General features: G+C 37.4%; 2 protein-coding genes and 1 pseudogene across 4 annotated transcripts; all 3 read right to left on the bottom strand.

Annotated features, from left to right (window-relative positions):
* Nucleotides 1-24,944: 24,944 nt before the first annotated feature.
* Nucleotides 24,945-42,097, bottom strand: ADAMDEC1 (ADAM like decysin 1). The gene is made up of 10 exons (XM_053578546.1): nt 41,946-42,097; nt 36,818-36,936; nt 35,595-35,657; nt 34,391-34,462; nt 33,908-34,077; nt 33,462-33,543; nt 32,630-32,760; nt 31,350-31,527; nt 27,332-27,414; nt 24,945-25,630 (listed from the first exon to the last, which is right to left on the bottom strand). The coding sequence occupies exons 1-10, from the start codon at nt 41,992-41,994 to the stop codon at nt 25,624-25,626; spliced, it is 954 nt and encodes a 317-aa protein (XP_053434521.1). The 5' UTR covers nt 41,995-42,097; the 3' UTR covers nt 24,945-25,623.
* On the bottom strand, nt 31,114-31,283 carry LOC128576620 (uncharacterized; annotated as a pseudogene).
* A 12,456-nt stretch (nt 42,098-54,553) lies between the features above and the next one.
* Nucleotides 54,554-210,811, bottom strand: ADAM28 (ADAM metallopeptidase domain 28). Of its 3 annotated transcripts, XM_053578786.1 has the most exons (24): nt 210,659-210,811; nt 131,831-131,980; nt 107,673-107,764; nt 102,454-102,530; nt 100,639-100,717; nt 98,899-98,975; nt 96,779-96,971; nt 92,917-92,988; nt 91,913-91,984; nt 89,936-90,105; nt 86,801-86,885; nt 83,190-83,320; nt 81,998-82,175; nt 80,329-80,418; nt 76,848-77,043; nt 73,308-73,410; nt 71,138-71,297; nt 68,435-68,515; nt 68,055-68,133; nt 60,299-60,407; nt 59,268-59,346; nt 58,013-58,078; nt 57,076-57,138; nt 54,554-55,386 (listed from the first exon to the last, which is right to left on the bottom strand). In XM_053578786.1, the coding sequence occupies exons 4-24, from the start codon at nt 102,498-102,500 to the stop codon at nt 55,366-55,368; spliced, it is 2,151 nt and encodes a 716-aa protein (XP_053434761.1). In that variant the 5' UTR covers nt 102,501-102,530; nt 107,673-107,764; nt 131,831-131,980; nt 210,659-210,811; the 3' UTR covers nt 54,554-55,365. The 3 variants fall into 3 exon arrangements, with proteins under 3 accessions (XP_053434761.1, XP_053434760.1, XP_053434762.1); XM_053578785.1 differs by lacking the exons at nt 131,831-131,980; nt 210,659-210,811 and adding an exon at nt 112,557-112,670; XM_053578787.1 differs by lacking the exons at nt 131,831-131,980; nt 210,659-210,811 and adding an exon at nt 103,036-103,132 and having other exon boundaries at nt 107,673-107,699.
* Between the last annotated feature and the right edge of the window lie 34,583 nt (nt 210,812-245,394).

Here is a 245,394-nt window from a genome sequence, read left to right as displayed (position 1 = left end):
TTTGTTCTTTTTCACAATCAAGCTATAGTCAATCAATCTTTCAAACTTGAACGTCATCCCTCAATTCTAAACTCTTATCAGTTCATGGGTATGCCATAGTGAAAAATGAAGATTTTATAAATAGTCTATAATTTATTCTTACTCTTGGGACATAGCTTTCTGTATTGAAATTAATGAGCTCACTAAAGTATACAAAGTTTTGTTGTTTTTTTTTTTAAACCAATGAACCCTAAAATAGATTTCCATATCAAAGGAATTCTGTGGAGTCCAAATGTCAAACAAAAGCAGATTTTAAACAAGATTACACAAGTATGAGCATGTTCTGTTCCCTTCTTATTTCTCCACTGCAAATTAGTGAAGCAACCTTCCATAGAAAGTGTTCTAACTGAGTTCAGTCTTGGTTTCCATGAAGACTTTTGAGATTGTAGATTTTATTCATCTCTGATCACCATTTGTCTCGGGACTTTGCAGCTGTGCACTGAACTTGCCTTCACTCTTCTTTGGCTTTTCCTCACAACCCAGACACCTGCTCAGGCTTGCCCTCCTAAATGTCCTTCTTTCTCTTCTTTTCTCAGTCAAAGCACATTTTTTTTTTTTTTTTGGCCGGGGCTGGGTTTGAACCTGCCACCTCCAGCATATGGGACTGGCGCCCTACCCCTTCAGCCACAGGCGCCACCCAGTTTCTCTTCTTTTCTCATCCCCACTCCTTCTCCTAGCTAACAACTTGGAGAGCAATTGCTTGGTCCTTCTCATGAACTTGGAAGAGTGAACTCACAAGGACAGAGGTCCAGGAAGAATACAGACAATAGAGTGCGTTGAGTCACAAATGGCAAGCTGGCAAGCTGCCCACTATGGGGACCCCAAAATGCTCACCCTTGTGACACCTTTCTAGAGGGAAATAGGAAGAAAAGCTGTAGCACATTCAAGCGAACAAAGACAATGAGAGGAATGGAGAAAAAAGATTTTATTTGAACTATAATAGTAATGATAAAAGCTTCATATCATTTCACAGAAATACTGAAATTAAAATTACCATTTTCTACCTGCCTTTAAAGTAAATACCAGTATAAAGTACTCCAAGGCCACATTAATCAAGGATAACTTGTAATTCTCTTTGTAAATTCAGAACCTAATTTCAGCCCATTATGCTTTATGTATGCTGAAAGGAACATCAGCTTCTGACCAGGAGCTCCATGTTCTCCTGCGACTAACTCAGCTGACACAGGCAAGTCACCTGTGTCTCTGGGCTCCAGTACCTTAGTTACAAATTGAGATTGTCATAATGTGGGACCTCTAAAATTGTTTTAACTTCATAAAAACTGTATTTCCACGATTTTACTCCCCCCCTTGTCTTAAACCTTTTTTATTGTAAATAGAAATTTTAATTTGTCAGAATAATGCAAATTTGGGGGCTTATTATCACTCTCCAATCACACATTTATCAGCTAATATGCATAGTAAATGTCATGAAATAAATACAACGAGAGCATAAGAAATTGACTCACTCTACCACCTAAATGGATGAAGTTATTCCTAGAGAGTAGCAGACCCACAGCAAATAGAATGAATAATAATTTTACCTCTTGAGTCTGATAATCACATTATTTAGTGGGTAGCATTGAACAAATTACTTAATATGCCTGGAATTTTGGTTTCCTCATTGTCAACTGGGACTAGCAGTGCATTCGAGACAGAATTACTATGTACATGAAATCAGATAATTAAGGAATGGTGTGTAACACATACGGTAATTCCGGTTTTTTAAAGAGTTGACTTATTTCTCATCTTTAGTGTCACTGCTTCATAACGGATTCAAGCAATATGCTAAATTTGATAAGGTCAAAATTGGCTTAAATAACAGAGACTTAAATCCAACTGGTGACAAGATATTAAAGGTAGTTAATTGGATTTTCCCTTGCTGGATAAATTGGCCCAAGGTGATAGCATTCCTGATTCTGTTCTTTTTTTTTTTTTTTTTTTGTAGAGACAGAGTTTCACTTTATGGCCCTCGGTAGAGTGCCGTGGCCTCACACAGCTCACAGCAACCTCCAACTCCTGGGCTTATGCGATTCTCCTGCCTCAGCCTCCCGAGTAGCTGGGACTACAGGCGCCCGCCACAACGCCCGGCTATTTTTTTTGTTGCAGTTTGGCTGGGGCTGGGTTTGAACCCGCCACCCTCGGTATATGGGGCCTGCGCCCTGCTCACTGAGCCACAGGCACCACCCTGTTCTTTTTTTTTTTTTATTGTTGGGGATTCATTGAGGGTACAATAAGCCAGGTTACATTGATTGCATTTGTTAGGTAAAGTCCCTCTTGCAATCATGTCTTGCCCCCAGAAAGTGTGGCACGCACCAAGGCCCCACCCCTCTCCCTCCTTCCCTCAATTAATGGCAATTAAGGTCATGAGGGGAGGGGAGGAAAAGCTGATTCTGTTCTTAAGTCCCACATTCCTACGTATTCCTACAGAGCCAGGTCAGAGGGTCTTCTCACTCTTCAACTCTCTAACATCTCCTCCCTCATCTCCAATAACTAATGACCTTGTTTCCTATTTACTGAAAAGAATAGAGACAATCAGAAAAGAACTTCTACAAACCCCTCCCCCCTGCACACACACATCTGCCCACCCCTCTGTGCTCTACCCTCTTCTTTACAGGTATAAGGATGAACCAGCCATGTTCTATAGGCTAGACTCAGCTCCATCTCCTCTGTGAAAATACAACATGGTGGCAAGCATTTAGCTCCTTCTTACATCTTTCCTTTCCCCCTCATCCTGGAGAATTTCCTTGGGAATCCAGGCAAGCTCTGATTTCCTTCCTCTGTAAACAAATTAAAGCAACACTCTCAATCTCAACAGTAACCTCAACATTTTCCTATTCCCTTTCTAACAAAGTCCCCTTGAAAAGTTATCTGTAAACATTGTCCCTAGTTCTTCTCTTCATTCTCCCTCTAAATCACCCCATCATGTTTCTGCGTCCACTTACTTTACTGAAACTGCTCACTGATGAGCCCCCTATTGTAAATCCAGTGGTTGGTTCTCAGCTGTCCTGATTTCACTTGACCTCTTGGTCATGCTCCATCTGTTATGGATCAAGGCTTCTTTCAAAACACTTTTTTTACTTGATTTTCAGTCTGGATTTTTCTTTCTCATTAGCTGCTCATTTTAATTTTCCTTCACTAATTACTTCTCATGTTCCAAACATTTCAACAGCACAAGGGGCTCACAGCTCACTCTTTTCACTTATTCTTGTTTCTGTCTATAATGACCCTTTAGAGGAATCTCAACAAATTACACATCTTAAACTCTTTACCTGTGCTGCTGATTGTCAAATTTATGTAACCCCGAAATGTTTCCTTGACTTCAGTTGTTCATTTGTCATCTCCACTTTGATGTCTACTAGGCATTGCAGTTTTAATATAGACAAAAACCAAACTCCTAGTCTCAAAATTGTTCCTCCAAATGTCTTCATCTCAGATAAAGGTCAATGATGTCAACCTTTCATTGTCTTGTGCTGTCTTCAAAATTCTATTGTCTGATCCTTCAGAACAGAGTCAGAATCTAACCGTTGCTTATCTCCTCCATGGCTACCAATCTGAGCCAATCCACAGTCATCTTTTGCTTGTATTTCTGCAACAACCTCTTTATCAGAGGCTTCACTGCTTCTATTCTTGCTCCTGTCCCCGAATTCTATTTTCTAAAAGGAGCCAGTTAGCCTCTTAAAATGGATTCAATGCCATGTTGTTCCTCTGTTTGAAATTCTCTAATGGTTTCTTATCTCTAACAAATGATCTCCAAGTCTCTACTTTCTCTGGGTTCCTGCTGCTCTGGGACCTCAGCACCCCTGTCTTCTCCTCCACTCTCTTCAGCTACTCTGCTCTTCTTTCTGCGCCCTGAAGACATATGCCAGCAAGCTGTCACCTCAGAGCCCCATCCTCATGGCTCTCACTATCTTCTCTTTTACTTTTCTTCACATGTCACCTTTTCAGCAAGACCTTCCCATTTTTAGAACGACCAAGCACTTCCACTCTCATTCACATCCCCCTTCATACATGTACATGTAAACACTCATCTCCTCCACACTGGGTTTTAATCCTAGCACTTTTTAGCAGCTGGCCAATGAAGACTTTTCTGTATGTACAGTAGAACCTCCATAATTGACCATCTCCTTACATTGACCACTATTGTAAGTTGACATAATTTTCATAGACCCACGTGTACCACGTGTACTAAGGCATAGTTCCTTATGTTGCCATCTGTGTAAGGCAACTGGTTTATTACAGTCCTTTGGGTGCTCAACTTATAAAAGTTCTGCTGTTTTCATCTGTCTCCCTCGACTAGAATGTAATAGAGAGTTTTGTCTGTTGTTCATGCTCCAGCCCATATCCAGAATATTCCCTCTTGCATAGTAGCCCCTCAGTTGTATATTAGCCATTTATTTAAGGGTATTGTCATTATAGCTTACATTTTCCTTTCAAAAAACTGAGTATTATCAATGAGTGAATGAGGCTCTTAATTCTTTTGCCTTTCTGAAGATTTCCTAGTATGATGAATGGCTAAATCTAAGGAGATATAAGTTACCCTAGCTGACTACTATTGGCAAAATATTTTAAAATCAACTAAAGAAGAGGAAGGACTTTACTTTCAGCCCACTGATGATTTGGTTGGTTGGCCTCCTCAGCTCTTGGTGTCCCCGCTCCTTTTATCAACATGTCCTGTCTCTCCTTTCATCTTCCTACAGTTTTAGCTGAAATATCTTTTCCAAGGTTGACTGAATGGAACCCAGAGAGCATTTGTTAGTCTTTGTGGCTTAATCTTCATCTTCATTTCATGCTACCTTTCTCCTGCAATTTGGCAAGATGATAAATTGTTCTCCAGATGCGGGGTTGCCTACCTCATGTCCACCTTTCTCAAATGCACACATGTGGTAACACATTTTTCATGACCCCTCTGTTAAACCTCCTTGACTCCTTACACTCTGGATCCCCCTGCCTCGCAGTCCACATCTTGATGTGTGTGCACCTGTCAGTGAGTTTTGAATCTTTGTTTTGCTTGTTATTGTAGATTAGCTGTAGTGAGGTCTGAAATATTTATTAAGTTATTTAGTTTAGATTGTAATAAAGTGATATTTCAGGAAGTGCATGCCTCTGGCTACTGTTGCTTCCAAACATTTTCAATGCCTGAAAGTATTAGTTACAGTTTCATTTTATTTTTCTAAAATACATGCAAGCTACTTGAAGACAGAAACCATGGCTAACATCCATGTATCCCCCACAGGGTCTGGACATACCACACCATGCACACTGTTAGGACTCAATAAATATTAGTTTAAGAAGCTGATGAATTTGTCATAACCTTATCATTACACTCAGCTTATAGAATAGATGATAAATAATATAGACCGACTGTGACGGAAAAAAAATTACCACTACAACCTTCATTTTCCTAAAAACAAGTATTACCCTGTGCCTTTGTATAATTAGCCCCTGCCTGATGAAAAGCCCCAGAGTTCCTTGTGATCAAGAGCTATTCATGAACCATCAAATACTGGGAGCTGAGGTCCTATTAATATTTCTAAGAACTTGAATAGCCATCATTTTTTTTGACAGTACACGTGAACATGATAGCATCTCTACAGTTTGCCCATGCAAACTCTGCAGATTGCTTTCACCCACGGTGGAACCTTCCAGCACGGCTTGATGTCGGTGTGCCTGCACCAGCAGCACCCCATTAATCACGGACCTCAAACCTGGGCCAGAAAGTCCCCACTGCTAAAGTTGTCTCCTGGCAAGAGAAAATGAAGGAGGATATTTTGGCATCTAGAGATGCTTGAGCCAGGTTTGTAATTAACCCCTCTAAACTAACGATAAAATAAAACTGATACCCTGAAAATTCACTGTTAGGCACTTGCTCATTCCATTTTAACAATATTGGTTATTAATTGTTACTGTTTATACATTTTACTAATAAAACAAATTGAGGCTCAAGAGAGAAATTCACTTCAAATTCTCTCGAGAGAAATTCAACCAGCACTTGGTGGAACTTCGTGTGAGCCCCAGTCTCTTTGACAATTCATTTATGGGTTTCCGCCATTCCATTCTACTTCTCACTTCTGAGTATCGCAGGGAAATCTTTTCTCAGGGATCATCTCCACCCTTCCCCCTGCCCCCCCACCCCCAATATATATGTTTTTCATCTCTCGGCACCACCCAATATTTGAAATTCAGAGATGGGCTTCTTTCCAACTTCTTAGTTCTAACCACAAATCATGCAATAATAAAAAGCCTTTCCCTCCCTTGTGTTCTGTTGCTGGTGGGGTCCTGCTCTTTGCTCATGACAATGGTTTTCTCAGATGAAAATTCAAGAATTTGACATTTTTCTTTAATCAATATTTCTTCCTATAAGAAGCACACTCATTTATCCCTTATTTTCAAGGAGAAAACTATTTTCTCTCACCCTTTCCCTCTGAAGTCAGGAAGCATACTTTTGTTTACTTGGTTCCCTTGTTTCTTTTGGTCTATTTTGTCTGTTGTGATAGTTTAAGACCCTCCAGCATTAGCTTCCACCATATCCCTGGCTAGACTTTCTCAGTTGCCTTACCAGAGTAATATACATGGTGCATACTTATAGCAATTGTCATACTTTTTTTAAGCAGGAAAAAAATACTAGCTATTAATGAGATGATAAGATTTTCCCACAGATAATCTCTAGTAGAATATTGCCGTGAATTAAAAGGAAATTGCGTAAAAATAAATGAGTTGAAGTCAACTCACATCTAAAGCTCTGCAAGGTTCCTAGAACTAGGTGCTCAATGGAGATGTGTTTAGCAATGGAACAGGTTTCATGGGTTTGTGGGAAAGGGAAGGCAGCGCCATGAGATGGGCCACCCAGGAGGGGTGGAGAGGGAGTGTGAAGAAGCCAATTTGCCAGAGTAGGAAATAATACTTTATCATGAAGGCAATGACTACTAAAGATTTTAAAAACAAAAATTAGTTTTCTAGACTTGTTTTTTGAATGACATCCAGAGAGATGGATTGGTATAGAGAAAGTAGAAAATAATTATATCAGGTCACAACCAGGAAGAGTAATTTGATCTTAATTTAGTTATTTCACGTACTGATTAAGTTTTATTTTTATCTTTTAGGCTCAGGGATTTGATTTCTGGGGCTTTCCCTTGCTAAAGAAAGGCTACCTCTTTGTATTTAATATAAGATATTGAATGTAATGATTTCTAATCCATTTTGGTATATTTTCCTCCATGATTTGGAATATTATTATTTGATTTTCTATAAAATTAAGCAATAAAATGCCATATATTATATATTAAGCCAGGGGAAAGGATACTGTGGTCTATCAGCCACAAACGGTTTTATAAATAAAGTTTTATTGGAACATAGGCACATCTCCTTTTCTGTGGTTACTTTCATGATACAATGGCAGAGTTGTTTCAACAGAAACCATATGGCCTGCGAGGCCTAAAATATTCTCATACTATTCGGCCTTTTACAGAAAATGAATTTCAGCCTTTGCCTTAAGCAATATTGTTTCTATGTCAGTATTATTTTTTTCTTTGGTAAGTTTTTTAAGTTCTGGATAATTTGTTGAACCACTCAAGAGATAAACATTCAATAGCATTTAGGCTGACAAGATCTTGGGTCAGCTTTTGCTAATGCATTTTAGGCCAGAAAAGTATTGTCATAATGCAAGTGAGTCATCTGACACTGGATCCCCAATGGAAATAATTAGATTTGCTTTTCAATCCTTACTAACGTCATACATGAAACTGGAATAATAATAGTTCACCAAAATCATAGGATTTTATGAAGATTAAGTGGCGCTGTGCATGTACAATATGCTTGGAAGATAAAAGAGCTCAATACTTGCTCCTTTCATAACTCCTATTGAATTTTTTTTTTTTTTTTTGCAGTTTTTTTTTGGCTGGGGCAGGGTTTGAACCCGCCACCTCTGGTATATGGGACTGGCACCCTACTCCTTGAGCCACAGGTGCCACCCAACTCCTATTGAATTTTAAATCATAGCCAATTGCTTGATTTTTTTTTAAATGTAAATTTTCTTATTTAATCAAAAAACAGAAAATGTGAATAAGGTTATTCTGAATAAGGTCATTTCTCACAACTATTTGCCATCATTGACTGATAATAATTAACACTTGTTATTGGTCTTTTTTTCAAAATACTACATTCCCTCTCTAATTTTCTACATATTCCAATATAAACTGAAGCCATCAAACAAAAGGCATTCTTTTCTCTAAACTCTCAGGATGTGAAGAGAGAATAAAATGATCTGATCTTTAAGTGAGCACAGGCCATGTCCAGCAGAATCAGCTCCCATGGAAGGTCCAATATAAAACTTTAGGAGAGGTTCTGCCAACTCTTTGAGAGACACATTCTCAAATTCTGACTCAATTTTCAACTCATTCCTTCAAAGTCCTCTGGATTCTGTCCCTTGCATATATATTTCTGGCCTTCCTCTAATGAAATCAAATACTACCATCTTACCACTTCCATGCTAAGACTGCAAAACATCTCAAATACCAGGAGGAAATCAGAGATTTTGTTTCTAATTTTGTTTGTTTATTTATTTATTTATTTTTGAGACAGAGTCACTCTGCCACCCTGGGTAGACTGCCATGGCCTCATACCTCACAGTAACCTCAAACTTTCAGGCTCAACCAATCCTCTTGCCTCAGCCTCTGCAGGGGTTGGGACTATAAGTGTGTCCACTAGGCCTGGCTAGTTTTTCTATTAGTAGTAGAGATGAGTCTCAAGTTTGCTCAGGCTGGTCTTGAATTCCTGAGCTCAGACAAATCCACCTGCCTCCACCTCCCAAAGTGTTAGAATTACAGGCGTGAGGCACCATGCCTGGCTTTGTTTTTAACTTTGGAGGAGAAAGATAATGACACAAATCATGACATTCAGGAGCTAAGAAGAGGCTACAAATTATCGATCCTCATAAAATACAGACGCTAAGAATGCCATGATTAAAATGAAAATGTGAGCTCAGATATTAAAAAATAGCAGCAAATGTTGTAGGAAACATCTCTGGTTCTTATTCCTGATATTAAACACTTATATAATGGAAGTGTAGATTTCCTACTGAAGACTGAATGGCAAGGGCTGGGTTACGTCCCAAAATCTCAAACACTTTTGCTAGTGAAAGATAATAATGCTGTTATCTGAGCACATAACCAGGCAATCTCTAAAGCCGACAGAGGACTTGCAAAGCAGGGAACAGCAAGTGAGCAGCCAGATTCAAATAAAAACATGATACAAGCTCAATATTTTGAGAGAATCATCAGACAGAGGAGATGCCGTCTCTGCAGTGAAGTAGTCAAAAGTCCACACAGCCAAAGCAGAAATTAGTCAATGGATTTTATGAATAAAGTCTTTATGTAGGGCTGATGTTTACTGCTGCTTTTTGTGCACCAGAAACTGTTCCCAGTGCTTTCCCTGGATCAGAATTTAATTCTCACGTCTGCATTTATAGAAAGGGACACTTGTTATCCCCATTTTGCAGATGAAAGTGAGATGTTTACATAACCTAAGACACTTGCATAACTCTGTCAAAGTTGTCAGCCATGTGCCAGTATTTGTAGCTAAAATCAGTTTCAAGAGCACATACTTGGAATCACGATATATATTAAATAATGGGAGGTAAACAGGGGAAATTTAGAATTTATTTTATGTAGTTAGTCTAGTTGAGACAGGGTCTTGCTATGCTGCCTGGGCTAGGATGCAATGGTGTCATCATAGTTCACAGCAACCTTGAATTCCTGGGCATAAGTGATCTTCCTGCCACAACCTCCTGAGAAGCTGGGACTACCATGTGCACACCGCCACACCCAGCTAATTTTGAATTTTTGTTGTTGAGACAGGTCTAACTATTGTCCAGGCTGGTCTTGAACTCCTGACTCGAAGAGATCTCCTTCCTCAGCCTCACCAAATGCCAGGATTACAGGAGTGAGCCACCATGCCCAGCTGGGAAGGCCTGGAATTTAGTCTTTCTGACACTTCCCAAAAAGTTATTTTGCATTATCTTCTTAAAATATAAGCCACATCAATTTATTTGTTTAAAACCTTCTCATGGCTTTTTGTCAACCTGAAAACAAAATCCTAATGTCTTACGCTGACTTACAAGGCCCTGTTCATGTGTTCACTCCCCCAGCTTCAGTGTCTACAGATAATCACATCTGCTTGATCATTGCTCTATTTCGGCATATTGTTTTACATACGGTAGTCACTATATTTGTTGAATAGGTAAAAATCAAAGATGGCCAGATAGAACAAGGAAACCAGGTCAGACACGATATGCTGTCTGGATCTTGCTCTGGAGAGGTAAATGTGTTTTGACTGTGAGCCAAAAGTATGATCTTAGAAGTTTCTGCAAATCCCAACTCCAAGATGGGAATATAAACTCACTGTATACTCACTGTATCATGGAAAGCATAATTAAGAGAAGGAGGAATCGTTTTCCTGAGGATATATTTCTGTGTAACATTTATTGTTTTTAGGAGTTTTCTGCATTCTATTTTACAAGAGGTTCTAAGAAGACCTGAGATAGAAATTTGGAGAAAAGAGATAAACAGAAGCTTTCTTAAATAGCCACAGTGACAGAGCCCTGCACAGGCTCACACAGAAACACAAACACATAAATAAAAGAGCAAAGAAAAGAGAAAACAAAAAAGAAAAGATAGAACAATTTGCTTTGTCCATTGTGTAATCTAATGCTATATCTTTCTTATTAGAAAAAAGCCCACCTTGCCTCTTAGAATATCTAACCTCACAATAAAGCCACTAGAAATTCTTTATCTGGACACGGAGACACCTCTCTTTGCTCAAAGTGTGCCCAGGATCATTTCCATATATGTGATGCTCAGGCATGTAATCCTCAAAAGGTGCATATAGAGAAACTTGATCAGGGTGTGCTGGGTTACCCTCTTCTGGGTCTGGGAGATAACAGTGCTATGCAAAGTCAGCAAAGCCTTGATATAACATCTGAGATTGGACAAAGAGAAAAACAATTCCTGTTACAGATAATTGCCAATATTACCTTTCATTTGTTGAGTGCTTACCGTGTCTTGCACATGCTGCTGATGAACCTCTATTGCACCTCTCAAAGGTGACAAAATGTAACTGTGTTTTATCCAGGGCTTTACCCAGGGATTGCACACCTGTTCTCAAGTCAGGATTGCACATCATGTCTTCACCTGTAAAGTGAGGGCAGGGCTAATTTCATAGATAAAAATAAACTGATTTTATTTCCTAATTTCATACATGTTGTAAGGATTTCCAAGTTTATCTCCTACAAAGCCAAAGTTTTTCAGGCTATCACTGTCTTTTGAAGGTAAATAACTTTATTTTTAAATATCAAGTATTTATTTCCTACTAAGACTTATGATTCAAAACATTTTTAAATCTCATTTGGGTAATAGGAAAATAGAGAGGTAACTGGAAATATATCTTTCTGAAGAAACATGAACTTCATCAGTATTCGAAATCAATATGTCCTAAATATGCCTTTCTCTAAAATTAGCTCTAATCCATTAAGGTTGTCAGATATTGAAGCCACCTTTTAGCTCTAAAATGCTCTTTTCCTAATAATGAAATCTGACTTCAACCACATGCCTTGGAAAAAAAGCACTTTATCTGCTTTTACAGAGTAAAATTACTGAAAGAACATTTTAAGTCAACCTAATGAGTTTTAACTCCTAATGGACAATAAAATATTTTGGTTTCCCAATTCTCTAAAGCTTATTCTAATTTCCCAAATGGAATTAAGACAAAAATGAAAACATCAAAACCAATATAGTCAAATTTTTTTAGAGTAAAAATAATGGATATGTTTTGTTCACTATTTTGTTTTCTGTGCCTATAAACGCACAGGCCTATATGTGGATGCATTTTACACTAAAGAGAGAGTTAATTGACTAGCTGACCTCTGGGGTTTCGTGGAACAAAGAATTTCAGAGAGTTTATCTAGTGCTGCTTTAGCCTAATTTTCTTGTTAATGTAAGTTTTATAATCTTACCATTATATTTCTTCAAACTACAGAAAAAATATTTTTGTGTTTCTGTAGATTTGGTGATTTCTCAATAAAATTTATAGAAATTTTATCCCCTTGTCTAAAAGCAAGTCTTAAGAAGTTAATTTATGATAGTAGAGGTAGTGTAAGAACACCAGAGCTATTTACCTAATTTTGAGGGTCTGAGTTTACATTTCAAGGGAATATGAGACTCAGCACTTTGGAGATGCATCTATGTCATCAAAGCTGGAGACTCTCGGCCTTTGGAGTAATTTATTTATATTACAAAAGATTAGAGTAAAAATCTAAGATCTTTCCCGCCTTGTCACTAAGGAGCAAAAAGGTTTTTTGGTCTTTTTTTGAAAAGGGAGCAACTGTGAAACTTTAGAAAAATTCAAACACTTAAAGCAGCTATACAAATGGGAGTAACTGGGGGAAACACACACACATGCACAGACACACCCAAAGAAGATACAATCTCAGAAAAGACCCAAGACGACATGTAGTCTTTACATGAGGCTAATTAGAAAATAGAAAAGGTCTTCCCCTGTATAGATCCACTTTCAAAGACTAGGAGAGAGAGCTGTTTCTTCAAATGCCCAATTTCTGACAAAATACCATAAGACATATAAAAATCAGGTAAGCATGGTTCATGCAAAGGAACAAAATAAATACCTAAAAACAAACCCTAAAGAAACACTAACTTCGGACTTACTAGACAACACTTTAAAAAACAGTCTTAAATAAGCTCAAAGACCTATTATAAAAGAAAACATCACAGAAAGCTAGAGCAGGTAAGGAAAATTATGTATAAACAAAATAAAAACATACATAAAGAGACAGAAATTAATTTAAAAGGAACCAAGTAGAAATTCTGGAGCTAAAATATACGCTAAATGAATTTTAAAATTTAACAGAAGGGATCAAAAGCAGATTTCAACAGTGAGAAAAAATAATCAACAGACTTGAAGACAGGTCCTTTAAAATGAGCAAGTCTGAAGGGAAATGAAGAAAAAGGGGTGAAAAAAATGAACAGTGCCTAAGGGCCTAGGAGACATCATCAAACATCAATATACACATTACGGGAATTACAGAAGAAGAAGAAAGAGGGAGAAAGAGGGAGAGAGTGAAGGTGAAGAAAAATTAGCTGAAAATTTCTCAAATTTGATGAAAGGCATGAATATACAAATGTAAGAGTCTAAGTGAACTTTAAGTAGCACAAAGCCAAAGGGACCATATTGAGACATACAATAATCAATCTGCTGAAAGACAAAGGGAGAACCTTGAAAGCAGTGAGAGGAAAGCACTTGTTACATTCAAGGCACTGCCCAGCAAACCCCTAAGAGGATTCCTCAGTGGAAACCTTATAGTCAAGAAGGCAAAGGGATAGTGTTATCAAAGCATTGAAAGAGAAAAAACTCACAATCGAGAATTGTACACGTGGCAAGACCATTCTACAAAAATGAGCACCACGAAACTAAATGGAAACAATAAAATTCTGGAAGAAAATACCGGAGAAAATCTGGGGAAAAAAAAAAAAGAAACATAAAAGAAAAGACATTTTGTACTTCATCAAGATTAAAAATCTCTTGGAAAGACAACATTAAGAAAATGAAAGGAAAAACAACAGCCTGGGAGAAAATATTTATAATGTGTATTCTGACAAAAAACTTGTGTCCAGAATACATAAAGAACTGCAATCATTCAATAATAACTCATTCAAAATGTACAAATGATTTGAACACATATGTGCCATGTAAACACATAAAAATATACTCAATAACATTAGTCCTTAAGCAAATTCAAGTTCAAGTCACAATGAGATAATACCACATACACAACAGTGGCTAAAATTTTAAAAAGAGTGGTGATACTAATTGTTGGTAAAGATGAAGAGCAACTCTACTTCTTACATACGAAAGGGATGGAAAGTAATACTCCAGAAAGCATTTTTGTCAGCTTACTAAATATATGCTGCTGTATGGCTTAGCAATTTTGCTCTTGCTATTTCCCCTGAGAAATGAAAATATGTCCACTTAAAGACTTGCACCCCAATTTTCATTACAGTCATGTTCACAATAGTCACAATCTAGAAACTACCTACGTACCCAGAAATAGGTAAATGCATTAAAGAAATCACAGTATGGGCATACAATAGATACGAAGTGATTTTTTAAAATAATGCTAACTCACACCATTAAATAGATGTGGCAGTTTTAATATATGTTCACAAATCCTTTGTCAAATTCTCTGTTGGGCCTCCAGCTGAATCTAGGCTGAGCACAGGTATACACCTGCAGGCAACCTACCACTGCCAAAGTCATGCTACATAACCTTCATAGGTGAGAAAAGGTCACACAGCTTCTGCCTGGTTCTCTGCCTGGATCCACTTGCTTTTGGATCCCTGACCTGCCAGGTAAAACTGGTCTTAGTATTACCACATACAGGGTTCAGTCCATAGATACAAATGAATTCTCTACCAATAAATACCACCTATCCTCAGGCACATGACTAAAGTCACCCCCATTGCCCTGGACCCCAACATTCACTCATGCATCTTTCCATATTTCCCGCTCAGGCCCTAGACATCACAGAGCTTTCCCTACCATGGCCTGGTGAAGTCTTGACCTACACAATTAGTGAGCATATGAAATCGTTTGTTTGTTGCCACTGAGTTTTGAGGGGATTAGTTCTGCAATAGCAGAAACCGAAATAATAGATGAATCTCTTCAACCTTGTGCTGAGCGAAAGATGCTGGACTAGTGGGTGTGGTGGCACATACCTGTAATCATAGCACTCAGGGAAGCTAAGATGAAAGGATCCCTTGAACTCAGGAGTTTAAGACCAGCCTCAACAAGGGCGAGACCCTGTCTTTACTAAAAATACAAAACTAGTGAGGCATTGTAGTGAGAGCCTGTAGTCCCAGCTACCTGGGAGGCTGAGGCAAGAGGATCACTTGAGCCCAAGAGTTTGAGGTTGCTGTGAGCTACGACACCATCCCACTGTACCCAGGGTGACAGAATGAGATTCTGTCTTTAAAAAAAGAAGCTAGACACAAAATACATACATAGACAATACCCTTTACTTAAAACTGGAAAAAGCAAAAATTTATAGCCCTAGAAAGCAGATCAGTGATCACCTGGGACCCAGGGTGGGGCTGACTGTGAATGGGCATAAGAAAATGGGTAAAGGAAATGTTTTATATTTTTGTTGTTGGAGTGGTGACATGTGTTAAAATTCGTTGAACCATGCCCTGAAAATAAGTGCATATTATCGGGTGGATACCTACAAATGTCCATCTACTTCAAGGTCACTAAATGGGTCATTACTACCTTCTCAGGATAAAGGCAGAGAGGGGAAGGCAGAGAGATAGGCCTCGGGCTGTTTACAAATCTTTAACGCAAAACACTTAATACTAGACATTCAGTAGTCAGGGAAAAAACTGGTATTTGTTCATCTTCCCCTAGAATTTTCATGTCCTGGCAATATTTCTTTCTTTTCCATAGAAAAGGCCTGCTTTTGACCAAAGGGTAAGTTCTGTGTTTCTGACAGCAGGTGTCACAATTGCCTAAAAAAAGGGAAGCTGCAGGGGAAAGGCCCTAATACCTCCAATTACAGCTTTAAAATAGCACCATTAGCACGTGAGCATTGCCATGGTAATGAACGCATTTCCTCTGCTCATACATAGTATGCTGGGAAGCTAAGCATCAATTTAATCATAGTTCTTGGGTGGGGGAGAGGAACATTACTTACTTTATATACAAAGTGTGTTGCATGTCTATGTGTGTGTGTGTTTAACATGTACACATATATGTTAAAATTTGAAAACTACATAAAAGCTACTGGAACTAATATGTGAGTTTAGCAAGGTCACAGGATCAATAAGTAAATCAATGGAACCCAATTGAGAGGCTGAAATGGATTCTCATATACTCTTATTATATATATATATACTCATTTTTTTTTTTGTTTTAACAAATACATCAAGGTGATTCAATGAAAGCAGAACACTTTCTTTTTTCAATAAACAGTGCTAGAACAAATGACTATATATATGGAAAAAAATGTACATTGGAAATCACCTAACATTGTATGTGAAAATTAACTTGAAACCTATCATATAACTATATGTAAAATTTAAAACAAAACATAAGAGAAAATATTAGAAACCAAGAGGGAAAAAAGATATGCTAGTACAGAGCAAGTAAAAATCATAAAAATATGATACATTGTTTTTTTCAAAATAACAAACTCTTAACCCTGGAAAGACACCATGAAGGAAGTGAAAAGGTGAGCCCCAGCCTGGGAGAAATACTGTAATTGTATAGATATTTGAAATATTTGTAATCCATATATAAGACAAAGGACTGGTGTCTAAAATACTGGTAGTCAAAAATGAAAATACATGCCCAGGGGTGAGTGCAGAGACTGTCAATACGTAAGGATTGAGGCCAAGTTCCAGTCCCAAGTGGAACGTTCAACAAAAACAAAGGAACATGTCATTTCACATCTTGTGGCTTGAGGCTGAGGTTAAGGAGAAGGGAGCTTTCTCTTTGAGGAAAAGGGAAAATGAAAAGCTGAATTAACCCTAAGACAGGAGATACTGTGGTCAAGCTAATTTTAATTCCCAGGGAGAATAGATGATGGCCCTGCCCAGCAAGACACTGTCTAATCACCAGATTCAAGGGGTTCAGTTGGCCCCAAACTCATGAAAGCCTATCATATGGAAATCCCAGCGCCAGGGCTGAGCAGGCTCCCTTCCTCTGGCTGAGCTGGAGTTACCTGTAGGCCTGCTAATCTGGGAAGGAGGTCTGGTTGTGTTCAATGCCTGTGAGACGTGTCACTCTGGAGCAAGTGATCTGCACACCAAGATAACACATTTCAGAGCATTCACGTTCCTGCTTCCTCCCTCCTCCTTCTGAGACTCTTCTTAACTGGCCAAATCTGAAATGGTAAGGAAGAATATTCTGGCAAACCCTGTCCAATTTAGTCTCAAATCAAAAGTGGAACGCTCTTCCATTCGGATGGAAGTCCAATTATCTATTCATTCACCAGTTCACCAGAGGGCACTTGCTTCTACTGAACGGAAAGCTGAGACTTGGCCAGGGATGCAGCTTTCAGACCAAGATCAGTTTTCATTAAGGTGACTCAAAGGAAATGCAGACTGGGCCGGTGGTAGAGGCACCTGGCAGGATGTTTGTGAAGCTGGTTTCTTCTCTCTGCCACAGTCGCACAGCTCCACCAACGCGCTCCGAGGCTTGCGGTAAAGTCATTCTCTGAGGGTTGCGCTTCTCCCCAAGGATAACTCAGGATGGAGACCTGGACGCTCCTGCTGTGAACGTTATGTCCACACGAGGGCGCACGAAGTCCTGAACTGTGTCCACAAAGGCCAGGCTGGGAGTCCTGTCCATGCACCTAATCTCAAGTCCTCGGCTCTGCCCACAGCAGCGCACTGGTCACAGCCCCTCTGATGCAAGAGAAAACTAGAGGGCATGCAAAGGTAGAGGAAGCCACATGTCAACCAAGGCCCCCATCTCAGCCAGAGCAGCGTGGAGAAGGCCTCCCCTTCCCCTGTGCACAGAGGCCGGCTGGGCTGAGCACAGGCACTCCATCCTCCCAGGCTCTAGCTAACTGGCTCCTGGTCAGAAGCTCACAGGGGAGAGAGCCTGACAGGGAGGTGAGTAGCTTTCCAGTGAACATGCGGGGACCGCCTTGCAGGTGGTGCACAGGTAGGGCTTTTAGGAATCGTAAGGGATCAGAAATTGAGGAAAAAGTCGAGATGGGAGGCAAAGAGGGGAATCGCCTAGTGGCAATGGGGAGCTGGCAGGGCATCTAAAGATTCTCTAGTCCTTTGGGATGAAGAGTTGGTCTCAAGGGCACATAGCTCCCCTCTAAAAGATGACTCCATATTGCGTTTCGTAATAGTATTTATTTCTTATTGTTATTAAATATACAATAAAATACTATTTTTTGAAAGGCCGTTTATTTGGCTTTGCTTTTCATTCTCATAATTTAAAATATGTGTGTGTGAGCGGGAGGGCGGGGAGTGAGCCCTGTCCACGTTCCACCTGCCAGCCAGGGGCTCTCTCCTCAATGGCTAGTTTTCATGTCACTGCTCAGCCCCAAATTTTCAAGCCTTGATTCTCCCTCTCAGCTGCTTCCCATCTGGCCTTGCCAACCTCATTACCTGCCCCCTTCTTTGACTTCTCACTGCCGTCTTTTCTTATATGTCCTTACTGTATACACGTGAGACAACAGCTTGTGGGTTTATTGTTGTTTTTCGGTTTCTTTTTTAAGAGGAGCGAGGGGACGGTCTGATTATCTCTCCTCTCGCCTGTCACCCAATGTTGATAAAGAGACCAACATCCAGGCTAAGTGATTTGAGAATGAAAATTCTGCCAGCGTAGGTTTGTTACTAGGCAGGGGAAGGTTCTCGAATGCGTAAAGTGCAAAAAGACATCGTAAGCAGCTCTGTCGTCCCATTCCTTCATGGTGCATTGGCTTATTCACGCTTCCGTTATCTTAATGCATAGCTGGTCCCAAGCTATGGGCAAGGTGTTAAACTGTGTGCTAGGTGGTAAAGTGCCAGGCCCGTGGCCACCCCAGGACTCTTTAAGCAAACCCTCCTTCTAAAGAAAACTCCCATACTATGTAGCCTTAAAAAAAGATGAAGCCTTTACCTCTTTGATGTTTACATGGAGGGACCTGGAACATATTCTCCTGAGTAAAGTATCTCAAGAATGGAAGAAAAAGTTTCCAATGTGCTCAGTACTTCTATGAAACCGACTTATATTTACTCACACTTATGAAAGATAGAACACAACTATAGCCCAGGACGAAGGAGAGAAATGGAGTGGGAAGGGAGGGGAGGGGGAAGCTTTGATAGAAGGAGGGTAAAAGGCAGGACCATATCTATGGAGCATATTGCAAGGGTACAAGTCAAATCTGTCAAGTATAGAACATAAATGTCTTAACACAATAATCAAGTAAATGAAGCGAAAGCTATGTTGATTGATGTATAAAAAAATCAACACATTGTACCTCACATATGCATAAATGTGATCTATGTGCATATGACTTAATAAAAAAAATAAAAACAAACAAACAAAAAGAAAACTTTCAGAAGAAAGTTCAACTGAGGGTGACCTTCTAGCACAAGATTCCAGAATGCCTACAGACTGCCCTCCTTAAAACACAGCATTTGTTCCATACTTGTAGCCTGTTATTTATTTTGCTGTATTAATAGCAGACCTTATCAAATCCTCTTCAGCATTCCTATTCATAAGTTTGTCTCCTTTGGTTTTAACTTTTTAAGTCTTGACCCTGGACAATTATTTTCTAAACCAGTGATTTTTCAACCTGCGTTCTTAGGCGTGCTGTGAAAAATATTAAATCTCATTATTTATTTTCAAAAGAAGGTCAAAGCAAAGTATATCCTTTTTTTTCTTTTACTCTTTTTTTGATCAACATAGTTAAGTGTTCCATGGGAGCCTAACTATAGGTTCAAGTGTGCCATAAGATAAAGAAGGTTGAAAAACACTGGTCTAGACCATATTTTCCATGCTAATCCTCTTCTTTTCAAACTTGTTCTGTATTTTTTATTGATACATTATAGGTGTAAATGTTTGGCAAGTACATGTGATATTTTGATACATGTGTACAATTTGTAGTGATCAAATCAGGGTAATTGAGTTATTCAGTGCTCAAACATTTATCTTCCCTCACCTTCTTTTCAAACTCCATCTCGTTAAAAGCTTAAAACATTTTCATTTTCCCCTTGCATTGCCATCATTCAATTATTCACTTCCTTTTCCAAAAAGTATGCTGTACAACTTTCCTCCTCAAAGTCCTTTCTTTGTTCTAACTTATTTTCCTTCTCTACCAGGCAGTGCCACTCTCAGCAGCAAGGTCTCCAGAAGTTTTCCACAGGAAAGTTTTCCGTCACCATCCACAGCAAATCATTTTGATCAGTCAAATCTTTCCAGTGATGCCACCTCCCTTGCCTGGGCCCCACATAGACAATCATGTTTCTCTTAGAGGCGAGTAAACTCCATTCTGACTATATCAACCATCCTCGCTCATTCCAACATTTCTGGGCAGCTTGATCTCCAGAATTCCCTTTGGGTGTGTCACGATCATTCCATGTTCAAATGGAGATTTCCGAGGGAAGTGCACACGTGCATGTTCAGGAACCCACACACGCACACACATGTACCACACACACATGCGCACACACACAGCGGACATATTTCTTGGTTTCTGTGATTTCTAAGACTTGGTTATATCAGTCTTTTCTTCTACTCTCATTGTTCAAGGCATATACTCTTTAGTTTGTTTCTAGAGCAAGACAGCAACCACATTTTTAAAATAATGGGTTTTAGGGGAGAAAGGAAGGGGGATGGGGGTCACATGTATGCCACTCCTCTTGAGGGTGAGTCCCTCTAAATATAAGAGAGACTTTATGTAACAAATGCAATCAGTGTAACCTAATTCTTTGTACTCTCAATGAATCCCAAACAATAAAAAAAAAATCATCAGAGAAATGCAAATCAAAACCACCCTGACATATTACCTAACACCAGTGAGAATGGCCCACATCACAAAGTCTCAAAGCTGCAGATGCTGACATGGATGTGGACAGAAGGGAACACTTTTACACTGCTGTTGGGACTGCAAATACAACCTTTTTGGAAGGACGTATGGAGAATCCTCAAAGAACTCAAACTAGGTCTCCCATTTGATTCTGCAATCCCATTACTGGGCATCTACCCAGAAGAATAAAAATCCTTTTATCATAAGGACATTTGAACTAGACTGTTTATCACAGTGCAATTTACAACCTCCAAAATGTGGAAATAGCCTAAATGCCCACCAACCCAGGGATGGATTCACAAGCTGTGGTATATGTATACCGTGGAATGCTATTCAGCCACTAAAAAAAGATGAGAGACTTTACGTCTTTTGTATTAACCTGGATGGAGGTAGAACACATTCTTAGTAAAGCATCACAAGAATAGAGAGGCAAGAATCCAATGTACTCTATTCTAATATGAAGGCAGCAGATGAGCTCATATAAGGGCTGGGTAGGGGAATGAGCAAGTGGGGAGAGGGGATGAGGGTCAGGGATGGGGGTCACAGTGTATGGCACACCTCTTGGGGGCAGGACAGAATTATAAGAGTGACTCTGTCTAACAAATGCAAACAATGTAACCTAATTCTTTGTACCCTCCATGAATCCCAAACAATAAAAAGAAAGAACATAATTAAAAAATAATAACGGTATGGCATTAAGACCAATTAGGATCTACTTTTTCTCTTCATCAATTGTTCATGATAGGAAAGCTTCCAGAGAAGCCTAAGGAACCAACTTAACTCTAAGCATAAAGCTTACGGATGCCTTTCAGCACTGCAGAGACTTTGGAGGGTTGTCTGAGTAGCACGCCTCTACTGTTCATTCTAAACTTCTTTCCTACTCGAGGGAATATAGTGATCAGAAGAAACATTAGCAGTAACCAGCTTTTCTTCCCTCATTTCTAGAAAAATTAGTTGAAAGTCTTTCCAGTTGCTCGGTATATCTTGCCCTTTTCCTACCTATTTCCCTGTTCATCTCTTCATGAATGAAAAACTATAATGAATCGCCATCCTCTGCACAGAAATATTTTATGTGCTGTTATTTTATCTTTTCTAATTTATATGAAACACTAAAAAGATGATTTATGCAATTTCATATGCAAATTTACAAGGCTAAATAGTTTTCACTTTAACAGTGAATTCCTAGTATAGGGCAATTGGGTCCAGGGGCAATCAGTGTCTACAACGTGAATCTCTGAGCGCCAACTTAGGGTTTGTACATTAAGCCCACGTGCAGTTTTCAACATCATCCTATGTTCTCTTAGGATTTGGGATACCTTGTAAGTATCAATAAATGAAAAGTGCTATCTGAATGCTTTAACATGTAGTGTTCATTCATTTTAAGAGATAACCCCATCAGAATGCAGAATAAAATGACGGAATTCCTGGGCTTCAGACTCTGGACTCGACTTTGAGTTCTATGTTTGCTGTTTTCAGTAGAATATTAGATTAATCACTTAACAATCTTTGTGGCACATTCTCCCGCAAGAGGATAAAAATAATAACATCTGCCATGCATGTCTCTTACCAATTTCATTAAGAAGCAAACTAGATTTAAAAATGTGAAAATACTTTGAGGAATGTACTCATTGAACAGATTTATGATGGTGTTTTGTTTCTGCTTCAGTTGGAAACAGAATTATGCCTCTGAAAAGTAATTGCTAGATGTTAAAAACACTTCACATTTAATTGTTAATCTGTATTCACATTGCTAAATAGCAAATGCAAACCACCCAGATGTTTGGTCTAATCACACAGCAACCATCTGGAGGTTCACAAAAATAGTATTTAATTCTTTATCATAGCAATGGCTTATTTTTTTCTGAGTAATTCCCTAACTTCTGGCAAATTCTATAGGAAATATTTTATTTAAATTGGTTATTTGGGGGGATGTTAATTACAAACAGCCTTTAAAAATCACCTAAATCTTTAAGTCAGTGTTCTGAAAAGTGAATCTTTTCAAGATAAAGAATCATTTACAAAATTAAAATTTATAAAATTTCCTAAATAATTAGGAAAGAACCTGGGACTCAGACACACAGTTATGATAGACTTAAATAATCAGACAGCATAGCTCAATAAAGTATAGTATACTAGTTAGGGGGTAATATGTTTTGACTATTTCCTTTTCTTTAAATCAAATTTTATTCAATTGTAAATTTTTACAAGTTGGGTTTCAGCAATAGCTGTGTTTAATGACCAGTTCACAATATTCCTTAGCATTTAACAACTGGTACTCACGAGTCCTGCTAGCTGTTTTTACCATGCCACTGGCTTTAATACTTGCAACTTAAGCAGTTTTAGGATAAGATCCTTCTACCAGAGAGGAAGGTTGGGCAAAAGGATGCCTTAAGAAACCTTTACTTTAAGGATGATTTAGTGCCTTTTGCAGCAATTTGGAAGGAACTAAAGACTATTATCATAAGTGAAGTATCTCAAGATACAAAAACAAACACCACATGTGCTCTCTAATAAACTGGAACTAACCAATGTGCACACAAGAACACAGAGAAACGTGAAAGTCATTGTAGACGGAGTAGGGGACAGGGAAGAGAAGGGGACAGGCAAAAACCCATCGATGGGGACAATGAACCAATGACGGACACACGTATATCCCCGAATCAAGCCATGTATAAAAAAAACCCGTACCCTCTCAATATTTTGATATAAAAAATATTTTTGTCCTTGTCTTTGGCCCCCTTTTTAAAGGGGTCGTTTGATTTTTTTTCTTGTTGATTTGCTTAAGTTTTTTGTAGATTCTGGTTATGAGCCCTTTACAGATATATAGCATGCAAATATTTTCTCTCATTCTGTGGATTGTCTATCTACTCTATTGATCTTATCAGGTCCTGTTTGCTTATTTTTGTTGTTGCTGTGAGTGCTTTTAAACAGAAACTTTTCAAATGAAGATGCCAAACAAATACACGAAAACATGGTCAACATGTTAGGGAAATGCAAATCAAAACCACAATGAGGTATCTCCTAACTCCAGTGAGAATGGCATCTATGAATAAAATCCTCAAACAAGTTTGCGCTAATGCAAAGAGAAAGGAACACCTACACGCTGCTGGGGAGACTGCAGACTAGCGCAACTTTATAGAAAGTCGTATGGGGATACCTGATAGACTAAAACTAGACCTACCATTTGATGCCACAATTCCCCTACTAGACATTTACTCACAGGACAAAAGGTCATTTTATCATAAAGACACTTGCACTTACATTTTTATAGCAGCACAGTTCACAATTGCAAAGAAGTGGAAACAACCCAAATGCCCATCGAAACATGAATGTGGCATATGCCTACCACAGAGGACTACTACTCAGCCATGAAAAAGGTCATCTAGCATCTTGTATAACAACCTGGATGGAACTGGAGTCTGTTCTAAGTGAAGTATTACAACAATGGAAAAGCAAACATCATATGTATTCAATACTAAATTGGAAGTAGTTGATCAACATTTATGGTACTTACGGAAGTTAAACTCAAATGTACCATCAACATTTATGGTACTTACGGAATTGAGTAAGTGGTGGGGGAGTGGTTCTTTCATGCCTAATGGGTACAATGCACACTTTCTGCCTGAAGGAGACACTTACAACTTTGATCTGAAATGTACAAAAGCAAATTATATAACCAAAACGTGTGTATCCCTGTAACATTCTGGAAAAAAACGTGTGTATCCCTGTAACATTCTTTTTTTAAAGAACAATAACAAAAAAAGAAACTTTTTTTTTTTTAATTTCCTTGGAAGAATGGACTGGAAGTTTGTATCAGACGAATGAGCAGTAGAGATTCTGGCAAGACATGCCCTGGCCAGCAGCTTCACCTGGAAGACTGTCAGGGTCAGCTCATCAGAGACAGGGAGGCCATGAACGGGAGACACCATTGCTAACCAGCAGGGCTTCCCAGGAGACAGACCACTGTCGAAGAATATTTCTAAGGGTCTTCTCTCCCAGCACAGGCATATATGGACGTTTGAGTAATTTCACTTCTTTTGAATAACTGTTAAAACATATTTAGATAGGGCAGTGCCTGTGGCTCAATGAGTAGGGCACCGGCCCCATATACCGGAGGTGGTGGGTTCAAACCCGGCCCTGGCCAAAAAAAAAAAACTGCAAAAAAAACAAACAACAAAAAAACATAATAAGATAAAGAAACTTCAGGAAGAAGGCTGGTCTTTCTAATTACAAGAGGTTCCAACACTTAACATGAACTTATGACGCAGCTTGAAAATATTCATTCTTTGAAAATGATCACACAAAAATCCCTCAAGAAGTTGTGTTTTTATTGGTGTGACGGTTCATCAGATCCACAGATGAATGAAAGCCTGCCTTTCTGGCTCAATGAAAACATGAGCAATGTAGGTTTCTCAAGATAAACCGTTACACGTGATAAGGGAAGAGATGAGTATAGTATAGAATTACACATTTGAAAATGAAAAATGTTCATGTTTAATTATTCTTGACACAATATAGCAAAGTTCCACACTTCTAAGAGCAAAGCAAAGTGAACGGGGAGGAGGAAGGTGAGACCTGAGGCCTGAACTCTCTGTCCTTTCTGCTGCCAAGTTTTTACCCACCATGTGCTCGCATTTTTTTCTTAGGTTATATCAGAAAAATGAAAGAGGGCCTGAAGTACAAGTCACTTGAATTTTACAATTCTTGACTGACTCTAATTTAGCAGAGAATTCTGAGGAGTTCTGGGTCAAAAGTTAATATCTTTTGTTCTTCAAAGAGCAGAACTAAGCCACAGCTCTCTGATCTTGAAAAATACATGAAAGATTAGGCTTCACACAAGCAACTTCTCTAAGGATGTCTATTTACCTTTTGCCTACACTGGTAAAGATATAGCAAGTATAAAAACAAGTAAAAATACACAAGATTCCTGGCATGATTAAGGTCTTGGTTCTTGTCCCGGTAAGGTAGCGTCTCAATGAAGTAGACTTTCTGGTTCACTTTCTGGTTAAAAGAAGAAAAAAAATGTTTAGAAGCCGTAATTAAACATTTTAGAGTATTAGGCAATAATGATAATGAAAATTCATTGGAATTAAATAATACTAATAATCTTATGAAGAGACAATATAATTCGCTGCATTTTTTATAAGTGAGAAAACTAATTAAGGAAATTCAAGTACCACAGCTACTTTTTGGCAGAAAAGACTAGAATTTTAGTTCCCTGAATCTGTGTCCAATTTTCTCTCTGTGGTTCTGTGTTAGATTTTATTTTGAACAGCAGGAGGCATGTCCCCCTATCATTCTAATCCATTAAAGAACTGAATGGATGTTTTTTCTTTTGAGATACTATGCTTCTGGCTGGGTACCCCTTCCAGAATTCCTACAGGGTGGATTCATATCATTATTCAGGCAGGCTGATCAGTGGTGCTTGGTAAATAGCCAAGTGATAGTCTTTGACCGTGGAGGTTCTTTTCTGAGAAACTAATAGTGGATGGTGTTTGAGTCAATTCTTTTCTTTTTCCTTCCCCACTCCCCCCCCCTCCCCGAGGCAGAATATCATTCTATTGCCCAGGTAGCCTTGGAGTCATAGCTCACAGCAACCTCAAACCTTGGGCTCAAGTGATCCTCTTGCCTCAGTCTCTCAAGTAGCTGAACTACAAGCCCCTGTCACAATGTCTGGCTAGTTTTTCTATTTTTAATACAAACGGAGGTCTTGCTCTTGCTCAAGCTGGTCTTGAACTCCTGAGCTCAGGCAATAACCACCTATGCCTCCCAGAGTGCTAGGAGTACATGCGTGAGCCCCCGTGCCCGGCCCAATTATTTTCTTTATGCTAACTCTGCAGTGTCATTCTAGAAAAGATTCAGAAGGAGCGGGGAAGTGGGTGCGGTAAAAACTCCTTCCAGATAAGGCATCCTGAGTCCTTCCCTTCATTTTCCATTTGTTGTTGTTGCCATTTTTATATTCAGAAACTATTTTTTACTGGAACAAATACCATATTCTATGCAATTGGGTTTTCTAGCCCAACTCATAAAGGATTGCATAAGACACAAAATAATAGTTGAATTATGACTCATTGAGACAACTTAAAAGGAATAAACTTGCCAAAATTTTATAGCATTTTTAAATGTTATTGATTTTCTGATTACCTTGCAAATTACAACTACTGGCTCTTAACCAAGCATAGAATGTATTTACCAACTGAGGCTATTTTAAAATACATTTTTCATTCTAGTTTGTACTCATCAATAGTAATGGGAATATTTATAGTGTCTCTACGGTGTCAATTCCAGAAAGGATTCTGAAAAGGTAGGGAGAGGGAGGCCACAGACTAACTCCTTCCAGATCACATACCCTGAGCCTTTCCCCTCATTTTTTTTTTTTGTGTGTGTTGTCGTTGTTACCATTTTTATATTCATCCTAGTTTGTATTAAACTCTAATAACAGGCATCTATACAAGTTTTAGCACAAATTTCAGCAGCCCTAATCTCTTGGGTGTCAAAGTATCCGCTTTTTTCATGAGTAAATGTTCATACACTCTTGTTATATTCACAATGGTTGCTTTGTTTTCCTCCCCCAAAATGAGTTATTTATTAAACATTAATTATGTTTCAGTGTATTACAGAACTCAATGGTGCATCTTCTCAAATCTGAAACAAAATTGAGCAAATGCTCTGGGTAAAAAAAACAAAAACCAAAGGGCGTACGTGATGTTGTTGGGAGTGTTTCCACAGCCTGCTTCCGACTTCAGTCTACAGGTGGCGGCTTCACAGCAAACACTGGTGCAATCCTTAAAAGAACACACATGCGTGGGAAAGTGGGTTCAGTATTTTCTCCCCATACACAAGGTGCATAGAATTCGAGTACAAGGAAACACTGAAATTTCATATCTTAAACTTAATTATTCTGCTATACAAATTTCGGTGGAAAAGACCAAAGATATCTCATGGTAGGAAAGAAAGATTCTGAGCGACGGAAAGTATCCTTTAAAAGACCAGACATTATCTAAGAATGACTCCACATAAATTTTGATCTAGATGGTATTACTTTAAAACTTCAGGGAAGGGCGGTGCCTGTGGCTCAAAGGAGTAGGGCACTGGCCCCATATGTCAGAGGTGGCGGGTTCAAACCCAGCCCTGGCCAAAATCTGCAAAAAAAAAAAAAAAAAACTTCAGGGAAGAAATTTCTAGACTATTCGAACTGTTTGAAAGTAGAGAAAAAACTTTGTTTTTAAATCTCCAGTTTATTTCACCAAGCCTGCATCAATCTCATAGTGGGACTGGTATTGAATACACATAACTCTTATTTATGAACATAAATGTAAAACTTCAATAAAATATTAATAAAACCACATATTAGTAGTATGATAATTCTCCATTATAACTATGTGGGTTTTTTTTTTTTTCACCCACCATGCAAGCTGGCTTGAAGGAGGAGAATAAAGTAATATAATACATCATATTAAGAGACTAGGGGGAGAAAGTGTATTATTGTGATAAATAGCAAAAAGTATTTGATAAAAATTCAGGAGCCATTATTGAATTATTTAAGCACACATAAGTAACCCAGGAACAGAATAATATATCATCATGAGAAAGAAAAATCCATTTTGCAAATGGCAACAATATCTCCAGTAAAATAAAGGATAAAGCAAGAATTATTTATATTCTATAATTTAATGGAAGTTTTAAAAATACCACAAGACATAGAAAAGAATGAAAAAAACTAAAAAGTATAAATCATGTTTTCATTCTTGTCTATATACAATTCTGTACCAGAAAAAAATGAGGATTTTGAAAATACTGGATGAATCACTAAGATAGCTACTTAAGATAAAATATCATCAAAAATAATCCTAATGTACATATATTAGAACTTAAAACTTAAAAAACATTATACATACTCACAGCAGAAAGAAAAATAGGAAAGCACTTTAGAATAAATAAACTTTTGAAATATACAAAAACTGCATGAAGAACTATAAATACAAATTTTCTAAGAAACTTTAAGGCAACTTGTTTTTGAAGATAACACTGAATATTGGGAGAGAATCAGTGGCCATCATAGTGAAAATGTGAATTTAGTGCATTTCAAACAAATGTCAATTATATTTAGGGGCAAATTGATTTTTAAAATCATGAGGAAAGGGCCAAGGAAGGGGAAGGGAGGGGGGAGGTTAGGGTGGAGGGAGGGTAATGGGTGGGGCCACATCTGCGGTGCATCTTAGAATGGGTACAGGCGAAACTTACTAAAGGCAGAATACAAATGTCTACATACAATAACTAAGAAAATGCCATGAAGGCTACGTTGAACAGTTTGATGAGAATACTTCAGATTGTATATGAAACCAGCACATTGTACCCCTTGATTGCACTAATGTACACAGCTACGATTTAACAATTAAAAAAATAAAACGTATAAAGAACTATTAAAAAAATAAAAAATAAAATCCATGGTAGAATAAACACTGACAAATTGCTGGGTAAATTCTGCAAAAACAACAGTAACAGAGTAATGAAGAGATTTGCCATTAAAATCCACTGTGAAGTTTTTTTTGTTTGTTTTTTTTAGAGAGAGAGAGTTTCACTTTGTTGCCCTCAGTAGAGTGCTGTCACATCACAGCTCACAGCAACCTCAAACTCTTGGGCTTTGGTAATTCTCTTGCCTCAGCCTCCCAAGTAGCTGGGGCTACAGGAGCCTGCCAAAACACCTGGCTATTTTTTTGTTTCGGTTTGGCCAGGACCAGGTTTGAACCTGCCACGCTTGGAATATGGGGCAGGTGCCCTACCCACTGAGCCACAGGTGTCATCCCACTGCAATGTTTTAATCATTAAAATAGTGCGATGCTTAGGAGAAACATCTAGACAGAATGATTATGTTAAAAATCTACAAAAAAGACCTAAATGTATCCATATGAATAATAAACTGGCATATCGGAACTATGGGACATTGGATTAGTCAACAAAGGGTGTCATATAAAGTATATATCTCACTTTAGGGCTAAAAAAGGTTATTTAAAAATTCAATTGTTCATAAGCCAGAACTTTCTACTTTTATTTAATCACATAAGAAAATCAACAAGCTATGGAAATAATATAGGAATTGATTGATACACTTCAAGAATATTAGATCTTAAGTACTACACAGATAGTTCTCCTTTTTCTCCCTCCTTCCTCTCCCTAGGTTATGCCCCTTACCTGCTGAAATCAGAAGTACTTAGGGTTATAATTATCTTCAGCTGTCTTCCACCCAAGACCCATATGGGAATATAAGTAAGAATGAGACAAACTTAAGTCTGATTTATTATAAAACATTAAACCATCTGTATAATTCCAGCTCTCATTATAATTAACAGATCATTTGCAATGGTCTTCACAAATGATTAATGTACACTAGCTAGTCCTCTAATATAACTGAATCACTTAAAATTTCTCAATAAATACTCTGACGCATAAATTAGAGGCCTTCTCCACTGCCACTGAGCCATCTCAAATAACGGATACATGTTGTGTTGCAATCCAGAACGTCGATGATTAGCTTTATAGCCTTTAAACTAGTTATTAACCTTTCTGAGCCTCACTGCTTCTTCTCTAAACTGGGACAACGATAATACCTATTTTGTATACTTTTGGGGAGTAATAAAAGAGACGGTGTACACAAAGCAAGTTTTAGCTCACCTGACGCAGCTAAGTCTCTTCAAATACTAACCCATGGAAATATTAAGCAATAATAATAATAATGATGCAAAGAAAGTAACATTCACATTGTCCAATGAGAGTATGTCTATTATAGAATGCTTTGACTCTGAGATTCAGTATGGAGTCATCAGTTAACTTCTTATTATTGTAAGTATCAAAAAGTATGTTTGCATTATTATTATGGCTTAATATTTCAATGTAGCAATCGCCTGATTCCTTTTCTGAATGTATTTATGTTCATTTGTTCTTTAAGAGATTTTTGTTTCTAGTCCTTATCTTAAACACTGTTATTGTTATTCAATTTCAAGCCTTTTTAATTTTGTAAAGGCAAAAAAACGGAAACCTAATAAACACATATATATGTAAAAATTAAAAAACCAACAAACAGACATCAACTCATATTTTGCTTTAAAATTAAAAGAAGATTGCAAAGCCAGGTGTCTTTAGAAACTTAACGTGGTATTGCCAATGAACATTTTGCCAGAATATTCCTTAGAGTTCTCAAGATGTATTGGAGTCAGATTTTATGAAGATTCACAGAACCCCAGAGCAGCTATATCTCAGATGCTCCATGTCAATGGCCCATTTTCTATAGGTTTATGTAAATTTTCTTTATTTCTCCTCCTCCTCCTTTAATTTCTGCCTGGTTGACATACTAAAGGATAAAAAGGGGCCAATTCTTCCTGAAGAGAGAACTTACTTCTAGCTCTCTAATTGTGACTGCTCAACAAATGATCCACTGTGACATATACATAGTATGACAGATGACAGCTAATGATCTACATTCAACGTCAGATGATCACTTCATCATCACATCTTGGCTTCTCAAAGGCCTTTAATACATGACTAAAATCAGTAGTAAAAACCCAGATGCAAATACACTTTTTACTATGATGTGGAGTTCATCTTTAGAAAGAATTTCTAAAAGAACTACAGAAATGATTTCTGAAAGTACAGTCTGGAGAAAGAACATTAAAAAATAAAAAAGGATCCAGCATAATTCTCAAAACAACAAATATATTCATACCTTAGGAGAGCCACAATCGCAGTCTTCTCCGACTTCCAGAAGTTGGTTCCCACACACCGGTGTGGTCATTATGTTTTTAGGAACAGGTGCTTGCAACAGGCACTTGGGTTTCTGAGATAAAACGTATTCTTGAAAATGTGAGCGGCTGGACGTACTGAAGTCTTTTGGGAATTTTGAACTGTAACAAGAAGAAAATTCAGAAATAACATGAAACACAATGTGGTGGCTTCTATGTGATAAGCAAGAGAGCCTGACTTATCCGAGCATCTGACCTAGTTCACTGTCAACTGCAAATTTAGTAACTGGTTAGGAATGCACAGTATCAAATGTGGTGGGAAGTAGAGTATGCATCTTAATGGGATGATTTTATTCCCCTGGAGTCCAATCATAGAGCTGGAAAAATTTAAGTTTCCATGCGGATTCAGTAGTGTGGTAAATGATAACAGCGATGGCCATCACCACTTGGTATCATCTGTTCATCTTACACTGAGGAACGAGGGGTGAGAGATACAGTAACCAACCAGGGAAGGGAGATAAGTGAGACTTATAGGTTCTATGGACATATTTCTCCTTGGGTTCATGAGCACCTGAAGAACAAGTTTTGTTTTCTTCATTATTCTATCCCAAAACTCTGCAAGATGCCTGGTGTTAACAGAAAATTACTAAATATGTAAATCTGGGTGGCGCCCGTAGCTCAGTGGGTAGGGTACTGGCCACATAACATGGGGGCTGGTGAGTTCGAATCCAGCCAGGGCCAGCTAAATGACAATGACAACTGCAACAAAAAAAAAATATCCAGGTGGTGTGGCAGGTGCCTGTAGTCCCAGCTACTTGGGAGGCTGAGGTATCAGAATCGCTTAAGCCCAAGAGTTTTTGAGGTTGCTGTGAGCTATGACGCCACAGCACTCTACCGAGGGTGACAGAGTGAGACTCTGTATTTAAGAAACTAAATACATAAAAATAAACAAATAAATATGTAAAACTAGATTAATGGGTTGATTGGGAAAAAAAGAAGATGCTGTCATCATCTCAATTAGATTATATTTCTGGAAACCATGACATGATTTTAAGTCAAAAATATATTAAGGTAAAATAATAGGGTCTCCGTGCTGTAAGTTCTATGTTGATAAATTTGGAAATTATACCAACTATACAAAATATATAAAAAACTGAGTACCTAAAGAACTGAGATATATAACCTGCCCAGCCAACTTATTTAGATTGCACCTGAATTCTTCAAGATTTGGGAAATGTTTTCCTCTAGGGGGACAAGATCTCACGTCAGATATTGATTCATCACACAACTGCCAGAGGGACATTTGGTATCATATCGAACATCAGGCATTCCAAGGGCGTGACCCAGCTCATGTGACATCACTCCCACGAGAGCCACATTATTCTTGTTTTTAGCCTGGGGGGGGAAAAAAAGTGGAAACCCATTATTTTTTATTGTATTCATTTACCTCTTAATTACTGTTAGTGTGCAGTACTTAAAAATTGCTTGAGAAATGAAGATGGTGAATCATTAAACTTTTTTCCCTGTCATTATTTATTGAAAAAGGTTGAAAGAACATTTGCAATGGTTGCGTCCAACACATTCAATAAATACTGGTGCTCGATAAATACTTGTCCAACTATTGGATACAAAGTCCTCAGTAAACCATGGTTAAACTAATTACATTCTTTAAAGGAAGCACTAACAGCTACTATAGCAGAGGTCTCCAAATCCTACTGTTATAATGATGGTGTTATTAGTAGTGCTTGCATCTACTTGAAACTTATTCATATTTCTCTGGACACAGATACTGCAGGTGACTAATTTAGAGGTATCTCAGGCCACAGAAGGTATCTGGATACCCTTTCTGTTTCAATATTTCTACTCTTATTCCCTAACATCTACTAAAGAATGAAGCCTTCCGGCAAGGCCAGGATAAGGGGCTATTCTGTTTCATAACCCAAGGAATCTTCAGGGCAATAATCTAGCTGGGGTTTCATTACTACTTTGATTCATTGATTCCACAAATGTTCATTGTGCAAACTCAGTACAAGGAACCATGCTGCTCTTCACAGAGGATAGAGAACTATAGGGAACTGTAGGATAAAGGTACGAACATCAATGACAGCCACTGAAGATGGAGAGCACAGGGAATTTGAAGCCACCATCCCTGTCCGACGATGGCTGAAGCCCATCCCACTGCAAGAAAGTTAAAGATGCAATGTTACAATCTGAGTCTTTGAAACCGTTAGCCTTTGTTCATTATGTTACAGATTTCCCCTGCTGCCTTAAACTTCGCACTTTATATATTCACTAGGTCCTGGGAAAATCTCTTCTATTCCATAGCATTAACATGACCACAGATGGTTACCTCACATTCAGGAGCCCATTCTATTAATCTGATACAGGCGACTCTCTAATAATCTCACAGGTGAATTGCTAATAGTAGGACTTCAAGCACTTTGAAGATATGATTGAGCAGAGTCTCTGCTGAGGAGCCCTGGGGTAACCACCCACATGGCACACTTGCGCCTGGCCCTGGGAAGCTGAGCATGCGCCTCACCTGAGAAGCTGGGCATGGTCATGGGTCTTCTTTCTCGCCAGGTTAGAAAGATGCCATCTCAGGAAGTGGTTAAAGGTGGGGCCTATGTCGGGTTCCACCTTTATCTTATTAACATCGGACCAGATTTCCATTCCTACCAAGGCCACATGAATGTCTATGGTGTTATAAATCTGTAGAAAGATCATTTTTCTCCATGAAAATATTCAGGATTCCTTTAGTACTTGAGAGTTGTTGCTAACCACAAGTGATGGCTAAAGTTATGGAGCACAAGTGATGAGTTTCTATTTTGCCAATAAAAATCCTATAAGTTGCCTTTGCTACAAAACATGTGATTTCACCTTGATGTTGATCACTGTTCTGTTAAAATTTCCCAGAATTGCTGTCCTTAAATTACAGTGACCCTCTTGACCCCGTGTTGGTGAGATCATAAGAGCAGCTCCAGACTTCTACATAGAAACAAGGTTTGCAAGACAGATGGCTCACCACATTGAGTTTGTTCATCACATCAAACACAAAGCTTCTCATCTGAGTTAGATTCCCCTTATGGTTCTTATACTGCAAAATACAAAATGCAAAGCATAATTAAATAGCAAGTGAAAGGGAGAAAGCTGATGGGGTAGGGGAATTCACATTTTAAGAAAAATTACACATTTTAATATAACTAACATCTGTCTATTCCAGGACTAAATTATGTATCACTCTGTATTTCAACAAACACTATTTCCAACATCAGAGTTTTGCGGTAAGAGACAAGTTAAGCATTCATATAAATGTTAGTGTTCTTTTTTATTTTTTATTAAGTCATTTGTACATAGATCATGAATACATTTATGCCACTATGGGATTCAATGTGTTGATTATTTGTACAAATTGGAGTGCTTACGTCCTACTAATCAACATAGCCTTCACCTCATTTACCCAATTACAGTGTTAAGACATTTGTGTTCTACACCTGATAGATCCAACTTGTACTTGCAATGTGCTCCATAAATTCCTTAAGTTGAATAAATCAGGTTCATAACTTGAATGTTTTGAAACCAATTTGATATTATTAAGGTTTGATTACAAAGCAATATTTGCTAGGTCAAAACAAAGATTCTAGCTTTTTTTCTCTATAGGTGGAAATAGAATTTGTGAGTTACATGTAGTTTTGGCCAACCTAATATTTATATAATGGTTATAGTAAATGTATACTTTAAATGTGAAAATAATATTTAAATAACCATTTACTATACTTAATAACATTTAAGTATAGTAACTGGTATAGTATAGTAACCATTTACTATACTTAATAAGTATAGTAACCATTTACTATACTTAATAAGTATAGTAACCATTTACTATACTTAATAAGTAAAGTAACCATTTACTATACTTAATAACATTTAAGTATAGTAAATGTATACTTTAAATGTGAAAATAATATTTTAATATTTAAAAAAATATTTTAATAATATTTTAAGTATATATATTAAGTATCTTGCCTCGTTGGACTATTTTGGTGGCAGATAGACATTAAGGTAATTGGAGAGAAGAAACTATTTCTGGCAAGGGAGAAAGATTAGCCAAGACAACCAGGACGTGAGACAGCATTGTTAGCCAGGTTAGTTTTGTGTTTGCTTTTGCTTGATAAGTAAATTTAAAAGGGAACGAACCTGGCCACAGGGCACACATATTTCATACTCACAAAGTCATTATCCAGCACCAGAAAGAGACTGATGTATTTCTGTGCCTGAAGAAACTCTTCTTGCTTTACAAAGAATAAAAGATCATTATAAAAGATCATCTTTATTCTAAAAGATTAAAAAAAAAGTACAAAGATCATTGTAAAAGATCATCTTTATTCTAACGGATTAAAACAAAAAAACTTACACCGATTTTTTTCTTCCACAGAGAGAAGTTAAAGTGAAGAATAAATACATTGTAAACTTTACACACAAAAAAACGATCTATGAACCAAGTGTATGGTGCCCCACAATCATACTAATGTACACAGCTATGGTTTAATAAAAATAAATAAATAAAAAAAGAGAAAAAAAAATCGTTGCTGAGCACACCAGCATACCTTGTATAGATGCTGAGATACAGAGAGAAAGGTGTGTGGTATATTCCAGAAGAACGTGAGTAGGAGAAAAGCAGTCGTCTGATGTTTTTAAATAATGTAAAAAAAACCCCTAAACTTTGCATTAAGAAAGACTTCCAAAAAGTGAAATCACATGGTAATACTACTTACAAATTAAACGGACTCTAATGTGTGAGATAGTGACTTACCATTTGCCTTGAATGCACTAAATACTGTACTGGGTGCCAACATGGACCACCAAAGAGATCAGGCTTTGTTTTGTTTTTTACTTTAAAACCAAACCAAATACACTAAAGAAAATCAACCAACAACCTATGAAAAATTAAATAAAGTACATGCAGGAAGTATCTATAACAATGTAACAAAGAGTTAATATTCTTAATTTTAAAAAATCTTATGAACTACTGAGATAAAATTAAATTCTCTATTATAGAAAAAAATGTCTGAAGAAAAGGCAATTCACTGGAAAAAAGGGACTTGGAGATGCAGGGAAGACGGAAGCTGCCTGAGGCTAAGCAAGAACCACAGCTCCTAAAAATGGCTTCCCTTTCCGCCACCTCCTCCTCCCCCAAATTTGAAGAAATTTCAAGGCTGCTAGCATTATCCTTTCTTATCAAATGAGGCAGATCATTCCCTGTTGCTGAGTGTAATACCATTCTGAGAAATCCTGTGTTTTCTCTTGGACAAACGGGCTCTGTATATGAGGTGGGCTTCGAGGTGACACTATTATTAATAGATGTTTACTGCAATACTGCTTTTATTGTGAAAAAGCTCTTTGTTCTCTTTAGATGATTGTAAAATCTACCAACGTCATTCACATTACCTACCTCTTTGCCATGGTTCTCTGTCTGATTTTTCTCTGCCTCTCTTTTGTGTAAAATGTGTAGTTTTTTAGGATGAACTACTTCATGGAACTTGAATTCAGGTGTTTGATTTGGGGATATTGCTGGAGAAAGAGACATAATTTTAATATGAAATATTATAAGGGTTTTGTTTTTGTTTTCACCACGTGCTCTTTTATTTTAACTATTAGAGGCACCTAATGTGACAAGGCTTTCCAGCCTCCCCTGCCACTCAGTCCCTTTCTGCTCCCTGGCACACATGGGTAATTAGAAGGTTTTTGTGCTGTATTTTCTTTTCATTGGTTGGGTTGTAGAAAGGGCTTGGTTGACTCAGTTTTCATCTAGAGAGTAGATATTACAAAGAACAATTCTCCTACTTCAGATTTGATGCCAAAGAATTTTTTATTTTATTTTATTTTATTGCATCTCCCTTCCCAATTCTGGAAAAACAAGAAGATTATAAAGCAATTTTTGGGACGATCCCTCAGTGCATGTGACTGGACCAAGATGTCCAGAAAGGGTAGGTTTTGGATTAAGAACAGTGTTGTGCGAGCTTCCAATTCTGCCTGTAGTCCTTCTCCCTTTAAAGTCCTCTTCAAAATAGTGGATTTTATTTCTCAATGCCTTCAGAGAATTCTGCTCTTTCTTTTTGCAAGCATTCTCCTCTGTGGTACATCTCCTGACTATCCACTCTCCAAATCAAAATTTTCATATGCAGACAACACCGCAATCTAAGAGAAGTCTCTACAGCTGTTATCCTATTCCTTGGTCTGGCAAAATACTAAGGTGCTCTTTTTCTAGTTAACATTTTTTTTTCTGAAGACTTTAGATTTCATGAGAATTCAGTTTTTTGGTTTTTGTCCTCTGGAAGAATTTTAAAGCATCAAATAAGCAAGTAGAAGCCTTGTTTATAGACAGAATGCCCTTTGCTTACAAAGAGACTCAAAAGATGTGATCTTATTTCCTGGCAGAAGGACCATGCAGAAATCACTCTGCCTTCGTATTAGTTTATTATCCATAGTATATATTAGTATAAAACTTGAAAAAGATAATCTATATATAATCATTAGTGCTACTGAGAAGATAGCACCGTGTCTTCCATACTTTTTTCTTTTAATTGTTCGATCATTCATATAAAGCCAGTCTTATTTCTGAATGCTCACATTTTTACACATAAGTATCTGTGCTTAGAGAGAGGTTCCCACTCAGTATTAAGCATGATCTTGGGGACTCCGAGTGATTCTACACCTGGCAGATGGCAGATGGGAGCAGCCTGAAGGGAAATAGTCAAGCAAGAATCCTTCCTCGTCAGCTTCCAAAGTTCACTATAACACTGCCCAAAGGATTAATTACATACTAACGCAAGAAATCTAGAAATGCATTAGTAAATGCTCGTATATCAAAAGATAATATGAATCTATTGGTAGAAAGAATCATGGGTTTGAAGTTAGAGAAAATTTTAATAATATCTAGTCCCAACTTTATCATTAATAATTGTGCAATTGGGCGGCACCCGTGGCTCAAAGGAGTAGGGCTCCGGCCCCATATGTCGGAGGTGGTGGGTTCAAACATGGCCTGGCCAAAAACTGCAAAAAATAAATAAATAAATAAAATAAAATAATTGTGCAATTTTGGGAACACCCTTAAATGATCTGTTTTCGTACTTCATTATTTGCTCTAATTACCCTATTTGGCTTTGGAGACATGTCATAAGGGTAGATTACAATTTAATTTAGTCAAAGGGCTTTGCAATATTTATAAAGCAACAGATAAAAATAAAATATGTGGATTTGATTTTTGGTCAAGAAATTAGTTCAGTGATGCCATTTGGGGCTGTGTGTTTTAGAAATACAGTAGGATTCCTATGTGCTTAATTTTGATATGAGGACATATTGATTAATGACCTAATACACGGTGGGGGGTGGGGGAAGGGTAGAGCAGAGAGAGAGAGGGAGGGAGGAGAGTGGGAGAAAGGAAGAGCTGAGAGAGGTAAGGGGGGAGGGGGGTAGGAGAAGGGAAGAGCAGAAGAGGGAAGGAGGGAGGGGGTGGGAGAAGGGAAGAGCAGAAGAGGGAAGGAGGGAGGGGGGTGGGAGAAGGGAAGAGCAGAGAGAGGGAAGGAGGGAGGGGGTGAGAGAAGGGAAGAGCAGAGAGAGGGAAGGAGGGAGGGGGTGGGAGAAGGGAAGAGCAGAAGAGGGAGGGAGGGAGGGGGGTGGGAGAAGGGAAGAGCAGAAGAGGGAAGGAGGGAGGCGGGTGGGAGAAGGGAAGAGCAGAAGAGGGAAGGAGGGAGGGGGTGGGAGAAGGGAAGAGCAGAAGAGGGAAGGAGGGAGGGGGGTGGGAGAAGGGAAGAACAGAGAGAGGGAAGGAGGGAGGGGGTGAGAGAAGGGAAGAGCAGAGAGAGGGAAGGAGGGAGGGGGTGGGAGAAGGGAAGAGCAGAAGAGGGAAGGAGGGAGGGGGTGGGAGAAGGGAAGAGCAGAAGAGGGAGGGAGGGAGGGGGGTGGGAGAAGGGAAGAGCAGAAGAGGGAAGGAGGGAGGGGGGTGGGAGAAGGGAAGAGCAGAAGAGGGAAGGAGGGAGGGGGTGGGAGAAAGGAAGAGCAGAAGAGGGAAGGAGGGAGGCCGGTGGGAGAAGGGAAGAGCAGAAGAGGGAGGGAGGGAGGGGGGTGGGAGAAGGGAAGAGCAGAGAGAGGGAGGGAGGGAGGGGGGTGGGAGAAGGGAAGAGCAGAGAGAGGGAAGGAGGGAGGGGGGTGGGAGAAGGGAAGAGCAGAGAGAGGGAAGGAGGGAGGGGGGTGGGAGAAGGGAAGAGCAGAGAGAGGGAAGGAGGGAGGGGGGTGGGAGAAGGGAAGAGCAGAGAGAGGGAAGGAGGGAGGTGGTGGGAGAAGGGAAGAGCAGAGAGAGGGAAGGAGGGAGGTGGGTGGGAGAAGGGAAGAGCAGAAGAGTGAAGGAGGGAGGGGGGTGGGAGAAGGGAAGAGCAGAAGAGGGAAGGAGGGAGGGGGGTGGGAGAAGGGAAGAGCAGAGAGAGGGAAGGAGGGAGGCGGGTGGGAGAAGGGAAGAGCAGAAGAGGGAAGGAGGGAAGGAGGGAGGGGGTGGGAGAAGGGAAGAGCAGAAGAGGGAGGGAGGGAGGGGGGTGGGAAAAGGGAAGAGCAGAAGAGGGAAGGAGGGAGGCGGGTGGCAGAAGGGAAGAGCAGAAGAGAGAAGGAGGGAGGGGGTGGGAGAAAGGAAGAGCAGAAGAGGGAAGGAGGGAGGCTGGTGGGAGAAGGGAAGAGCAGAAGAGGGAAGGAGGGAGGGGGTAGGAGAAGGGAAGAGCAGAAGAGGGAAGGAGGGAGGGGGTGGGAGAAGGGAAGAGCAGAAGAGGGAGGGAGGGAGGGGGGTGGGAGAAAGGAAGAGCAGAAGAGGGAAGGAGGGAGGCCGGTGGGAGAAGGGAAGAGCAGAAGAGGGAAGGAGGGAGGGGGTGGGAGAAGGGAAGAGCAGAAGAGGGAAGGAGGGAGGGGGTGGGAGAAGGGAAGAGCAGAAGAGGGAAGGAGGGAGGGGGTGGGAGAAGGGAAGAGCAGAAGAGGGAGGGAGGGAGGGGGGTGGGAGAAGGGAAGAGCAGAAGAGGGAGGGAGGGAGGCGGGTGGGAGAAGGGAAGAGCAGAGAGAGGGAAGGAGGGAGGGGGTGGGGTCTTGGATGTGTGACACACCTTTTGGAGACAAGACACAGTTGTAAGAGGGACTTTACCTAACAAATGCAATCAGTGTAACCTGGTTTCTTGCACCCTCAATGAATCCCCAACAATAAATAAATAACTAACTAAAAAGAAATACAGTTGGATTCATTAAATGAGAGATATAGTAGGATCATTAAATGAGAGATATTCTTTCAGAGACAAGCTTACTAATTATGCAAATTAGTATAGTCTTGATTAGGAGCACTGAATGTATGTGAATCGAATACATGAATCTGGGTATGTAATTAATGCATACAGTTCATTGAGCTGTATGTGTGTATGGAATAATAGCTTAATAATGATTCCTCTGGGTACAGTATTGAGGCTAGACAATGTGAAAAATATTTGAGGAATACAAAGGCTAAAGCCAGCAGGATGCATGTACACTTTGCACAGTGCCATTAAGCAGTTGAGACTTCAGATGCCTTTTCTCTATCTACTTTGCCTGCTTCGGTATGGAGTTTACCACACATGTGTTTATATGTGGAAATGTGCAAGTTCGCACCTCGACTTTTAACATGCTTATCACATGACCACTAGTAAAATAACCAATGATGGCATCCAATGACTTAATTTATTAGTGATATAATAAGGGTAAAAAACTGGTCGTCAAATTGGTTCATTTATTGGTAATCAGCCTCAAACAGAAAATAGTTATTTTCCCAAATAATAGTAGAAAACCAGTTATCAGATTGGTTCATCTATTGGTAATCAATGTAAAAGAGCAAGAGTTATTTTTCCAGAACCAGTCATTTTGATACTGTCATTTTACTTTCGAGAATCTTTCTCAAGAATATATCCTAAAATGCAGATTTTTAAAAATAGCTTTGATTCGGGGTCGCACCTGTGGCTCAGTGAGTAGGGTGCTGGCCCCATATACCAAGGGTGGTGGGTTGGAATCCGGCCCCAGCCAAACTGCAACAACAACGAAAAAATAGCTTTGCTCATGAAAATGTTAAGAAAACTTTATTTACTAGTAAAAAGATGTAATGCATAAAGCAGTAAGTAACTTCAGGTTCATGTATTTTGGAAAATATTGTGCAAACATAAAATTTGTTATTTTCAAAATATACAGTAATTTGAAAAAAGGGATAAGTGTTATCTAGTGATTTAAAACATCTTCACCCCAAAAGAACAATGTATATAGATAAATAGAGTTTGTTTTAAGAGAGCAGTGTAGAAAACAGACCAAAATGCAAGCAGCAGTGATCTTTGGGTCATAAAATCATATGTCATTTCTTTTTTAAAACATCATCAAGTAGGGCGGCGCCTGTGGCTCAAGGAGTAGGGCGCCGGTCCCATATGCCAGAGGTGGCGGGTTCAAACCTAGCCCCGGCCAAAAAAAAAAAAAAAGTGTAAAACATCATCAAGTAATTTTATTTTTATATAAAGTGACAATATATTAGTGCTTACCTTGGGTTTGAATGATGAGCCAGAATATGGAAAGCAGGACCCAAGACATGCTGGCTACTGCAGGGAGCTGGAAAGCCACACAGCCTGAAGATGTGGTCTGCTCAGCTGTCCAGTTTTATCTTCCCCCACTTCCCTACAAGTTGAAAAAGAACATGTAAACTGCAACATGCCTGTGAGATTGGGGAATGTTTCTTAATAGGGCCGGGAAATTGTAAAAAACATGCAGCGTCAAGATCATGAGAACGTTCCTCAGTTATAAGAGGTATTTACATCTGTGGTTACAGCTCACTGGGGACTCGCATCTGGACAGCGGATTGTCCGTGGCGTTTGTCTGGCAGTGGGAACGTATGAAGTGAGACGGAGGCGCATGCGGGCATGTTTACACAGGCACAAAACCCAGTCATTACCGTGGTTGTCAGTATCACTGTACAAATTGACCCACAAATCCTGAACCTATATGAGTAGTCTGTGGATACTTGGAGAAACTGGCAGAGAACACAGAATCTAAAAAATAAGCACCAGGCAAAATCCTATAAAGCAGGATATTGTAAGCCTCTGTGACTCTCAGATGCTTCTTGCGTAAAAATGGAATAATATCAATAATATAATAAGCTTGGTATACCAAGCTTATAAAACTCATCTGAGCTTACGTATATGCAAAAAAAAAAAAACTGTGAAGAAACATGCAGATCTAATTTATCTTCACAGTGTTAGCCTCAACCCAACTATAATTAGTATGAAGTATTTTCAAGGTATAGTATGGGTTCTATTTCAGAAAAATAACAGTATTTCGCTATCAAAATCATACATTTTTATAATTAAAAAATATCAAAAACCATACAGAGGGAAAAAGGTCACTCGCTGGCCTACCATCATGAAATCATTTCCATCAACATTTTGACAATTTATTTTCATCTCTCTTTCATGCATTAATAAGAGAATAAAAGAAAATTAATTATAGCAAAGGGTTTGAGAAATAATTTTTTTGCGTAACATGACACGCGTGTTCATGATATTAAAAATGAAGGCATTATTTGAATGACTTGAGAATATGGCTTTGTGTGCACAGGTAACATGTGGCTATGTAGAGTTATTTGACTGAATTTCTAGTTATTTCTTTAGAATGCATTTCTAGAATGGTATTATTTAGTTCAAAAGAGTAAAATGACTTGAGATTGTTGGTATACATTTTCCCAATACTTTTCAGAGAGTTAGCGACAAATTAAATTTCTATTTATAGAGTGTTCCCAAACTAGAAACCTATGCCCTCCAACTTACTGGACTGACTTTTCATGGTTCTATGCAGGAGTTTCCTGTCATCTGATTGGAAGTTTTAAAGTCACCTCATCTGTCTATTTTTCTTCTACCTTCCTTTGAATTAATAGCATTTTCTCTATAATTTGAATTTCTTTTACTGGTCCAGAAGACAAGCATCCTTTTAATATCCTCTACCAGTTACCATTACAGTTTTAACATAGTGTCAATTAATATTTCTACAGTCAAATAATAAATGATCTGGGAATGGCCTCTTAACACTGTTCCCCCCTTTGCCAACTCACAGGTTATGTTCAAGTGTCCTAATTCTACCATGATTGTGGGGACTCAAATAATGAGTTACTCATTATTTTTTAGGTGTGCTTAACACAGATGATAATGTTTAAATCACTCATGTTTATCACCTTCTTTGCTTGTAGGTTCTTTAAACAACAGTACTTTTTAAACATTTTAACTTTCTTCTTCATGAGACATATGTACAGATAAGTTTTCTTGGAGTAAGCAGTTTTGAGTTTTTTAATTTTTCTGAGATTGTATTTTTTTCATCCTATGTTTTAACGATATGTTAGCTGGAAGGACACTTTTAGGATAACAATTACTGTCTCTCAGCACTTCAGAAATAATATTTATTTTCCTGTCTTTTGGTAACTCTCCGGCTTGTTGACAGGTTTGCTTTCCATCTAGTTAATGGACGTTAATTTATGTTTATTAATTATGCACCTACTATTGCTAGCTCAGTTAAATATTGATATCATATTAAATTTGAGGTTCTATTAAATTACTACTGTATTTCTAGGCATCCCAAGGTAAGTCTGATGCTATCCTTGCTATTGGGATATTCCTGCAAGAATGTTCAGTCATGGAGAGAAATCCACAAATACCATCTATACACGTGGAAACCATGATTGATTTGTTCATTGTGCTGAGATATATTTTAGGAGGGGTTTATCTCCTGGTGGGTGGAGATAGTCAGATCATATTAACTGGAAGAGGAATAAGGGAGTTGGGTATTATAAGCAAAGCCATGAGTATGTAGAAAATTGCAATGTTTTTTGAACTACCATATGTTTCCAAAGACAGGATCATAACATAAAAAAGTAATAGGCATGGGGGAAAAAGCTTATAATATATGCAGAGACCAAGTCATGGGAGGAAAAATGCAATGACATTTAACAATAAAAAGATACATAGTTGAGAAATAGTTAGCTCATAAAACTGTCAGACTTGCAGATTGAATTGGATGTAGCTATGGAGGGAGACAAGGAATCTGGAATGAGTTCTAGGCTTCAACTAGAGCAGCTATGTATATAAATCTTCTAGAAGACATCTTCCAATTGGATGGGTTGATGGTGATCACCGTTTGTGATCTTTAAAGACAAGACGTACATCTTCTGGTGGACCTTTCACACCACCTGGAAAATAACAGAGGTTTTCAAACATTGAATATATACACCATTTAAAAATTGAGCTCTCTGCCTGGGATAAGGATGCTGTTTATTAAATACTTGAATATCAGCCTATAAATTAAAAACTTTGGCAATAACAGTGAAGAAGTTGTTTACTTCAGTGCATCTGGAGGGAATGAGAAAGGAGTATATATGGGCCCTTATAAATACAATATTTGAGGACTGACAAAACACAGGATTTAATTTATGATCATAAAACTAAGAACTCATGACCAACATCCTGCTTACAAAGAATTTGGTTCCTGCAAAAGCTTGCTACTTAACATCTTGAAATGTTTGATGATAAAGCATTTTGATCATTTGGGGCAGATGTTTAAATATTGTCCCATTAGAAATAAAAATACGGGGTGTCCAAAAAGTTGCCTATCAAGTCGCCAAACATAGGGAAAATGGGAAATGGTAGCTAAATGTACATGATTTGATGATTTTAAACTACAAACTTTGATAGGATTAAAGTTTGATTACCAACTTGTACAAAATAGTCATTACAAAATTTTACAAAATATTTACAAAATGTCCTCCACTTTGTAAAATTTTGTCATCACTGTTTTGTAAATAAACGCACATTCATATACATATGAATTATCGAGGGTATCTGGAAAGTATCTAGCCATATAATTTTGTAATCACTATTTTGTAAATAAAGGTATATTAGATATAAATAAAGGTGTCTAGATATAATATTAAAATATGTAAAATATGTAATTTTCTATATAAAATATTAGAAGACATTTGAGAATAGTTAAGTCCGCAAGTAGTTGAGGGTCCAATCCCAGAGAGAAAGGAAGTACAGAGAGGTGAGATTTACGCTCCTCTTGACCTTTCCTCCAGGCATATGGCAATTCTTAGGTTCCAGCTAACAAACTAAAAATCTGAGCAGAGGTCCCCAAAGCCTCACCATACTACAAAGACAAAAATTGGAATTAAGGGTCCCTTGAGAAGGAAGAGGGACCTAATAAAATCCTTAGGAACAACTGGGACCAACAAGAGGCTATCCCCTACTAGTAAAGGCAAATCAGAAATATTCTAGACTTTACAAAAATTAAAACCAGCTCTGATGAACCCAATCCCAGATTGGATTAAGGAGATCTACCTCGAGACTAACTGTTTTCCAGAAGCAAAGTACATTTTGGTAGATTTCCATAGTGCAATACTAGGCTGCAATGTGACATGCAGAGTCATGGATAAGTATTTTTCTTTTTTAATTAAATCATAGCTGTGTACATGAATGCGATCATGGGACACCATACACTGGTTTTATAGACCGTTTGACACATTTTCATCACACTGGTTAACATAGCCTTCCTGGCATTTTCTTAGTTATTAAGACATTTACATTCTGCATTTACTAAATTTCACATGTACCCTTGTAAGATGCACCGCAGGTGTAATCCCACCAATCACCCTCCCTCCAAAGACAGGCTATATGATTGCACTGAAATCCAGTCCCGAACAAGTAAAACTCAACTGTGGTTTTAGATATCAGATAGAGGTTTCCTTTGGGAAGGAGGGAATATAGGGATGGCAAAGAGAGATAACTGAGGGGCGGCGCCTGTGGCTCAGTCGGTAAGGCGCCAGCCCCATATACCGAGGGTGGTGCAACCAAAAAATAGCCAGGCGTTGTGTTGGGCGCCTATAGTCCCAGCTACTCGGCACTCTACCGAGGGCAGTAAAGTGAGACTCTGTCTCTACAAAAAAAAAAAAAAAAGAGAGAGAGATAACTGTGAGTTCTAGGGCTCTGCTACTTTTTATTTCTTAATTGGAATGGCAGCTACATGGGATACATAGTTTTTGATGATTGGCTGAGCTGTACCATTATAAATTTTGTGCACTTTTTTGAATACATGTAAAGCTAAGTGTATTTCAGTATTATTTATATAATAAATAAAAGCTGTACTATAGACTCTTGGGAAATCCCTATTCCTGAAATTAAAGAAAAAAAAAAAAAAAGCATTTCCAGGAACCACTACAGAGTTTGAGCTGTTATTATAAAGTGTTTCACCATAGCACATTTTTATAAATTACTCGGAATTTGTATGTTTTATCTGAATTTATTCCTGGGATAAATGGTTTATTTATTGCTAAGACGAACATAGCTGATGCAACAAATATTAATTTCAAGTAATAAATATAAACCCTTGTGTGACTGTAATTATAAGGAGGTTAAATGTATATTTAATTTTTTTATTTGTAAGTAATAAAAAAAGTCAGAAGCAAGATAATGAAAGGAAAGAAAACATTTAGAAAATAGACTAGAAAAATTCTAGGACGTGACAATATTTGAGATTTTAACTTTTATGAACTTGCTATGTTATTGCCATACATGGGGATAACATCTCACCACATTGAGTAGGTTCATCGCATCAAACATAGGTATCTATGCAGAAGACCAAAAATCACATCGAAACAAAGATATTTGTACAGAATGTTTATTGCAGCCCAATTCATAATTGCTAAGTCATGGAAGAAGCCCAAGTGCCCATCGACCCACGAATGGATTAATAAACTGTGGTATATGTACACCATGGAATATTATGCAGCCTTAAAGAAAGATGGAGACTTTACCTCTTTCATGTTTACATGAATATAGCTGGAAAATATTCTTCTTAGCAAAGTATATCAAGAATGGAAGAAAAAGTATCCAATGTACTCAGCCCTACTATGAAACTAATTTATAGCTTTTATATGAAAGCTATAACCCAATTACAGCACAAGAATATGGGGAAACGGGCAAGGTAAGGGAGGGGTGGGGGAGGGTGGGTGGAGGGAGGGTAATTGGTGGGACCACACCTATGGTGCATCTTACAAGGGTACAGGTGAAATTTACTAGGTGTAGAATATCAATGTCTGAACACAATAACTAAGAAAATGCCATGAAGGCTATGTTAACCAGTTCCATGAAAATATTTCAAATTGTATATAAAACCAGCACATTGTACCCCATGATTGCATTAATGTACACAGCTACATTAATGTACACAGGAACATTTTTGATTAAATTAAAAAAGATTCTTGTCAGAGTTAGATTCCCTTTATGGTTCTCATACCATAAAATACAAGACGCAAAGTGTAATTAAATAGCATATCAAACTAAAGAAAGCCCATAGGATACAGGATTTCACATTTTAAGAAAACTTATACATTTTCATATCATTAACATCTATTTATTTTGTGCCTAAAATATGTATGACTCTGTGTTTTAGTAAATTCTATTTCAAATATAAGCGTTTCACGGTAAGAGAAAAGTTCAGCATTCATATAAAATGTCCACATTCTTCATTTTTATGCTTGGTCCTAGGAATAAATCTCAAAGGATAGTATTCCAAAATGCTTTGAGTTCTACTATAGTTTGCTTACATTTTCTTATCTATGCTTGATATTTTTATACAAAATTTTTTTTCAGCCACCACCAGAACAGTAATGGTAGTCTCAGGTCTAAATATCTCCTGTTCTTGATTATTTATAAGTTGACTTTTCAAGATTCTCTTTAACCTTTAAATTTAATACTTTCGTTTCTTTTTACTCCAGTTAACGTAAGAGGTTTCAGCAGTACCTCTGATCAAATATCCTATATTTTTATTTTTGTTAAAATTCTTCAGGTAATGGGGGCAAGACATGATTGCAAGAGGGACTTTACCTAACAATTGCAATCAGTGTAACTGGCTTATTGTACCCTCAATGAATCCCCAACAATGAAAAAAAAAAAAAAATTCTTCAGGTAAGAAGTTGAAATTGCTGAAAAACATATATACTTAAATTTTCGTAATCTAATTACTTTTGCTATGCCTGATACTAATTTATATGAATAATTAAAATAAATAATGATGGCATGTAATTAATCTCCTGCAGGGATCCTCAAACTTTTTAAACAGGGGGCCAACTCACTGTCCCTCAGACCTTTGGAGGGCCAGACTATAGTTTAAAAAAAAACTATGAACAAATTCCTATGAACACTGCACATATCTTATTTTGAAGTAAAAAAAACGGGAAAAAATACAATGACGCTGCCTCATGTGGCCCGCGGGCTGCAGTTTGAGGAACCCTACTAGAAGGAATAGGAGGTTGATAGCAAATTATAACTGAGATATTGCCCCTGAATCTTTGGTTTGTAACAAAAAGTACACATTAGTATCATCTCTAGAATTTATTAAAATACTATTTTCTTGATTTTTTCCTAATGTGTTCTTATTCAGTTAGTAGACATGGACTCCTTTGGTTTTTTAATGTGATATATAGGTAATTTTGTTTTTTTTTATGTCTGTAAATTTTATTTATTTTTTGTATGAAATCATAGCTGTGTACATTAATGCAACCATGGGGCACCATGCACTGGTTTTATATACAACTTGAAATATTTTCATCAAACTAGTTAACATAGCCTTCCTGACATTTTCTTAGTTAACGTGTTAAGACATTTATATTCTACATTTAGTAAGTTTCACATGTACCCTTGTAAGATGCACCATAGGTGTGGTCCCACCAATTACCCTCCCTCCACCCCTCCTCTCCCACCCCTCCCCTCTCTTTCCGCTTTCCCCATATTCTTAGGTTATAATTGGGTTATAGCTTTCATATGAAAGCTACAAATTAGTTTCATAGTAGGGCTGAGTACATTGGATACTTTTTTCTTCCATTCTTGATATACTTTGCTAAGAAGAATATGTTCCCGCTCCATCCATGTAAACATGAAAGAGGTAAAGTCTCCATCTTTCTTTAAGGCTGCATAATATTCCATGGTGTACATATACCACATGGATTAATTCATTAATCCATTCGTGGGTTGATGGGCACTTGGGCTTCTTCCATGCCTTAGCAATTATGAATTGGGCTGAAATAAACATTCTGGTACAAATATCTTTGTTATAACGTGATTTTTGGTCTTCTGGATGTATACCTAGTAGAGGAATTGTAGGATCAAATGGCAGGTCTATTTTTAGATCTCTAAGTGTTCTCCAAACATCTTTCCAAAGGAACATATTAGTTTGAATTACCACGAGCAGTGTAGAAGTGTTCCCTTTTCTCCACATCCGCGCCAACATCTGTGGTCTTGGGATTTTGTGATATGGGCTAATCTTACTGGAGTTAAATGATATCTCAAAGTAGTTTTGATTTGCATTTCTCTGATGATTAAGGATGATGAGCATTTTTTCATATGTCTGTAGGCCGTGCACCTGTCTTCTTCAGAGAAGTTTCTCTTCAAGTCCCTTGTCCAGCCTGAGATGGGATCACTTGTTCTTTTCTTGCTAATCCGTTTGAGTTCTCTGTGGATTCTGGTTATTAAACCTTTGTCGGAGACATAACCTGCCAATATCTTCTCCCATTCTGAGGGTTGTCTGCTTGCCTTACTTACTGTGTTCTTGGCTGTGCAGAAGCTTTTTAGTTTGATCAGGTCCCAGTAGTGTATTTTTGATGCTGCTTCAATTGCCCGGGGGGGGTCCTCATCATAAAATATTCACCCAGGCCGATTTCTTCAAGAGTTTTCCCTGCACTTTCCTCTAGTATTTTTATAGTTTCATGTCTTAAGTTTAAATCTTTAATCCAGTGAGTGTCTATCTTAGTTACTGGTGAAAGGTGTAGGTCCAGTTTCAATCTTCTACAGGTTGCCAGCCAGTTCATCCAGCACCATTTGTTAATAAAGCTCCACTGTCATACTTTAAAGATCTCAAAAAAATAATACTTTGTTTTGTAAGGAATCAGAAAAAACCTCGAATAGCCAAGACATTACTCAAAAATTAAAACAAAGCAGGAGGAATCACGCTACCAGACCTCAGACTATCCTATATTATAAATCGATAGTGATCAAAACAGCATGGTACTGGCACAAAGACAGAGAGGTAGATGTCTGGAACAGAATAGAGAACCAAGAGATGAACCCAGCTACTTACCGTTATTTGATCTTTGACAAGCCAATTCAAAACACTTCGTGGGGAAAAGATTCCCTATTTAACAAATGGTGCTATAGGTAATTTTGATGCTCAAGTTCAATCAAGAACCAGAATTATATGAAGAACACTTTCCATATTATATTTCATCTAATAAAAAATATATTATTATATGATTTTTTCTTACTCCAAGCAGAATTGATGACAAATAAAATAATTACAGAAGAGAACAAATAGTGTAACACTCTAGATACACTTTAGTGACCAAATAATGTCAATCCAGTAAGGCTATGAATGATTCTACAGAAAAATAAACACATTCAGGTCTTCAAATGGTAAGTCAAGATTTTTTTAAAAAATGACCACTTGTAACTAATGGTTATGCACTGATACTAAATGTAACCAGTGGGATTAAAGATGTTTGTGTATTCAGATATTGAAATCCTTCTATTGCAAATTTAAACATAATAAGATGAAGGCTGTGTTAACCAGTTTGATGAAAATATTTCAAATGGTATATAAAACCAGAACATTGTACCCCACAATTGCATTAATGTACACAGCTATGCTTTAATAATATAAGATGTATATTTTAAAAATATATACCCTCCATATTTTATATTTCCACTACATTCTGACCTTCTCTTTTTCTCCATCTGAGACTTCAGCTTTCCAGCAGGTCTGTCCCGTCCTGCAGGGGTACAAAGGATGAAGAGCCTGGCCCAGAATTTGCCTCCTGTAGACTTCATTTCAATTATTATCACAACGGGTCCCCAAAGACACATGAACTTCCGAGAGCTAATTCATGTTAGTTACAGAGTTTAAAAGGCCAATTTCGTGACACACAATGATTTATCAGAGAAAAATGCTATTTGCTGAGGCACAACCCTTAGCCCATGAACCTAGGAGAAATGCACCTACCTTTTGCTGTTCTGTTACTGACACTTTTCTCAAAAGTTATTGAGACATTAAGGGAGACCATGAACTGCAGTTATATGATCCTCATTTTGTTTTTCACTTAGACACCTTTAAGTTCCTTAAATTGCTATTCTCATCAGGATTGTACACCAAAGATTTCAACCTTGAACTGATGCATATATTTGGTCAGCTAAGCCCAATAAAGCAACCAGCCTCATTGTTCTTGCTAAGAAGAGGGTATCAATCATGCTGACTTGAAATGGGGTTCTAAAATACTAAGAATGAATTGTGTAAAGTTAGCGACTTAGAAATAGGTTTGCCATGAAAGGAGTGCAAATTAAAACAAAAAGTAGTCCAAGGCATTATTTTGGCTAGATATTGAGCAAGGAGAAAAGCATTGTTGATGTGAATGAAGACTTGAAGCCACAGAAACGGTCTCCAGGTGTCTTAAATACAGAATGAAGATAGTAAAAAGCTATCAAGTTATCCAGCCTTGAAAGAGAAAGAAATCCTGACACAAGCTCCACCATGGATGAACCTTGAAAATGTTAGGCAGATATATCAGCCATAAAAGTGGATGAATTGGCACTTTTTGCAACAATTTGGATGAAATTGAAGACCATCATCCTGAGTGAAGAAACCATTCTTTTATCACAAGACTTTGAACCCAAGCCCCACTCAGCTTCCTCTTGAGCTAAGCACCAGTTTAAACAGTTTAGATCAAACTTTCACAATACTGTTTCCAGACCTATGTCTGTAACTCATGAACTTTAAGGTAATTCCACTTACTTGACATTTAACAGGCTCAGGTGTGCTACCAAACCTGTTTTTATCATTAGTTACTTCTACCTTTTCTACTTTTTTGTTAAACAGGTTAAATTATGTCCCTAACTGGGTACTCTATGTCTGAGGTTCTTAGTACCTCACCACATTACTGTATGAGCTTTGGGAATGCTTTTATATATATATATATAAACATATATATATATATCGTATTTTGTTAATACACTCAGGAATTGATGGAAGAAGATTAAAGAATGGAAAAACATATACCACACATACTTGCTATTAAATTGATACTAACTAATGAGCACACCTGTGCCTAGTGTGAAGTAAAACTTCATGAAATCAAACAGGAATGAGTGGGAGAGATGGGGACGAGTGGAACCAACCTAACGGTGACCATGAACACTAACTGGGTGATGGGCACACTTTTAACCCTGACTCAAGCATCACAAAATTGATCCATATAGCCAAACACATTTCCACCCTCATAATATTTGGGAGTAAAAAAAGAAGATAGTAAATTACTATAGTCAGTAGAAAAAGCATAGAATATTTAATAAATGGTATTGAAACAGTGGGTGACCATCTGGAAAAAATAAAAAGTAAAATGTAAAGATGTAATTGGTAAATATATATTCTATCCTTACATAAGGCTGAGGGCTACAGGGAATAAATCTAATGTATTCATCAAATTTAATGAATAAATGACTGGATTTTTTAAAAGAGGTGAAAATAAGGTATATGCATACATGAAACCATCACATTATACTTTGAACACACATAATCTTTACTTGTCAATTAAAGATATGTTTAAATAAATACAAAAAAAAAAAAACAAGAACAAAAAAAAAAAGAATGATTTCTCATACTGGCCTTCAGCTATCTGTCTTTATGAAGGACCTAGTGACATCCCATAGGAACCTACAGGAATGTTCAGATGCCACTCTCTGGGAGTATGTAGCTTCTTTCTAGCTTGGGTCATGGCAAATGAGGATTTAAAGGTTCAAAATTGCCATTTCAGTGGTATTAAATAAACAGATGAGGTTAATCTATGTCTGGAGACACAAATTATTATAAAACAGAAACCAAAACAAACAAAAAACTGGCAAAGATTCATAGGTTGGTCACAAGTAGATGGTGGCCTTACAAGAAATGAGGATTTATTTCTGGGTCAGGACGGGGTCTTCCAAAACCTCACAATGCAGATAGAGTTATATCTTTAAAACTGTTCTTGTGTAAATTCCACATGGAAATGCAGGTTCTCACAAGGAAATGAGTTGATAGGTAGACTCTGGATTTGCAGAGGTTTGAGCCCAGGTTTTGAGGTCAGAATGAGCTTATCTAGAACATCAAACTGCAAGGATAAATGAACTTTATATGGGCAAAGTTCCTCATGAAGAGATGGGCTTGCAGAGACCAAGCAAGTAATGGAAATGGGTGAAGCAGGCCAAGTGTAAGATAAAACATAGTGACGATACGATGGAAAGGACGATCCTGATCATGGAAGTAGCTACTTTATTAGCTGGGATGACTCTGTTATAAGGAATAGAAAACTCAACTCAACATGGCTTACATAACAAGGAAAATCCATTGATAATATAACAGGAACCCCCCCCCCCCAATGTGGGGTTATTAACTAACAGCTCATCACTTCTCAGCCTTCTGGCTAATATCAAGTATAGTATTAATCTATCAATTTAATGACACAATTGAAAGACCACATTATATTCTTTTCATCTTTCTCCTCCATTTAATTCGCTGTATTATCCTTGCCTTTCTAACCACACCTTGACTGCATAAGTACCAGTTAAAATATTTGGGTGCCAATACCCAGACGAAGGAATGAAGACATATTTTCCAGAAATTTCCCAACATACCTCTTCTCTTGCTTCACAAGGAAAAAGGGACGGGAGCTTATCTACTCCTCTCCAAATCAACTACTGGCAAGGAAAATGAGATTATTAGGAATGATTAGAGTGACAAGGATTTATTCATGAGATGGAGTTAGAATCTTCTTTCCTAAAATGGACAGGGGAACAAAATTTGGGTCCTAAAAATAAGAAATAGGGGAGATACTTGGTAGGCAAACAACGGTGTTTGCTCTATCACCTTCAAGTAAGCCAATAGTTGCTATGGGCAATGTGACTCCAGTGTTGACAAAGCATCTGTTTACTCTTAAGAAGCTGGGAATGTGGATGTTTATGCAAGATCTTCCAATTTTTAAATATAAGCAATACATTCAAAACATTTAAAAACACTATGTGGCCAACATCATTCAGACCAAATAAAATACATCTGCAGTCCAAACATGGCCTACAGCCTACAAGTCACCAGTTTGCAAGCTCTGGTTTATACTATTAATCTATTTCACTAAAATTTTCTCTGTTAGAAAATGAAGTCCACTTTAGCCCTGACAGTAACTGAATTAGACAAATATCTATGATAAATCATTTTTTTTAATTAATTAACTTTTACTCAGTTGTAGAAAATCTCACGAGATAGCTACTAAGGATTTCAGAAGATAATTCAGGAAATAGATATACAAAGCAGAGTATGTTTACATAATTTTCTTCTTAACTGGGGACTCCAATTTGACAAATTAATGGTTAAAACAATCAAGATGTTGTTACTAATTTAATAATGACTGTATAATTTTTCTCTTGTTTTTCCCAGTTTCCTGTGATTTTTTTTTGTTTTGTTTTCATTAGAGAGTAAATTACCGCCTATCAAATGAGCAAATCAAAGTGTTCAAAATAGTTAACAAATATTAGTCTATATCACTGCACAAAAGGAGGATTGTCTAGAACCACCATCCAATTAGAGATGCAAGCTTCAGAAATTAGAGATGCAAGCTTCAGAAATATTTCTTTAGAGTCATCTTCCTTCTTATGAGTATGGATAATAGAAACTTTCAATTCATACAAAGATTCTCTATGTCTCTCTGGAAAAATTTTATTTAATCTCTTCAAAATATTACTTCCTTGACCATCAAGAACAAATAGCGGTGAGAAAGTCAGTATATTTATTTTCTATCCTGATTGTCCAATCTTCGAAGTTGACCATTTACCCATCAATTCTTGCTTAGCTGTCACTTCATACTTTGGGACTTGAGTTCTAAAAAAGAAAAAAAGACTGTTAAGTAATCAACTTCCCTTCCAAATTTAGATATTCTATATTATATGTTTGATTTAGGTATTCTATATCTAATATCATATGAAACTATGAATTCTTTTCTTTAAAAAAAGAATTGATTTCTCTTTAAAATCAATACTCTGGGGTCACATTTCCCATTTTATAGGTTACTTGATAGAGCAACAGCAAAGAAATGAAAACATGGGAGTGTAGGGGTGAAAGTTGAGAAAAATACCATCAAATGTCCAAATATCCATCTCAGCGATTAACACAGTATGGAGAGAATGAAGCACCAGGAGAAGGGTTATGGGATAGGGTCATTATTGTACAAGGTATTTCCTCCCATAGACTATTCATCCTTAGTGAATATTTCTGAGAAAATGAAGAATATTGGGTCATCATAGCTTTATAGCTGAGACGCTTTCATCTCCCTTTTCTTAGTTATTGGCCAGATTGAGAAGCTAGACATTTATGTTAGCACCCACCCTATAATAATACAGATACTGTTCTTAATAAACCTCCAAGAAGACAATTGAATCTTCTTTCCTAGATACTAGGAGACTATAATAATTTGGCCATGGATCTCTTATCTTTGGTGTAGACATTGGCTTATTCTTGAAAACAATAGAGGGGATTGCTTTTGTGTCTTTATGCTATATTAGACACAAAAATAATGGTATGTCATTAGAAATGCTATGTTTTTTTCCATTGCATCTATACTTATTTTCTTAATGAAATTATTCCTTATCTCCTCTTTACTCATTGAATTGTACCCAAATTTTGACTACTCAGTCAATGGATCTTCCTCTTATTTCAACCACTCCAAACCCATTCATTTTCTCCTCAGCATGTTTTTCTTGTTAGTATCATTTTGGCACAAACAGTATTCGAGGGACTAAGTGTCCCATGTGTATATGATTTTTCTTTTTTGTATATGATTTGTTTTCTCACTAAAAATGTAAAATTTCTTGAAAAAGAGGAACTTAAATTTTAGTTCTTTTTGATATACTGACCGCAAAGTACCAAGCATGAGAAATATGCTCAGAAATCAATTAATGAGTGAATTAATTCTATTTTTTACTTCATAAGTACCTGGCTTTTATTATACATTTGCCTGTGTGTGGTCTATTTTTCATAATCTATTTCCTACAGAAAACTGTGACTAATAATATTCCTTATGCTATCTATAATAAATAAGAAAGTAAAATACCACTTACAATACAACTTCATATTCTCTAAATTAAACATCTATAAATGATCCTTTGAAAAAGATATTTATCTTATACAGTATAGTTATTTTCCTCAGTAATTATATTGAGAATATAATTATTCTCAATATATTCTCAATATAATTATGAATAATTATATTCATATTTTCTAAATTAAACATCTATAAATGATCCTTTGAAAAATATATTTATCTTATACAGTATAGTTATTTTTCTCAATAATTATATGACAACTGAACTTTTTTCACAATAAAAAATCAATATCCATATTAATTCATAGGTAGTTGGCCTTGCTTTTTCCAACATCACGAGGATGTGCTGTGATGTGTCAGTTTAAACTTAACACATATCCTGACAAAAACCCATGAATTTAGAGACAATATTCTCAGTAGGTACAAAAGACATTTTAAAAAATTACCAGTGACCATCTGATAATACTTACAAGAAAAGAGGATGACACAGATGTAGGAATCGGTGGTGGTGGAAAATCTGGCTTTGTAATTAGCTAGTAAAAAGATAAAAAAATTTAATTCAAAGAGAGAGCCCTAAAAACAGATGTGCTTAATAAATGACTTAAATCATTTCCAGAAATGGAGAAGGATTATTCTACATCTGTGAGTTCAATTGCTTTCAATGCCAACAGGTATGTGATGAAGATATTTGCTATGAAGGGAATGTTTGTGCCCTACCATTCATATCTTAACACCCCAATCCTCTGCTGTGATGGTATTTGAAAGTGGGACCTTTGGAGGTAACTAGGCAGTGAAGGAGGAGCTCTCATGATAGGCTCACTCCAATCCTCTGCTGTGATGGTATTTGAAAGTGGGACCTTTGGAGGTAATTAGGCAGTGAAGGAGGAGCTCCCATGATAAGATCAACACCCTTATTAGAAGAGACACAAGAAATCTCTCTCTCTCTTTCCCCCCACCCCCTGTGAGGATACAGTGAGAAGGTCACTGTCTACAAGCCATGAAGCAAGTTCACACCAGCCACCGGATTTGCCAGCACCTTGATCTCAAACTTTCCAGTCCCCAGAACAGCCTCCAGAGAAATAAACATTTGTTCTTTAAGCTGCTCAGTCTGTGCTATTTGCATTGTACAGCCTGAACTGACTGAAACAATGGCTCTCTCTTAAGCAGGTTGATACTCTTCATGTTATCAGCTTCCCAGCCCTAATGATCAGGTTTAGGGATTAAATTTTAGGATTATAATGGGGAGTCATTCTCACATTTTTAAAAAGTTTTACAGAAGAATTTATATTAATATTTACAGATTATAATATTCTTCTGAAGAAATGATTCAGTATTGTGGGTTATGACTTTCTCCAGAATTTTCCTGAAGTTGAACTAGGGTGATATTAAGAGAAGTTGCTAACTCACAAAAGAAACGGGAGGTTCATTGCCTTCTACTGGCAGATCAGACACAGGGAGCTTCATCTGACTCATCTAAAAAAAAAAAAAGAAGAAGAAGAAGAAGATGTCAAAATAAAATCATCAGTTTCTAAAGTACAGCTTTTAAGGAAGCTGTTCTTTGAAGGCATCAGTGCTTGGAATTAAACTGACTCCAAGGAGCAGTGCATGTGGCTCAAAGGAGTAGGGCGCCGGCCCCTTATGCCAGAGGTGGTGGGTTCAAGCCTGGCCCTGGCCAAAAAACTGCAAAAAATAAAATAAAAAAATAAACTGACCCCAAGAGACCAAATAGGAAATCACAGTGGCCCAGCTGTTGTGTTCTATAGAGCTGTGGTCTCCGATTCCAGGGGCACAGATCAGTACCAATCTGTAGCTTGTTAGGAACCCATTCCCACAGCAGCAGGTGAGTGGCAGGGCTTCATCCGTATTTACAGCCTCTCTGCATTGCATGTATCACTGTCTGAATTCTACCTTCTGTCAGATCAGTGGGGACTTTAGATTCTTACGGGAGTGCAAACTGTACCATAAACTGTGCATGGGAGGGATCTAGGTTGCCCGCTCCATGTGAGATTCTAAGGCCCCCACCACCACAGTCCACGGAAAAATTATCTTCCATGAAATCAGTTCCTGGTGGCAAAAAAGGCTGAGGATAGCTGCTACAGAGTATTTCTCAGAGTTGTAAGAAAAAGTTTTCATCAAAAACTTTTACCTATTACCTATAACTATTACCTATTTTATATCATTAACAAATTTCAGCTAAAATCACTAAACTTATAGGCCATGACAAGGATATTAAAAGTTGTACATATTACATATATTATCATACACATATACTTATTATTATATCCATTGGGAAAGTTGCCAAAGAAATAAGGAATCAACCTAGAGCCAGAGAGAAAAACAGAGAAACAGAGAGAAAAACAGAGTGAGAGACAGAGACATTCAGACATCAGGTGTTCTGACTTCTTGTTCTCTTCATTCTCTTTTATTTCATGAATCCCAGTAAAGTAGCCTCTACATTTTAGGGATTCTCTTTTGCATTTAACAAAGGCAAGGCATATTTTTCAGAATGAAGTTAAGTGAGTCCACAATCCTTGCTATGACCTACCTAGTGAACTGTATTTATAAAACCCTCCTAAGTAGAAATGACAAAAACATGTTTAGGATGTGAGAGTGAACAAACCACAAATCAGGGCCATGGTAAACACAATCCAACTATCATCACCTGTTGGGGTTGAACAACCTTCACTGTCTGCAGTCTCCTCTTCTGTTTATGTGGCCTGGCTCCAGTGGTGGGCAGCGACCTGTAATTAAAAATGTGTCATATAAATGCACTTAGCAGCTACTGCAGCATGACAGGGAAACAAAGGATTACAACATCTTTGACTCATTTTGTCATCCTTGGCTATTGCCTGGGTTTTTATCTGCTCCGTAAGACATTCGTCAGCTTTTAGTTTCCTGTTAGTCACTTTCATTGTCCTATAACTCAAAGGCCCCCCCCCCAAATTTTATTTCTGATTCTTTGCAGAGCCATGATTCCTAATAATGGTCGTGATAAATCCAGTTTTTATCTAAATGATATCATTTCACTAGTGGTTTCCTTCTTCATTTAACATTTATTAAAAACCCTTTATGGGTGAATACGTCAGTCTTTAAAAATTCTAAAATGATACTTTTGGGTCAAAATCATGTTTGTAAGACAAACAGATGAGGGTGCAAATCAAGGCTCCATCATTTACTTTGCAGGACTGAAATAAATGTGTATGTTAACCTCTGAGCCAATTTCCACATCAATCAAAATGTGAATTCCCTAACCTTTTGGGACTGTGTAAGGACTAATCTAAAACCTTTGCATCTGCAGAATGGAGATAATAGTAGCTACCTCATAAAGTTTTTGTGAAGTTGAAAAGAGGTAAAAGAATAAAAGGGCTTAACATAGTGTTTGTTGTATAATTAGTGATCACTAAATGCACTTGTATTGTTATAACAAATGTAAAAATCTTTTATAATGAGAGCTAACATCACTCTTTGTATTTATTATAAATTACAATGACCAATAGTTGAAAAAGATACATTTCTTGCTGTGAAAGATTTTGCAGTAAAATAGATATCTAGTCTCTGGTCCAAGAAGACTGTATTGGCATGTATTTCTGAATATGTGAAGTCAACCAAAATTAAATTTGAAAGGTTAGGTCATACTCTTGAATTAAAGTAAAACAGGGGTCAAACAGTCCCCAAAGAAAGGTAAAGGCTTACTTCTGAACTCTCTTCTGCTTTCCTCTCAAGTTCTGGTGCCAGATTACTATAGCAACAACCACAGATATGACTGCCACTGGGAACAGCACCCCAACCACAATGGAGAAGTCTGCAACAAAGAGAACAGGGGTCAACATTTCACATCTACCAAGCACGCTAGTTCTTATTTACTTAGAACAAATAGTATTAACCCTTTCCCTAATGAACATGCATTTCCTGGAAAATCTTGCATTGCCAGTAAAATAAAAGTGTATTTTTTTACCTCTTAATTTTTTTTATTAAATCATGATCATGATGATATATTACTATTTAGCTATAGAAAATAAAGAAGAAATCTATAAGAATTATGTAATATGAGATAAGTAAATAATTGCATTGCTGGGAATTCTTACAAGGGATGATACTTCCAATAACTTGAAAATGAAAAGCTGGGAGATCAGAAGAGAATAAACAGTAAGAAGGAAGGCAGAGAGAAGAAATGAAACATTTTTTGAAAAACGGTCTTGTAATAAAACAGAGAAAAAGAAACTGAAGTCTTAAAAATACACTGCAGTTAGTAGTAAATAGGAACTGAGGCTTGTGTCATGGAAGCAATAGAGACATAACCAAGTGTTACACTGATATTTGTTCTATGTTGTAAGTATTGTGGATAGAAAGGAAGTCATGTGACCCTGTGGACTGGGGAATGGCTTGAACAAACAGGAATCTGGTCTAGATGGCGTTTTCTCTTTTACTGATTGATCTAAGTAATGAATGAAACTTCTAACTTTTGTTATCTCAAGTGGTCATCTTTCTTATAATAATCTGAAACCACAAAAGACCAGGAGGTACAAGTTTGGAGAGCAATATAAACAATTAAACAGTTAACACTTTCTTTCTTTTTTTTGGATTAATATGCAGGTATAAATGATTAGGTTACAATGTTTGCATTTGTTAGGTAAAGTCCAAGTTATAGTTGTGTCCTTCACCCAGGAGCTGTGCCATATACCCCTACGTTGTGTCCATTAGGTGAAATCACATGAATCCCCTCCTTTCTCTCTGCTCCCCCTTCCTTCCTTTCCTCTGCCCTTTACTTGAATTGGTGGTTTTTTTCTTGTGTGTAGTTGTTCATCTACTAGTTTCATGTTAGTACTGAGTACTTTGGATACTTGCTTGTCCATTGAGTACTTTGTGACACCTTACTTAGGAGCATATTCTCCAAATCCTTCCAGGTATACAAAAGATATATAGTCTCCATCTTTATGGCTGAATATTCTATGATGACATACACCATAGTTTACTTATCCATTGATAAGTTTTTTTTTTTTAATAATTTGAAATTTTTATTTTGGAAAGCTGGTCAAATATCAAAGGCTTAAAAGACTTGCTAAAAAAAAACAAAAAACCATTGATAAGTTGATGGGTAATTGGGTTGATTTCACAACTTGGTGATTATGATTTGAGGTACAATAACTATTCAAGTGCAAATGTCATTATGGTGAAATGAGGTTTTTTTTTTCTTCTGGGTAAGTACCTAGTAATGGGATTGTGGGATCTGAGGATTCTCTGTACTTCTTTCCAAAAAGGCTGTATTTGTTTGCAATTCCACCAACAGTGTTATAAGTGTTTTCTTCTCTCCACACCCGCGCCAGCATCTGCAACTCCGGGGCTTTGTGATGTGGACTATTCTCACTGGGGTTAGGTGATATCTCAAGGTGGTTTTGATTTGCATTTCTCTGATGATTCGGGATGGTGAGCATTTTTTCATGTGTTTGTCAGCCATCAGTCTGTCTTCCTGGGAGAAGTTTCTCTTCACATCTCTTGCCCAGTGATAAATGGGTTTGTTTGCTCTTTTCTTGTTGGCCACTGTCTTATTACAGAGTTCAGTAAATCCACAAGATAAGATAGTTTTTTGTAGAAGTGCAAGAAAAGTTCACAAGTTATCACACATACACACAGATAGAGGTCGATTCAACTGAAATAGAATTTTACTAGGACAAGACTTTAGTTCAAATATTTAATACCCTCCACCCCCCCAAAAAAATTCCTACCAAAAAAAAAAAAAAAACAAAAGAAAATGAAAGTCTGAGGCATTTCTGTAAGCTACAGTGTAGATATCTTCAGAATGAAGCATTACATATACTTGCACTAATGTCAGAATGGTAGTGTTTTTAGAGGAATGATAGGATAGCAGAGGAAATAAAGGGGAACTCGGCAGCATTTCATAAACAGCCCTGATTTGAAAGGTCATGGTCTAGAGGTGAAGTTAGGGCCTAAGACAGGTGGGACTATTGTAACAGGAAGCAGGTTTGCAGTTACAGATGGAAATAATTGAAAAGTGAGTCCAGCCTCTTCTTTTTCTGTAATGATCATTTCCTAGTAGCACATAAATACTTTAAAAAATAGATAAAATTACTCTGTACAGATTAGTGAGAGGATAAGAGTCCAGAAGGACAGAAAGGAAAATGATTCTAGATAGAAGTTCAAAGAAATGCAGAAAGAGATGACAGGCAAATGAGCCAAGAAGGAGCCTATGTGAACGATGTACTTAGCTGGTAATGACGTATGAAGCTGGGTTCCTGGATTGTACCAAACACACCACTCTGGGCGGAGATGTTGACAGAGGGCAGAGGCTGTGTGTGTGTGGAAGGGGCTGTGTAAGGACTCTGTACTTTGTTTTGTGGTGAACCTCATACTACCACCCTACAAAATAAAGTCTTTTTTCCAAAAAAGAAAACGAAGTGGGAAATTTTAGGATAACCACTAAAAGTACATTAAAGAGATGCATAAAAATAAAAATACAATAAATAAAATACTCAGTAAGTCCATAAGAAAGAAAGAAGAGAAAAAGGAACATGAAGAGGCAAAACAAAAAGGAACTATGTAATGGTAGGTTCATACCAGGTATCAGTAATTACATTGAATCTAAATGAGCTGAGCATTTCAATTAAATAAACAAGCAAACAAAAAACAAACATATGAGACTAAAACAAAACAATATGATTTACCTATTTTTCTAAAAGATAAAAGACATTTAAATCGTGATACTTCAGAAAGGACAAATGGACAAGTACAGAAAAATGTTATGCCAATGTAAAGACAGACCAAAAGAAATATGGTACAGTTACAGTCGTCTCCAGCAAGAAACGGTACTAGAGATACACGGGGTCCTTTCATAACAATAAAGTACTAATTCACTGGGAAGCTATAACAATTTTACACTTACGTGTATATAACATGCTCACAACATCTCTAAGAACTGATATTACCAGTAGAAGAAGTAATAACCAATTCACAATTATATTGGAGGATTTTAACACTCCTGGCACAATATTAGCAGAATAAATAAATTTGCATTAATTTATGTACAATACCATCAACACACATGGCACAGAAAACAGCTGGAGAATGCTGAAGAACACATCTGCAGAATACATTTTTGTTAGTGTGGACAGAATACTTACATATACTGAGTCCTAAAGCAAGTTTCAACAATTTTCAACATTTAAGAATAGTTAGAAAATCACTGTGTGCATGTATGATAAGAAATATATTTCTAAATATGTCCAGGGTCAAGAAGAAAGCAAGTAGAAAATAGAAAATTATTTAAACCAAATGATAATGAAAATATCATTTACCATGTGGGCTACAACCAAGAGAGTTCTTAGAGGAAAATTTATATATAAAATTACAGTCTTAAAAGTATATATTTAAAAAGAAGACTAAGAATTAATGAGGCAAATATCTATCTCAAAAAATTAGTTTTACAAGACAAAAAACTTATGGAAGGGGAAAATTAAATATATATATAATATAAATATTAAATAACTTTAGCATAAATTAAAGTAAAATTGATCAAGTAGCAAACATAAAAAAAGAAAAATGGGATTTTTTTTAACTTCCGTTACTTTAGATGATATATATAAAAAAAAGAAAAAGAACAATGTTATAGATTCTACTGATATTGAAAGGATAAGCATTAGGAGCAACTTTACGGCAAAAAAAATTAAATTTACATGAAAAAATGTTTTAAATAGTACAATATACTAAAATTGACGTAAGGAGAAATTAGAAACCAAAAGGGCTCAGCAGTGCCTATGGCTCAAAGAAGTAGGGCGCTGACCCCATATACCGGAGGTGGCGGGTTCAAACCCAGCCCTGGGGGAAAAAAAAAGAAAGAAACCCAAAGGGCCATATAACTACTAAAGAAAATAAATCTGTAATTTAAAGTATTTTCCAAAACTGCAGCTTACATAGGTTACTGATCAGTTTTACTAGGTATTTACTTCCATTCTTATAGAGACTATTCTAGAGAATATAAATAAATGAATACTCTCCAATGCTTTTCATGTGACTAGCCTAACCTTGATACCAAAATTTAGCAAATATAGTATGGAAAATTTATAGGCTATTATCACCCATGAACATGAAATAATAGCAAACATAATTTTTTTTTTTTTGGCCGGGGCTAGGTTTGAACCTACCACCTTTGGCATATGGGACTGGCACCCTACTCCTTGAGCCACAGGCGCAGCCCAAAACATTATTGATTAATATGCAAAACCGATTCTATTATTTCCAAGTTGGGTTTACTCAAAGAATGCAAAATTAAATAATTATTCAAAACCAAATAGTTTATTTCATCATATCAACAGAGTAAAGGGGAAAAAAAATCTTACTAGAAAAAGAAGTGTTTGATTAAATTCTTAGAAACCTGAAATAGAAGCATATTTTTTCTTTTTCTTTTCTTTCTTTCTTTTTTTATTTTTTAAGCCTATTTTCTTAATACAATCCATGGAACATGGGTGATTTTTTTTTTTCCACAGTTTTTTGGCTGGGGCTGGGTTTGAACTCACCACCTCTGGCATATGGGGCCAGTGCCTACTCCTTTGAGCCACAGGCACCACCCCTGGAACATGGGTGCTCTTGAAAGCATAATATAGAGGAAGAAGTATATGAGTTCCAAAAAATTCCACATATATAAGGTTTGAATATAGGAGCAACCAAAACTTATTGTCAAAGTATATACATATTTGGGAAGAAAGACAATGAAGAAAAGTAACAAAATGATTATGATATGAGACAGTTTAATGGTCAACCCTTAAAGGAAGAAAGGAAATTAGAACTGGGAAGAGGCAAAGGAGATGTCTGGGTCTATTTCTCGATCCCTGATTGAATTACATGAGTGTTCATTTTGTCATTATTACTATTTATATATGATATAATATTATATATTAATTATATGTATATGTTGCTTTTGTTAAATTTCACATGGAAACTGGTTTTAATTTCAAAAAGTAAGCCCTGAAGCCCATGGTTGTATATGACCATATAATAGGGCAGGGCTCTTAACCTACATATACCACTGTTTACGTTGGCAGTCTGATAAAGCCTGAAAATTTTTCTCTTTTCTTTTTGTTATTTTTACATCCATTCATTAAGAGGCATAGGATTAAAAGGAAATTAATTATGTGGACACATAGTTGTCAACATATTATAAAACTATTTGTAATAATGTAAAATATATTTACTAAGGTCTTGAATGATAAATTTTAACAGTAGATTGGTGATTGCCATAATTTCAAACAAGTGCTATACATGGTGTTTGGAGATATGTGCTACAACAGCAATGAGACATGAAATTATTTGTCATTTCTGTGAGTGACAAAGTCAAGGGAGGTTGCTACTACTATTGTGGTTCATTGCCTTCCATTCCCAGAAATGCAGAAAATTCTAAATTAAGGAAAATATACATGTAATGTTTCCCTCCCAAATATAGATTTAGAACCCCAGCTATGGTAAAAATTGTCATTCTCTGGGGTCTGTCCTCTCAGTGAAAGGACCAACAGTTCTCGGAGTTAGGGGATGCTCTTCAATCTGTGTGAGGATTTCCTTGATAGTTGGACAGGAAGTAGTACCAGAAATGGCTCCGAACTCACCAATATAGTGTCCTAAAAAAACAAAAAGCTCGATGGATAAAGTTGAATACTGACACATGGGCTTCAATAAATAGAATACGTTATTCAGAGACAAACTTCCTCCATTTGTACTGTGGACCACGTCAGCTACCTCTTTGATTCCATTCAGATATAAATTTTATGAACTATAAGGTACACTTGTATCATGAGTCCTCCAAGTTAGGATTTTTGAGAAACACTTTTAACAGTGCTTGTAAGAATTAATGCTGCCTTATTGAGTGATAACTAAAGGGAAAAAAAGCATAAAAAGATTAAATATAAGACCACACATAGAAATATAGAATATATAGAATATATACAGAAGAATTACAATCAAAGTAAATTAAGGGTATTTTGATGACCTTAAAACCTAGACTATCAAAAAAGTTATTATGGAATGAGAAAATAGACTGGTCTGAAAGTTGTTCAAAGAAACACAAAAATGTCACCAAATATTTTAAAGTATCATTTTAAATAAGAGAACTAACATTGCCAACAATCTCATCGTATGGTATTGAGAATGACCTTGAATGATCTTCCCGGAATTCAAAAGAAGATAATTTGGAGACCACACAGTAGAGATATTTTGTACGAAAAAATTTATATTTTTGACCAAGAAACTAGCAAAGTAAAACAGAATCAATTTTAAAACCTATAACAATAGAAATACTCCTTGAAATAGAGAAAGAACCAATTCCTCAATACAAAAGACCTCAGTAACTAACAATATAACGGAAAGAGAACAACATCAGGATTGAATATACTATAATTAGTTCTCATTAGGTGGTAATTCTAAAAGCATTTAAGCAAAAATAAACCTAATGATTTTTTAAAGGTTTTATTTAATGTCAACATCTGGCCTTGGTTATTTATTCATCTTTTATTGATTTGAGACAGTCTCACTCTGTCGCCCTGGGTAGAGGGCTGTGGCATCATCATAGTTCACAGCAACCTCAAACTCTTGGGCTCAAGCGATTCTCATGCCTCAGCTTCCCTAGTAGCTACAACGAAGGCCTTGGTTTTTCACATTCAATATTGACATCTACTTCCGTAGATTTAGGAAAGTAAAATTGTAAGTTAAAAAAAATCCAATTTAACCTGCTACACCTTCTACGGTATATAATATTAATAGAAATATTCAGTAACACAAATTCTTATAAATGCAAAGTTTAATACATACAAATCCTTCCATGAAGAATTAATTACTCATGGACGTAATTTAGTAAATCAATTGGTAAACCAAAATAAAGAGTTCAACAGAAAGAAGTCATAGTTTGAAAGGAGTTTTAGTAAGCACTGAAAGCATTAGTTTTCTAATTAAAGTCATTTATTATGTTCATATATATATATACTTCTACCCTACCTAAAGATGTAACAAATAAGCATATGCGTATATAATAAAACCATAAAGCACCAGGACAAGTAATAAAGAATTGTTTGAAACTTGATAGAGATAGGAAGTGAAGGGATCTATAAAGACGAAAACAGAATAAATTACAGTCTAAACATCAGAAGAGAAGGCTAGTAGCGCCTGTGGCTCAAGGAGTAGGGCACAGGCCCCATATACTGGGGGTGGTGGGTTCAAGTCCAGCCCTGGCCAAAACTGCAAAAAAAATTAAAATAAAAAAAAAAAGAAGAGAAGGCTATTCTTTCTGACAGAGCTGAACAAAGAATCAGAATTGGGGATGTATAGTTCATTCCGGTCCCTTCTCATACTCCGTGTGTATAGAACAAGATTGATTCATGGCCCTAGGACAAAGATCCAAGAATTTCTCTAGGAAACCACGGAAGGAGGTAGAAGCTTAGAAAGCATGACTTACGGAAGATGGTCGAGGAGTCACCACAGTCAGGAGGGGCCCATCCTTCTTTGCATTGACACTGGAGCTCATGGTCACATACCTGCAGGACCAATGATCCCGTTAGTTTTCTCATTAGACAGCCCTATTCTTCCATAATAAAGTCCATTCTGAAACATGAGTAACTCCTGATCTCCAGGCTTTTATTTATCTACATGAGGTCTGAATGAATCATAGGAATTTCATTAACAGGAACTCAGAAATTTCTCATTGAACCAGGGTCCTGAGGAGTTGGCAAATTTGATAATGCTAATCATTTCATGCTGAAAACATTAGCTTCGTTACGACTCATCTAAAATGCCATAAGATTCAGAAAAGCATGGGGAAACATTTTCAAAACTTACAGCATGTCCTTTGCACTTAGATGAACAATTGTGTGATTTGTAGGCTCTCTCCACATCCACACATTCTGCGTTAATGCAAACCTGAAAGTCATTGGAAAAACACATAGTTGACATTAACGTCCAATGGCTGCAGCTCTGTAAATGGTTGATTCTCTGGAATTCAATCTCATACCATTAGTCACTATTATTGTTATCAAACTCACCTTTTTATTAGGGAAATCATAGTATTCTTTGAAAACACAAGATAAAATCTGATAAGTTTTATTATAAAATATTTAGAAAATCCTCTTGGATTACCCACTTAATCCACAGCTTCATCTAATACTTACGGCTAATATTTAGCACTGAGTTAAACATTTCACAAACTCTCAGAAGCCCATTCTAAATAAAAATATTATGCGAAAGATATATGCTATCACATCAAGTGCAATATTAAAATGGTTATGATTTATGTAAAAATAAATAGCATTGACATTTTTCTCTTTATTATCATCACAGTGACTATCACATATTGGGCAGCTGGTTGTTGTGTCAGTGCGTATGGGGAGCAGGTGTCGGGGAAAGAGGGATGGAGATGGATTCTGTTGCTCATGACATGCCCTTCGTTAAAAAGAACACAAAAAGGTTAGTAAAGTCTATTGGAAGAGTCATAGCTAAAAAAGAATCCAAAACCATTCAACATCTCAGAAGCAATGACCATACAAGAAATTGAGAGATCAGTAATAATAATAACAAGATGATCTTAATGCTGGGGGACCCAGAAACACCCTAATTCTGCTTTAGTTCAAGTATTCTTTTTTTTTTCTTCTTTTTTTTTTTTGACAGAAGGGGAAAAGAATTTATTTTTTTATTTGTTGTGGTAAGATATTTATGCTATACTCTTAGTAGTTTTGAAATGTACCATTGCATTGTACGCAGTAAGTGAGGGTCCACGAAACACCCTCCCTCCCTTTCCCTCCTCTCCCTTCCTTCTTTCTGGACTGTAGTTTTATCATTTATATGAATGTGTAGGTGAGGATATATTGGTTTCATAATAGTATTGAGTACCTTGGATACTTTTCCCCCCCATTCTTGAGATACTTTACTAAAAAGAAAATATTTCAGTTTCATCCAGGAAAATATAAAAATTGTAAAGTCTCCATCCCCTTTTATGGCTCCATGGTATATAGATCAGCAGTTCTCAGCCTGTGGGTCACCACCCACAGGAACTGTGTTAAAGGGCCACACCATTAGGAAGGTTGAGAAACACTGGTATAGATATACCACAATTTATTAATCCATTCATGGGTTGATGGGCATTTGGGTTGCTTCCATAACTTGACGATTATGAATTGGGCTGCAATAAACAATCTGGTGTAAATGTCTTTGTTGTAAAATGATTTTGATCATTTGGGCAGACACCTAGTAGAGGAATTGCAGGATCGAACACGTATTCTTAAGCCCCTTAAGGCTCAAGCACTGCAAAACTCATGTATTAATGTTCTTAAAACCTTACCACCACTAGATGACATAAAGGAATTAGTATTTAAAACCTAGAAACCTGTAAACGCCAATTAGTGATTTCTCCTGTTTTATGTGAAATTTCTTGCCCTTGATGCTGGCATACATTTCAGGAAACATTGGGGGAAATGAGAATGTTAAATACCCCCAACAATACCCCCAAGAACAAACATTCCAATTTCAACTCATCAGCTATAAACAATATAAATACCCTAAATTTACATTTTCAGCTCCTTGGGCTGAGAGGTCAATCCTATTCACTTTTTAATAGTTACTACCCAAAACTTTTTAAGAGCCATATGTACACTGTATCACCAAGATAATTTTAGACTCATCAGTAAATGAATTTACATTTAAATAGTCAGGGTAATTGGTGGGACCACACCCTACAGTGCATTTTAGAAGGGTACAGGTGAAACTTACTAAATGCAGAATATAAATGTCTGAACACAATAACTAAGAAAATGCCAGGAAGGCTATGTTAACCAGTTCGATGAAAATATCTCAAGTTGTATATAAAACCAGCACATTGTACCCCATGATTGCATTAATGTACACAGCTATAATTTAATAAAAAATAAAAATAAAAACATGCATCCTAAGAGTTTCTAGAACGCAAAAAAAAAAGTCAATACAGGTTAAACAGATAAGATCAAATAATCAAGATTGACTTTATCATAGTGAAAAATTAGGAAAGCTCTTGGGTCAGGTAGATATCTTAATGCAATAAACAGGGTTACCAATCTCCATGAGAGATGAACCTTTTGATTATCAAAGCTCATGTGTAGGGCCGGGCTAAGTGGCGCCTGTGCTTGCGATTATTACGTTGCTAATGAATGTACAAATCTGTTCAGTGAAGCCAAGTATTGCATACCCTGGCACTTCCAGTGTGGTTCCAGACTTAGTCTATGAAAGCAAAACATACCCTGCTGCGTGCTATCACACGACAATATCCTGCTGTTCTTGAAATTACGTCCGTGACAATCAGTTATTTCCAACTTTCGCTATAATGTTTGAGAATACTGATGGTAATGCTCATCGGTCTCTACCATGTCCTCAATTGTTCCTAGGGTTCCAAGTTCAAATCTCTACCTGTTGTTGTAGAAACTGGAACGTGGAGCAAGGAGGAAATAACTGAGAAGCTTAACACCACCACAAAACAGCAAAACACCATGTTGAGTGCAAGCCATAGTTTCAACTTACCTTGTTGTGGCCACACTTAGTCCCGTTGGCCACCATGCCTATGTCTTGACTTGTGTCTTCAGGTTCAAATGTCTTACATGTCAGGAAACTTATTATACGTCCCCCCCAGGGCACATTATCTGCCCCACCTTCACAGAACAACTTTCCACACATAGAATCACTGAGGAAAAAGCCAAAATTTATTTCAGACTTCCAAACTGCAGTTTTATGCAAATGCAAACTCTCTATCAATATTTAATTAACCGTAGCAGAGACTTTTAATCATACTTCATGCCCATTTTCCCCTTTTTCCTCAGCAATAGGATCTCTGAATGTTAGTAAAATACAATACTGAACTACAATATTTGTTGTATTTCGAATAAACAGCATTTCCCTGATCCCTCTACAGTGACATTTTGCCCATTGCCTGAATTCTGACCCATAAAAAGGAAACAGAAATCTTAAGTGTTAATTCCAGATTGGAAGGTGACAGCTGGTCCTGGAGAAGCCATTGTAGGTTAAAGAAACTCTTGGAAGGCAGAGCATATTAGAACTGGAAGATAAAAAAGAATGGATTCCTAACAAGGCTGGGGGGGAGACCTGAAAAATCTGTTTCTCTGTTATTTCAGCTAAAGCTACTTACTTATTTTTGTGACTTAGAACAATTACTTATTTTGTGCAGCAGAATAATTTTACCATGTAAAAGCCCATCTCTCCACCAAAGAGTTTTGTCAGTACAAAGCAGAGCTTCTCTTGACATTTCAGGGCATCAAGTAGGGTTAACCAACGAATACAAATTAAGCTGCTCAACAACCAGGAAAATCATTCCTTTACCAGAAAGGGCAATAGAGTCAAAGCCAATAAAATTAGAGTCAATTGCTTTCTGCAGAATTCAGAGGAAGGCTTCAAGAAAGTATTCTGAAAGTGATAGAGTCAGATTTTTCTGATGTCTTTGGTGACTGCTGAAAATTGAGGAATAGGAAAGGAAAGCTTTCTCTCCAAATGTGGGAGGGTGTTTTCTGGAATCATTTGGTTAGAGCTATATAACAATGGATCTAGGGCATGTGGGATTTCAGGCAAACTATTCACTACCACCACCAACTATTTAGACTGGCAGGGCAGTTTGTGGGGTGGCTGAGATGCCAGAGCTTTTAGTCATCAAAATTACCTAACGTTCACGTGAAGAGTTATACAGGACAATGGCGTGTGCACAGGCTGCTGAGGAAAGATAGAATTACCCTCTTCTCTTTCTACTTACCACTTACACATTCCCTTTTCCCCTAGCCCTCACGTATTGCCTCTCACATATTTTCCCATTTGAATCCACTCTGATTTCCTATTTAAGACATGATCAGGCTGTAGCTCCAGATTCCCCCAACAGATAACACAATATCCAGTTTGTTTGGTAATGTTTGTTATCCAACAAAACTAGTATCCAACAGTAAAACTCTGGGAAATGCTAGTCTTATTCAACCTCTTGTTATAGTCCCACTTTGTACGTGTAAAATTTCCAACAGGTACAAAGTGTAATCTACTATAGTTTGAAACTTAAAAGCCATCGTAAAATTGCAACATTAAAAAAAAGTGTAGAAAATCTCAAGTTCATTTGGTGTGATATTCTATAATTATTTATTTTATTTTTCTTTTTAGGATATCAATACTACAAATAACAAAATCTTCCAGTGAATTGTCAATCTTTTCTCTTTCATAAAGTTTCTCTTTATGTAATTCCATGGTGAGTTTAAATAAAACTGTACAAGAATTATACTCATTATTCCTCTGGGTAATAAATGTTTCTACTGCTAGACTTACGATGAAATAGACTAGACTGAAAAATTATCTAAAGACTTCTGGGAAATCCCTGGAAAAAGTTCCAACTGGGCCTATCCTTTGTTCCTCGTTCCATCTCATTTATTCTTTTTAATGATTGTACCTGGTTCTACATAAGGACTGTACTTGCACATGGCCCAAAGCACCTACCATAAAATAGGTGAAGAAAGACATAATTCTGATTTGTCTTTCTAGTCAAGCACCTAGCTCACAACAGGCAGGGGATAGTAACTCAAGCAATGTTTGGCAAATGAACGATGTCCACATTTGCTTTCCCTTTAACTCGGAACGTGTGTCTACAAATGTGTCCCATTGCTCCAGTCCATAGAGCTGGAAGGCTCAGACACGAAGTTTTACTTACTTTGCTTTGCAGTGAATGAGCGTGTTGTTCACTTTGCGACAATACCCATACTTTGATCCACCTTCATTCACGTTATAACATGACTTGGCTGCAACCTTGGTTTCTGGGACCAGGCACAGTCAGTAAGGACATAATTGAAAAGAAAGAAAAAAAGCTAAGAAATTCAGTGCTGCAAAAGCTTCATAAAATATACAACCAACAGGAAAGGTTCTCCTTGAACTTCACCACTCTCAGAAATATGGGTTGCAATAACGTGATATCAAAAAAAACTAGGCAGAATTAAAAATAATCTTTCCAAGATTCTGCTATTTTGATCTACAAATTGTAGCACTAGATCTACAATTTTTGAAACATCTGCATGATTTACTGGAGGTTATTAATTTGTTTTCAAGAAAAAAATTAGACTTACAATGATTTGTAAACTCCAGCTCTTTTAAATGATTTCATGTTTCAATGTTCAACATGATAAAATGAGTTTTATCATAGCTTTTAATTATTCGTATCTTGGTAACATTTGTTCATTTCTTATAATAAAATATTTCTACTGAAAAAGGTAATAATTAGGCATGAATTATCAGGGAAAAGCATGCTATTCTTAATTGAAGCAGAGTTACTGCTACTAAAGTTGCAGAAAATATCAGTCATATACCTGGTATCTTACTTTTTCACAATTAACAATATACTCATCACTTCTCCATATGATAAACATCCTACAACTTCATAGCTGCAAGAATAGCATTAAATTAATACACCATAATTTATTTGACTAATCCTGATTCTTGGATTTTGAGGTGTTTCCCAATTATCCACTATCATGTAAAAAAAAGATGACTAAAGTATTTTTATAAATAAATATTTCTAGTGTAATTGTAATTGCTAGAGCAAGAATTACAAAATAATACTTTTAGGTTGTATTTGCATCTTTCCAGATTCTCTCTGTAAAGATTTTCCTAATTTGTATTTCTGCCAAAAATACATGAAACTAGGCATTTTGTTAAATCTTCACTGACACGTGGCATCATCATCCATAATAAACCTTCGCCAATTAACAAATGTAGAAAACGAATTCATTGTTAATTTCTTATATTGCTAGCGAGTTAAAGTGATTTTCATTTTCACTAGACATTTGTATTTCCCCATCATAATCAATTGCTTGCTTATTCCTCAGCCAAACTTTCCATACTTGAAATCATCATTGATTTGTAAGAAGGATTTGATACTAAAAAGAGTGATTTTTTTATTATTTATAAATTCACAAGACTTTTCCAACTTTTCAGAATAAAAATAGTGATCTTTTATGAATTGTAAAATTTGGAATTTTATTTAAGCCAATCCATTTCTCTGGTCTTCCAGAATGGCTGCCTTTAAACGTATGATTTAAAAGGTCTTCCTCAGGTCAGTATCGGATAAATATGTTCAATATTGATTCAACAGATAATTTTGCACATTTAATAAAGGCAAGCACTGTGCTAGGGAACACTGAGGACACAACTTTGGGCAAAATAGATAAGGTCCCTGTATTAAGAATTTTGCAGACTTTCGGGGAAGCCAAATACAAAATCAGGCAAAGAAGGTTAACATTTTGTGCATTCATTTATTACAAGATGACAAAGGAGTTTCACTTCTGTGCTAAAGATGTCCTTTCCCTAGGTTTTTGCCAAATACTAAAGTTAGCCAAGGAAGCTTAGGGCCTTTAACCAGCAACGCTAATTCTATTTCCACTTGAATTTACTATAGCTATGTGCATGAAGTAGAAAGATGGCTGAGGCCAAGTTCCAACATATCAGTGCATTTCCTGATATGCTAACAGTATCAAGCTTTGCTCCTGAAATGTGTCTCAGCCCACCCTCCCTGGACATAGAGGGTTTTACTGAGTTTTCAAGGGTCTTGTCCAATTCCAGTAGAACTTTTGTAAGTTGACCACCCAAAAGACTGCAACAAACTGGTCAACTTTGTTGATGGAAACATGAGGAACTTCCATTGAGTTCATGGGGTGCATGTTCAGTCCATGAAAATTAGGTCAGCATAAGGAGGTGGTCAATGTAGGGAGGTGGTCCACTGTGGAGGTTGTATGTTTCTTTTATTCTGGGTGGATTGTGAGTCAGGGATTTTGTTCCTTTCCTCAATCTTGTTTTAGGTCTGCTGTCAGGAATTATGGAAAGTTCCTGGAATGTAATGGCTTTTTTCAAATAATATATTTAAAAATAGGTAGATTATCTCTATTTTAGTAAATAGTCTCTGAGTCATTTGTGTAGTAATCTGAAACTGTGGCAGGAAAGAGTATGGTAACTGAATACATGTACACAACACTCATCGTATCTAGGAAATTCTTTAATTGCCTTTTTCTTCTTCCTACTAGAACTTTACATTTGTATTCTTTGACCTACATTTTCCCAGCTACTTCTGCTATACCTTCATATCCAGCATACTAATTTCTACATCAATGAAATCAACTTGTTTACACGCCATGAATAAGCGAGATCACTCATACAAGCTAAAATTGCCTTTCTAATGAAGTCATCTAATATAATTTAAATTTTAACATTTTTAGATATCTTTAAATTACACTTATTTTTGAAGTGTTCTTTATGGTGTAATCAGAAAATATGGCCTCAAAAATTGGGTTGTTGTGAACAAAGTGATCATTTTTTAAACAAATTTCATTTTTTATTCATTGTTTTCTTGAATTTCTCCTCCTTTCCTTGCTTCTGGCCCATCCCTGAGCACTCCTGCTTCCCCTACACATACACACACGCAAGACTTCCAAGGGTTTACTTGTTAGAGAAGGGCCTTAGTTAGGGTTGTCAAATAAACCATAGGACACACCGTGTAATTTGAATTTCAGATACACAAAGAATTTTTGTTTGGTATGAGAACACCTTAAATACCGCATGGGACATACTGACATTCAAACAAAAAGTTATTGTTAATCTGAAATTAAAATATAACTGAGTTATTCTTATTTTTATTTGCTACATCTAACAACCCTAAAACTAAATCTAAGTTTGAAATGAACTTACCCATGATGTTGAGCAAGAAGCTTCTAAGAAGAACAGGACAGAATGGTCCTTTGGCCATGATTAAACACTGCCATCAGAAAGGATTTTTTTTTTAAGAGACAGAGTCTCACTTTGTCGCTCTTGGTAGAGTGCTGTGTCATCACAGCTCACAGCAACCTCCAGCTCTTGGGCTTAGGCAAGTCTCTTGCCTCAGCCTCCCAAGTAGCTGGGACTACAGGCGCCCACCACAACACCTGGCTATTTTTTTGTTGTTGCTGTTGTTATTGCAGTAGAACTTTTATAAGTGACCACCCAAAAGACTGCAACAAACTGGTCAACTTTCTTGATGGAAACATGAGGAACTTCCATTGAGTTCATGGGATGCATGTTCAGTCCATGAAAATTAGGTCAGCATAAGGAGGTGGTAGAAACCCACCACCCTCATTATATGGGGCCGGCACCCTACTCACTGAGCCACAGGCACCGCCCCAGAAAGGATTTTTCTTTTGACATGCACAGAGACAGGGGTCTGTTTTCCTACCTGGGCCCCAGAGCTCATTGCACTGCTCCTGCAGTGTGGGGCACATCCCCATGAAGCAGTAGCCCCTTCCGTTTTGGCAAGGGAAGCCATTGACATGGAATCTATCATCAGGACAAGGACCAGATTTACCATCGCACATTTCAGGCAGGTCGCACTCATCTTTCGCGGATCTGCACACCGTCCCGGCCTTTTTAAACTACAGGAAAGCAAAAATAGAGAGGAGGCTTTTTCCTTTTCTGCTTCACCCTAGCACTATGCACCTCCAATGAACACACACACTAGTTTCCAGTTGGCCTTTTTTGGGGACTGGATGTTGGAGGCATCATTTTACTCCACTTTATATTTGCATTGCACAAATTAAAGCTATTGCCTATTGCATTCCTTCTGTTGACCTTGGCTTCCGCCCTAAGTATTTAAGCAATCAGTATTTCTGAACTTGTAGCACAAACACTAAAGAAACACTAAATGTAGAAAAGTACAAGAGAAAAACCAAGCAACAACTTAAACGTAAAGAAGGAAGTTATTTCTGCCTTTGTGGAAGGCATCTATGTTAGGGATTTCAAGGAGATTTAAATCTGCGACCTCAGAGACTTATTTTTGAAGTGAATCTCCTGTATTAAGGAAGATAAGTTTACAAGCACCAAATCAGCCTGCAATCTGAGCATTTCCCAGGCTTCACGTTTCCTAATCCTTAAATTCTTTTTCTTGTATGTTCAGATATTTCTTTTCAATTCACTTCTTTCTGGGAGGGAAGAATAACCAAATATTCATTTGCTATATTAACTCCGTAGTAATCTATTACTACAAATCTTACTCTGACTTCCTTAGAGAAATCCTAATAAAACCAATTCTGCAAATCTGAACAAGCATGTCCTTCTCTAGCTGATGTGTTCTTTTCCTAGCAGACATGCTCTCTTTGCTCCAAGCAACTCTCAGTACACCCTGGTTACAGCATCAAACCCAGATTTCAATCGGAGGACATGAGACCCTCCAAATTCATCCTATTGCTAGAGCCCCCTCGCAAACCAGCTCTCTGAGCAGCTGCCACAAACCATGCTCATGCTTTCTGTGACAACTTTGTTCTTCCTCTGTCCTCATTTGGAAACTATTTCCCTTTTGCCTAAATCTAAAACTAAAAATCTATACTTTCCCCCCAGGCCAGCTAAACGCTTCTTTCCATACGACGCCTTCTCTGACGTCTTAAATGTAAGTCGCTGGCCCTGTTTATCCACGTGCTGGAGAAGAGCCCTGATCACAGATTTAGGTGATACAGATTTGAATCTTGGCTCTGCCGGTGGCTAGATGCTTACTTAACCTTAGGAAATGGAGTTAATTTATCTAAAAGTCCATTCCTTCATTATCTAACATCTGCTTTGTAGGACATTGTGAAAATTAAGTGAGAATATCTATGAAAAATATTGTATATCCTAGGTGGTTTCTGTGGCTCAAAGGAGTAGGGTGCTGGCCCCATATGCCAGAGGTGGTGGGTTCAAACCCAGCCCCAGCCAAAACTGCATTATATATATAATATATATTGTAAAATATATATATAACAAATATATATATATATATATATTTTTTTCCCTTATCCTATCAACATGGCCATTTAATCATACACTGGATTTTCATGTTCAAGTATGAAGATCCTATCAACATGGCCATTTAATCATACACTGGATTTTCATGTTTCAAGTATGAAGATCATCATCCTAAAGAAATAAACAGTAAGAAACTAAATTTGTTTATTTCTATAATCTCTAACAAATAGCAAACACTTGTTGACTACTACTTGAGTTCTCAAATTTACTTCCTTTTGACCTCCTTTATTTTCCTCTCCCTCTTACATTAAAAGAAAAAATTACACCAGGGCGGCGCCTGTGGCTTAAAAGAGTAGGGCGCTGGCCCCATATACGGGAGGTGGCAGGTTCAAACCCAGCCCCGGCCAAAAATTGCAAAAAAAAAAGAAAGAAAAAATTACACCAAAGAATACCTGTAATGGTGGTATGCTATCTACATACTCTTTCTGTAAACAGTAATTAGCATTTAAAGTGTATGAAACTCTGTCCTAGGGGAAGGTCAGTCACCTGCCCTTAGAAGTCAAGATAACTAAGGAGATATACACACAAATGTGATCACAATATAGACTGTTATGTAACAATAGAAAGAAAAATACTAAACTCTGTCTTGAAGGAAAAGTAAAAAAATAAGGACAAAACTTAGTTCTAACAATTTCACCCCACAGTGGCTTCAAAGATTGAAGACAGAGAGACCTCCCCACTATTCAAAAAAAAAGATCTTCCACCAAATAGATTGTTAAAGGCAGGTGCAATCAATTCTGTGAGATTTGGTCCAAGAAGACCGTGAAGCCTTGAAAGAAAGTAGATAGGAGGACCAAGCACTGGCTTTGGAGCTGGTTGTGTTTGGGGTTTGCCTACTAAACAGTGGCTGGTATTTATTTATTTATTTTATTAGATCATAGCTGTGTAAATTAATGCAATCATGGGGCACCATGTGCTGGTTTTCTATACAATTTGAAATATTTTCATCACACTGGTTAACACAGCCTTCCTGGCATTTTCTTAGTTATTGTGTTAAGACATTTATATTCTACATTTAGTAAGTTTCACGTGTACTTGTATTTCACATGTCTTTATTTTTTAAAAAATTTTATTATGTGTGTGTGTTTGTGTCTGTATATGGTATACACGATGTTTCAATACACATATACCTAGTGAAATAATTACTAACAGTCAAGCAAATTAATATACATTTATCTTCTTACACAGTTATTTTTTTGGTGTGTGTATGGTGAGATCACTTGAAATCTACTGTCTTAGCAAATTTCCAATACACAATTTACTACTGTGATCCCATTATACATTAGCTCTCTGACCTTGTCTATCCTACGTAACTGTTATTTGGTGCCTTTGGCCAGCTTCTCCCCTTTTCCCCCAACCCTGCTGACCACCATTCTTTCCCTGTTTATATATGTTCAACATTCTTAGATTCCACATGTGAGATCACTACGCAGTCTTCTAGTGCCTGGCTTAATACCCTGGGTGTAATGTCTTCTAGTAACCAGGTTGTCACAAATGGTGCCCCAGATTATTTTGCCCGTTTTCTGCTCTAGGACTCTATTCTCTAAAAAGCAAAATGTGATAATGCCTACCTTGAAGGATCATTGGAAGATTAAACAGGTTTTGTATGTAAAGCACTCATGGAGGGCTTGATCAATAGTAAGTAACATTATTTTATTTATTTATTTACGTTTGCAGGTTTTTTTGGCTGGGGCCGAGTTTGAACTTGCCACCTCCGGTATACAGGGCCAGCACCCTACCCCTTGAGCCACAGGCACTGCTCTGTAAGTAACATTATTTTATAGGAAAAAAATATTGCTTTGCCTATTTCACTTAACATAATCACTGAGAGATCAACATGACAAAACATGATTATAATGATTAAAATAAAGTAATAATCTTACTTGGCATTTTTCACAGCATTCTCCTAATGCACATTGAGAACCTGCTTTGAGTTTACATGTTTTAGCATCACAGCAAACATTGGTACATTCCTGAGACATATCAGAAAAAAATACAGACGCCAGATTACCTTTCGTTCCTATTACAACACAATTTGTGACATAACTTATTTATCACACAGGCATAAGTTTGGCATAGTCTCAAAATTATTTTTAGAAAAATAAAAGAGGAAACAAAATAACATTAGAAAACCTGGTATTTCGGACCAATTGCTGGCTTGTTATCTGAATTTCACCTACATCTTTTTAATTCTTTTTAATTTGAGTATCTTTTCTTATTTCCCTAGTCTTCACTAGGAATACCAAGAAAAGATCTATTCTTTTTGGTAAACTAGGAAGGAAAAGAAAAGAGAAAGGACCTTTTTGAAACATAAAATCTATCTAAATAGTAAGAGGACATAATTAGGTCAGTTCCTCAGTTAGGCACTTAATCTTTTTAGAACATGTTCTGAAAAGCCAAAGATGTAGGTCTTTATCCAACATTGACATGTAATTCAACTCTGCTTGCAGAAACATGCTTTGTCTTCATCTTCCTGCTTTGTTTCTGAGAAATCAGAAACTGCCTGCACAAACTCTTTTAGAAACTCCGAAACTTCCCCTTGGAGCTATCTAAATGCCTACAGGAGAGAGCTTTAGAGTTATGACATTTCAGAGTTAAAACACTTGCCTTAGTTCAAATAGAATCACCAGCTGAGACAGATGACACTTTTTCAAAGAATAAATAAATATGTAATCCTATTTCAAAGTTTCTGAAGGCCAGTACCCTGATGGTGTGATGTATTACTCATATTAGGGGGTTACAGGATGGCAGCAAAGGTCCCTTGCAGAACTCCACCCTCCCTGGGAATAGGACCAGGGCAGGTGCTTCTAATGGTCACAACTTCTGAGCCCAGAAGCAGGAAAAGATGCACCAGACCCCTGCAGTGGGTAGGAGCAGGGCCCTGGAAACAGACACACTTGGACTTGGCTGCTCGATCTGCCAGCTCTGTGACCTTGGACAAGCAAGTTATTGACTCTCTGAGCACCACTGCAGTGCTGTGCCTAATCAGAAATGCTCAATAAACCATAAGAACACATAAGTCACGTAAGAAACTTGAAGCATTTCAGCCTGAAAGAAAGGGAAGAGGATGAAAACCCAAGTTAGTCAAAAGTACTTAAAAAGATGGTGTTTGTTTTTCCATTCTTGAGATGCTTAGGGACAAAATTCACGGAAGTAGGACGGGGGAGGAGGAGAGAGGGAATGGGTAACTCACACCTAATGGTTACAATGCATACTTTGTGGGTGAAGGATATACTTATAACTTTGACTTAAAATAGACAAAAGCAAGCTATGTAATCAAAACATATATACCCTCATATTCTGAAATTCGAAATAAATTAAATTAAATTAAAATAAAAGGGTGGGGAAGGAACCCTGATAGGGAAATTAGCGAGTTCTATTAAGCAGAGTTTCTTGTTAGAAAGACCTGCTTGGCAAACACCAGAAATGACTGACTATATCTGAAATCACAAAAAACCATGTAATTTTATAGTGGGCCACATATTATTTTAAAGTTTACCTTCGTGGCAACTGAAAAACAATTAGATCATTTTAGAAAGTGCTCAGTAGTACCTCAGGACTCCCACAATCACAGTCCTCTGCCATCTCTACCATCTGGTTCCCACAGATTGGGGTCGATATGATATCTTTAGGCAATGGGACATTAGAGAGGCAATTTGATAACTTATCTTCAAAGAACTTATCGTAGCTGACACGGCTGCAGGAACTGAAGTCTGTGGGTACATGGATGCTGTAAAGATAAGAAAAGGAAAAATGAAATACAGTCATGCTTAGAATGCAGGGAGAAATATCTGACATTGGTTACAATCAGTTTCTTCTCCCGCCAGCTCTGTGACCTTGGGCAAGCCTTACCCTCAACCTGCCCCCACTTCATGACCAAGTGCTAAGTCATTTGTATTCCTGAATTAACTTACCTGGGTGGACACAAACAAGAAAATATGGTCATATTTTGAAGTATGGCATTTTGGCCACTTTTCATAAACAATGGGTTATTCAGATAATCTTACTATAGGGTTGTGAAATCTTAAAAGTATCAAAATCGTATTTATTTGCATGTCTGAGAGAATTTACTTTCTTTCAGAGGAACTTCTATTGACAGGATCTCTTCCTCCCAGAAACAAAGATGAAGTTTTAAAATGCTGTAATATTGGGAAGACAGAACAGAAGCTGTGTGAGTGCTATGCAGCCACATCCTGTTTTGTGTAGGGACTTGGGAGAGTGGCGTTACCTTGAGCGGGCTGGGGTGAGGAGATGCAAACAGGAAATTAGAAATGAATAGAAGTCATAGAATAAGTTCTATGACTAGAAAAGAAGAAATGAATACACAGAAAAAAGATTATGAGATTTCTAATGATAAGGTTGTCTGGAATTTCTGCCTAACGCAAGGCAAGAATGTATATTTTTTTCATAGATTATCTTCATCCTCCTGTGAGAAGTTTCTAACGGTTTTCCTCTTAGAACTCTTTTTCTATTTCTATCCATTCTGAATTCGTGGAAAATTTGATCAATGCTAATGATTTTCTGAAACCAGGTCTCATGCAGATGAGGATAAAACAATGAGTTGCCCCAACAGCAAAGGGACAACATGTTCAACTACAACTTAGAGAAATTATAGATGAGAGATGCAGTAACTTGGGAAAGGTACACATTCACTTGGTATTGCTAAAACTTGACCACGTTGTTGAAGATGACGTAATGAAGGGTGCAGCTCAAAGTTGATCAAAACCAGGACACACAGCCTCACCTTAGAGCTCTGTCCATCACACATCTTGCAGAAGGGCATTCACAAACTTCGGAGTCATGAAACATTCCAAAGTTGTGGCCCATTTCATGAGCCATTGTCCCTGCAACTCCAAAAAGGTTCTCACTGTGGTCCTAAGGGTAAGAATGTAGAAACAGATTCTCTGGTTTTCAAATGACATCATAACTCAAAGTATGTGCTTTTCATAATCATTCTCCTTGTCATCGATAAAGTAGAAAAAGACTAATTTTTGCTTTGGTCTTCTCGCCTTTTTCTCTGTCTTTCTCTCAAACACACACACACACTATACGTATCTATCTGCCAGTAACATCATCCACAGAAACCTGATACCCTTATCAACTTCATCTCCAACCAAATGTGAAGATCAATGTGTCAAACGGTTTATGAAGCTAGTGTATGATGCCCCATGATCATATCAATGTACACAGCTATGATTTAATAAAAAAAAAAAGAAAAGAAAAGAAAAGCAGCAACAAGAGAGTGTCGGAAAAGGGACAGCTGTGCCAGAGGAGAAGCTAATACCCACTTTGTGGTATTCTCTTATTCTTTTGATATGAACATGGTAAATCTACTGAAAAGCAATATGAAACTCTCCAAACAGGGAAAAATGCCAGCCAAAAAAGCTTACAGAAAATGAAAATGCACTTAGAGGCTTTTCAGATAGTCTTTTTTGAAGTTCCTTTCAATTTAGTTTCTTCATTTAAATAACATATTTCCTAACTTAAATGGTTTCTGCCCTTTTCTCGTTGCCTCTCTATTCCTCGTTGCCTCTTTAAATCCTGCTTACCCTTTAAGACAGTGGTTCTCAACCTTCCTAATGCTGTGACCCTTTAATACAGTTCCTGTAGGTCACGACCCACAGGTTGACAACCACTGCTTTGAGGTCTACCTTAACGCAATGTTTCCTGACCAAGTTAATCTTCATCAACAATCCTCTTATGGCAAGTTTCTCTTCCAATTTTATGGTTATCTCTTTCAAATTCAAAAATAAATATTACACCTTTTCTACTCATCCCATAAAGCACATCACAAACTTAGGTTCAAGATATTCACTAAAAATATGTTAGTTTCCTACATAGGATATAGAAATCTGGAAAATGTATTATTCTTTTACAGATAAGGACAAAACAGATAAACTTAAAAAATTATAACTTCCCTTGAATCCACCAGTGTGGTGGGGGTATGAGAAATCCAAAGAGCCTGTGAAAATATTAACATACTCAAAATGAAAGCAAAGTTGTGGTCAGACAAATAAACCTGAAATAATTTACTGTATTATAAGAGATGTTAAAAATCAAAAGTTCCTCTGAAAGGAAAAAATATGATGCCAGATAGAAAGTTGAATTTTGCAAGAAATGAGAAATCTTGGAATGCGATAAAGGTAACCATAATTTTAAAAAATTGCAGTAAGAGATGGTAACAAAGTATTGTGTTTATAACATATATAATGTTAAACATAATACATCAATAAATGGGAGGGAGTAATTAGAGGTATCTTCTTCTAAAGTCCATACACTACACGTGAAGTGGTGTAATACTATTTATTTCAAGGTAAAGTGACAAGTAGAGATTAAACCCTAGAGCACATTAAAAACAAATAGTGTTATCAAGATGAAGAGAAATAAAATTATCTTTAAAAGTATTCAATTCATCTTAAAGAATGTAGGAAAAAGACCAAAACACAAGGAATAGATAGACTAGGAAGTAGTTAGCAACGTGGAAGATTTTAGCTGAACAATATGTGTAATTATATTACATATAAATGATCTATATATATCAAATAAAAGAGAGAGGTTGACAGATTAAAAAGTAAAACCGAAGTACATATTGTCTACCAGAAACTTTCTCTAAGTGTAAATAAATATATTGGTGAAAAATAAAAGGAAAAGGATGTATGATGCAACATTAGTCACAAGATGTTAAAATAAATGTATTCATATTAGACAAAGCAGACTTAAGAACAAAAAATAATGTCAGGGTCATGACTTGATAAAGAAAGGGTCAATTCTCCAAGAAAACATAATGAGTGGACTTATCGATGTACCTAACATAAGTCAAAATACACAGAGTAAAAACTTATAAAATTGAAAGATTTATTCAAGTCCCATTTATTTATTTTTGTTTTTGCTGTAATTGCCACTGGGGTCTTAGTCATAAATTCTTTGACACCACGGCCAGTATCTAGAAGAATTTGTCCTACATTTTCTTCTAGAATTCTTATGGTTTCATGCTCTACATCTAGGCAAATATATAATCATACTTGGGTAGTCTAATAGTCTTTCTTTCCCATAGGATAGAACAGACTCATGTAACATCATAAATCAAATTCCCGTGATTGACAATTTTACAATACTACATTCGACAGCAGAAGACATGTTCTTTTAAGTATATCTGGAGCACTTACCAAGAACAAATGTAAAAAAAACCTAAATATTGAAATTCTAGCAAGTACATTCCATACCACAACAGAATCAAACAACATAAGTACTAAAAATGGAAATCATTACATTATACTTGCATGTAATCTTTGGGTCAAAGAAGAGATCAAAAGAGAAATTCGAAAATATTTTGACCAGAACAAAAACAAAAGCACACACATCCAAATATTTTGGATGCAGCTAAAGTTGTGCATACTGGGAAATAAATGGCATTAAAATGAGGGCAAATTAGATATAGAACAAGTAGAAAGAAGGAAATAATCAAGACAAAAGTAGAAATCAATAAAATTGAGAGCAGAAAAAAACCTTAAGAACTTTGATGAAACCAGAAATGATTTCTTTGACTATATCAATAAAATTGATCACCCCCTAGCCAAACTGACCACACAAAAAGGACACACATGTTATAATAATATCAGGAATGAAAGGACATAACTATATATCCTACAGATATTAAAAAGATAATAAAGAATATTATCAACAAATTTGTGCCAAATTTAAAAAATGAACAGCTTTCTTCAAAGGTATGAACTACCCATGCTCACTCAAGTAGAGTTAAATAATTTGCATTGAAGAAATTAAATGTAGTTAAAAAAATCTACTCACAAAGAAAACTTCAGGTCCATAGAGTTTTACTAGTGAACTGTATCAAACATTCGAGAAAGGAATAATGCCAATTCTATCCCAATATTTCAGAAAACCAAAGCACTGAGAACATATCCCAACTCACCTTATATAGCCAACTTTACTATGATATCAAACTTTACTATGATAACCTAAGAACACACACTCTACAGGAAAGAAACCTAATATCCCTAATAAAGCAAAGACCCTGACCTTAGCCTGTTGAAGCAATATATAAAAAATATAGCTATGTTGAGTTTATCTTAGAATGCAAGATTTGAAATTCAATCAATGTCATTTACCACGTCAATAGACAGAGGAGAAAAAGCATAATAATTTTCTTCAGAGATTAAAAAAAAAAAAAAAAAGCCCGGGTGGCGCCTGTGGCTCAAAGGGGTAGGGCGCCAGCCCCATATGCCGGAGGTGGTGGGTTCAAACCCAGCCCCAGCCAGAAACTGCAAAAAAAAAAAAAAAAAAAAAAGCCCTTGTTAATTTAGAAATATAGAACGAAGACTTTATCTTCAAACAAACCTGAATAATGCCAACAGAATGATAAGGAGAGCACATTGTAGACATGAAAGCAAGGCCCACAGTCGATCCAGAAAGTTCTGTTGCCCTGAAAGGAATAAATTAATACAACAAATAATGATTCTCTGCTGCATATTATATAGACAATTCTATATATGTCTATAAGAAAAACTCAGACTGTGAACCATCACTCTTACATTTTTTCTTCAGTATTTGAATTTGCATGAGGCATTGTTTATTGAACAGCCCTCATACCAGTTAAAATCCAAGTGCCTATGTGTAATCATGTTTAATATTTTATATCTATCATTTGTGATTATAATATTTTTCATGGTAGAGTTTAGCTCTTGTCAAGAAAAAGTTTTTTTCTAATCAATGTTTCTCTCTATTTATATATATCTTGGGGTGTCTTTGAGTTTTAATATTAATATTTCCACACAAGCTTTGTTTTCATTTATATTTTATGCACATATTTTAAAATCATTTACTTTGTTTTCCTTTAGTTTTGTCTCAGCCACTCAGGAAATGGGCCCATTTTGAAAGCATTTGTGTTATTGAGCATCTATGTTACTCAAATACTTTTCCTATTGAAGAGGGATTTGGATGATCTTTACTTATTTATATAGGTATGTTGGTTGTTAGTAATTTCAATGTTATTTCCTTCCTTGTTCATTAATTTTTAATAAATTCATGCTCTTTCCTTTTTTGTTTTTTTAATCTATGCAAGATTCTTGCCCTTGTCTCTAGAAATTTGCAAAATATGCATCAATCTTTTACAACTCCTACTAGATGAAAAAGTGAACCTGTATTTTCCCACAAAACAACATCAAGGATGGAGAACATTGATTATGTCATGCAAAATAAGAAAATTACAGGGTGGCGCCTGTGGCTCAAGAAGTAGGGCGCCGGTTCCATATGCCAGAGGTGGTGGGTTCAAACCCAGCCCCAGCCAAAAAAAAAAAAAAGAGAGAAAGAAAATTATAGAATTTCCTCCCACTTTCCACTCTCTACTGATTTTATCTCTTTATTCAATCTGATTTCAAGTATTTTGAAATTTTATTTTACATTATACATATTTTAAAGATTTATAACATTTTAATTTCCTTTTGAAGTCATATTGTGAAGTTATTTATGCTTAATTCTACATTTGTATGGTTTTAATCATATACAAAAATGATATCTTTTTTCATTGTGTAGTTATCTAATTTAGTTCCCATTTCAGTGAGCAAATTTGGACTCTAGCTAAAGGAATCTTTTGTTAATTTGTCTAGTAAATGTTAAGATTTCAATTTAAATGGAAGGACAAATATTTCCTTCCATCATATCTTCAGTGCTTTTATCTTTTTTTTGATCTCTTCAAGAAATCAACTCTCAACATTATATTGCCATTTTTTTATCTATACATAATCTCATCAATAATTTGTACCTTTTTACCATATTACTTTGTAATATGATAATATATTGCTAACTGGCTATGAGACCTTGGAAAATCACTACCCCTCTCTATAAAGAATGGAGTCTATCCTGTGGGATGTCTTTGAGTTTAGAACTCATCATTTCCAAATTAAGGAATGGTTTCAGCTATTCCCAAAAGATGGCCCTCCAGTGAAGTAACCTGGCAGTATTCACAGCTTAAGTAATGCCTCTCGCTTAAATCTGTGTTTGCACACAACTTGCCCTTGATACCATTATGGTGTTGGAGGTTTAATCATAGGAAACCCTGATTCTCTGTGGCCACTTGACATGCTTGTGCTGGGGAAAGCTATTTACCTTCTAAGAAGTCTAACCACCCTGAGACTGCCATGTTGGAGGAAGTTCAAGTTATGCACACGAAAGGCTGTTTATAGTTAGCCATCACCACCCAGCCCACTGCTCCAGCCATGTGAGCCCAGACACCATAAGAAAGAAGAAAGAAGCCTTATTGTAAGATTTAGGTTGATGTGTCACACAGGAATAGATGACCAGCATAGGACTATTAATTGATTCTGACACGACATAGTTCACTGATTTCCCATAACATTCCTTGCTTTCTGAGGTAGTGGACTCCCTAGTAACGTAAAGTCAATTTCTGCTTTCTCTCTGATTCCAACTAACTACTACCCATGTGTCCAACAGCATTTTCTATCTTTTTAGACATATTCCAGTCTTATGTAATTTACAGGTAGTAGATTCACTTCCCCTTTTGTGTGTTAAATAATACTTGATCATCTCAGCAGAATAGTGAAGATGTGGGTTAGGGTATGATGCTCAAATTCCTTCTATCCTATAAGTTGGCCCAACTACAAATCAGTTCCTTTTAAACATGGAATTTAATCCCTCTTTTCATTGAATTTCTTTCTGTATACCCAATAAAAACAAACTTCTTATGAATCACTACTAAATTATTGGTAGCTCATTAAAAGCAAAAGAAAAATATTCTAATAAAAAGTAATATCATTCTTAGGATATTTCACTTAGACAAATAGTCTTCAGTTCCACTCAGGTTGTTATTAGAACTAGTCAATCGGCTCGGTGCCCGTAGCTCAGTGAGTAGGGAGCTGACCACATATACCGAGGTCACAATTTGAGCCCAGCCCATGCCGGTTAAACAACAATGACAACTACAACCAAAAAATAGCCAGGCGTTTTGGTGGGCACAAGTTTTGGGTAGTCCCAGCTACGTGGGAGGCTGGGGCAAGAGGATCACTTAACCCAAGAGTCTGAGGTTGATGTGAGCTGTATCACTGCAGCACTCTACCAAGGGCGACATAGTGAGACTCCATCTCAAAAAAAAAAAAAAAAAAAGAACTAGTCAATCAACACTTATGTGCACTACATATAGGAAAATAAAACTCCATGGAAATCAAGTAGGTGGAGAGGGAAGGAGGTTGGGTAAATTCATACCTAACAGGTGAAATGGACACATTCTGGGTGAAGGGCACACTTACAAATTTGACTTAAAATGTACAAAAGCAAATTATGTAACCAAAATATGCGTACCCCTATAACATTCTGACATTTTAAAAGACGTAATTGTATATTTGACATATGACCCAGTGAAAGGTTTTTAAACCCCTAAGCCTCTACGTGTATACACACCTTGCCAAGGCTTTGGAAAGTTTCTCTACATAGTGTTTAAAAGGGAAAATCTGTACATACGTGATTAACTGAGCGACGTCGTGACGCTTTCTTCTCAGGAGATCGTTCCCCCTCCATTTAGAAAACTTTTCCAAGGTCAAGTTTGCATTTGGGCTGATCTCTATCTTATCCTTATCGTTCCAGATTTCCATGCCAACTAAGGCCACATGAGTATTGAGTTTTTTATAAAGCTGTCCAAACAGAATAAACACATGCCAAAGTATTGACTTATGCTGGTGATAGTAGCTTTTAATACTGCTAATGTACTTAATATTTTCAAACAGTCATACCAGCACTTTAAAAAAAAAAACAAAACAAAACCTTCTTTGCAAACCTGCTTGTGAAACAGATGCTTCCATCTATTTTTACAGACACTGAAATGCTCATTCCAAAGGAAACACAGACACCCTGAGATATTCTGGGTCCATAAACTCCTTTTATTAGAGTAAAGACTCTATTGAGGCCAACTTTTCCTGCTGTGACCTCAAGAATCACTATAATTTTTTGTTACCTCATTACTATGGCTTCATTTTAAGTATATTTACTCAAAGATTTTTTTCCATTTTCTTAGGTATAATATTTCAGAATTTGTGACAATGGTTCAATGCTGCTTTGGGCATTACAGAATTAATGACAACGTCCTACATCAATGAATTACAATTAAGTGATTGCTATGGTCTGAATGTTTGTGCTCCCCAAAATTCATATGCTGAAATCCTAACTTCCTAAATGATGGTACTTGGAGGTGGGGGCCTTAAGGAAGTGATTAAATCAAGAGGCCCCAGAAGGCTGCCTTGTCCTTTCTACCATGTGAGGATACAGTGAGAAGCCAGCAGGTCAGGAAGAGAGTTTTCACCAGAAAGCAAACTCTGACAGACCTAGATCTTGGACTTTCCAGCCTCTAGAACCATAATAATACATTCCTGTTGTTTATAAGTCTGTTTATTCAGCTTATAACATTTTGTTATAGTAGCTTGAACAAATAACTAAAACAGAGTGGTCATTTAATTCTTAAATTGGACTAAACTAAATAATGTACAATGTGTATGTATTTTCTATAAATTTTAGAAATGATGAGTGACGTCTCTGAGATTATGTGCTTCTCTAACAGTTAAAAGCTTACGTGGCCACTGTGTTATCTAGAAGAGGCAGATCTCACAAACAGCTTTGTGCTGAGAAACCCAAGCACAAGTTTTCTTTACAAAAGTCATTTGGAAAATGAGGAAAGCATTGAGGAATGCAGTTATCAAAAGGGAAATATACATCCAACCAGATCATACTTCTTTGCTCAGTTATTCTCTCAATTTCCTTTACTTCACTTACCTGACGATCCCCCAATGCTGGTTAAAACACTGTGAGTCTTCCCTACCACGCTGTTGAATACAGGGGAAAACACAGATTTTGCTGGCTGCTCTTAATCTGAAGTCATGATGACTAACCTCAAGTGGTCCCCAGAAAACTTGCCGCTTTCCCAAATTCCATTCACTACTGGTCATCTGCCCATCATTTTTACACTCAATCCTCTTTCTGAGTAGAGCTCAGTCACTCTCATCAAATCCACTATCAATGCTTTTCCCCAGGCCACTGCCATCTCTTCCTCTGAACTGTGGCAGGATCCCTCTACCTGGTCTTGGTTCTGCCTTTGCTTCTGTTGAATTTATTTTCAGCACAATGGCTGATGGAACCTTTTAGGAATATACATCTGAACATACCCCACTTCAGCTTGGGTTCTGCCCTGTCTTCTTCATTCAGAATGAGTGACAGTGAAAGTCCTTAGTGAAGCCCACCAGGGTGTCTAGGGTCTGGTCACCTCTGCTTGTAAGATACCTTCTCCCATCCTTCCTGCAGCTTACCACATTCCAGCCACACTAACTTACTTGGTGGTCCTCGAACCTGACCAACTATGATCTGACCTTGGAGCTTTGGTCTTCCTACTATACTGTGCAGGTGCATTCACTGAAAACTGTTTGAAATTACATTGAATAAATTATTTCATACCATGTTGACGTAATTTGCCATCTCAAACACCCTCTTTCTTATTTCCTCTGGATTTTCATTGTACTTTTTAAACTAAAAAAGAATTAAGACAGAATAAGACCATTATTTCCTCTGGATTTTCATTGTACTTTTTAAACTAAAAAAGAATTAAGACAGAATAAGACCATTAATAGAAATGAATATATTTAGGAGGTTTTTTAAAAAGGCAACCTTGCTAACTAGTGGATTTAATCAAGGATCAGTTACTAAAGTTCACTGTTCAAAGTTAGGAACCAATTGATCCTATGTCTCCAGGTAAATTAAAGCACTTTAAGAGTAAAGATGTTTTCTCCCTTGAAGTATTAGTTCAGTATAAAGCTCTAGTTTAAGGAATTATTCCAAATGTATTTTCACTTAAATTTCATGGTTTTCCAAGCAGTGCAAGGAATATCTTACTAATTAAAAATATATGTAAACAATAAATGAATTTGGCACAGTTAGAAAGGTTAAAACTTTACAGCCTAAACTAATTTACTTATGTTTTCATGTACACATGAACCTTGAGTTTAGAATACTTCATATATGAAAAAACATTTCTCTAGTAGAAGATAAATCTCTATCTCCAAAGATTTGCCTTTTTTTAATAAGATTTCATTCACAAGGCATTTACATTTACCACTGCCCGATGAAAATAAATTCTACTTTACAAATAGTTGAAGGACTTAACGTAAGACAAAGTGACAAAACAATTTAATCAGAAATTAAGTTTGGAGCTCTTTATAAGAAAACAGAATTATAACACCAATGATTCAATTTATGCATATTATATCACTTGCCCTCACTTCTCTGAAAGGGAGAAATCATATGAGCTTAACAATAAATGTCAAATTTCATAGGTTTGGAACAATTTGTAACCACAGCTTATATTCATGATTTTTCCAATCTGTTGTGAAACATTTAACAGCTCAGATAATTAATAAATACATGTGGAGGGGTTAAAATACACATTTATCTGATATAATTACCTCACCATTATCCAGGACCAAATAATATTCTATGTATTTCTTGTGTTCTTGAACCTTCTGGTCATTCAATTTCTGAAATATAAGGAGGACAATTACTAAGATGACATCTTTCCCTGAAAGAATTCTTTGATATGTGCAATTTCATAAGAGGTTGATAAATGTCTAGGAGTAAAGACAGATAATGCTATCATTTTAACTCCAGGCTAACGGCCCAGGATTTTCAAGAGATAAGACTCAGAATGCTAAAAGCCAGAAGAAAAACTGGTAATATTCTAGTCTGACCCTTCATCTTAGAAAAGAATTTAAATAATTACATAACTAATAAATAAGGGAGCTGGAAATAAAGCCAACATTTTGGATTTTTTGAATAGTGGACATTCCTCATCATTGTGCCATGAAATAGAGAACGTTTGGTTTCATGGTCCCCCCAGTGTTTTCTTTCTTTGTGTGTGATGGTGGGAGCCTTCCTTCCTGTCTGGGTGAATACACCCTTGGATGGACAGTGCTATGCACAGAGCCACCGCTGCATGGAGTCTGCTGTCTTCCCTTTGGGCAGAACTGGCTCTCCTTCCCATGTTCCAAGCTTCCTTATTTTCTGTTCCTTTTGCTCAAAAAGGAAAAAGAAAAATTTCAGAGTGGATTGTTGCTCTATCATTGGAAAGTAGCGGATACCTTGTTCCCACTTAGTACTGCTTTTGCTTCATACCGTAGGTTTCAGCATGCCAAATTATATTATTGTTTCCCAGAAGATATTTCTTCATTTCTCTTTAGATTTCTTTAACCTATTGGTTGTTTAAAAGCACTCTGTTTAATTTTTACATATTTGTAAATTTTCCACAGTTCCTCCCTCTATTCATGTGTAGTTTCATATCACTGTTGTTGAAACCATTGCTTGCTACGGTTTCCATCTTCTTACATTTGTTAAGACTTGTTTTCTGGTTTACCATATGTTCTATCGTGGAGAATGTCTCATGTGCACTGGAGAGGAATATGTATTTTCCTGCTGTTGAATGGGCAGTTCCATATGTATCTGTTAGGTCCATTTTGTTGCATGTGCAGTTCAGTTACAGTCTTTTCTTATGAAATTTTCTGTCTAGTTGATATGTTCATTCTTTAAAGTGGGGCATTAAACTCCCCCACTATTACTGTATTGCTTTTTGTTTCTCTTTTCACGTCCATTAATATTTACTTTATATATTTAGATGCTCCAATGTTGTAGGCATACATATTTACAACTACTATTTCTTCTCGAAGGATTGAGTTATCATTAAACAATGACCTTCTTTGTCTCTTGTCACAATTTTTGACATGAAGTCCCATCTCTTGGTTATCATTTGCACAAAACATATTCTTCCATCCCTTCATTTCAGCCTGTGTGTGTTCTTTAGGTAAAAGTGGGTCACTTGTAGGAAGCATACGGTTGAATCTTTTGTTTAATCCCTTCAGCTACTCTGTGTGTTTTGATTGGAGAATTTAATCCCTTTACATTCTAAGTAATTTTTGATCATGATTGCCACCATTTTGTTCATTGTTTTCTGGTTGTTTTTAGATCCTTTTTCCTTTCTTCATTCTTCTTTCTCTTTGTGATGTGGTAATTTTTCTGTAATGTTAAGTTGTGATTCCTCTCTCTTTATTTTTTTGTGTATCTGCTTTATAGTCACCTTGACACTTACATAAAACATCTTATAGTTATAGTAGATTATTTTGCATTGATAATAACTTTAGTCAGAAGCAAAACTCTTTTACTCCCCTCCTTTAGAGTTTATTTACTAGATTATTTTGGATTTAAGTATATACAGAGGGTGACAAAAAAGTAGACACATTTTAAGAAAGGAAAAAAACTGCACTAAAATTATAATACCCAATATATACCAATAACAAAATATGAATACAAGTCACGTGTGACTTCTGCAATTACAAGAGAAGCTCAAAATAGTTAACGTCAGTGTTCAGACACTTCTTATTATGGCAAACAAAAAGTAATACATAAATAACATCTCTTAAAAAGTATACACATTTTTTGGTCACTCCAGTACTTGCTTTTATCAGTGAATTTTCTGGTAGAATTTTTAAACCTGCAACAAATTAAACCCACCAGAAATTTTATGCAGACCAATTCTGCGCAATGCTTATCGATTTTGAGAATAGTTAGGTGAGACAGTTGGATTTGAAATAAATCTTAAAGGAAAAGAAAGTAATAATGATGAAGATATTTTGATATGTACTTTATAAACACAAGGGCATGTTCATTTTTCTCCTTTGACTTGAATTCTATTTATAAAAGAATACTTTAGGCAGATTAGATGTCTACTTTGTTCACTTTTATCTTTGAAAGTACTTTAAAAGAGATTTGTTGAATGCACTCATGAAGAATGCACTCAGGATGCTTTATTTCAAAATAATAATAATTGCTTCTTGGCCTTTTGGCTAAGACCAAATGCAAAATAATAATAATACAATTATAGCTTTGTGGTTTGTTGTTTCCTTTCTCTAGGAGCAGGAAACTGTCATAATACTGTCTATTACTGTCATAATATTGTCTATTATGACAGTTTCCTGCTCCTAGAGAATGAGTATTTTATTTTACACTTCTTTTTAACCCTTGCACATCATTGAAAGTAATAGTTGATTTGTAAGTACTTGCTAAATCATCCATGTGTAGCAATGATTTAGGATTAGTATTCTTGTCACCTATTAATTTCAACAGTAACTGTAAAGTTTCAATAAATTATGCTGCTAAGACTGGCACCAAGGGAAGCCAGGACAGGGATATGTGACAACATCAAGGCAGATGAATGGCTAATAAACATTGAAAAAATGCTCATCATCCCTGATCATCAGAGAAATGCAAATCAAAACCACCCTGAGATATCACCTAACCCCAGTGAGAATGGCCCACATCACAAAGTCTCAAAGCTGCATATGCTGGCATGGATGTGGAGAGAAGGGAACACTTTCACACTGCTGGGGGGACTGCAAATTAATACAACCTTTTTGGAAGGAAGTATGGAGAATCCTCAAAGAACTCAATTAGACTTCTCATTTGATCCTGCAATCCCATTACTAGGCATCTACCCAGAAGAAAAAAACAATCCTTTTATCATAAGGACATTTGCACTAGACTGTTTATTGCAGCTCAATGTATCATTTCCAAAATGTAGAAATAGCCTAAATGCCCACCAATCCAGGAATGGATTAACAAGTTGTGGTATATGTATACCATGAAATATTATTTAGCCATCTGAATAGTAGTATCTCAAGAATGGAAGGAAAAGTATCCAATGTACTCAGCCCTACTATGAAACTAATTTATGGCTTTCATATGAAAGCTATAACCCAGTTATAACCTAAGAATATGGGGAAGGAGGAAAGGGGGGGGAGGATGGGCGAAGGGAGGGTGATTGGTGGGATTACACCTGCGGTGCATCTTACAAGGGTACATGTGAAACTTACTAAACGTAGAATATAAATGTCTTAACACAATAACTAAGAAAATGCCAGGAAGGCTATGTTAACCAATGTGATGAAAATATGTCACATGGTATATAAAACCAGTATACGGTGCCCCATGATTGCATTAATGTATACAGCTACGATTTAATTAAAAAGAAAAAAGAAAGAATCCAATGTACTTAATTCTAATATGAAGGCAGTAGGTAAGCTAATACAAGAGGGTAGGGGAATGAGGAACAGGGAGAGGGGAGGAGGCAGGATGGATGGGGGCCATGGTGTATAGCACACCTTTTGGGGACGGGACATAAGTATAAGAGGGACTTTATCTAACAAATGCCATCAGTGTAACCTAATTCTTTGTACCCTCAATGAATCCCAAACAATAAAAATTAAAAAAAGATACACATACAGCCATTCTGATGGCAGGTGGGGCAACATTCTCTTCCGATCTATGTGTCCATAACGCATCACTCATCCCACAGCTGCTGTGGGGCATCTCTTCTCCAGGATCATACTTGAAGAGTGCGTGCTCCTGTCCATCCTGATTTGTGGGGCTTAAAGGTTCAATGAAGTACCTTTGATCTCCCCAACTGAAGTAGCCCCTGGAAGAGATGAGAATTCAGGCTTCCTAATCACAGACCCTTCTGTTAGTATTATATAGCTATATAGGCTCCAAAAAGGGACTATAATTTCTAGTCTGTAGCACAACAGTTTTTAAGCTCGTGTCAATAAAATACAGTAAAGCTTAAAGCATATGACTTAGAGACGACATAAACTTATTTTTCTCTTTAAAGAAAGCAGACCTGTTAGGGAGAAGTGATGACTGCAATGTCATACAGCCAACCATGTCAATTACAGTGTCAAATAGATATTTCCTCACTCTTGGTCCATTATTCACACAATTTTTATGCTACACTTGCTCTAAAGACACACTAAAAATGAAAGAAAATGTTAGGGTTTTATAGGTGTCAAATCCTGGGTCTATCAGTTATTAGCTGTGATACCACTAGAACATTGCTTAAATGTGCATAGCCTCATATTCTCCTTCTATAAAATGGTAATGATACTACCTACCTGCCTGGATGGTGGTAAACATTGAAAGAGATAACACAGAAAGCACACAATAAATGAATATTATTAATTTCTTTTTAATGCACTCTGATGAAATCCCGAGCTAAGATTCATTCAATCAGTACTTAGTAAACACCCATTTGTCACTGCCCATAGGACTAAGGGAAGATAGTAAAAAAGGAGCCATGGTCTCTTTCCTCGTCAGTGTATGTTAAATAACTATAGGATATATATAATTATACAGTAAATGCTTAATACCTATAATCACAACAGATGATTGTTACGAAGGAAAAATACAAGAACATATAGTAGGGAGACTGGAGCAAGTGCATTATAATTAGCAGATAGAAGAGGGAATGTGGGAAAATAAATTATGTGTTTTATTGCAATAATTTGCATGAATGATCATGATAGTTAAACTAGGTTGGTTTGGAAGGGACACAATGTAGTGAATAATCTTAGGAAATTTTTAGAAGATAAACTCCATAAGGTTTGACAAAGTACTGAAAATGGGGGACTGAGAGGTGATGAGTGAAAGGGGTAAACGACAGAGTCCAGAGAAGAGACCTGGAGAGAGTGGAGAAGCTTATTTAGGTCAAGTTTATTGAAAGGGACAATGACCAGCCTGGACAGTGTGAAGATGGCAAGATGGTGTCTGGGTCCAGGGGCAGGTAGAGAACCAATTTATATGGGGCCAGATGGAGTGGGCAAATTCCGCAGCTTGCTCAGAGGGCTTTATGAGTTAGGGTCCTTTGGTGCAAACTTTCGGGGTAGGGCTAAGTGGACCCTTTGTATCCTTTGCCTTAGGAGGAGGGTGAGAGGGTTCGTGTATGGCTGTGTGAGGCCCCTCAACAATGAGTCCTCAAGGAATGTAGGTTTCTGGATTGGGCACGTGGTTATTTGATTATAGCACTGATTAAGATGGATAATACAGGAAAAATGACATATTTGGGAAACAATCATTAGTTTGTTTTAAGATACATTGAGATTAAGATTTCTTTAAGTTATCTAACCAGAGATATGGGGAAAAATTAGATAGTTAAGTCTGGTCATCACAAGAGACATCCTACTGCAGATGGACGCATAGGGGCTCCTTAATAGACTGAAAGAGATGTCATCATCATGGAACAGACAACCTAAAGAGAGACCTAAAAGTGAACACAGAAGAGAAGAACTCCTATTCCCTAACTCTAAAACTAGGACTCAGAATCCTGTATTTTGAGACAAGAAAAAAAAAAGATTAAAAAAAAAAATCTCAATTCAGATGTGTACTATACAAATCATTATCAAGAGAAGTAAAATTTTAAGTCCTTTGTAAAAATCAAGTTGTAAAATTTTATAGTCCTTAGGATTCATACTCAACTATGGTATAATTAGTTATGTTTGAGATTCTTTGGGTTTCTTAAATACACACGCCCCATAATTGCAGCTACATACAAAACATTCCTGAAGTCTCACCTGAGACCGCTGCACGTGCTGATGCTAGCATCAGAAACTTTTTCGTTAATGATATGTCCTTGATAGTAACAGTCATCCTAAGAGGAAAAGGAAAGGGGCTTTATAGGGAAGTATGTGTAATTTTTAGACCCCGCCCCAAAGTTGAATTTGTAATCTTGAAATTGGATCTGTGACGCTTTCAAACGATTTTCTGCTGAACAACAACTTAGAGATATTTTTTAAACATTAGAGATATTTTTTAAAATAATAAAAAATAGTTCAGATGAGGTAGCTCACACCTGTCATTCTACTACTCTGGGAGGCCACGGTGGGGGGAATCCTTTGAACTCAGGAGCTCAAGACCAGCCTGAACAAGAGGGAGACCCCATTTCTACTAGAAAAAAATTTTTTTTTAATTAGCTAGGCTTTGTGTCAGGCACCTATAATCCCAGCTACTTAGAAGGCTGAGGCAAGAAGATTGCTTGAGTCCCAGAGCTTGAGGTTGCTATGAACTATGATGTTACAACACTCTACCAAGGGCAATAGAATGAGACTCTGTCTCAAAAAAAAAAAAATTTTTTTTTAATAAAATTTAATAATAATAATAATAACCAAATAAAATCTTTAATGTTAGTTAATAATCCCAAAATGCTTATAAGGTATTAACTAACTGTTGGCATTGCTGAAATAGGATTCAAGTGTATACTGTCTTTTGTTTTTGTTTTGTTGCAAAACCTCAAACTCTTGGGCTTAAGTGATTCTCTTGCCTCTACCTCCCAAGTAGGTGGGACTACAGGAGCCCACCACAATGCCTGGGTATTTTTTTGTTGCTGTTGTCATTGTTGTTTAGCAGGTCCAGCCAGGTTCAAACCCGCCAGCCCCAGTGTATGTGGCTGGGGCCCTAGCCAATGAGCTGCAGATGCCGAGCCTCAAGTGTATGTTGTTATAATAAACAAACTTAGATATGCAAATTTAAAACCCGGGTCCCCACACCACCAGACATTTATTCATCTCTATAAATTTTTTTCTAACAAAAAACTACAAGGTTTTTTTCCAATGGATAAGTTATTCAGATTTTTTTTTTTTAATTTCTTGATTCATCTAAAGAGCTGTGTCAGATTAACATGACATTTCCTGCCTGCATTCGGAACACAGTCCTATCCTAACGTTTTCCCACCTAGGTGTTTGAGGAAGGACCTTTCTACCTTGGGATGGATAAGGTATTGGTCCATGTAAACTCTTGCTCTTGCTACAGATGTGAATGCTTGAAAGGCTTCCCATTGAAAATGAAGCTCAGAAAGAAGGCAATGGCGAATTTTCTCTCATACTGCTACAAACCATCATCAGGATCAACTCAGAGCAAAGAGAGGCTCCAAATAGGAGGCAAGGGTGGAAATGATTTAACAAAAACATGGAATTCTACAATTCTCATTGAGGAAATAGAGTTTGAGAAAGCACACAACCCAAAGAGGTGATGGGATTCCATGCTACCACTGAGAGCCCCAGGGGTGTTTAACTCTTCACTCTAAAGATAAGAACATGCTCCTTCTCTCCACCATCCTGCGGGAAGCCACTGAAGGATGAAAAAGTTTGCCACAGTTGTCAAGGAATGCCTTTGCTCCTGTTAAAATGTTCAAAAAAAAAAAAAAAAAAGCTGGAAATCAATTAAGCAATTATTACTGCTGAGAAAGCCCCAGTGCTGTAAAAGAGGTTTCACTTCTACTATTTGCTTATTAGTAAGGAATCCAGAGACATTAATACCATGATCTGTGGGCTCGTGGTGACCTTCTTTCCAGTGGAATTATAATATGTTTCCGTGTAGCCTGGTGCAAGGAGATTCCTGGAGAAAAAAAAATAACAATGTCATGGTTACTTGTGCTGATTGCAAAGTCTAGTGGTCTAAGTGACAGTTGGTTTTTTTGTGTGTTTTTCTGAGACCCTTGGTAGAGTGCCATGGTGTCATAGCTCACAGCAACCTCAAACTCTTAACATTTCCATCACCTCTCATAGTGGTCATTTTGTGGTGAGTATACTTAAGACCTATTCTCTTAGCAAATTTCAAGTGTACACTTCATTATTATTAAGTGTAGTCACCATGTGGTAACTAGGTATGCAGAAGTTATTCATATTTTTACTAAAAACGTGTACCCCTTTTAACCAACAACTCCCGATTCTCCCCTTCTCCTAGTTCCTTGGAACCATCATTTTATTATTGTTACAAGTTGGACTTTTTTAGATTCCACAAATGAATGAGATCATACAGTAGTTATCTTTCCAAGTCTGGGTTATTTTACTTAGCATAGTGTCCTGAATGGAATTTCATCCATGTTGTTGCAAATGGCAGGATTTCCTTCTTTTATGTGAAAGAATGATATCCATTGGGTATGTAAATATGTGTGTATATGTGAATATACATACCACGTGTATACATACACATACACACATTTATATATACCACGTGTGTACATACATATATACCACGTGTAGATATACATATATACATATAAACACATACATAGACATACCACAATTTCTTTAAGAGTGTTTCCATATCTCAGCTATTGTGAATAATGAGTATATTTTTAAATGAAGCAGGGTGAAGACAAAAGAAGTATTGTATGTATAAAATGCCATCTCTATAGCAGGCACTGTGTTACAAAAGTAACATGCATCATTCAATTTAATACTTCAAAGATTTTATGCAACAGATGTAACTCTCCTTGTTTTTCAAATGAGATCAAATAATTCAAAATGCAAAGAATCAAGCCAGATTAGCCTAACCCCAAAGTCTGTACTATTTTCATGATGCCACACTATTTCCAAACTCCAAGAATTGTGATTTTTTTTTTACCAAAGCTGATAGTGTATTTGGCGAGGGGGGACCCTGTTGCCCTATAGAGAAGGATCTACAGATCAAAAGGGATTAAAAGCACAGAATTAGGAAAAACTAGTTTGAAATTTCAGTCTAGATAGATGACCAAGATCTGAGTGAGAGAGGCAACAGTGAAATTAAAAATGTTAAACTGAGGTAATATATAGTATGTAAGAACAGCGGACAGGTTAATGGGTCTCTGGGTAGAAAGAGCACCAGCGATAGAGTCAGGAGAACTCAATTTTGGTTTTACCACTAAATTTTTATTTTGCCCCTAGAGTTTTATTTCGCATGGGGTTTTATTTCACTTGTCTTTTTCTGACTTGAAAACAGTTTTAAAATCTAGCTGTTCAGTGTTATAATAATAAATTGTAATAATATAGAGAAAAATTTAAATTATAGTCAAGTACTGTAACTTCTCTGCTGCTATTTTATAGAATAGATAAAATGTATGTTTTCCAGCATGTCATTAATTATGTTTTATTACTCATAGCAAAAGACCGGTAAACTGTTGTTTTACCCAATATATTTCTACTATTTCAAAAGAAACAAATACTCGCTGAGATCTGTGAGTCAACTGAGAGCAAAAGAAGCTGCTAAGTCAAGGTTGGTGGGAACTCTAAGAAGTAACAGACTCAATTGATACATTTTCCACACGGTGCTTTGCTGTTGGTAAGGTTAGTATCAGAGGTAAAAATACTCACTTGCTTTTTTTCAAATAAAGCACTGCAATTTTCCCGTCAATTGTCATTTTATACTTTAACTCAGTTTTAAATTGCTCCTGCAAAAATGCACAAACATGTACAGATGACTTACAAACATGCACAAATATTTCCTGGCTATGTCTTTCTAGTCGATCATCATCAAACAATACTTGTTCTTCTTGAACAATAGCCTGTATAATACCCAATGTCTGTCTCTTCCCCTTTTAACAGATCAAATAATTCTGGCAACTAAGTAGACAAATTACCGGAGGCTCTTGTACCCATCCTATCCATCCATCCATTTATCCATCCATGCATTCAACAAATACTGATTGCATGCAGATTTGGGGCAAGGCATTGCTTGGTTCTGGAAAATCAGGTCTAAGCGAGAAAACTTGGTACCAGCTATCAGAAAGCTTGTAATCTTGTGGAAAGACAGACAACAAAAGGAGTTGTGTTGTATATAATGGATGCATGTATGTATACATGGGTAATGTCTTACGGGCAGGGAAGGCTTTCTTGAGGAAGTAACATTTAAGCAGAAGTGTGAATTACCCAGGTGAAATGCACAAGGGAAGTTACCCAAGAAGAAGGAAGAACATACACAGAGGCCTAAAAACCTCCACTGGGTGTCACTGATGATTTTTGGCCACAAGTTCTTCTCATGGTGAAGTGGAGACTGTGAGAAACATAACAGGAATATAGACCTTAATGTCAGCAGAAATCATCAGAAAGGAACTACAGTCTCTGGTGCTTGGGTGGAAGAAATGTTACCTGAAATAAACCATGAGGAAAAGGAGAATCGTGTTCAAGTTTAGCTTTAGATATGTAAGAAGAGCTATAGGGGGCTGTGCAGAATTATTTTAAAAATGCTGTTTCATTAACTTTTTTGTTATTATTAAATTATAGCTGTGTACATTAATGCGATCATGGGGCACCATACGCTGGTTTTACATACCATTTGACATATTTTCATCACACTGGTTAACATTGCCTTCCTGGCATTTTCTTAGTTATTGTGTTAAGACATTTATATTCTACATTTAGTAAGTTTCACATGTACCCTTGTAAGATGCACTGTAGGTGTGATCCCACCAATCGCCCTCCCTCTCCCTTCCTCCCCCCTCCCTCCCCTCCCTCCCCTCCCTCTCCACCTTCCCCATATTCTTAGGCTGTAACTGGGTTATAGCTTTCATATGAAAGCCATAAATTAGTTTCATAGTAGGGCTGAGTACATTGGATACTTTTTCTTCCATTCTTGAGATACTTTACTAAGAAAAATCACAGCTATAAAGTGATTTTTCTCCCAACTACAAAAGTAAATTTAAGCTTTGAACAATTTACTGTGATAAAAATAGACTACTTGCAAAAGAAAGCATTTTTCAGGAGAAAGAAACAGACTACTTTCTAGTACTAACTAGATGAACAGCATTAATTTTCACAATGATTGAGTAAGTGGATGTGATTGCTATAATGTGCTTGATATTTACAGCAGATAACATTATTTATCTACTTGACTTCTAGGCTGAATGACTCCATGAGTTTAGGCGTTCCTGATCAATAGTGGAAGCGTATAGGAGCTGAATTCAGAGGACTAGTTTGTGTTCATGTTTAAGCTTTGTCAGTTGTCCCTGTGGAAATTTAGACACGATAAACTTTAAACAACTTGTCTATGGTTGTGAGTAATGATGATAATGTTTGTATGGTAAGGCTATTTTGAGCTAATGCATATGGAAAGTGCAACAGGATACAAATGGTAACTCCCTAAGCTATGACACTGCTCTGTGTCATGATTCATCAGATTCTACTTCGAACTTTCAAGGCTTTCTCTGTGGCTTTATATCTCAGTTACTAAGGCTTTTTAATTTTTTTTCAATGTCTCAGAATAACCTGTTAGTCAACCTTGGTATGCTCTTTTCTTTTTTAAATAATGCTAGTTTCAGCCAGGCGCAGTGGCTCATGCCTGTAATCCTAGCACTCTGGAAGGCCAAGGTGGATGGATTGCCTGAGCTCACAGATTCGAGACCAGCCTGAGCCAGAATGAGACCTCCTCTCTAAAAATAGCCAGGCATTGTGGCAGGCGCCTGTAGTCCCAGCTACTTGGGAGGCTGAGGCAAGAGAATCGCTTAAGCCCAAGAGTTTGAGGTTGCTGTGAGCCGTCATGCCTTGGCACTCTACCCAGGACACAAAGTGAGACTCTGTCTCAAAAATAAAATTAAAAATAAATAAATAAATAAATAATGCAAATGTAAGCTATTCCTTTCCTGAAATGTGCTTTAGTCATGGTCAGTGTTACACAATTTTGCTCTTGATTTTTGAAAAAATATTTTTATATATGCAGTGATGGTTCATGCCTGTGTATTTTATGTGTAGGACCATAAGAGGAAGTGAGTAAGTATATGTTAAATAAATGACAAATGGATATGTGAACACCTGGGCCAGTGGTTCTCAACCTTCCTAATGCCGCTACCCTTTAATATAGTTCCTGAGGGACCCACAGGTTGAGAACCACTGACCTTAGCAAATGGATGAATGATTATGACTAAAGCACCCTGCCCATACACCTGCATGGATGCATATTCAATAAATACTTAGTGAAGCTCGCTGATGTTGAGAACTTACATTCTAAAGACAATCACTGCTCTTCACAGGATCCAGCCTCCAGATTGCACACTTCCTTAGAGACCACACCTGTCTTGCTATAGGTCCATATCATAAAATAGAGTATCTGACATCTCAGTGCCACCTCCAGAATGGGAACTATTTCAGGCCCTCAGCTACATCTATCATGGTTCCTAGACACCTCAGATTCACTGTATTTTATGGGCAGCAGTTATATTTCTAGAATCAAGCATCTCCCTGGACCTTCTCAAGACTCCTCTGGTATTTCCTGTGGACCTACTGGCATCATCATGCTGACTTTACAGTCTTGCTTCCAACCCAGGACCATCCAGGACTGTGACTTTTCTAATCCACCCACTAAATATGACCCATGACATTCTTCTTGGAGGAAATTTTGATTTATGTGCCCCTGTGACTAGCTAATCTTACATCTCATGACCTATAGTTCTGAAAGCAGAGATTATGTGAATAGGATGCATTTCTTATGAGAAGGCATTGCTTTCCCCCATGGAATTCTCCTTCAGAAATATGGGCACCACACCACTGCCATAATCTCTATGCCAGCGCTGGCTGAAATTCCAAAAACAATTATGCTTTCCTAAAACAACATCCAAATAACGTTTTAGAAACTAAATCAACTAAGAATCCATTGCTGATGGGGAGCCGGTATCCATAAGTACCTTGTGGATAGACAATCACACGTGATATCCTTCTTATAGCTTGGTTCTCCCTAGCCTTTATTAAGCCTGAACAGTAACTGCTTACAACTATTCCCCATGACTGTTATTTCCAGTCCCTTGGCTTTTTCCATTCCTGACATCCATGAAAATGAAAATGAGCTAAAATTCATCAGCTTTTCCTCACTGAGGCTCATATTATGGGGTGTTTTTGACACCAGAGCAGACCTCAACCACTTATGATTTTAAGGAAATGCAGACCATGATAGTTAAACTTGGATATGGTCAAATCAGATCCCTGCATAATACCCATGACCTGATGACCCCAATCTACATTGCTTCTCTGTGGGCTCAGGTTCAATCTTGTCTGGAAGAGAGAGAAAAGAGGAGAGAGGAAAGGCTTGGCATTAAACACAACCCAGCAGAGGAAACAGTACTCAGACCATAGTATGTGTTTCTTGACCATATTTGGCCTTCCAGATTTAGATCACCTTAATGGCAGGGTCTTGGCAGTTCCCAGCAAATTTTTAGATGTAGAATATAACTGTATTGATCAAAGTCAAAACTTTCTAACCCACAGCATTTTTAAAATAATTCTGCACATTGTGCTGGCAGATAACTTTTGTTTACCTGGGTCTATATGGGATCTGCTATTACAAATTTCTTTTAGCAGAAATTCTATGAGAAACTTTGTCCAGTGGAGAATATGTGCTCCTGGTGAGCTAAATTTTAGAATAATTGTGTAAGTTATTGCTTATATCATACCTGTATTTTCTTAGATCCCAGCAAAAGACTTCAGAGTGTAGGTAATTAAAACATTGTTGTTGAATGAATCATTGTGTTTTAGCTTTTCTCTTATAACTAATAAATATTTGTTTAGTGAATATTGACTGAATAGTCAGAATGTATTGCTTCATTTGTAATAAGAATTATGTAAACTTTAATAGCTGCTTATTTGAAAAAGATAAATTTCATGTTGATGTGGAAATATGCAAACATTAATCGGCAATATTTTACTTTTTACTTTTGTTTTAAGGTTGGTAACTGTGTATGTGTGAATAGGTAGATGGATAGATAAGTTATAGTCCATTTTCTTTAGAAGCATAGACTTAATTATCATTAAATATGAAAGTTTGTACTCTGCTTTACCTTAGACATTTTATTTCACTTCTCAGAACCTTAATTTGTAAAATAGGGCTAATATTTGAACTCTGGGTCATAGTGAAGATTAAAAAAGACAGGTTGACTAACAAACAAAAATATAGTCATTACTGAACTACAAGATGTAATAGCTGAAAAATTCACAAAGTCTGCTTGATAAATTAAATATAGAGAGAGATACACAAGGTCTGACAATTAAGTTCATGAATTCCTCCTAGAAAAAGTGCTACCTACCTCATTGCTGAATATTACTCTAGTTACTTTCAAAGTGCTATTTCTTCTAGAAGGATTGAGTTACCATTAAACAATGACCTTCTTTGTCTCTTGTCACAATTTTTGACATGAAGTCCCCTCTCTTTCAGTTATCATTTGCACAAAACATTTGCATTGATGTCAGTGCCTAATCCATCCTTCAGAGCAATTTTGGAACTCTTTCTGGAATGACCATTAGAGCTGTGTTTGTATGGCATCCAAAAACACGCAACAATAATGAATGCCACTTGGCAAGACACCACCACATGTCAGTACAAACACAGCTGTGAGACGCTGATATACAAAAGTTATGAAATGTGACCAAATTGTTTGTATGGTGCTGCCAAGATAAGGACACAGTGTCAAGTTCAGGGGCATAATTATCAGACCTCATACAAATCTCAGGTGTAGCACTCATCATTTGACATACATAAAATATATATTTGACAAAAGCATATACATATTTATATATTTGCATATTTGATTTTGATAATTCAGAATCTGTACCTTCTGCTCTGGCTCTTTGACTTCTCTTTTGTGTAGTAGATGATGAAATCTTACGGGATAAACCACTTCATATTTCTTTACCCCAGTACTAACTGAGAAAAAGAAGAAAAAGAAAAAAACATCCATTTTTAAAAAATTTCTTCAGAAATTAAAGCAGAAACTTTCAAAAATTACTAGTAATGTCAAATTTCTATTGTTCTAAAATGGCTTTAATTCATTTGACCACTCAAAACCCATTATATCTAACTTTGAAGACTAGAAAAAGAGGTTAAAATTGACTAAGAACTCTTTGAGTCAGAAATGGGGAGTCAAAGTAATGAAACACCCTTCTTTTAATGGCTTGAGAGTCTAAAAATATTTTTCAAAATAAATACCACTGCACTGATACTAGAATATCTTAATTTTGAATGGGATTTGGGTTTTTTAATTGTTTGAGAAGAGTGGACAGAATAAATGGTCTTTGAAGTTAATGCAACTAGTTTATGATTTTATGCAAGTAAACAGATAATCCCTTGTAACCCCAGGATCATTAGGATAGCTAATTTCTGTTAATCACTTGTGATAAAAACAAGCCTCATCACACGGCCGAACTTCCAGAATGACATCACAAGCTTCTTCGGTCACTCATTTCTTGCTCTCATGGAGGTAATCACTGAGTATCTTTCATTTCTTTTTAATAATTTTTGGTAAAAGAAATTAATAACATCCTCTACAAAGAATATTTTGTAACAAGTTCAAAAACCTAAAGGAACATTGAATCAATCATTTTTCTTTCTACTGAGTTAAAATTTTCTTAATTATCATAATCATTTCAAAACAAAGATGCCAGAGGTAAGAAAATTACCTTTGCCAGGAATTAACTGGTGGTATTGACAGAATTCCCTGCTGCCTTCTTTAGTGACAGGAAACAAGTGTACCATAAGGTAACAACATGCTGCCTAGGGTATTACAGTGACTAATCAACACAATTAGTCTTGCTAACATGAGTTCATGAACCCAAGCTTCACCAGTACTGCTCCCAAGGTAACTCATTCAAAGCTGCCGTATCAGTGGTTTTCATCCATCACTTACATGATTCTAACAGGACGTATTAGTCCAAGCTACCTTCAAGTCATAAAATAATAATTGCCCACCTGATTCTTTATATAAAAGCAGGAATAAACACTCCCCACTTAGAAGGGAAATAGGTTAATTTAGCCAACACAATGTTTTTTTTGATACACACACTGACCTCTATGCTTCTAGTTCACTTGTGAATTCTAATGTTTCATGAAATCATAAATTATCAACTAGATCTTACTCTAAATATGTAAATTAGTTATGAAATGTATTTACACCTCTTTGGTGGCTAAGCACTTCTGAGAACTCCAGCAAAACAAAAATAGTATTTCTTTTTTTTGTAGAGACAGAGTCTCACTTCATGGCCCTCTGTAGAGTGCCGTGGCCTCACACAGCTCACAGCAACCTCCAACTCCTGGGCCCAAGCGATTCTCTTGCCTCAGCCTCCCGAGCAGCTGGGACCACAGGCACCTGCCACAACGCCCAGCTATTTCCTGGTTGCGGTTTGGCCGGGGCTGGGTTTGAACCTGCCACCCTCGGCACATGGGGCCGGCGCCTTACCGACTGAGCCACAGGCACCGCCCAAAAAATAGTATCTCTTTTAAAAGCCTTTGGGTGGCCAGGCATGGTGGCTCACACCTACGATACTATCACTCTGGGATACCCAGGCAGGAAGATCATTTGAGTTTAGGAGTTCAAGACTAGCCTGAGCAAGTACTAGACTTTACTAAAAATAAAAGATTAGCTGAGCATGGTGGCAGATGCCTGTGGTCTCAGGTACTCTGGAGGCTGAGGCAGGAGGGTAGCTTGCATCCAGGAGTTTGAGATTTCCGTGAGCTAAGTTGACGCCATCACACTCGAGTGAGACTCTGTCTCAAAAAAATAAATGGATAAAAATTAAACAAAATAAATAAAAGCCTTTGGCAATCTTTCAGTCCATTCAGTTTGAAGTGAATGGATTCCCAGCTCTTTCAAACCCTTGCAACAAATGAGATAGAATTGCTCTGAAAGGCTTTTATTTTCCTGAAACTTAGAAGGTAACTGAAAAAATGAGATCTAAGCTGTAGCAAAATTACACGGCAGTTACAGGGATGTAATGGACCTAAACATTGTTTGGCTTATTTATCCTCTGGTTTCATAAGATAGTGCAGTTTCCTCCCAGCTGAATAATATCAGGTTAATTGTTTTGAACCCTGAAGAACAAACATAACACTAACTGTCATCCAGGCATTACACAAATCCAAGGTGTAACACAGTATGTTTCTCCTACTTCACTTCAGGGCTTGTTTTCTCTTTCCTTCAGAACTCACATGTTGGGTTAGTGTTGACCAGCAAAACTGGATGAAGAAAAAGAAGACTGCATTTTGATTTGGATTGGGTAATGAAGTTTTCCCATGCATTAGTCTTAGAAAATCCAAAGCCTATGAATGAGGTTAATAGACGTTCGTCTGGATTGCTCCTTTATTTGTTAATATCTTTGAGATGAGAACACTTGTATGTAATACTGAGATTTTCATTTTTGTTCAAAACTGTTTAAAGCCATGTCTTTCTAAACTGAACACATGAGATTAAGTCCTAAATGAGGGTTTATGCAATGACTTTGACTTAAGTTCTGAGATTTTTCTGAATCACCACAAACTGTGATTTATATTTCATGCAGTAAATGTGAGTAAAAGCATTAAGGAAAACAACACATGCTAATTATATCTATTATTTTGGCTATTAAGGTCACAATGCATATACTCTTTTGGGTCTTCTAGTCACCATATAAAGGTAAGAAAGAACTGAAATAGAATAAATTCAAAAGTACCATTCCCCTTGGATAGTCTGCTGAAATGTACCATAGACCTTTCTCCTCTGTTAGTGCATTCACTCACATCCTCACCCCACAAACCCCTGTCACGTTCTTTTAAACGTTTGTTTTTTACTTCTCCTAGCATGAAATCCCATAAACCATTTCCTCGGGGGATTTTGAAGCTCATTACAAACAGTGACCTAGTTTTACGTCTTACTCTTGCATTTCAGGTGTCTGGGAACTGGGCAAAAGTCATCGTCAGAGAGGCTCACATGTATTTCTTTCATGATGGAAGTAGAGAAAGAAAGAGGGAGAAACAGGGAATGAAAATTGCTTTACTTCTTACATGGTGGCTGGAAAATAAACCCAAATAAGAATCATAACAGGGCTGGGCGGCACCTGTGGCTCAGTGAGTAGGGCGCCGGCCCCATATACTGAGGGTGGCGGGTTCAAACCCAGCCCCGGCCAAACTGCAACAACAAAAAAATAGCCGGGCATTGTGGCGGGCACCTGTAGTCCCAGCTGCTCGGGAGGCTGAGGCAAGAGAATCACATAAGCCCAAGAGCTGGAGGTTGCTGTGAGCTGTGTGACGCCACAGCACTCTACCGAGGGCAGTAAAGTGAGACTCTGTCTCTAAAAAAAAAAGAAAAGAAAAAAAAAAAGAATCATAACAGGGGTATTTCAGTGGCCAAGGAAACACCATTAAAAATGTAAGCTTGGAAGGTTAAGGGAGGGGCAATGTTATACTTTTAGGCATGACTGATAAGGAACACGAAGTCTCTTGCTGCCATGTTGTAAATGCTTTAGCTAAGAGAAAGATCCAAAAGTTTTGTTGGCGATAGTACTTTTGGAGAATGTAAGAGGAGAAAATTCCTATTAAGTTTGACTCAAAAAGTAAGAATTTCAATCAATAACTTACATGCCTGGCATCAGTGCTATATTGGAAGATAGTAAAAATTTTATGACATTAGAAAACAAATCAAAGGTAGGAAAACCACTTTTATTGACAAAGTACTAAGCAGGCTCTTGGAAGGGGAGAATCTGTCTCTCTCTCACCTTATACCTCTTTTGATAATCTATTCATATCCCCAGGTCTGAAACCCAAGCAAAGGCCTGAAGGCTAATGTACTGACTTAAATAGCTCTGGAAATGGAAATAATCTGAAGAAATTGAACCAAAATGTAATTAGAGAATTTACTGGAAATGCAGAGGCATGCTGGACATAAATTGTTATTGGGCAAACGAGTTATTAATTTAAGCTTAACAGCAATGTTTTGCCAAGTAATATCACAGTACATTAGCATTAAAAAAAATTAGTCAACTGTTTAATTTCAGTTAGTTGAATTTATTATCATTAGCAATGAAAGGACTAAATATAAAAATATGCCACATATACTGAAGCTTGTGGTTCTAGCCCAGCCCAGGCTTGCTAAACAACAATGACAACTGCACCCAAAAAATAGCTGCGCGTTGTGGCTAGCACCTGTAGTTCCAGCTGCTTGGAAGGCTGAGTCAAGAGACTCGTTTAAGCACAAGAGTTTGAGGTTGCTGTGAGCTGTGACACCACAGCACTCTACCAAGGGAAACATATAGAGACTCTGTCTCAAAAAAAAAAGAGGAAAAAAGGGAGTCAAATTGGCCCTGATAATAATAGGTATTTTCCAAATCAATAACCAGTCAAATCTGCCCTATCATTACCACTCTAAAAACAGTGAGGTAAGTTTGGACGATTTTCCCTTTTTGACTCTAAGCACATTCATTGATGCTATATGAAAATTTCCCTTTTATTTCTAAATTCTCAGATCAGACACATAAACATTAGCTCAATGCCTCTTTAACACTGACTCTTTACATCTCTCACAGCCCCCAAGTTAACAGATTGAAACCAGCCTGGTTGGTAAAAGTGGTCAAGAAAACAAAACAAAAAGAACAATCAAAACAGGTCATACAATAAAACTATCAGAAGAAAATGAAAAGCAGGAAGTTCACCCATGTATCTAACAGAACCTGGAAAAGAGTTGAACACCGACCTGGACCTGGAGAGAAGAGGAAGGTGACCATGAGAAGAAGCCCTGGCACCATGCTGGGCGATTCCAGGAGCACAGCTCTTGCCCACTTTGCTCCAACCTGGGCTGCTAGGTCTGTCCCTGAGGCCTCTCAAGTGAGACAGAACAAAACTCCCTGGTTCATTCTTGTCTCCGCTTCAGGAAGTATTTACCAAAGGTGTTGCACAACCTCAAAGCTGTGGTCCTGCAACAATGGCACAGGAGAAGGAAGTCCTGGCTACTCCCGGCTCTCAGATTCCTTGTTTTTCTCTGCCTCTCTGTACTTCCCACTAACAGACAGCACATCTCCTGTGTATTACCCAGCCTGGGAAGCCACAAGGAGGTCAATGCTTTGATAAATCTTGAAAAAGTGCCACTCATTTATCATACACATGATATATAACAAATATATATATATATATGTTTTATGTATATATATTTTTTGCTACATCAGCAAAAAGTTATCAAGAATGTGTCTTTCCTTACATATGTAATGTGGTTCTGTGGAGAAATGTCTAATTCTGTCCGATTAGTATGTAAAAGTCTCTTTTCCGTTCTCACACAAAGGTGAACTCAGGGAGCTTGAACTATCTTGAAATAAGAATGAGTGACAATATAAAGGCACAAGGTTTTTCCGATGCTTGGGAAGGGTGGGAGGTGGTGTATTTGTACTGTAATTGACAAACAGGAGAAAATCTTCAAAACCCAAAGGATGAAATTTCCAGAGAAATTTCCAGACTCGCCACGGGTGGTACAGATGCTAATTTTGGAATGTCCAGAAATCATCCTGTATAATTAATAATATGCCTGGTATTCATTGGGCTGCCTACTAAGTTTTGGGGACTCTCCTAAATCCATCATACATATACTTGCAACTTTATTAGTATTTATAACATTTCTATTAGAAATACCATGTCACCCTCATTTTGTAGGTAAAAACATTGGTGTTTAAAAAGACAAAAAGATTTAGCACGTTAAGGCTCAGATTTCCTCATTGTACAGATTGGGAAGATTAAGCAGATAAAGTTTCTATAAATTGCAGAGTGGAATTTGAACTCAGTGTTGTCTGAGCTCTCCTCATGAACGCTAATGCTTCCCCATTGCTTAGCCACCTTATACCCTCAGGGTTAAGAGGTATATCTACTTATCTACTGATAAGATTGCTATGGAATAGAAATAACTATGAAAATCCTATGGAAAAGAAATACCACTGAGGACAAGTTATTATTACAAAACACATTCCCCTCACAAGTTCAAGACCAGGCTGAGCAAAAGCAAGACCCCTGCTCTACTAAAAATAGAAAAACTGGGAGGCGGAGCAAGATGGCAGCCAAGTAACAGCTTCCTTGCATCTGGGCACCGTGAGTCAGGGGAGATAGGACTCCAGGCATCTCTGGCTGGTGGGAACTGCCTAGCATCACTCCTATGAGGATACAGGGAGTCAGCGAGAGACTTCTGGACCCCAAGAGGAGGACTAAAACAGTGGAAAACCGGCAAGTGGTCACGTGTGTTCAATCCGTCTAAACCCGCCCACAACTTCCACAGGCACAAGAACTTAAAGAGCAAGAGGAAGTGAAACGAAAATTAGGGCAAGGAAACAGATAAAATAAATCACTCATGAGGAAGAATCAGCAGAAAACTCCAGGCAACATGAAGAACCAGTCCAGAACAACCCCGCCAAGGGACCATGAGGTAGCTACTGCAGAGGATTCCACCTATACAGAAATGTTAGGAATGACAGAAAGGGAATTTAGAATACACATGTTGAAAACAATGAAAGAAATGATGGAAACAATGAAGGAAACTGCTAATAAAGTGGAAAATAACCAAAAGGAAATCCAAAAACAGAATCAAATCAGAGATGAACGATACGAAGAATATAAAAAGGATATAGCAGAGCTGAAGGAAATGAAACCGTCAATCAGGGAACTTAAAGATGCAATGGAAAGTATCAGCAACAGGTTAGACCATGCAGAAGAAAGAATTTCAGAGGTAGAAGACAAAGTTTTTGAGATAACTCAGATAGTAAAAGAGGCAGAAAAGAAGAGAGAGAAAGCAGAACGTTCACTGTCAGAATTATGGGACTTTATGAAGCGTTCCAACATACGAGTTATAGGAATTCCAGAAGGAGAAGAAGAATGCCCCAGAGGAATGGAAGCCATACTAGAGAATATTATAAAAGAAAATTTCCCAAACATCACCAAAGATTCTGACGCACTGCTTTCAGAGGGATATCGGACCCCGGGTCGCCTCAACTCTAACCGAGCTTCTCCAAGACACATTGTGATGAACCTGTCCAAAGTCAAGACAAAAGAAAAGATTCTGCAAGCTGCCAGGAGTAAGCGCCAGTTGACCTACAGGGGCAAATCCATCAGAGTGACCGCAGACTTCTCTAATGAAACTTTCCAAGCAAGAAGACAATGGTCATCTACCTTTAATCTACTTAAACAGAACAATTTCCAGCCCAGAATTCTGTACCCTGCTAAGCTAAGCTTCAAAATTGACAGAGAAATCAAATCATTTACGGATATACAAACATTGAGGAAATTCGCCACAACAAGACCAGCTCTACAGGAAATACTTCAACCTGTTCTGCACACTGACCACCACAATGGATCAGCAGCAAAGTAAGAACTCAGAAATCAAAGGACAGAACCTAACCTCCACACTGATGCAAAAGATAAAACTAAGCAATGGACTCTCACCAAATAAGACGAATAGAATACTACCACACTTATCAATTATCTCCATAAATGTTAATGGCTTGAATTCCCCACTGAAGAGACATAGATTGGCTGACTGGATTAAAAAACACAAGCCATCCATTTGCTGTCTGCAAGAAACACACCTGGCTTCAAAAGACAAATTAAAGCTCCGAGTCAAGGGTTGGAAGACAATTTTTCAGGCAAATGGAATGCAGAAGAAAAGAGGAGTTGCAATCTTATTTTCAGATACATGTGGATTTAAAGCAACTAAAGTCAAAAAAGACAAAGATGGTCACTTTATATTGGTCAAGGGAAAACTACAACAAGAAGACATTTCAATTCTAAATATTTATGCACCCAATTTAAATGCTCCCAGATTCTTGAAGCAGACCTTACTCAGTCTGAGCAATATGATATCTGATAATACCATCATAACAGGGGACTTTAACACACCTCTTACAGAGCTGGACAGATCCTCTAAACAGAAATTAAACAAAGATATAAGAGATTTAAATGAGACCCGAGAACAACTATGCTTGATAGACGCATATAGAACACTTCACCCCAAAGACAAAGAATATACATTCTTCTCATCACCCCATGGAACATTCTCCAAAATTGATCATATCCTGGGACACAAAACAAATATCAACAGAATCAAAAGAATTGAAATTTTACCTTGTATCTTTTCAGACCATAAGGCACTAAAGGTGGAACTCAACTCTAACAAAAATGCTCGACCCCACCCAAAGGCATGGAAATTAAACAATCTTCTGTTGAATAACAGATGGGTGCAGGAAGAAATAAAACAGGAAATCATTAACTTCCTTGAGCATAACAACAATGAAGACACAAGCTACCAAAACCTGTGGGATACTGCAAAAGCAGTTTTGAGAGGAAAATTCATCACTTTAGATGCCTACATTCGAAAAACAGAAAGAGAGCACATCAACAATCTCAAAGAGATCTTATGGAATTGGAAAAAGAAAAACAATCTAAGCCTAAACTCAGTAGAAGAAAAGAAATATCCAAAATCAAATCAGAGATCAATGAAATTGAAAACAAAAGAATCATTCAGAAAATTAATGAAACAAGGAGTTGGTTTTTTGAAAAAATAAATAAAATAGATAAACCATTGGCCAGACTAACTAGAAATAGAAAAGTAAAATCTCTAGTAACCTCAATCAGAAACGATAAAGGGGAAATAACATCTGATCCCACAGAGATACAAGAGATCATCTCTGAATACTACCAGAAACTCTATGCCCAGAAATTTGACAATGTGAAGGAAATGGATCAATATTTGGAATCACACCCTCTCCCTAGACTTAGCCAGGATGAAATAGACCTCCTGAACAGACCAATTTCAAGCACTGAGATCAAAGAAACAATAAAAAAGCTTCCAACTAAAAAATGCCCTGGTCCAGATGGCTTCACTCCAGAATTCTATCAAACCTTCAAGGAAGAGCTTATTCCTGTACTGCAGAAATTATTCCAAAAAATTGAGGAAGAAGGAATCTTCCCCAACACATTCTATGAAGCAAACATCACCCTGATACCAAAGCCAGGAAAAGACCCAAACAAAAAGGAGAATTTCAGACCAATCTCACTCATGAATATAGATGCAAAAATTCTCAACAAAATCCTAGCCAATAGATTACAGCTTATCATCAAAAAATTCATTCATCATGATCAAGGAGGCTTCATCCCAGGGATGCAAGGCTGGTTTAACATACGCAAGTCCATAAACGTTATCCACCATATTAACAGAGGCAAAAATAAAGATCACATGATCCTCTCAATAGATGCAGAAAAAGCATTTAATAAAATCCAGCATCCTTTTCTAATTAGAACACTGAAGAGTATAGGCATAGGTGGCACATTTCTAAAACTGATTGAAGCTATCTATGACAAACCCACAGCCAATATTTTACTGAATGGAGTAAAACTCAAAGCTTTTCCTCTTAGAACTGGAACCAGACAAGGTTGTCCTCTGTCACCTTTACTATTCAACATAGTGCTGGAAGTTCTAGCCAATACAATTAGGCAAGACAAGGAAATAAAGGGAATCCAAATGGGAGCAGAGGAGGTCAAACTCTCCCTCTTTGCTGACAACATAATCTTATACTTAGAGAACCCCAAAGACTCAGCCACAAGACTCCTAGAAGTCATCAAAAAATACAGTAATGTTTCAGGATATAAAATCAATGTCCACAAGTCAGTAGCCTTTGTATACACCAATAACAGTCAAGATGAGAAGCTAATTAAGGACACAACTCCCTTCACCATAGTCTCAAAGAAAATGAAATACCTAGGAATATACCTAACAAAGGAGGTGAAGGACCTCTATAAAGAAAACTATGAACTCCTCAGAAAGGAAATAGCAGAGGATATTAACAAATGGAAGAACATACCATGCTCATGGATGGGAAGAATCAACATTGTTAAAATGTCTATACTTCCCAAAGCAATCTACCTATTCAATGCCATTCCTATCAAAGTACCTACATCGTACTTTCAAGATTTGGAAAAAATTATTCTGCGTTTTGTATGGAACCAGAAAAAACCCCGTAAAGCTAAGGCAGTTCTCTGTAACAAAAATAAAGCTGGAGGCATCAGCATACCAGATTTTAGTCTGTACTACAAAGCCATAGTGCTCAAGACAGCATGGTACTGGCACAAAAACAGAGACATAGACACTTGGAATCGAATTGAACACCAAGAAATGAAACTAACATCTTACAACCACCTAATCTTCGATAAACCAAACAAGAACTTACCTTGGGGGAAAGACTCCCTATTCAATAAATGGTGTTGGGAGAACTGGATGTCTACATGTAAAAGACTGAAACTGGACCCACACCTTTCCCCACTCACAAAAATTGATTCAAGATGGATAAAGGACTTAAATTTAAGGCATGAAACAATAAAAATCCTCAAAGAAAGCATAGGAAAAACACTGGAAGGTATTGGCCTGGGGGAAGACTTCATGAAGAAGACTGCCATGGCAATGGCAACAACAACAAAAATAAACAAATGGGACTTCATTAAACTGAAAAGCTTCTGTACAGCTAAGGAGACAATAACCAAAGCAAAGAGACAACCCACACAATGGGAAAGGATATTTGCATATTTTCAATCAGACAAAAGCTTGATAACCAGGATCTATAGAGAACTCAAATTAATCCACATGAAAAAAGCCAACAATCCCTTATATCAATGGGCAAGAGACATGAATAGAACTTTCTCTAAAGACGACAGACGAATGGCTAACAAACACATGAAAAAATGTTCATCATCTCTATATATTAGAGAAATGCAAATCAAAACATCCCTGAGATATCATCTAACCCCAGAGAGAATGGTCCACATCACAAAATCTCAAAACTGCAGATGCTGGCGTGGATGTGGAGAGAAGGGAACACTTTTACACTGCTGGTGGGACTGCAAACTAGTACAACCCTTCTGGAAGGAAGTATGGAGAAACCTCAAAGCACTCAACCTAGACCTCCCATTCGATCCTGCAATCCCACTACTTGCCGCGGACCACCCTGTCGGTGGGCTCCAGTCCGAGGGAAAGCAGGGAGAAGGAATGAGGAAAGTTGAGAGGTCGGCGCAGGAATGACAGTCTGGCACACCACGGGTGAAGTATGCAGCTGCAAATTCATTGTGAAACTTATGCAAGTACTTATACACTTCTGCTCACAGGCAGGGGTGTCATGGGTTACACAAGGGTCATTCTGAATTACTGGGAAAGTTACAAATTTTTTCCTTACGGTTGCAGTTTTGTGTTTAGGTAAGCTCTGATTGTTTTAGATATTTTTAACAATGTAATTACTTTGTCTCTGTTTGTAATTGATAGCAGTTAAAAGCATACCTAAAATAAACAGTACCACTCATGGTTGTGAAATTGTTTTACTCCTAAATCATTGGTATTTACTGTGATGGTATTTATTACTTAAAATGTTTTAGTGTCTGACTTATAGGCGGCCCTGAGTCTCGCAGGCTTGTGTCTTCTCTTATCCTGTAGTGCGGTGGGTTCAGCTTTGAGAAAGTACATTGTGATTAGTGTCAGAGCACACAGACCTATGCTAAAGAAAAACAAAGTAATAAATTTTAAAGGCTGCCACGGTCGTTCAAGCTCCTGCGGGTGACTTGGCACGTAGAGCACCGTTTCTGATGCCGTTTGTGCAGGGGTCGCTGGGGGCGAAGCTCCGTGGAGCACAAGCCTCCTTACCAGCGTTCTAAAACGCAGACAGCGCCGCCTCACTACGGCTGTGGTGCCGTGGGTGCGGCAACTACTGGGCATCTACCCAGAAGGAAAAAAATCCTTTTATCATAAGAGGATTGTACTAGATTGTACTTGTACTAGACTGTTTATTGCAGCTCAATTTACCATTGCCAAAATGTGGAAACAGCCTAAATGCCCACCAACCCAGGAATGGATTAACAAGCTGTGGTATATGTATACCATGGAATACTATTCAGCCATTAAAAAAAATGGAGACTTTACATCCTTCGTATTAACCTGGATGGAAGTGGAAGACATTATTCTTAGTAAAGCATGACAAGAATGGAGAAGCATGAATCCTATGTACTCAATCTTGATATGAGGACAATTAATGACAATTAAGGTTATGGGGGGGGGGAAGCAGAAAGAGGGATGGAGGGAAGGGGGTGGGGCCTTAGTGTGTGTCACACTTTATGGGGGCAAGACACGATTGCAAGAGGGACTTTACCTAACAATTGTAATCAGTGTAACTGGCTTATTGTACCCTCAATGAATCCCCAACAATAAAAAAAAAAAAAAAAAAAAAAACAAAACACATTTCCACTAACATTAGGCATTATCTTACGGGTTCCAAAGCAAATTCCCATATTAGAGTGATTTCAATGAAAGAGGATGCTTCTAAATGATCATAAAGGCATCAACTAACAGTCGCAAGGGAACTCGTGAATGTAGTGATTGAGATTTCAGACATCAGGGTCAGGCGTCTCATAGGTTTCTTGCCTCTTCTAACCCCAGGTCTGCAGCTTTGCCTTCTCGAGGGAACAGAAAGGATGCTTCCACTTTTCATTACTCTTTTTCCTCTTCCACTAATTCAGTCTAAATTTATTAGCACCTAAAGGGTGTCCCAACAGTCACTATACATAGGGAAAATGGAAAAATTTGGCTAAATACACCTTTATTTACAAACCCTTTATTACAAAATGTTATAAAATATTTACAAAAATTCTCTACCTGTTGGTCACTGACTGTCATGAATAAGAACCTAACCATGGAAAAAAGTGAGGGAACAGCACTTCAGGTATAGGGAACAGAAGATGCAAACAGTTCAGGCTGAAGCACTCTTGATAAACTGAAGAACAAAAACCAGATCTATGTTGTTGAAGCTAGTGAGGAACAAGCAGGAGAAAACCATGGAAGTTGTTTCACGTTTTTAAAAGATTATTCACTTAGTAAAGAAAGTAACAGAGTCAGAAAAAGATCAGGAATGAAAAGAGAAAGACCAATTCAGAGACTACTAAAACCCGTTACCTGAGAGATCGTGGGTCTGTGTGGTAACAGTGAAAAATGGAGGCCAGGGCTCAGCCTGGCAATGCACTTAGGAAGTAGAGATGACAACATTTGCTAATGCTTTGACATCACTGATTCTTGTACGAGGATTTTAGTAGGTAATTATCCCCTGAGAAAGGGGATTCACAAAGTAGATCAATTAAGATTAATATTTATATATTAATCTTAATGTATGTAAAATTTCTAAATACATAAATAATATATATAAATATATAATATAGAAATTATAATATTATATATAAATATATTATATATACATATAATTTATATATGTATATTATAATATATTAAATACATATAATTAAAATACATTATAATACATATAATTTATATATTATACGTATAATATATTAATATATACTATTTATAGATATATATTATATACATCATGTTAGATATATAATATGTAAAAATATATATTTTATATATAATATACAAAAATATATTATATAAAATATATAATATTATTATATTATATACATATATATGTTTAATTTGGGACATCTTATATATTAGGCTTATATATTAGGATATCCAGTCATTAATTAGAAATATGGTTTTGGAACTCAAGATGAAGATCTATTTCAAAAAATAATAGATAACATAATCACTATGCAGTATTCTCTAGGTATTAATTTTATTCAAGAGCTTAAAATATTACCAGTAGTAATTAATTAAAGCCATCAACTTATATGAATGAGAGACCATATCTTGAACTCTGCCCAAGACGCGCTATAATTAAAGCACCAGAAGCATCTCACTGTGGACCTCATCTGAGGACCACATCTTCTCGATTCCCAGGTGCCCTAACTAAGGCAGGGCAGAACTGTACACGTGAAGGATTTTATCCTTCCTCTAAATAACCTCACAAACTCTCTTTTCCACCTAAGATTCTTACTCTTCTTTCTGCTGCCCATTTTGATTATTTCAAAGAATGTCATGTGGGAAGCAAAGCAAATAGAGTTTGTATTTAAGGTTAAAATAGGAGGAAAGATGATGCCCTTACCACCTACCAAGCTCCTGCCTCAGGTCCAGAGAATGTAAGCCCTGGGCAGAGGGTGAAAGGAGAAGGGAACAAAAGCTCATGAGGTGATGAGACTGTGCTGGTTGATTTTCACCAGCACATCTCAGTCTTGACCACAACCCTGAGATGGAAGTACCACTGAAATGCCAAAGACAACAGGGCTTTTCTGAGCTACTCTTACTGGGGTTAGGTGATATCTCAAAGTAGTTTTGATTTGCATTTCTCTGATGATTAAGGATGATGAGCTTTTTTTCATGTGTTTGTAGATCGTGCATCTGTCTTCTTTAGAGAAGTTTCTCTTCAAGTCCCTTGCCCACCCTGAGATGGGGTCACGTGTTCTTTTCTTGCTAATACTTTTGAGTTCTCTGTGGATTCTGGTTATTAGACCTTTATCGGAGGTATAACCTGCAAATATTTTCTCCCATTCTGAGGGTTGTCTGCTTGCTTTACTTACTTTGTTCTTGGCTGTGCAGAAGCTTTTTAGTTTAATCAGGTCCCAGCAATGTATTTTTGATACTGCTTCAATTGCCTGGGGAGTCCTCCTCATAAAATATTCACCCAGGCCAATTCCTTCAAGAGTTTCCCCTGCACTTTCTTCGAGTATTTTTATAGTTTCATGTCTTAAGTTTAAATCTTTTATCCAGTGAGAGTCTATCTTAGTTAATGGTGAAAGGTGTGGGTCCAGTTTGAGTCTTTTACAGATCGCCAGCCAGTTCACCCAGCACCATTTGTCAAATAGGGAATCTTTTCCCCACTGAATGTTTTTAATTGGCTTGTCAAAGATCAAATAACGGTAAGTAGCTGGATTCATCTCTTGGTTCTTTATTCTGTTCCAGACATCATCTTCTGTTTTTGTGCCAGTACCATGCTGTTTTGATCACTATCGATTTATAGTACAGTCTCAGGTCTGGTACGGTGCTTCCTCCTGCTGTGTTTTTATTGCTGAGTAATGTTTTGGCTATTTGAGGTTTTTTCTGATTCCACATAAAATGAAATATTATTTTTAAGAGATCTTTAAAATATGACAATGGAGCTTTAATAGGAATTGCATTAAAATTATATATTGCTTTGGGTAGTATAGACATTTTAACAATGTTGATTCTTCCCAGCCATGAGCATGGTATGTTTTTCCATTTGTTAACATCTTCAGCTATTTCTTTTCTTAAAGTTTCATAGTTCTCTTTGTAGAAATCTTTCACGTCCTTTGTTAGGTATGCTCCCAAATATTTCATCTTTTTGGCACTACTGTGAAAGGAAAAGAGTCCTTGACTGGTTTTTTTTTTGGCTTGGTTATTGTTGGTATATATAAAGGCTACAGACTTATGGGTGTTGATTTTGTAGCCTGAGACATTGCTGTATTCCTTGATCACTTCTAAAAGTTTTGTAGTAGAATCCCTAGTGTTTTCCAGATACACGATCATATCATCTGCAAAAAGTTAAAGTTTGATCTCTTCTGACCCTATGTGGATACCCTTGATTGGTTTTACTTCCCTAATTGCAATGGCTAAAACTTCCATTACAATGTTAAAGAGCAATGGAGACAATGGGCAACCTTGCCTGGTTCCTGATCTAAGTGGAAATGATTTCAATTTAACTCCATTCTGTACGATATTGGCTGTGGGTTTGCTATAGATGGCCTCTATTACATTAAGAAATGTCCCTTCTATACCAATTTTCTTAAGTGTTCTGATCATGAAGGGATGCTAGATGTTATCAAAAGCTTTTTCTGCGTCAATTGAGAGAATCATATGGTCTTCATTTTTTAATTTGTTTATGTGCTGAATTACATTTATAGATTTACATATATTGAACCAGCCTTAAGACTCTGGGATAAATCCCACTTGGTCATGGTGTACAATTTTTTTGATGTGTTGTTGGATTCTGTTCGTTAGGATCTTACTGAGTATTTTAGCATCAATATTCATTAGTGATATTGGTTTATAATTTTCTTTTCTTGTTGGGTCTTTCCCTGGTTTGCGTATCAAGGTAATGTTTGCTTCATAGAATGTGTTGGGTAATATTCCTTCTTTTTCTATATTTTGGAAGAGGTTTAGTAATATAGGTACTAGTTCTTCTTTAAAGGTTTGGTAGAATTCTGACGTAAAGCCATCTGGTCCTAGGCTTTTCTTTTTAGGGAGATTTTGTATAGTTGATGCTATTTCAGAACTTGATATAGGCCTGTTCAACATTTCTACTTCATTCTGGCTAAGTCTTGGTAGTTGGCATACTTCCAGATATTGGTCGATTTCTTTCAGATTTTCATATTTCTGAGAGTAGAGTTTCTTGTAGTATTCGTTAAGGATTTTTTTCAATTTCTGAGGGGTCTGTTGTTATTTCATCGTTACCATTTCTGATTGATGAAATTAGAGATTTTACTCTTTTTTTCCTGGTTAGGTTGGCCAAAGGTTTATCTATTTTATTGATCTTTTCAAAAAACCAACTTTTGGATTTATTGATGTTATATAATTCTTTTGTTTTCAATTTCATTTAATTGTGCTCTGATTTTGGTTATTTCTTTTCTTCTGCTGGGTTTGGGGTTGGAATGTTCTTCCTTCTCCAGTTGATTGAGATGTCCCATTAAGTTATTAAATTCCTCTCTTTCCATTTTCTTGAGGAAGGCTTGCAGTAATATAAATTTCCCTCTTAGGACTGCCTTTGAGTATCCCAGAGGTTCTGATAACTTGCATCTTCATTGTTGTTTTGTTCTCAAAATTTGGTGATTTTCTTCTTAATCTCATTTATAACTCATCTATCCTTCAGCATAAAGTTGTTTAGCTTCCATTTTTTTTGTATGGGTATGCAGATTCCTGTAGTTATTGAGTTCAACTTTTATTCCATGATGGTCTGAGAAGATGCAAGGAATAATTTCTATTTTTTTTTTTAATTTGCTAAGGTTAGATTTGTGGCCTAGGATATGGTCAATTTTGGAGTATGTTCCATGGGCTGATGAGAAGAATATATATTCAGTTTTGTTGGGATGAAATGTTCTGTAGATGTCTGTTACGTCCAGATGTTGAATGGTTAAGTTTAAATCTAAAATTTCTTTGCTTAGCTTCTTTTTGGAGGATTTATCCACCACTGCTAAAGGGGTGTTAAAATCTCCAACTACTATGGAACTGGAGGAAATCAAGTTGCTCACATCTGTTAGAGTTTCTCTTATAAATTGAGGTGCATTCTGGTTGGGTACATAAATATTAATAATTGAAATCTCATCATATTGAGTATTACCCTTAACAAATATGAAGTGTCCATCCGTATCCTTCCTTATTTTGGTTGGTTTAAAGCCTATTGCGTCTGCGAATAGGATTGCAATGCCTGATTTTTTCTGCTCTCCATTTGCCTGGAGTATAGATGACCATCCTTTTACCTTGAGTCTATATTTGTCTTTTAATGTAAGATGAGATTCTTGTATGCAGCAGACATCTGGCTTGAGTTTTTGTATCTAGTCAGCCAAACCGCGCCTCTTTAGAGGACAACTTAAACCATTCACATTAATTGAGAATATTGGTAAGCTTTTTGAGAGTGCAGTGGACTTTTTAAATCCTATTGCAACTGTGGAAGTTGGAATTTGATCAAAAGTTTCTGGGTGGGTTTACTTTTGTGGAGGAGGGTGACGCTGGTCTTTATGAAGTATAGGTCTGAGAATATCCTGGAAAGCTGGTTTAGTTATGGCAAATTTCTTCAACACATGAATTTCTTTAAGGTATTTAATTTCTCCATCATAAATGAAACACAGTTTAGCTGGGTACAGGATCCTGGGTTGAAAGTTATTTTGTTTTGGGAGATTAAAAGTCGATGACCATCCTCTTCTAGCTTGAAAGGTTTCAGCAGAGAGATCTATAGTTATTCTAATATTCTTGCCCTTGTAGGTGATGATTTTCTTTCATCTGGCTGCTTTCAGAATTTTCTCCTCCATATTAACTTTAGTGAAATTAATTATAATGTGTCTGGGGGATATTTTATTTCGGTTAAGTTGTGCTGGAGTTCTGAAACTATCTGCATCTGAATTTCAGAATCTCTTGGCATGTCTGGAAAGTTCTCCTTCATAATCTCATGGAGAAGAGACTCTGTGCCTTGTGAAGCCACTTCGTCACTTTAGGGGATCCCTATAAGACGAATATTGATTTTCTTTGAATTATCCCAGAGCTCTCTGAGAGAGTGATCTGTTTTTGTCCTCCATTTCTCTTCCTCTTTGAGAGTTTGGGAGCATTAGAAAGCTTTGTCTTCAGTGTCAGAAGGCCTTTCTTCTGCTTGCTCCATTCTGTTACTGAGGGATTCTACTGTGTTTTTCAGATCTTTGAAGGATGCAACTTCTTGTCTCAACGTGTCAAAATCTTTGGTCATTTGGTCTTTGAATTTGTTGAATTCTTGAGATATCTTTTGGGTTACTGCTTGGAATTCTAATTCAATCTTATTTGCTATCCAGATTCTGAATTTGATTTCTGACATCTCAGCTATTTTTTTGTGCATGGGATCTTGTGCTGTGTCTGCCCCATTGATCCTTGGGGGAGTTGATCTACTCTGATTATTCATATTTCCAGAGTTTTTCTGTTGATTTCACCTCATGATTGTTTTTCACTGTTGCCTCTGGCCGTCCTCAGAGTTGGGGAGGTGTCTCTCCAAGATTAGATCCCAGAGCGGGATCACTCTATTGTTGCTGGATTTTTGTAGGGAGTGACCCTGTGTAGTTCCTGTGGGGCTGCCCCAGCCAGGGAGTTCTGGTTGTGGAAGCAGCTCCAGAGTGTGACACACCCGGATCCAGCAACAGGGCGTGCGGGGGTGCACACGGTTCTGGGAATACCTAGCACCCAGTGATTTTGGCACAGGGAGCCCAAGGCTCCAGCAGTCTCTGACCAGGAGAAGGGCTCTGCACAGAGGCAGGGAGGGCTCTGGAGGGCACGCGGCTACCAGAGTCCCTGGCCAAACGAGCGGGCCAGTGTGGAGACAGGCAGATACAGGAGGGAGGACGCAGGATTGTGTGGCTCCTGCAGTTCCTGCTCAGGATGTGTGGAGGCCCAGCAGGCGTGTGTCAGGGGTCGCAGGGAAGCTCTTACCAAGGTCCGGGTGGGCGCCGATCGCAGTCACGGCACAGGTCTTATGGAGGTCTGGGTAGGCGCTGGTCGTGGTCCTGGCACAGCTCTTATGGAGGTCCAGGTGGTGCTTTATTTATTTTTTTTTTTTGAGACAGAGTCTCACCCTATTGACCTGGGTAGGGTATTGTGGCATCATGGCAGCCTCCAGCAACAACCTCAAACTCTCTGGCTAAAGCAATCCACCCGCCTTGGCCTCCTGAGTAGTTGAGAGTGCAAGCACCTGCCATAATGACCAGCTAGTTTTTCTATTTTTAGTAAAGTCAAGGTCCCGCTCTTGCCCAGGCTGGTCTGGAACTCCTGAGCTCAGGTGATCCACCTGCCTCAGCCTCCCAGAATATCAAGATTACAAGCATGAGCCACTGTACATGGCCTCAAGGGTCAAGATGTTAAAATATTTTCTTTTATATTAAACAAGTTGTCAAACAGTGAGAATCATTCTAATCAAACCGCCTTATTGTATGTGCCCATATATGCATATGAAATTTTCAAAAAAATCTAAAAAAAAAAAAAATATATTCAGACCAGCGTAAAAAAAAATTGCCTGAAATCTAGAATGGGTTTTTTGTCAAGATGATAGCTACATTGTTAATAAAGGATAAAACCAAATATCCCAAAATAAGAAGATAGATAGGCAAGTGCTGCACACCTACTAAAAAAATATTAAACCACAGAATAAAATTACCTTTACAATGAATTTTTATATTATGGGAACTCTTTATATTATACTAGTTAGGCAAAAATAAGGTAATAAAGTTATATACAGAATGCCCAAAGCTAAATTAAAACTTCAAAATCGTATTCAGAATAAAAAACAAAAATAGAAAAAAAAATCCAAAACATTCTGAGCGGTGTTTTGTTTTTGCCTCGTCTCTTTCCGTATTCCTTAATTTTTAAGTAGGGTTATTACTTTTGTAATTTAACAATTATGTAAAAATAAACATTAAAAAACGAATCTTTTCTAAAATCATGAAGATAAGGCCTTCCTTTCCCTAAACTGACATCTTCTTTAAGACATATGTTTAAGTTATCATCAAATTCCCAAAACCCTAACAAGGTAATTAGAAAATAGTAGCTACATGGCGGCGCCTGTGGCTCAGTGAGTAGGGCGCCAGCCCCATATGCCGAGGGTGGCGGGTTCAAACCCAGCCCCGGCCAAACTGCAACCAAAAAATAGCCGGGCGTTGTGGCGGGCGCCTGTAGTCCCAGCTGCTCGGGAGGCTGAGGCAAGAGAATCGCATAAGCCCAAGAGTTAAGAGGTTGCTGTGAGCCATGTGACGCCACGGCACTCTACCTGAGGGCAGTACAGTGAGACTCTGTCTCTACAAAAAAAAAAAAGAAAATAGTAGCTACAGAATGAATGAATGTGCACTGAATTAATGATTAAAGGGGGATCACTCTTAAAAAAAAAGCAGAGTCTTGGAACCACAAGTCATGTACTCCTAAGATTCAAAAAAAGAGATAAAATAATCTATGACTTTTAAGAGCAAAACCAATTTAAAATCGCAGAGTTTTTCATTCTAACTATATTCCCACCTGTGGTTAAGTACTTGTAGATAGTGTTACACAAGGGAAAGAAAGCTATTTGCTTTCAGCTTAGTAAATACATTTTTACAAAAGAAAAACAAGAGATTTTGTTATCACCTTTCAAGTACTATATTTACATACGGTTTTACCTTCTTGCTTAAGTTTGCATTTTATAATCAGCCAATAACCTCTCACACCCCTAATTACTAGCTATGTATTTAAGAGGTGTTGGCTCTGCTTCTCTGGAATACCCTGATTAACACAAAGTGTGTCTTGGATCTAGCATCCACCTACAGCTTATCACAGTCCTCTTTCTACCAGTTAAGTCATAACAAAGGAAAAAATAATCACAATGGTTGTGAAATGTTTTCCCCAACAGTGAGAAAATTACCATTCTTCTCCCCTTAGCCATTTTGTAGTTTATAGGGCAAGGACTAGAGATGAACACCTTGGTGTAACCCAGATTGTCACCGGTGCTCATACTCAATGAATAACAGAAAGGGAGCCTAAGCCTTGGAGAGGTAGCAGAACGAGCCAGAATGTCAGACAACCAGGAAGCTAGTATTGCAGAAGAAAATTCCTAAATAAATAAAGTTGCCGGCAGCACCAGATATCCCCAAGAAATAATTGATGGTAACTAAGAAGTGGTCTTTGGATTTGGTAATGGGAAGGTCACTGACGCCTTTGTTATCGGTGGTTTCGGTGGAGAGGTGAAGACAGAGCAGAGACTATGAATAAAAATACATTGTTTATAGAGCTTGTCATTTGAAAGAAAGCAGAAAAGAAAGCTGGTTGTTCCCCCAAGATAATACTGGTCATTTATAGCTGAAAGGAAAGAGTCTAGAAAAAGGACGAAAATTACATAGTGGAGGGTTACAGCTAATACTCCCTCCCTATACTTGAGATGAGGGGAGACTAAGAAAAGAGGTAGGTGGATTAGAGTAGCATCATGGATTACAATGAATCACCTAAAAATATTGGGGTGGAGTGAAGAAGCATGCAAACTGGGGAACGAATTTTCTCCATGAAGTAAGAGCAAAATAGTCTGCCAAGAGTGAGTGGCGGAGGCTAGATGAGGGACGCACAGAACATGCTGAATGGATAAATCGATAATGGCATTTCTGCCAATGTGTAGGGTAGGCAACAACAGAACTAGGAAGGTATCATTTGATCCACGTGGAATACATAGTAAAACAACCATCTTGAAGACCATGAAAATCTATCTATCCAGCGCTAAGGCAATAGAACATTGCTCTAAAGTTTCAAAAACACAAAAAATAAATAAAGACAAGAATGAAGCACACCTGTTAAAATAACACAACTTAGGAGGCATAGGTTACCCCCATTTTTCTTTAAGAAAAATCGATTTTATTTTTTGGTATGCTTTTTTTTTTTTTTTTTGTTATTTGATATGCTTCGTTTTTCTTTAAGAAAAATCTCTATGTAACAAGGAGAAAGGCACAAGGAGGAAACCCACTCACGTGATGAAGGAAACTGCTGTACTCAACAAGCACGCAGGAGAGCATTTGCGTAAGATGACAACGTAAGCTTCAGGCTCTAGTGTTTCTGCTACAGACACTCCCTCCGATTCCTTGGGACTATATGGAACACAAAGCAACTTGAATGTCCTGCAGCGGAACCATAGCTGGCCAGACTGTTGGTTATTAGACAAGAGCTATGTGCAATTCAATAGATGTTTAGTTTAGAATAAGAGAGATAAAGTGGCTAAAACTATGTGTTTCTTGATCAAATAGCATTGGGTCACATCATCATAACTTTTAAATTCACCCACACTGCCATTTTTCCAGAGCATATACTTATTCCTAGCAGTCTGGGCCAGAATAGGCTCCAGTTGCTACGTGACACTGTTCTAGAAGAAAATATGAGACATATGTCTTCTAGACACTGTTCTAGAAGAAAATATGAAAGAATGAGACATAAACCACAATAGAAGAAGCTACAGGAAGGCTCTACGTTGCCATTACTTATTCTTAGGAAAGAAGCTGGAGGCAGGGAGTAAGGACGAGACAGCAGAGAAGCTGACTAGGAGCAGCCCCAGTCTGCAGATGAAACCTGGTCTGGGGATGTAAACAAGTGATCAAGAAATGCCCAGACCTAGAGGAAAACATCATCAGTTTATATGTCAAAGCACTGACAAGGGCCCCAAAGTACTGTTATTCATATTGTCAACCTTACGGATGAATAGTTCTTTATGTGAGCAAACACATAAAGTAAGACAAAGTTAGGGTATATATATATTTTTTTACAGGATGTTATAATCAATCATGAAACTACAAAATTTTAAAGTCTTGTGCAGGCATAGAAATACATCAGTGGAATAGAAAGTCCGGAAATGGAAAAGAATATGTCTAAGTGTTTAGTGTACGATAAGGTCATAATCTCACATCAGAGGGGGAAGCCACAAGGGCTCCATGAATGGCAGTAATTAGCAGGTTTACCAATTAGTAGATCTACTAAATAACAGTATGGAAAAGGAATTCCTTCCCAATACACTCATTACAGACTGCTTAAAGATACAAATATGAATATAAATAAACTCTTATTTTATCCATCAAATTGGCAAAGATTTAAAAAATGATAAGGCTGATGGTATTACCAAAGGTTTTGCTGAGGAAGGGAAAATTAGTTCAATATTTTACTTCAGATGTTTACACTGCTTATCATTTCCTTTGGTTATATTCCAAATGTAAAAATTTTCTTATGCAGAGAGCATGACTTTCCTTGACTTCTGACATATAATGCCAAATGCCCTTCCTGAAAATGCTTTTTCTTTAGTATAAGGTTAACACATATTGAGTATGGAAAAATATAAAGTACCAATAAGAAAAAAGTAAAAAAGTATGTAAAGGCTCCAACTCCTCTAAATCATAAATAAACTGTCGCCCCAGAGTATATTTTCTTAGAAAAATTTTCTATGCATCTACATGTAATAATAATTTTTCCAAAATGAGATCATTTGTATTTGTTGCAAAAACCTCCTATGTTCATAGATACAGTTCGGAAGCATTTTATCATTTGCGTAACTATTTTATGAACATCAACAATTTAACTGATGTCTTTTGTTGCAATGCCTTCCAGCATTCTCCTATCATGAACAGTGTTACAGAGAATACCCACATACAAGCAGGTACACATTTTCACCATCTGGAGACAGATGCACAGCTTTTTAAATTAGGGCAGCGCCTGTGGCTCAAAGGGGTAGGGCGCCGGCCCCATATGCCAGAGGTGGCAGGTTCAAACCCAGCCCTGGCCAAAAACTGCAAAAAAATAAAAATAAAAAATAAAATAAATAAATAAATAAATAAATAAATAACCTGGTGTTCTCTACATGTTCCTTATAATCTGTGCTGTCCTCCCAGGTGGTCTAGTTCAGCTCAAGTCCACTCTTAAAGTGAAGGCTTTTCCTCATCCAGATAGGATCTTTGACAACTTGGGTCAAAAGCTTTTATTCAGTTGCACGGGATCTATTTTGACAAAACAGAAAGACAGCAAAGCATATAAAAGCATCCAGTTAGTCACTAATGAGAATCTCTTGCAACAATCTGCAATTCCAAGTTGAAATAATGAATTTTTAAGTATATTTCACCATGTGTGTGCAACATTGTGATTTTTGAGACACGAAGAGCAGTGTCTACCAAAAAAAGTGAGGGGTGGGGGAGGGTGGGGTATTTAACTGCACCAATTAAGTAATGGCAGAGACCTGCCAGAAACTTTTTTTTATCCTTTTTTTTTTTTTTATTGTTGGGGATTCATTGAGGGTACAATAAGCCAGGTTACACTGATTGCATTTGTCAGGTACAGTCCCTCTTGCAATCATGTCTTGCCATGTCTTGGCACACACCAAGGACCCACCCCTCTCCCTCCTTCCCTCTCTCTGAAACTTTTTAATGTGTAAACTACATCTGGTGGCATGCCTAGTTGTTCCCTATGCATACCAACTTCGGGGTCAAGCCAGGACCTTCAAGGGTTCCCTGAAGCCCTGTGCTCAGTTCTATAAACTGTCTTATTAATCTCTCCCCAATTTACTGAGTCTGACCCTACCTCCTCTTTCTTTTTGGGACCATATTAAAATACATTTGGGTTTCTTTCCAGCAGATTCCCTTCATTTGCTTGGCTGTTCCTTCACCTATCAAACCAAGCTCTGGCTTCTCTCTCGCCTCCTGCCAGGATATTTGGTGATTTTCACACTAGACGCTGGAGTTCTGACAACACCCCACCTCATGCTGCTCCCTGCCACCTGCCACAGCATGGTGAAATATTTTCTCTACCCCTCCAGCTCCTCAAAGATCCATGTCTCTAGAAAGTTAAATTGCTAAATATAAGAAAAGAACTATACTCCACCTGCAATCATTAAAGTTGGTCTATAGGACAGGATGGTAAAGGGCAAAGGACGCTAAACACGTCCTCTGGTCAGCAAAGCAGGAAGCAGTTGCTCAACTAAGCAGAAGAGAGGAAAGGAAGTTTCATTCATGGGCCGCAGGGACCTCGGTTGGTAAGACAGTCTTGAGGATTTTTTTTTTGTTCTTGAAGATAGGCTTTGAAGAGCCAAAAAAAAAAAAAAAAAAGACCATGATAACACTGAGTGTCTGAAATGGGAAGGGGTGAGGGGAACACAGAATTGCTGATGAAGCCAAAAGAAGAGATACTGGGTGGAAATACTAAACATAAAAGGATTAACTTAAGTCTTATAAGAGGATTCACTTCCTTTAGTGGTATTTAACGTGTCTTTGGTTCATAAAACCCTTAGAAAAATCTGAGGAAGGCTGTGGAATTCACCTCCAGATAAATGCAAAAGAAAAAACAATTCTGCGTGCACTCCCGGGTGGGGGTTACTGATCCTCTCAAGTCCATCTATAGACTTGGGTTCAAAAGCAGTGCTCTGGAATATACATTGGTTCCTGGCACCAAAGGTAAATGACACTAATAGTCGGTATAATAATGCTGAGAATTTTGTTCCAATCTCATTGTAATAGCCATTATCTCCCCCTCAAACTAACCAGCCAGGGCTACGGGAGGAATTGTCTCCAGCAAGCCTCCTACGTCACGGTGAGGCTACTGAACTGATGCTAGAACATTTGTTTCATTTCCTAGAACACTATATTCCGAAACTATATTTATTAGTAATTTTCAAAGCCTGAGCAGTTCACTACAGGCAGTAAGGAAGTCAGGGAGTGGAAGAAACTTGGACTTGAAGATTTGGTTTCTGGTCTCAGAGCAGCATGACCGTGTAACCTTAGGCAATCCAATTAATCTCTCTCACTTTTCTCCATGTGTAAAATAATACAGCCAGATAAGATGATTTTTAATTTTCTTCTCTGGACTGTGGACGATTCTTGAAGAAAATGAGACTAGATTTGTGTCTGGAGGGTCTGATAGAATTAAGAAACGGGAGGGAGTCAATCCTATAATTTTGAGGAAAATTTATCAACTCTCCACGGAGTGTTAGCAGCTGGCTTTAAAATTTTTCATAAAGAAACAGACCTATAGGCTCAGTGCCTGTAGCTCAGTAGCTAGGGCGCCAGCCACATACACGGGAGCTGGTGGCTTTGAACCCAGCCTGGGCCTGCCAAACAACAATGACAACTACAACCAAAAAAAAAAAAAAAAAAAAAAAATAGCCACACATTTTGGCGGGTACCTGTAATCCTGGCTACTTGGGAGGCTGAGGCAAGAGAATCACTTAAGCCCAGGAATTTGAGGTTGCTGTGAGCTGTGACATCACAGCATTCTACCAAGGGTGATATAGTGAGACTCTGTCTCCAAAAAAACAAAAAGAAGCAGACACATAAATTTAACTTTGTTTAGGGAGCTCAGGCTTGCAGTAGGGACGCCTTCCACTTAGAATATATTACAGAATGTAGAACATCTACTGAAAGTAGGCAAGTCCCCAGTGTGTTTTCACCGTGTTATTTTTTAGGGCCATTCTTTCAGGTAAGCCACATCAATCCATAGATATGTTTGTTTTGAGGAGTATTTCAGTGTGTCACATTGGAGAATTCTGGGCTCCCGCTTTTATTTATTTATTTATTCAAACTGTTCAACGTAGCCTTCATGGCATTTTCTTAGTTATTGTATGTAGACATTTGTATTCTGCATTTAGTAGGTTTCGCCTGTACCCATTCTAAGATGCACTGTAGGTGTGGCCCCACCCATTGCCCTCCCTCCACCCTAACCTCCCCCCTCCCTTCCCCTTCCTTGGCCCTTTCCCCATAGTCTTGTGCTATAGTTGGGTTATAGCCTTCACGTGAAAGCTATAATTTAGCTTCAAAGTAGGGCTGAGTACATTGGATGCTTTTTCTTCCATTCCTGAGGTACTTTGCTAAGAAGAATATGTTCCAGCTCCGTCCATGTAAACATGAAAGAGATAAAGTCTCCATCTTTCTTTAAGGCTCCATAATATTCCATGGTATACAGGTACCACAATTTGCTAGTCCATTCGTGGATCGATGGACACTTGGGCTTCTTCCATGACTTAGCAATTATGAATTGTCTGCAATAAACATTCTGGTATAGATGTCTTTGTTATACTTCCAAGGACCACAAGAAGTGCTTCTGAAATACATTCTTCATTAATATTTTTATGAAAAATAGTCTCAAATGACAGGCTGACAATCCTGTGGAGTTGGGTAAGAGGGAAACTACAACTCTGCTTCATTAACATTAGCTATGAAATATATTTTTTATTATTATTTCAGATTCATATGAGGATACGAATGTTTAGGTTACATTGTTTTCATTTTGGTGGGCTCTCACCTGCTGCGCACAACATGAGGGTGTTCGGCATGCCCCCTGGGTGAAGGGCTCAATTACAACTTGAACTTTACCTAAGAGATGCCTTCCTGATGACAAGAAGCAACTTGGGCTGATAACAGCACCCAGGAAGCTGACACCCAGGCTGCCCTTAACAGCTAACTTCTTCAGAGTGAGTCACAACTTCCTTGTCCTTCCCTGCACATTGCTGCCACCTAGTGATCAGATGTTTTTGTGAAATGCCGAGGTAAGAGAAATCTAAGCCCTTTTAAATTGATCTTCAGTTTACTGGGAGCAAACTAAGCGCTCACTAAGAATGTGGAAATCAACCAGGTCGTTGAATACCTACTTCAAGCTCATCACGTATGCAGGTTCTTTGGAAGATGCATAAACCCATTCCTGAAAAAACATGTACTCTATTGACTCACAAAATTGAAAAGAGGACAAAATCCAATATAATACTACGAGTGGGGCAAGAATTCTTACACGTTTGCCCCAGTCCGGTGGTTTTAATATCAGTACATATAGGAATAACTAAGACTTGCAGAATGACTTCCTTGTGGCAGGCCATGGGCTTGGTGCTTTAAATAAATCATATTTACAACCCTCAAATCATGCTTTGAAGAAAGACATTATTATCGTTGTTAGCGAAGTTATGGAATTTGCATAAGGTGACAAAATCAATGAGTGATAAAAGCAGGATTTGAATTCAAGAAGCTTACTACCAATTTGGTATATTTTGAACAAAACTGCATTGGTAAATGAGAGTAATTTTTTATCAACAATGTAAAGTTTGCAAACCCATGTGGGCTTGATTTCAAAGTACTCACCATATGAATTTATCTCCTTTTTAAATTACTCTAAAGACATGGCCTTAGATGACGTCATGGAATTTTTTTTTGGAATTAACTTTAGAACCACTTTAGAAGGAAAACCTGCCTTACTACATTTAGTAATCCCAGTTTGATTATAGTTTTTTTTTTAATGCTAAGCTTCACACATTTTTATGAGAAAGCCTGAATGGGAATGAATAGGACTCTGAAATTAACGCCAAAATATTATCAGCAAAGTCACTGACAGGCTCAATGTATTTTCCACAAACTATTCCAGTTCCTTCTAAGAGGTAAGTAGCAAAACGTCTTCAAAGGGATTCCAGCGGGTGGCGCTTGTGGCTCAAAGGAGTAGGGCACCAGCCCCATATAGTGGAAGTGGCAGGTTCAAACCCAGCCTGGCCAAAAAAAGAAATATATATGATTCCAGCAATAGACTCAAAACTAAGAAGAACATTGGAAAATAAAGGCCTTCTATTTACTGCAAATAAAAATAATTCTATTTTAAATAGCCCGTGGGTCAATGATGAAATAAAACAAAAATTTCATATTATCTAAAAATAGTGATATGGTGACATTAAATGGAAGAACTTGATAAACCTAATAAACACAGGTATATGTAAAAAAAAAAAAAGAAAAGTCTTTGTCCAAAGTCTCACATTTTATACAAATGGATCATGAGTTTCAATGTAAAATAATAAAACTTTTATTTAGAAAAATGAAAAAATAAATAAATAAATGGAAGAACCTGTAGGCTACAGTTAAAGGATAGCTTGGACGGAAAATGTATAGCCTCAATGAAGAAAAATATAAAATAAATGAAGAAAGCATATGACTCCAGAAGCGCCAAAGGAAAAACAAACTGAAGGAAAATGAAAGATAATAAAAATAAAGTATACTGAAAATCAAAGACTTCGCAGAATAGAAGAATGAGTTACAGACCCATGCTCCTTATAAATATAAAAGCAAAAATCTCAACAAAAGACTTCCAAACTGAATCTAATAGCATATAAAATGAATTATACACCACGACCAAATGGGAGTTTATCATGGATTACAGGTGTGAGCTGCTCCACCCGGCCATTTGAGACATTCTGCCTGTCTGTACAACCTCCAAGTTTATTTCTCTAGCACCTCAAGTGATTCTGTTGGTTAGCACTCCACTTCAATAATCCTTTTCTACCTTCATAAACCCATCACTGCTTTGCTTATCATAATGCTGTCTTGCACACTTCACGTTCTAAGTTGGACTCTCTTACAACCACCAACACAAAAAATTACCATGGGAAACAATTGCAATCACAACCCTTCCACTAGAGAAGTTGGGGAAATCTGGAATATATGACCTGGCTCTGTTGGTGCTGACAGCAAAAAAAAAAAAGTCCATGTAACTACGGGAATTAAGGGCACAAACTCCAGGAGCTGATGGCATGCGTAAGCTGTCTATGGTCACCTGTAACAAAGGGCCGGCCAAATAGAAAGTTCAGGAGGGTTGATAGTGTGTGAATGAAAGAATTTATAAGGAATAAGAATGTCAAAGGATTTGAAATGGTGGGTGACAATCTAAACAGAATGACAACTTTAAAGTTCAAAATTCTCAGCTCAAGGCACCGGCGAAAAGCGGAGAGTTTTAATAACTATTCCAAAATAATTTTCTACCACATATATCCTTATAGCCAAGACTGGGATAACCAAAGAAATCAACTGCTCAAATTTCAGAAAGATAGCAGACTCTATCCCATATCAAATATTTTTCTAAAATATTATTTCTTTTATTGACAGTATTTTCATTTTCCTTGCTATTTGTGGATGGAATATTTTTTACATTCATGATTTAAGATGTCATTGCTATTATAAAGCATTGACATGGAGGAATATATGAGACAAATGTCTTTTATATTTTTACAGTATAGTCATTCCCTTAAATTGAATATCTTGGTTCCATGCAATTGTCAAAGTAATTTTTTTATTGTCCTAGAAGGTGTATTATCTGCATATAATAATATCAAGCTTCCTTTCCCCTAGGAAGCATATCACCTATTTATTTAAATATATTTTTAAATTCTGAGTATACTAAAATATTTTTTACTTGTGAATAAATGGTGGGTTTTTATTTTAAAATACCTTCCCATCATCGTTGGGATTATTCCATTTTTCTGTTAGCCTGACTATGATGAAATAGGTTCCTTGAGTGTCCATCAGCGTCCTTTCTCGGTCTGGGCCACAATATTTTATTAATAGCAAGTCTCCAGTTCAGAGGATGAACCGAATGGATTTAGAGAGATTTCAGGAACTGACTTCAATCCACACCTCCAGCTCCTTACCATTTCCTCCTGCTTCCTTGGCAGGAAACCGGGCAGGAGAAATGATGTTTCCTATTCTCACTTTATTCCGTCCCAGAGCCAAAAAGCAGGAGCCAAAGTATAAAACACAAAACAGTAATAATAGCAATTTCGGAGGAGAAACATCATTTATAACAAGGTTGTTATGGCAGTGGGGGGAGGAAGACTGGGTGCCTTTCGCCAAATATAATCTGTAATTCTTTTATAAAGACCAACTAATTTCCATATTATCTCATCTATTGGACATTGGTTCCCTGAAAATAGCACTTGAAATAGTGATCTAAGTAAAAAAGACCCTTTACTTTAGGCATGTTGCATATTTTCTTTGAAAGGCTAGATTTCCAATATTATGACATATTCTACCTCTTGGATGGCTAATAACTGCTGGCTTGTGCTATCTGTCCAGATCAGCATTGACCAAGCAGGTAGAAATCCTTAGACATGCTTGCCTGACAGTGAGAAACTTCTCACCTATATACTCACTCTGTTCCGATGTATTATACAAATTCTTATTATTTTATTATTATTATTTTTTTTTTTTGTAGAGACAGAGTCTCACTGTACCGCCCTCGGGTAGAGTGCCGTGGCGTCACACGGCTCACAGCAACCTCTAACTCTTGGACTTGTGCGATTCTCTTGCCTCAGCCTCCCGAGCAGCTGGGACTACAGGCGCCCGCCACAACGCCCAGCTATTTTTTTGTTGTTGTTGCAGTTTGGCCGGGGCTGGGTTTGAACCCGCCACCCTCGGCATATGGGGCCGGTGCCCTACTCACTGAGCCACAGGCACCGCCCTATACAAATTCTTAACATTTATCTACAGATTAAAAATGATTGTCTGGCACCTCAATAAAAACGAATTATTTTCTTAAAGGATAAAACTGAAATATATTTCTAAATATACATTGTGCACTCATAAATACGTTGCAATCTTCTAATATTTTTACATGGTAAAAATTACATGTATCTGAGAACGGAGTGGATTATGTCTTCCTATGACCCATTAAGGAAGGAAAAGAAATGAATGGTTGCTAGAGACCAGTATCACTTATATCGGCACAAATAATCTTCTACGGACAAAGGAGAACAAGCACTCAGCCTCAGAACAATTGATTCCAAAGCCTGTGGGTCTCCTGTGTAACACATGGCCTCACAAATCTTGCTGTCAGCTCTTAGTCCTGCCCTGGACTTTTATAAAATCAGCCCCTGATCCTCTCTGTATGTCCAAAGTCACTTAAACTTGGCTCATTTTGTTTTGTTCTTCTATTGACCTTTAATTCCCCAAACCCTACTGAACTTCCTGTCCTCAAATTCAGACGAGTTTTTCACATAAATCTCAGCACTCATACACATTTTTAGTATTACCCAGTTTTACTGTGACGTTGTACTTCTTGGCTTTCAAAAGTACCATCCACTGGATTATGCTTCAGCCAGTTTCTTTATCTTGCCAAAATCCAGAGTCAAGTTGAATATCTGATACTCAGCAGTATGTGGGATTGAACAGAATTATGTATAGGTTCATAAAGTCCAAAAGCATGGACAAGAACCTTGGGAGTTTACCTTTTCTACCTTATGATCTCTGTCCACACATTAATGACCGAGGTAGAAAAAAATGTACATGAGAGAACAGAAAAATTAAAATGTTAAGTACCTATAAGAAAGTTAATAAATTAAGATATTTTTCAAAATTAGAGCTTAAATAAATATACAGATAACTAGTAATATAATTTTTAAACTGTGTTTCATGGGGCTCTAGACTTCTCCAAAAGTATATCAGGGATGTCGGGGAAATGAATAAAAGACTAGGCCAAGTTCAGCCTCCTCAACACAGCTTAAGACAGAATGGTTCCACCGTCATTTTTTTTTTTTCATTTTTGGGTCCCATAAAATATTTCTCCCATTAAATAAGCTTTACCCGATTAAAGCATCTGATAATTCTTAAAACCACTAATTTGTTTCAAAGCTTTTCTTTGAAGAATGAAGAAATTTAGGGCCAGCTAGGACAAGTAGCTTATCTGATCTCGCCCAATTAGATAGTGCTGAATTTGAGACAAGATTTAGAAAGTACTGGCTGTCTGCTAAGCACTTCCACATACCCCCAAGCATTGATAATGCAGCCTGCAGTTCAGGGAGAGAAAGATGTGTTCTAAAAACAATTTGCTGGATGATAAAGTTATCAAGACAGTTATTTATTATACCTGTCCCATTCAGAACAGATGCTAATGTTATTTGTAAATAAATATAGTGACTACTTCCTGGCACTTTTATACAAGCAAATAAAAAGACTTATATGCTTTTGTCATGTATCTTTCTTCCCTTTCTAACCTGGCTTGTTCAAGGGAATAGTTTTTGCAATGAGCTCCGCCACCGGTGATTTCTACATGGGAGAAACCACTGGAGGGCAGCAAAGGCATTGCTCTCCAATCTGCACCCGTTTGCAGGAGGCGACACTTGCAATTTCATTGTAAATTTAGAGGAAGTGGGTGGGGAAGCCCAAGGTCTGGGAAAATGACCATAATAATAGTACCTTGTGTTTATATAGCACCTTTCTTCAATTAGCTCAGCATGTTTGGATATGATTATTCAGCTGGGAGCTTCCAGTTGTGGGAAATGAGGAAGCAAACACGTGGCCTAGGTGGGACAAAGAGGAACACTAATTCTTACTCATTTCAAATACCCATTCATTATTTTTACTCTAAAAAGCTGATGTGTGACCTTTCCTGGCCATTTCCTTAGAGACAACAAGCAGAAAATTCAGAGTCCCAAACTCAAATATATTAAATGGAAAGTCTCATTCTACAAGGGAAAGAAATCATGTTCCTCACAGCCAACGAAGGAACTAAATCAGAATTGTTAAAACGATATAAGTCTAGCTGGCAGGTGTCAAGGTGAATGTATGTACCATTTTCTACAAAGCACATCATGAAAACAAAATAACTTAAATAATCCTCAGCTACATTTGAAAATTGCAACAAATCTCAAATTTCCCTAAGCAAATCTACTCAAATTTATAACGTAATCAATCTTTTACCCAACCTCTGCCAAAAATGACAAAAAAGGTACATAACAAATGGAACCTCCATTCAAAAAGCTAAACTCTTGGCCCACATTAAAAGGGCAGAGCCTGTGGCTCAAAGGGATAGGGCGCTGGCCCCATATGCCAGAGGTGGCAGGTTCAAACCCAGCCCCGGCCAAAACCCACAAAAAATAAATAATTAATTAATTAAAAAAAAAAAAAACATAAAGAAAGAAAAGAAAATGTTTAAAAAAAATAATAAAAAATTCTCCCAGAGTTTTAATATGTTAAATAAATGTGCCAATGTAATTTAGTAGAGAAACGTCATGCTAGAGCATTTGATTAATAGACAATTAAGTCTATGGCTTACTCATCCACTCTGAGAATATTGCTATAGAGAATGTGTCCAGTGAGAGCCTCCAAAGACTGATGTGTAATACACACGTGAGATCCTTTCTTCCTCTGGACTCATTTCTCCTACATTAGCAGGAGTTTTTTCAAAGAATTAAACCTTGAAATTAGAATGTGGGCATTTACTCACAGGTATGTTAGAGGCTGACTGTCCCTTTACAGCTTTGAACTTGATTTATCCTCCAGAGCCATCCATTTTTACCACATATTTTTTACTTTAAATTGCTGATGGTGCTTGAGTATGTCTTCCTTTTTTTTTTTTTTTTTTTTTTTTTTTGAGTATGTCTTCCTTAATAGTTCAAATGATTTTAATGCATGTCTGTTAGATAAAGGGTTTATCCAAAAGGGTTGGGAGAGGAATATGTTTGCCATTAATGGATCTTCCCCATGTCCCCCTTGTTCCTCAGCCATGTGGTGACTGAAAGTTTAGGTAATGGCTGCTTCATTAGCTTGAGATTAATGAAAATATACCATGCAGAGACCGTGCATATCCTGAAATGGAAAGAAATCAAACCAAATTCCTTTCTCCCTTGCTTACCTTTGCCCCTCCACATTGTACTCTAATTGAGAAATATCTGTCATTTATTTGGGTTTTATGGGAAAATCCTTGTTTTTATCTCTTTTATTTGGATACTTACCTTGGATCGCTATTCTGAGAGTGGTGTAGATTGGCCTTTACTGACTATACCAAAAATATATCATCTCTCACTCCCAGTAGAACACAAATAGACAGATTTGAGCTTTGGAGGTTAGGGGTTTGAAGGATATTAGACTCAAATACATGTAAATCTGAAGATACAAAAAGTAAAATGTTCCTACTTTAAACTCATCCATATCATCATTCAATTCCTATTGCAAATCACTAATTTCTCAAATTTTAATGCTAGAAAACTAAGCCAGAGTAAAGTATCTGCCCAAGGCAGATCTCTAGCCTTCGTCTCTTAAAATAGCCTTTTATTTATTATTTTCATCAATCTTTATATTCCACAGGGCTTTTTAACTTTCAGGTAAGAACTAGGACAAAAAAAATGCCAATTCTCTTAAGATGGTGAGTAAAACAATTCAATTTTATCTCATAAATATTGCGGAGGCACCAGTGAGCTCTATTTAACACAGAGATGGACAGAGGTAGTATCTGACCTTTAAGACCTCAGAACTAGTTGTTATATTGTCTAATCAATTTAGAGAAAATAAGAAAGCTAAATCTTGGTTTGTGTCATTTCAAATTTCCTGATTATACATGTTCTCACAGTGAGGAAAAATTTACATGCAGCTTTAAACTCTGGGCCCCATTCTTAGTGATTACACTTCATGATAGAGTTCTAAGAGTCCTTGTATATGAACATTCAAAAAGCAAAGTTTACATGAAAGTGAAGAAGTGAAAGATTTCATTCAAGTTCTGAGAGGGTTAGTCTTTACCTTTCACATTTGAAGCAAAATTTTATGAAAATGACTTTTAATATCACCAGATTACAAATTCCTTAGTAATCCTACTTACTGGAATTATAAGTTTTTTTTTTTTTTTGTGGTTTTTGGCGGGGGCTGGGTTTGAACCTACCACCTCCGGCATATGGGACCGGCGCCCTACTCCTTGAGCCACAGGCACCGCCCAGAATTATAAGTTTTTATAGCACATATTCCACACATCTGTTAAAATATGCTGTCTATTTTGCTGAAACTTGCCTTTTCTCATCATCTGTGAAATCCCTAGAGAGATGGTATCTTATTCATTCTTCTGTCCCACAGCACATGTAAGACTAAAAATAAATGTGTGGTTGAGTGAATGACTAAAGATTGAGTAGACATATGAGTGTTTGACTGTAACAATCAAACACAAATAGGCTCACTCAAGGACAGAAGAAAATAATGACATGGAAAATGAACAAAGGATATAAATGTAAGACTCAACTACACTTAGGTCATTGCAGAAAGAAAAGAACTTAGAGAAAAATATGATAAACAATCAGAGAGCTAGGGAGAGAGGCCATTGGGTATTTTGTGTTGCGGAAAACGAAGAAGACATTTTTAGAAGTTTGGGTTAGCAATAGTGTTAGAGGTTAAAATGATAGGAAATGTGGTAGTTATTAGAATTGTCCATAAATATTCCACTTCTTTCTTTTGTGGGACATTAAAGATTGTGTTTCCCTGACTTGGCTAATGAAACGTGATTGGAAGTGATGTGTGTATTTTTTCCACTGAAAGCTTTGAGAGCCAGTGAGAACTTCCCCATGTCCCCCTTGTTCCGCAGCCACGTGGTGACTGAATCAGGGGTCCTCAAACTGCTGCCCGCAAGCCACATAAGGTGGTGTGTGATTGTATTTGTTCCCGTTTTTTTGTTTTGTTTTGTTTTACTTCAAAATAAGATATGTGCAGTGTGCATAGGAATTTGTTCATAGTTTTGTTTTTAAAACTATAGTCCGGCCCTCCAAGGGTCTGAGGGACAGTGAATTGCCCCCCTATTTAAAAAGTTTGATGACCCCTGCTTGAATGGCTGCTTCATTAGCTTGAGACTAAGCATGAGGACATGGTGTGGGGTGAAACCAAACCCTCTGCCAACCCACAAAGGGCATGTAGCCTACATCTTCATTGTTAAAAGCCATAGGTTGTGGGACTGTTTATTATCACAAAGCCATAGGTTGTGGGATTGTTTGTTATCGCACATACTCTAGCCTGTCCTGACTGCCATGGAACGTAAAAAGGATAACTTTAGTATTAGATAGGAACTAGCTGATTAAAATATCTAGAAAGTAGCTTTGAAGACTTAACCAGCAAGTTACTGAGAAGAAATTAGGAGAAAGAGTATTGACAACTCATTTAAAATATTTAACATAAAAAGAAAAAAAGACCCATCTCTTACTCACCTCTATTTTTTTCTTTTGAAAAATTTCCTAAGGACTGTAATAAGGGGGAAAATGTGTACTGACGTTATAAAAGGAATAGTTTGAAAAGTGTTGGAAAACTGTTTAAGAATATATGAAATATATCTGCAGCTGAGACAAGATTGATGAAGCTACTAAGTGACCGTCCATCATGTAACAGAAAAAGTCTGTGTTTGGAGAAAATAGCACTGGCTTCCCTGCAGAACTACAATACCATCTTCTAGTGTAGAAAATAAATACTACAAGTGAAGAAGTCTCTGGAGAAAATTGGTAAAAGTCTAATATTTACCCTACTGAAAATTTCTTGGAGTTTCTTTTGAAATCATTCCTTGGAGTTGCTAAGTAAAGAACAAACTAAATAAAATAATGGGTGATAGTCCAAACTAGAAGTTAATTAGCAAGGGGGTCAGTGACTATGTTATATATAGACTTCTATAATAGCTATGTAAAAGAAACGTTTTAGCTGGGAGGCTGAGGTGGGTGGATTGCCTGAGCTCACGAGTTCTAGACCAGCCTGAGCCACAGAGAGACCTCTTCTCTAAAGACATTGTGGCAGGCACCTGTAGTCCCAGCTACTTGAGAGGCTGAGGCAAAAGAATGGCTTTAGGCCAAGAGTTTGAGATTGCTTGAGCTATGACACCACAGCAATCTGCCAAGGACAATAAAGTGAGACTCTGTCTCAAAAAAAAAAAGAAAGAAAGAAACTTTTTAGTTCAGAAGCAAATCTGACTAATTGAAATATTACCCTCTATTTTCACCAAAAGTCCTGGATATATGATCTGGCAAAGTTAAACTCTAATAAATCTATTTTTTTTTTTTTTTTACCATCGATAGAGTTTTAATAACTTAAGCAGCAACCCAAAATGTATATATCCAAAATAACCCATTTCAACTCGCTAAAATAGAAAAATACTCTCCATTAGTAGTAAAAAGAAGTATCATTACAAGGAGAGGTCAGCAAGAAAATGTATTTTATGACACATATCTATTGAATCGATCAGAAGAAAACATTTAGAAAATCTCTAAAATTCCAAAGAAAGCATGTATGGCACACCTGGGAAATTGGAAGGAAAAACTCACAATGGAAAATAAGTTAAAGACATGATGATTAAACAGAAAAATTAAAAGAGGCCAAGAATAGCTTCAAACAAAATTTAAAAATTGAAGGGAAATTGTAAGAAGTCATTTAGAAAAAATCAGAGTAAGACAATAAAAACATAAGCATTAAAAGACAAATGATCACAACAAAACAGGGAGTTCAAATGTAGTCAAGACAGGAATATCAAAAGAAGCAAACTGGGAAGAAGGCATAAGAAAGGAAGGAAGAAAATTGAGCTTACACAAAGAAAATTTTAATAGTTGGATGTCAAGGGATCCTCATGAAAAATGAAGTAATGTTAATTAAAAAATATCCAGACCCAGCAATATTTTATCACTAAATATATTATAGGAAATATTTTATCACTAAATATGTTATGGGAAATTTTACAATATTACTTTAACTAGAAAACTATGTTATAAGTACTCAAAAATTATATAAATTTTATAGAGGAAATTTTAAATACTAATATTTAGCATGACAGAAGAAATATAAATAACCTGTAAACATGTGGGAAAACAAGGATTTAAACAAGTACCCATCACATTGGAGTAAATAGCATAAGGCTTAGTGGTATCCAGATTACTTGGAAATATGAACTCTAAAAGATCTTTGAGAGCATAAATCACAATGAACCTTTTGTAGAACAATTAAGATCATGTAGTTAATGCTCTCTATAAACTCTTTGATAAAATTTCTATTTTCTAGAATTTGACCAAAAGGAAAAAAAATCATTTATATGTGCAAACAACTAGTCATAAGAATATTCAGCAAAAACTATAACAAGAGCATATCATCACAAAATATATAAAGTTGCTCTTTGGTTAAAGATACTACAACCATAGGGTGGTGCCTGTGGTTCAAGGAGTGGATTGCTGGCCCCATATACGGGAGGTGGTGGGTTCAAACCCAACCCAGCTTCACCCAAAAACTACAAAAAAAAAAAAAAATACTACAACCATAAATAATATATGCTTTTTAATTTTTTTTAAATTTCAGATTAATATAGGGCTACATACAAATAGGTTACACAGTTTGCTTCTATAGGGTTAGAGACCAAGTTGTAGGTAGGTCCTTTACTTGGGAAGTATCCAATATACCCCTATGAGTGAGTATATGCTTAAAGGAAGAAAAAATTACTCCAATTCACAAAGAACAAGTTTTAAAATATATGAAAAATAGATTTTAAGTTTATTCTATCTGCCAGAAATTAAAAAGCCAGCATGTTCACCTTTGTTTTTTAGATGTAGTTCCCTATTGGAACAACCCTCATTATCAAAGGACCAGGCACAGTTACGGCTTATCCCTAATCAGCAGGCTTCAGTTCCTTGCCCATCCAGAGAATCATGTAAACAAGCCCGTCACAGTCTATAAGAACTAGGGGTCACCTCACCCTGTTGATACCACCAAGCCTTCCATAGCCCCAATTGCTTGTGATTTCTTGAGTGCAACCCCCTACATGGCATGTGGTGTCCTCCCAGAAGTGTGACCACACACTGTTTTAATCTCCTATGTACGGTGGCAGGTGTGATGTACTTTCCCATTCCCATAACCCTAACATGGGAATCCCCCCCCCACCCAACAAAGGAGAGAAGAGGAAATACAACAAGAAGATTAAAGGTTCAGGTGAAACAGGGGATTAGTACAGCCACATCCTGGACCAGAGACAAGATAATGGACTCTAACACGCAGGTAAATGAGTTAATTTTGTGAAGAAAGACTACTTCCTCCTACTAAAGAGGACAAAAGGGAAAATGCAGTGGGTGGTGAATGCAGCTGTGCCCTTTCCTGGATAGTTTGGGTCTTGTTGGTAAAGTGGGAGGTGATGTCAGCTTCTGAGATCAAAAAACAGTAGAAAGGGTTAGACATATAGTGTCCTCCTTCCCTGGGCAGGGGCAGTTGTCAAGCTCATAGGTTCAGTGCTTAAGAAGTGGACCCATTAGCATATTTTTTCCCCTACAAGTGGTATAATTCCCAACTACAGTAACTTGAAGGCCACTAGTTATCTCACACAATAAGGAGCCTGGAAATAGGCAGTTCCAGGACGGCTTAAGGAACTCTACAGATAATAGGTTATATAGGTTTATTATCCTCAAAACTTTTTCACCTTGCCCTGAAAGTGGTAAGACAGCAGGGGTAGAATCAAACATCTCAATTTCACAAGACATCTCCTAAGAGAGAAAGGAGGTCGAAAAGAAATACATTATATTCTTTTTCAGAAGCCATTCCCAAATATTTGCTTAATCTCGTAACTGATCAGAGGTTATCCAAGGTCAGTAACTAGCATAGGAAACGGGCTTATTAGCATGACCAGTTCAGACCAATCAATTTTTACTTTGGGGCTGAGCATTTTGCTGTCTGAATAAAATTGGGGTTCCATTAGCAAATTACAAAGGAGAAATAATTCAAGAGAAGCAATGCATACACTTTATTCAAGGCAGCATGGAAAAGTTTGGGAACAGCAGCTGTGGACAGTGCTACAGGAAATCTATCAGACAGGAATGAAAAGATTACTGCGCAGCTATCAATGCAACAGTGAAGCTGGAAAACATGAGATCCTAGATTTGAGAATTTTGGCAACACATTACAGCCTAGGAATCAGAAGTAAATTAATATATGGACTATTGAAGGAAACAAGGATGCTAGAATGTTCATGGAAAAAGTATGTAATGGTTGACCACCGTGGGATCCAGAATTTTGGAAGGTAATCCAGGAAGCCATGAGTTATAAGAATTAAGATAGGAATTTACTATGATTCTGGGCATGTGGAGATCAGGATGAAAAAATGGAATGACAGGTAGGTGATATAAAGGAAATAAGCATATTTTAGTAAATAAAATAAAATCCAAGCTCACTGGTACTTGGAAACATTTTACGTCAAAGGACAGACATGGTAGAGGAAGTCTGAGAAAACTGGCTCAGTGATATGAAGAGGTTAAGTGCTTGGAAGAACATGTACCAAGCACCTGTGTATTCTAGCCATTGATCTAGCTAGGACATCTACTGGTACAGGGGAGAAAATGTAAGAGTAATTTTTCTTTTGCCTCCACTGTCTTGTATCCTTAACTAGGCTGAATTTTCTTTTAGCCCAAGAAGGATATTTTACATTTGTTTCATATCCTAATTTAGGAATGGGGTGAGGAGGTGGTACGGGAGATATTCCTTTAAGATTTTGCAGGGACTTTCAATGCCAATTATATCAGGACTGCACACTTACGTAAAATCAAGGAAGCGTTTTATATTATTAACTTGGTTGGAGGTATTACATCTCATTAGATCCATTTTTTTGTTCTTATTTTGGTCTCCAGTTACACTCTCAGCTTACCTGCTAGTGATGCATTTGCCCCAAATAACAATCAATGGTTAGTATTGGAATACACAAGTGCTGGTAGACCCCAGCCATAGTACCCACCACCTACCTGGCATCAGAAAGGCATTTGTTGTACTGAGTCTAAAACCAGGAAGCTAGAAATCAGATCAAGCAATAGTCAAGAGGTTGAATAAATGGCGGTATTTGTACAAAGCAATATTCTATAACTATAAATTGATTTTTATAAAAAAGTCAATATACAATGCATAATGCAAGTTTATTTTTATTTATTAGTAAGGATCTTTCTATTGGCCAAAGCAGTTAATAAATTCCAAGGAAAAACCTATGTACAATGACGTTAGACATATCCCAGGTTGACAAAAAAATATGTATACCAATAATCACTGCTGCTTCTGAAAACCCTTTTTCTTCCAACCTTTCTTGGGTATCTTCTTCTTGATTCTGATCCTCATCAAGATGAGCAGATGTCAAAGCACGGATGTCACTGACGTGCGTGAGGGAACAAAGTTGTGAGCTTGTGGCGTGTCGTCCTTTCCCCAGGCTTTTTCTCGCTTACTGACACTCAGATGCACCATCATGCTCTCTCATAGTTCGTCCTGTGTTGGTCCTTCTCACTCTGACAAGTAACTTGAGGATGCCGAGCATCACGGATTGCCTCCGGAGCATCTAAGCACTGTCCCTTAAGTTCACAAATGACAGAGCCACTCAAGGCCCATCTCTTGGCTCGTTGTAGACACTTTTTCTCCTGTTCAGCTTCTGTTTCATCATAATGTATTGGAACCAAGCATGGTGGAACATATTTATTTGAAATTTATCAAATTTCTTTGATAAATACTCCTGAGTATTTCTTTGATACTGCTGTTACAGATTTCTCCCCAGACCTCAGACTGGCCATCCTCTGTGACTTCTCCTTCCTCATCCTCAGAGCTCAGCTTGCTTATCATTCTGCTAAGATGATGTGTAAACCAAGTGCTTCATTCTCACTAAGGCTGCCTGTCACTGGACCAGTCTGTCAATTGGTCCTCCAGTTTTTGTTCCTCTGGGGCACATGCAGGCTCCCCTCAAAGCTTTTCTAAAACCATGTGAATCTCCAGCAGTCTCATAACTACAGCATGTCCCTGAAGAGTCCCTCCTGGGGCACTGTCCAGGATAAGGTGGCCCAAACCCCTAAGGTACATGAGCCGTGGCTGATCTTTCACTTCTAAGGAGCTGAGCCCATCTCTGGAGGACAGGCTCCAGTGCAAACTTTTGTGGTCAGTGTTTGCACTTGCCCAGTTAACAGCCATCACCTGCTCCTGGAGGTTTTTCCAAAGTGTCCCAGCATTGGGCAGATCTGACTCCAGCATTCCCTGAAGAAGGGAAAGGAGAGGTTAAGGAAAGTCATTATTTCCTCAGGCTTAAGAAGGTGTGAGGTCTGGGGTGGGAAATTCCTCTCTTTTTTCAGATTTGGGGTCTTCTCACTCCGGGGCACATGCAGGCTCCCCTCAAAGCCTGCCCTGGGGTTTCTAGGGGAGGAAGGCAACTCCTGCCCTAAGTCTTTCCTTCTATTGATGCTTTTGCCCCATTGTGTCAGGGAGACCACCCCACCCCCCCAAGCAACTTTCACCATCATTCTTCCTCTATTCTCAAGCCGTTCCAAAATGTAATTTTAAATGACTACTTCTCTGCATACGAACATAACGAGAATGTGGGTGATTTTTAAAATGATGTTTAGGATTTTATTGTCTTTCCAAAATAAGTATGCATTATTTCAGTAATAATTAATTGTATAACAAATAATAACAGATGTGGCGAACTTTGTCCTTTTCAAAAAAGGAGGTAGTCAACCTGGACAGTACAAGAGAATGAGTGCAGCACCTGTGGCTCAAGGAGTAGGGTGCCTGCCCCATATACCAGGGGTAGCAGGTTCAAGCCTGGCCCCTGCCAAAACTGCAAAAATAAATAAATAAATAAATAAATAAAGAGAATGAGAATTGTGAAGGCTTATTTACCCTCTCAGAGCACCAGAGAACCTTTCTGGGTCGTGAGGATGAGCTCCCACCAACATCAACTATACTAGTTCAGCTTCCCACACTATTCTCCTCTCCTCTCCTCTCCTCTTCTCTTCTCTTCTTTCTCTTTTTCTTCACTTCTTTTCTCTCTCCCCTCCTCTCTTCCTGCGGGTAAGTAGGTAGTGATTCACTTCTGAGTCACCATAATTCATATAGTTTCATTTCCTGCTTGGCACTTACGCCAGAAGACTGGAGTGCAGTCTAATTCAGCCATCGTTTCCGTAAATATTACCGAAGGGCCTTCCAGTCTCTAAGGCCAGTTCCCTTTGCACCTTCAGAAACTCCGTATGCTTTATTAGCCCACTGAGATCTTCTGAATGGCAGGATCTAACGCACTCTGCACTGGTTCAAGAAGACCATGAGCCTTCTGAAGGCTGCTGGGTTCAAATAGGGCCGAGTCAATCACAGCTGGGAGGCTCATTGGGTTTTTTGGGATAGTGTACATGTGGGTTGGTGGAAAGTAGTCGAGTAGGCTGAAATGACCCCTTTGGATGATGACTGGACTTCCACAGGAAAGGCTACCGTACCATTCACTAATATTCTCTGCTATTACATCCCTCCCGATTGGCTCAGATAATAGTCTGAATATGTGAAATACCTTGAAACAAACAGATAATGATTATACCAGGGATATTTCCTGGGCCCGCTACTTTTCTGTGTTTTCTTATGTAATTCTCAGACTCTTCTCTTAAGGCTGTTCTTTATTTTATTTTTTTCTAATTTACCCATCCCAATATAATCACCCTAATTATCTAGTTTAATCATTCTAATATTTTTATTTTTTCTTGTATTCATTGCTATTTCTATCCTATTTTTATCAGTAATTTAATCATCTTAATAAAACCATCTAATTTACATTTTAAGTTAACCATTCTAATTTTTTATTTTCTTTTACTTTATTCTCTTTTAATCTTCTATTTATTCAATTCTACTTTATTCTATTCTAACTTAATCACTCTCACGATTAAATTTAATCGTCCAATTTAATTGGTCAAGCTAACCATCTATTTTTCTTTCTTTCTTTTTTTATTGTTGGGAGGTACAAGAAACCAGGTTACCCTGATTGCATTTGTTAGGTACAGTCCCTCTTACAGTCGTGTCTTGTTCCCAAAAGGTGTCAATTTAATAGATCAAGCTAACCATCTATTTTATTATTATTTTTTTTTATTAGATCACAACTTTGTACATTGATGCATTTATGGGGTTCAGGGTATTGCTTCAATATACAAGCTAACCATCTAATCTGATCACGTAATCAGTCAAACCCCAGCTGATCAACAAATCTAATCACTCCAATCATCTAATTCGATTACCCAGTCCAATCACAATCACTCTAACCATCTGATCTAATCACTCCCTCAGATCACTCTAATTTAATCATCTTAATTCAATCACCTAGTTTTATCATTCTGATTTTTTAAATACTTTTCTTATTCTATTTCTTACTCTTTTATTCTATTTTTTATTCTTTTTTATTTATTTTTTTTTTTTTGAGACAGAGACTATGTTGCCCTGGGTAGAGTGCTGTGGCTCCGCAGCTCACAGCAACCTCAAACTCTTGGGTTTAAGCAATTCTCTTGCCTCAGCCTTCCAAGTAGCTGGGACTATAGGCACCTGCCACAAAACCCGCCTATTTTTTTGTTATAGTTGTCATTGTTGTTTGGCAGGCCTGGGCCGGGTTTGAACCTGCTAGCCCTGGTGTATGTGGCCAGCATTAGTAATGTAACCATTCTAATGAAATCATCTAATTTAACAGTCCTAACTTAATCTCCCTAATTTAATCTATTTTATTCTACTTTTTATTGTATTCTATTTTATTCCATTTTATTTTATTCTATTATAATTTAATCGCCCCAGTGTAATCATCCTATCCAATCCTCTAATTTAACCAGCCAATCTAATCATACCAATTAAATCACTCTAATTTGGTCATCCTATTTGACCAATCTAATGCAATCATCTACTTTAATCATTCTATTTTTTATTCTACTTTTTTTTCTCTCACTTAATTCTATCTGAATTCTATTCCAATCTAATCACTCCAATTTAATCATCTAATTTTTTATTCTAATTTCTATTCCCTTTAAGTTCTATTCTTAATTCTATTTCTTTATTCCATTTTTATTCCATTTTACTTTATTCTATTTTACCTTAATTCTAATTCAATCACCCCAATCACTCTAATTTAATCCTCCAATCTAACTTCTAATCACCCTAATTTAATTGCTCTGATTCAATCACACTAATTTGACCATCCTGATTTATATAATCTTTTATTCTATCATTTCATTCTAGTTTTGTTAGTAATTTAATCATCCTAGTTCAATCATCCATTTTTTTTCTTTTGTTTGAGACTGTTGCCCTACATAGAGTGCTAGGTAGCTCACAGCAGTCTTACACTTTGGTGCTCAACAGCTCCTCTTGCCTCAGCCTCCTGAGGAGCTGGAGCTACAAGCACCAACCACAATGCCTGGCTAGTTTTCCTATTTTTAGTAAAGACGGGGGTCTCACTCTTGCTCAGGCTGGTCTTAAACTCCTGAACTCAAGTGATCCACCGCCTTGGCCTCCCAGAGTGCTAAGATTACAGGCATGAACCAGGGCACCCAGCCTTGATCATCTAATTTAATCCCCCCAACTCAATTGTCCTAACTTAATCATTGTAATTTTTTAATTCTACTTTATTCTATATTATTCTAATTTAACCACCCTAATTGAATCATCTTACTTAATCAGGTATTTCCATCATCTAATTCTATCATCTAACCATCTAATCTCACCAGCTAATTCAATCATCTTGCTTAATCACCTCATTTTTTTATCCTTTTTAACTCCATTTTACTTTCTTCTGTTATTTAACTTCATTCTATTTCATAATATTCTAATTTAATCACCTCAATTTAACCAAGCAATCAGCTAATCCGATCGATCAGCTAATCTAATCAGCTAATCCAACTGTCTTTTGCATTCTATTTTATTCTGTTTTACTTTATTCTATTAAATTTTAATTCCACTACAATGTAATTATCCTAATTAAATCACCCTTATTTAACTACCTAATAATCCTAATTTATCATCCTAATTTAAATCACCCTAATTTAACTACCTTCATTTAATCATTCTAATTTTTTATTACCTTTTTATTATATTTTACTTTTATTCTATATTGCTTTATTATTTTATTTATATTTTTAGAGACAGAGTCTCGGTTTGTTGCCTAGAGTGCCATGACATCAGCCTAGCTCACAGCAACCTCCAACACCTAGGCTTACGTGAGCCTCGTGCCTCAGCCTCTCAAGTAGCTAGAACTACAGGCCCCAGCCAGGACTTCTATTTTTAGTAGAGACGGAGGGCTCACCCTTACTCAGGCTGGTCTTGAATTTCTGAGCTCCAGGAATCCTCTGTTCACAACCACCCAGAGTGCTCGGATTACAGGCACACGCCACCATACCTGGTCATTTTTCCTTTTAGAAGTCATGGATTCCCAGTGACCATTTCTACCTTCCGCACATTCTGCTTCAGGAGCTCATCTACTTCTTGCTTGTCCTAATTTTTCTCAACAGGTCCATGCATTCTAAGCTGAGCTGTCTCTCCAGATGCTTCAGTGTTCTGACACACTCCTCTTTCACCCACTTTACTGGTTCTGTGTATCCCTGATCTAGGTCTTGTATGCTATTTCTCCAGGCTTGCTCCTGCAACCTTCTACTGAAGGCAGGTTTGGTGCTACTGGAACCACTTAGCCTAGACAAGCCCAGAGCCAAGTTTGCACCTTGGGGCAGACCACAGCCAATGACCAATGTAACAGTATAAAAGCCCAGCAACCATGCTTTGAGCAGGCCACGTGTATGTTGTGATTTACTCTCCACGGTTCCCTTTGGCTTTAGAGGAGGCTGGGACTTCACCTGGAACGGTTTCCTTGCCTGGCTTCTTTCTTCCTTTTTCCTATCCAGCTTCTTCTGCTTCTAGAAGAAGTTCTTTAGTAAGTCACTTGCACACAAATTTTTGTCTGAGAATCTGATCCTGGAAAACCTAATCTAAGATAGTACTGGACTTCAACATACACCCCACATGCAAAACAAACAAACCAAACAACCCTTCCCTTGACTCTGTCATACTTGAACCACTATCCAACATTCTACACTGTGACTCATCATTTTAAAAAGCCATTGACTTTGTTTATCACTCTGGGATTATGCTTTCAAAGGTTTATCAAGCTTTCATCTTTTGCATTTAAACGTTGATGCATTCCAATTTATTTTGGTGTGAAGCTATAGATAGCTGTCCATTTTCTTAAACTGAATCAGTTATTCTCATCACTTTTATCAAATCCATCTTTTTCATATTCATTCAAAATTCTGCCCTAATTCCCCTCTGTAGGACAAGGAAAATAATAGCATCTACCTTATATGGTTGACTTAAGGCTTAAATGAAGTACATGTAAAAGATTTAAAAGCATAGGCTCAGCAGCCATAGCTCAATGAGTAGGGCACCAGCCACATACACCAAGGCTGGCAGGTTCGAGCCCAGTCCGGGCCTGCTAAACAACAATGACAGCTGCAACCAAAATAAATAGCCAGTCATTGTGGCAGGCACCTGTAGTCCCAGCTACTTGGGAGGCTGAGGCAAGAGAATTGCTTAAGCCCACGAGTCGGACATTGCTGTGAGTTGTGATGCCACAGCACTCTACTGAGGACAACATAGTGAGACTCTTTCTCAAAAAAAAAAAAAAAAAAGATTTAAAAGCATAAAAGCTGGGCAGCGCCTGTTGCTCAGTGAGCAGGGTGCCAGCCCCATATACCAAGGGTGGCGGGTTCAAACCCAGCCCCGGCCAAACTGCAACAAAAAAATAGCCAGGCATTGTGGCGGGCGCCTGTAGTCCCAGCTACTCGGGATGCTGAGGCAGGGGAATCGCCTAAGCCCAGGAGTTGGAGGTTACTGTGAGCTGTGTGAGGCCACGGCACTCTACCGAGGGCCATAAAGTGAAACTCTTTCTCTACAAAAAAAAAAAAAGCATAAAAGCACATACCCGGTATCCAGTATTTTCTATCTTTTGCCTTTACAAACAGTATACTGCAATGAGAAACTTGTGTAACTACTTTGACACTTACGAGGTTATAAGGTAAACTAATTCCTAGAAGTGTAATTATAGTTGAAAGTATAAATATATATTATATATATATATTTTTTTTCTCCATCGAGATTTTGCCAATTTGAAAGTTTAGGAGTGCAAGGAGGTGCTCTATTTTCGTGCCGTGTTCTGTTACAGTGTGTTCATAGATTGTGATCTCTGCCAACAGCAAAAGTAATGTTTCATTGAGATTTTAATTTTCCTTTATCATTTTAGGGATGACATTGAGCTTTAATCATTAAGTTTAAAAGTCATTTGCATTTCCTTTTCCTTAAACTATTTACAATGGTTATTGGACATTAGTTGAATTGGAGCAGCTAAACCCCCTTCATGTGAGCAGGTAAAATTTCCTCCTCCTACTCAGAGTCATTCTCCTGATGCTACAGCAAATACGTTTATGCTACTGACCTGCTTAAATCCCCTTAGTGGGTCCAACAAAGAGAAAACCCAAATGCCATGCAAAGGTAAGTAAAGCTGTTCATTATGTCCGTCATTCAGCACCTATGTCTTGATTCTCTGTATTAATCATTAACTGTTTCACACTGAGCACTCTTTCAGCTCTGAATTGCTTGATGATCACTTTACACACCAGGTTGTTTCCTCCATGTTCTGTTCTATTCCTAAAATCACCATCTATCCACCCTTTTTAGCCACCAACCTCTTATCCCCCATGCTTCCATACTCAACCTTTCCTGAGTCACAGCTGAGGTGGTAGGAGAACTACTCTGATTGCCTCAACGTGGATTGTTCACACCTCTGACTAAACTTTGGCTAAACAGCTAAGGTCAAGGGGTACAGATGGAGGCTCTCGATGAGAACCACGGGGCCAGAGGTAGAGAAGGGGGCACTGTCAACAACAGACAAAGGGTGGGGATTAGGCAGAAAAAAAGGTCATCAACCTTAGAAACCAGCTGCAGAACGTTGATTTTTATGGGACATTATGTTCTGAGTTCCACCAGTTCTCTTGACAAATGAACTTTGTGAACTTACAAGTTCAGGACCGCCTATATCTGAATAATTACACAAGGAGGAAAAAAAAGACAATGGTTATGAGAGAAAGTCCATCGTGTCATTCCTCATCTGTTTTTCCCCTGAAGAACAGGTGTGGCTTTCCTTTGGGTTTCTGATTGTCCTAACTGAGGTTGTTTCCTTAGTCGACAGACCAGAGCCACTGCCCTCTAGGTCAAAGCTGAAAGTCATTCTGCTTATCAGCATCCACGAGGTCACTGGTAGCACATTCTACCCTAGACTTTTTTTACTTTTACAGAGTATAAAACATATAGGCTATTATTTTGTTCAAAGCTCAATATTTAGCATACATAATACCAAAGTTTAAATTAATTCTATACAAATAGTATGTTTATGTAATCTATTTTACTGTACTCCAAAATACTTGCTCAAGGCTCGTATCAAATGAAATACTCCTTATGTTGAGATGTTTATAGTAATTATCTTTATTCTACATAAACATTTTTGTTAAACAATTACAATATAGAAATTATGCAGTACGTATTGTTTTCTGTTTTTTTTTTATAAAAATGCTACAATAATATGAATGAATACATCTCAAAAGCCATAGTATGTTTAACCTAGAGATATAGCCCTGCCTTAGGACAACTGGATAACTCATCAGCTCTGAAGAAAGACCTGCAGGAATACAACAGTGGGAAAAGTTGCTCAGAGATTTTTGGCAGAGAATTCTGGAAAGATTTTTTAAACGTTATTTCATGCAATTATTTTACAAATGATTGAAAAATGAAGGAATCAACACGGAAACTTTCTCAAAATGCAAAACCCCAAACAGTCACAACTGAAATATAGTTAATAATAGCCACAGATTCCCATCAACTTTCTAAGGAAAAGCTTGCTTAAAAAGATATTTCTTTTGTTTGTCAAATAAAGATGCCCTTCCCTCGGGCCTTATTTTTTTCCTGTCCCCCTTCCCTGTGGAACAATGTAAGATTTCATAATAACAAACACTCAGCTTGCTTGTGATTGAGTCACTTCATGCAAGTATTTCACTATGCTGGAGAAGAAAATTGGGAAAGAAAATCCCTCTGCCTACCCCCGGGGTTCTTTATAAACTCCCTGGAGGACTTGAGGTGACAGTACAGCCACCAGAAGCTGCCACATTCTATGATTTAGCCAGACCCTTTCAGAGCACATGAACTATAGAGTTTTGCTTGGAAACACTTCATGTACCCAGTGTGAAATAGATCAGACTTCGCCAAGTCTGCTTTTACTGGAACTGATCTTAGCCTTGTAGCTTACAGGAAATACGTTACAAACCTTGCCCTGTCTTCAACTTTTTAAAATGCTTCTGTGGGACACAGATGTTTTGTTATTTTCTTAGCTGATGACAAGAAACCCACTGAGATTTACATCTGCTTTGTTACAAGGCTAAATTTAGCCTCATTTTTGACAGTTTACTTTGGCCCTAAGTCATTTCCGTTAGTCATATACCTTGCACTGTACAACTCATCCCATTGGCATAGATAGAGTATTTAGGGCATTCCCTGGCATTAAAAATTCACAATTTCATGTGGCTACTGTTTTAGTCCAAAGGGAGATATGACCTCTGAGAAATGAAAATGGACTTGGTCCACAAACAGTGTTGGTGGTAACTCTTGGGGTTCAACTTTGGAAAATTGTCTAATGTTTTCATACATCTCCCCCAACTTTTAGCTATAACTTTTGACAGCCAAAATTTCAGAAAATATACTGAGAAAAGCACTGATAAGTATACCAAGAAGTATCTTAAAATTTAGTCATTTTTGAATACAGAGAGGTCCCAATTGAGCAGAAGTTCTATAAATTAAACAGCTCCATGAGAGTTTTCTTATGTTTGATGTTTTCTCTTTTCTTACAACAAGCTGGGTTTAGACATTAAAATAAGTAAAGATAAAAGGACATCCAACTGGGGTTGGAAACTTCTAGTTCCAACCCAGGCATACAGTCATATGTCATCTAGAATAAATTACTTCAATTCTCTATCTGTATAGAGTCAGCCCTTCACATCCATGGCTTTTACATCTATGTCTTCAATTAACCAAGGGTCAAAAATATTAAAATATCTTTCCTTCCTTCCTTCCTTCCTTCTATTCATCCTTCCTTCCTTCCTTCTTTTCCTCCTTCATTCCATCCTTTTCCTTCCTTCCTTAAAAAAAAGGATACACATAATAGTACAAATAAAAACAATGCTGTAGAACAACTACTTACACAGCATTTACATTGTATTAGGTATTTTAACTAACCATAATTCACCTATAGATGATTTAAGGCACACAGGAGGCTGCACACAGTTTATACACAAATACTATATGATTCTATAACAGAGGTTTGAGTATCTGTGGATTTTGGTATGGGGGGTAAGCCTGAAACTGATCCCCAATGATACTGGGATAAAACTATATTATGTAATGATAGTTGCTGCAGTAAACAACTACAAAACCTTAGAGAGGCAACATAATAAAATATACATGTTGGTCATGCAAAAGTCCAGTGAGGGTTATCTTTATCAGGTGACTCTTGGGTTGTTCTTGGGATGATTTCCTTCCAAGAAGCAATTCAGAACCAGTCTCCTTCTCGCACTGTGGCTCTGTCATCTAGTTCTTCATTTTTGGTTCCACAGAGAAAGATATAGAGAGCATGGAAGGCCTTGTAGAATGATTTAGCAGCCAGATCTGGAACGGACTTTCATGATTATTTGTTTTTTACATTCTACTGACTAGAACTCTGTCCTACCCACAGAGTAGAAACTGGCATCCACTTTAAAAATCAGTGAATACAAAAAATCACATTCCCTAGATGTAAGACAAATTTCTCCCATTTTTATATACAACTTATGGGCACTTGCTAATTTTTGTTGTTGATGATAATGAAAGCTGATAGACTTGCGGGGGGGTGGGGAGGATGAAACTGGTGAGGAGAGTACAAAGAAAGTTTGGATACTATAGAAGATAAACTTTTTTACCTCCATAGTTGATCTTAGCCAGTCTTGGCAGGAACAAAATGTTAATACAGAACCAGACAATGAACTCAGAACAGAGACTCCACCTATCTTTTTAAATAGAGATCTCCATTTTTGTTGAAGGACCTGGGTCATACTTTCTGCCATGAGAATGCAGTTGTGTTTATCATAAAGTGAGAAGTGATCTAGAAAAAAGAATGGGCCCTCAAAGAGCCTCAAAAACTTTAGAGTTGGTATTGGGTTTATTTTATTGTTTGGTGATGTTTTTGTTTTGTTTTTTAAGATGAAACACAAACACTTGTGGATCAAAGAGTCTTATTTTTGTTGAGTGACTTCCAGAATCCCTAAACTATCCATGAAAATAGTTCTTCAAACACAATGATTTCAACAAAATAAAACAAAGCTGTTAAATTTTTGCCCTATGTTGTCAGGGACAAAGGCGTGTCTCTCTATTAGAAAACCCTTTGCTATAGCATGGCATCATGACTTGAAATTGCCTGGTGACTTACATCAGTTCTTATGTCAGTCTGAGCCTGGTCTCTAAGCTCTACAGGCCCAGAGAGACAGCTGAAAAACATACTAATATTCTTACACCAATAGAGAAACAGATATACTTGTGGAAATTTTAATGATCACCAATATTTATTAAGTATTTACTTTGCACCAGGCACTGTTCTGAGATGGTTATTCGTGTTAATACAATAAATTCTCCTTTCGAGAGAAAGTTACTACCTATCTTAGAACCTCATTATACAGGTGAAAAAACCAAGGAAGAGCAGGATGAAATACCTTTCTCACAGTAACATTTTGGGGGGAAAAAGCAAAAGTCAAAATTCAAACTCCCAAGTTTTGACATCAGAGATCGGTTCTTAACTGCAGCAACATAGTGCCTGTGGTAACATGAAATACCACCATCACCCATCTCCATGGGGGGTAAAACCTCTGAGTGAGAAGCAATATTTTAAAAGAGAATCTACCCTGGAAATTAGAGAATAAAGGTTTGTATCCTCCTAGCCCACACCTCAAGATGTATCTTCTAGCATCTGTGACATAAAGATCTTATACGTCATTTCCATTTCTACGAGAAAAACTTGGACAAAATAAAAACGCTGCTCCCAAATCTAGACAAATAGGTGACTCCACAGAGTGACAGCTGAGATCTGCTTACCTGAAGAACAGAGAGAGCTGTAAACTGCAGTAACATCTAAATGGCAAATTGGATACATGGCCCAAGAATGACATGGAGAGCTAGAAGAGACCAGGTTCTCCTGGTGAGGAGCTGAGAACCATCCCTCCAGCATCTGCCAGGGAAAAGAGCTAGAATAACATTGTGAAACCATGCCCACTGCATTCCATATCTCACAAGTGGAATGCCCTCCCTCCCTTTCAGCACCCTCCACCAGTGCATCCTTCTATGGGGGGGGGGGATAGAACAGGAGGAGTCTATACAGCAGGTAATTAAACATTTAACTCTTTCATTCTAAGACTTGCTGCTTTAACTGCCTACTGCAAAGCCTGTGGCTCTGCTGTATCTCCTGACACCTAGAATGGGTTTTTACAAATTTACAGGTGAATAATTCAAAGAAAATTAACCCAATTAAAAGAGGTGAAAAGGAAGTGAATGGATGGATATTTCTCCAAAGAAGATACACAAATGTCCAACAAGCAGATGAAAAGATGCTCAGCATGGCCAAACATGGGGGAGATACACAACCAAACCACAGTAAGACATCATTTCACATCTACTAAGAAGGCTAAGAAGATGGGGAGGGCTCAAGTACAACTTGGACTTCATCTAGCAAATGCAAACAATATAACCTAATCGTTTGAACCCTCGTATTAATCTGAAATTTTTTAAAAAGGCAGATAACAAGTGTCGGGCAACATGTGGAGAAACTGGAGCCTTCATACATTACTGATGTGACGGTAATATGAGATGTTTCTAATTCTTAAGATCATATTTCATACATATCAGCATTCAATACAATGTTTTAAGTTGTAAGGTAAGTATATGTGAAATACTGGAGAGAGAGGAAATTGAAACCACAGAGTAAGTATTTAAACAAACAGGTGCAACTGTTTTGGAAAATCTGGCAACTCCTCAAGACACATGATCCAGCAACTTCACTCCTAGCTATATATGCAAGAGAGATGGCATGAAATAACATAAAAGAGAAATAAAAACATATGCCCATGTAAAAACCTGTACACAAACGTTCATAGCCGCATTATTCGTAACAGCCAAAAGGTGGAATCAACCCAAGTGCGTATGAGCTAATAAATGGATGAATAAAATATGTGGTATTCCTACAATCAAATAGTAGCCAAACTAAAATGAACTGAGAACATAGATAAACCTTGAACGTGTTATGCTAAGTGAGAAAAGACAGAAACAACTACATGTTGTGGGGTTCCGCTGATATGAAATGTCAAGAACAGTCTAATCTTTAGAGACAGAAAGTAGATTGGGGATTAGCTACAATCAACAGGAGGATAGACGGATTGATGAATGGATGAATGTTATCTAAGGCATACAGGATCTTAATTTTGGATAATTAAAATATTCCACAATTGATTGTGAAAGATTCATAATCATGAATGTACCAAAAGGCTGAATTTTATACTTTAAGTGGGTGAACTATAAGTGCTATGAACTACATGTCAATAAATTAGTTAAAATCTCTCAAGTGTCAAACACTGCACCTAATTTCTCAATGAACAAAAGTAGAATATTTTAGAAATAGCCCTACCATATCCCTATGTAATTTAAAATTCACCTAATACATTTTTGTTTCTTCAGCATGCAGATGTTTCTAATTCTTAAGATCATATTTGATACTTATCTGTATTTATACTTTTTTTTAAGTTGTAAGTTAAGTATACATGAAATACCAGAGAGAGAGGAAAATGAAACCACAAAATAAGTATTTAAAGTGATAATGGCCCTAAATGTTCCAACATTAATGACAGACACCATCTGCAAGCCCAGGAGTGACTGAGGCCAGCTGAAGCACCTAGCACCCAGCTGCTGGTGGGAGACTTAGCACACATTCTCTTTTACTGCTGTCAAAAGGAACTAATCTTTTGATTTTGAACTGTTAGGCCTCACAATTGTGAGACAAATTCTGCCTCTGATGGATTGATTCAACAGATTGTTCATGGAACGATTCATTTGTGTTAACTAAAACGAGTTCCTTTTCTGTTCATTCAGCTTTTGCTGGAAGAAAATCTTATAGAGATTTGGATTTAATGTCCCAGTACATTTGGTCATCAGTCTCAAGACCATCATAGGTTTAGTAAAAATGTGTTGAATTAACCTTACCACTTATACTACCATTGCACCAACCAGCAAATACACTGAGTTAAATAAGGATCATTATAAAACAAGTCTGTTAAAATGATAACATTTCCCTGGCCTTCCCAGCAAAGGTGCCCTTGTCCACATACCTAATGTTGTCATGGATTGACGTATAAACCAAAGGCCATGGGCGGCGCCTATGGCTCAGTGAGTAGAGCACTGGCCCCATGTATCAAGAGTGGCAGGTTCGAACCCTGGTCAAACTGCAACAACAAAAAATAGCCGGGCGTTGTGGCGGGCGCCTGTAGTCCCAGCTACTCAGGAGGCTGAGGCAAGAGAATCGCCTAAGCCCTGGAGTTGGCGGTTGCTGTGAGCTGTGATGACACGCACTCTATGGAGGGCAACAAAGTGAGACTCTATCTCTAAAAAAAAATAAATAAATAAAAGGCCATGTCTCAGTTCTTGCAAGGAACATTGCAAGTCCCTTGTGGGCATAGCTCACATACTCCATACTATGAGGTTTTATGGACATAGTTTCCCAACCAAATTTATTTTTAAGTAATGTCCATCTTGTCCCTACTGTTAAAATATTGGTCAAGTTTAATTAGGCTTCCACTTCCAATTAATTTCACGATAGGGTGCATCTGTTTTTTTCTTTCTTTCATTTTTTTTTTTGGCAGGGGCTGGGTTTGAACCAGCCACCTCTGGCATATGAGGCTGGCACCTTACTCCTTTGAGCCACAGGCGCTGCCCTTGGTGCATCTGTTTTTATTTACACATGGCACTTTCACAGTTAAGAAGCATGTATGTAGATTATATTCCCATTTAGGAATTCCCATGCACTGAGTGAACTTTAAGTCTTTCCTAACTCATCCCTGGGCTTCTGCTGCTGTGATCCCAGGCCACTGCCCTTGAGCTACCTCTATAGCTCCTTCCATCTGGGGCTATGTGGTTGCTATGCATGCTCTTTTCCATCTTTGTTTCTTAACCTGCTGAACTATCTGTTGAGTCTCTTCATCTTCTTCTCCAAGGCTGTCCAGGTTTCTTGATACCTTTTCCCTTTCTCTTGAAATTATGAAGGAGCAAAAGGAATTTCACCCCGAAATATGACTCCTTAGTAGAAAGAGCATCTTGAATTAAAGGCCCTTAGAGATCAATAGGCTTTGGAAAGGGCTTTTCCACTATCTTCATAAAAACCAGAAGGACCCATCAAGAAGAACAATTTTCTTTCCTTCCTCTTCCTTTCTATCTTAATTTATTGCAGGGAAGAAGATCAAGAATGCAACCAGACCTACCCAACCCATTTTAAAGATAATATCTGTCTCTCATGTTAGTTTAATTTCCAAAGAGAATTATTTACAAGTCCGTCTGTTTTCCCCCATCCATTCATTCTCTCAAGTATCTATTCAGCCTCCCTGATAACCATTTATTGTCCCTCAACAGAATTACCTATATTTCTCATCTCTCTTTCCCTCTGAAATGAGGGTACACATGTGTAAACTTCCAGAGCCCAGTAGGATATTGAGTAATCACTCTAGGATTTTCTACATAGACCCAGTACATAAATTATAATCTCTTTCTCTTATTAATCTGCCTTATTGTGAGTTGATCCTTTAGCAAATCTTTCTGGGAACAAAGGGTAAGGTTTCCACCTCCCTGACAATCTCCCATCCGGTCCAATAGGGCCAATATGGGTCAGTAAGTCTGTTTCTTCAATACATTTTTCTACATATATAGTAAAAGCAAATTCAACCTGTACTAGGAATTCTAGATGGGTGCTAGTTTCACCCCAGGGCTCTTGTACAATGTTTTGACCAATGTTGGTTTATTTAACAAATATGCTGTTGCCATAGGGTACTTACTGAATATAATTCTGGATGCAAAAATGGTGAATTCCTCAAGATAATGTCATACATTCAGTAGTTATCCCCAACTACTATGTATGCAAAGGAGTTTCCCATACACTCCCTTGATGGAATTGGGGCTGCCAGTAGGGGGTGTCCGCCCATCAAGTCACCCCTAAACTGTTAGTGGAATTTGTTTGACAAGCATTCATTTTGATTTTTCCGTGGATTATATGCATTATGCCACATCATACTATGACAAATTGGACATGCCACAAATTATGTTTACCATAATTAGGGGTCTTTCTCAACAGGCCATCATTTAATGTAACAGTTACATAGTAATCTGTAGCTATTTTTCTGCCTTTTACTTCCCCCTAACGGTAGCAATGAAAATAATTTGTGGTTGGGGGTCACCACAACTTGAGGAACTGTATTAAAGGGTCATGGACTTAGGAAGATTGAGAACCACTGCTCTGCAGGGTGGTGTTCATGTCATTGTGACACACTTCATGTGCATAAACCCATTTCAGTTATAAGAAATGTAGATCCAAATCTAGAGTGAATGTGGACCCCAGTGAATACCTAGTGATATCCATTCAAACCTATGTTGAATGCTTCTTTGATTCCTTAGGGCCCATCCTAGACCTTCAGTTTAAAGCAAAGGAAGAGTTTTCTGCAGGCTAACACCTTTATCCTTACAGGTCTATAAATCTAAAAGAGAGTATCATCCTGTGTTCTGGTCTTTCCTCTGAGCATTATCTTTTTATTAGTTCCCTTTAGATCAGCAACACTTTCCCTTCTGTGAATTTGTTGTTGTTTTTTTTTTAAGAGACAGAGTTTCACTTTGTTGCCCTCAGTAGAGTGCTGTGTCAACACAGCTCACAGCAACCTCCAGTTCTCGGGCTTAGGTGTTTCTCTTGCCTCAGCCTCCCGAGTAGGTGGGACTACAGGTACCAGCCACAACGCCTGGCTATTTTTTGTTGCAGTTTGGCCGGGGCCAGGTTCAAACCTGCCACCCTCAGTATATGGCGCCAGCGCCCTAGTTCCTGAGCCACAGGCACCACCCTGTTTTTGATTAAAAAAAAAATCTATGTCTGGAATACACCCATCTAGTTCACTAAGGACTGACTCACAGAGGCGGCAATGATAGAGTCTTGCCAATGACTGCTCCTTTCTCGATTTCAGTCACACGGAGTAGAGGCGCAGAAATACAAGATTATAAGACTGTCTTGTCCATTGAGTAGGAAAACAGATGCTGATTCAGCTTAGACAAGTGAGGACAAACAATGACCCAGCATTCCCTTAGGATGGGGTAACATTTAGGGAGATAATTGTGGGGAGTTCTGTTTCACGATTGATCCATGTTTTGGAACTCTTAAATGCAATCCAACTCCTAGCACTACCAGATCAGGTAAGAAAAAGAAAATATTCTAGAAGTAGGAGGAAAAAAAGGTTTCTGTAATTTCCTATGGCACCTCCTCCTTCCCTATCTCCTCCATCATCTCCTCCACAATCTCAACAATCTATTCAAAGGCAAACTGCCCTTACTTCCAAACATGTTCTTTTTTTTTTTTTTTTTTTTGAGACAGAGTCTCACTATGTCACCCTCATGGCGTCACAGTTCACAGAAATCTCAAACTCTCAGGCTTAAGTGATTCTCTTGCCTCAGCCTCGCAAGTAGCTGGGATTACAGGTGCCCACTACAATGGCCGGCTATTTTTTGGTTGCAGTTGTCATTGTTGTTTAGCTGGCCTGGGCCGGATTTGAACCCTCCAGCTTCAGTGTATGTAGCTGGCTCCATAACCACTGTGCTATGGGCGCTGAGCCCACACATGTAAATTTTAATACACATGTCTTCAATCACAGGACCCATCCATTCCATTTATTATCACCCCCCAATTACTAAGCAAGTGTTTCAACTGCCCATCTTCCTCGTATATGATGATATTTAGCCAATGTTGTGGTGCCCCGCGAGTAAAATCAATTAGATGATAATCCAAATCGAAATAATATTTTCCGCTCTAGGCCCTTATAGTGTGAGAGGAGTTTGGTTCAGTTATAAGATATGTAAATCCAAATCCAGAGTGAATGCAGACCCCAGTGAAGACCTTCTGACATCCACCACAAAGCTGTGACATCACCTGCCAGCTTCAGGCAGGCCCACAGCCGTATTAGTTTGCGATGTTCTTATTGACAAAAAGCAAGTTTTCGTCACAATCCAAGCTTCGTAGGGAGGCAGCTGGATACATCTGTACCGTCCCCACGGTTCCGTTGCTTGGCCACTTCTGTGGCTGTCCATTTCTCAGTGTGTGTATCCAGAAGTCCACCCCAAAGTGTAGATAAAGACCTTCACTTGTTGGTCCAAGAAATCAGAAGGGGGTTTCTAACGGGGACGGACACATTCCACTTTCATCCCCCCTCCAGGTCCATAAGATTTTCCTAACCCAGCACCCAAGCAGGTGTTCTTTCTTTTCGAGTCACTGAAGGCCCAGCTCCAAATCACATCTGTAGTCCCTTACCTCCTAGTCCCAAATCCTAGCTCTTGCCACTAGGTGGCAGTAACAGCCTTTGACCAGAAGCTCCAGTCGGCAATACTACAAGCAGCAGAAACTTGGAAAACCATCACCACCTACGTGATTCAGTTCTCTTATCATCCAGTTAACAACCAGAATCCATCAGCTTTTCCTATAGGCCAGTGATTTTTAACTGGTGTGCTGTGAGAGGATCTTAGGTGTGCTGTGAACGTTTTTAAAGATCATTAAATTATTTTTGAAAGAAATTCAAACATAGAAATTACACTCTTTTTTTAATCAACATAAGTGTGCCACAGAAGTTTAACTATAGGTTCAAGTGTGCCATGAGATAAAAAAGGTTGGAAAACACTGCTCTAGGCCATACTGAACTATGACATAAGGAATTTGTGGGCACTAATATCACTGCACATAACAGGTCTGTAATGAAGGCCAAAATGTCTATATGCTCCCCAGGGAATTCTGCTTTTTTTTTTTTTTTTTTGCAGTTTTTGGCCAGGGCTGGGTTTGAACCCACCACCTCTGGTATATGGGGCTGGTGCCCTACTCCTTTGAGCCACAGGTGCTGCCCAATCCTACATTGTTTTAAGTTAACCACTTGAGTGAGCTCAGATGAACCTAAATTTTTCCTGGATAGCATGCCCAATTAAAATGGACAGCAGAGGAGATTTGTGCAAAATGCCTTTCACAATGATTTGGATAGAGAAGAGTCCCTATTTAAATATCACATCCATTGCAATGATCTCTTCTGATAAGAGTAAAGCAACAACCATGCACAATTTGTATCCCCCAATCATGAACGATTTGTATAAATCCCCACTTCAAACCACACGTTCACTGCAAGCCTTCTGTAGTTACAACAGTATAAGGTCCTAATTTATTTAAGCTTTTTTTTTTTTCAGTTTTTGACTGGGGTGGGTTTTGAACCTACCACCTCTGGTATATGGGGCCAGCACCCTACTCCTTGAGTTTAGATACCACTGTCTCTCCATCCTAGTGAAGTTTCCTTATCAGTCACAGGCCATTTGACCCATACCAATGCAAATGACGTCAGGTCCTGGGGTGTGCCATCCCTCAGAAGCATAATCTTATCCTGCTTTGTGCTTTTTAACATTGTTGTAGTCTCTGAAAAGATTTTAGATTCCTCTTTCATGTAATACTCAAACCTTTAGTCTTTCAAGATTAGGATAAATTAAATGAATCTGTCTTGGCCACTTTATAATGAGTTGGTATTGTAGCTTTTGTAGTTTTTATAACAACTCATTAACAATGTCCTGACTATCCCATCTCTTTTTCATATCATTTAATCAACCCTATAGCATTTCCACCTGACTCATTTGCCCTACAGGTGTTCCATTACTGTCCTATTGATTTACTCTTCTACATAACCCTACTCTTTCACTTAGCATTAACTCCATTTCAGGGAGCTGAGTAAAGACATCAGGGCACTTCCGCCCACATCCCTGATCCTCCCAACAATGTAGGCACCCAAGGAGTTAAGGAAGGTGGAGCTCCCTTTATCATAAGCATCACCAAGTCAGGGTCAGAGCATGAGGTTGTCCACCATTGCCTAGCTAATGTAGCCTCAGCATTTCAGCATCTAAGAGTGAAGTATTCTATTCAATATCAAAGAGTGAAGGTGGACAAATCCCCTTTTTAGGGCATAAAACCACATACTTCTGCCTTTATGCAACTTCACAGAGTGGGACCATAATTCTGTGAAAGCTGCAAGCCTATTTAATATCCTAAGATCCAACATGCAGTCGCCCCATCCCCCCCAATTCAATTTCCATTTCAAAAGCAATTGCCAGAAGAGCTGGAAGCTGGATCTAAGAAGTAGCTTAACTCTTTAACAACTCACCAGATTCCATCAAAGCAAATACCTGGCTGAGTCCCCCACCCCACCCACCCCCACACACAGTCACAGGCCCTAACAGCGTGGCTCTAACAGCCTCACTCTGCCTCCTGTGATACTCACTTTCTCTGGAACAGATGGAACAGCCAAGATTTCTATTCCTGGCTGAATTCCCCACCCCAGTGCAAATCTCTTTTGTTACCCATTTAGCTACCTCCCCTGGCCTTGGTCTACAAATGCTTTTCTGCCCATCTGTGGATGGAATATTTTTGTGACCTCAGCCTAACAGTGAGCGGTCAGAAGGCAGCTGAAAAATTTTTCATCCCTCCCTGCCCACCCCTCACCTCATCTTTCTCTCTCCTAACAATGCCTCGCTTGTTATTTGTTATTACCTAAATCGCAGAGAGGGGAGGTTCATTTCAAATATCCCATCCAGGTCACTAACTGTGTGGTGCTCCTCAGTTTGGGTATTTTGTAAAGTACTTCCTATGGGGTATACTCACGTGAGGTTTTATTTAAAGGCAGAGGATTTAAGGCAACAGAAAAAAAAGGTGGACACATAATCGGAAAACTCTGCAGGGACCTGTCTCTGCACCAGGGAGGGACTGAGCCTCTGGGTTGAACTACCAGAACTGTAGGAATCCCAGGGAGAAATTGCCTGGGAATCCCCCAGAGCTTGACATGATCAAGCCAGATAACCCAACCAGTCAGGCCAAAAGTTCCAAACCCTCGGTAAAGAAAATGACCCTGGGGTCAGGAGGAGAGTTTGGGATCTTAAGCAACACATCATAAATACCACTGCCATTATCTTAACCAAAAGTAAAACCAGATATCCAGGGACCCCCCCGCCCCCAGAGATAAATCAAGCATTTCTAGTCCAGCTGTAAATTAGCTTTCTCTCCACTGTATCATCTCACAGAAAACTCAAAGCATGTATTGCTTATATAATGTAATTATAGTTACTACGCTATTAAAAATTAAGTAAAAATTTTTAAAGTTATATGTGTATATATGTGATCTCTTCAGCTGTAGCATAAGCTTTTCGATAAGTAAATCCATCTATTAATTACTAAGTTAATATTTATTGAATAAAAGAATGAAAAAGTCTATACTTAATGAATGAAAAGTACTGACACTGAGATAAATTAGAAATAGGTCACTACTAATACAGGCTATGGAGAAAGATTCCGTAATCACCACAAAAGACATGCCTCTGGGGAAATCTACTGATCTTAAAATTTCCACTTGGGTTTCATGTCACTTAAATATGGACACTTGAAACCCAAATTGTTAGTCAATATAACAATCTAGGTTTTATGCAATCCACAAAACAAGAAAAGATGGTCAAAACACTGAAAAGGAGAAAAGGCATTTTTGTTAGAATTTCATTTTCTAAGCAGAAAATCCAGGAGAATGTTTGATGAAGAGTTCCTGAGACACTATTCTGACAATACCCTTTCTTGTTTTTCTATTTTCTTTTCACTTGTGTGGTGTTTATATAGGTAGTCACTTCTTTACTACACTGGACATTTATTCTTTATTTACTTTCTGGAAGTATGTTGTATTTCATGATCTTGAAAAACAATATTTATTTATTTAGACAGAATCTTACTATGTCACCCTGGGTAGAATGCCGTAGCTCACAGCAACCTCAAACTCTTGGGCTCAAGCTATCCTCTTGCCTCAGCTTCCCAAGTAGCTGGGACTACAGGCCCCTGCCACAACACCTGGCTATTTTTAGAGACGGGGTCTTGCTCTTGCTCAGGCTGGTCTTGAACTCATGAGCTCAAGCAATTCACCCACCTTGGCCTACTGGAGTGCTAGGATTATAGGCGTGAGCCACCATGCCTTGCCTGAAAAACAATTTTTTAAAATCTATGAGAATTGGCAAACTATTAGAAAGAAAACATTTTTTAAAAAAAATCAATAATGTTCTTAAAATTAAAAATGAGAATTGGCAAACTATTAGAAAGAAAACATTTTTTTAAAAAATCAATAATGTTCTTAAAATTAAAAATGTAAAATCAGTAATGTTCCTAAATAGGAGCAACAATAAATGAGAAGGTGTTACTAAAAGACATTAGGTAAATCTTAATTTATAAGAAATTATCTTAGGAATTGACAGAGGGATGTTTAAACCATCTGGAATGGATGACTCCCTATGTGTCAAGATAGTGAATTGGAGACCCAAATGCTATCTGGGTTTGGTAGAGGCAGACCAGCTATTGATCTAACAGCTGGAAGTTATATCAATCATGTTTGAAATAGGAACATGAGATATTATTGGAGATACTTTTTCTGTGAAGACTTCTAGTTTCCTTACCCAAAGTTAGACTTCTTTGCTGAAATACAGTTGACCATGCTAGGAAATTTCCTTCCTTAATTCATCTAGTGTTATTGTCTAAGTGGCTCCCACGTATCAAAAATCATACTCTTCTCTACACAAATAGGATCAAGAAATAGATTTGAATGCAAACTAATATGTTCCTTTTGGAAAGATGTTTGGAGAATACTTAGGGATCTAAAAACAGACCTGCCATTCGATCCTACAATTCCTCTACCAGGTATATATCCAGAAGACCAAAAATCACATTATAACAAAGATATTTGTATCAGAATGGTTATTGCAGCCCAATTTATAATTGCTAAGTCATGGAAGAAGCCCGAGTGCCCATCGACCCACGAATGGATTAATAAACTGTGGTATATGTACACCATGGAATATTATGCAGCCTTAAAGAAAGATGGAGACTTTACCTCTTTCATGTAGAGACTTTACCTCTTTTGTGGAGACTTTACCTCTTTCATGTTTACATGGATAGAACTGGAACATATTCTTCTTAGCAAAGTATCTCAAGAATGAAAGAAATAGTATCCAATGTACTCAGCCCTACTATGAAACAAGAATTATAGCCCAAGAATATGGGGAAAGGGGAGAGGGAGGGGAGGGGAGAGGATGGGTGGAGGGAAGGTAATTGGTGGGACCACATCTATGGTGCATCTTACAAGGGTACATGTGAAACTTACTAAATGTAGAATGTGAATGTCTTAACACAATAACTAAGAAAATGCCGTGAAGGCTATGTTAACCAGTTTGATGAAAATATTTCAAATTGTATATAAAAGCAGCACATTGTACCCCATGACTGTATTAATGTACACAGCTATGATTTAATAACAAAAAGAAAAATGAGCCATTTCTTCCCAGCCTTCTGAACTACTTCACTAAGGAACACATGCACGGAGCCATCTTTTCTTTCACTTTCTATTTTCTTCCTTTTTGATTTAGATACCAAGCTTGGGCCTAATTACCTAGTGTGGAGTTCAATTACTCATTCTAGTTAAATTTCAGTAAGTGCAGTAGCAAAAATATAAAGTCATGTAGCTAGCGCCTTGTGAGAAGGAAATAATGGGATTGTTTAAGTGGAATTTTCCGAGGGATGCTGACACAAATTTTCTATTGTGAATTACTTGTATTTTGTGCATGTAATGTGATCTATCTCCCCATGAGGTCCCTTGTTCTTTAAGGATAGAAATTCTATTGAAATCATCTTTTGAGCTCTTATCACACCTAGTCAAGTATTTTGACTGTTCTAAGCATTGAATCCATGTGTACATACTAACTAATTTTTATTATTTTTAGAGTTAGTATTCAGTTATTTACCTATTCAAAATTGACTTTACCTATAACATCAAATAAATATAACAGAAAAACTTGGAAGTTCCATTTATTTTTTTTCTCCCTACATTTTCCAAATGGTTAAATATTGGAGAAACCCAATGTGTTATGTTACTATTATTTTGGAGAGTGGGAGCGAGACTTGATTGCTACTGGACTTTATGCCTCCCAAGTTGTCTCCAGAAAATGGAAAATAAATAGTGCTATTTGCCTAAATAGAGCCAGGAGAACAGCTCAAATTAGACTTTAACAAGGACACATCCAGTAACTATAACACCATCATACATTTGTCCAGCATTTGAAGTCACCAAAGTGCTTTTTCGTTTAACAGTCATGGCGACAGGAGGTATTATGATCATTTCACAGATAAGCAAGCAGTCTCCAGTAGCTAAATTATTTGTGCAAATTACCTGCCAGAAGCAGAGAAGTCAAACTTGAATCCAGGACTCTGGAGTCTTCTGGATGCACTTGCCACTGTATGACACTGAAGCACACAGACTTGGGACAGCACAAGGCAAGTAATTAAAAGATATGTCTTTTGGTTCAAATGCAAAACAGTAAATTTGTTTTAAATAATATAAATCAAATACCAAATTATAGCTTAAGGAAAAAGAAAATAAAGTTGAAATGAAGGCAATATTTTTTTTTGTCAATGAAATTGTTACTTTGATTTTTTTTTTTCTTCTCCTGTGTGGCTTACTCTCAGCTAAACTAATCGAAGAAATTTTAGATTTATTATTTATGCCTGCTCTGACAATTCAGAAAGTAAGATGAAACATCTATACTTATAGCTTTTTAAAGTTGCTATTTGTTGAGTGCCAGGCACTATACTAAGTATCCTATAAAAATTTTTTGTTAATCTTCATAATGATCGTATGATAAGGGTTAATATTATCACCTTTCTATTTTGGACAAGAAATACAAGCTCAGAGAGGTTTAAAACTTGTCTAAAGACAAATGAACAACAAATGTCAAAGGTGAGATTTTGAACCTGGGTTAGCCTAGACTACCAAGCCTGAGCTCCTAACTGCTCTGCTAATTTGGGCCTCTTGTATAATAAAGGGAGAAGAGAAGGAATTTTAGGAATGTTCCATCAAGTGATTTTAATTCTTGCATTGGTCAGGATTCCATTACAGAAACAGGATCACCAAAACACAGATGAACGTGCTACAGGAACTTGGTCTTATGTATTCTAGGGTTGGCTTTAGCAGTCCCTGTAAGGCTGTTGTCTTCATGTCTACTGTCAGAGTCTGACGTTCACAGGACAGGTAGTGGGAAGGGGTGAGGGATGTGAGCTTAGTAAGATCAAGTGGGAACAAGTTGAAGAAAACAAGTTGAAGAATGGTGTGAAACCCACATCCGTTCTTATTGCTTCTGAACTTGGTCCTGAGGATACGCTGTACAAGGGAGGGTGGGGGGGGTGGCTTTGTCACAGAGCAAAGCACTCACACCTGACCCAGGACCTGGAGAAGTGGAAAGAGGATCACAGTAAGGTAAAGCAATTGCAGGCTCATCTGTTGTTTCTTGCCAGCACAGTGACTCAGCAGATCAGCGACAGCGCGTGTGATCTACAAAGTGGCTGCCACTTCACTTCTGTCCTCCAAATCTTCCACAAGAATCTCTCCTCTGGCCAGTGCTAACTAGAAACATACAGGACAGGAAATTCTGGGAAATGTACTTCAGCCTAGCCAAGTGGACACATCACAAAGCCACCACAATTCTCTTGTTTTACAGATGTGAAGAGTAAGTCTTGGACAGGTTGTATGGTGTATCTAAGATCTGTCAAACTGTTGAGAGTAAAGAAATCCTGCTAACTCCTGTGCATTCTTTTCATATAAACTGGATGACATATAGGATTTGTTTTACTTGCCAAACATACGGATTGGTAGTAGCTGCTTGGAACAATGGGCTATAAAGAATTCTGAGGGTTAGAGTTCTTTATTGATTAGTGATGTCTGCTGTGGGCACAGCAGGAGGAGGAAGAGATGGTATACGTGCCTCAAATGTACCACCCTGTTCTACACTGTTCTGCTTATTTCTGAATGTTTTTAAGTTTTATTAATGAAACACTGAGGTTCTCCTGAGAAAAGAGGATTTCTAAGGGAGGGGATAAATAAATCAATTACAGAACTATATGTATTGATCAGAAGAAATTAAAATTGAGGGCAAATTTACAGAGTTCACATCAAGAGGATAAACATATGTTCTCAAGAAACACCCCTGTTGGAGATAAAACAAGGGGCTGTGACCGTTATGTTTAATTTCCGGAAACACAGGGTTGAATAGACTTTTCTTATACTTTCTTATCAAGAATGTACTTAGAAATCCATACTAATTTACATTTATAAACATCCTTTTTGATATGAAAATTATAAATATAAAAAACTTGATATTCTGCAGTCAACTATTCCTATGAAGTGACTTAATCCAGTTTTCATTGGTGTTGATCTGAAAGCTGAGTTTTTCCCCTGCAGCAGTATCCAGCAAGGAATTAAAGAAATCATCTCCTATTTGGATACTGGTGTACTCTAACAAGCTTACATAAAGCCTCCTGATTTATAGTCAACATTTATCTTTTCTATGCATATGCTTTATCTCACTCTTCTCAATAACACTATGAAGCAGGTACAATTCCTGTTTTCACTGATAGAGAAATTCAAGTTCACATATGCGAAATTGTTTATGGCCATGTTCCCATGTAGCTACTAAGCGTCAATATAATAATTCCAACCCAGGTTTATAGACGGCAAAGCCTGCTGATTCTTTCCTGATGGCTATTTCAAATGTGCATGCTGACCTTAGCCAGGGGCAAATACTCTTATTTGGGGGCTGCCTAGGGAAGAAGGCACAGAAATTCTGCTTTCTATCTGTACATACACATACTAGGGAAAGATTAAGAACGAGAGCATAATATGGAATGGTGGTGGAATTTTTTAAGTTTCTAGCAAAATCCAACCCTCAAGTACATGCCTCTATTTTTACATTTGCTTTAGCTTCACTACAATAGGTGCTCCATTAAAGCAGAAGGTGAAAATAGGGCCTTTCTGCACTGAATATATTATGCTTGACAACTATAGATGTTGAGGATAGGTGAGAAATTGAGATATGTTTCTTGCAGATAAACCAAAGGAGAGAGAATCACAAGGCTTTGCAGAGGGAATTAACATTTTCTGTTAGTGGTTGGCACTCTGAATCTAGTCTTTGCAACCATGGTCTAATATTGGTCTCATCTTTTCAATTAATGAAAATGCTGAGATTCAAAAAGCTGGAGAAATCTGCTTGAGGTTGCAAAGCTAAGAAGATTTAATTATTCTTACTCTCAAAAAGTTACTCCTTACCATGAAGTAAAACCTCCTTCTTGTTTCATCCTTTGAGGGTCACAAAAGAAGTCTAAATTTTTGTACAATAACTCTTTATGGATAGGTAAATGGGTTTAAACCAAAAGATAGAAATTACTCTGATGGATGATTAAATACAATCAAGCAATAGACATCAATCAGAGACATGAGTAGACATGTCCATATGATGGACCCGTTTCTCCAGGGCAATCTCATTTTAGCCCTCAGTGGCAACAGCCACACTAACAAGAGCTGCCATGAACTCAAAATCAGCTGAGTACTCCCCACAATGAAGACGTATATTTATTTTTCTCTGAAATTGAGTATCTGAGAAGAATGAAACATAAAAACATTTCCTTAAGTCATACAATAAATCAGAGGTTGGAGCCTAAATTTGAATGCCATGAATCTGACACCACCATGGTGTTCTAAAGCACTACATTCTATAGTTTATGACTAAAAATAGATTGGATCCTAAAAAACTGGGGTGGGGAGGAGGAGAAAGTAAGAAGAAAGCCAGAAAGCCTCACCAAAAAATCAATAATATCTTTCTCCTGCTCCCCACCCCCATCCCTCCACATCCCCCATACTATTGAAGATCCTAGTAATTTAACGATGTAAGTGCAGTCTTTTTTATACAACATGAAGAAAACTGGGTTCCCTTTAAAGATTTTTTGTTTAAGATTAGGAAACAAAAAGAAATCAGAAGCAAGCCTGTATAATTAATGATTGTGGAAGCTGTTAACTTTGTGTAAAAGCAGCTATTAAAAACTTTTGAGTAGTTGAATAAATAGAGTAATAAATTTATAGTTAATTTGAGAATACCAGATACTTCTGTATAAGTATATCTCCATTTTCTACCAATTACTGTTATGTAGATTTTTAAATAAATATTGTTGCTCTGTATTAGAAGATTAGATACAGGTAGATACTTCTGTATAAGTATAGTATACAGAAGTATACTATACAGGTAGATACTTCTGTATAAGTATAGTATACAGAAGTATACTATACAGGTAGATACTTCTGTATAAGTATAGTATACAGAAGTATACTATACAGGTAGATACTTCTGTATAAGTATAGTATACAGAAGTATACTATACAGGTAGATACTTCTGTATAAGTATAGTATACAGAAGTATACTATACAGGTAGATACTTCTGTATAAGTATAGTATACAGAAGTATACTATACAGGTAGATACTTCTGTATAAGTATAGTATACAGAAGTATACTATACAGGTAGATACTTCTGTATACTATACTTATACAGAAGTATCTACCTGTATCTAATCTTCTAATACAGAGCAACAATATTTATTTAAAAATCTACATAACAGTAATTGGTAGAAAATGGAGATAAATTATCATAATTCTAATAATTTGATAAACTAGCACTTCTAATATTATGTAAAATAATCCTTAATAATCATATTTGAGTTACTCGATTCTACCTCGGCTCTAAAGCTTATTTTAAAACATCCTACTGAGGAATATTCATATCTTTATGAAGAAGAATTAAAAGCCAAATTTTCATGATGAGGTAGATTCCCTAAATCATATACAAAGTATCCATGATAAATTACTTTGATTCAAAGCAATGAATTATTTAAATAGCACAAAGAAGAGAAAAATTAGAAGAAAGTAAGGATCGCCCCAAATACCATTAGTTTTCATTAATCAAATTCCAAAATAACAAATATTACAAAAATAAGATTTGTCTTATAGATCAGGTTCTAGGAAAGGAAAAGCTAACAAAAACAGGTCATCAACGGGACTCATGTAAGTAAGTACCCAATCACCTTTAAAACTTTTAATGTTTGACTCTTCAGTTGAGTAACAATGATGATTCTATGTCTCCACTTTGCTGGCTTGCTAAGAGTGGTTTGGATTTCACATTAGCTAATAACAGACTAAATGTCACTGAAGAAATATTTATAGAATGGAAAATAAGTTTTAACTGATGTCATGCAACTGACGTTGACCATGACATAAACACAGTGAAAGCTTTAGGTGATTAAGAAGTCAAAAGCTTTTAACATTGCTTTGTTAACCCCTATTAGTTGTAGAGGAGGAAACCAATTATTACGCAGGATAATTATAAAAAAAAAAAAATAGAAAGACCCACTAGTGACTTAGTAGGAATATACTGGAAGTACTTTTTTTTTAAACCAGCCAAAGCCAATCTACATGAGGGCTGTCCAGAAAGTAGCCAGCAATATAATATGAAAAATAGTAGTGACCAGTGGCTGGATACTTTCTGCACAGCCTGCTTAGAAGAGATTTGGGTACTGTCTTCTTAAGTAACTATGCAAGATAGTCAAACAAGATAAATTTAAAGTACAATTTAAAAAGACATCTTGACTAAAATCATGGTTTAATAATTTATTTAGAGATAGTAACCACCCAACCACCTAGTCCATCAGTATCTTCTTACAGAAAATGCAGTGAGTCTGATGGACATTGCTAAAGAAGTAACTAAACACAGGATTTTGAAACTTCATGAATTTCTTACATTCTATCTGCTGCAAAGATCATCCTATTATTTCACTCAAGGAAGATACTAAAATTAATATTCATTAAATGGAAGCTGAGAAACAGATAATAAATCAAAGGCAATATTATCTTGAAAACTAATTACATTGCTTTCAGTTTCTGCATTTCTGGAACTATAGCTAAAGGACATATTTTTCCCCCCAGCGATTATGCAAAATAGCAATTGAGTGCAAAAAATATTATAAATAAAAAATGTGAGTGAAGACAAAAATCCTAAGTCTGAAATCTGAAAATATTCAGAAAACATTCTCCTCAAATACTATAAAAAGCTTTATTTTATGAGATTGCTTCAAAGAAATTGCATTGTAATATAAATCAAGCTCAAGGGTTTTGTCAGAAGACAAGAGAATGAAAACTGAATAATTTGGTGGTAGCATCGCCTCCAGTTGGACACACTGTCAGCAGGAGTAAAAAGTGATGGCCATCCCCTAGTTTCAGTTGAAAGTAAGCACCTATGCGATATGACGAACATTCAGGAAAGTGACAGGAGCAACTTTGTGCATTAAGATGCTGGGAAGTTGTTTTTGCACGATAATGACAAACTTATAAAATTTGACTATTTGATTATAATAATAATGGCAAATTTATTGATAAACTATCAAGTTCTTCTATCATGAAGTTCTTTCTCTGCAAGTAATATTTGTATTTTACTAAATATCAATTTTCTGCACTGTGCCATTAAAGCTCCCAAGATATATTCAGAGCCCTATCGAATATCAGGCTTTCTAGACGTAGTGCATAAAACCAAGACAGTGTTTCTGCCCTTCCAATTCTTACACTCCATGGGAGATAGGAAAGAAACAAAGACATGCTGAATGTAAAATGCTAAGAAGACAAACGGGATAAGGAATGGGCAGGAGGAAAGTTATTCCAGAGAGGGTGCTGGGGAAGGTCACAAAAATAAGTAGGAAACAGCGTTTGGGGCAGAAAGACTAGCCAATTCAAAGATCTGAAGGCAAAAACATGACTGATAAGTCTAAGAAAGGAGGAATGTAATTCCAGAAAAGAGAACAGAGGGGAAAGAAATAGAAAAATCTTTGAACCTTTTACAAAGTTTAATGAGAAACCTTCAGACAGTGAAATTATTTGACTTTTTTTTTTTTATCACCTTCACTGTCATGTAGAGAATAAACATTATGGGACTAGATGGCATTGGGGTATCTAAGACGCAAAAGAACTAAAAGAATTATGCAACTGTCCAAGAAAAAAAAATCCTGGTGCTTTAGTCTTGAGAAGCAGCAGAGGACGTGCTGAGAAGTGGTCAAACTCAGATGATATTGCAAACATTATCTAGCCACTGAACTGAAACAAGCTCAATCCATAGTATGTAATAAAAAGCAACTACATTTTATCTTTGATCATCCATTTAAAATGGATGAAAACTTGGGCACTCCCGAGATTTCCCCATAACCTATCTCAAAATTCATCTTGGTGACCTCTACTACATTAGGCTCTTTGCAGGCAGGCACATGGGACAGGGACAGAGAAGTAGGAAGTCCTGCCTGCTCCCCCAGGCCTTCTGCTCTTGATCAAAGAGAAAGTTATGACCACTAGGTGGTAGTAACACACAAGGAGCTCCATTTGGGTTGCCCTTGGATAGATTTGTCTAAGGAGAAGAATTCTCTCCTTGCAAGAGACTTTCCAAAGGCAATTAGGGGCAGGCGCCACCCATAAGAGCAAGAGGGAAAAAGAACTCTCAGGGGAGAGGATACCTGGAGAGGAAGCTTAGGCATCCAGCAGGATGGAAAATCTCTGGATCATAGAATTCTGCAGCTTGGGGTCTTTTAAAATCCCAGGATTTATCTTTTCTCTGTGACTACCAGACTCTGGGTGCAGTTTCATGGGATATGCAAAGTCAGGTTCACAGTGGCTAAAAATATGCTTATTGGTAATATATTCAAAGCAATTGGAGGTATAAAAATTCAGATTTAGTTCTGACAGTTTTTAAGCTAAGTAGTCTTCCAGCCTGGTATGAATAAGTAAACAGCATAGGGTTATTCTTTTTTATGTGCTTAACAATCTCGAGTAGCTGGGATTACAGGTGCCTACTATGATGATCAGCTAACTTTTCTATTTTCAGTAAAGATGGGGTCTTGCTCAGGCTGTTCTCAAGCTCCTGGACTCAAGTGATCCTCTGGCCTCAGCCTCTTTGAGTGCTAGGATTATAGGTATGAGACACCACACTGGGCCCTGAGCTTCTTCTAAATTCAGAATATTCATGGCCTCTTGAATTATTTTAGCCTCAGCCATTACTGCCAATAAAGTGACCTTATGTTTTTTAGGATCCCCATAAGAAACAACATGGACTCAGGATTCATTTCAGCCTCCCTCACACTTGCCAAGTCATCATGCTGCACACCATCTGTCACCTGATAAGCCCACTCCAACATCTCCAACTGGTGGGGGAGATCTTTGGCTTCAGCTAACATTTTCCATTGACTGTTTTCCCACGCTGTTGTGAGGTCTAATGTAGGCTGAGCACCTTTCCAAGTCATAAAAGTCTGCACCAGCAAGTCATATGTGGTCCCAGGTCCACTAAAAGTTCAGGATCCTCTCATAGGAATATTGCTTTTGAATCTAGTACTATGGTGCCAATTGTCTAAATTTAGCTCCAGGTACATTCCATGTAGCCAGGCTGCCCCTTCTTCACTTATTTTCTAAGCTTGTTCCTTAAAGAGAGATGAGCCTCAAGAAGAAAGAGGGCATGTTTCCTCTTCCAAGTGGTAACCTTCTCTGCCTTATTGGCCCTCCCCTTGTTGTTCTGTCTTCATTGCTTTGTGGATGGTTACTTTGAGGGTAAATTATTATAGGCACCGTCCTGGTGACACTATACAGTCTTTTCATCTAGAGAGGCCCGGTCCTCCCTAGACTCCTCCCCTGTATCATTTCCTCAGGACTTTGGGCCGCTCCCTCCTTTCTCTGTGGCCTTCTAGTGAGAATATGTTACAAAGAAGGTCCAGTACATAAATTGTGGTTTGGAGCATCTGTTTGGCAGGACAGCAGCTTCTTTGGGATTCTAGAAGGAACAGGGATATAAATTGCCTTTAAGCCTTATTCACTTCAAATAAAGCTTTGACTAGCTTGGTGCAAGGTTTCCCAGTATCCCTCCAAGAGAAGTTAGAATGACAATGTCACACAGTATGACTGACTATCGCAGAGGCATGTCAGCTGCCTGCTAAGCCTATCAGACTCAGCCTGATGTCTCTGCCTTATTGGTTCATTCACCTGTCATAGCAGTCCCCAGGAACAAGGATATCCTCTTGTCTCAGAGTACTGCAAATGGCTAAGCCAAGCTGAAGTGAACCCCTACCACTGTAGCCTGTGATGGGGTTGCAGGTGACCCACCCTTAGTCTAGATATGTATACTCTTCCCATTCTCCTATTCAGGTCCCCAGGTCTTACACCATCTAGCACCTTCCTATTAGCAGGCCCAGACAGGTGCACTAAGACTACTTTCCTTGAGAAACTTAATACTTCCGACCTCAGTTCTAATGGTGATGGTTTCCTCAAATATTGGTGTTAATGAGGCATAGGGGAGACCTTTAGAAATCTAGAGTACAACATGGCACAGAGCAATGCCATGACAAACATACCCAGAAGCCTTCCAAATATTGAGTCCCATCCACTTAAGCCTATCTAGGATCAATTTGAAAACTAACTGTTTCACTGACCAGATAAAGCCCCATATGAATTCCTTGATAATCACTCAAAATCACCTTATCCCCATAGCCACTTGAATGAGTTCAGGAATTTGAATGGTTGATCAAAGAAAAATTAAAAAGCAGTGGGGACAGGGGAAGTCTTCATCTTCATAGCATGAGACCTCCCAGAGACAATGGCACAGGGCCACCACTCAGAAGGAGGAGAAGGCAAGGTCAAGAGAGGAAATTTTGTGAGGAGTTTGTGTGTCTACATGATGTCACAAAGCGGTGAGATGGAGAGTCTCTGAGACTAACATTTCCAAAGGACATCAGTGTCTTGGAGTCTTTTATAACCCCGGACTTTGGCTTATCTAAGGCTAATAGAGTGCATTTTGTGAGGTATGCAAAGCAGGCAGGCTCTAACTCACTAAAAATACACCTAAATTTGGACTACATTTGGGGACAAATGGGTGTATAAAAATATAAGTGTGGCTCTAGGCTAAGGGTCCCAGTTAAAGGTCTGCTGTGAAGAAATAAATGACAGAGATCCTACATACAGAAGACATCACTAGATTATTTATATAACACTCTCATCAGAAGCAAATCCAAGGGCTGCTGGAAGAGGGCAAGAAACATTTCTGATTGAGGATGAAAAGGATGACTGAATGCTAGGGGATGGACAAAAGGAAAATCTGTCTCCCTCCTAGGGAGAAATAGGGAAGCTTTCCAACCATAAGACACTTGGGTGTCCTTAGAGGAAGATGCCTGGAGAAAGCATTGCTGCTTAGAGAAAGATGCAAACAGAAAACTCTTCTAACTCTGATGGAAGGCCAGGACATCATCTCTTACTTACGGTCCTACACCAATGCTAAGCAGAGGTCTGCTACCACTAATGGAAGGATAGTAAACTTTCTCTCTTCCAGAATTGACCTCAGACACAAACAGACTTTCTGCCATAGAAGAGGGGAAGGGCAAGAACACCGAGCAAGCCCTAAACCTGAGGCCTACACTTATAAGAGCGAGGTAAAGACTGAGACTGGATCATGGTAACAGAAGATTCCCCTGCCCCTGCCATAAACCTATGAGGCTGAACAAAGAAGTCTGCCAACTCATCCTTAAAAAAGTGCTACGAACCTCATTGCTGAATATCACTACAGTCACCTTCGCAATACTCCCCTTTGGAAGCTGTGCACCAACACCAGTGCCCCCTCCACCCTCCAAAGCAATTTTGGAACTCTTTGCACTAGTGATTAGAGCTGTCATTGTACGAAGTCTGACAATGAAGTTCACCAACTCATCCCAGAAAAAGGGCTACATACCTCATTGCTGAATATCACTATGGTCACCAGATGGCCAAAGGGAGTACTTTGAAGGTGACCACAGTGATATTCAGCAATGAGGTATGTAGCCCTTTTTCTGGGATGAGTTGGTGAACTTCATTGTCAGATCTCTTTTTGGCCGGGGCTGGGTTTGAACCCGCCACCTCTGGCATATGGGACCGGCGCCCTACTCCTTGAGCCACAGGCGCCGCCCTCATTGTCAGATCTCTTAGTGCTGAGTAATGAGCAAGAACAATTTATTTCTGAGGGAGGGGAAGGAGCTTGGGAAGAACCTTCTCTGTGGCTCAGACATGTAGGGGTCTGAGATTGAAGGGAGATGAAGAAGAAATATAGCAGTCTCCCTTTATCTGTGATTTCCTTTGCCACAGTTTCAGTTACTGGTGGTTAACTGAAATTCAAAAGTAGTTGAATACAGTATATTTGGGGGGTGGGGGAGGAGGAAAGAAACACAGAGAAAAGTTCACATCACTTTTATTACAGCATATTGTTAGAATCATTCTGTTTTATTACTGTTTTTAATCTTTTGTGCCTAAGTTATAAATTAAACTTTATCCTAGGTATGCATGTTTAGGAAAAATATAGTATACACAGTATAGAGTTTGGTTACTATCCATGGTTTCAGACATCTACCAGGGGTCTTGGAACATATCCCACCACAGATGATGGGAAGTTACTGTGCTGATCAAAACCCTCTCGTATCCCAGCCTCCATTCTAACCATAAGACAATGGCTGATCATTCCTAGAGAACTCTGAAGCTTATTGTACAATGATTTTCAACCAGTGTTCCACAGCACACTAGTAAGTATACCGTAAGAGGACCTTCAGTGTGCTATGAAAATTTTTAAAGATCATTAATTCAATTATTTTTGATAGATATTCAAAGCACAGTAATAGAAATATTCTTTTTATTACTCTTTCTTTTTGATCAACAAGTGTGTCGTGGAAGTTTAACTCTAGGTTCAAATGTGCCATGAGATAAAAATTTGAAGAACACTGCTCTAGTTACAAAACCTATAAAACAGAAGGAAAAAAATAATTACATACAGTGAATGTTAGCAACAACAAAACCCAAAGATAACTCCTGACAAGAATAAGTTCATCCTTCACGCCAACAGCCTGATACATAAAGAGGCATGTCGCTTTTCAGCCACGGATAAAGTTTACCTCAATCTCAACTACATCATGTTCGGTATTTAAGAAAAAAATTACGAAACACAAAACAGAGTAAGGAAAAAACTCACTGTCAAGAGCTAAAGCCAGTCAATATAACGAGATTCAGAGATGAATCAGATATTGGGATTAAGAGTTAAAGGAATGAGAAGGGAGTGGGGAAGATGGGTAGAGGGAGGGTACTTGGCAAGACCACACCTAAGGTGCATCTTACAAGGGTACATGTGAAACTTACTAAATGTAGAATATAAATGTCTTAACACAATAACTAAGAAAATGCCAGGAAGGCTATGTTAACCAGTGTGATGAAAATATGTCAAATTGTATATAAAACCTGTGTATGGTGCACCATGATTGCATTAATGTACACAGCTAGGATTTAATAAAATAAAATAAAATGAAAATAAAAGAGTTAAGTTAAAAGAAATGATTACTACACCAAAAACTTCAGCAGCAAATATGGAAAATATAAACATATGAGAAATTTTAGCAAAGAAATGAGAAAGAATCAAATGAAAAGGTTACACACACACATTAATAGAAATGAAGATTTCTTTTCATGGATTTATTAATATTTTGACCACAAACAATAAAAGAATTGGTGATCTCAAAAATAAATCAGTATAGATTATTTTTTTAAATATTCAAACTGAAAAACAAAGAAGAAAAGATTCACAAGAAGACACTACATAAGAGCTCTTGAAGAATATTTAATTATCTAATAGGCATGTATTTAAAATGCTAGAAGAAAAATATGGAGAAGAAATATTTAAAGAGACAATGATCACGAATGTTTTAAAAATAAGTAAATACAAACAGAAATCCAGATGCAGAGAAAAAGCCAAGTAGGATCATTAACAAACAATTAAACAAACAGTAAAGCTGCTATAAATCAGAGACAAATACAAAACCCATAAAGCAGAAAGAAAAAAATAATTACAAACAAAGACAATAGAAATTGTGCAGTTTAGACAATGGAGTGACATGTAATGAAAAAAGTATCCCTCAGAATTCTATACTCAACACAAATATCCTTCAAAAATGAAGATAAAATATAAAACTGTCTTAGATAAGCAAAATCTTAGAGGATTCTTTGTGAAAATATCTGAGCGACATAAAATGTGAAGAATATTCTTCAGGAAGAATCAGGAGCATAATACCAGAAAGAACCGTGGAAGAGGGCTGGAAAATGGTGAAAACAAAGGAAATGTAAAACATGTTTTCTTATTTTTAGTCACTAAAATAGATACTCATCTAAAGTTTCATTGTGACTCTGCCAATTTGGAATTTCTACTAGCTTTTCAAATGAAGAAATCAAGAAGTTAGTTGGATAAATAAGTCTGGCGCTCAGTGGATAAATTGAGACTGAAAACATTTAAATACCATTAGCATATAGATGACATTTAAAGCCACAAGACCGGATAGGATGATCTACAGAGAGCGAATAATTTGAGGCAATTGAGAAAGAATCCAAGTACTGAGTCTTAGAAAAGTTTAACATTTGGACTTAAGAAAAAAAAAAATGAACCAGAAAAAGATAACTGAAAGAAGAAGGAAACCTGGAAATGTTTTGTTTCAGATGCCAGGGGAAGGTAGAATGTTGAAAGAGTGGGACCAGTTCATGGTCAGAAAGCCTGCAGAAACTTAGCAAGGAAGAACCATTTAACTTAGCAGGTAGCATGGAGGTGGCTGGTGATATGGGCAAGTGCAATTTAATTTGAACGATGTGGTAGAAACAACAGATCAGGGCGGGGACCAGGAAAAATGGAGGGAAGAAAATTATGATCACAAGTATAAATATACTTCAACCCAAGTTTCTGAAATCACAACAAAAACAAATAATACAAGGCCAGCATATAGATATATAATTTAATAAATCATAAATGTTACCAACTTAGATCCAGCACTTCATAGATGGCAATTAGCATGACCAATTTGAGGAATTAAAAAAAATTAATAGACATTTTAGTTACAATTCATTATAATAATAAGTCAAAAGAGACAAATATTTATAAATGTGCAGGATGTTATTTGAGAACAGAATTCTGAAACTCAGTAACCAGTTTCAAACATAATATTTGAAAAGATTCTTTTTTATCTTTTTAAAATATAGCAGGCCAGGCGGTGCCTGTGTCTCAAAGGAGTAAGGTGCCAGCCCCATATACTAGAGGTAGTGGGTTCAAACCCAGCTCCAGCCAAAAAAATAAAAGAGGCCAATTGGCTTAACTGGGATTGTTAATAGTACATGATTTACAGACTTGTAAAGCTTCCAAGGGATTATACACATGAAGTTTTTTGTATAAGGTACATAGTAAATATTGACTAATCATTTTCAATTATAATTTGATAAGAGTGAACACACATTCCTGTTTTTTTATGACTATCTTTTGATATCTTTTGATATTCTTACGACTATCTTTTTAGGGACCTAAAATAAAATCTTAATTTTATGTACATATATAAAGTTCCCAGATGGCAGAATGCTATAGACACAGCAATCTCTAACAAATTTACATGTAGATTTTCAAAAATTAGAGAAATATACTTATGGAATAGTTTTAATTTTTTTTTCTCTTTTACTCTTAGAAAAACACTTTCTTGGGAAAAATAAAGAGGCCTCCAAAAAACGTTAAAGGACAAGAGTCAGAAAGAAGAGATTTAATAGCCTCCCAGACATAAAATACTGCATATTACAAGTCCACAATAATTAAAACTATTTCTGTTAGTGTAGAAGGATATACACATGGATTTATATATGAGTTTAAATATTATAAATATATTCTGAGGGCGTGCTGAGTGTGTTTTAAATTAATGGAACTGGAAAAATTAATCATTTGAAAGTCAATTAAGTAAGAATCATATTTTGCCACGAGCCTAAATACGCACCAGATGAACTGACAAAAAACACATAAATAATGGAACCAATAACTTTTAAGATAAATATAGTTGCAAATCTTTCTAAAATTTTGGCTGTAGGGCTTACTTTTGCTTTATTGTAATAAAGACTGCTCGAAGTTCCAAGGATGGCTCTTGGAGATATATTTTTTTCTCCTCCAAATGAGTGGGATTTTACACTGAAAACATACCCACAAGATATGAAACAAAGCAAAGTTTTAATTTCTCCTTCTGGACTCTTCCTGTGGGTAATGGTAGCTAAAGACAGTTAGGGAGGAATAGCGATTTTTCCCTCCACGCTGAGCTGGTGCACACTCATGGAAAGGGGCTGGGGGGCAGCGCCTGTGGCTCAGTGAGTAGGGCGCTGGCCCCGTATACTGCAGGTGGCAGGTTTAAACCCAGCCTCAGCCAAACTGCAACAAAAAAATAGCTGGGCGTTGTGACATGCACCTGTAGTCCCAGCTACTTGGGAGGCTGAGGCAAGAGAATTGCCTAAGGCCAGGAGTTGGAGGTTGCTGCGAGCTATGATGCTACAGCACTCTATCCAGGGCAATAAAGTGAGACTCTGTCTCTACAAGAAAAAAAAAAAAAAAAGGACAGGGGCTGGACTTTAATCTGGCTGCCTGCATGTCTCCAAGGAAACTGGGTTTTGCCTTCCCAGGGAACCTCGCTTCTGCCTGAAGCTCTTAACACTGAAACAACTGTAGCTTTGGTAAAGTGTCTATCTTGTTTCATAAAACTACTGCAGAGAACTGGCCATCTGGAAGTCTCTGTTTATAGGGACAAGTGGGGATGGTCCTAAATGTTATCAAAAACTGCCAAGGATATTCAACTCCCCCCACCCACACATACACATATTCTACTTAAAATATTTTCCTGAATATTCTTCCATTTTGAAGGATAAAATTTATTTATTTATTTATTTTTTTTTTTATTGTTGGGGATTCATTGAAGGTACAATAAGCCAGGTTACACTGATTGCATTTGTTAGGTAAAGCCCCTCTTGCAATTGTGTCTTGCCCCCAAAAGGTGTGGCACACGCCAAGGCCCCACCGCCCTCCCTCCTTCCCTCTCTCTGCTCTTCCTTTCCCCCTCCCTCCTTCCTTCCCTCGCTCTCTGCTCTCCCCTTCCCCCACCCCCACGGTGACCTTAATTGTCATTAACTGTCCTCATATCAAAATTGAGTACATAGGATTCATGCTTCTCCATTCTTGTGAGGCTTTACTAAGAATAATGTCTTCCACTTCCATCCAGGTTAATACAAAGGATGTAAAGTCTCCATTTTTTTTAATGGCTGAATAGTATTCCGTGGTGTACATATACCACAGCTTGTTAATCCATTCTTACGTTGGTGGGCATTTAGGCTGTTTCCACATTTTGGCGATTGCAAATTGAGCTACATAAAATTTAATTCTAAATTCAAGCTTTTGCCTTATTGATATGAATGTCAACTTTATGTTTAATTCCTATAATGCTTACAAGTTTCAAGCAATTAAATAAAAAGGCTGATGATAGCAGAGAGTCACATTATAAAAGGGAATTACACGACAATTTCTACCCCTCGAAATATGTGTCATATGTTAGACTACATAAAAATTAGATCAAAACACAGAAACTAAAGGCAAAACTGACTTGAGATAATATTAATAGTATAGAGGTATGAGAGGTAATATCAGTACATTAAAAAATCTTATTAATAGCAAAAATCTCAATACGAATTTTGCTTGCTATAAAAAAGCAATTTAGAAACGAATGAAAATATAAACATGTATCAGTAAGTGACATATAGATTTAAAACATACATTCTTGCTAGAATGCTATATAGATGCAAATTAAAATAATAATGCAATATTTTAAATTATTAAATGGAATTTTTAAGCAAAATAACAAGTCTGAATAAACAGGAATTTTTATCTATTTTGTTAAAATTCTAAACAGATGCAATATTAATAAGGACAATTCGGTGATACATAATAAATACTATTAATTTCTCTCCATATGCTAAGACACTCTTTTCAGCCATTGTATATATTTGCTCACCTAATCGTCATAGCAGTTGTGAGGTAGGATTTATTACAGATGGCATACAAGTGAGAAAAATGGCGCTCAGAGTTTGTAACATACCCAGATGGCACAGCTTGTCAGGGGCAGGACCTGGATTATAACTAGGGCAGCTTGCCTTCATAATTCAAATTCAAAATTACGATCCTGGCCCTGCCAGAAAGTTTTTAAATAGATATACCACTGACATGCAAACTTACTTTAGAAGTAGATGTTAAGAAAATAATCATGAATGTTTATACAGATTTCATTACCAAGGTACTCTAGCAACACGGCTTTCAAAAACAGAAAATTGAAAATGCCCAACAAAAAGTGCATATCTGAACAGACTAAAGACGTTATTAAAAGAATGTTATAGAAAATACGAAATGACATGAAAATTTACAACATATGCATTATTTGGCGAAAATAAGGCAAAATACTGTATACCACATAGCCTTGTTCAAAAAAATTTGGAATTATAAATATCAGTGTAACAACAGTTAAGGCCTTTGATTAATGATAATTTTATTTGTTTTTATCTATCTTTAGAGTACTTCTATAACATCAGAATGAAAAGGCAAATAAACCTCTTGAGATTAAACATATTCATACATATTTTCTTTTATCTTTTCTATGTAGACAGACAGCATCATTGTTTCCAAGAGAAATGGAAAACAATTTGAAAGGATACTTTTGTATTTGACTTTATAAAAATTTAAAACATCTGAATGGTAAAAATAATTAGGAATATTGAAGACTAATGAAAAATTAATTGTTTTAATCAATCTTTAATTATTGTATTTTAATAATTATTTTCATCATACATCACTAAAAATGTTTAATATCCTAATATATTAAGTTTTTGTGAATTGATGAGAAAAAGACTAAACTAGAAAAAAGAGCAAACTATCTAAAAGCGAGATTAACTAAAAAATAAGAGGGACATTCTATTGACCAAAAGCACACCTTCAAGCTCAGTAGTAATCATAGCTGTTCATTCCAGTTAAATTTGATGTGTCTGTTGCTTGTGGCTCGAGAGTGTTCCAACTGATAAACCTACATGAGATTGTGTGGGTTCACGTGACGGCAGGAACAGACTGTGGTGGGGATGTCCTGACAGCCTTTTCTCTAAAATATATCCCAAATATGGTGATATATTCTCTCCATTCTCAACATTCGCACACTCATCCAAGTCCCCAGTACCCCTCATCTAGACTAATGTAACAGTTCCCCTAATTGATCCTATAATTTAGCTCATACACCTTGGCCCTCAATTCTGCTCTCCAGTTAAAAGCCAGAGTGACGGGCGGCGCCTATGGCTCAGTGAGCAGGGCGCCGGCCCCATATACCGAGGGTGGCAGGTTCAAACCCAGCCCCGGCCAAACTGCAACCAAAAAATAGCCGGGCGTTGTGGCGGGCGCCTGTAGTCCCAGCTACTCGGGAGGCTAAGGCAGGAGAATCTCCTAAGCCCAGGAGTTGGAGGTTGCTGTGAGCTGTATGATGCCACGGCACTCTACCGAGGGCAGTAAAGTGAAACTCTGTCTCTACAAAAAAAAAAAAAAAAGCCAGAGTGACATTTAAAGCAGAGCACATTGCTCTAAGCAGTATTCTCCCAGAACTAACTTCATATTGCATCTTCGAATAAAATGCCAGCTATCACATTACCCTGCCTTCTTTCCTTTGTAGGACTTCCTCATAACTGAAAAAGTGTTTGGGGGGAGAGAAATTATTGCTTGGTTATGGTAAATAGCAATAATCTATCGTGTCGGTGTCTAACATAAGTACCACGTAGGCTCGGACGTTCTTGTGTTGTTCAGACCTATATGCTGAGTACCCAAAAATGTGCTTCACACAGTAGGAACTTTGTAAGGATTCATAGACTCTAATGGAATTAGTGAAATGATAATCAATAGAGAAAAAAATAAGTCATTAAGGTGAAATTTTAAAGACAGGGAAATGAGAATAGATCTGTATTTTACTTCACTGGAAATTTGTATCTGTTCTATTTAAAGATCATCTCACCGTACCATGATTCTCAAAGTAGGATCAACTATAGATTTTGATTTAGTTTGAATCATCATGGGTCTAAATTTGCCTCATTTAATCTTATCCATGACTTTTCTTGTACATGAGTTAAATGCTAAGAAAAGGTGGACATCAGGTCAATATAGCTTGTGTGAATCATGTAAGAATTCTTCACAAGATAATAAAAATTCTAATACTGCTCATTCAAGAAAGAGCTCATCTATAAATTATACTCAGAATTTATTGGGAAAGAATTAAATATTTTAGATTGTCTCAGAAGCTGTTTTTTCCCTCCAATTCATAGAAATAAAATTTTTATTAAAAATACAAAATGATCTCCAAGAGATGTTTCTATTCCCTTGTTTATATCCTGTTGTGAATAATACAGCATTATTTGCAATAGTCTAAAAGTGGAAGAGACCCAAGTGACCACCAACAGATAAAAAGATAAACACATTGTGGTGTATATATACAATGGAATATTACTCAGCCTTTAAAAGGAAGGAAATTCTGATACAATGCTGCAAATGGAAGAACCTTGAGAAGATTATGGCTAACTGAAATGAGCCACTATGAACCCATTTATATGAGGTCCATGTAGCATTCAAGTTCATTTCTGTGAATGAAAGTTACCAGGAGTTATGGGGAGAGGGGAATGGGGAATTATTCTTTAACTGGGTATAGAGTTTCAGTTTTGCAGAATAAAAAGTGTTCTGGAAATTGGCTATATAACAATCTGAATGTGCTTAACACTACTGAACCGAGTGGTGGCTCATGCCTGTAATCTTGGGAGGCCGACGCAGGTAGATTGCTTGAGCTCAAGAGTTCAAGACTAGCCTGAGCAAGAGCAAGACCCTGTCTCTACTAAAAATAGAAAAAAGATTAGCTGGGCGTAGTGGTGCATGAGCATGGCTCAAACCCAAGAATTTGAGGTTGCTGTGAGTTATGATGCCATGGCACTCTACCGTGGGTGACAGAGTGAGATTCTGTCTGAAAAACAACAAAACAAAACACTACTGAACTGTGCACTTAAATAATTATCATGGCAAATTTGTTATATATATATATTTTATGAAATTAAAATAATGAGCCGAGATATACTTTTAACCCAATGAAATAAAATTCTTCCAAAACAGATATTGAAGGTAAACAAGTTGTGAAGAATCAAAGCTAACTCTTCAGAGAGATCCTTGAGCATGTCTCACAGTATGAACCTTTCAAAGACTTTTTTATATCTTGAAATACAATGAGGGATTGCTACATATATCCAATCAGAAAATAGCCTGGAACCTTAAATATTCAAAGGTTAAGTCAATTCACAAAGCTTGAAAAGATATGCCTCTCAAGAGCACCCTACAAAGTGGTTTTGGTTTGCATTTCTCTGATGATTAAAGATGATGAGCATTTTTTCATGTGTCTATAGACCGTGCACCTCTCTTCTCCAGAGATGCTTCTCTTTATGTCTCTTGGCCACAATGAAATGGGATCCACTTTGAGATACCATATAACTCTAGTAAAAGTAGCCCACATCACAAAATCCCAAAACTACAGATGTTGGCATGGATGTGGAGAAAAGGGAACACTTCCACACTGCTGGTGGGAATGCAAGCTAGTACATTCCTTTTGGAAAGTTGTTTGGAGAACACTCAGGGATATAAATGTAGACCTGCAGTTTGATCCTGCAATTCCTCTACTAGGTATATCCAAAAGACCAAAAATCACTTGGCAACAAAGATATTTGCACCAGATTTTTTGTTGCAGCTCAATTCCTAATTGTCAAGTCTTGAAAGAAGCCCAAGTGCCCATAGACACATGAATGGATTAATAAATTATGGTATATGTATACCATGGAATACTATGCAGCATTAAAAAAGATGGAGACTTTACCTCTTTTATGTTTACATGGATGGAGCTGGAAAATATTCTTCTTAGTAAAATAGCTCAGGAATGGAAAAAAAATATCCAGTGTACTCAGTGCTACTGTAAAACCAATTTACAATCACTCACACTTTCATATGAGTGATGAATCACAACTATAGCCCAGGATGAAGGAGGGAAGGGGCAGGAGATGGGAAGAGAGGGGGGTGGTTCAATAGAGGGAGGGTTAATGGTGGGACCACACCTATGGAGTATATGCAAGGGTACAAGTCAAATCTATCAAGTATTGAACACACGTGTCTTAATACTGTGATTAAGTAAATGAGGTAAAAGATATGTTAATTAGTAGGATGTAAGCACTCTAATTTGTACAAATAATCAACACATTGAATCCCACAAAGGCATAAACATATTCATGATCTATGTATATATGACTTAAAAAAAAAAAAAGAGCACCCTACAACCTCAATAAAATTACTCACCAAATTTACATCTTGAGTATACTACAGGGTGCCCTGATGACATGTGTTTTGACCAAACTTAGATTCTCCACATAAATTTATTATATTTAAGCTTTTTTTTGAATCTAAGGAACATTAAAGTATTAAGCTTACATAACATGTTAAGTGATTTCTTTTGGTTTTTAGGGTACACAACACTGCCTTTATTTTGACTGGCTTTGACTATTGTCTCTGGTTTTGGATTTTTATTACATGGCAACCTTTGTTAAATTAAGAAGTGGTAGGCCAAATTAAACATGATTATATTTTATATTTAATTATGCAATCTCTGTGGATGGAACCAGTTGTGAAGTATAAAAACATCAGTATTAAGAAGTAACAAGACACAGATCAAATTAGTGGCGTCAACAGTCAAATATACTTTCTAGACCATAGGACTGATTTTCACGCTCAAATAAAATGATAATGTACTACTTGATTTTATAAAAAAAAAAATGGTGTCATTTACCATGTGCTTTCACAAAAATAATTTTTTAATTGTTTTAAATTTGAAGATTCAAATCAAATGTGGGTTTGATCCTACATCATAGGTTGTTCTCAGGGGCATCTGTTTAGTCAATGACTTATCTGGATGTGTATTAATGCAGGCTTTAATTTAATAAAAAAAAGTGTTTGTTCTTTTCTAAAGACTTTTGCTTTCCTTCTAGAAAAATACTGAGGTTACACTAAAAATAATCCTGTCCCTCAGTTTTAGATTAAGGCCATCACAAGCAATATTGTGGAGAATTACTATAACTATGTGTATAATGATTGTTGCAAGTGCACCAGTAAATTACCATGACCAGAATCTGAAGTATTACAGTTAAACGAAAAAAAAAAGTTTCTTTTGAATGCTAAGCCACAGTACCTACTTCCAAGAAAAGGATACAGAAAATTATGGAAATCATCTGGGCAATTTACAGTCTAATTTTTAAATACCCAAGGCTTGAGTGATTAGGTTATTCTATCTCCCTCTCCTAGTTTCCAAAGTGTATATGGATCCAGACAGAAGAGTTTGAAAAGTTCATGTACTTCCTGAGTCATGGCATTTCGCAGGTGAGAACACACAATAAGAATGCTTCCTGCCCCAGTGGTTTAGGATGTTTGAAGGGTTTAATCACATCCATAAAAGTCTCTCTTGAAGCGTATTGCTTGTGAATGACGTCTTTTGCTGTTTTTTTTTTTTTTCAGGTGGTGACTTCGCAGACAAAAAAATGACTAATGCACGAGACCCAAAATAAATTTTATCTCCTCCATCCCCATTCCCCATAATCTCCTTCCCACACACTCTTGTTTTTAAGTGAATGGAAATAAAGTCCAAACAATCCAGACTGCCAAATTCCATTGTGTATATACGCAGTCATGTTCAGCCTAAGATGACATCCCAGCCTCCCTCCTCTGGCCCTCACAGATGCTCCTGTCCTTTTCATTACAGAAAACATTCTTCTTGGACTTCTGCTCCAAAGAACTCCAAGGCACTTTAAAGTGGACCTTTTATTACCAACATTTTCTAGCTAGAGATTATTGAATCAAGGTTATCGAAAGACAACCCTACACGAAAAGGTATTTCCATGTACTTGAGTCTTACCAGAGCAGAAAGTTTAAACAACTAATACAATACAAAGCTGAGAAGGACCAGAGATTATCTAGTTTACCCTCCCTGGGTTAAAGATAAGCAAAGAAGCACAGCCAAGCCACTCATTTGCCATACCTACATGCTGGCTCCAGCAACTGTATTTAATTTCAAAAATTTTAGGAGGTACAAGTGGTTTTTGCTGTATGGATGAATTATATCACACAAAGTCAGGTCTTTCCGCAAACCTATTACCAGAATGGTGTACACTGTATGCTATCGGTAGATTTCTATCCCTCACCTGCCTCCCACCCTTTCCTCTTCTTGGTTTCTGGTGTCTATTGCTGCCGTGTTTATTTTTCCATTTCTGAAATACTTCACTTAGGATAATGGTCTCCACTTCCACCCAAATTGCTGAAAAATACATTATGGCATTCCTTTTTATGGTCAAGTCATACTCCACGGGGTGTGTGTGTTTGTGTATTTATAAACACACACAAATACACACGCATTTTCTTTATCCACTCATCAGTGGATGGGCACATAGGCTGGTTCCATATCTTTGCAATTGTGAATTACACTGTGATAAAAATTCTGCTGGAGGTGTCTTTTTGATATAATGACTTCTTTTTCTTTGGGTAGATGCCCAGTAATGGGATTGCTGGATCGAATGATATGTGTACTTATAGTTTTTTTAAGGACTCTTCATACTGCTTTCCATAACAGTTGTACTAGTTTATATTCCTACCAACAGTGTGCAAGCATTCCCTTTTCACTGCATCAGTGCCAATATCTATTGTTTCTTGACTTTATAATAATGGGCAATCCTGACAAGGGTAAGGGGACCAATTACCAGGGAAATACAAATTAAAACCATGCTAACTCTTAATCTAACGTCATTTCCACTCTGCCAATCTCCCAAGGTGCTGACTCAGCAGAGAATCAGGATGAAAGAAGGTGCAAAAGCCACCTGGTTATTAATGCTCAAGTTAAATACCTTGGGCAGAAATAATTACATATTGACTAAGTTGAAATTTTTTTAGGAATCAAATAATCAAACAGAAAGAAAAAAAAAAAGCAAGCTTAAAGTTTCTTTCCTCTAATGCCACCTTTATTTCTTTTCCAAGAGACACTAATGAAAAATAGAAAGTTAAAGAGAATGAAATAAAAGGAGAATCAAAGACCCAGATGACTTAAAATATTAGGTAACACTTAGCCTGCATCAGTTCCAGTGTAGTCATACTTGGCAAACCATGGTCTTTCACCACTTTGTAGTACCAAATGAATTTTTGTTGAATTGGGTTGAGTAAAAATGAAAGATAAAATTAGACTAAGATCTCTGATGTAGCTATTTCAAAGAGCCTTTTTGTGAGGTGGAAAAAAATGTATCTCTGTGAATCTTTCAATATATATTTTCCTCCTTGCTTTAATAGGTAGGAAGCTCAGGGCCAAATTGCTGAGCTCCGTCTACCAACAATATAATGCATATTGCATGCATTTTTTATACTAGTCTAGTCATAGCCCTAGCTCTAACTTTTCTCTTTTCACTTTCATTTATTTGCAACTTATAACTTTGAATCCTTTTTCAGAATGAGGAATAATATAAATCAATCACATAACCCATAAATCACAGATTTTACCTTTTTAAAAAATAAAAATAAAATGCTTCTAGGCGCGAGATGATAGAAACACCAAGGGGATAACAGTGCTGTGCAGTGGTGAGATTGCCATTCATGAAGCTGAACCAAGCTACACAGTTCTCCTTTGGTCCCCATATATAGGTGACTCCATTGGGACTTTAAATAAGCTGCATGATAATAAACAGAAATATATAGGAATACCCTCAGAGTACGTGGGACTTGGGAAATCAGTATGTGCTCCCTCCTCCAAGCACTAAATTAATCTCTATGTGACAGCTCCTTAAATGAATACCAAGCATAGCCTTTGAGGAAAACATTACAGAACTTGGAATGTGAGAGGTCTAGGACAAGAGATACATGTTCGTGTGTGCGTACATGTATTCTTCTAGTCTTAGGTAAAACCCAATACTTCTAGTCCAGAAATTAGACTCAATAGAGCTATAGGACTAAATTCCTGAGATTGCAGAAGTCATATATTTTGGGGAATACTCTGACAAGCAGTATTCAAAAGTACATTACATTTTCCCCCTCCCCACTGTGGTCAAATATTGTAAAATAAAATTTACCATTTTATCATTAAGTATACAGTTCAGTAGTGTTAAGCACATTTGCATTGGTGTGCAACAAGTCTCTGGAATACTTCTCATCTTAGAAAACCAAAATTCTGCACCCATTAAACACCAACTCATCATTCCCCTCTTTTAGCCCTTGGCAATCACTACTCTACTTTCTGCTCTATGGATTTGACTACTCCAGGTACCTCCCATAAATAGAATCATACAGTATTTGTGTGTGTGTGTGACTGGCTCTTGTCACTTAGCATAACATCCCCAAGGTGCATCCATGTTTTATCAAGCATCCAAATTTCCTTCCTTTTTAAGTGTGAATAATATTCCATTGTATTGAAAGATCACATTTTATTTGCCCATCATCTGTTAGTGGTCACTTGGGTTGCATCTACCTTTTGCCTATTGTGAATAATATAATTATAAACATTGGTGTATAAATATACTTCCAAGTCCCTGCTTTCAATTATTTTGTGTATACATATACCCAGAAGTAGAATTACTGAATCATATGGCACTGTTTTCTATATGTCTATACCATTTTATATTTCCACTAATAGTGCACAAAGGTTCCAATTTCTCCATGTCTTCTCTAATAATTATTATTTTCTGTTTTCTGAGATAATCACCCTTAATGTATGTGAAATAATATCCAGTTATAGTTCCATTGCTTTTTACATAAAAATTTTCAGAAAACTGCTCTGTACTTCAGAGTACATTTAAAAGGAGAAATTCACAATTGCAAAGACACGGAAACCCAAGTGCTCACAAATACATGGATAGATTGATAAAATATGGTATATGCATACTATGGAGTACTACTCAGCCATAAAGAAAAACGGAGATCTCATATCTTTTGTAACAACCTTAATGGAACTGGAATCCATTTTTCTAAGCGCAACATCAGTGAATGAAGAAACAAACCCATGTACTCAATACCAAGCTGGAACTATGCACCAACACTTACATGCACTTACAGAAGTAAATCTCAATGAATATAAATCTGGGACGGGGGAAGGGAAAGATGGGTAAATTCACACTGGGTGGAGGCCATGCCTATAGCCTTGATTTATTTTGTACCAAAAACAAAGTATGTAAACAAAACAAGTGTATTCCCCTAGTATTCTGAATTTTTTTTAAGTAATAAGTATTTTAAAAAAGAGAATTTGACAAGTGATGAGTGAGATTTCCAAGGATTTGCGAGAGAAAATAATCTTCATCAGATGGTTTGACTTCAACTCTGTTAATAACATAAAAACAAGACCCATCTTCTCCTAAGCCCCCAGTGCTTTGCGTAGGGTCTCACACCCCTCCAGTAGTGACTATGTAATGTAATGATATAAATTATGAGGCCTGGATGCTTGTGATTAGTCATTATGGCTAAATTTCTTCTTCAGGAACAATACTACATGGCGGCAAAGATGACTGTAAATGGTTGTCTATATAAAGAGAAAGCAGAAGTTCCAATTCATTCTTTTTACTCTTTTTTCTCCCTGAGCATTCTTCATTTGATAAAACCTGAAACACATTTAGCCTTGAGCACCAGTCCCCAACCCCCTTCTTAAATGTGTGTGTCTGAAGAGAATGAATCCATATGTTTCTGATTCACTTACAATTAATTCATCACAATGTTGTTTTGATGTCCAAGAAGCTTTACTAAGCCTCTCTCATGAGTCTTTTTTTCTTAGAAACAGGAAATTGTGTCTTGCCAAAAAACAAACTCAAAACACACTAAAGGGTTTTGAGCTGAGTTTGAAACACTAAGACCTCTACATCTAAGTGGCTGCCAAACTTGGACAACAACATCTCTTCATCCCTACATGCAAGCCAAACTCAGATTTAATATGAGATTAAACTCTGACTCTTGAGATACCCAGCATGACCTAAGCTCTTTCTATAAAAGTACCATAAGATTTCAGGTAAGCAGCAAAGCAGTCTGAGGATGAGAAGAAAGATCAAGAGATTTTTTTTTTTAAGTTTACATTAGCAAGACACTGTGAGTTTATAAAAATGTCTGTAGATAGTACATCCAGAGATGAGCCCCTGAGTAATCTTTCTCATCCCCAGTCTTGTTTTTTTTGTTTGTAAATTACCCCAAACAGGATGGCTTAGCACCAGGTGGCATTAACCATCACAGAGTCCATGCTGTTCTTTATCCACATGGTCTCTCCATGTACCAAATTTTCTTTTCACTGAGATCAATGTCATTCATTCTTCAGTGATCCAAGCATCAACACTTTAACCATTTCTAGGATTCTGTTCCTCTTCTACCTGAACTCAAACAGGTTTATGCCTTATATCAATCTCCATCAAATTCTCCAGTATAACCAAAAAGGTCAGTTTTCTCCAAATTTCTCCTTTTGCTTTCAGATCTTCAAGTCTCTGCTCCCACCATCCCATGTTATTCCAACTCTATGAATCTCACTTCCTCTCTAAGATCATGTATATTATTTTAGCTTGATGTGATTCCCTCCTTCTTGTGAATGAGCACTGATTTTAATATATGTACCCATTAAGCATGTACTCATCTGTAACACCTTTCTCATTATGGCCTTATCCATAAAAATCAATTAACTGGGGTGGCGCCTGTGGCTCAAAGGAGTAGGGCGCCGGCCCCATATACTAGAGGTGCTGGGTTCAAACCCAGCCCCGGCCAAAAAAAATCAATTAATTGAATTAAATTATCTTTCAGGCTGGGTGCAGTGGCTCATACCTTTAATCCTAGCACTCTGGGAGGCTGAAGGGGTGGATTGCTTGAGCTCAGGAATTCAAGATCAGCCTGAGCAAGAGCATGACCCCATTTCCACTAAATATAGAAAAAAATTAGCCAGACATTGTGTCAGGCACCTGTAATCCCAGCTACTCAAAAGGCTGAAGCTAGAGGATCAATCACATGAGCCTAAGACTTTGAGGTTGCTGTGAGCTGTGACTCCATGGCACCCCAGAAAGAATGAGTGAGACTTTTAAATACACAAACAAATAATCTTTCGAATGTCATGTTGCTTCAATAACCAGCTGCTAGCATTTTATGTACTAAGGAAAACAGGTAATAGGTTAAAAAATTTTTTTAAATAACAAAAATTTGAGGGTGATTGGTGGAATTACACCTCCGCTGCATCTTACAAGAGTACATGTGAAACTTAGTAAATGTAGAATATAAATGTCTTAACACAATAACTAAGAAAATGCCAGGAAGGCTATGTTAACCAGTGTGATGAAAATATGTCAAATGGTCTATAAAACCAGTGTAATGTGCCCCATGATCGCATTAATGTACACAGCTATGATTTAATAATAATAAATAACAAAAATTTAACTGCATTTAGAGAATCTCACATGCGATATACAGAGAAAGATTTTTTAAACCATATAAGACTGTAGTTTTATAAATATAGAAGCTGTAGATAATACTGTCATTAGGAATTCTAGAGCAACACAATTTAATCATAATATAATTAATATGGAAGAGAAAAATCAATGTCTAGCTTGGCTGAAGTTCAGACCCATCAGACATATTCCTGAATTGCCCGCAATCCACTGTAAATATCAGATAGGAAACAAAATATTTCTTTTTTTTTAAATTAAATCATAGCTGTGTACATTAATGTAATCATGGGGTACAATGTGCTGGTTTTATATACAATTTGAAATATTTTCATCACACTGGTTAACACAGCCTTCCTGGCATTTTCTTAGTTATTGTGTTAAGACATTCACATTCTACATTTGGTAAATTTCACATGTACCCTTGTAAGATGCACCATAGGTGTGGTCCCACCAATTACCTTCCCTCCTCCCTCCCCTCCCCTCCCCTCCATCTCCCCTTTCCTCTTATTCTTAGGCTATAATTGGGTTACAGCTTTCATATGAAAGCTATAAATTGGTTTCATAGTAGGGCTGAGTGCATTGGATACTTTTTCTTCCATTCTTGAGATACTTTGCTAAGAAGAATATGTTCCAGCTCCATTCATGTAAACATGAAAGAGGTAAAGTCTCCATCTTTCTTTAAGGCTGCATAATATTCCATGGTGTACACACAACAATTTATTAATCCAGTCATAGGTCGATGGACACTTGGGCTTCTTCCATGATTTAATATATTTATTTTGCCTTAATTCACATCAACAATGAATAATTGGCTAATATGAAGGTGAACATAATTTTGAGAAAAAGTGACATGTCAACCAAGAATTTGTGAAAATGAAAGGAAAAAATTCTAAAGAGAAAGAAAAAAGAAATACTAGAGAAAACAATGGGCTGTGTGGAGAGTTTTATGGTAAGCTGAGATTTTCAAATTTGCATACTTTATTTTCATACAATGCTCATTAAAAAAATTCAGAGTACACATCAATATATATTTATTAATTTATAAATTAGGCATCTGTATCATACCTAATCTGTATAGGTAATATTACAGAAACTTAATTTCTTAAGTTAAAAATAAAACATTAATATAAATATTAGTACTAGTATATTTTTACCTTACCCTAGTGGATCAGGGTTGGGCATACTAATACGTAAATCCTGACCTAGATAATACGTTCAAATCTAACCATCTTGCTCTTTTTAAGAGCTATTTTTCAGCTCCTTTTAATTTTTTGCTTAAATTGTTAATGTTACTAATAAACTAAAACTCTTTACCATAACATACATGTAGAAGACTACTGGTAACTGTCTCATGACTATCTTCCTAGCTTTATTCCCCTCCCACTTTCCCTCTGTATGTTTTCTTTTGCTCACCTATTCAGTACACTTGATCTTAGCCAAAAGGTCGAGAAGCGATCCTATTCAGTAAATACACAGGAATTCTCACCCAATTTTGCAGCTGCTCTCTCTGTGTCAGCTCCTCAATTCTTGGTCAGGATTCCAACCATCTCTGAGTCTTGAGCTTCTCTTCAATGCTATCTTTTCTGGGTAGTGCTTATCATCAGCACTGAATTTTCCATAAGCACTTTTGAGAAACCATACCTCTTGTGCCCCTCCGGCTACGCCAAGTATGAAAATGATCATTTCATACTTCCCTTGTGTACTGTGTTAACACACATATCCCCTGGATTCTGAGATCTTAGAGCTGGGCGTGAGCTTACAGCGTAAGTAAACCAACATCCTTACTTCACAGTTCAGGGAGGTTCAGGGAGATCAAAGAACTTGCTTGACAGTCTAGTTCATTTACTCCACAGCATGTACCACCAAATGAAATGATTTCATTTCTATATGTTTTTCATACCTACTAAGTCCATAAAATATAGGCTAATGAAGGCAAAACTTTTCTCACTTGTTTTCTCTAAGGAAAAGATGAGCAGTGACAAATATCTTTGTCACTGTTGAGCCCTCAGAGTGCATATTAGCTTAATTTTTTAAATGTGCTTTCAATTTTATTTATATCAATTTTCTCAAATATAATAAAAACTAGACAAAATGTAGACATGTATTTGTGACTGGTAAAAGCAAACATTCATTCATATAAATAAATATTACTGGGTTACATTTATTTCATGTTCATGAACTTGTGTTTTAACATTTTTCTCATCCAGAGATTAAAGTCTCTTGAACCTTTTTGCTTTCAGTGAGCACATAGACCTTGCCCCACTGTTGTGACCATGACCTCTTAATGACTCTTGATTAACAATGAAATCTCAATACATACAAGAATTCTAGAATTTTCCGTTTATTTTCTCTAAGACATGGGCACACAGGGCTATCTTTCCAATAAGCATTTCTTGAATGAGTGACTAAAAGGAAGAAAAATTGGGCTGTAATTCTTAATCCAACTTCAATCTTCACCAGATCATGTACATCTGGTGAGTATAAGCTCAGGTATCGTGTGATGGGTCTTATTATATTACTTTGTGCTCTGTGTTTTATATAGCATAATACCTCAGGTTAAGACTTAGTAGTAATAAAGTAATTTAAGAGGTACAGTTATTGCTAAAGCCCTAATAAGATTTTTTTTTGGGGGAGGGTTAGGTAAAGTCCCTTTTACAATAGTGTAAAACCTTAATAAGATCTCAATGCCAGTCAATGACAAGATAGAAAAATCATGTACCCCCAACAAGTATACTTAAATATATTATATATTTCATCCTGAATACCCATCCCAAAATAATGACATATCTCAGATTTTTGTGAGCCTCAATACCTAAATAAATAAACAATGAAAAAAAATTTAAGGAAGAACTAAAGAGTTGAAAGAGACGAGAAGAAAAGGGCAAGCTTCTGCAGAAAAATCTATTTACTAAACTTCCATGTTGTTAATGGAAATTTATCATTGCCCATAGCATGATGGCTTACTTTTAAGATTTCTGGAGTTCAGAGTATTTCTAAATTGTAAGCCTGACCGAAAGGTCATGCATTTCAGTATGGTCTAAATAAAGACTATAAGAACAGTGAGAGGCAGACTCAGACACGCGAGAGGCAGAAACCCAGGAAAATGTGCGGCTGGAGTCATGTGCCACCCTAGGAGTTCTCCTGTCTCTCAAAAAAGTGTGGCTTAAATCAAGTTGTTTGGAGAAAGCATTCCTTAGAGATATTTGTCATCCGTTAGTAATTGCCCCACATGGCAGGCCATCCGTATCTTCCAAAGCTTTAATTTCAGATGAGTGGGCAAGGAGAAAGGATTCCAGTGTCACCCAGTTTGGAAACAGAAGGTGCTTTCTGGGGTCTTAAACATGAGAGCAAGTGTGCATTGTGTGAACTGCCATGAGACGAGGGATAGCCAAAGAATCAAGATGATGCATAACAAATTTTATGAGCAGAGATTTTGACTTATTTTAAGCAAATACTCTTGATAACTCTCTGAGAACCCTAGAATCGGAGTGGCAATGCTATACTTCCTCCCTTTCAATCATTTGGGAACAAAATAAGCTCTGTCCAAGTTGTGGGTCAATAGATAAAAGTAAAGAATGCCTCATATCCCAAAATAAAAAAAGACATTGAATACTGCAAGTTTAGTGGAGGGAAGCTATTAGAAAGGACCTCAGAAGATTGTGGCCAGGCAGTGACAGTTAGAAGGCAAATATACCAGCCTCTGTCGTTTTGACATCAATGAACTAATTTGCTCCAGGTTTTCTTGAGGTTTCTTTTAGTGTATTTATAACCACAAAAGTATTTATTTTGGTCTCCACATAAAAAACTTTTTACGCAATGGTGCATATTTCTAAAGTAACAATGTTTCCATTGTCAAAACTGCCATCAGAGGGGGTAGGGTAAGAACGTCACCTTCCCCATGGACTTGGTTGGGTATCAGCTTTACCAAAGGACAACTTTGGAACTTAATTTCTATTGCCCAGTTGCTAGTTGACAGAGCAAAAAAAAAAAAAAAATGCTTTTCAAATGATTTCATCTCTTCTGATATCATGAAGAAGGAAAATATTTTAGACACCAATGTCCTAGGACATTTTATTCTTTAACCTGGTACCCAGAACTCGTGCATACTGGATTAGACACAAGGGAAGAGGCAGATGTCCAAAGGATAAATGCATTCAGATGTTTTTTTTCTGCTTTTTATTAATACTGTGCTCCAGCTGTTCCATCTTTATACTAGTAAAGTCTCAACTCAGCACAAAGGACAAAACAGCCAAAGGCAGAGGTATTCTGAACCGTTAAAAAGACAAAAGGATATTTTGTACAAAATTAAAGATAATACCTAAAAACTGGACCTAGAAATGTCCACATTTTGACAGTTTGCAGGACACAGTTGCTGAGTTTTAGGCTCCTATTGGAAAATAAGATAACAGTCTCGTGACTGTACTAGCCATTGGGCAATCCTCAATTATCCTCAAATACGATTGTCCAAGAAAATACCAAAAGAGAGATAAAGTGAAAACATGTACTTTTTAAAGCCTCTCTCTCGCACACAAATAAAGTAGACCACAAGAATGAACGAAGTTTAACAATAGCAAAACAAAAGTAGTACCAGCCTCCACTTTGCTGGAAGCTACATGAAACTCAATGATGACAAGCAAGATGTTCATTCTTAGTCTAAAAAAATATTTTCCTGGGACAGCTGGAGGGCACGGCTCAGTAGTCTGAACATCTGGTTTTATGTACCTAGACTTCTTGGAGCCATGGGCTGGACTACTGGTGCGATTTGCTTAACTCTTTATCTTTACCAGCACTAAGCAGAATGCCTGATTCTTTAGTGTGTGATTTGTGATTCTTGAGAAGTTTTGGGAAAGATGTACCCACCCTGGCTCCATTTGGAGATAAAAGAATTCAAAGGATTAAACTTGACACTTTAGCGCCAAGTTACTGCCACTGGAATCCTATGTTTGTTGTTTATGTAGAGTCTTTCATTTAAGGATTTCAAAGTACTCACTGACATGGTCTGATGGTAGAAATGAACGATGTTCACGTTCGAAGGATGAGAAAAATGAGACACCAGATCCCACAGTAAGTTAAAGGAAAAGGCAATGGGATGAAATTCAGCCCATACACTGGAACGCACAGTCCCTTTATGTGACAAAGTTTTGTGGGAAAGGGCACAGATCAGTGTGAATCTTGGACCGTAAATAAAGAATTCTATACAAGTGATAACCCCTATAAAGTCAGTGATCGATCAGAAACGAAGGAAATTTAACACTCTTTGAGCTTCAGTTGTTGATCTTCAAACTGGTGGAGATAATGCCCTCCTCACTGGTTCAATACAAGGATTAAATGAGATCAAGCTCTAAAAGTGGGTTTAACACATAATAGGTGATCCAGAAATGTTACTGCTTATTTCATGCTCACTCACAAGGATGTCCTTGTACAGTGAACCTTAAAGAGCTTCCTACCTCCACACAAGAGCTGTGTAAGAGAATACTTAAGAGTCTTAATGGCTGAACTAAATAATCTGGAAGTGACAAGCCAGTAGAATTTCTTTCACTTGTGTTGTTCTTTCCAACTAGCATAAGCTCCCTTCTCTTACCCAATCCTTTATACATTAAATACACATTGAAGTGCTTGTCATGTGGTGAGCCCTGGGAATACCAACAGCAGTAAGTCAGACCTTCACAAGTGGTTTCAGAGTCTAGTGGAAAAAGGCAGACGTGGACACAAATAATTACAATGCTGAAAGAAGAACGATACAAAAATTACTTAAAGACAGCCAGAGTATGATAGATAAATTTTTTTTGTCTCAGAGTGTTCTTCCCATATCTAGTGTCTGGGAAAAATTTTTTGTCTGCAGTTAGGTTTTAATAATGATGAAAATTAGCATATGATCTTCTTTATCTGCTACACAATTGTTATCATGATTGCTATAGTTTGGTCTCTTCCAAACCTCGTGTTGAAATATGACCCCCATGCTGGAGGTTTGGGCACAGGGGTAAATATTTGGCTCACAGGAACAGATGCCTCACTCTGTTCCCATGAGAGATGGTTGTTAAAAAGAGACTAGGACCGCCCCCCTTCCCCCTTGCTTCTCTTACCATGTGCTCTCTGCTCATGCTAGATCCATCCTCCTTCCACGTGAGTGGGAGCAATCTGAGCCCCTACCCAATAAGCAAGTGCTGGCACCATGCCTCTTGTTACATCCTACAGAACTGTGAGCCAAGTAAACCTCTTTTCTTTGTAAATTACCCAGCTTCAGGGATTGCTTTATAGCAACACTAAATAGGCGAGGATAATCATCGATTACAAAGGGTTGCTGAGAGGATTAAATGAATAATTTCATATCAAGCACTTAGCACAGAGGCTGGCACAAACTTATAAAGTATTCCATGTCTGCTCGTTATTATAATTACCATAATGTCATAATCAGATCATCACTATTATGTTATCATTAAATATAAGAAGACAGTATATTCCAACAACTTTAAAAATGGATCAAGGTCACTGATGGTGAAGATGAAATGTGGGTCCAGTCTCATAAACACAGCAAAGAGAGTCCTCAGATAACCCATAGATGCTCGATATCCTCAGCCCTCACCCGAGGTCCCAGGGTGTAAGGGTCTCTGAACTACAGCTGTTCTAAAAGATAGTCACTTTAAAAACACTTCAACGGACCTCCTAGTATCTCCCAATCATATCTATTGCACATTCTTGAAATTCTCTTAGCCAAAAACTCAGCTTGATAATGATAAATACTGTTGGAGAAAAACATACATTTCTTAAAGCAGTGGTCCTCCACCAAGGGAATGTTTTTCTCCCTCTCCCCAAGGGGACATTTGCAATATCTGGACACATTTTTGATTGTTACAATAGGCTGAGAGGCGCTGGAGAGAATAGAGATGGGGCTGCGATCTAGTAGGTAAAATCCAGAGATGCTCCTAAATGTACCACCAAGAGCAGGATAGACCCCATGACAGAATTATCTGCTCTAAAATGGGACTAGTACCAGTTGAGAAGCCTTGCCTTAAAAAATACACATATTTAGACTTAGACGTGTCTGTTCTTTTTCTTTCTGACATAACTTCACACTATGCTACACATGATTGAGTTATACCTTCCTGGACAAGGACAATTGAGGGGACAGGTGTCAGTGAAGGGGTTATGAGCAAAGGGAACTTACTTTGTAAGGAAACAGAAGAAAGGAATCTAAAAGAAGTGAAAAATTTTTTATTTCATATTTTATCCAAGGGCAATCTCAACACCCTTCCTCACATCAAACTTTTTTTTTATAGTATAGAATGCACACAAAGAAGGTGTTCCATAAATTCCCACTGTACAATTTCAATTGTAAATACATGTTGTATTTTTTCATGCCTCTGAGGAAGTTCAAAGTAGACTGGTAAAGATTGGAGAGGTTAGTAAGTTGGGACACCTATTATACATTAAAGTTAGTAAGTTGGGACACCTATTATACATTAAACATGACGCTCAATTCTCAAGAAGTATCAGTGAACAAAGTCAAGTTACCTATCCTTGTAGGGCTCACATTCAATCCACTTGTGAATAAAGTTCTAGAAATTCTTTAACTTAAATACCTCTACATAGGGCAAGGTATTTTTTCAACCATGTCTATTTCTTGATTCAAAAACGTAAATTAGTTTTAAGAAAGTTTTCACCTACCTTAGACATTCATCTTTTTCCGAGGCCACAAAGCAAAGTAGAACAAAGGGGGAAGCCAGTCTTTTGCAGATTGTTGGTTAAGAAAATTACGTTTGTAGTGTATAAGAAAACAGTATGTGGAAGACATCCAAGCCTAGGTAAGTTCCTCCAGTCCAGGTAAAAAAAACAAAGATGGAGAATTGAAATATCTATTCTAGGACCTGCCACATCTTAGGAAAAAAAGGTTTCCATAACAAAACTAGCAACTTTCAAAATATCATTCCACACTTGTGTTAATACTAAAAGTCGCTTAGGTATAGTTTCAGTCTTCATTACAGTTGAAAGCATGAGGCTATTTACTCTGAATCTGTCTGATTAGTATCAGTGATAGCATTTAATCACCCCTTCTATAGTTCCAGTCTTGGGAGACTAATGACACCTTGGATTTGTCCTGTTCTCCTCTGAAAGGCTGGAAAAGGTGTAGGCAGATAAATGTTACCTGCTTCATAATTCTTCTGAAGATCTGTCCCCACAGAGGCAGCAATAACTCTGTGAGGTTCTCTTTTCCATATATTTTTCTTATAGATTTTCACTCATTCAAACATTACTTTGAACTATAGAGTACGTTCACCTCTCCTAGACTTTACATTACTTATAAGAAGGGACTGTATTTAAATCATCTTTTTTTTTGGCAGCACCTAGCACAATTTCTGGCATCCACAAAATATTAGGGAAATACAATTAATTAGTGGATTCAGATGTACTTGGATGGAATGAGAGGATGGTAGCTCAGGAAATCTTGAGAACCCCAGGAAGTAAACAAGTTTATTGGGCATGTTAGGCAGAAATCTAAGGAAAGAACCTTTTGATTCACACCTCACCTTCCTTATCTGTTAAACATTAATAGGATTAAGACCTATTTCTTTCCTCTGCTTCTAAAATATAAATGCTTTCTATATTTATAAATGCACATTTATTTGGTCAACTCACCAATGGATGAAATTCCAAGAGGAGAAGCAAAAAGGATTTGTACTGGAGTCCGATAAGATTTTCATCACTGAGGCAGATGGTAATTCTGATTCTATTTCCTGGCTCCCAACAGAGCTACCAGAAACCAGCAGCCCTAAAGCCACTAGCAATAAGACTTTGCATTCTCTTTGGTTCTAGAGCTTGGTCTAGGATCCAAGTTGAGCAATGAATGTCAACCATTTATATTAGTATTTGTGCAGGACTCTTTTTGATAGCTTGCTTCTAAAGTTAATTATTATACCTATGTTGCCAATTAAATAAACAGAATGGTGAGACCCATGTCAAGGACTGTTCATAGCCCATTAAAAGAAGATGAAAAGAACTTTTGAGCCTGCTATCCCCAATAAGCCTCATGGTATAATTCACAACTTCTAAGGTTTGCACCCTAGAGCTCTAGATACCCCCTATAGCTGGACTGAAATATTCCAGAAGGCCATCACTTAAGGTACATGAATTAACAGTTTCTGCTCTACTTTCAGACCTTCCCACCACTGTAGAACATTCATCGGACATCAAGTTCAAATTCTATGACATTTCCAAGAAAGGGATCAGAGTACATCATGGGGTTTACGATCCCTGCATGAAGACCACACAGAGCTAAAACAAACCAAACGCCTGTGCTTTAAGATTTCACATATGGCTCTAAAAGCCCAAGCCCAAGCTTACATTTTCTACAGTATTTAACTTCTACCAAATATACCCATGTGTGGCCAAAGATCTTCAATGGTAGCTTGAAGCAAAAGGCAGATGGGGTAGTGAGGTCTTGAAATGAGGAGTAATTAGTATAAGATCAGAGAAAGTTGGAAAGTAATTTTAAAAATTAGATGAGGGTGGGGTTTTGTGGTTTAGAGAGTGATTTGGAGATGGCAGGTTACTACATAAGAGATCATGAAATCAATTTAGTGGGGCGTTAATCAGCATCTTCTAATGAAAGAAACAACTTTGAGAAATATTATGCATGTGTGTGATTATGGGTCACAGCATGAAATGCAATTCCATAAAAAGGTCTGAAGCCCATTGATCTAGAAGACATTTACCATGTACACAAGGAGGTGAGAGAGGCTCTTTCAACTCTTCTTGAGTCTTTTGTTGAACAAGTGAACATTATTGTTACCTGGCCTGAATTAGGACAGCATTTTCTTCCTCTGAAGGGGTCAACTGGCTTGTTGATCAGATTCCTTGTTTTGTAGGATGGGACAGTTGCTGTAGGCAAAAAAGTATTATCATATGGCTTTAGCAAATATCTTAACTTCCTGAGCTTTGGTTTCTTCATCCACAAAACTGGGAATATACGTATTATCACCTTCTTACCTTTCTCATAAATGTCAAAGGAATAACCAAAGGCAAATATGTTTCCATTCCTTCCAGGTTTTGCTCAGGGAAAAGGATATCTTCTCCCATGCCCTGTGTCCCTCTGAAGAGAGACAGGGTCACCTTTCACAGGCTGCCCAGATAGGGACATTGTGACATTGTCAAGAGCTTTTCTCCTGTCAAGTTAATGAAGGATTATGCCTGCCCCCTCTCCCTGGTCAGCACAGCTTGCTTATGGAAAAATCAGAAAATATCTCAAAGCCCTGAGAATCGGCTCTGTACAAAAGCAATTTTCTCCAGCTGTTATGAGTGAGGGCAGCTGTAAATCATTCAATCCATTTGCATTTATACTGCTTTTAAAAAGTGATGGTGGTGGGAATCTGGGAGAAATCATTCATTCATACAATAACTAAGTTATTCTTTAACCCAATGAATGAGAAACGTTATCCCAGAGCAAAAGAGAAAATGTTTCCAAAATCACCTGCATGTTTGGTGGGTGACAAGTTCTCTCTGGCCAGGACAACAGAAAACAAGGGCAAGAAAGGGTGACTTCAAACTCTCCGTCTCATGGAGTGGCTCTCAAAATGAGAATACCTGTCACTTAGAACAAATAGTCAATCATTAGCTTTCCTTGATTTTTCTTTACCCAGGGAGGTAGTAAGTTTACTTAAGATTGCTTAATTGTTTGTAATGCCTAATATATAAAATTAAATAGAATATTCACAGCATTACTGATGCACCTCATGGCTTTCACCATCTCAATGACATTTGCTCTATCCCTGAGCACTTTTATTATAGATAAGCTAAGCCAGCAGCTGGGGAGACCCCAGCTGTGACTAAACCTGATGTCCTTGCCTTCATCTGTAACCAAGCATCCGAACACAGAAAATATTTTCTGCCAAGGATAGATAATCGGAGCCATGAAAACCCCAGACTCTGTGAAATTCTTGCTTGAACATAATTTACTTTGAGGTAAACTGAACTTGCTTAAAGAATGACATAGGAAATTTACAGAGAAGAGTCTTATACTCATTAATCATTTAATTCTAGAAATCAATGCATGTGGTCAGTAGAGGCAGGTAAAGGAGGCCTGTCAGAGCCCGAGTCAGTGGTCAGTGCTATCACATGAGCACAGTTGGTGCCCCTGTCAGGAATATTTCCCACATAGCAGGATTTGTGTCTCTTTCTAGAATACATGGGAAATCAGAAAGACAAAAAATAAAATCATATGTGAAGTTTAGGTTAAGGGAGGAACAAAGACTTGGAAAAGTACCAAGTCAAATGTCAGACCTCCTCATGTTCCCAGACTTATCACCTACATGTTGCGGAAAATAGGACAATCATAGTTGTTTTCCACCTGGTCTAGACTCCCCTTTCCTTTAAATTACTGGTTCTCAACCTTCCTAATGTCACAACCCTTTAACACAGTTCCTCATGTTGTGGTGACCCCCCAACCATAAAATTATTTTCATTGCTACTTCATAACTGTAATTTGGCTACTGTTAAGAATCATAATGTAAATATCTGATATGCAGGATGTATTTAGGTGACCCCTGTGAAAGGGTCATTTGACCCCCAAAGGGGTCATGACCCACAGGTTAAAAACCACTGCTTTAAATCAAGTTCTTCCAATGAACATTCATATCTACTGTCTTCTTTGAGCCACCAATTCCTTCTTGCTTGCCAAATTCAATTCTCTCCCACTCTCACTCTGTATTCCTTTTGTTGTTGTTTTTATTGTTAAATCATAGCTGTGTACATAAGTGCAATCAAAGGGTAGAATGTGCTGGTTTCATATACAATCTGAAATATTCTCATCAAACTGTTCAACATAGCCTTCATGGCATTTTCTTAGTTATTGTATGTAGACATTTGTATTCTGCCCTTACCTATCTTTGTAAGTCTGCATCTTTCTCACTCTTCTTGATTTCTCAGACTTCTTGTTCTTCTCTTGGATCTTGACTTCTTATCTACACAATTTTGTCTTCTTATGTGCTCTTACCACTTCTACCAATTTCCTCAACTGTACAATGTTGCAAAATATTATACTTCTACTCAAATCACTCCATTTTTTCCTCCTTCGCTACATCCTTACTTTCAATCTATCCCTTTTTTAATCCTTCATATCTAATGATAAACCTAATGACAATGAGTCTTCTAAAATTTCTCCAAATGCTCTTTCTTCTGTCTGAAGGAACGTTGCCTTCTCTGTCCATTCTCAGGGGGACTAGACTTCACCCCTCAGGACTCACGTCAAAGACTGAGACATCCAACAGCCATAACAGGAAAAGGTTGATGCCTTTGCCATGTGAGGGAGGAATAAAGTTATTCTTAGGTATAGATGAAAGCTAAAAGAATACTATCTAAATACACTTCTGGAAAATGTCTTTTGAAAAACGTATCAGATGAGCAAAACTGCATCTGAGCGATCTCAGGAAGGGAGGAGACACAATAGAGCAGAGAACCAAACCACTAGGAAAGTGACAAGCAGGTTGAGACTGAAAGTAAATCTAAACAATTACAGGTGATGCCTGTGAAATGAGCTGCCATTACTAAGAAAAATGTATTTAGACAGAAGTGGGAGATGCAAGCTACAGTTGTAATAACAGTGTCATGATACCAACCCCAACCTTAAGCTAAAATTTCCAATTATTTCAGCAAAACATGAGCTATACGTGGAGAAAGAGTATAACTAGCCATGGGGGGAAATTGAGCCAGGCCAAGACCCTATCTCCTTCAAAATGGGAAAGCTATTCATAATCTAATTGTTAATTTTTTTTTTTTACTGTTATTTGCATTTATTTTATGTTGCATCTATTTCTGTGCCATAAGTTTTTGTTTCTTCAGTTTCTTCTGGGATATCTTTTTCTTCTGTGCTACCTCTTCTTCTGGTTTGGGAACAATCTGTTCCTTTTCAGTAAGGATCATCTCCATGTGTCAGGGGGAGCTCATGTATGGGTTAATGCGACCATGAGCTCTAAGTTCAGCGATGCATCTTGGGTGCTTTATTCACTTGGATATGCTCAATGACCAGAGAATCTACATCTTAAACCCTTAAGTTCAGCATTACTGTCTGCATTTTTAAGCATATGCAGCAAAAATTCAGCACTCTTTTTGGGCCACCAACCCTGTGTCCAGCCCCACTGTTTGGCCTGGGCACACCTACCAACTCCACCATTGTAATGTTGGAATGGTACACATTGTTTCTTTAAGGTGGCATCCTTTAGATACTTGGTGGCTTTTCGTATATGCATACCCTTGATGGCCTGGGCAGTTTCACGTGTGTTCTTAAAGTGAACATGAAGATTTGAGCCTCTTAACTTGCATGACTTTGTGGGGTTTTCTGGGTCAAGTGAATAGCGAACCATTTTCACAGATCACCTCAGGCCGCTTAGGGGAAGAGCCTAATTGTTAATTTTTATAGATAGTTTTGATAGATATTTCAAACCATGTCTGTTAAATATTTAAGCATAACTATTACTAGAATGTGTAGTTTCCAAACCACTTAAGGGACAAAGAAGACAAAAAATTAAGTAAGGGGGACTGGAAGAGAAAATTAAAGTTTTAAATATGATATCTATAAATAAAGTAATACGTCCCCAAGGGACCAAATAGATCAGAAGTTACAATGAACAGAAATATAATTTATCTATTAAAATAAAATTACTGCAAATGTCCTTATGATAAAAGCATTTTTTTTCCTTCTGAGCAAATGCAGGGTCCAGTAGGAATTCTCATTTGAGTTCCTTAAGGATTCTCCACTCTTCTTTCCAAAGAGGCTGCACTAGTTTGCAGTCCCTCTAACAGTGTAAACGTGTTCCCCTCTCTTTGCATCCACACCAGCATCTGCAACTTTGGGACTTTGTGATGTGGGCTCATCCTACTGGGGTTAGGTGATATATCTCAGGGTGGTTTTGATTTATAATCGCCAAGAGGTGGAAACAACCTAAATGCCCATGAACTCAGGAATGGATTAATGAACTGTAGTATATGTATACCATGGAATACTATTCAGTTATAAAAAGATGGTAACTTTACATCTTTTGTGTTAACCTGGATGGAGCTGAAATACATTCTTCTCAGTAAAGTATCACAAGAATGGAAAAGAAAATATCCAGTGTATCAATATTAATATGATGCCACATAGGAGAAAAACTCACTTCAATTCAAGCTGGGAGGAAATGGAATGAGAGTAGGGGAAAAGGAGTAGGATTTGGGCTACTCACACTTAATGGGCACAATGTAAGGGTATAGGGCACACTTTTGGGGTGCAGGACACAACTACAAGATGGACTCTACCTAACAAATTCAAATATTGTGACCTGGTTGTTTGTACCCTCACACTAACCTGAAAAATTTAAAAATATAATAAAAGCACGCATTTACAAAACAGGGTATGCTGTCTACACAAATGATCCTTGGGTTACAGGAAGGAAACATTAAAATTTAAATTTATATTTATTCAGCAACTTTTAAAGTTTCTTTTTGTTATACCGAGTGTTACAGTACATACAGCCAAATTATATGCTAGTGGATGTGGATAATTTATAAATAAATACGTGTAGGTAAGTACTCAAATTCTTTTTTTTTTGTTTTACACAAAGGCTTTAGACCAGCGGTTTTCAACCTGTGGGTGGCAACCCCTTTAAACAATGAAAATACCCTGAGGCATTTGGAAGGTTGAGAACCACCCCTTTAGACGTTTGTGAAAAGTTTCAACAGTTTAAATGTGTGTGTTAATTTCATCTGCATAATTGGCACGTGTGCTCTTTCTGGGAATGATAGCATCTTACTTCTCTTACTCTGTCCAAAGGACCTTGTATGTATGTGTGTTAATAACTATTTATTGAATGCCACTGAAAAAAAATAAAATTATTTAAGTTAAAAAATAGCTCTTATTTCCAAATGAAGTATATAAAACACAATGACACAGAAAGGTTGAAAATAAAATTGGGGGGGGGGAATATCAGTAAAATAGTTTTAAAAATTAGAAATGATAATATTAATACGCTTCAGTGTATTAATACGTATGAAGAACTCTGTCAGCAACTCATGTATAAAAAAATACAAATGGCCAACAAATACGAAAACATCTTCAGCCTCTTATCTTTTAAGAAATTCAAAAGTGTTAAAGAGATGCAACTTTGCATATATCAGATTGGCAAACACGTAAGTGTTTGAGAACATCCGACGTTTGCCAATACGGAAACAGGCCCACTCAAACATTATTTTGGCGACTCTAAACTGAAATAAAATTTTTGGAGAGCAATTTGGCAGGAGCTTCAACATTTTTTATGCTTTTACTTTGATCCAACTATTTCATTTCTAGGAATTCGACCTACAGATAAAATTACACAATGTACAAAGATATTACAAATGTAAGGATAGTCTGTGCTGAATTTTAAAGGGCAAAAACCTAGAAAGAATCTATATGTTCATCAATAGTGACCAAAATAGACATCTTTTTGTATATCCCCACAATAAGATCTTAAAAATAACTTAAAACATTGAATTATATTTACATATACTGATATAGAAAAATGCCTAAGATATATACAAAATAGACAACACAGTGAGGACAGTGACCTTTGTTACAACACATTCACACTGTGATTTCATTTGCAATGTTAAAGGGAAAATTGGATTACATAATTTTATCTATACTTTTTGTCTATAATCTATTGCAACATTTTGAAAGTATTCATTCATCACGGAAACAAATATAGCCACATCTGATATATTTTTCCATTCAACAAACCTCAAATGTCCTACCAGTAGAAAAATCTAGTATTTTCCTGAAGCCTCTCACCTTCCCAGCTTTAAACTGTAACAGAATCCAAGCTGGAAAGTAGGGTCTTTCTCAAGCCTACCTCCAAACACAGAGCAGAGGGAGAGCAGTGCCTGATCAGTTCATTATTAGCATTAGCACTTTCGTCCCTGCCATAGACCTCTGCTCTTAAACACTGACCCCTATACAGTCTGATGGCCACTTGTTCACTGCTGTATTCATCTCCTGGCTGGTTCAGATGTCCCACAGTCTGCACTAGTGCCTGCCTTTTCTTCCAAAGTTGCATATCCAAGACACTTACATTCCACATTTACCAAGTTTCACATGTACCCTTGTAAGATGCACGGCAGGTATAATCCCACCAATCCCCCTCCCTCTACCCCCTCCCTTTCCCCCTTCCCCAAGTGTGTCAAACGGTCTGTGAAGCTAGTGTATGATGCCCCATGATAACATCAATGTACACAGCTATGATTTAACAAAAAAAAAATAAAATAAAAAAATAAAACCAACGTGAAGATTGAAAAAAAAGTTGCATATCCATTAGCGCACACTCACATCCACAGCTTTCACCTCCAAATCACGATGCTTTGCCAGAGTACCAAGGCTCATACCAGCTTCCAGACTCAGCATACTTGGTATGTTATAGAGTTCCCCAACTCTTCCAGTTTCTAGCTACACACACACACACCCACACACACACACACACGCGCACACACACACACCATCTCCTTCCCAATGAGCATACGCTAAAGTTCTTAGTGTCTTTTGATTCCAATAGATTTGAATGAGATGGTCTCACATCATCAGAGAGGTCGTAACAACAGCAGACTACAAAATTGAAGAGGCTGGAGGTCTGACCTTTCTCTCATACATTAACAATATTCTCATCAGTGTTTTTGCATATCTTCCACCTGAGGAATGGATCACTTACATTTACATAACTGATATAGTCTGCTTGAATGATGTTTAACCTAATAATAATACTAATTAAAATCTCCAAACTATCGTGTTGTCCTTATTGCTGGACACAGGAGATGCTCATGTACATACACATGTGCACACACACCCCCCTTTATCATAAACATGAGTCTATTCATTGACTTTATTCCGGTGAACTAATCACTGCGACATTTATAGTTTTATACTACGCTGATGTTTGGTAGTGGATATCCATTCCTATTTTGATGTTTTCAAATACTCTTGCCTATTTTGTTCATTTTTATCCTTTTCTGAAACTTTAAAAACTGCTCATCAAGTTTAAAAATACCCTGTTAGGGGCTAACTTTTTGGTCCACTGAATTTTTTAAATACTTTTGTAATAATCAACATCTTTATAAAATTGAATCTATCCAAGAACATGGGATGTCCTTACCTTCCATCCATCAGCACCATTTTAAGGACCAAACTTGTACACATCCTGTTAGGTGTTTTATATAATTTTGTTTCTGTGAAGGGACCACTCTATTAACGGGTTGTAAATATTGATTTAAAAAGCTATTGATCACTGTCTGTTGAGAGTGTAACAAGCCAATTTACTATTCTCTTTTCTTATAGTTTTTAATTTGACTCTCTCAGATTTCCTAGGGAAATATATTGTTTCATGAGTGGTAAAAATTTGCGTCATTGCCATTACCTACAGCTTTTATTTAGTTATTCTCATTGTGCTATACTGGCTGCAAACTCCAATGCACCACTTAATAGCTGGTTATGGTGAACATTTTTGTCTTGTCTCTGGCATTTTTTAGTTAAAAATGCATTCAGGGGTGGTGCCTGTGGCTCAGAGAAGTAGGGCGCTGGCCCCATATGCCGGAGGTGGTGGGTTCAGAAACCCAGCCCTGGCCAAAAACTGTGAAGAGAAAAAAAAAACAAAAGCATTCAGCTATGAATAACCCAATTAAAGTTTACCACCCCTCCTGTGCCTCCTCTCCCATAGTTAGGGTTCCTGTTAATATAATTAAAGTGTCAAAAGTGAGTCAGGCTCTTTATATCTTTCTCTATATCATCCTTAATATCTTGGGTTTCCCTTAGGCTCCTTACTTCTTAGTTAAAAAATGAATCTTCGTAAAGCATCACAAGAATGGAGAAGCATGAATCCTATGTACTCAATCTTGATATGAGGACAATTAATGACAATTAAGGTTATGGGGGGGGAAGCAGAAAGAGGGATGGAGGGAGGGGGGTGGGGCCTTAGTGTGTGTCACACTTTATGGGGGCAAGACATGATTGCAAGAGGGACTTTACCTAACAATTGCAATCAGTGTAACTGGCTTATTGTACCCTCAATGAATCCCCAACAATAAAAAAAAAAAAAATGAATCTTTCACATACTCAAGACAAAAATATGAGGGACACATAGAGACAGCCTGGTGCCTCTGTTTGCCATGAAAGTGAAAGAGACTTTCCCAGAATGCACAGGAGACATCCACATATAGCCAAATGAACAGAACCCAATCTTATGACCATCTCCATCTGGTCCCCTGAAAAGATACTGATGTTTTGTTAACAAGAATGGAAGATGGTTTGTAACTTATGTTTCACAGTACAGGAGTGTTATTATTATTATCATATTAAGTTACAGTGTTATTGTTATTATTATCATTACCATGTATGTGCTGTCCATCAGGGATCCAAGTTTCATATTAATCCAACCTAAAGATGTTCTCAGGAACATATCTTGTCTATGACCCAGAGACACCTTGCATATAAAATAAATTAATAAACTCGTACATTTTCTTCATTAAATTAAAAATAAGAAGTGAAGATAGATAATAAGCAGAAAATGAACATTGTTCACCACACTGACTTTCTGGGGGACATACTGAGTGTTTCAATAATCATTAGGATGGGGCGGTGCCTGTGGCTCAAAGGAGTAGGGCACTGGCCTCATATGCCAGAGGTGGCAGGTTCAAACCCAGCCCCAGCCAAAAACTGGAAAAAAATAATTAAAATAATAATCATCATCATGATTAGGATGTCTGCTGCTATTCTGTGATACAGAGTTTAATTAGGCTGAGGGAGCTGTTTTCTATTTTTAGTTTGATGAGGCTTTTTAAAGTCAGGAAGGGATGTTAAATGCTATCAAAACCATTGTGGCATCTCTGAGAAGATAATATAATGTGTTTTTTCAATTAATGTGTTAATTTAGAGTAATAGATTCCAGTTGTTGAATCATACTGTGCTTAGAATGTGACTATTCTGTTAATCCTTTATAGTATGTAATTTGAAAACACCAGGTTCATATTTTCATATTTTTTTGTATTGAGGATCACATGTGATATTGATCTAGTGCAGTGGTTCTCAATCTTCCTAATGCCTAGACCCTTTAATACAGTTCTTCATGTTGTGGTTGTGGTGACCTCCAAGCATAAAATCATTTTCGTTGCTACTTCATAACTGTAATTTTGCTACTGTTATGAATAGTAATGTAAATATCTGATATGCAGGATATTTTTCATTATTACAAAGGGGTCATGACCCACAGGTTGAGAACCACTGATCTAGAGTTTTCTTTAGGCTATATTCTTCTCCAGTTTTCATGAGAATTCTGTAGCCATATAGAATGGGTTAGGTAACTTTTGAATAGCTTCCATCATTTCCCCTTTTGAATAGCTTTGGTTACAACTACCTTTTCCTTAAGATTTAGTAGGATTTTTTTTTTCCAGTAACTTAGGACTATTTGTCTGATTAACATGATAGATCTAGAGTTATGTTTTCTCTTTTCCCCTAATTCTTAGTACCCTCATATTTTCTCTTCTTGAAACAGTAGTTATTTTTCTTCTTCGTGGAGTGATGTGCTTTATTTTCAATTTCTTTTCCTGATAAATGCATTTTGTACATAGGGCACATAAAGTTTCAGTTAAGGGCAGACTGCATGCATATACAATGCTGGTCCCACAAGACTATAATATTGAACTTTGTTGCATCTTTTCTATGTTTAAATATGTTTTGATCACTACAGACTTACAGTATAACCTAAAGTCTGGCAACGTGACCTAAACATTTGTATCTTTATGTCACTCTGAAATAAAATAAACAAACATATAGATAGATACACAAATAATTACCATTGCATTTCAACTGCTGACAGTATTCAGCACAGAGATAGTACAGACCTGTACAGAAGGGGTACAGGTTTGCAGCCTAGGAGCCACAGGCTATACCACACAGTCTATGTGTGTAGTAGGCTTCTTCACCTAGGTTTGTATAAGGAGATTTTATGATGTATACAGAACTGTTGAAACCACAAGGGGATTTGGGCCTAGGTCTAGTTTCTGGTTACACCAAGATCCAGTTATTGAAATCAAGGAGGATGGCCAAGGAAGAAAGTTTTTTAATATGAGAGATGTCTTGTCAGAAGAATGGGGAAACTGGCTCAAATCTCTCTCTCTAATGGAGATCATGGGTTTTTAAAGAAGAGACCACATGCTTTGGGGCAGGTTGTGGTATAACTAACATGGAGCTGCATGCATTGGTGGCAGGTTATAGGGGATAGAGAATCTTGGTATCAGGAAGCCAGGGGGCTTCAGAATCTCAGTTCCTTTGTCTTGCAGGAAATCTGCCATTTCTGGGAAACAACTCGAAAAGTCCAGGAGTTAGTTAAGAGTGAGGATTACAAGAAAACATATAGGGCTCACTGAAATTTGTTCATGAGCAAATTTCAGTGCTCATGAAACACTGAAAAGACATTTCTCAAGATGCGTCCTCATCATTAAGTGACACATGGCTGTTCTCACTTCATCCGTTTTGATGTTTTACTCACATTTCTATTCCTTCACAAGTAAATTGTCATTTCAATACTGATTTGAGTTATTATAAATATTTTCTCAAAATATATTCATATGAATAGTAGGGTGTGTTTAATTTATTGTTGTTACTAACAGTGGGTGTTTGTTGTTTTGTGCTACCCAACATCTAGCCACCCCTCCAATTTTGAGGTAAGCCTGTTGTGTAGGTCTCTTCAAAACAGCCTTGTCCTTTCTGCTAACCTCAGGATAGTCAGGGGGGATGGCCACATGGCCTGCACTTAGCCAACCGATTGTTCTTGTCCCAGATTCTGAATACTGAAGGAGGTATGCTGAGATGTGGGAAGAAGTGAAAAAAGTATTTACAGGGCTAAGGATAATGATGTGGAGAGTCCAAAGGTAAAGACAGCAGTAAGATTCCAGTGATAGCAAGAGTCTAAAGACAGCAGTGCACAACGTGACACCCCACCTATACCTTGATCATCTTTCCTGACATCTGGTGTGGCCTTCTCTGCTTCCTGCCGGGTTCTCCAGCCTACAGTTGATTTTCTAAGCTACCTGATATCCAATAAATTTCTTGACTTCTTAAGAAATCCATAGTAAGTTCTGTCACTTGCAACTAAGAGGTACTTTTATTGGTAATTTAAAATTTCCTGCATTAGAGCAAGTAAATATTGGCTATAAAAATTCTTGGAACCCATGGAGTCTTTTCTCTGGAGTTTAACACACAAATTTCATTAAAAGTATATTCTTTGCTTACTCTCAGTTTACTTAAATACATGATTTTGTGCACCAAGTTTGTTTCTCGTGTAATTCAAGCTATTTTTTTTTCTTTTGTCCCATTTGGTTTGTAAGTTTCTGAGATAAGTGGGTTTAGGACTTACACTGTCATTATAAATCTGGCCAGGTCCCGACCATTTTGTTGGTGCACTCCCAAACATTAATGACTGTAGGCGTTTCTCTTCGGCCAGTTTCTCCAGAGAAGAATCTTCAAAGTTCCTTGCCAAGAGAGATACGAGGCTGGCTGCCAATATGCTGGCTGAAGAATATTAAAAGAGGGCCAAGAATATTCTCAACAGAGTTGTATTTTCTTTTAATCCTCCTACTTTTAATACCATGCTTTAGCCTCTGGTCTAAAACAGGCATTCTCACCTCCCCTAGGACCAAACTTCTGCCTGCTAAAGAGTTAGGGAAGGTGGGCATGGAGTTAAGGGGGGAAGAGACACTAAGGTTTAAGTGATCATTATACAGAAGACTTTTTTTTTTTTTTTTTGGTAGAGACAGAGTCTCTCTGTACCGCCCTCGGGTAGAGTGTTGTGGCGTCACACGGCTCACAGCAACCTCCACCTCTTGGGCTTAGGCGATTCTCTTGCCTCAGCCTCCGGAGCAGCTGGGACTACAGGCGCTCGCCACAACGCCCGGCTATTTTTTTGTTGCAGTTTGGCCGGGGCTGGGTTTGAACCCGCCACCCTCGGCATATGGGGCCGGCGCCCTACTCACTGAGCCACAGGCACCGCCCTATACAGATGACTTTTAATCCCCTGATTTTAGTCTTCTTCTGGCCCAGCTTTTCCAGAGTTCTATGATTCAGGTGACCTTGGTTTTCATTTTCATTTCCTCTACAAGCCCTTAGGTTTCAGCTTTCTTCCATGTGCTAAAGAGGTCATATTCATCCAACTGTTTTCCTTTGTCTGAAATCTGCTGACATCTCCAATCCATAGTCTCCCTCAGCTGCTTTTTCTTTAGAAATAGAACCTCTGTAAATTGACCACTTAAGGGACTATAACAAACTGGTCATCATACAAAAGTGGTTAACATAAGGAACTAGGCCTACTGTACTAAAAATGTCCATGTGGGGCATGTCCAGTCTATAAAAATCAGGTCAACTTAAAGAGGTGGTCAAAGTAAGGAAGTGGTCATCTATGGAGGCTCTACTGTACACATGTATGTACATACGTGTGTGTATACATATACATAATGTGATTTTTTAAATGTTCTTATTATGTAACAGTGATATCTGTTTTTTTCTCCCTCCCTTATCTTCTTTTATAGTAATAGAAATACTTTTATTTTTATTTTTTCAGGCTTATATGAATTTTTTCCCTAAAGGGCAGAAAAGGCTGGGACTAGAGTGAACGGGGCTGAGCTGAGAGGGGTATAAAATTGTAGTAAGACACATGCCCTTGAGTCCTGACTCTGCCCATGTATGACCTTGAGAATGAATGCTGCCTCAAAATGTTACACCCTAGATGCCTACCTTTCTGACTATACTTCTGACTCTGCTGAGGGCATTTTATTATCTGTACTGCACCTAAAGGATCAGACTCAAACAGAAAGTCATAGCATTATCAGCCTGAAGGGTCAGTTCCAGAGTTAGCTGGAACTTAATAGAGGAAGTCCCAGAAAGAAGTCACAGAAGAGGAACTTCAAAATCTATGTGCAAACTTTCATCAAAGTTTTTGCTGACCCCTGAACAAAGCATGTGCAGGGTAAGACTCCAAGAAGCCTGAGAAAGAATAGTTCAACACCCCTCCAAATAATATAACATAATCCAAAGTTTCTACAACATATAATCTACAGTGTTCAGATAATGTAACTTTAGAGTTAAAAAAAATAGACCTATAATAAAGGGAAAAAATAGTTAATAGTAATAAAAGTACAAATGCCTCAGGTGCCCAAATTAACAAACAAGGACTTTAAAATAACAGTAATAAACATGTTAAAGGAGTGATTAAAAACCATTGCTTTAATGTTCAAAAAATGTGGAATTTTAAGAATACGGAATTTCATATATTAAAACTAATGTCATGTTGAAATCATTGAAACCACAAATAACCAAACAGTAATTCTAAAACTAAACATTATAACAACTGAAATATTTTTGGAGGATATTAACAGCAGATTGGACACAGAGAAGAGAACAGATTGAAGATAAGTCAATAGAAAAGTTATAAATCTAAGCACAGTAGGGAAAAAATGAAAGGCATTCAACGACAAGGGGAACAATGTTAAGTTGTCTAATATATGTGTTATTGTAATCCCAGAAAGAAAAGGGAAAGGTAATAAGGAATAAAAAAAGTACTTGAAGTAATGTTGCCTAAAATTTTTCCAAAATTGCTCAAAAGCAGCATCTCAATGATCCAGAAAGCTCCAACAGAATAACCACAAAGAAAGTTATACTTAGGCATATCATAATCAAACTGATAAAAAAAATACACATAAGTAAAAAGTTTAAAACAAGCCAAGGGAAAGGGGCACATTAAATATGGGGAAATAATAACAGTAACTGTAATAAAACTGACTTCTCCTCAGAAACTATGGAGGCCACAAAACAATGGAACATTATCTTTAAAGTGCTAAAGGAAAAGAACTGTCAATCTTAAATTCTATATGCAGGAGAAACTGTTTCCAAAATAAAGGCAATATAAAATTATTTTCAAATAAAAGCTTAAGAGACTTTCTTTTTCCATAACTCCACACTATGAAAAAATGGTAAAGAAAGTTCTTGAGGTAAAGGCAAAATGAAATCAGAGATAAATTTAAATCTATAGAAATGAATTAAGAGCAGTGAAATGGTCAGTATCTAAGGAAGGATAAAGGACTAGTTTTATTTCTTTAAAAAAAATTGACTCTTTAAAACCAAGTATTAACAGATCCTAGGGTTGCAACACAGAACAGTAACATATATGACAAAAACAATACAAAGACAGGAGGGGCATAAATGGAAACACATTTTATTAAGTCTCTTACTTTGTAAGGGAAATAACGTTATATAAATTCGAGGTATACAGCTATAAATAAGATATATATATTATAATCTCTACAGCAATACAGTAAACACTAGAAAGAAACAGAGACAGAAAGAAGGAAAGAAAAAAAAGAGGAAGGAAAAGAAAGGAAGGAGAAAGGGAAAGGAGAGGAAACAAACTGTAGGTCTTGAGAAAATCAGAAAAACACCTTGGAATCGAAAGTGTCAGCCAGCAATGCTCTGAGAACCAAAGGTATCCCTCCCAGGTCACTAGTCCATGGCCTAAGCCTTTCTCCCCTCCCTAGACGCCAGGAAAAGGTGTATCTATATAGTTAAAGAGTCAGAGGGAGATGCATACGGAGCATATAAGAAACTTACTTATTTCAGTCATCCTATGAATGATACCTCGCTCACATTCTGATAGTCTTCTGTAATTACATAACTGAAGTGTGCTGTGATGGGTGTGTATTTCCTGGAAGCAACTAGAAAAATCAGAGTTTTGGACACTGCTACGGTGGTGCATGTGGACTGCTAAGCTCAGCAACATGCATGGGAAAAACGTATCTAGTCAGTCTTGACATACTTGCCTTGTGCCCCAACAAACAGAAGTCCATGCTCCAAATGCACTTTAGACAACTGTTTCATAGATAGAAAGCACCGGGCAAGTAGGTAAACACAGTCTTCTATTTTTTTATTATTTTTATTGTTGGGGATTCATTGAGGGTACAAAGAACCAAGTTACATTGATTGCATTTGTTAGGTAAAGTCCCACCCCCAAAAGTTATGTCACACACAAACACCTCCCTCCTTCCCTCTGTCTCCCCTCCCCCCACCCTCCACCATGTACTAGGTCATTATTGTCCTCGTATCAGAATTGAATACATAGGATTTCTTGCTTCTCCATTCTTGTGATGCTTTACTAAGAACAATGTGTTCCACTTCCATCCAGGTTAATGCGAAAGAAAAAAAAAATCTTTTTACCATAAGGACACTGGCACTAGACTGTTCATTGCAGCTCAATTTACAATCGCCAAAAGGAGGCAACAGCCTAAATGCCCACCAACCCAGAAATGGATTAACAAGCTGTGGTATAACATGGAATACTATTCAGCCATTAAAAAAGTAAACACGATCTTTAGCTTAGGAACTCTGACGCATCCCCCCAAAAGAGCTCACAATGGAAGCGATAGTCTAAGAAAAATATGTTCTTCATTGTGGAATGAAGTAGCACTAAAAGTAGTTACACGGACATGAACTACCCTTAGGAAGAATTACAGATGCATGATTAATCAGAGATCAATGAATTAAGAGACACTACACATATTAAGAAGCCTTAACAATTAGAACCTCTTCAAATTTGGTTTTATGTAGGCTCATAATTATGATTCTGTGTGTATTAAAAACATAAAAATATGGGTCATGGAAGGAAAACAAATAAGCATCTTTATAAATTTCAAATTGTATCCATGGTAATTAAAGACAGAAAAACAAAATGAAATTCTCTTCCTCTTTCCCTCCCACTTACAAAGCATTGTGTGGCTCCTGCTCTCAGAACAAAAGATTACATTCTTGCTTTTCCATTATGGATTCAATATTGGGATGCTAATCATTTATAATTATCACTTATAGCTATCTTTCTTAAGAAACAAACCTGTTCCAAAATTTACATTCCCTAATCGGGGCAGGGGATAGCGTTCTGACTTAGGCCTTATTAGGAAAAGCACTAGGTCTACTGTTAACCAGAACCCTAACTTTAATCCATATTTCATGTTCCTTGAGAGATTTTTTAAAAATCTTTTTACGTATGGCATTAGAGCCATCAGTGCATCTTAAAAAGAGTACTAAAATGACAAAGTTTGAGAATGTAGATTACAGCTTTGCTGTAAAACACCCCCACACACACACACCCACTGTAACTGTTGTGAGTTTGGGAAATTGTTTCCATTTTTCTTAACACCAGTTTTTTATCTGGCGGGTTCAAACCCGGCCTCGGCCAAACTGCAACCAAAAAATAGCCGGGCATTGTGGCAGGCGCCTGTAGTCCCAGCTGCTCCGGAGGCTGAGGCAAGAGAATCGCGTAAGCCCAGGAGCTGGAGGTTGCTGTGAGCAATGATGCCACAGCACTCTACAGAGGGCGGTAAAGTGAGACTCTGTCTCTACAAAAAAAAATAAATAAATAAAAATTTTTCATCTGAATTCTAACCCTTAAACCTTTTCAAGCCACATATTCTTTTGCAATAGATAAACCTTCCCAATAGAACAATGTACAAAGGTGGAGAAATGTTTCTCCTATCAGGTTTTCTTCCTATTTCCTAAAGTTTGGCACTTTTCAAGACCAAGCTGATAAGGAATCTCAGTGCCTGACTGTTTATAGATATTTCATCCAAAGTCCAAGCTTCCTAATGTTTTCCCTGTGATACTCCTCTACACACAAAAACTAAAGATTCCCCTTCCTTCTCCAGCAGAGAACTAGAAAAAGAAAAAAATAACTGTGAACGAGAAGAAATGCCAAAATACAAAAAAAAGAACTCTGGAGAAAGAGAAGAAGTTAAAAGGACTAAAGACAATGAGGAAAGGCAACGAGAACGTAAATGAGGTTATCACTGTTGACAACATATGCCCACATGGTGTGCCCCAAACGTCTAAGAGAGAGACCCATCCTTTCTGAATAGGAAACAGATCAGCCAATTTCTCACCATTCTTTGGACTCCGTAAGGGCTGGACAACGTCACTCATTCTTCAAGGATGTGTGCGTGTCCCCCTATTCTAGCTTTTCTTGCCCAGGAGATCCTTCAATTCCTGTTTTGAAGATGAGAATTCAAAGCAAACTATCTGTGAAGCAAACGAACCAACCAGTTGCTTTTTCCAGATTTTCCAACCCTACCCCCATTTTGTAAATGACCCCCCTAATGTCCACCTATGTCTCCATGCATGAGACCTTCAAGTTAGGTAATAAATCCCTTCTTTTTCTAATATCCATAGTCTATGCATATCTTTGCATACACATTTTTGGAGTAAAAATCTTAGGCTTTATGTAAACACAAAGAGACAGAATAACTCTTCTCAATAACACAAAGGATCATTGGAGAACAATCCCTGGTTGCAAAGCTCATCTGGGCTCATTAGAGAACTGTGCTCACCTTCACCACTTGAAATAACTTTGCCACTCTGGAAAAGAATCAAGAAAAAAATGGGGATTTGTATTGGATAGCATTTAACCCAACTACGATTCAACCAGAGAGAGTAATAAACTGAGTATTTAATAACAGTCCCAGGTGGCAATTAAGGTTTTTTCCCAAGGAGATCAACAACTCTAGACACCAGAGCCTTCACTGGAGTGCCCAGTCTTTCTCCCCCATCTCACCTTCTCATTTAATCAGCACCTGCTTGTTCCAAGGTCAATAGTCCCCTTATGAACTAACTAAAATTCATTCTTAGGGATTTCAAATGCAACAAAAGTTGATTCACTGCTAAGATGAAAGAGCAGCTTAACAGCTGTGATAAAGGAAATTAAAATAATTGGACACTCTCACTACTGGGAATGAAGCTATTTTTACTAAGACCCACACATACCAGTGCACTGGAAGAGCTGACAACAAACAAATTAAAATAAATGACATAAAAGCAAATCCATTATTACATTGAGAACTTATAAGAAAAAAAGTAAAATAAAAAAAGAAAACAAAATTTACAAAAAGGCAAAATGCTTTCAGAAAGGAGCTAATTTTCATTTTTAAAAGTTTTATTTCTCTCTTGAAGGAAATCCATGATTCTGAAAATTCCCATAAAACTGAATATTTTTTTTGGCACAGAAACAGAAATCATCTTGTAAAGTTAATGATATCAATTACAGGTTTACTAAAATTTATTTTAAGAAATAGAGTCAAAATAAAAATGGTGAAATAACTGGTAATTATCACTGCTCATTAGATTCTGTATTTGTATCAGGCAGGGTCCTTACATAGCACACCAAATGTAATAATTGAAGGGAATTTAATAAAGGTCCTATTTATAAGATGAATTAGTCAAGGTTCTCTAGAGAAACATAACCAACAAAATTAATTTATGTTTTATATACGCCTTATACATATAACCTGAAGGAAATTTGATACAACATATTATGTATGGGATTTATTACAAGGAATTGGCTCATGGTGATTATAAAAGCTGACAAGTCCCAAGATCTGCACTCAGCAAGCTGGAGACCCAGGGAAGCCTATTTGTAGTTCCAGTCTAAAAACAAAAACCTGAAAAACAAGAAAGCCAATGGTGTAAGTCCGTGGGCAGTAGATTCAAGACCCAGGAAGGGTCTTTAGTGTGAGTCTGAAGGCAAGGAAATGACCAATGTCCTAGCTCAAGTGGTCAGGAGAGTTCCTATTATTCAGCCTTTTTATTCTATTCAAGGCTTCAACTGATGGGATGAGGCTACCAACGTTAAGGAGGGCCATCTGTTCTGCTTAGTACACCAGTTCAAATGTTAATGTCACATAGAATCACCCTCATGGACACATCCAGAATAACACTGGAACAAATGTGCAGCACACCATGGCGTAGTAGACAAGAAATTTACCATCATACAAGGTATTGACTAAATTTGAGAAAATGAATTGCCCTAGGGCTAGAAATAGTACACATTATCTTGAGCTAGAAAGAGCCAAGAGCCATTAAAATCCCTAGACCTGGAGGAGGGAGACCTTGGCACATCCCAGGGAATTTAGAGGTCGTCAGGGAAGGAGCAACAGAATAAGTACTCTGGGAGAGATCAGCTCCCTCCTATATCATAGAACAGAATGGAAAGAGTTGATATTGAACATGAATGAGCAATGGAAAAATACCCAGGAAAGTATTATATTTAAAAATCTGGGGAACTCACGTAAGTTATAAAATCATGGCCTAATGCAACAGCCAGGTATACATGCTAGATTCCACTTGTAGCTTGAATTGTAGTAATAAAGCTGATGTAAAACAAAATATAGGTACTGGTCACCACCCACAACTGTCCAGCAAGAACTCATGATTCCCGATACCAGATATATTTTTAAGTTTCTACAGGTGATTCTTTTCTACATTCCTGATTTAAGAACAATATCCTGAAGATGCCTGTTTTTATATTTATTTAGCTATATTGGAATTGTGTCCTGTTTCTAAAATAAGCTACAGGTTGAGTATCCCTTATGTAAAATGCTGGGACCAGAGTGTTTCAAATTTCAGAATTTTTTGAATTTTGCAATATCTGCATATACATAATGAGATATTCTGGAGGTAGAAGTCCAAGCCTAAACACAAAATTCATTTATGTTTTATATATACCTTACACACATAAACTGAAGGTAATTTCATATATTTTTAATAATTTAATAATTTCGTGCATAAAATGATGTTTGTGTACACTGAGCCAGTGGAAAGCAGAAACGTCATGATCTCAGCCACCATGCAGAAATTCTGTGGTTGACATCACCATCACTCCCAACTCTGCTTTTTATGCTACCAGTAAATAATCACTTTCTTACACCTATTCATGCATGAGCATTTAACAATGAAAAGACATACTGTTAATATAGTGAAAAATAACATGTTTAGGGAAGCTAAGCAGCACAGCAGCATCACCAGAATACCCATATCAGCCATTGGACAAGAGTTACAACAAACGATGACAGGCTTTTGGCCTCTGCCTATGATACTGTGTTTGACTAAAAGGTTTTGGTACACTGTGTTTTTTTTTTTGGTTTTTGTTTTTTTTTTTAGGTGAGAAGAAACATCAGAAGCAGTTGAGGGACCAGGAAGTGGGTTCCCTAGGAATGAGGAGGCATGCTGCTGGGGAGCACGTTTCCTCCAGAGTCATCTGCTTAGTTAGCAACAGTTTTTCTCTGAGAAGTCTCTTTTTGATTGCATAAAATGACATGATTTCTTATTCAGTTATGAATGCACAGTGCTCTAGTCAGTCAATAAGTTATCACACATTTTCTCCACATGTAAGCACTTTTTCTGCAGTGTTAACAATATCATCTTCATCATCACTATGTTCGCTTTGATTCAGAACCATTTCAGCTATTTTACCATCAATCAATGAATGAACTGGAGGCTCATTATTGATGTTAAAAAATTCTTTGATATCTGCTTCTTCCAGCTCACTAATAATCTCTGAAGGTATATTTTTTGCATATGTAAAAAGGTCAGATTTTTTTTCTTACTTGACATACAAAATCCCTACCTTGTTCTCATCATCACCACTAAAAATGGTAACAGGCCGGGAATTCACAACTGTGTCTTTAGTCACTACGTTCCAAGGGTGGACAATAGCAGATATGGCTGTACCTCTTGGATTTTATAATTATTAAGAGGGTATATTTTAAATTTCAATCAATAATCAATAAAGATGAGATCCCTTTGGTAAATGAATCTCATGGTTGCCTTCCTCGGCCCCTATCCCCACCTCACTCCACACTGAAAGGGAGTAATGTTGCTATGAATCAATTAATTTCAAGGATACTTATTGGCCTTTACTTTCTAAGAGGCGGATGTCTAAGTCTATTTTAGGAGGAAATCACATCTTTTTCTTAATGGTTGAAATATTGCTTAATAATAATAATGCTTGCTAAAGAGCCTTGTTTACCACCAAAGAAAACAAAGGAATAAAATATCTTGGTGTCTGCACATGTTTCAAGATACATTAAACAACTAAAAACAAAACCAAAATAATCTACAGAATTCTGGATGAAACTATCTTTGTTTAAGTAAGCCCTAAAAGGACTTCTCTGATTCTTTACATTAATACTCAGAAAGATACAAATGGATGGAAACTCACAACAACACAAAAGAAGTCTGATAATGCTCATGGGGAGGGGGGCAGATTTAATACAAATCAATCACAAAATCCCAAAACTGCAGACGTTGGAGTGGGTATGGAGAAAAGGGGAACACTTCTACACTGCTGGTGGGATTGCAAACTAATACAACCTTTTTGGAAAGAAGTATGGATAATTCTCAAGGTACTAAAAGTTAACCTACCATTTGATCCTGCAATTCCATTACTAGGAATCTACCCAGATGAACAAAAATCATTTCACAACAAAGACATTTTCACCAGAATGTTCATTGCAGCCCAATTCATAATGGCCAAGTCATGGAAGCAGCCCAAATGCCCATCAACCCATGAATGGATGATACCATGGAATACTATTCAGTCATCAAAAAGATGGAGACTTTACATCTTTTAAGTTTACCTGGATGGAGCTGGACCATATTCTTCCTAGTAATATCTCAAGAGTCAAAAAAAAAGTATCCAATGTACTCAATACTATTATGAAACCAACATATGATCACTTACACTTTCAAAAGAATGATAAAACAGAAATATAGTCCAGGAAGGAGGGAGAAAGAAGGGGAGAAGGGAGGTCAAGTGGAGGCAGGAGGGTGGGCATTTGGTGGGATCTCGCCTAATGTGCACAATGCAAGGGTACATTTCAAAACAACTAGGAGTAAATTATAAATGTCTTACCACAAAAAATAAGTGAAGTGATGGTTACATTAATCAGTTTCATTTAAGCATTCCACACTGTATATCAAATCATCATATTGTACCCCATACATGTATACAGCTATGATTTAATAAAAAATTAAATTAAAAAACAATCAATCAGTGATGTGGAGTCAAATTGGCAACACTCTTCAAAGAAAGCTGAGAGATATAAACGTTAAAAAGAGAGAACCTAGCAGAAAACAGGGGAAAGGTTCTGTGGTTCAAAGTATTACACCCTTAAAAGCTGTACAGTCTATTCTCACTATTTGCGATAGTTATAGTCCACAATGTGACTGTGAACATGGAATTTGTGAATAATGAACCACTGTCCTGAGGGGAAGCACAGGGTTAGAATCCTACTCTGTAACCCCTTGTCACATTTTCATCCACTGATCAATGCATAACTTTATTTTCTGTAGATTTCTGCTTAAAGAACCATATTTTATACATACTGTGGATTAACTAACATTGAAATCACAGCTAACAAAGCTTATCTATAATGCATTATTTCTCCATAAGGAACATTACAGCCTTCATGAGCTCAGGACCACCAGACTGCACTTCAAGCACAACACACGGGGACCATTTTCAACAAAGAGATCACTGACAAAAAACACAAACGTAAAAAAATAAACACGAGGCACTAAATATACCACAATGACATAAATGTCTGCAATATAGAAAATGAATAAGACCACAGCAATGACTTGTTCACTTCTACTGATAACATATTCGCTGGGGGACTGAAATTTGTCACCGCTGGCACATAGACATGTCCAAAAGGATTGTGAAAGTGATGCAAGTATGATTTTAGGATTATAAGTTTTATCAAGTAGGCAAATTCACAAATGAATAATGAAAATCAATTGCATGAGAATGTGTAACATTCTAAGTAATAACCAGAAATATAATGGAGTGTAATTTGTACACACAGTACCTAAACAGAAATAAAAATGCATTCACACGAATAGACAGAATACTAAGGAAAAATATCCCTGGTAGAAAAATGGCTAAGAACACAAAAATTATTCACAAGGAGAGAAATAAGTAATCTATGATAACAAACAGATTCAAGTTCAATAGTAATCAGAGAATATAAGTGTGTTGCTCACAAAATTATCAGTTTAATATTAATATAACATATTAGAAAGGCTGGGGAGAAATAAGCATTCCAATCATCTTTTTGTGTGGGCATTGATAAGAGCAATTTTGATAGGCAATGTAAGAACATGAATCAAAACACAGCCTTTTGAGAAAACAGAAATCAACAATTATATTCATCAAATCATTCTTTATAAAAAATGAAAAAAAATCTGCTATGATGTCAATGTTTGACATTGAATTATAAACATCATCAGATGGACTATTACTTAACCATGTAAATGATATCATAAAGGATCATATCCGATATATTCTAAATTCAAACATACTGACATAACACACAGCAAAACCATGAATGTATGCATATGCAATGCAAATATATACACACACTCCAATATCACCAAATAACTTATGCATATAAATATTTCTTCATATAGTAGATATATGTAGTTACATGTATATAGCCACAAATATGCATATTGAAATGTTAATAGTGTTTATTTTTTATTTTTTTTTTTAGAGACAGAGTCAAAGTAACAAATGATTTTTACTTTCTTCTTAATGTTTTACTATATTTTCCAAATATTTTAAAGTAAATTGTATCATTTTTCATAAATCAAGATAGACATATTTGAAAATAAGTCAGTAATAAATAAAAATAATTTGTTCTGTTTTTTTTTTAGTTAACGAGTATGACACTGCTCAAACTTTAGCCTCCTGCTTAAGATGATCAGTTTTGTTTTTTATCTCTCCCTTCAATGTCCTTGGGTGCTCTTAAGAATAATGCCAAGCCCAATTCTCTCAACAGGAATTTCAGTATGGAGCCCTCCTCAAATCATTCAGGTTTGCCAATGTTCTGCAGAAAATGGTTCTACCAGAGATACTAATGTGTTCAAATTTCCTGCCATTCTTAACTGTTTTCAGACGCCAAATTGTTCTTTGTGAAAATCTAACTAGGACAGAATAAGCCACAGCCTGCAGCATCTACAAAGGATTAAGAAAATGGATGCTTTAAATAATTAGAGTTATTCCTCCAAAGAGAATTACTTTAAAACTGAAAAAAATTGAACTTGAATTTCCTAACCGTAATCACATACACTTAGGTGTATGTCTGTGCATTAAATCTTAAATTTTCTTATAGCAGAACAACACACGCTACAGGAATGAGTCTGGGCGCTTGTCCCCAGGAAGTCACAGAGGTGAAAAAGCAGCTCTGTTTCTGCTGGAAGAGCAAAGAAGGAAGAGGCTAATAGCCAGGGAAACAGGCCAGACCATGGATACTAACCCAAAAAAAGCACAAACACATGTTACCCTGAAAATAGTGCTGGCTGGACAAATGGTGGACTGGAAGAGCCTGTTGAGAAAGAAATTGCTGAGATCATTTTAATTCTCTTCAACCATTTGACTTCTGCTATGATTATAAAAACCACAACAAAGAGAGGAAGGCCCACTGGCCATGGAGAGAGCCAATGCAAAGGTGAGCCCCTGGATGGAAAGTTGTGCTACTGAACATGCAGGGGCCTTAACCTGTCACCCTTCTATAGGCCAAATGAGGCTCCTCTGCCACCTTAATCTGGAGTTTAAGATTCTCATAAGAGAAAGACTCCTTGGGTTTTTCAGGGCTGAAAATAAGCAAATGCCCCTGTCCACTGTCCTGTGAGTGATACAGCTAAGTTCACTAATCCAGTGACTAAAAGCCTAAACCTCCTCAGGGTTCTGGTTCAGGGGCTCATGTGTCTGGCCCACGGAGTTACTTGCATCTGACAACAGGTCCCACTTGGAGCAGCACTCTGCCCCCATTTCCTTCAGCCTGGTGCTATCCGTCTTCTCTCAACCTACGCTCCTACAGTCTAATTATTTGAATCACAGAGAAACCTTGAAAAGGCAGAGACTTAACCATAAAAGGAACAAAGAGGGTCCCAAGCTCTGTACAGGGGAGTCTTTGGCCAGATTGTTTCTGCCCGTTGTTTACCAAAAATTTGTGATGTGAGGAGGAAAGAGGTGCACATTTTATAACAGCTTTGGGTAAGGATAGAAAGTGCTATTAAGAAGACATGAAGCTTTTAATTCAAAGTAGATGGAAACTCATCCCTAAAACAATGGGAAAAGATTAGCAAAATATGAAAGTCTACAATCACTCTAAACTCTGAGCCCATTATTTTCATTTGAACATTCTTCAAGCAACTTCCCCACCAAATCACATCTGCAAAGTTGAGTGTACAATACTGCTCTTCAAGGGAGAGGGAATCATTTCTAAGGAACTAAACGGCATTGCTAAGATCAGTAATGCATTCATCGGCCAGAAGTTAAGTACATACAGCACAAGAAAAAAAGTCATACCAGCCATTCTCTTGGGATTGCTCAACCTGTGCATTATAACCATACTATGCACCACCATTTGAGTGTACAGCATATCCATTACGGAATGAGGCAGGAGGGTTTAGCTGCTTCTTCAGGCTGTTCTAGCAGCTATGCTATGCTAGAAAGGTACAGTTTGGCCTTCCATGACTTATTGTCCTAAGAACAGGCATTATTTTAGAACTAAGATACTGGATTAGACAGTTTGTGTTCAAATCCCAAACCACCTCTGGCATTTCACCAATACAACTTACACATAGAAGAGAGCCAACATTCTCGACGATGTTTTCAGTTGCTAAGCTAACTCTTCTTTAATGGCATGCCTGCTGTATGCCTCAAGTTCTTAGAAAGCGTATATTAACTTGTATATTTCAGAATATTAATTCTTTCAACCAACTATGAAAAAAATACGTCTTCCAATTCTTGCCTTCTCCTTCCTCGTTTATGCCCTTGTAAGGGCATTATCACTTCCACGATTAATTTACAGCAATAGTTCTCTCTCTGGGTCAATCTTTCTTCTTCCCAGACAGCACTGCCAAGGCTGCCTCACAGAGGACACAGTGGGACAAGCAGACATGCACCTGTGACAGGATGAGCTGGGGCAGCAATAGTAAGTCTGTCCAGGAATTCACATGCTGGCTCACGGGAAATCATGCGTCACTGGCCAACAAATTTCCAAAAGTTATAATTTTGAGATCAACGGTAAAATGGAAATGAAAAGATTATATCCCTACCTTTTCTTATACCACCTTTGTGGTCACTTGGTCATTTCTTTTAAAATAATTTTATTCGTGTGGATTTCTAAACAATAGCCTATGGAGCATTTGAATTATTTAGTCCAAACTCTTAATGTTAAGCCCATCAAGTCGCAGCCCTTTTTAATTTGTTCAGAAACATAATAAAGTGATAGCACTGCAGGGAAAAAATAGTTTTTAGATATCACTAGCAATTGGATCCTCCAATTTATTTTATTTTTGCATATTTGCTTCCAGTTTTATACTAATTTATGTCATATATATTGATGGATAAAAACATGGATGTATACACACAGGATATATTAATAGTAAATGAAATAACATGTACAAATGATAGGCATATATATTTACATGCAAATGAATCATTAAGTCACATCTTTCAACAAAAAACCATGTTGGCAATTCAAACTCCATCAGGAAGGCGTTGAAATGCATTCTACCCTACGCCATCTATAATTCTAGAGTCTATATTCTTAGAGTTTGAAAGAGAGACATGACAAAAAGGGGCTAAGCTCTCATCTTCCATAGTGAAAAGCCAAAATACAATGCCTGAAGCAAAAAAAAAAAAAGCAAAAAACTCAAGAACTTTGTTTTGTTTTTTCTTAATTTCAAATTAATATATAGGTACAAATAATTTGGGTACAAATGATTAGATTACATTGCTTGTGTTTGTTAGTTGAGCCCTTCACCCAGGAGGTAATAAACGCTTACATTGCAAGAATTAACATCATAACTCATGTTATTCAAAATATACATGGAAATACCAAGAGAAAAGCCTAAAAGAATAGAAAGTTGTCGCCCGTCACATGGGAGATAGAAAGAGATGGGGCACAGGAAACAGCTGTTTTTATAATAGTCTTTGTAGAAAGATTCAATTCCTTAACCTGTGTGCATATCAATAGAAATGTTTTAGAAAGTCTGAATTGGAAAAAAGTTTATAAAGTGCCTTACACAGTGCCTGTTACATGGTACACAATCAAAATTTTAGCATCTGTTTTAAATTTAAAAAACAGAGCGGCATTTTTGGGCTACACTCTGATGCCTAATTCCTCTCCTCACTCAATGATCAATCTGACCTTCTTAATAATGGTCTATGTCAATGTTTTTCAACCTTATTTTTATCTCACAGGGCACTTGAACCTATACATAAATTTCCGTGGCACACTTAAATTACATTGATCAAAAAAGAGAGTAAAGAAAAGACTATATTTACTGTGCTTTGAACTTCTTTTGAAAATAATTTAATTAATGTTCTTTTAAAAATTTCCATGGCACACCTATGATCCTCTCACAGCATACCCATGTACCATGGTCCACTCATTGAAAATCACTGGTCTATGTCCTCCTAACCTGACCCAGTCAACTAAATCTAACACATTAGCTTGGAAGGACGCATCTGTTCAAAGTTCTTTCAATAACAATGCACTAAATCCCATCATCCCAAGGCTTTCCAAGGCTTTCAATAGTCCAGTGAATTGCCTAATTTATAACTCCAAGCTCAAGTTCTGCTGAAAGTTTCAAACTTATGTAACACGCACTCTGTGACTCTGCCTGGAAATCAAGGATGGCAAAGCTGAGATATAAGTCTACCCTCAAACCTTCCTCCTCCAGTGTAACGAGTTGGTAAACGGCTTCATCATATACCCAACCGGTATCCAAGCTGGAAGTCTGAGACTCAGCTTTGCCTCCCCCACACTTCTCTCATCCAATCAGAACCAAGTCATGCAGACCCTGACTGTAAATATATCTCAAAATTGCTCACTGTTCTCCATCACTTCTATGACCAATTTAGTCTACCTCAATACTATCAGTGGCTGGAAAGATTACAAGTGCTTTCTAATTTGTCTCCTGGCTTATGTATTTCACTCCATGTGGCTTCCAGGCAAAGTGGGGTGTACAAATAGAATCTGATCAGGTTAATTCCCTGGATTAAACCCTTCAAAAGATTCTCACTGTGCTTAGATCCATGACAGGAGAGATTCATTATCAGGGAACTCTTTCTCTTCCTATTGCACCCTCATGCTCACTATGTCCTGCAAACTGACCTCATCTGCATTTCTCAGGGGCACCAAGCTGTTTCCATTTCAGGCACTTTGCACAGAAACTACTGCTGGCTGTACATACATCTGTGCTCCTGGGAGCTGACCACCTCCTGCTTAGATTTTAGGTTCTAGTTCAAATGTCCTTTGGGGTTTTTTGTTTGTTTGTTTCTTTGTTTTTGCAGTTTCTGGCCTGGGCTGGGTTTGAACCCACCACCTCCAGCCTATGGGACTGGTGCCCTACCCCTTTGAGCCACAGGCGCCGCCCCAAATGTCCTTTGTTAAATAGTCTTCGTTGGATGCACTGATACAGTTTTTATCTTTGTATTTATTTGTGTGAACGTCTGTTAACTGACTCTTTCCTCTTCCAAACTATGTTCTGGGAAGTGAAGGACCACATTTATTTCGCTATCCACTGGCCCTCAGCGCTGGTTCATTGTAGATGCTCAAGCACTATTTTAAAGTATGTTCCTTAAATTCAAAAAGTATAAAGTTAAATAGATTTCAAGGATAGCCCAAAGACAATCTATGGGGTTCTTGCTGGCCTAAAGCCCTTGGAAAAGGGTTCTTCTCACCCAGCCCTTCTAAATTTCACAGGTCAAGGGCACTGCGGGATTCTTGATGACTTGTACAAACTCAGCTCAGGAGAGCCAGACCTCCTTCTTCCCTTGGCTCCACATGCAAATAATATGAACATTTTCTTATTAAAAAGGAAAAGAGCATCTAAGGTATTTTATTTTGAGTATTTGTTCAGTGAAGAGAAGTTTACACAGCTTGCAGAGAATTATTCAGCAGGAAATTAAATCTCCATAATTCTGAATTTTCACTTTGCTTTTAATTGGCAAAGCTTTCTGGCAAACCACTCTCCCCTCTAGAACATTCATAATACCACATCCGCCACCAAAATGTGCTTTTGGAGCCAAATCACAAAACAGGTTAAACAAGATGACTCCCTGGAGGTCTGAGATATCAGGTCTTAGATAGGCTATGAACCTGCCACCTGGGCATGCCGATTTGGCCAGAAATTGCTTTGCCTAGTAATTTGAACTTAAAAAATACTCAAATAAGATAATGCATTAATAAAGAAAAAAATTCTCTCACCTTATCTGGGTGACTATATTATCCCAATTTGAGTCTCCCAACAATTTTATGAGGTTGATCTTTGAAACTGTATGTAACAGTAAGACAAGGGAGCAGCCTTGAGAGCTTAAATGACCTGCTAAGGTCACGCACCAAATGCAGAACTCAAAATTAAACCTTTTAAGAAATATTTTAAAAATCATCCCATGCTACTTTTCTTTAGCAAGAATCTGATTATTCTGCTATTTTTTTATCTCAGAAGCAGAACTAATTTGATCTAGAAGCAAGTAACTGCAGTAATGAGTATATTTGCATGTTAAACAAACAACTCAATTCTTTCATTTACCAAGGAGGATCAGATGAATTTTTATCCTTTTATTTTGCTCTGCTTACCAAAGGAAGGGCAATGATTTTTATGTCGATTAGACTAGTATTAATATGCAAAACCTATTGTGCCTTTTTTTCATCTTACTTCTTCTCTGTCCAATTCATTCTCACTTTTGCTATTAATCATTCTAAAATACAACTTTGGTGAGGGTTTCCACAGATTAAAGAATTCCATTGACTTCCTACACCCAGCATGAAATTCATACTCCTTGAATTGGCATCTAAGGCACTTTACAATGGGCTCCTGCTCTGCCTCCATATCCTCCTGTCTCTCTATGCCTCATAGAGGACCTTCCCCACAGATCATACTCGGCTTCTTGCCATTCTCCAAGCCTGTGTCCCACCACATCACACATATAGAAGTGGACATTCTCTTGGTCATGCCATTGTTCTCCTTTGCTGGTAAGCTCCTGTAGGTCCTTCAAGACTCAGGTCAAGTGGACTATCTTTTATGGAACATCTCTCATTCCCAGGCAGCTAAGAGGGCTTGGGGTAGGGTGGGGAACTAGCAATCATTGAGTCTAACTCACTCCTTCTACAGATAAGAAAGAGGCCCAAACAAGCCAAGTGTTTTGCCTAACATTAGGACAAAAATTCATGATTTCTTACCCCTGGTTCACTTCTTCCTGTATTTACATGAACATAAATGAAAGAAAAGAGTGACGGTAAAACCTGAGAACACCCCTGGTCAGAAGACCTCCACAGGTCATCTCCAGCAGATCTTCCAGTACTACCTAGACCACCAGAACACAAAATGAGGTTCTAAGAAGTCAGTCTCAGATGCATCCAGATCCCTGTGTCTTTGAATTACTTTACACCCCAGAAAAATAATCCCCACCTCACAAAACATTGGGAGGATGAAGTTTATGCATTTCAATGCCCATCACAGTGTTTAAGTGTATTCAAGACTTAATAAACGTCAGTTCCTTTACTCATTTCATATTCAGTGAGGCCCAAATATGGTTGCCCCTAGATTAAACTCATTGTTAAATCACCAATGTAGTTAAAGAACATTTTATTTAATACATCTACAAAAACACAGGGCTTTAGTACAAGTTTCCTAACAAGAGTAATAGCACCTTGTTTACATAATACATGCATGGGTTCCCTTTAAGAATGGGTGGGTGGAATTGCCACTAAAGTGACAGCTTTGGGGTATTGACCCTTCATTGGAAAATGGATCAATTAGGAAAAGAGAAGGAAGCAAACACATCTACAGCTATAAATGTCAAGACACAGAGCCGGAAATAGGGAGAGAGATCAAAGGCTGAATAGAGTCACCCAGGAGAGACACCAAGAAGATTCACATTGGGGCAGCAAGAGCCCAGCGCCCAGAAGACCTTTTCAGGCTTCCAACCATGTCTGGAGAGAAATCAAAGGCTGAATCCTTGGCTATTGCATTTCAAAATAAATAAAGACTCCTCTACTTCCTTCACAAAATATCGGCCAAGCTAAATTTATGCTCTAGAATATTACCCTGGGAGCTGTCCCTGGAAGAAATCATTTTAACCCTAATACTCCTCTTTGTTTTGAATCCAAGTCTTCTGTCTTTGCCCACACAGCCATTAGCAGACACATTAGAAAAGCACCCATCAAAAAATATTTACTGAGCAAAATGGAGCAAAGTGCTGTACTAGGGCCAGTGCCAGTCCCCAGAAAGTACTGAAACATCGCTCTTCAAGTATTCTCAACTTACTCTATGCCTAGTGCCTCCTGCTGTAGAGTTAATAATGCCTTCTGTTGAAGGTCATCCTTTAAGTGTTAAAATCCTTGGTATGAGGATAAAACTGTAAATTGACAATGCCCTTCCAGAAAGGAAGAGCTGTGACATCTGAGAGCATTAGACTGGGAAGAGGTCACGAAATGTATTAAGCCAGACGGGGAAAGAGAGACAAAAAGAGAACCAAGAAAGCAGACGAGTTCCTTTAGCACAGTTAAATATTGTGTGATATAGAGCTACGTTAAAAATAGATTTTTATCTATATCCTAACTTCTATCCGTTGGTTGTGCCTTTCTGGAATTCTGTGCTAAGGGTGATGGGTCCATTTCGAGACAGGAGGAGAGATGAGTAGCAGCACAAATGATCCTTATTTTCTAACTTTGCTAAAGGAATAGAGCACAGCATTTGGGCCCAGAATCTTCTATGCACATCCCTGCATTTTGATAACACCCAATTTTCTTACAAAAGACAATAAGGTTGTTAAAATTGGTTAGGATACATTTGCCGCAAATGTAGCCTCTGGCTAAATTAAATAGAAATAATTTATTATCAGGTATAGGTGGCTTATAAAATCACAGGAAGGTTGGGAGAGCTAGCTCTAACCTGACATCTGGAACACTTTCCGATCCCCAGGATCACGCTGCCTCTATGGTGGCAGGGTGCTGTCACCATCAATGTAAGAGGGTGTCAGATTATGAAGCCTGGACTGAAAAAACCACCCTGTCTTCACTACAGCCTTCCTCCAGAGCAAATGAAGATCACTTTATGCTCTGTTCCTACTTAGCTCATTTCTGAATGAAAATCTCCCAGGAATATCTCTGATTGCTGGTACCAAAATCACAAACAGCTCTCTACTTGCAAGGGAGGGTGAGATCCTGAGATTCGTGGGCTTTGGGAAGTCTAGGCTTATATAGCACTGCAGACAATGCCATCTGGGTAGGTGGACAAGATAATCCTTGAGGGCTAAGCTATGCATTTCACCAGCTCTTGAGATTATTGGTACCTGACCACTCTCATCTGAGCCTTTCTCTGGGAATTACTAGCAGTAGAAGAAAACTAATTCAACCATGATGAGCCTCACTTCTGGAGGTACATATTTCTGTCCTCATGAAGGTGTGGGGAGCCAGACCTCACGGCAGGATCACTCTGAAGTGTCCCCCAGCATCAAAGGTCCTCATGGAATTACCTAAATCCTTAACTATGACTGCCTCAGAGTTCAACTCTCTCTGCCCAATATTAGGTCTTTTATTCCCCCAGAGCAATTGATCTTATAATAATTCTCCAGCATAAACTTTCCACATATAATTATTCACCTCAGAATCTGTTTGCTGAGGACTTTGACCAAAAACAGACAAGTAAGACAGAGGTAGAATAGAGATTTAGGAAGTTTATCATCAATACCCCCAACTTTCATGAATGTTAAATAGAATGATTCATGTGAAAATATCCCTAGGGTCTGTCACAGTGCCTGGTGGAGGGTGACTCAATACATATTTACTTAATAATAGCCTGATATAGCTAAAATTTATTGAACATTTACTATGTTTCCTGATAATGACTTAAGTTCTTTATATAAACTCATTAAATCCTCATAAAAACCTTGTGAAGTAGATGCTATTATTATCCATTCCATGAATGAGGAAAATAAGGCACAAAGCGGTTTCTGTAATGTTAAACAGATTGGAAGTGACAGAGCTAGGATTTTAATCCCCACAGTCTTAATTCTAAGCTTTGTATTCTTAAATACTTTTCTGACTCAATATTAAATTTACAGCCAATAAAATCCCACCCACACAAAAAGTCTCCATTTTGACATTTCAAAAATGTAATGGTATTAAGGGATTTTTATTGGGGACTACAGTAGGCTGAATAACGACCCTTAACATGCTCACATCCTAATCCCTGGAACCTTTGAATATGTTACCTTACATGGCAAGAGGGACTTTGCAGATGTGATTAAATTAATGATGGGGAGATTATGCGGGATTAGTTAGGTTGGTTCTAAGCGTAATGCCAAGTGTCCTTAAAAGAGAGAGAGAGAAGGAGATACTATGAGGAGAAGAAGAAACAAGAGAGAAAGAGGCAATGCGATAAAAGATGCAGAGATTAGGGTGATGCTGCCACAAGACAAATAATGCCGGTGGGGAAG

Source organism: Nycticebus coucang, chromosome 24 (assembly GCF_027406575.1).
Source record: "Nycticebus coucang isolate mNycCou1 chromosome 24, mNycCou1.pri, whole genome shotgun sequence".
NCBI classification, from domain to species: domain Eukaryota; kingdom Metazoa; phylum Chordata; class Mammalia; order Primates; family Lorisidae; genus Nycticebus; species Nycticebus coucang.
Note: the sequence above shows the minus strand (reverse complement) of the source record. Positions and strands in the feature narration are given on the sequence as shown.

What these genes read in the sequence shown, in the direction of transcription:
- ADAMDEC1 (XM_053578546.1), bottom strand. Translation starts at nt 41,994, where the DNA reads ATGTCTTGGGTCCTGCTTTCCATATTCTGGCTCATCATTCAAACCCAA. An exon ending in TGGTGCTGGATAATGACTTT is followed by an intron (nt 34,463 to 35,594) that starts GTGAGTATGAAA and finishes TGTATTTTGCAG; the next exon opens with TATAAGAACCATAAGGGGAA. An exon ending in GCGATTGTGGCTCTCCTAAG is followed by an intron (nt 27,415 to 31,349) that starts GTATGAATATAT and finishes TGTTCTTTTAAG; the next exon opens with GATTGCACCAGTGTTTGCTG.
- ADAM28 (XM_053578785.1), bottom strand. Translation starts at nt 112,608, where the DNA reads ATGGTGCCAGGGCTTCTTCTCATGGTCACCTTCCTCTTCTCTCCAGGT. An exon ending in CCACGAGCCCACAGATCATG is followed by an intron (nt 98,976 to 100,638) that starts GTATTAATGTCT and finishes TTTTCCTCTTAG; the next exon opens with GATGACTGTTACTATCAAGG. An exon ending in TGACTCCTCGACCATCTTCC is followed by an intron (nt 60,408 to 68,054) that starts GTAAGTCATGCT and finishes TCTTTGTTGCAG; the next exon opens with ACTTCTCCATTGTGGTTGGG.